The 288,358-nt window shown below is 41.6% G+C and overlaps 3 protein-coding genes and 3 pseudogenes across 10 annotated transcripts; 2 read left to right on the forward strand and 4 right to left on the reverse strand.

Annotated features, from left to right (window-relative positions):
• Positions 1-44,821: 44,821 nt before the first annotated feature.
• LOC132230780 (uncharacterized) lies at positions 44,822-99,392 on the reverse strand. The gene is made up of 3 exons (XM_059688812.1): positions 99,382-99,392; positions 98,291-99,142; positions 44,822-44,883 (listed from the first exon to the last, which is right to left on the reverse strand). Exons 1-3 carry the CDS (start codon positions 99,390-99,392, stop codon positions 44,856-44,858), a joined length of 891 nt encoding a protein of 296 aa, XP_059544795.1. The 3' UTR covers positions 44,822-44,855.
• WAC (WW domain containing adaptor with coiled-coil) lies at positions 98,735-203,902 on the forward strand. 8 transcript variants are annotated; one of them, XM_059711714.1, is made up of 14 exons: positions 98,735-98,874; positions 99,798-99,834; positions 101,375-101,570; positions 159,045-159,151; positions 167,813-167,928; positions 168,515-168,627; positions 174,144-174,452; positions 181,824-182,066; positions 184,619-184,741; positions 185,917-186,065; positions 195,139-195,260; positions 197,111-197,297; positions 200,889-201,016; positions 202,433-203,902. In XM_059711714.1, exons 3-14 carry the CDS (start codon positions 101,432-101,434, stop codon positions 202,500-202,502), a joined length of 1,806 nt encoding a protein of 601 aa, XP_059567697.1. In that variant the 5' UTR covers positions 98,735-98,874; positions 99,798-99,834; positions 101,375-101,431; the 3' UTR covers positions 202,503-203,902. The 8 variants fall into 8 exon arrangements, with proteins under 8 accessions (XP_059567697.1, XP_059567714.1, XP_059567691.1 ...); XM_059711731.1 differs by having other exon boundaries at positions 99,798-99,833; positions 101,356-101,570; XM_059711708.1 differs by lacking the exon at positions 98,735-98,874 and adding an exon at positions 98,971-99,435.
• Positions 118,423-118,923, reverse strand: LOC132242704 (small ribosomal subunit protein eS7-like; annotated as a pseudogene).
• LOC132242747 (small ribosomal subunit protein uS15-like) lies at positions 179,514-180,110 on the reverse strand (annotated as a pseudogene).
• Positions 203,903-207,784: 3,882 nt separating the features above from the next.
• On the reverse strand, positions 207,785-208,130 carry LOC132230833 (small ribosomal subunit protein eS26-like; annotated as a pseudogene).
• A 31,850-nt stretch (positions 208,131-239,980) lies between these two features.
• On the forward strand, positions 239,981-245,084 carry BAMBI (BMP and activin membrane bound inhibitor). Its single transcript, XM_059711786.1, has 3 exons — positions 239,981-240,435; positions 243,638-243,925; positions 244,359-245,084. The coding sequence occupies exons 1-3, from the start codon at positions 240,360-240,362 to the stop codon at positions 244,775-244,777; spliced, it is 783 nt and encodes a 260-aa protein (XP_059567769.1). The 5' UTR covers positions 239,981-240,359; the 3' UTR covers positions 244,778-245,084.
• The last annotated feature ends 43,274 nt before the right edge of the window (positions 245,085-288,358 follow it).

Genomic DNA, 288,358 nt, shown 5'->3' on the forward strand with positions numbered 1-288,358 from the left:
ATGCAAGAACATGACAGAAATACAAATGTCTAATGAATTAATTTGATCATTATATATTTTCATAAATGCTACCATATGTTGTTTATACTATCCATTATCAAAATTAGTGCCTGAATGTTGTCACTTCCAAAGCTTCACTCTGGAAAGTTTTAAAAATTGTATTTAATTTGTCTAAAATACATTGTTATTTATTTCTAAATATATAATTTCTAAAATTAAAGTTAGAGTTCTGAAGTCTCTTCCTTTTAACAGCTTTGGTGGTGCTATTGCAAAGTCTTTTGTTTGTTTGGTAGTCTTAAGTTCTCCAAAGAGTCAAAACCAAGGACTACATCTATTGACCTCAAATTCAAACTACAAATTGTGGAAAAGGAATGCAGAATGCTTCACAGTTTCAAGCTACATGCTTGGGAAGCATTGCCCATGTTCTAGGAAGTTGCCACAGCATGGCTCTATGTTGGAACCCTCTGTCTCCATCCCGCCCCACCCCAGCTCATGTTTACCAGGGATTGTGCTATAGGAAGAGAGCTTAATCAGGATGACACAGAAAAGCCTAAGAAACTCTTTCTAGATTAGTCTATTTCACTGAATTGGTACAAAAATAGAGATCAGAAAGGCTTCCCAAAATCAAAATAATTGTTCTAAATATTATAATATTGGCAGGTATTTTGCTGTTTATTGAGTTCTTAAAAAGTGCTAGTGCTGTTCTAAACTGCTTAGGGCAGCGGTTCTCAACCTGTGGGTCGCGACCCCTTTGAGGGTCGAACGACCCTTTCACAGGGGTCGCCTAAGACCATCAGAAAACACATATATAATTACATATTGTTTTTGTGATTAATCACTATGCTTTAATTATGTTCAATTTGTAACAATGAAATTGGGGGTCACCACAACATGAGGAACTGTATTAAAGGGTCGCGGCATTAGGAAGGTTGAGAACCACTGGCTTAGAGGTATACATGCTATGTTTCTCATTTAACTTGTTCAACATTACAGACCAAAGACATTGTGCAGCTGAGGTGTGAACACAGGCTCCTGATTACAGAAGCTGTGGGCCTAACCAGTACAAAATCCCATCTCCAAATGACCAAATGCACCGGACTAGATTTATTGGTGCAAATGATACAAACATAACTTTCTGTCTTCTTGTTCTAGAGATGCAACTAAGCAGGTTTTCTGGCTTGATATTCTTTTAGTGTTCTATTAAATTCTATCTTAATTAGTATTGCACATGCAAATTTCACAGTGAAAAATTAAAGAAAAAAATAGGACTTAAACCACATAGATCTCCCATTTGCAGTACAAGCAGAATAGATATCAAAAAATCTGCTCTGTTCTTCCCCCACCAAACCACTAAGTCTAGGATGATCTCCAGGGGACCCATGGACTCTAAAAATAGGCAAAACCTTGAACATATGCACACATATACATTTTGCCTGAGAGAGGTCTCGTGGTTTTTATCAGATATCCACACCCCAAATCATGAAGAACCATGGTATTAAAATCTGTTAAAATGTAAAATTGCAACTTCGTACATAACTTTATTCTATAGAAAGAAAGTTAATCCATAAAAGAAAACCTGACCTGCTTGTTCTATTCTTGTGGTAAAGTAATAAATTGGTATTGTGATTTATTCAAAAGCAAAGTTAGATAAAAATTGAAAATATTTGCACTAAAGCTTATAATGCACACATAGTACAACTATGTTAAAAGAAAAGGCAACATTAAATTGACATAAAGTCAATTGTTTCATCAATAATATATGTGCTGGAGTCTCTGAGAAATCTTTCCTTCACTCATTCCCAAGGGGAAAAAAGAAACAACTCCTTTCTGTTTGAAATCCCTCCTTATAAGAGTCTCAGCACCAAGTTAACATGTTAGAAATTATCCTTTTTTAGCATCCATGGTCAAGTTCAAATGCATTGTTACAATAGGATTTAAACACATCAATCGTGCATTTATAATGTGGTACCATCATTTGAGATCTTTGATTTAAAAGCATTTAGTGTGGCCCTAGCTGGTTTGGCTCATTGTATAGAGTGTCAGCCTGTGGACTGAAGGGTCCCAGGTTTGATTCCGGTCAAGGGCATATGCCCGGGGTTGCAGGCTCAATCCCCCATGTGGGGCGTGCAGGAGCAGCCAATCAATGATTCTCATATCATTGATGCTTCTCTCTCTCTCTCCCTCTCCCTTCCTCTCTGAAAGCAATAAAAATATATTTTTTAAATCTTTTTCAAAAAGCACTTAATGTGTATTTTATTGCTGAAAAATAGAGATGCAACTAAAAATGACTTGAGTCTTCAATAGTATGTCTCAGAATGAGAAAAAATGCAAAGTTGATATAGAATGAGATAAATTAAAAAAAAACTAAAGGTTATTCACATAACTATGTTTCCTTTTATTTTATTTTTTTTTGTTTCAATAAAACTTTATTTACAAAAACTGGGGGTCAGGTGGAAAGGGTAGTGGAAGGGTCTGAGTTTGGCCTGTGGGCTGTAGTTTACTAACTCCTGCTACAGAACATTTAGTGAAGATGCCAAACACACTGAGACTGGTAAATAATCTCCAACCTTATTTTAGGTCTTACTTTCTATTCCCCCCCCCGTACCCCCCCCCAAACACAAATATATAAAGCTTGTAAGAACGACAAGTAGCTAAATTGATCCATATTTTATCTTCCAAAGTGAGCCCCTGATGAATTCTGGGAATATAAACGATGAGCAAACTAAACACTCAGCTCTCCTTGCCTATAATGTGGATCACTTTGCATTTGGTCTCTTTCCAGGACCAATAAGATACAGGAAAAGCCCAGAGTAGAAAAGGGCATGCTACTGATGCCCCATGAACTCAATGCAAAGGCTGAAACATTTATTTTAAAGCAGCAATGAAATGAAAAATGAAAATAAGTATGCAATGTGCGTGTGTGTATTTTTGACTATCTGAACAGTTAGGGTTAATAGCAAAACCAATAAACATCTATTTTATATCTCCCAAGTGAGAGTCTTATCAAATATCAAATAGCCTTACTGGCTTATCTCCCAACCCACTATCCTAAGGTCTTCATCAAGTTCACACCAATTAAAAACAATTTGGCTTTTAAGTGGTGCTGTCTTCTAGCAGTCATCTTAATTTCTCTAATGCATACACTGTATGATATAATATATCCTCTCTCGTTGAAGGCAGAAGATTATATTTCAAAAGAAAAATACATAATAGTGCAAATGGCCAAATGAATAATAACTTTTTCATATGAAACTTTCCCCCACACCCCTAGGTCTCTCAACTCTGCATTTACTATCTTGAGTTTTCTGGCCACAAGTGGGAGGATGCAAGGTCAGTGAGAGGGCAGGCCAGTGAGCTAAGAGGTTTAAATGTCATGTGTGGCTGACTCAATTAGAATAGTACTTGTTGAGTTAGAACCTTGAAAGTGGGATCTTTAAAACGGAGTCAACAGGCATTTAAAAAGTCATTTTGATGTACAAATGTACTGGCCTCATAAAATAAGGTTGAGAGTGTTCTCTCCTGTTGAATTTTTTGGAATAGCTTGAGAAGGATAAGTGTTAGTTCTTCTTTGAATATTTGATAAAATTCACCCATAAGGCTATCCTGTCCAGGGTGTTTGTTGGGAGTCTTTTGATTACTGCTTCAATTTCATTAGTAGTAATTGGTCTTTTTCAGATTTTCTGTTTCTTCTTGATTCAGTTTTGAGAGCTTGTGTGTTTCTAGGAATTTAACTTATTTCTCCCAGATTGTCCAATTTGTTGGCACATAGTTATTCATAATATTTTTTAATAGTCCTTTGTATTTCTGTAGTGTCAGTTGTCACTTATCCTCTTTCATTTTTTATTTTATTTATTTTGGTCCTCTCTCTATTTTTATTTTTGATGGGTTTGGTTAAAGTTTTGTCAATCTTGTTTATTTTTTCTGAGAACCAGTTCTTGGTTTCATTTATCTTTTTATTTTTTTAAGACTCTATTTTATTTATTTCTGCTCTGATACTTATTTCCTTTCTTCTCCTCACTTTAGGCTTTGTTTTTATTTTCCTAGTTCCTTTAAATGTAAGGTTATATTGTTATTTGAGATTTTTCTTTTGTTTCTTTTTTTTTTATTGCTTAAAGTATTACAAAGGGTATTACATATGTATCCATTTTATCCCCCCGCCCTAGACAGTCCCCTAGCCTCCCCTATCACCCAGTGTCTTATGTCCATTGGTTATGCTTATATGCATGCATACAAGTCCTTTAGTTGATCTCTTACCCCCCTACCTCCTGCCCCCCAACCCTCCCCGGCCTTCCCGCTGCAGTTTGACAATCTGTTTGAGGCAGCTCTGCCTCTGTATCTATTATTGTTCAAAAGTTTATAATGGTCTCTATTGTCCATGAATGAGTGAGATCATGTGGTATTTTTCCTTTATTGACTGGCTTATTTCACTTAGCATAATGCTCTCCAGTTCCATCCATGACGTTGCAAATGGTAAGAGTTCCTTCCTTTTTACAGCAGCATAGTATTCCATCGTGTAGATGTACCACAGTTTTCTAATCCATTCATCTACTGATGGGCACTTAGGCTGTTTCCAGATCTTAGCTATGGTGAATTGTGCTGCTATGAACATAGGGGTGCATATATCCTTTCTGATTGGTGTTTCTGGTTTCTTGGGATATATTCCTAGAAGTGGGATCACAGGGTCAAATGGGAGTTCCATTTTCAGTTTTTTAAGGAAACTCCATACTGTCTTCCATAGTGGCTGCACCAGTCTGCATTCCCACCAGCAGTGCACAAGTGTTCCTTTTTCTCCACATCCTCTCCAGCACTTGTCGTTTGTTGATTTGTTGATGATAGCCAGTCTGACAGGTGTGAGATGGTACCTCATTGCTGTTTTGATTTGCATCTCTCGGATGATTAGTGACTTTGAGCATGTTTTCATATGTCTCTTGGCTTTCTGAATGTCCTCTTTTGAAAGGTGTCTATTTAGGTCCTTTGCCCATTTTTTGATTGGATTGTTTATCTTCCTTTTGTTAAGTTGTATGAGTTCCCTATAAATTTTGGAGATTAGGCCCTTATCAGATATGTCATTGGCAAATATGTTTTCCCACACAGTGGGTTTTCTCGTTGTTTTGTTGATGGTTTCTTTTGCTGTGCAGAAGCTTTTTATTTTGATGTAGTCCCATTTGTTCATTTTTTCTTTAGATTCAAGTGCCCTAGGAGCTGTATCAGTGAAGAAATTGCTTCGGCATATGTCTGAGATTTTCTTGCCTTTGGATTCTTCTAGAATTTTTATGGTTTCCTGTCGTACATTTAAGTCCTTTATCCATTTTGAGTTTATTTTTGTGTATGGTGTAAGTTGGTGGTCTAGTTTCATTTTCTTGCATATATCTGTCCAATTTTCCCAGCACCATTTATTGAAGAGACTATCTTGGCTCCATTGTATGTTCTTGCCTCCTTTGTCAAATATTAATTGAGCATATTGGTTCGGGCCGATTTCTGGGCTCTCTATTCTATTCCATTGATCTATATGCCTATTCTTGTGCCAGTACCAGGCAGTTTTGAGAACAGTGGCTTTGTAATACAACTTGATATCTGGTATTGAGATCCCACCTACTTTGTTCTTTTTCAGGATTGCTGCAGCTATTCGGGGTCTTTTTTTATTCCAGATGAATTTTTGGAAAGTTCGTTCTAGATCTCTGAAGTATGCTGTTGGTACTTTAATGGGAAGTGCGTTGAATTTATAGATTGCTTTGGGTAGTATGGACATTTTAATGATGTTGATTCTACCAATCCATGAACACGGTATGTTCTTCCATCTGTTTATGTCTTCCTCTATGTCTTTTTTCAACGTCCTGTAGTTTTCTGAGTAGAGGTCTTTTACCTCTTTAGTTAAGTTTATTCCTAGGTAGCTTAGTTTTTTCGGTGCAATGGTAAACGGGATTGTTTTTATAATCTCTCTTTCTGAAAGTTCACTATTGGTGTATAGAAATGCCTCAGATTTCTTGGGGTTAATTTTGTATCCTGCTACATTGTCAAATTCATGTATTAAGTCTAGTAGCTTTTTGATGGAATCTCTAGGGTTTTGTATGTATAATATCATGTCGTCTGCAAATAAGGACAGTTTTACTTCCTCTTTTCCAATTTGGATGCCTTTTATTTCTTCTTCTTGCCGAATTGCAATGGCTAACACTTCCAGTACTATGTTGAACAGGAGTGGTGAGAGGGGGCATCCCTGTCTTGTTCCTGTTCTTAGGGGAAATGGTGTTAGTTTTTGTCCGTTGAGTATGATGTTGGCTGTGGGCCTGTCATATATGGCTTTTATTATGTTGAGGTATGATCCTTCTACTCCCACCTTGCTGAGAGTTTTTATCAAAAATGGGTGTTGAATTTTGTCAAATGCTTTTTCTGCATCAATTGATATGACCATGTGGTTTTTTTCTTTCAATTTGTTTATGTGATGTATCACGTTTATTGATTTGTGGATATTGTACCATCCTTGCATCCCTGGGATAAATCCTACTTGGTCATGGTGTATGATCTTTCTGATGTACTGCTGGATCCGATTTGCTAAGATTTTGTTGAGGATTTTGGCATCTATGTTCATGAGGGATATTGGCCTGTAATTCTCTTTCATTGTGTTGTCTTTACCTGGTTTTGGTATTAGGGTGATGCTGGCTTCATAGAATGAGCTTGGAAGTGTTCCTTCCTCTTGAATTTTTTGTAGTAGTCTGAGGAGGATAGGTTTTAGTTCTTCCTTGAATGTTTGGTAAAACTCCCCTGTGAAGCCGTCTGGTCCTGGGCTTTTGTTTGATGGAAGCTTTTTGATGACTGCTTCAATTTCTTCCATAGTTATTGGCCTGTTGAGATTTTTAGATTCTTCCTGATTGAGTTTTGGAATGCTGTATTTTTCTAGGAATTTGTCCATTTCCTCCAGGTTGTCTAGTTTGTTGGAGTAAAGCTGTCCATAGTATTTTTTAACAATCATTTGTATTTCTGTGGGGTCTGTTGTTATTTCGCCTGTATCGTTTCTGATTTTATTTATTTGGGTCCTCTCTCTCTGCTTCTTGGTGAGTCTGGCTAGAGGTTTATCAACCTTGTTTATCCTTTCAAAGAACCAGCTCTTGGTTTCATTGATTTTCTGTATTGTTTTTTTGGTCTCTATGTCATTTATTTCTGCTCTAATCTTTATTATCTCCTTCCTTCTGCTCACTCTGGGGTTTTCTTGTTGCTCTCTTTCTAATTCTTTGAGTTGTAGAGTTAGATGATTTACTACCATTTTTTCTTGTTTTTTGAGATAGGCCTGTAGAGCTATAAACTTCCCTCTCAGGACTGCTTTCAATGTGTCCCATAGGTTTTGGATTGTTGTGTTTTCATTGTCATTAGTTTCCAAGATGTTTTTAATTTCTTCTTTGATCTCATTGGTAACCCAATCAATATTTAATAGCATGCTATTCAGCTTCCAGGTGTTTGAGTATTTTGGGTTGTTTTTATTGTAGTTTATTTCTAATATTATGCCATCGTGGTCTGCGAAGATGCTTTTTATGATTTCAATCTTCTTGAATTTGGGGATACTTTGCTTGTGACCCAATATGTGGTCTATTTTTGAATATGTCCCATGAGCACCTGGGAAGAACGTATATTCTCTGGCTTTGGGGTGAAGTGTTCTGAAGATGTCTATTAAGTCCATCTGATCTAGTGAGTCATTTAGGATTGCTGTATCTTTGCTGATTGTTTGTCTATAGGACTTATCCAGTGCTGTCAATGGTGTATTAAAGTCCCCTACTATGATTGTATTGTTGTCGATCTCTCCTTTGATATTTTCCAGGAGTTTTTTTATGAATTTGGGTGCTCCTACATTGGGTGCATATATGTTTACCAGGGTTATATCTTCTTGTTGTATTGATCCCTTTAGTATTATGAAGTGGCCTTCCTTATCTCTTGTTAAGGCCTTCACTTTGAGGTCTATTTTGTCCGATATAAGTATTGCTACCCCAGCTTTCTTTTCCTTTCCATTTGCCTGAAAGATATTTTTCCATCCTTTCACTTTCAGTCTGTGTGAGTCCCTTCTAATGAGGTGGGTTTCTTGTAGACAGCAGATGTATGGGTCATGTTTTTTTATCCATTCAGCCACTCGATGTCTTTTGGTTGGAGCATTTAGTCCGTTTACGTTTAAAGTTATTATTGAAAGGTACTTGTTTGTAGCCATTTCTTTTTTTGTGTGGCTGTTTTCTTTCTGAGCTTTTTATTTCTTATTTTTATACCAGTCCCTTTAGCATTCCTTGCATTGCTGGCTTGGTGGTGACAAACTCCCTTAGTCTTTTTTTGTCTGTGAAGCTTCTTATTTCCCCTTCAAGTTTGAATGATAGCCTTGCTGGATAGAGTACTCTTGGATTCAGTCCTTTGCTTTGCATCACTTTGTAAATTTCAGTCCATTCTTTTCTGGCCTGATGTGTTTCTGTTGAGAAGTCATTTGACAATCTAATGGGAGATCCCTTGTATGTAACTTTCCGTCTCTCTCTTGCAGCCTGTAAGATTCTCTCTTTGTCCTGAACATTTGCCATGGTGATTATGATGTGTCTTGGTGTGGGTCTTTTCGGGTTCACCTTGTTTGGGACTCTCTGGGCTTGTGTGACTTTTTTCTTCCCCACCTCAGGAAAGTTTTCTGATATTATTTCTTCGAGTAGGTTTTCTAATCCTTGTTCATCTTTCTGTTGTTCTGGTACTCCTATTATTCGTATGTTGTTTCGTTTCATGTTGTCCCAAAGCTCCCTTAGGCTCTCCTCCTGTCTTTTAATTTTTTTCTCCAATTGCAGTACATTTTGGGTGTGTTTTGCTTCCTTGTCTTCTAATTCACTTATTCGGTCCTCTGCTTCTCCTAGTCTACTGTTGATACTTTCAATGGAGTTTTTCATTGCAGCTATATCACTCTTCATTTCTTCTTGGGTCTTACTTAGGTTGTTGATTTTTTCATCTGTTTCTTCTAGCTTCTTCCATATGTTATCGATTTTTTCATCTGTTTCTTCTAGCTTCTTCCATATGTTATCGATTTTTTCATCTGTTTCTTCTTGCTTCTTGCAGAGGTTGTCGATTTTTTCCTCCATCCGGTTTATGCACTCTAGGATCCTTATTCTGAATTCTTTATCTGTCATGTTGCATGCCTCTGTATTACTTAGCTGCTTTTCTGGAGAGTCCTCCTTCTCTTTCCTTTGGGGGTTTCTTTGTCTACCCATGTTTGATCTCACTGACATATCTAGACGTTGAGTTGTTCAGTGGTTGCTCCCTTGGTGGCAGTGACTCCTTGGTCTGTGGTTGCTCCTCGGGCGGTTGCGGTAGCAGCTGCTCTTCAGTTGTCAGCAGCTCCTCTGGTGGGTGCTGTTCACAGCTGTGGTGGCTCTTCCGGCTGGTGGGGCGAGGTTTCACGTACAGCTGCTGTTCCTCAGCAGAGGATGAGGTGCTCAGGAGGTTGCTGTTGCTTGGATCTGCTGCGTTGATTTAAAGGCACAAAATACAACACAACAAGGCACCACGTACCAGGCACTATACACAAATATATTCACGATATTAATAACCCCAATTAAAGGTGACCACCTGAATTAAGAGAATTAGGGGATAAGGAAGAAGGAAGAGAAAAAGATAAAAGAGAAAAAGGAAAAGAAAAGTAGGGACCAAAAAAAGGGAGTGCAAAAATGAAATTGGGAAAAAGGAAGGGGGAAAATAAAAGCGAGAAAAGAAAAGAAAAAAAAAAAGAGCGAAAAGAGAGAATGAAGTGGAAGAGGGAAGAGACTTTTTATATGAGGAGAATACTCCTATAGAACAGCCATTAATCCCAACAAATTCCAGCAACAGCTCCCTGGATATGAATGCAAACTAGAAACAACCAATAATATAACGATGAAAATAGAATGGTGAACACTAATCCCAAAATAAAATAAAGAAAAAATAAAATGGCACTTTAAAAAAATGGTAAAATGGTAGCAGTAATAATACTGGTTAAAAATAAGAAGGTAGTAATTAAAAGGGTAAAATCAGGTGATGGAAAAAGAAGAAAAGAAAGAAAAAAAAAGAAAAAGAAAAAAAAAAGAATGAAAAAAAAATTGGTTTCTTAGTTAAAAAGTGAAAAAAGAAAAAAAATTGCAGTAGTGAAGGTCCTTCGTTTCTTCTATTCTTCAGTGTGACTTGCCTTAGACCTTCCAGGTATTCAGGAGAGTGTTGAGTTTCCCTGCGATATACTGTTCCTCTGTGTTGTAAACCACAGTCCTTATTTTAAAGCATGCCGCATTTATTTCCCAGACTGCCTTATTTTGTGTTTAGCAAAGAGTCAGTTTGTGGGTCAGCCTCTGGGTGGCAGTGTTCTGGGGTTGGCCTCTGAGGCTATAGGGCCTCTCTGTCCAGTGGAAGTTCACTGCCCAAAGCTGACTGCTATGTTTCCTTTTAGTATAAACACACATTACAGCAAAGAAATATAATACTCTTACATCCTACCAATGATCATTTCTCTTCTCTTTTATGTAGCAAATGAGTACATATCATCCTTAGTGTAATAGAAACATTGCTGTTGAACCATGTAACGTGTGCTCTCACTGATTTTTATGTTAGAGAGAGTCAAGAATATATTTTGTTCTAAGAATTAACGAATATAAGGATTTCACCTTTCAGGATGCTGGAAACAAAACAGATCATCTATAATCCTGTTATATTATCAGTGTACAATTGAAGTGTTTGAATCTAGGCCTGTCATACACGCAAGAAAATTGAATAATGTTCATGTGCTATCCAGTAATTGTTGGACTTCCTTTTGTAAGTGTGCTTTAATCGTAATACTGAATATGAGACAAAAAGAAAGGAACTCTATGGCAATCTATACAAGGAATGTTATTTCCACACTGGACAGTAATACTGTGTTCCAAATGTACATTTAATGTTTGTAGAGGATTGGCATGGAAAGGGACAGAATTACACATCCTATATAATAAAAGCATAGTATGCAAATTTTCCCCTCTACTGAAGTTCTTCCAGGAGTTCAACCAGGGGGCGGGCGGGCTGGGGGAAGGGAGGGAGGCCCTGGCTGGCAGCTGCCAGCTGCTAGGGACCCTACCAGTGCACAAATTTGGTGCACTGGGCCTCTAGTATTTATAACACATCCCTTGAGACATCATTGATGACCATATTTTGGACACTTATTCCAGATGTCCAGAAACATTATTAGGAGATTAAAATGACATTGATGAACAGTCTAAGATTTTTCTTTTTCTTTCTTTTTATAAAATTGTATTTATTGGGGTGACATTGGTTAATAAAATTATACAGGCGTCAAGTATACAATTATGCAATACCTAATCTGTATATTGTATTGTGTGTTTACCACCCCAATTTCCATCACCATTTACTCCCCTCTTTACTTATTCTACCTCTCACCACCCCACCTTCCCTATGGTGATCACCATACTATTGTCTGTGTCCAGGAGTCTTTCTTTCTTTCTTTCTTTCTGTCTCTTTCTTTCTTTCTTTCTTTCTTTCTTTCTTTCTTTCTTTCTTTCTTTCTTAATCCGTTCACCCTTCTCACCCAGCCTCCAACCCCCTCCCCTCTGACAGCTGTCAGTCTGTTCCTGTATCCATGAGTCTACCTGCACTTTTTTGTTAGTTTATTTTTTTCATTAGATTCCACATACAAGTGAAGTAATAGGTACTTCTGTTTCTCTTACTGACTTATTTCACTTAGCATAATACTCTCCACTTGCATCCATGCTGATGCAAAAGGTAAAAATTCCTTCTTTCTTATGGCTAAGTCATATTCCATTGTGTAAATGTACCACAGCTTTTTAAAAAATATGTTTTTATTGTTTTGAGAGAGAGATAGGAAGGGAGAGGGAGAGAGAAATAGAATCACTAATTTGTTTGGCTGTCTCCTACAGGCCCACAACCTGGGTATGAGGCCTGACTGGGAATTGAACTGGGGATCTCTTGGTGCATGGATCAACACTCAACCACTGACACTGGCTTCAAATTGGTGTTTGGGGTTTCTTTGGATCTATTCCCAAAAGTAGAATCACTGGGTCATAAGGCCATTTTATTTTTAATTTTTTGAGGTAACCCCATACTAATTTCCACAGTGGCTACACCAATCTGTATTCCCACCAAAAGAGCACAAGGTTTCCATTTTCTTCACATCCTCACCAACACTTGTTTTTTGATTTATTGATGACTAGGGGCCCAGTGCATGAATTCATGCATCTTGAAAGAAACTGAAGGCCGTGAGGCTGGGGGGTGGAGGGAGGGGCGGGTCTTGGCCCATCTTCCATGCCCTGCCTGGCCCCTCCCACCACAACCATGGGTCCCCTGTCTGCTGGTAGCCCTGCTCCTATCGCCGCGTCTCCCATGCGCTGGTGGCGCAGGCCCTGCTCGCACCCACTAACAGCGCAGTGATTGGGGCCAGCGCCAGCAGCAGATGCAAGAGGTGGCTGCCACCCTGATCACCCTTCAGGAGCAGGGGGAGGTTGAGAAGCCCTCAGGAGCGATCGGGGCCGGCAGCTGCCACTTGCACCCACTGACAGCGCCGAGCAATTGGGGCCAGTGCTGGGTGCCAGCAGCGAGCAGCAGCTCCAGCGCCAGCAGCGGGTGTGAGCACCAGGCAGTACTGCAGCATGTGGGAACAAAGAATTTTCAGTAACCACCAGAGGCTCTCCCCAATGACAGCGACCAGCGCCCCACCTTGGTCTGGAGTCCCCGCTCACCTGCTTCACCATCCCTCCATGGCCAACGCCCGCCATGTTCCCTGCTCTGCCACCTGCTGCTAACACCTGCCATGTTCCGCTTGTGCCTCCTAGTGGTCAGCACACATCATAGTGACCAGTTGTTCAGTTGTTCGGTTGTTCTATTTGCATATTAGGGTTTTACTAGTATATATATAAATAGCCATTCTGATAGGTATGAAGTGATATCTCATTGTGGTTTTAAGTTGCATTTCTCTGATGATAGTAACTATGAGCATCTTTTCACATGTCTGTATGTCCCCTTTGGAGAAGTGTCTATTCAGGTGCTTTGTTCATTTTTTAATTGTATTGTTTTATAAGTTACTAATAAATTTAAGCCCTTATCACATATATGGACAAATATGCTCTTCCATTTAGTGGATTGTCTTTTTATTTTGTTGATGGTTTCCTTTGCTGTGCAAAAATTTTTCAGTTTGAAATAGTTCTATTTGTTTATTTTTTCTTTTGTTTCCCTTGTCCAATGAGATATATCAGAAAAAAATATTGTTATGAGAAATGTACCAGATTTTTAAAGTATATATATTTTATTGATTTCAGAGAGGAAGATGAGGAGAGAGATAGAAACATCAATGATGAGAGAGAATCATTGATTGGCTGCCTCCTACACACCCCCTACTGGGGATCAAGCCTGCAACCAGGCATGTGCCCTGACCAGAAATCAAATCTTGACCTCTTGTTTCATAGGTCAACGCTCAACCACTGAGCATAGTGGTCTGACAGAAATGTGTGAGACTTTACTGCAACTATTTTCTTCTAGGATTTTTATTGTTTCAAGTCTAACATTTAAGGTTTTAACCCATTTGGAGTTTATTCTTGGTATAGTATAAGGTGGTCTAGTTTCATTTTATTGCACATATCTGGCCAATATTTCCAACATCGCTTATTGACTAGATTATCTTTACCTACTTGTATGTTCATGTCTCCCTTATCAAATAGTGATTGACTATAACAGTTAGGGTTTATTTCTGGGCATGGTACTATAAAAGTTAGGGTTTATTTCAGTTCCATTGATCTGTATGTACCTACTGTTATTATTACTATGGCCTTGTGGTATATATAATTTGATATGAGATATAAAGTGATTCCTCTGACTTTGTTCTTCTTTTTCCAGATTGCTGTGATTATTTGGATCATTTTGTGCTTCCATATAAATTTTTGGAATATTTGTTTTAGTTCTGTGAAACACAACATTGGTTTCTTGACAGGCATTTTTTAATCTATAGATTGCTTTGGGTAGTATGGACATTTTAATGATGTTAATCTTCCTATCCACAAACATGGTATATGCTTCCACTTATTTGTACCTTCTCTATTATACTGGTTTTTTGTTCAGTGTCCTTTAATTTTACTAGAGGCCCGGTGCACAAAAATTTGTGCACTGGCGGGGGTGGTGATGTCCCTCAGCCCAACCTGTGCCCACTCAAAGTCTGGGACCCCTTGGGAGATAACCACCTGCTGGCTTAGGCCTGCTCCCCGGGTGGCAGATGGCAGGCCCAGATCCCATGCTGGGTCACAGATGGCAGGCCCGGATGGCAGCGGGGTGGGCGGTGGATTTCACTGTCCCACTCTGCCTGCAGTATGCAAATTTAACGGCCATATTTGTTGGGTTAATTTGCATACTATTCTGATTGACTGATGGGCGTGGCGAAGGTATGGTCAATTAGCATATTTGTCTTTTATTAGTGTAGATAAGTACAGGTCTTTTACATCCTTGATTAAATTTATTTATAATTATTTTACTTTTTTTGAAGTAATTGTAAATGGAATTGTTGTTTTTTTTTCAAGTCATTTCTTATTGGTATATAAAAATAGATCTTATTTCTGGATATTTATTTTGTATACTGCTACTTTACTAAATTCATTTATAAGTTCTAGTATTTTTTGGTGGAATCTTTAGGATTCTCTAAATAGAGTATCATGCTATCTGCTAATAAGGACAGTTTTACTTCTTTCTTTTCAATTTGAATGCCTTTTATTTCTTCTTTTTGTCTGATTGCTTTGGATAGGACTTCCATAACTGTTGAATGAGAGTGGTGAAAGCAAACATCCCTGTCTTATTCCCAATATTAATGAAAGTATTTTTTGTTTTTGCCCATTGAGCATGATATTGGCTATGGGTTTGTCATATATGGTCTTTATTATGTTGAAATATATTTCCTCTACTCCCACTTTGATCATAAATGGGTGCTGGATTTTATCAAATGCTTATTCTGCATTTATTGATATAATCATGTGGTTTTATCTTTCATTTTGTAATTATGGTGTATCATAGTTAATTGATTTGCAGATATTGTACCAAGCTTGCATGTCCAGAATAAATACCACTTTATCATGGTGTATGAACTTTTTAATGTATTGCTGGATCTAGTTTGCTAATATTTTGTTGAGAATTCTAACATCTGTTGGTCAGGGATATCGGCCTATAATTTTTTAGCTATGTAGTGTCGTTAACTGGTTTTGGAAATAGAATTATGATGGCTTCATAAAATGAGCTTGGGAGTCTTCCCTCCTCTTGAATTTTTTGGAATAGTTTGAGAAGGATAGGTGGTAGTTCTTTGAATATTCTGTAAAATTTATCTGTGAAGCTGTCCAGACTAGAAATTTTAGTTTTTGGGAGATTTTTATGACTTCTTCAATTTCACTAGTTGTAATCTGTCTATTCAAATTCTCTGACTATCCTGATTCAGTTTGGGAAGACTGTTTCTAGGAATTTATCCATTTCTTCCAAATTATTCAATTTGTTGGCATATAATTATTCATAATATTTTCTTCCAATGCTTTGTATTTCTGTGGTGTCAGTTGTTACTTCTCCTCTTTTATTTCTGGTTTTATTTATTTGGGTCCTCTTTTTTCTTGATGAGTCTGATTAAAGGTTTTTGAATCTTATCTTTTCAGAGAAGTAGATCTTGGTTTCAGTGATTGTATTGTGTGCTTTTTGACTCTATTTTCTTTATTTCTGCTCTGATCTTTATTATTTCCTCCTTTCTAATTATTTTGGGCTTTGTTTTTATTCTTTTCACAGCTTTTTAAAGTGTAAACTTAGTTTATTTGAGATTTTTCTTGTTTCTTGAGGTAGGCCTGTAATACTATGAATTTCCCTCTTAGGACTGTTTTTGCTGTGTCCCATAGATTTTTGAGTTGTTATGTCCTCATTCTTATTAGTTTCAAGGTATCTTTTGATTTCTTCCCTGATCTCATTGTTAAACCATTCATTCTTCAGTAACATGTTATTTAGCCTGTTTCTTTGTGTGTGTTTTCATTTTGTGTGTGTATGTGATTGATTTCTAGTTTTATACCACTGTGGTCATAGGAAATGCTTGATATGATTTCAATCTTTGTAAATTTATTGAGACTTTTTTTTTTTGTTTTGGGGGGGTTTTTTGCCCTAACATGTGGTCTATCCTAGAAAATATTCCATGGGCACTTGAAAAGAATGAATATTCTGCTGCCTCGGGTAAAATGCTCTGAAGATATCAATTCATTCCATTTGATCTAGTGTGTGATTAAAGGCCACACATGGCTGTTAGACGAGTCCATTCTATGCCTCTGCCTCTGCTACCAGCTTCAATGTACTTTCTTCTTTAATTTTCTAGTGGCAGGGCTGCCATTTAGCTAAATTTCAGGTGGTTCTATATTTTATTTGTAATTTTGATGTGGTTGTGGGAGGAGGCAAGTAAAGTGTTAACCTAGGCAGCCTTCTTGGTTCCTCCCCCATAAGGCTGCTGGGCCATTCTTTGTCTCTTATTATAGCCTTTGTTTTAAAGTCTATTTTGTCTGGTATAAGTATGGTTACCCAAGGTTGTTGTTTTTGTTTTGTTTTTTTTCTGTTTCTATTTTCATGAAATATTTCCTGCCATACCTTTATTTTCAGTCAATGAATGTCTTTCAACCTGGAATGAGTCTCTTGTAGGCAACATATGTAAGGGTCTTGTTTTCTTATCAATTCAGCCATCAGATGTCATTTAAAGTAACCTTGAATAGATATTCAGTTATTGCCATTTTATTATTCATATTTTTTAACCTTTTTCACCCTCCTTCTTCTTAAAGACCCTTTAAAATTTCTTGTAATACTGGCTTGGTGGTAATGAACTCCTTTAGATTATTCTTGTCTGGGAAGCTCTTTCTATGTCCTTTAATTCTAAATAATACCTTTGCTGCTTTGAGCAATATAGGTTGTAAATTCTTGCTTTTAATCACTTGGACTATTTTGTGCCAATCCCTTTGGTCCTGAAATGTTTCTGTTGAGAAATCACCTGATAATATTATGGGAGCTCCCTTGTAGGTAACTACTTTTCTCTTGCTACTTTTAAAGGTCTCTGTTTGTCTCTAACCTTTGCAATTTTAATTATCTGTCTTTGTGTGAGCCTCTTTGAGTTCATCTTGTTTGGGACTCTGTACTTCATCTTCTTCAGTCATTATTTCTTCAAATGAGTTCTCATACCCTTGCTCACTTTCTTTTCCTTCTGGTGTCATTATGGAATGTACGTTGTTATGCTGTATGTTGTCCCAAAGGTTCCATTTCTTTGTTCACCTGAGCTAGATGTTCTAGGAATGTCCTTTGTGTGCATTATTTGGGCTTTCCTGTTGTAACTAGGACTTGATTCTTGATGTCCTATTCGTGGGAGGGATATCCCCTCTGACTTACTGCCAGTGAGGTTCAACCTCAACATTGTGCAAACTGTTATACAGCTACTGACAGAACAGAATAAGACACAACAGGACCAAACTAAAAACACCATGAATATCAAGCTACTCAATGCAACTACAACAGGAAAAACTAAGAAGGAAAAAGAAGAGGAAGCAAAGCAAAAAAATAAAAATAAAAAGTATACTAAATGCCATGGCCGGCTTGGCTCAGTGGATAGAGCATTGGCCTGTGGACTGAAGGGTCCCGGGTTTGATTCCGGCCAAGGGCACATGTCTGGGTTGCAGGCTCCATACTCAGTGTGGGGTGTGCAGGAGGCAACCAATCGATGATTCTCTCTCATCATTGATGTTTCTATCTCTCTCCTTCTCCCTTCCTCTCTGAAATCAATAAAGAAATATATTTTTTAAAAAAAAGTATACTAAATGATATGTGACCAAAGACTTAAAGGTGACATAAAGAAAAATGGAGATAGAAGAACACACACATACACACACACACACACACAAATAGATATATGGAAGCAAGGAAGAAGCTAAAAGAACTAGTAGAGGAGGAAAAAAGTAAAAGGAAACAGAAAATAAATGAAATAATAATGATGAATTTAAAATGTAGTGATAATGGATATAAGATATAGATAGAAAAAGTAAAACGGGAAAAAATGAGAAAAACAAAATATAATAAGAAAAATTATAACAATAAGACTAGACTTAAAGGGAAGAGAAAAATTAGAGATATGCAAGAAAACAGAGATGAGAAAAAATAGATCCAGAGACATAGAAGCATCGAAGACTGTCAAACCTCAGATGGAAGGCAGGGGAGGGTGTGAAGAAAACAACCAATTAACTTATATGCATATATGCATAATCCATGAACACAGACAATGGGATGGTGAAGGCCTTGGGTGGGGTGCAGGGGCGGGCTGGGAGAGGTCAATGGGAGAAAAGGGGACATATGTAATACTTTCAACAATAAAGGTTTTTTAGAAAAAGAGAAAAAACAAACAACAACAAAAAATGCACTGACTGCACACACAGACCAAAAACCAAAACCACACATACTCACACACTAAAAAATCTTTGGGTCCGCTATTTGTGGACCTCGCCAAATTTTTATGTGATTTTGTTCAATATGGCCCCTTGGTGTGTCTATCCTGGGCCCCTGGGAGCTCCTCTTGTGCGGGTCAATGTGAATCACTGTACTTTCTGGTCCTGGGCAACCTGATTGAGGTCCCAAAGGTTGAATCCCCTAGTAGTCCAGTGGGTGGGGACTCTTTAGCCCAGAGGCGGGGTCTGCCTCCAGTCTCACACCTTGATTATCCCTGTTCTGAGCTCTACTCCCTTCCCTCACAGAGCTGGGCTCTGCAGGGGTATCCTGGTCTTGGCTAGAATGGTTTGATCACACTCGTGTTGGGGGTAGTGCCAGTAGCTTGTAGGAGGGGGTTGTGAGCCCTTTATCTCCTTCTAATGCCTCAACTCGGTCTGGTTTGCTGGCACCTCCTCTCTGTCACCCTCAGGAGTACGTATTTCCTGCCCTGGGCAGTTCCCCCTTGTCTCAAGTCACTGCAGGTCAGGTAAGAAGCAGCTGTTTTGCAGAGGGGGAAGAGGGGACTTTCCCCATGATCTCCTACTGTCCAGCCCCCGTTCAGCTCACCAGCACAAGTTCCTCCAAGAAATAGAGGGGCCCCCAGATTCAATGTTAAGTGTGTCCTTCAGACCCCTCCCATGTAGGTTGGCCCTGAGCTCCACTGCATGACCCTTCCCACTGGTCAAAGGAGCTTCCCAGGCTGCATGATGGGACTTCAGCCCTGAGTTTCCACTGCTGCACCCACTCCACAGTCTCCACAGCCAGTCCCCTCTTGGCCTCCTCTCTCAGTCCCAGGCCCTCCTGTCTCACTTACAGATCTGTAGCCCCTTCAATCTCCTCAGGTCCTCAGTTCAGTAGGTCCAGGTCAGAGGAGGTTACATCCACCTCCCAGCCTTTAGTGCAGTTCCTGCCCCCGAACCCCAGCGGTGGAGCCGAGCAGCTGGGCTCTAGGGCAGCAGTGGCAACACAGTAGCAGTGGCAGTGGTTGAGTACTGCCGGGTCAGTGGTGGTTGCATGGTGGTGATACAGTGCCCAGGCTGGGTCCCGTTGGGTGCATGGGTTCAGGCTGGGCACGTGCCAGGCACACAGAGGACCTGCAGTGTCTGTTGCAGGCGTGTGGGTCTGAGTTGTGACCTCTCTGGGCGCACAGGGACCATAGCAGGTGCACATGGGCCATGGTGAGTCCGGGTGGTGGCAAGGCTTGGCGCCTAGCCACTGCTGCTCCCTGCAGCTTCCTCCCAAAGAGGGCCTTGTAAACCTTTTATGATTTCTATGTCTTTTTCATTGTGTTGAAGTTTTTACTAAGTTCCTTGAGCTTCCTTATAACCATTGTTTTGAACTGTATATCTGGTCACCTGATTGCCTCAATTTCATTTTGTTCTTTTTCTAGAGATTTTGCCTGTTCTTTCATTTGGGGCATGTTTCTTTGTCTCCCCATTTTGGCAGCCTCTCTATGTGTGTTTCTGTGTATTGGGTCAATCTGCTATGTCTCCAGTCTTGGTAGAGTGACCTTATGCACTAGGTGTTCTGTGGGACCCAGTGGTGCAGTCTCCCTTGTCACCTGAGCTCCAGATGTGTCCCTTGTTGACACATCAATGAAAGGGATTGACTCTAGGGCTGATTGGTTGTGAGGACTGGCCATGACTACAGTGGATGAGCTGTTATGAAGGATTTGCTTCAGAGAGGCTTTTGTGCCCACCACATTTGCCCTTTGGATACATTCTTTGTAGAAGTGGTTAGGTTGTGTCTAGTGTGGTCTGAAGCTGGCCATCAGGTGTGTTGGTTCTGAAGCTCTTGGGAGGGGCTCTGGTGCAAACCAAGTTCTGTCTTTTCCTGTGCCTTGTTAGGGGCCTGTTTAGCTATGAGCTACAAAGTGATCTGCAGATGCTGGCTTGTGGACACCTGGGAGAGGCTAAGTTGCAAACTGAGGTGGATGAAACTAATGCTGGGCCTGAAATCATTTGGTTAGAGGTACGGGGCATGCTGAGACCAGATACTGCTTGTTTGGTGTTTGTGAACCTTTGAGAAATTTTAGGAAAGTCCATAGCATGATCCAAGAGAGGCCATTTCTGTGGAAAAGCCATTTAAAATGACCTAAAAATTGGGTGGGGCAGGGTCTCAGGGAATCACCAGGGCTAGGCAAACAATGTTAGCCAGGTTGATGGAGACTCAGATATGGCCCTCACCTGCTGGCTCTGTGGGAGGAGGTGAACAAAGGAAATATCCCATCTGCTAGCTCTTTGTGGCCTCTGCTAGAGGGAAGCGAGCTGCCCCTCTAGCCCTTGCTGGACAATTCAGTTCCTCCCTGTATGTTCCTGGAGTCTTCTAAGTTGCTGTCTTAGAGCTAGAGCTCAGAGCCAGTGAGTCAGAGTAAGTTCATTCATGGACCCTTCAAGAGGAATGACTGGGACCCCAACAGCCCTTCATCTCTCTCAGCTATAATTTCTGCTTCCTGGTACTGGAACTCAGGGTTGGGGATCGTGGTATGGGACTGGGACTCTGCCACTCAGGGAGGAACTCCACACCCAGATATCCCTCCCAATTTTTAAAAAATATATTTCTATTGATTTCAGAGAAAGGAAGGGAAGAGAGATAGAAAAATCAGATGAGAGAGAATCCTTGATCAGCTAGCTGTGTCCTGCACGCCCCCTACTGAGGATCAAGCCTGCAACTCAGGCATGTATCCTGACCAGGAATCAAACCCTGACCTCCTTGTTCATGGTTTGACACTAAACCACTGAGCAACACCGGCCTGGCATCCCTCCCAATTTTTAACCACAACACATGGGCGTGGGAAAGCCATTCTCTGCCTTTGCTACCCGTCTTCATATGGTTTCCTCCGTATATCCTTCGTTATAGGACTTCTGTTCATAGACTATAGGCAGTTCTCAGTTATGGTTGTTCTATACTAGTAGCTTAGTTGTAAGATTTTTGGGGGGAGTTTGTTGTTGTTGTTTTTGTTTGTTTGTTGTTGTTGTTTTTGCTTAGTTGTAATTTTTTAAAAATATATTTTATTGATTTTTTTACAGAGAGGAAGGGGAAGGGATAGAGAGTTAGAAACATCGATGAGAGAGAAACATCGATCAGCTGCCTCCTGCACACCCCCTACTGGGGATATGCCCACAGCCAAGGTAAATGCCCTTGACCAGAATCGAACCTGGGACCCTTGAGTCTGCAGGCCGACGCTCTATCCACTGAACCAAACAGGTTAGGGCCTTAGTTGTAATTTTGATGTGGTCATGGGAGGAGGCAAGTACAGTGTTTACCTAGGCCTTCATCTTGACCTGAAGCTCCACTCCAGAATTTCTTCTTCAGGGAAGACCTTTCAAATAATTGAATCATGCACACCCATAATATCTAGGATAGTCTCCCTTCCTCAGAGTCAGCTGGTTATGGACTTTAATCACATTGTCCAAAAATGCCTTCACAACAACTGGATAAGTGTTTGATTGACTAACTGGGAACTATAGTCTAGTCGAGTTGACACATAAAACTGACCATCGAGCCCTAGCCAACTTGGCTCAGTGGATGGAACATCGGCCTGTGGACTGAAGGGTCCCAGGTTTGATTCTGGCCAGGGGCACATGCCTGGGTTGCAGGCTCCATCCCCAGTGTGAGGTGTGCAGGAGGCAGCCAATCAATGATTCTCTCTCATCATTGATGTTTCTATCTCTCTCCTTCTCCCTTCCTCTCTGAAATCAATAAAGAAATATATTTTTTAAAAAAACTGACCATCGCAATCACATGTATATAAATGTATACATGCATTAGTATTATGATCCAGGTGCACTGTTGCGTGTGTGTGTGTGTGTGTGTGTGTGTGTGTGTGTGTGTGTGTGTGTAGACATAGAGGTCAGGAATCACTTTTGTCCTCCTTGGTTCCTTTTAGTGTTTCTTCTCTTCATGTGCTTCTTTGAGGAGATTTATCTAGAAATTCTTGGTCTCCTAAGGGCTCAGGAAATACATGAATATTTAAGTAACTTCATCACCTCAAAATTTACATATAATTATTTGTGAAATAGTTTAAGCTAATTGCCCAAGTTCTCAACTTAAAAGTCTAGTTAGATTTTCTTTAACCACTTTGAATGGCTTTCCTTTTCTTCAGGGGAACATCTCCAATGCACCCTCAGGGAACATTACTCCAGTTTTCTTTGTTAGACGTTTTTTATATTCTCTCTCTGCCCTATTAATTATTAAAATATTTCCCCCTTTTTAATGTCCTATCTCAATAAACTATAGGGTCTGGCTTTTGTTTTTCCTCTTTGTATGTTGAGTGTGGCCTTAAGATTTTATTTCTCCTTCTTTTCTAATATGATTCTCCCCAATTCCAACACCTTTATTAAGGAAATCTCTATTTTTATTTTTCTTAAGCAGTCTCCAGTTTGTCTTCTGCTGTTTCCCAAGCCAGCTTTTTTGGTATCACTGCTCTACAGGAAATGAGAAATTTACTTCATTGTATAAAAAGAAATTTAATGAAGGTCAATGATATAGTAACTAGTAATTCAAAGAGCTTTACTGTCAGCATTGTGAACTTTACCACAATCGGTAGAAACCTGCACTCTCTTGCTTTCAAGTAAGCATACCCAAAATGCATGGAATTTATCAACCCTTTGTTTGTATCACAGTTGCTAATGTGCCAATGTACCAAGTAAGTTACATGGCTAAATACAGAAGGGTACCATGAAAAGTCACAAATACTAATTCATTGGAGGCCATCAATATAAAATTCTACCACCCCACCATACTATTTACATGCATTTTAACAACATGTTTTCCCTCCCCAATACTGTGTTTATGGTTAGTTCTTGCTGACACTTTTAATCCCTCCCTCAGTTTCTTAATTATTCATGTTTCATTTTAGAGCCTGTTCTCAATGCCTGATGCAATTTATTAAATCTTTAGATTTTAACTTAGGAAAGGAAAACTGAATGACTTCATAATGCTCTATGAGTTATTATACTAGTACAAGTCAGGAGGAACAACTGTACTGTTTCAATTCACAACAAGGAAGAAAGGAAAAGGGAAAAAGCTTAAATAGGGCAGATGAGGAGATGCAAAATGATATCTCATATCTCAGAACACTCAGTTTGGCATCTGAACAGACCCTAAAAGATCTACAGAATACATTTTAGCCATTATGTCTGCTATATTTTAATTATATGATTTCTGGAGCTATAGAAAAGCAAGCAGGACCACCTAAGCAGTGAGAATAGTCAGATATATAGTTCAGTTGAAAGTTCCTTATTTTTGCCACCAATGTCTCTATTCTCAACCCCTTTCAACTAAAATTAGCATATTGAGTAACAAATGCAGGGATGAATAAGACACAGTCCTTGTCTCTGAAGAGCTCATAGTCAACTGCAAGAAACAGATGATCATATTACTGAAGTACAGTTAAAACAGAGACATCTTATAAATAATAACGGGCTACTTCACTTTATTTATACCAAACTCAGTTTAGCTAACCTGTGAGACTAGGACTTAGGAAAGGAAGAAGAGAAGAGGAAAAAATGGGGCACAGAGGCAACTTGAGAAAGAGTAGGTAACAGATGGAAAGTGGAATCTACATAGTGACAGGAGATAAAAGGTAGATGACTGAGCACCAAATAATGCTTTGCCTGCTTAATTTTATCTAAACTGAATGTGGGTAAAATGTACACTAGATAAAATTTTAAGTTTTACATTATATTATTAAATTCCCCAATACTCTTCCCCTTCTCATACAGAAGGCATTTTCTAAAGTATGGAGGATCCTATCCTGAGAAAGGGGACATCATTCTCAATTTAAAAACCAGAATGACTGTCTAAACTGAAAGGAAGAACCTTAAGCCCTAGCTGATTTGGCTCAGTGGATAGAGCATCGGTCTGCGGACTGAAGGGTCCCGGGTTCAATACGGGTCAAGGGCACATGCCTGGGTTACAGGCTTGTTCCCCAGTAGGGGACGTGCAGAAGGCAGCCAATCAATGATTCTTATCATTGATGTTTTTACCTCTCCCTCTCCCCATCCCTTCCTCTCAGAAATCAATTTTTTAAAAAAGACATTAAAAAATAAAACTTGTTTAGTCAGAAACCATGTCACTTCTCGACCATGTTACAGCTGCACTTGAACTCTGAAACCGATATGAAATGGTTTCACAACTCAAAAATAGCAGATGAGCTCATAGAATATTTTGCCTGATTTCATTTTTTAGGCATTTTAAAAACAGCAAATTCTTTTTATGGAATGATACAGAAAACAGGCAGAGAATAATTAATGGCAATTTTTAAAAAATATATTTTTATTGATTTCAGAGAGAGGAAGGGAGAGGAAGAGATAGAAACATCAAAATGAGAGAGATCATTGATTAGCTGCTTCCTGCACGCTCCCTACTGGGTTCAAACCTGCAATAATGGTATGTGCCCTGACCAGAATCATACTGTGACTTCGTGGTTCATGGATCAATGTTCAACCACTGAGCCACACGGGCCGGACTGGCAATCTTTTTTGATTGACCCACACAAACATGAGTAATCTAGGTAACTAGATTAATTAATAAAATAATCTAGAATCAATGATTTAAAATAAGGAGAGTAGATAAAGGCTGATCCTGACGTACACATGTTTTTTCCATAGAATTTAGCACTTTGTAGTGACTGATTTGTGAGCAATTGTAGACATTCCGTGGTTGTGTGTTTTTTGGCGGGGATATGCTGATGTTGTGCTCAAAAAAATACCATGAAGATGGGCAGTAAGATGCCCTGTATTTGGATTTGCTTCCTTAGAGAGTACTTGTGAACCCCCTCACTTTGACATTTCATCTTAAATGTCCAAGAGACCAGATGAGCCATTCTCCCATAATTCAATATGTTCAACAAGTGAAATTCCCAAACCAGTTACCCTATCTACAGATTTTAAATGTAATACAAATATCACTAGATTTACAGGAAATACATGAAAAGCTCAAGAGATAGCTATAACTAATACTTTGCAAACTGCAAATGAAGGAGAAAAGGAATTCTTAGCCCTAGTTACTGTGATTTTTAAAATAGAAAACAGATGCCATCTTGTGGTTATTTTAATAAGATAACTCTTTAAACAATGACTTCTGGAAAGTGATAATACAAAAAAAAACTAATTTCTTTCTTCTTTAAAATATTGTTAAAGATATTTTCCCTAAACTCTTAGACTCAGTGCTCTTACAATATGGAGGTTTCATAAAAATGCTATATCTACCCACATAAAAACACAATTATTATTAATGCTATGTGATTGCCAACGGTGAAAAAAGTACCCAGCAATTTTCAAAATTCTAGGAACTGCATACAACCTGCCTTTCAAGAGCTCAGCAATGTGCATGTTAAAAGTTAGGTGAGGGTTTTCATTAAAATGGCAATATCAACACAGGGTCACTCTACCTGGAAACTGGAATAGACCAAGAAATATAAGAAAGAGAGACAAGCTTACAAAATCTCTGGAGACTGGTATCATCCATACCTCCCACTGGAGAATTTCACACAGGAGAATTTCTTTGAGATAGAATGGAGAGGAAAGGAGGGTCCCTCTTCATTGAAAAATGACTCCATGTACTACTCATAATGAATTGCTAAGAAAAATGACTCAGGCAAGTCTTAACTTCCAGTTCAGTGGAATCATTGTGTCTCCAAGTGGAAGCATAGTTAACTTTAGAACAAAGAGCTCCAGATGAGCAAAGCATAACATCATAGACAGGAAGAAAAAATTTTGCTAGTGGATCACTAGAGGTGATTCCTGGACCTGTGAATCCTGGCTATGGGAGAAACGGCATCACATACTGGATACTGATTTATAGCACATATATTATCCAGAAGAACATTGTCCCAGCCCTGCAAGATATTGCCACCTAGCTGTAACCCAATGTTCAAAAAGATATTCCACCATTATATCAGCCAGCGACTTTCTGGATGATGGGGAACATTGTAAAACCAGCAAATATAATAAGGTTTTGACCCATAGGTGACACACATCACTTTCCCTTATGTTATGTAGTTGATTACTTCATGTCTGCTATCCTGGGTAGGGGTGGGGGAAGTAGAAGAACATCATGGACAGTTCAAGCTTCTATAATATCAAGTTTGTGACCCTAGAAGAAGGAGAAAGCTGCTCTCTCCCAGCATCCTATCTAATAATAGACAAACATGGTAATTAACCGTACCTCTGACACACTTCCCATTGGCTTATCAGGGCAATATGCAAATTAACCACCAACCAAGATGGTGGCCAGCAGCCAGGCAGTTGAAGCGAACAGGAGGCTTGCTTGCTCCAGTGATGGAGGAAGCCAAGGTTCCCCGCCTGCCACTGCCAGCCTCTGAGCTGCACTCTAAGAAACAATGTTGCAATTATAGAAGCTAAACAAACCCCAGAAACCTGCTTTCAGCAGCCGAGGTCTCAGAGCTGGAGCCGAGCCTCAGAGCTAAAGCTGGCTCTCAGCTCCAGTGACAGCGATAGAAAGTAAATAAATCCCAGAATTTAAAAAAAGAAAAGAAAAAAAGGAGAGGTTGGGAGCTTCAGTCACCCACCAGCCTGAAAACGGCCCTCAGCCTCTCACCCAGACTGGCCAGGCACCCCAGTGGGCACCCCCACCCTGAAGGGGGTGTGACCAGCTGCAAACAGCCATCAGCCCATCATCCAGGCTGGCCAGGCACCCAAGTGGGACCCCACCCTGATCCGGGACACCCTTCAGGGAAAACCAGCCAGCCCCCACCTGTGCACCAGGCCTCTATCCTATATAGTAAAAGGGTAATATGCAAACTGATGCTAACAGCAGAAAGACTGGGAATGACTGGTCACTATGACACACACTGACCACCAGGGGGCAGACGCTCAATGCAGGAGCTGCCCTCTGGTGGTCAGGGTGCTCTCACTTGGGAGGAGCTCTGCTCAGCCACAAGCCAGGCTGATGGCTGCCAGTACAGCGGTGGTGGTGGGAGCCTCTCCTGCCTCCTCGGCAGCGTTAAGGATGTCCGACTAGAGTTTAGGCCTGCTCCCCGCTGGCAAGTGGACATCCCCCGAGGGCTGCCAAGCTGCCAGGCTTCCAGAGGGATGTCTGATTGCCATCTTTGGCCCAATCCTCCGGGGAGAGGGCCTAAGCCAGCAGGTGGTCATCCCCTGAGGGGTCCCAGACTGCGAGAGGGCACAGGCCGGGCTGAGGGATCCCCTTCCCCCCCTAGTGCACAAATTTTTGTGTACCAGGCCTCTAGTCTATACTAATAAAAGGGTAATATGCTAATTATACCAGATAGACCAGACGTCTTCCAGACGTCCTTCTACGGCGGCGGGGGTCGAGGCAGAGGAGGTTAGGGGTGATCAGGCCGGCAGGGGAGAGCGGTTAGGGGTGATCAGGCCAGCAGGGGAGAGCGGTTAGGGGTGATCAGGCAGGCAGGGGAGAGCAGTTAGGGGCAATCAGGCAGACAGGCAGAGGGGTTAGGGGTGATCAGGCAGGCATGCATAGTGGTTAGGGTTTATCAGGCAGGCAGGAAGTGAGCAGTTAGGAGCTAGCAGTCCTGGATTGCAAGAGGGATGTCTGACTGCCAGTTTAGGCCTGATCCCTGTGGGCCTAACCCAGCAGTCAGACATCCCCCAAGAGTCCTGGATTGGAGAGGGTACAGGCCAGGCTGAGGGACCCCTCCCCACACACATGCACGAATTTCATGCACCAGGCCTCTAATCTATAATAATAAAAGCATAATATGCTAATTAGGCCAGACATCCTTCCAGACGACCTTCCAGACAAAGCCGGGGCTACGAGGGAAGCCCAGGTCCTGAGTGCCAGAAGGAAGCCGGTACCAGCAGCCAGGGGAAGGAAGGCCTACTCTTGCATGAAGTTTGTGCATCAGGCCTCTAGTTAACATATAAAATCCCAGAGAAGAAGTGGCCAAGTTTGGGTCACATGGAAGAGCAATGGCAGTTTCCCAAAGGTATAGTGGAGGTATTACCAGAAGAAGAGCAAAAGGATGCTGACACAGGAAAACAGCATCTGTGAAGAGTGGAGGCTAGTGGCAGGGACTATCACCTCCCTTATTTGTGTTTTGTTGTCCTGTGTACCTCTCCCAAACAAACCAGGCACTTGAGGCAATTGGTTCTTAAATAAATTGTTACTATAATGCTCCCAAGGTTTGAGGACTTCCTGGAGTAGGTATTGCATAGAACTTGTAAGTAAAATGGAGACTCTGAAAACATTCTTTTACATTTTGTTGAATTAATGGGTCTGGCAATAAGTAGAAGGTACCTACTTGTTTGTTGGTTTGTTTGTTTGTTTTTTCAGTCTTTCAGGATGATTTCAGCTCTGGGGTCCCAGATTGGCAGGGTTCCATTCTACTCCTTATGATGATGTAACTACAATTATACATCTGAGAAAATTCATACTTGAAGAACTAAACAGTAAGATGTATGTGACAAGAGGTCAAGAAGGTTTTCCTCTACCTCCATGCCTTATCTCCAATCATAGTAATTCAAATTAATCTAATTAAAACTCACATGACTGCTTCTTTTAACATTTTTATATTTAGGGAGTTCAATTGGAATTTCGATTTTTCAAAACAAAAACAAACAAGTAAAACCTCACAGGATCAGAGAAAATAGTTCTAATCATTCTTGTTCTTCTTCTGAACAGCCAGCAGAGGGCAAATGAAACAAGTGGAACCTGCAAGGTGCTTTCCCTACTCTTGTCCAAGTTCACACAGAACCTAAAAAAATGATCCCTAACTCAATAACTTTGCATGCTTGTAGCAACTAGAACATAACTTCCCCTGCACGCTTACTTTAAAAGAAAGGAAACCAAGAGAAGTAAATTATATTCTTTTATACTCTAGATTTAAAATGAAGGCACATAGAATCATTATGGTAAGAAAAGATGAGAATATCATAAATCTGATGTTAAAGGTGAGAACATTCTATTAAAATTTAAAAATATATAATTTGCTAGGGGCCCAGTGCACAAAATTCGTGCACTGGGGGGGGGGGGTCCCTCAGCCCAGCCTGCCCCCTCTCACAGACTGGGAGCCCTCAGGGGATGTCCGACTAACGGCTTAGGCCAGCTCCCTGCTCCCCTTGGGGAGCAGGCCTAAGCTACAATCTGGCCTCCCTTTGTGGAGGCGACCAGGCTGATCAGGGGAAGGCGCCAGCCCCATCACCCCGTTGCTGCAGCCACTGCCAGTCACCGCAGCCACCAAGGTGTTTTCATCAACATGGACTCCAGTCCCTTCACCATGAAAAAATGACAACTTTCTTTAGGCATTTTTAAGATGTGTCTTTCATAGGATATGACATTTCTTTATTGTTTTTTTTATCCTCACCTGAGGATATGTTTCCATTGACTTTTAGAGAATGTGGCAGAGAAAGGGAAAGAGAGAAGCATCAAAGTGAGAGGGACACTTTGATTGGTTGCCTCCTGCATGAGCCCTGACCTGGGCCCTGGCCATCGAGGAGCCTGCCACCTACGTACATGCCCTTGGTCAGAATTGAACCCAGACCCTGCAGTGGGCAGGCTGAGGCATTATCTACTGAGCCAAACCGGCTAGGGCAGGATATAACATTTCTTAGCCCTCCAGCAGCAGACCTTCATTTTTTTCTCCAGGAGTGAGGTGGAAAAACCTTACATCACCTTCTTGGATTCTTATTACCCAAGTTACTAAGAATATTACCAGTGGCATACAGGGAGCTTAGCCAATGAGCGGTCAGAAAAGGTGTTTCCTCTGCAGTTCACACCAATCCCCAGCTCCGCCCCTGCCCAGGCCTCAGGCCTCTGGCTGGGGCATTAGGCCTGGGCAGGGGACCCCCAGCCCACTCTGATCGCCTACCCAGGCCTCAAGCCTCTGGAGGAGCCTTAGGCCTGGGCAGGTGCCCCCTCAGCTCTGATTGCAGGCTCAGGCCCTTCCTAGGCTGCTCAGGGCCCACACAGGGCCTACCTCGGAGTGACCTGGGTGCCCTGTGATGTTTCCCGGACCCAGGCCACTGGTGCCTAGTATGCAAATTAACCACCATCTTAGTTGGGTTAATTTGCATATTTGCTCCTGATTGGCTGGTGGGTGTAGCAGAGGTATGGTCAATTTGCATGTTTCTCTTTTATTAGATTAGTCTAGAGGCCCAGTGCACAAAAATTTGTGCACTGGGGGGGGGGTCCCCTCAGCCCAGCCTGTGCCCTCTCGCAGTCTGGGACCCCTCGGGGGATGACCACCTGCTGATTTAGGCCCACTCCCTGGGGGATTAGGCCTAAGCTGGCAGTCAGACATCCCTCTGGCATCCCGGGAACCCTCAGGGGATGTCCACTTGCCAGCGGGGAGCAGGCCTAAGTTCCAGTTGGACATCCTTAGCGCTTCTGAGGAGGCGGGAGAGGCTCCCACCACCACTGCTATAGTCGGCAGCCATCAGCCTGGCTTGTGGCTGAGCAGAGCTCCTCCTGTGGGAGTGCACTGACCATGAGGGGGAAGCTCCTGCATTGAGCATCTGCCCCCTGGTGGTCAGTGTGTGTCCTAGTGACCAGTCATTCCCAGTGGTTCTGCTGTTAGGGTCAATTTGCATATTACCCTTTAGAGTATTATATAGGAGTGCCTGTTCAGCCTGGGTGAGGGGCTGATGGCTGTTTGCAGGCTGGCCACAGCCCCTTGAGTGTGGGGATCCCCCCTGGGGTTCCTGGCCAGCCTACGTGAGGGGCTGAAGGCCGTTTTCAGGATGGCCACAACCCCTTCAGGGTGGGAGGGTCCTGCTAGGGTGCCTGGCCAATCTGGGTGAGGGGTTGATGGCTGTTTGCAGGCTGGCCAAGCCCCCAGCAGGGACCCCCAGCCCCTGAGGTTGTGACCAGCCTGAGTGAGTGGCTGATGGCTATTTGCAGGTTGGCCACAGGCCCTTCAGGGTGGGATCCCCTCTGGGGTGCCTGGCCAGCCTGGGTGAGGGGCTGATGGCTGTTTGCAGGCTGGCCATAGCCCTTTCAGGGTAGGGGTCCCCCCTGGGGTGCCTGGCAAGCCTGGGTGAGGGTCTGAGGGCCATTTTCAGGCTGGGTAAACCCCCCAGCAGGGACCCTCACCCCATGAGGGTGTGGCCAGCCTGGGTGAGGGGCTGATGGCTGTTTGCAGGCTGGCCACAGCCCCCAGCCACCCAAGCTCCCAGTGGAGGCTGGCTGGAAGCAGGTATCTGGAATTTATTTGTCTTCTATAATTGAAACTTTGTTGCCATGAGTGGAGGCAACAGCCGGCTCAGGGCAGGTGGGAAGCTTGGCTTCCTCCATCACCCGGGCAGCCAAGCCTCTTGCTTGCTCCAGCTCCGTGGCTGCCAGCCACCATCTTGGTTGGGTTAATTTGCATATAATCGCTCTGATTGGCTGGTGGGTGTGGCTTAGGGCATAGCAAAGGTATGGTCAATTAGCATCTTTATCTTTTATTAGTGTAGATGGTCTCTGCCCTTGTGAGCCTTTGGGGTAAACACTCTTAATACCATAATTCAATGTGTCAAATATTAATTATATTCACCTATTATATGGAAATAAATGTTTTTAAATTTGAAATACACTTGGGGCTAAAGTTTGGGGAGATGAACTGTCATGTACACTGTTGGCTGGAGTGTAAACTGATACAACTTTTGGAGACCAGTTAGGCCAATCATAATTATACATGACTATCTTACATGATCCCTCATTCTCACTTCTTCTGTCCTATAAAAACATTAGCAAAAGTAATTTAAAAATATGTTTATAAGAATATTTATCACAGTTAACTGAAAAAATCAATTTGTTGAGTAATATGTGTATAAAAAGTATAATCATATAAAAACTCTCAATATATATGTTACATGATTGGAGGTGTTTTGTTCTGGGAAGAGAGACTGGTGAAGGAAAAGGAAAGATATGCACATTCACTTTTTACTGTATGGAGGTATGTATTTTTTACATACACAAGCACAAAGTTCTTTATAAAGATTCTTAAGTATCAAATTGAACACTTAGGTTTATAGCAGTTCCATACAGGGACACCTAAGCTAGAGCTCCCCCTAGGGAGTAGAGTCACTTAGAATGCTAGGTCTAGAAGATCAAAGGATGCAAAAGCTAGTTGTCCACAGAACTGCAGTTGATAGGCTAAAAAATTTTGATTTAGTGACTCTTCAGATCTAAATTTGAATGAGAAATAGAGTTAATTATTGACCTAACAATCCCTGGAATCAACCAATTCTATATCCAAACGCTGATTCTCAACCAGATCGTTTGGGTCGTATCAACGTGTAATTGCTAAAAAATGCAAATGATATAATTCCAATCTAATTGAGTAAATTATGCAACCCATGTAGTTTGATTTCTAAATGACAATGGAATTCCTTAATTAATATACATTTTAAAGAAACATTCTACACTCATAACAATCTTTTCCTTTTCCCCCCTTTTCCACATTAATGTGGCCATTGTGATGATGTCAATTGCCATTTTGAAAAATTCTATTTGCTACAGCATGTAAGATCGTGGCTTTAGTAAATTGATCATTTATAGAAAGGGGTAGCTCTGGCAAGATGAAGGTCTGGCCTGCCCTTTGTTGGGCAGCCTTCTCAATAGCAGTTCTTTCTGTTTATGTGGTATACTTGAAGTAAAGCCGTTTCTTTTGCATTTTATATATTTACCTCTTACTTTTCAGCTTTAATCTGATTTTCCACCCAGCATGTTCCTCCAATCTGGTTTTATTTTGTCTTAGCCTCTCTACATATTTAATCTGACAATAACCCATGGAAGTAGGGGAAAGAGAGCCAACAATAATGGGTATGTATCAGTCTGTGTGGGGGGTTGCTTCTCATACATTTGTCACTTAATTCTCCTAACAACACTGCAAGATAGGTCCTATAACTGTCACTTTCCCAGTAAAAGAACAGGTTCAGAAAACCTAAAAGCTAGCCTCAGATCATGCCACTTCTAAGTAACAGAGTCTGTTGGGCTCCAAAGGCTAAACTCTTTCCAATTAGCCACACTTAATCCAAAAATGTATGTATAGTTCTCATTTTTATCACGTGCTGTCTAAATCTTTCTGTAGTAAATACTGTGAAGGAAAGGAAAAAAGACAGAGGATTAGGAGGATGTTGACCTGAACAACTGAGTGACTGGCAGTGCCATTTAGTGCAGAGAGGAATTCTGGGGAGGAGCCAGCTAACAGGTGGCATGCTGATTACATTGGACCTATTCCATCAGGGTAGGTGCCAAAATTTTTCTCTTTGGAACAGGCACTTATTCCGGATTTGGATTTGTTTCCCTGGCTGTCGTCATGCTGCCACCAGAACTCTCTCTATGGACTTGCTGGGTGCCTTACACTCTTATCATGGTCTCCTACATAATACTACTTCTGACCAAGGAATTCCTTTTCTAGGATATAAGTAAGCCAGGAGACGAATGCCCACGAGATTCCCCAATCCTAGTATGTATCCCAACACCAGAAGCAGGTAGCTCAGTAGAAAAGAACGGTCTGTTGGCAGCCAGTTCCGCGCCAGCTGGAGAAGGACCTCACAGTGACGAAGCATGTGCTCTCACCAGCATTGTGCTCCTCCCCTGGCCAGGGCACACTTGGCCAGGAATCCAAGGCATAGAAGCAGTGGTGGAGCCCTAACCGGCTTGGCTCAGTGGATAGAGCGTCGGCCTGTGGACTGAAGGGTCCCAGGTTCAATTCTGGCCAAGGGCACATGCCTGGGTTGCGGGCTCAATCCCCAGTGGGGGTGTGCAGGAGGCAGCCGATCAATGATTCTCTCTCATCATTGATGTTTCTATCTCTCTCTCCTTCTCCCTTCCTCTCTGAAACCAATAAAGAAATATATTTAAAAAACAAAAAAGAAGCAGTGGTGGAGGGGACTTCTCAAAATTATACCAACCGCCTTACCCCAAACCATTTGCCTTTTTGCTCAAGATTCTATTTGTGAGATTCGGGTATCTGAAGGAATGCTGGAGGCACAACCTTCCAAAAATGACTGATCAGGATAGCCTTGTAGCAAACCAATGACCATTAAGCCATATTTTATTTCAGATAGAAAAGTAGGAGAACCAAGATGGCGGCATAGGTTAACGCCGGAGTTTGCTGCTTTGAACAACTACTTCAAAAGTGAAACTAAAAGACGGAAAGGACATCACGCAGAACCACAGGAACGCTGGCTGAGTGGAAGTCCTACAACTAGGAGGAAAGAGAAACGCATACGGTCACTCAGAGGAGGCACAGTGCTGAAGTCAAACTCTGAGGTGCGGAGTGTGCGGAGCGGGCTGGTGGCGGAGGGCGCAGTTGTTGTTCTCAATCGGGAGGGAGTCGCAGACTCTGAGCTCCAGATACAGGCGAGTCTCTAGGGACCCAGACTCAAACGGGAGAATCGGGACTGTCTGGCTTCGGTCAGAGCGAGTGCAGCTTTCTCTCCGAGCTTTGCAGCGGGTGCTGGAACTCAGAGAGGCAGAGCCCCTGGGGACAGGACTGAGAGCCGCCATAACTGCTCTCTCCGGCCCACCCTGTTGATCCTGTGCGATCCGCCCTGCCCAAGCCCTGCACAGAGGCATTTGCCGGATAGCCTCAGGCAAAGGCTAGATTAGCACCTCCCTAGAGGACAGAAGTTCTCTCACTGCTGACACAGCTGATTCTCATAGCCACTTGGCCTGGAGGTCAAACCCTCCCTGGTATTAGCTACAACAATCAAGGTTTTGTTTTTTTTTTTAATTAAATCTTTATTGTTCAGATTATTACATTTGTTCCTCTTTTTTTTTCCCCTCATAACTCCCCTCCTCCCAGTTCCCGCCTCACCCTCCGCCCTCACTCCCCACCCACTGTCCTCATCCATAGGTGCACGATTTTTGTCCAGTCTCTTCCCACATCTCCCACACCCCTTTCCCCCCGAAGAATAGTCAGTCCATTCCCTTTCTATGTCCCTGATTCTATTATAATCAACAGTTCATTCTGTTCATCAGATTATTTATTCACTTGATTCTTAGATTCACTTGTTGATAGATGCATATTTGTTGTTCATAATTTGTATCTTTACCTTTTTCTTCCTCTTCCTCTTCTTAAAGGATACCTTTCAGCATTTCATATAATCCTGGTTTGGTGGTGATGAACTCCTTTAGCTTTTCCTTATCTGTGAAGCTCTTTATCTGACCTTCAATTCTGAATGATAGCTTTGCTGGATAAAGTAATCTTGGTTGTAGGTTCTTGGTATTCATCACTTTGAATATTTCTTGCCACTCCCTTCTGGCCTGCAAAGTTTCTGTTGAGAAATCAGCTGACAGTCGTATGGGTATTCCCTTGTAGGTAACTGAGTTTCTTTCTCTTGCTGTTTTTAAGATTCTCTCTTTATCTTTTGCTCTTGGCATTTTAATTATGATGTGTCTTGGTGTGGTCCTCTTTGGATTCCTTTTGTTTGGGGTTCTCCGCACTTCTTGGACCTGTAAGTCCATTTCTTTCACCAGGTGGGGGAAGTTTTCTGTCATTATTTCTTCAAATAGGTTTTCAATATCTTGCTCTCTCTCATCTTCTGGCACCCCTATAATTCTGATGTTGGTACGCTTGAAGCTGTCCCAGAGGCTCCTTACACTATCCTCGCATTTTTGGATTCTTTTTTCATTTTGCTTTTCCGGTTGGGTGTTTTTTGCTTCCTCACATTTCAAATCATTGACTTGATCCTTGCGCTCCTCTGGTCTGCTGTCGGGAGTCTGTATAATATTTGTTATTTCAGTCCGTGTATGCTTAATTTCTAGTTGGTTCCCCAACATAACATCGAGGGTCTCATTAGTTTTCTTGTAGATCTCATTAAGTTTATCAGCGGCTTCTAAACAGTTCTTGAGAGACCTTAAAAGTGTGGTTCTGAACTCTATATCTTCCATTGACAATTTTGTCCTGTTTCTTTGTCTCCGCATTTTGTTATGCTTCCTTGGTGCACCCCCTAGTGGTCTTTGTTGGCAGTCTTATAGTTAAACCTTGATTGTTGGAGAACCAAGATGGCGGCATAGGTTAACGCCGGAGTTTGCTGCTTTGAACAACTACTTCAAAAGTGAAACCAAAAAACGGAAGGGACATCACCCAGAACCACAGGAACGCTGGCTGAGTGGAAGTCCTACAACTAGGAGGAAAGAGAAATGCATACGGACACTCAGAGGAGGCGCAGTGCTGAAGTCAAATTCTGAGGTGCAGAGTGCGCAGAGCAGGCTGGCGGCAGAGGGCGGAAGGCGCGGTTGGCGTTTTCAATCGGGAGGGAGTCGCAGACTCTGAGCACCAGATACAGGCGAGTCTTTAGGGACCCAGACTCAAACGGGAGAAGCGGGACTGTCTGGCTTCGGTCAGAGCGAGTGCAGCTTCCTCTCTGAGCTTTGCAGCGGGTGCTGGGACTCAGGCACAGCCCCTGGGGACAGGACTGAGAGTCGCCATAACTGCTCTCTCCGGCCCACCCTGTTGATCCTGTGCGACCCGCCCCGCCCAAGCCCTGCACAGAGGCATTTGCCGGATAGCCTCAGGCAAAGGCTAGATTAGCACCTCCCTAGAGGACAGAAGTTCTCTCACTGCTGACACAGCTGATTCTCATAGCCACTTGGCCTGGAGGTCAAACCCTCCCTGGAATTAGCTACAACAATCAAGATTTAACTATAAGACTGCGAACAAAGACCACTAGGGGGTGTACCAAGGAAGCATAACAAAATGCGGAGACAAAGAAACAGGACAAAATTGTCAATGGAAGATATAGAGTTCAGAACCACACTTTTAAGGTCTCTCAAGAACTGTTTAGAAGCCGCTGATAAACTTAATGAGATCTACAAGAAAACTAATGAGACCCTCGATGTTATGTTGGGGAACCAACTAGAAATTAAGCATACACGGACTGAAATAACAAATATTATACAGACGCCCGACAGCAGACCAGAGGAGCGCAAGGATCAAGTCAATGATTTGAAATGTGAGGAAGCAAAAAACACCCAACCGGAAAAGCAAAATGAAAAAAGAATCCAAAAATGCGAGGATAGTGTAAGGAGCCTCTGGGACAGCTTCAAGCGTACCAACATCAGAATTATAGGGGTGCCAGAAGATGAGAGAGAGCAAGATATTGAAAACCTATTTGAAGAAATAATGACAGAAAACTTCCCCCACCTGGTGAAAGAAATGGACTTACAGGTCCAAGAAGTGCGGAGAACCCCAAACAAAAGGAATCCAAAGAGGACCACACCAAGACACATCATAATTAAAATGCCAAGAGCAAAAGATAAAGAGAGAATCTTAAAAACAGCAAGAGAAAGAAACTCAGTTACCTACAAGGGAATACCCATACGACTGTCAGCTGATTTCTCAACAGAAACTTTGCAGGCCAGAAGGGAGTGGCAAGAAATATTCAAAGTGATGAATACCAAGAACCTACAACCAAGATTACTTTATCCAGCAAAGCTATCATTCAGAATTGAAGGTCAGATAAAGAGCTTCACAGATAAGGAAAAGCTAAAGGAGTTCATCACCACCAAACCAGGATTATATGAAATGATGAAAGGTATCCTTTAAGAAGAGGAAGAGGAAGAAAAAGGTAAAGATACAAATTATGAACAACAAATATGCATCTATCAACAAGTGAATCTAAGAATCAAGTGAATAAATAATCTGCTGAACAGAATGAACTGTTGATTATAATAGAATCAGGGACATAGAAAGGGAATGGACTGACTATTCTTCGGGGGGAAAGGGGTGTGGGAGATGTGGGAAGAGACTGGACAAAAATCGTGCACCTATGGATGAGGACAGTGGGTGGGGAGTGAGGGCGGAGGGTGAGGCGGGAACTGGGAGGAGGGGAGATATGGGGGGGGGAAAGAGGAACAAATGTAATAATCTGAACAATAAAGATTTAATTAAAAAAAAAGAAAAGTAAAGAAATTGGATGTTTTTTTTATTATTATTATTATTGATTTCAGAGAGGAATGGAGAGATAGAAACATCAATGATGAGAGAGAATCATTGATCAGCTGCCTCCTGCACACCCACTACTGGGGATTGAGACTGCAACCCAGGCATGTGCCCTTGACCAGAATCGAACCCGGGGCTCTTTAGTCCGCAGGCTGACACTCTATTCACTGAGCCAGACTGGCTAGGGCCAAACTGGATGTTCTTACAGCCAAATATCATGCAGCTCTTCACACCTATTACATGTAATGCAGATTTCCAGGTCTCAGTGTCTTCCATTCTTACCTTTTGTAGCCTCCAGGGCCAAGTCTTCCTGCTGTCATGTTCGCCTTTCCATGCCCCTCGCTCCAGTTGGGTACCTGCTGCCTGAAGGAGACTGTCTGCTGCTCTTGCACAAGATTGTCAGCATCTCTGCCAACAGTCCTTTACCCAAAGGGCTCTCTCAAAGTCTTGTTCAAAAGCAGACACTTTTGTCTTTTCTCTTTGTTTCTTGCCTGCAAACAACAAGCAAAATGCTAGTAAAAATTCTTGACCAAGGAACCAGCATTGCCTTCATTCACAGAGAGCCAAGACTCTCCCACCCCTCACACCCCAAATCAAGAAGAATGCAGTCGCTTGAATGCACAAGGCACTAGCAAACCAGAACACTTCTCATCTGCCTTCCAGCTCGGGGTGACTTCCCAGTTCTGTGGGAAACTGATATAGGGTTAAGCCTCGGACTGACCTGCTGGCAAAGTCAAAAAAAGTCCCAGCTTAGAGGGCACAGTCCTCTTAGCATAATTAAGCTTGACCTTATAAACACTCCCTAGATCTTATCTGGGGAGCTAATGGGCTGAGGAAGTGCAGGAAGTGTAACCATGGTCAAAACAAGTGAAACTCACAAGAACAGTGTAACTATGGTAACCACTACCTTGTTTACCGCTCACTATAAAAAGCTTGGTGAGGCCTGAGCACAGTGGAAGTCCTTCCTCTTGAGTTGGACTTGCCGCCTGGCCCCCAATATTCCCAAATTATCTCCTGTCTTTTCTCTTTCATTTGTGTGCGGCTCCTCTTCCAGACCTGAACCCTGAACCACGCAGGACGTGGAGGGAAACACTTACGACACAGTTCTTTCTAGTATAACAGGTTCTCCTTTCATGGCACAAACAGGCCTATTCTAGAAAACTTCCTCAGATCAACAGAGTGGGTATCAAATTACTCAGGCCTGAAACTCAGGTGTACAAGAAATGTAACTTTACTTCATTTTTTGTAACAGTGATAGATAGATATAGATAGATGATATAGATAGATGATATAGATCAGGGGTCCTCAAACTTTTTAAACAGGGGGCCAGTTCACTGTCCCTCAGATCGTTGGAGGGCCAGACTATAGTTTAAAAAAAAACTATGAACAAATTCCTATGCACACTGCACATATCTTATTTGGAAGCAAAAAAACAAAACAGGAACAAATACAATATTTGTATTTGCATGTGGCCCGTGGGCCATAGTTTGAGGACCCCTGATATAGATAAATATAGATAAATATAGATAAATATAGATAAATATAGATAAATATAGATAAATATAGATAAATATAGATATAGATATAGATATAGATATAGATATAGATATAGATAGATATAGAGTCTCAGACCATCACCACTCATTTCTGCAAGGTGAGAAAATAAAATCTTAGCCAATTAGATTAAGATTTAATAACAGTTGAGGCTTCCCCCTCTTTTTCCTGGTGCTGCATCTAAACTCTGGAAATGGGAGTGTGGAACTTTCAACATCCACAGAAGAAACCTGACTTTGCTGGCCTCTGGGGAGGCCTCCCTTGGCTCTGGTTCAGCACCCTCTTGCCATCCTCTGGCTCTCTATGCTGGGTGCACACTGACTGCTCTCAGCCACACAGGAAAATGCTCAGCTGCTCCGGTGCCTCACTGGATGCAGGGGACACTGAGGATGCCCCAGGCCAATAAGCGCAGGCACCTTTGGGGTCTTCTCTCCCGCATTGCCGTTTCTCCTCTGAGGAGGCCCATTTGAGAGCTGTGCTGCATCACTTACCTGGGGCTATTATTAGTGAATTGGGAGTGTGGAGCTACAAGCGGCTGCCTCTCCACAAAGGGAGCATGTGATGCAAGTAGATTCCTCACCCTGCGGGTCCAGCCATGCCTTCTCCCCCCTGCATTTCCCGCTGCGCCTTGGCCAAGAAAGGGGGGCAAGCTGAGCCCCTTTGGATCAACTACTTAACACCCTTGCAGTTTTCAAAGTCCTTCCAACTTACTAAGTCCCCATATTCACCTTTGATCCTGTGTGACTGCCAAATATTCCATTTCCCACTGACCCAATCAGAAGCAAAGTAGGCACTTATTCTTCCAGAAACATTTAGAGGTTGTTTCAAAAACTACACAAAACAAAAATTTCATCCTTTACGGGATTGAGAGTGCTTTGCCCTCCAGCTTTGGAAACTGGAATCTTCTGCCCATGCACAGCTTGTCTGCAGTGGCTTCAGGAAATCAAAGCAGGTCAAGGGGGTGCCAGTCTGCCTGCAGCCTGGGGTCCTCTACCTGGTGGTCAGAGCTGGAGTCTAGGGTGTGAAGCTCTGAGCTACAAGCTACAAAGCCTGTCTGTTCCCAGGACAATGCTCAGGTCACTTAGGAATTCCCAGAAGAGCTTTTAAATTCTCCTTTTCTTACTCCTAAATTCCTTCCTTTTGCTGGCTGTCCTGATTGATTCTCAAACTATTGCATTTTTTTCTAATGAAGTCTCATCTTGGTCCACTACTGCTTCTAAATCAACAATTTCTAAGAAGTTTGCCTCATCTCTGCACACCAGTTTTCTCATGTCCTGGAGTGACCTACTCTAAATCCATCCTAGGGTTTATCAGTCTATAGAGCAGATGTGTACTTTGACCTAGGACAATTTTTTAATGCCTGTGACTCAATTTTCTTCTGTAAAATTGGGCAACTTATAGTATCTACAGCATAACATATAAGGCCCTTAGAACAAAGCCTGGTGCAGAGTAAGCAGTCAATAAATATTACAATTGTCCTTTGGTATTCATGGGGGCTTGGTTCCAGGACCCACCTCAGATACCAAAATCCGTGAGTGCTCAAGTACCTTATATAAAATGGGGTACTAATTTGCATATGATGTACATACATCCTCCCATATACTTTTTTTAAAAATATATTTTATTGATTTTTTTACAGAGAGGAAGGTAGAGGGATAGAGAGTTAGAAACATCGATGAGAGAGAAACATCGATCAGCTGCCTCCAGCACATCTCCTACTGGGGATGTGCCCGCAACCCAGGTACATGCCCTTGACCGGAATCGAACCCGGGACCCTTCAGTCCGCAGGCCGACGCTCTATCCACTGAGCCAAACCGGTTTCGGCCCTCCCATATACTTTAAATCATCTCTAGATTACTTATAAATAGTTGTTATACTTATTGTTTATGGAATAAGGGCAAGAAAAAAGTTTGTACATGCTCAGTATAGACATAATCATCCTAGGCCTGTCTACATAGTTGACGTCAGCAAAAATGTAACTTTTTTTGCTGCATATTTGAAATCTATGATTGGTTGAGTCTGAGAATATGGAACCCATGGATATGAAGAGCAGACTGTATTATTGTTATTATTATTACTACTACTATTATTAATTCCACATGAACCCTTATATGCAGTAGGGTCAGTGAGGCTTGGGCCATACCTCAAATATGCAAAAAATGTAACTTTACTTTTTCACAAGTCTACTTAGTTTCTATTCTGTGGTCCCATTCCACTGGATTGGAAAAACGTCACTCCAGTTATTTCAGGGTAGTCCCACTCCATTCAGAGTCTCCCTCTCCCCAGGGTTGAGTCTAACTCCTGGGCCTTTGCAGGGTGCTAATGATCAGAACGGGCCCCTGTCCCCTGTGTGGTTAAAGTCACCCTAGATGGCCCTAGCCCAGCAGCCCAGCAGGTTCCCTGCAGTGGAACTGACTCCCCAGAGAACCCGGTTTAGGTCCAGTTTGTATGCCCTGGGGAGTGTGGTAGCAGAGAACACCTCTAATAAGAAGTCAACTTTCTTTGTAGGTTCGGGGGGATTACAAGAGGGAGGGGGGATGTGGTAAGGTAAGGTTTTAGAATCCTATGCAATGCGTCTTCCATTACTGGTAATTTATTTTTACCCTGTGGCCCTTTCCCAAAGTGGAGTGTGAGGCCTCCATTGTACATTCCAGGGAAAGGTCATTACATCTGAGAAGCAGAGGAAATGCTTTTAGGAGGTTCAAACATCTGGACTTTTCAGTATCAAAAGCCAGCCTTGAAAGAGTCACAGCATTAATTTTAGGCCATAAACACTAGATTTGAAAGAATACGATGTGATGGTGAAGGTCAGGTTTCCCAAGCCGAAATTAGATACAGATTCTCTAGGTTGGAGGGGAGGAGAGATGGAATGGGAGCAGGTGTCTTAGATTCTGTGTGGGAGGAGGGCCATATAGTTTAATGTGCTGGACACTGTTAAGTGTGAAAGGGAGTTCTATCACTAATTATGCTGGGAACACAGGCACACACCAGGACCGTCCCAGGCGAACCAGAGGGATGCATGTTCCCCCTACACATGGGTCTCACTTCCCACTTCCCACCCTCACCCAGGACCAGGTGAAGGTGAGGGTTTCTAGAATCCACAGCTATGCCTGGGAACTGAGAGAGAGCTCCTACTCCTCCTTGCTTAGGATAAAGCTCCCAGGGCGCCCCAAGGAGGTGTGGGAGCGCGGCCACAAAGCAGGCTGTGCAGAGCGGTGGACAAGCCTGATGCAGTTGCCCACGCCCAGCTGGCAAGGAGCGCGGCCAAATGTTTCTCTGCCCCCAAGAGGTCAGCGAGAGCTGGGAAACAGCCAGGCCTGGCGAGGCCTTGGGGCAGAGCTGGGCACAGTTCCACAAGGGCCAGATGGGAGGGCGGGCACCCCTGCAGGGGCCCAAGAGAGTAAAGGACAGCGCAGGAGACCCGCACCTCTCCCAGCCCACTCCCACCAGCGCCCCCTGCATTCCCCACAAACCAGCAACCCGCCGCGGGGAGGGGGCCCCATGCTAAGCAAGCATCACAGGGACTAGATGGAGAGCCCTCACTGGACTGCGTTTCAGGTGCCCGGCAGATGGGACTTGACACAGAAATGAAACGGTTATGAATCTGATGACATGTCTGCACATCTGAGTTGGTGGCCTGAGGTTCACACTCACTTTACAATGAAACAGAGAGCCCAAAGTTAGAGCTTCAATTCCCAGAGACAGACTATTTCTTGAAATTTTTAAAATAAAAGCCCCCTCTCTTAAAAATATTGCCTTAGTGTCTAGTCTTCCAGGGCATCCCATCACATATACATGTGAATCTACACAGGAAAAGGTATGGACCTTGGGGGAGGAACTTCGAGAGTACCTGCTAAAATAAAGGACAAAAATGCACTTCGCCTTCAGCCCGGGTTTTATTTCTCAGCCTCTGCCTTCGAGGAGTGATTGCCCATGAACATTAAAAGGGAAGTATGAGCATTTTCAGAGTTACGTTGTTTATGAGAGTGAAAAATGGGAAATACTCTAAATGCCAGTCAATAGGGGAGTGCTTAAATAAAGTTATATCTCCATACTACAACGTACTAAGCAATTTAAGAAAAAGTGTTAGGTTTTATATTGTTCTGAAGTGGGAAATTCCTTAAGACATAAATTTTAAAAAGCAAGTTATGGAACAATATGTACAGTGTGATACCACGGATGTAAACACACATATACACACACCCCACCAATAAATACATGAAAACCTGTATTTAGCTATACACTCATGTGTAAGTGTAAGAAATAAAGATCTGGAAAGATATCCACCAAATTGAAAACAATAGTTATCTCTGAGGCAAGAACCACAATTGGGAAATTGAAGATTAAGGTAGATGTTTTCACTTTATGGGCATTGTTCAAATATTTTACATCAAGAATAATTTTTAACAACCAGGAACAACCAGGAACCAGACAGGAGAAATTAGGATGATCCGAGGGGAGTTTAACTGAGGAAAGCTTATAGAGCTATGGGTAGGGTTCAGGTGAACCACTTAGGACAGTGAGGTACCGCAGTGATGTACCAGGGGAGCTGTTACCACTCCTAGACCCAAAGGGGAAGGGAGAGGGCAGCCACAGGAACCCAGAAGGAGAGCTGTGCAGTGAGGTTTCCTGGAGGAGCCCTGGAACCTGCTGACATGGTCCACAGGGCAGCTCCCGGGCAGAGAGCAGAGGGCAAGGTGGTGGAGGGTGGATTTGGAAGAGCCAAAGGAAGACAACAGGGACATAGCCATCTTCCTTTAAAAACTATGGAAAAAAGGGAAAATATCTAAAATAATATATATCACATGGTTATTCCTAAGAGTTGGGATAATAGAGGTTTCAAATTTCTTCCCTTTGCTTATTTTCTAATTTTTTAAAAAATACTTATTGCAAAAAAAAATACTTATTGCTTTGAGTTTTAAAAGTTATGGCCACTTCAGAAATGGAAAGAAGTCAGGTGATACCTGCAAATATGAGAGACAAGGACTAAGGTGGAGGTTACTGATTAATTGAAGGATGTGGAAAAGGGCACAATTAATAAGTTGAGAGAGGAGATCTTAAATTTGAGGCTCTTATTGGGCCTTAACCACAGATATTTGATAGGGAAAGATTGGTTTTTAAAAGAAATTATGCTGGCATAATTGGCTACCCATTTGGACCCCCCATTGAAATTATATGCACAAATAAGTCTTAGATGTATTAAATATCAAAATATAAGCATTAAAACACTAGGAGAAAATTTAGAAGAATTTCTCTAACATCTGAATGGGAGATGCCAAAAAGAAAAGACCAACATAATTGAATACATAAAAATTAGACACATATAAAGGGAGAAAAACGATTAACAAAGTCTTTTTTTTTTTAAATACATTTTATTGATTTTTTACAGAGAGGAAGGGAGAGAGATAGAGAGTTAGAAACATCGATGAGAGAGAAACATCGATCAGCTGCCTCCTGCACATTTCCTACTGGGGATGTGCCCGCAACCCAGATACATGCCCTTGACCGGAATCGAACCTGGGACCTTTCAGTCCGCAAGCCGACGCTCTATCCACTGAGCCAAACCGGTTTCGGCAACAAAGTCTTAAGACAATATACTCTGCAGTACATTAGATAGAGTGATAGTACTTACACCTAATATACAAAGGGCTAGCCTAACTGATAAAAGAGAGAAACAGCTCATTAAATGCTGAGATGCTTAACAAATGTCACCTCACTCCTTTGTGACCTGAATTCTGAACAAATTGAGATATTTGAAAGACAGTAAGGCAGATGGGAGCCAAAACCACGTTTAGTATTAAATAGAGGCTGGGATGGAAAACACATTCTAGTGTGAGAGAAAATGTCTTCCTAACACTGAGTATGAGAAGTAGACAATGTGTCCCCTGTGAGAGCAGCGCAGCCATAGAGCAGACCCTCCCCACAGGAAAGCGAGAAGATGAGCTGAGCAGGACCCACTAAAGTTTCTCCATTTCACCATCAGACAGGTCACACGGCCTCTGCCAGGGTAGAGCAGGTGAAGGGGAGGAGAGTCCCCATGTGGACTGACCATCAGGAGAGGGAGGGTGTACTTTGGGTAATAACTGACAGGAAAACCAAGCAGAGGATATGAACAAGAAATTGACATCAAATGAGAGGAAGATGACAAGGGAAGGGGAGGAGTTAGAAGGGGAGAAAAGAGGAGAAACCCCTCTCCTGTGAGTGTTTGTGGGTGGAGACCTTGTAGAAGATCCCTTACATGGGACGATGGAAAGCCAGGACAGGGAGGGTGCTCACTTTTTCTTAATAGATTTATGTGCTGTTTCATTTGTTATGTGGAGCATCTGTAATTTCTTAAAAATCCCAATAAGTGAAAAAGCAATAGAGTTTCTTTTCTAGCAAGAAAAGAGGGAGTGTTAATACTACCCAATGCAAATGCCATGCAGAGATTAAGACAGAAGAATTGAACCTTGACTTTTCTATTGGACCATGGAGGTTCTAAGAGACATCAACAGGGCATTGGGGGCATGGCTGTGGCCCCTAATCTGGTTTTGGTGAGATGAGGGAATATAGGTAATGAATGAACATGACACTTTTAGAGAATGGGCTTTGGAGGGGGAAGAAAGATGACATGGTAGCTGGAAAGAAACAAAGGGTTGTGAACAGATTTTGTTTTATAATAGCAGAGATGAGAGCATAGTTATATGCAGCAGAGAAGGCAACATCACCGAGGGCAAGAGAAGATACTCCATGAGCTAAGACAGATGAGACAGGCAGAGGGAAATCTTGACTTCTAAAATAGGTGGGAAGGAAGTAAGGTGAGTGCAGTTGCAGGTAAGAAGGCAAACATGCAGGTAAGAAGGGAAAACAGTTACTGGTCAGACAGATGGCAAGGGCACCTCCAGGTGGGGTGGGGTGGGAAATTTGAGGAGAGAGTTCCATTTTCAGAATAGTAGTCAACAATACAGTTGAAATGGGACACCAGCAATTTGGGAGTACCAGCCATAAGATTAGCACATATTAATCTAAGTTTAGTGGTTTGCATGGCAAGTGTATAAAAAAGTTAAGAGAGCTGTGGGAGTGAGGAATCCTTGGGAAAAAAAACATGGTTCAATTGGAATCTGTTCTGGATGAAAAAAAAAATACGACAATATATAGAGCACCCTATATTACCACAATAACTGCCTATTTATTTTCTGCCACTGGCCCCCATCTATAATAATAAAAGTGTAATATGCTAATTAGACCAAACGTCCTTCCAGACATCCTTCTGGATGAAGCAGGGGCTGCAAGAGCTGGGGCTGTGACGACCTGTGGGCTGCAGCGGTGGGCGGGGCCTCCCTCTGCAAGGGAAGCCAAGTTACGGGTGCCTGGGGGCGGTTGGAGGGGAAGTCCGGGTCCCAGGTGCCAGAGGGAAGCCAGTGCCCACAGCTAGAGGAATGAAGGCCTACTCTTGCACGAATTTCGTGCATCGGGCCTCTAGTTAAGGTATAAAGAATCATCTCCAGCCCTGACTGGTTTGGCTCAGTGGATAGAGTGTCGGCCTGCGGACTGAGGGGTCCCAGGTTCAGTTCCGGTCAAGGGCATGTGCCTTGGTTGCGGGCACATCCCCAGTAGGGGGTGTGCAGGAGGCAGGTGATTGATGTTTCTCTCTCATCGATGTTTCTGACTCTCTATCTCTCTCCCTTTCTCTCTGTAGGAAATCAATAAAATATATATTTAAAAAAAAAAAAAGAATCATCTCCATCCTCTGTCTCTGAGAGTAAGGACTATATAGCATAGGGTAAATATTTGGCAAATAACTGTCCACTGAATAACTAAGGAAAAAAGAAGGATTGAGAGAATATATGACTTAATGAGATCGAGAAGAAAGTATAGTAGGATTCAGAAAATATGGGCATCTCTTCTCTACCCTAGGCGCCAGGCATACCACAGCACACAAGCAGAGGCAGCCCTGACCCGACAGAGCCTGGGGGAGGAAGACCACGAAGGACATGGAGGCTGTGATCAGAATCGAGCCTTGAGACTATGGAATTTAAGATTTGGAGGTGGGGCTGCTTTAAGTGACAACTACATCCAACTATCTTTTGATTAATGGTCAGAATTGCCCAAGCCAGATGGGGAAAGGAAGAAATTTCCAAGCTAAGTTTATGGATGGGGGAAGAGAACAGTGTATCCTTTTGGGGGAATTGTAAATTGGTGCAGCCACTGTGGAAACAATATGGAGGATCCTCAAAAAATTAAAAATGAGCCAGCAATTCCACTTCTGGGTATTTATCCAAAGAAATTCAAAAGACTAGTTCAGAAAGGGATATGTGCCCTATGTTCACTGCAACATTATTTACAACAGCCAAGACATGGAAGCAGCCTAAGGATTAAAAAGTACAAACTAGCCCTGACCGGTTTGTCTCAGTGGATAGAGCACTGGCTCAGTGGATAGAGCATTGGCCTGCGAACTTAAGGGTCCCAGGTTCGATTCCAGTCAAGGGCAGGTACCTTGGTTGTGGGCACATCCCCAGTAGGGAGTGTGCAGAAGGCAGCTAACCGATGTTTCTAACTTTCTATCCCTCTCCTTTCCTCTCTGTAAAAAGTCAATAAAATATATTTTAAAAAAAGAAGTACAAACTGGCAGTTATGTAAACAATCATGGGGCTGTAAATACAGCATAGGAAATATAGTCAATAATATTGGAATAACTATTTTTGGTGTCATATGAATATACTGGGCTTACTGGGTTGATCCCTTCTTAAGGTATATAAATGCCTAATCACTATGTTGTACACCTGAATCTAATGTAATATTGTATGTCAACCATTATTGAAAAATAAATAAATAAAGAGTACAGTGTGCCTGGGGCCAGGGAGGAGTACAGGAGGTGAAGGTGAGGTAAAACAGTTGCAGCACTTAATGGTTAAAAGCATAGCTTTGATTCAAGCCTGGATTCAAAATCTGATCACTCTACCATGAGACTTGAATAAGTTCTTTTTAAAAATATATTTTTATTGATTTCAGAGAGGAAGGAAGAGGTAGAGAGAGAGAGAGAAACATCAATGATGAGAGAGAATCACTGATTGGCTACCTCCTGTATGCCCCCTATTGGGGATTGAGCCCGCAATCCTGGCATGTGTCGTTGACCGGAATCAAACACAGGACCCTTCAATCTGCAGGCCACGCTCTATCCACTGAGCCAAACTGACTAGGGTTGGATAAGTTCTTAACCTCCAAGACAGTTCTCAACTGGAAGAGATTTTGCCTCTCCCTCACCCGCCGCTGGGAATATTGGGCAATGTCTGGAGATATGTTCAGTAGTCTCAACTGAGTGGGGGAAGAGTGGAGTGCTACTGACATCTAGTGGGTTGAGGTCAGGGGATGCTGCTAAACCTGCTACAATGCGCAGGATTGCCCCCTAACAAGGGAGTATCCAGTCCCAAATGTTAGTAGTACCAAGGTTGAGAAACTGCTCCAAGAATTATCTGTAAAATATTTCTAATAATTCCAACCTTTCAGAGGTTTAATGAGGATAAAATGATCTAATGTATACCAAACTCCTGCCATATGATAAGAATGAGAATAAGAACAGTAAGGAGGAATACTAAAATGGAGAGAAAGAAGTTATCGGCAAATTTCCCACTGCAATTTTGAATCAAGCATTTATTTGCAGGCCTGGAAAGCCATTGTTTGTTTTGATTGTTGACCAGGCACTCAATTTGCTGCGGACCTGAAGTAGAATCCTTTAGAAGTAAACTGATATCAGCTAAGATCCTAAAACTATCAGTGTTGGGAGGTTTCGCCCCATGTGAAGAAAAAGGAAACTTGGAAGAGCTGTGGGGAAGCCAAGTGTACCTAACTCCAACAAAATGGTAGAGTTTGTATTTAATGCTTTGGTTGGGAGAAAAGGTGGTGCCTCCAGTTATTTTTTCCTCTGATTTTAATAGTTGCAAAATATTATAAACTCAAATATAAGAGGAAATATATTGAAATCATTTGCTGGTCAAATCAAAGTGTTTCAGTTTTCATTTAAATTTTTACTTATTTTTAAAATTTTCATGTAAGCCAATCTATGTTCATTATCGGGATCAACAAATTGACAAAAAAGCGAAAAATTAAATACAACATGACTATTCAAAAGTAATCTCAAGCTGGCTGATGTTGCTCAGTGGTTAGAATGCCAGTACACTGAAGGGTCTAGGGTTCAATTCCTTGTCAAGGGCATGCACTTGGGTTGTAGGTTTGATCCAGGTCCTGATTGGTATGCATGCAGGAGGCAACCAATCCATGTGTCTCTGTCACTTTGATGTTTCTCTCTCTCCCCTCACTCTCTCTCCTCCTCCCCCATTCCCTTCCACTCTCTCTAAAAAATCAATGAAGCCGAAACCGGCTTGGCTCAGTGGATAGAGCGTCAGCCTGCGGACTGAAAGGTCCCAGGTTCGATTCCGGTCAAAGGCATGTACCTGGGTTGCGGGCACATCCCCAGTGGGAGATGTGCAGGAGGCAGCTGATCGATGTTTCTCTCTCATCGATGTTTCTAACTCTCTATCTCTCTCCCTTCCTCTCTGTAAAAAATCAATAAAATATATTTTAAAAAAAAAATCAATGAAAACAATATCCTTAGGTGAGGATTAACAAAACAAAACAAAGCAAAAAAAAAATAATTGTGATTATTTTAGCACACATTCCTTCAGATTTTTTCCTATGCATATATAGCATTATGTATATATTTTTAAATAAAATTTGAATCATCTCATTCAAAAACTTTGTAACCTTTTTTTTTAATCCTCACCAGAGCACATGCTTAGAGAGAGAGAGAAAAGGAGAGAGAGAGAAACATTGATGTGAGAAAGAAACATTGATCAGTTGCCTTACGAAAGTACCCCAACTGGGCATCAAACCCACGACACAAGTATGTGACCTCACCAAGAATCGAATCGGCAACCTTTTGGTGCACAGGACGATTCTCAACCAACTGAGCCACTCTGGATGGGTAGTTTGTAATCTACTTTTAAATTTAATAATACATCTTAAATAGTTTTCAATATCTTTAAGTATCCTCGGTATTAACTTGTCAAAATAAAAATAACTTTTTTCTTATTACAAGAAGAATAACCACTAACTATAAAAGAAATCCAAGCAATATGGAAGTGTATAAAAAAAGAAAGAAAAAAGCCACCGTGTTTAATTTAGAAAACCATGACTATACTTAGCATAAACAACTAAACAACAGGAAGTTCAGGGGTAGAGTGGGCTCTGCAGTGTCATCAAAGTGCCAGGTTCTTTCTGTCTCTCTCCTCTGCTATTTTTGGTGGCCTCATCTATAAGCTTGTGGTCACAAGATGACTTCCAGTGGCAACCAAGGCAGGACTATATACATCCCCATGCATATTCTTCCTGCCTAATTCCATCAACTTGTGTCACATGCCTTTCATGACTAATAACAGTCGCCAGGCAATCCCACTCACTGATAAACTGGGACTGGTCAGCACACAGAGCCCAGAGGTGAGGTCACCTTGTTCTAAAGTGCTCGGCTATGTGGAGAGATGGGCACCTAAACCCAGTAGGAATTCTGTCAGAAAGAGAGAGGGAGAATGTGCGGTTAGATAAGCAATCGCACTGTTCACTGCAGCACACCTCTCGGGTTATCCAACGTGCCTATCCCCTTTCCATTCTATGGATTTTATACGGTATTCGTAGCTTTATAAAATGCACTTAGTTCCTTCCTAAAGTGAGGCAACGAGGAGTCTTACAATTACTGTGTACATTGCTAAGTCCTGGGTCTCTGGGAGGTCTGTGGTCCTCTCCAATCTATTATTATGATCATGTTTCTTTTTAATTTACTTAAGAGGAAAAGCAATTTCCTGAAATTTTCTTCTGAAGTGAGCTCTTTCTTTTCCCTATGCACTTTGAGCTGCTTTCCTCCTCTTCCTTTTTTTTTTTTTTTTTTTTTTTTTTAGTGTGTTGTAGTGGGGCAGAATTATCGCACAGACCCCAAGCTGGGTTCCTTCTTGCTTAGTCATTTTGAAATAGTGGCAGTTCTACACAGACCTGCTATTCACCGTATATAGTCATGTGGTCTTTTTGAAATCTCCCTGTTTACCTGAGCATAATTTGCATCTTCCCTGTGACATGTGAGTGGGCTGGGGATTTGGATCAGCATTACTTATGTGTTGGTCCCAAAGCTGCCTGAGAAGAGTGGGGAGGGGAGATGTCCTAGGAGCCATCCTAGGGGACTATTTTCATACTCATTTTTATTTTGTTGAAACTCTTGCCTAGAGGCCCAGTCCAATGAATAGAGAGCCAATGCTGTGCCATGGATGGCAAAACTGGAGTTAGAACCCAGCCATGCAATGTGAAGGCCTTGCCTGGGGTGGCCAAGAGCACTGTCCTCCACTCAGCTTGCTCTGTGCACAGCTACCAGCTCCTCAGAGGCCATTGCTGCTGGAAGTTTATTTCTGGACTCTCATGGCCTTCAACTGATCATTGGTTTCACAGTGAGGAAAAGGTGTCCCAGCGCAACACTTCAGGTCTTTTCTTATTCCAGATCCTTTGCCATATTGTAGAACATTTTCACACCTTCTCTTTCCACCAGACGATGTGTTGACCCAGATAAACAGATCCCCACTCCTGAGGGTGTTCATTATCTTCATTTACACTCTTCTTCTGCACCCTCCCATGTTCTCCCAACTTCCAAGTCTCTCACAATGGACTTTCTACTTACTGTCTTTCATTTTCAGCTGTTTTTATTCACATATATCTGAGGTTTGAGGATCGAGTGCTACCAAGGCTTTCATTTGTGAAGATCAATGAGACAGAAGGAACAGCCCTCTGCTTCTTAGCACCCTACTCCTTCCTCCAAATAAGATGCCACACACACACTCTCTCACATATGATGAAACCCTTATTATTATGGTCAGAAGGCAGGAACTAATAATCTTGTGTTTATCAAACCCTGAAGACCACCAGTATGTAAACCCTCAAAAATGCTTGTTAAAATCCAAAGTCCTACACCTTGAGTTTACTAGATTAAAATTTCCAGGGGACAGGCACCAGGAATCTGTATTGCATTGAGCTTTCTAATGATTTGATACTCATTAGGATGTGAAAATTTCTTTGATTTATGAAAATTCGCACATCACAGCTCAATTCTGCATGACACTGCAACTCTCTTCCTATCAGGACATTTTAGTAAAAATCCTTTAATTGTGTTTCTAAATTGATGGTAGCACTGACACAATCTACACAAATCCAAAGAACATAGTGTGGTAGAGGTTACAAGAATCACCATACCTTGTACTCTTCTTCACCACAGGTTTTTACTATTAGTTTAGGGCCATGTGATTGGTTTTGGCCACTGGGTTGTGATTAGGATTTACTTGGGTCTGTCATCCTGTGCCCTTGGAAACATGTACTGAGATGACAGTCTGACAAGATAGGGGAGCAAATGTCAGTTTGAGTTTCTCATGGTCTGTGGAACAAAAACCCCTGCCAACCTTCAATGGATGTGTGACATGAGCTAGAAATAAGTCACTGCCACATAACTTTTATTTCTTGTTCATGCATCAGTAAATCTGTGTCTTATGTTCATTTAAAATTAAGTTATAATAAGATGTCTCCAGTTCTATAGATATGAGCTTTTTAGAATATTGACCTCCTAAAATCAAATACTACCTTTATAACTAATTTTACCATATTTGACTTTGTGCAAATGAAAGAAAAAACTTTCTGTGGTAAAAGAAGGAATTTAGGAAACTTTGTGACTTGGAAAAAGTAAATGAGGTAAAACCTCAAAAATCAGTGATTGACCTAGAGAAAGAACACAGAATTCACTCTGTGACCTGGTTTGATAATCCACCTTTTGCTTATTCATATCCCTTAACCATTAACCCATAACAGGAAACCTTAAATTTCTCTTAAATCCAAAAAGCATATGTGTAATCCTATATAATAAAAGGGTATATGCAAATTGACCCTAATGATGAACAACTGGTAATGACCAGATGCTATGATGGGCACTGACCACCAGAGGGCAGATGCTCAATGCAGGAGCTGCCCCCTGCTGGTCAGTGAGCTTTCACAGGGGGAGCACTGCTCAGCCAGAAGCCAGCTCATGGCTAGCCATCACAGTGGTGGTGGCAGGAGCCTCCCCCACCTCCGCAGCAGTGATAAAGATGTCTGACTAATGACTTAGGCCCACTCCCCAGGCGAAGCAGGCCTAAGCCGTTAGTTGAACATCCCCCGAGGGCTCCTGGGCTGGGGATGTCTGACTGCCAGCTTAGCCCCGATCCCCTGGAGAGCAGGCCTAAGCCAGCAGGTGGACATCCCCCGAGGGCTCCCAGGCAGCCAGAGGGATGTCTGACTGCCAGCTTAGCCCCAATCCCCTGGAGAGCGGGCCTAAGCCAGCAGGTGGACATCCCCTGAGGGTTCCCAGGCAGCCAGAGGGATGTCTGACTTCTAGCTTAGGCTCGATCCCCCAGGGAGCAGGCCTAAGACATCAGACACCCCCCTAGGGCTCCTGGACTACGAGAGGGCACAGACCGGGCTGAGGGACACCCCACAAAGGCACAATTTTCGTGTACTGGGCCTCTAGTTACTATATAACTATATATACTACAATATGTATTATAGCTAATATAATCTATATATAAAAGTCTAAGTGACTGTTCAACTGTTCGACCGTTCGACCAGTAGCTATGACATACACTGACCACCAGGGGCAGGCGCTCAATGCACAGGCATGGAAACATGGAACAGACTGATTGAATCTCAGAGGGATGGAAGGATGGGGGAGGGCAGGAAGAGATTAACCAAAGATCTTATATGCATAATAGAGGCCATCCCCTGATCGCCAACCTGGTTGCCTGCTGCTAAGGGAGGTGGCAGCAGTGGCAGGGTGATGGGGGTGGCACCATCCCCTGATCCGCCCACCCAGTCGCCTCCTGCAGAGGGAGGCCAGACTGCAGCTTAAGCTGTCAGTAGGACATCCCCTGAGGGCTCCCAGGCTGTGAGAGGGCACAGGAAGGGTTGTGGGACCCCCAAGTGCACGAATTTTCATGCACCGGGCCTCTAGTATAATATAATCAACACTAATAAAAGAGAAAAATGGTAATTGGCGTACGAGCTACCCTTTTCATTGGCTAATCAGGGCTATATGCAAATTAACTGCCAACTGAGATGGCAGTTAACTGCCAACAAGATGGCAGTTAATTTGCATATGTAGGCACAATGCAGGGAGGCCAAAGGGAAAGCAGGAAGAAGCCCCCTGCCACTGACAGTGATCGGAAACCCAGGGGGGAGCTAAGAGCTGGGGGGCAGGGCAAAGGCGGCCCTGGGGCCGCCTTTGCCCTGCCCCCCAGCCATGATCGGAGAATCAGGTGCCTTTTCCGCCCTGGCCAGTGATAGCAGGAAGTAGGGGTGGAGCCAGTGATGGGAGCTGGGCACGGTCGAAGCTGGCAGTCCCAGGAGCTAGGGGTCCCTTGCCTGGGCCTAAAGCGAAGCCCACGATCGTGGGGCCGCTGCAGCTGCGGGTCCCTGCTGCCCGGGCCGAACGCCTAGGCCAGAGGCATCAGGCCTGGGCAAGGGGCCGATCCTGCGATTGGAGGGTGATGGGGGTCAAAGCCTGAGGGCTCCCAGTATGTGAGAGGGGGCAGGCTGGGCTGAGGGACACTCCCCCCCACACACACACCCAGTGCACGGGGATCAGCGGAGCCGCGAGGCCTCCCGGCACTGGCATCAGTGTGACAGGGGGCAGTGCCCAAACCCCCTGAACCCCCTGATCGTCCTGCGGCTCTGGGTGCGACAGGGGGCGGGGCCACAACCTCCCTATCCGCCCTGCTCTGTTCGGGACAGGGGAAGGCGCCCCAACCCCCTGATCAGCCCTGCTCTGTGCCTGATAGGGGGGAGCTCCCCAACCCCCTGATCGCTCTGCGGCTCTGTGTGTGACAGGGTGTGGTGCCCCAACCCCCCCCCCCCAACGGGTCCTGCTCTGTGTGTGACGGGGTGGAGCCATAACCTCCCCTTCGGCCCTGCCCTGAGTGTGAGAGTGGCGGCGCCCCAACCCCTCTGATGGGCTCTGCTCTGTGAGTGACAGGGGCCAGCGCCCCAACCCCGATTGGCCCTGCTCTGTGCGTGACAGGGGGTTGCGCCGCAACCTCCCCATCGACCCTGCCTTGAGTGTGACAGGGGGCGGTGCCCCAACCCTCCAATCGGCCCTACCCTGAGCGTGACTGAGGGTGGCATCGCAACCTCCTGATCCTCCCTGCTCTGTGCATGACATGGGGCGGTGCCCCAACTCCCCAAATGGCCCTGCTCTGAGCCCGACCAGGGGCTGCACCTAGGGATTGGACCTGCCCTCTGCCACCCGGCAGCAGGTCTAAGCCAGCAGGTCGTTATCTCCCGAGGGGTCCCAGACTGGGAGAGGGCACAGGCCGGGCTGAGGGACGCCCCCCTCCCTCCCCGAGTGCACAAATTTTTGTGCACTGGGCCTCTAGTCCTATATAATAAAAGCCTAGGTGGCGTCACGCCCTCATGTCACACCCTTGCGCAACATCATCACAAGATGGCCGCCACAAGATGGCTACATACACAGCGGAGGTGGGGCCTGGTGGCTGCTCCAGGTGACGCCTGGGGATCCCATGGCTTGCATGGTGCAGAGGAAGCTGGTCCCAGCATCTCTGCCACCTTGCGTGGAGAAGGCGGGTCGTGGCAAGGGAGGGCAGTTGTGGGTGATCAGGCAGCAGGGAGGGCAGTTGGGGGCAATCAGGCCAGCAGGGGAGCAGTTAGGCGTCAATCAGGCCGGCAGGGGAGTGGTTAGGTGGCGATCAGGCTGGCAGGCAGAAGTGGTTAGGGACAATCAGACAGGCAGGCATACGAGCAGTTAGGAGCCAGTGGTCCCGAATTGTGAGAGGGATGTTGGACAGCCCCTGAGGGGTCCCAGATTAGAGAGGATGCAGGGCAGGTTGAGGGAGAGCCCCCCTGCATGAATTTCGTGCACTGGGCCTCTAGTATAACATAACATAACATAACATAACATAACATAACATAACATAACATAACATAACATAACAAACATAACATAACATAAGATAACATAACATAACACAACATAACTAGAGGCCCAATGCACAAAAATTCATGCAAGAGTAGGCCTTCCGCCCTAACCGGTTTGACTCAGTGGCTAGAGCGTCAGCTTGCGGTCTTAAGGGTCCAGGTTCGATTCCGGCCAAGGGCATGTACCTTGGTTGTGGGCACATACCCAGTAGGGAGTGTGCAGGAGGCAGCTGATCGATGTTTCTCTCTCATCGATGTTTCTAACTCTATCCCTCTCCCTTCCTCTCTGTAAAAAATCAATAAAATATATTAAAAAAAAAAAAAAAGAGTAGGCCTTCCCTCCCTTGGCTGCTGGCACCAGCTTCCCTCTGGCACCCGAGACCCAGGCTTCCCTCCTCCAGCCAATGGCAGGCACCTGAGACGCAGCTGGCTTCCCTCCGGCCCCAGCTTCATCAGGAAGCCCATCCAGAATGATGTCTGGTCTAATTAGCATATTACCCTTATAATAATAATATAGATATAATATAATATAATCCTATATAATAAAAGCCTAATATGCTAAGCATCCAGTCATCCGGTCGTCCGTTTAGCCAAAGCGTAATATGCTAATGATATGCTAAGGCCATGCAACCGCTCGCTATGACATGCACTGACCACCAGAGGGCAGACAGTTGACCAGTCAACCAGTCGCTATGATGTGCACTGACCACCAGGGGGCAGACGCTCTGACTGGTAGGTTAGCTTGTTGCTGGGGTCTGGCAAATTGGGACTGAGTGAGATTGGCTGGACATGCCCTGGAGCCCTCCCACAGTCCCTCCCCAGCTGGCAAACCTCTGGTGTCCCTCCCCAGCCCCAATCATGCACCGGTGGGGTCCTTTGGCCTGGCCTGTGCCCATTCACAATCCAGGACCTCTTGGGGGATGTCAGAGAGCCAGTTTCGGCTCAATCCCGCAGGCCAGGCTGAGGGACCCCACTGGTCCTCAAATTCGTGTACTGGGCCTCTAGTAGAATAGAATAGAATAGAATAGAATGGAATGGAATGGAATGGAATGGAATGGAATGGAATGGAATGGGACGGGACGGGAGGGGAGGGGAGGGGAGGGGAGGGGAGGGGAGGGGAGGGGAGGGAAGGGGATGGGATTGAATAGAATAGAATAGAAAAGAAACATGCAAATTGACCGTACCTCTGCTACACCCACAAGCCACACCCACCAGCCAGCCCACCAGCCACTCAGGAGCAAATATGCAAATTAACCCAACTAAGATGGTGGCAGCCATGGACCTGGAGTGAGCAGGAGCTTGGGTTGCCCCTGGCAATGGAGGAAGCCAAGCTTCCCACCTGCCCTGCCAGCCGTGAGCTCCGCTCAAGGCTACAAAGTTTCAATTATAGAAGATAAATAAATCCCAGATACCTGCTTCCAGCCCGTGGCTGTGGCCAGCCTGAAAATGGCCATCAGCCCCTCACCCAGGCTAGCCAAGCAACCCAGTGGGGACACCCACCCTGAAGGGGCTGTGGCCAGCCTGAAAACAGCCCTCAGCCCCTTACCCAGGCTGGCCAAACCCCATGGGGTGAGGGTCCCCACTGGGGGGCTTGGCCAGCCTGCAAACAGCCATCAGCCACTCACCCAGGTTGGCCACACACCCCAGTGGGGACCTCCACCCTGAAGGGGGTGTGGCCAGCCTGAAAACAGCCCTCAGCCTCTCACCCAGGCTGGCCAGGCACCCCAGCGGGACCCCACCCTGATCCAGGACACCCTTCAGAGAAAACCAGCATGCCCTGACCCGTGCACCAGGCCTCTATCCTATATAATAACAGGGTAATATGCAAATTGACCCTAACAGCAGAACGACAGGGAATGACTGGTCACTATGACACACACTGATCACCAGGGGGCAGATGCTCAATGCAGGAGCTGCCCCCTGGTGGTCAGTGCACTCCCACAGGGGGAGCTCTGCTCAGCCACAAGCCAGGCCGACGGCTGCCAGAACAGCGGTGATGGCGAGAGCCTCTCCCGCCTCCTCAGCAGCGCTAAGGATATCCAACTGCAGCTTAGGCCTGCTCCCCACTGGCAAGTGGACATCCCCTGAGGGCTCCTGGGCTGCCAGAGGGATGTGTGACTGCCAGCTTAGGCCTGATTTCCGGGGGAGTGGGCCTAAGCCAGCAGGTGGACATCCCCCGAGGTGTCCCAGACTGCGAGAGGGCACAGGCCATGCTGAGGGACCCTCCTGAGTGCACAAATTTTTGTGCACCAGTCCTCTAGTATAATATAATATAATATAATATAATATAATATAATATAATATAATATACACTAATAAAAGATGAACATGCAAATTGACCGTACCTTTGCTACGCCTTAAGCCACACCCACCAGCCAATCAGAGCAACTATATGCAAATTAACCCAAACAAGATGGCGGCCAGCAGCCACGGAGCTGGAGCAAGCAGGAGGCTTGGTTGCCCCAATGATGGAGGAAGCCAAGCTTTCCACGGCAGGCTCTGAGCTCCACTCAAAGAAACAAAGTTTCAATTATAGAAGGTAAATAAACCCCAGATACTTGCTTTCAGCCGGCCATGGCCACGGAGCTGGAGTGAGCAGGAGGCTTCCCTCCCGCCCGCCCTGGCCAGCTCTGAGCTCCACTCAAAGCAACAAAGTTTCAATTATAGAAGGTAAATAAACCCCAGAATTAAAAAAGAAAGAAAAAAAGGAGAGGCTGGGAGCTTCCATCACCGGGGGGCTTGGCCAGACTGAAAACGGCCCTCAGCCCCTCATCCAGACTGGCCAGGCACCCCAGTGGGGACCCCCAACCTGAAGGGGGTATGACCAGCCTGCAAACACCCATTAGCCCCTCACCCAGGCTGGCCAGGCACCCCAGCGGGACCCCCACCCTGATCCAGGACACCCTTCAGGGCAAACCAGCTGGCCCCGACCCGTGCACCAGGCCTCTATCCTATATAGTAAAAGGGTAATATGCAAACTGACCCTAACAGCAGAACGACTGGGAATGACTGGTCACTATGACACACACTGACCACCAGGGGTCAGACGCTCAATTCAGGAGCTGCCCCCTGGTGGTCAGTGAGGTCCCACAGGGGGACCTCTGCTGAGCCACAAGCTAGGCTGACAGCTGCCAGTACAGCAGTGGTGATGGGAGCCTTCCCACCTCCTCAACAGCGCTAAGTATGTCTGACTGCAGCTTAGGCCTGCTCCCAGCTGGAAGTGGACCTCCCTCGAGGGCTGCCGGGCTGCCAGAGGGATGTCTGACTGCCAGCTTGGGCCTGATCCCCCAAGGAGAGGGCCTAAGCCAGCAGGTGGACATCCTCTGATTGGTTCCCAGACTGCAAGAGGGCATAGGCCAGGCTGAGGGACCGCCCCCAAGTGCACAAATTTTTGTGCACCGGACCTCTAGTATAATATAATATAATATAATATAATATAATATAATATAATCCTATCTAATAAAAGAGAAACATGGTAATTGGCGTACGACCGATACCCTTTTCATTGGCTAATCAGCGAGTTATGCAAATTAACTGCCAGCCAAGATGGCGGCCGGCAGCCAGGCAGCTTGAAACTAACATGAGGCTTGGTTGCCTCAGTGACGGAGGAAACCAACGTTCCCCGCCTGCCGCTGCCTCTGAGCTGGCAGTTTAAGAAACTCTGTAACAAATACGCCCAACTTCAGCCAGCAGATTCGCAACATTGTAAGCAAAGGCCAGAAACCTACTTTCAGCCGGAGGCCTAAGAGCTGGAGCCAAGCCTCAAGCTAAAGCTGGCCCAGAATTAAAAAAAAAAAGGAAAAAAGGAGCGGTTGGGAGTTCAGTCACCCCCAGCCTGAAAACAGCCCTCAGCCCCTCACCCAGACTGGCCAGGTACCCCAGTGGGGACCCCCACCCTGATCCAGAACACCCTTCAGGGCAAACCAGCCGGCCCCACCCATGCACCAGGCCTCTACCCTATATAGTAAAAGGGTAATATGCCTCCCAGCACTGGGATCAGCGGAGCCGTGAGGCCTCCCGGCACTGGAATCAGCATGACAGGGGGCAGCACCCAAACCCCCTGATCGCCCTGCGGCTCTGTGTGTGACAGGGGGCGGGGCCACAACCTCCCTATCCACCCTGCTCTGTGCCTGATAGGGGGGAGCTCCCCCCCCCCACGGGCCCTGCTCTGTGTGTGACGGGGTAGAGCCATAACCTCCCCATCAGCCCTGCCCTGAGTGTGAGAGTGGCGGCGCCCCAACCCCCTGATCCGCCCTGCTCTGTGGGTGATAGAGGGCAGCACCCCAACCCCCTGATGGGCCCTGCTCTGTGCGTGACAGGGTACAGAGCCCCAACCCCCCTGATGGGCCCTGCTCTGTGTGTGACAGGGGGTTGCTCCACAACCTCCCCATCGACCCTGCCTTGAGTGTGACAGGGGGCGGCGCCCCAACTCCCCAATCGGCCCTGCTCTGAGCCCGACCAGGGGCTGCACCTAGGGATTGGGCCTGCCCTCTGCCACCCGGGAGCAGGCCTAAGCCAGCAGGTCGTTATCTCCCGAGGGGTCCCAGACTGCTAGAGGGCACAGGCCAGGCTGAGGGGCCCCCCCTCCCCCCCCCCGAGTGCACAAATTTTTGTGCACCGGGCCTCTAGTATAATATAATATAATATAACATAACATAACATAACATAACATAACATAACATAATATAATATATAATATATATATAATATAATATAGACTTAGCTTGCTACATCATTTATTGTTGAGTCAGAATTCATTTTTAATTTCTGATTATCTTAACTCTGGCTGTGGCTCAGTTCAACCATATCTGCTGATATATTAACTCAAGGCCACTCTTAAAAATGATGCCAACACTTCTACTTTCCAAGGGTAGAGGTGTCCTTCCTAACCTCCTAGCCCTATCCCCATGTCTCTAGGACAGAGGAAAGAAAGACCTTGTTTTTTTCACCTCTTGCTATTAGTTATTTGAATCTCAACGACAGCATTTGTTCCTCTGCAGCTAACAAAAGTATAGGCAAAGAAAAGTAGGGAGAAAGGTGGCAATAATTCTTTAATCCACTCTGCTCCTTTTCTTCCTTTTTTTCTGTTGCTTTTTTTCCCTATTTGTCTTCCTTCTTTTCTGTTAACATAATCTCTGGTTTCTACTTTTGTCTTCACCTTACATGTCTAATTATTTAGCATGTAAATTATTTAAATGTTTTTTGTGTCATAGGCATCTTTCAGAATCTGATGCAATCTATGACTCTCTCCTGGGAAAATTGCACATATATTATATTTAGAACCTCAAATTAAGTAAATCCTATAAGATCCAGACATTCTGTCCTCAGCTAAAAATCTCTAGTCTCTCCAAAAGTATTTTTCTGAAATCCATTTGTATCATAAGAATATGGCCCTGGCATTTTCTTGAAGTATTTCAATTCCACTTTTTCAGTAACAGGTTCTTGGTTTAGTCAGAAAGCTTTTCCAAGAATCTTAGTGGTGTAGTGGAAAGAGCATAATTTTAGAATAACCTGTGCCTGGATTAAATAGTGGCTTCATGCTTATTAGCTACCAGAGGCCTGGTGCACGAAATTCATGCACTGGGGTGGGGGAGTGTCCCTCACCCCAACCTGCACCCTCTCCAATCTGGGACCCCTCAGGGGATGTCTGACTGTTTCTCTCACAATCTGGGATGGCAAGCTCCCAACTGCTCACCTGCCTGCCTGCCTGATTGCCCCTAACTGCTTCTGCCTGCCAGCCTGATCACCCCCTAACCACTCCCCTGCCAGCCTGATCGATGCCTAACTGCTCCCCTGCCAGCCCGATCATCCCCAACTGCCCTCCCCTGCATATTAGATAGGGTTTTTTCTTTAACATATTGGACAGCCCTAACCAGTTTGGCTCAGTGGATGGAGCATCGGCCTGCGGACTCAAGGGCTCCAGGTTCGATTCGGGTCAAGGGCATGTACCTTGGTTGTGGGCACATACCCAGTGGAGAGTGTGCAGGAGGCAGCTGATCGATGTTTCTCTCTCATTGATGTTTCTAACTCTCTATCCCTCTCCCTTCCTCTCTGTAAAAAATCAATAAAATATATTTTTAAGAAAAACCGAGAGACAGAATTCAGAAGACAGAACTAAGAAGACAGAACTTCAGACAGAATCAAGAACACAGGGCTTGGGAGGAGAACCAAGGTGGCGGCATAGGTTAACGCCAGAGTTTGCTGCTTTGAACAACTACTTCAAAAGTGAAACCAAAAAACAGAAGGGACATCACCCAGAACCACAGGAACGCTGGCTGAGTGGAAGTCCTACAACTAGGAGGAAAGAGAAAAGCACACGGACACTCAGAGGAGGCGCAGTGGTGAAGTCAAATTCTGAGGTGCGGAGTGCGCGGAGCGGGCTGGCGGCGCAGGGCGCGGTTGTTGTTTTCAATCGGGAGGGAGTCGCAGACTCTGAGCACCAGATCCGGGCAAGTCTTTGGGGACCCAGACTCAAACGGGAGAAGCGGGACTGTCTGGCTTCGGTCAGAGCGAGTGCAGCTTTCTCTCCGAGCTTTGCAGCGGGTGCTGGGACTCAGAGAGGCAGAGCCCCTGGGGACAGGACTGAGAGCCGCCATAACTGCTCTCTCCGGCCCACCCTGTTGATCCTGTGCGACCCGCCCCGCCCAAGCCCTGCACAGAGGCTTTTGCTGGATAGCCTCAGGCAAAGGCTAGATTAGCACCTCCCTAGAGGACAGAAGTTCTCTCACTGCTGACACAGCTGCTTCTCATAGCCACTTGGCCTGGAGGTCAAACCCTCCCTGGAATTAGCTACAACAATCAAGATTTAACTATAAGACTGCGAACAAAGACCACTAGGGGGTGCACCAAGGAAGCACAACAAAATGCGAAGACAAAGAAACAGGACAAAATTGTCAATGGAAGATATAGAGTTCAGAACCACACTTTTAAGGTCTCTCAAGAACTGTTTAGAAGCTGCCAATAAACTTAATGAGATCTACACGAAAACTAATAAGACCCTCGATCTTATATTGGGGAACCAACTAGAAATTAAGCATACACAGACTGAAATAACAAATATTATACAGACGCCCGACAGCAGACCAGAGGAGCGCAAGAATCAAGTCAATGATTTGAAATGCGAGGAAGCAAAAAACATCCAACCGGAAAAGCAAAATGAAAAAAGAATCCAAAAATGCAAGGATAGTGTAAGGAGCCTCTGGGACAGCTTCAAGCGTACCAACATCAGAATTATAGGGGTGCCAGAAGATGAGAGAGAGCAAGATATTGAAAACCTATTTGAAGAAATAATGACAGAAAACTTCCCCCACCTGGTGAAAGAAATGGACTTACAGGTCCAAGAAGCGCGGAGAACCCCAAACAAAAGGAATCCAAAGAGGACCACACCAAGACACATCATAATTAAAATGCCAAGAGCAAAAGATAAAGAGAGAATCTTAAAAACAGCAAGAGAAAGAAACTCAGTTACCTACAAGGGAATACCCATACGACTGTCAGCTGATTTCTCAACAGAAACTTTGCAGGCCAGAAGGGAGTGGCAAGAAATATTCAAAGTGATGAATACCAAGAACCTACAACCAAGATTACTTTATCCAGCAAAGCTATCATTCAGAATTGAAGGTCAGATAAAGAGCTTCACAGATAAGGAAAAGCTAAAGGAGTTCATCACCACCAAACCAGGATTATATGAAATGCTGAAAGGTATCCTTTAAGAAGAGGAAGAGGAAGAAAAAGGTAAAGATACAAATTATGAACCACAAATATGCATCTATCAACAAGTGAATCTAAGAATCAAGTGAATAAATAATCTGCTGAACAGAATGAACTGGTGATTATAATAGAATCAGGGACATAGAAAGGGAATGGACTGACTATTCTTGGGGGGGAAAGGGGTGTGGGAGATGTGGGAAGAGACTGGACAAAAATCGTGCACCTATGGATGAGGACAGTGGGTGGGGAGTGAGGGCGGAGGGTGGGGCGGGAACTGGGAGGAGGGGAGTTATGGGGGGGGGGGGAAAGAGGAACAAATGTAATAATCTGAACAATAAAGATTTAATTAAAAAAAAAAAAGAGAGAAAGAAAAACCATATTGGACAGTGTACCTGCCATAGTCTCGACAAACCTGTAAAAATGTAAACCCAAACCAAAAGTGTCATAAACTCCTTAAACAGAAATTTCATGAGACCTTGGAAAGGTGATACCATGCGGTTGTTTCTTTTTTCCTTCTCTTTCTTTTTCTTGATGTTTCATCTTTTGTCCTCTTTCTTTTCTCCTTTTATTCCTTTTCTGTCCTCTCTTTCTCTGAACTTTCCCATTGGTAGAATCGTCAGTACTTGAATCTGTCTCGCTTCCAGAAGACGAAGAAGGGGGAAACACACGGTCATCTGAAGAAAAAGATGATCTATGTAGGGATCGGTGGTGTTTCTGGTTTTGCTCTTTTCCCGGTTTGTTTGTCATTTCTGCCGGCCCGGCATCTTCAGGACTTGTGCATGGGCACTTCTTATTCATGTCTACAAAACCTGCCTGCCTTGGTGAAAACTGTAGGGGAAAGGCCTTCCTGGGTGGGCTCAAGCCCGCTGGAGGTGCTGAGGAACCAAGGTAGGGAGCGCCCACCACCTCTGCTGCAGAGCCCAACCTCTGGACCACGAGGTACTCTCCAGTAACGTAACTGCAATGTAGCAGTTTGCCTTCAGAGATTAGTTGTAATTACTTCTGATGTGAAACCCTACCTGAGACATTTGCTTTGCGGTTTGTAAAGATTTGAAACAAAACCCATTTACCTCCCTAACCCAGTCAGAAGTTTCTACCCAATGGGAGAGGTTTGCTGGGCAGCACCGTCCAGATACCCTGCATCCCCCACCCCCAATACTCAGCTGGGGGCAAGGGAAGTTCCGAGGCGGACTCCCTGAGGTCGCCAGTGGGGCAGGATCACTCGCCCGGGTCTTGGGCACTTCTGAGGCTATAGGTGTGTGTGTGTGTGGGGGGGGGATCACTCCATGGGGGAGTAGGCGCTTCTGAGGCTGCACAATGTTCCAAGGCTGAGACCCCAAGGCTGCGGCTGGGAGGGGATTGATCCGTGGGGGCTCGGGTGCTTCCGAGGCTGAGACCCTGAGGCTGCAGGTGTGTGGGGGGGCTCACTCTGTGGGGAGTGAATTTGCTTTGTTTTTTTATAAAGGGTCAGGAGGGCCTCTGGGCAGCATTCCACCAGGCCGCTCACACTGCCGGCTCTCAGCGGCCGCCTTCCCCAGGACTGGGGAACTCCGGCAAGGCTGAGAGGACTGGGCGCCGCCATCTTGTGGCACAGTGACAGTTAATTTGCATATTACTCTTTTATTAGATAGGAGGATGTGACGATGGAAACATATAGAGTCCCTTGAGGGTCCCTCGTCTCATCTTTCCATTGCTTCTCTTTGTCAGAAAAGGTACAGTATGAAGTAAGGATTTTAAAAGTACTTCTAGCTTGTGGATATACCTAACACTCTCTTTAGTGGGCTCTTAGCACTCATTGTCACGAGCATGAAAATTAGTGTAAACCCCTAGACAACAACACCAACAAATAGGTCCTCTCATAAGCAATACAGAAATTCAAATCACACACATTACAATTTAGAATTAAGAGATTAATCTGATGCCTCCAAAGGATTTGTTCTTTTCCTCTTTTCCTTGACAGACCCCTTTGCATAACTTACTGATTTTCTTTAATTTATTTATTCTTCAGATATCATATAGTACCTGCTCTCCATTATTTTTCTGCCTCAATTAGTTGGGCATTGTCCCATGCACCAAAAGGTTGCTGATTCAATTCCCAGTCAGGGCACATGCCCAGGTTTCAGGCTTGATCCCCAGTGGCATGCAGGAGGCAGCTGATTGATGTTATGCTGTCACATCAATGTTTCTCTCTCACTCCCTAAAAATCAATAAAAAATATTTTTAAAAATTTAAAATAGAAGAAAGTCTTGACTTCTACAGTTTATTTTTTATTTCATCAATGGTCTATCAGCTCCTCTAAATTTACTACTTATCTAAGAAGATATAAGAGAATCCGACTCATGCCACCTCCTCCTTACATACTCACACCTACTATTTTTGAATTGTACATATATTAAGCCCTATTTAATACTAGTTAGACTAAAATGACTGCTCATGATATATTATTGTTCAGTATTCAAATCAAAATTTTCAAATAAAATAGAAAGTAAACATTTCTTCTGTAAATATAAGTCATAGAATCTCTAATATGTTGTAATATGTCTCTTTACTAAGTTAAAATCCAAAAGAAAACTCTGAGGGGAAATATGATTACATTGTGTCTAAGATGAAAGAGTGATTTCTCATGGTAAAGAAAGGATCTGTCTTAGAGAATAGGCAGAGAGCTGGGGGGTGTTGGGGGGACATGGAGGGATTGAGCAAAAAAGAAAAGAGAGAGAATTCATGGACAACAGTGTGGTGATTGGGGGTGAAAGAGGGTATAAATGGTGATGAAAAAATAAATTCAATTTAATTTTTTTGAAAAAGAAAGGATTCTGTCTTATTCTTCTATTTATCTTTGTGAATTTAACCCAAATCATTTCAGAATGTCAGACAGTGGTACCCGTTTTTTATACACCTTCTCCAAAATGGCATTAGACTTTGTGCAGGAGGGAGGGTTCCTGCCACGCATAGAGGGGAAGCTCACCCCCCACTGAAAGGGTGTTGGGCTCAAAGTTAACTAGATGGAAAGGGGAGGGGGGAAATGTAGTGAGGAAATTATAGCTCCAGAAGAATCACCGCTTCCTCACCTTGGGTCATATTTTCAGGTTTTCACAAAAGGACAGTAAGGAGGACTTTAATACAGAAAGGCGATTTTGGGGGTTGAAATTTAAGAGCAGGAATAAGATTGGAGGAGGTGTAAATGCAGGCCTGTCTGAGACCCAGCTGGAAAGCCAATTCTTCTCATGCCCGGAGGGTTTTAAGAAGGGAGGTTTTAAGTAGGGAGGTCATCCATCTAAGTCAGAACAATGGAGGAGACTTGAGAGATGGAGTGTGAGCATGAACTTCCTTTTCTACTCTTCGTTCTCTGATGGTTAAGGTCAGAGCTTGCCTGGTATCCATGGACCAATCCTGAGGCACAGAAGCTTCTGTCTACACCATGGAAATGTATCATAGGTTTATGTGAATCCTCCACTTTTAGACTCACAATATGATGTGTTTTTGCAGAAGGACACCCTGACTGTCCTGAACACTGTAATGTATCACCCAGATCCTCCTTCAGGAATGAAGACCTTAGTACCCAGTTGTAGGAGGGCTGCCAGCAGAGAGCTTTCAGATGTTGACCTCCTTGGGAATTGCTTCAGCTGAAAAGAAGTGCCTTGCCCAAAGTTATTCACCCTTTTCAGAGTGGCCTACATCCAATGACTCACTCAGGTGGGAGAGTTTCTGATGGCAATCCAGGTAGAGAGTTCTCTGTGGGGTAACTGGAGCTTTTATGAAGACTTCATCGCAGCCACCTTTGCATTTGCCCAATTCTGGTTCTTTCTATTCCTATACTTCCTCAGGTCGGATACAGGAGCACTCGATCATAAGTGTCCTACATACTTGTCTCCAACTCAGAGTCAGCTTCCTGAGGGAAACCCAAATCTAAATATTGATACTTCTCTCACTATACTGAAACCTTTTCTAAAAAACTCTGTCTTAGATATGGCAAAATTTCTTGAGAAACTTCTGATTGTTGGTTGTTGTTATTGAGCTAATGTAATAAAATAAGAGATTAAACTGGTAATTATCATTACTTTTATTTTGAAAATAACAACCTTTAAGAAATAAAGGTTTAACAATACAGGAAAGTGAACCAGGAGCATAAGGGGTTAAGTCAGTTGTATAGTACAAGTCTCTCATGTGCTATCAGAGAATAACACTGGTTACTTGAGCCCTAATTCATTGCCAATAATTTTAAAAATTTTCAGTTGTTTCTTAGTCTAACTCCTGTTTTCTCCTCCACTGTCAGGAGAGTGGAAAATACCATTAGCAAACTTCTCTAAAATAAAACACCTACTGATGGAAGCAAAGATCAACAGTAATTAATATACAAATGCAAGAAGTCTGGTCAAAAGGGTGAATGGACTTTGATATTCAGACGGCTGAATATCTGCATGTTATTACCTGCTGCTTAACGAATGGCCGAAGGCAAGCCCCCCCAACCTGATGGCCTTTTACTGTTTACTAAACATTACCGTTGATATGCCTGTTTGCATTCCTAAAGGGCAATTGTGTATTCTAGTCAATGAAAAGGAGATGGGTTTGGAGATTCAGTGGAGCTTGGTCACTAGAACTAAGCTTTCTCTGGCTTCCCCATAATTTTCTAAATTTATATTTTTTGTCTTGTGTATTAATTTGCGCATCAGCTCTTTCTCCAGGCTTCTGAACCCAAGCCATGTGGGTGGTGGCTTCATAACCTCTCAGCTGTCCCCAGCCCCACCGCCCCTCCCCCCACAAAAAGAAAAAATCTCCCAACCTACAGGCACCTGTGCTTGTACAGTAATGGAAGGGAAGATAAATTATGTAATTACTGAGCAGTAGAGGTAACCTTTGGGGTAGAACTGTTGGTGCTCACCAAAAATGAAAATAAAATTATCTCCTTTACCCCATTAGAGAAAACAAGTGGTAGGGGAGGAGAAGGAGATGTGAGAGTGAGGGGAGGAATTTTTTAAAAGCAATGAAAAATAAATAAAAAAGAAATGGTTTGGGGAAAGTATGAAATAGCAGAAAGCCCCTGATACGTAGAAACCTTAGTGGGTAAAAACTGGCTGTAATTTATGTGTAACTCCTTTGATAAATGTTGATGTCTCCTGAAGGAGTGTAATCACAGGCATGTCAAGTAACAAAACAAAAAGTCAGAGAGAAGGTGCTGGTACCTCTCCCGCAACCCCCCACCCCCTCAACACACACACACACACACACTTATTTATGCATTCATTGGTTGATTCTTGTATGTGTCCTGACCGGAAATCAAAACCCCAGCCTTGGCTTATTGGGACAACATTCTAACCAACTGAGCTACCTGGCCAGGGCTGATCCTTTTTTTTTTTTTTTAAGTTTATTCTCTTGCTGATACGTTTCTCCAGAAAGCAACTGTTTAAAATTGAGAAATAGTTACAACTCTTCTGTAATGTACTCTGGGGAAAGAAAAAGAAGAGGAAGGAAAACATATATAATATTGCAAAAAAGCCTGTGTAGTTGTAGATCAAATTAGAAACTGTTTTGTCTCTCATCAGAAGGGTAAATATGTGTAGGAAGACATGGATGAATAAACAGAGAAAAAAGTGAAATTCTCATTATACACAGGGCAAATTAAGCTAGTTGTTCAAAGTGTGCATGTTAAATAAGAAAAAAACAAACAGAGAAAAAAAGAAGAAAAGCACATATTGGAAAGAAGTAGAAAACACTGTCTTTTGAATGTTCTCTATTAGATTATGATCTGGCACAGAATTTTAAGACATTAGTAAAACACCTGGCAGTTGAGTCTGCTGGCTGTGCTTCTCATCAGCCACACCCCTCCTAGGACCTCCAGGCCTATGACCACCCCAATTTTATTCTGTGCCTGAGGGGCCAGGTTGTTAATGTTGGAGATCACAGGGGTACCATTAAGAAGCCTCTTGAATATGTCTTCTATATATTGCTAGCAATTCAACAAAAATGTAGATGACAAATTTTGTATTTTGTGTGGCTACAACTTTAAATTCAGTCCTTGACGTGATGCAAGCATTCTGTAGGTCTGGGGACTCAAAGTTCTACAACCCACTGTGGATTCTTGGCCATATTTTTCCTAATATGGACTTTTACTTATCATGGTAGCATGGGGTGTGTCACTTAGTATGCTAATGTATTGCAAGGGGTGTATAATGAGACTAGGAATTACCACAAGGTGAAAGTAGTCACAAAGTTTGATTGAGCTGGTCTTTTGCCAGTTCTAAGCCATATATTTGTTGGGAGTTTGTCTCATTTCTCCCTGATAACCTTGTAGCCTTTATCGGTTAGAGCCATTTTGCCACATACCCTATCTCATAGGTACTTATATACAGGATGTCCCCCTGAAATATATGCACAGAGTTTGAATAATTATAAAGGCAGTATTTATTAAAATACATTTCATTTTCAAAGTTGAGCTATAAGCTGCTAAAGTGTGTTTGTGTGTGTGTGTAAAATCTATTTTGTTTTCCCCCCAATCTTCACCGGAGGATATGTTTAGAGAGAGGAAGGTAGGGAGAGAGAAAAAAACATTGATTGGTTGCCTCCCATACATGCCCTGACCAGGGATTGAACCCACAAACTAGGTATGTGGCCTGACTGGGAATCGAACCTGCAACCTTTTGGTGTATGGGACGAAAATGCTCTGATCAACTGAGCAACCTGGCCAGGGCATAGATATTTATATATGATTTGAAATAATTAACGGTCAAATTTTCTTTCTAAAAAAATCATAACTCACTGAGTTTGGCTACCATGTTTCATACACATCCCCCGGGTGGTCAGTGCACATCATTGTGACCGGTTGTTCGGTTGTTTGCTTGTTCTGGTTGTTCTGCCATTTGATCTATTTGCATATTAGCCTTTTATTATGTAGGATTACCAAAACTGTACTAACACAGTATAATATCACAAAAGTTGTAGGAAATATTGAAAACCTGCAAATAAAGGATTACTTCTATTATATTCTAAAAAAATTTTTTTTCCTCAGGCTCTATTTTTGTTCATCAGTTTATGTTATTCATTATATTCCAAATGAGTGAGATCATGTGATATTTATATTCTCTGACTGGCTTTTTTTGCTTAGCACAATACTATCCAGGTCCATCCATGATGTTGCAAATGGTAAGAGTTCTTTCTTTTTTACAGCAGTGTAGTATTCCATTGTATAAATGTACCACAGTTTTTTAATCCACTCATCTGCTGATGGGTACTTAGGCTGTTTCCAAATCTTAGCTATTGTAAATCGTGCTACTATGAACATAGAGGGGTGCATGTATTCTTTCTGATTGGTGTTTCTAATTTCTTGGGATATATTCCTAGAAGTGGGATCACTGGGTCAGATGGGAGCTCCATTTTTAATTTTTTGAGGAAACTCCATACTGTTTGCCAAAGTGGCTCCACCAGCAGTGCAAGAGGGTTCCTTTTCTCCATGTCCTCGCCAGCACTTGTCCTTTGTTGATTTGTTGACAATAGCCATTCTGACAGGTGTGAGATGGTACCTTACTGTTGTTTTGATTTGCATCTCTCAGATGATTAGTGACTTTGAGCATGTTTTCATATGTCCCTTGACCTTCTGTATGTCCTCTTTTGAAAAAGTGTCTATTTAGGTCCTTTGCCCATTTTTTGATTGGATTGTTTATCTTCCTTTAGTTAAGTTGTAAGTTCCTTGTAAATTTTGGAGATTAAACCCTTATTAGAGATAACATTGCCAAATATGTTCTCCCATGCAGTGGGCTTTCTTGTTTTTTTGTTGATAGTTTCCTTTGCTGTGCAGAAGCCTTTTATTTTGATGTAGTCCCATTTGTTTATTTTCTTCTTAGTTTCCATTGCCTTAGGAGCTGTCTCAATAAAGATATAGCTATTATAGATGTCTTCTATTTTGCTGTCTATGGATTCTTCTAAGATTTTTATGGTTTCCTATCTTACATTTAAGTCTTTTATCCATTTTGAGTTTATTTTTGTGTATGGTGTAAGTTGGTGGTCTAGTTTCATTTTTTTTTCATCTATCTGTCCAATTTTCCCAACATCATTTATTGAAGAGACTATCTTGACTCAATTGTATGCTCTCACCTCCTTTGTCAAATATTAATTGAGCATTATGGCTGGGGTCAATTTCTGGGCCCTCTGTTTGGTTCCAGTGGTCTATATGTCTGTTCTTGTGCCAGTACCAGGCAGTTTTGAGAACAAAGGCTCTGTAATATAGGTTGATATCTGGTATCGTGATCCCTCCAACTTTGTTTTTCTTTCTCAGGATTGCTACAGCTATCTGGGGTCTTTTTTTATTCCACATGAATTTTTGGATAGTTTGTTCTACGTCTGTGAAATATTCTGTTGGTTTCTTAATGGGAATTGCATTGAATCTATAGATTGCTTTGAGTAGTATGGACATTTTGATGATGTTGACTCTACTCATCCATGAACACGGTATGTTCTTCCATCTGTTTATGTCTTCCTCTATCTCTTTTTTCAATGTCCTGTAGTTTTCTGGGTAGAGGTCTTTTACCTCCTTGGTTAAGTTTATTCCTAGGTATCTTAATTTTTTTGGTGCAATGGTAAATGGGTTTTTTAAATTTCTCTTTCTGTAAGTTCACTGTTGGCATATAAAAATGCCATAGACTTCTTGGCGTTAATTTTGAATCCTGCTCCATTGCCAAATTCATTTATTATGTCTAATAATTTTTTGATGGAGTCTTTGGGGTTTTCTATGTACAATTTCATGTCATCTGTGAATAATGAGAGTTTTACTTCCTCCTTTCCAATTTGGATGCCTTTTACTTCTTCTTGTCTAATCGCTATGGCTAGCACTTCCAGTACTATGTCAAACAGGAGTCGTGAGAGTGGGCATCCCTGTCTTATTCCTGTTCTTAGGGGAAATGGTTTTAGTTTTTGCCCATTGAGTATGATGTTGGCTGTAGGTTAGTTATATATGGCCTTTATCATGTTGAGATATGGTCTCTCTGTACCCACTTTGCTGAGAGTTTTTATAAAAAAAAATGGGTGTTAGATTTTGTTGAATGCTTTTTCTGCATATATTGATATGATCATGTGATTTTTGTCTTTCAATTTGTTTATTTGATATATCCCATTTATTGATTTGCGGATATTATACCAGCCTTGCATCCATGGAATAAATCCCACTTGATCATGGCATATGATCTTTTAAATATATTGCTGGATGCAATTTGCTAATATTTAGTTGAGGATTTTAGCATCTATGTTCATCAGGGATATTGACCTGTTATTGTCTTTCTTTGTATTGTCTTTATCTGGTTTTGGAATTAGGATAATACTCAGCTCATAAAAAGAGTTTGGAGTGTTCCTTCCTCATGGATTTTCTGAAATCTTTTGGGGAGTGTAGGTGTTAGTTCTTCTTTAAATGTTTGGTAAAACTCCCCTGTGAAGCCATTCGGACCTGAGTTGTTGTTTGATGGGAGTTTTTTTGTTTTTTGTTTTTTATTACTGCTTCTATTTCATTGGTTGTTATTGGCCTATTCCAGTTTTTTAATTCTTTCTGATTCAGTTTTGGGAGATTGCATTTTTTCTAGGAATGTTTCTAGTTCATCCACATTGTCCAAATTGTTGGCATATAGTTGTTCATAGTATTTTCTTATAGTCTTTTGTATTTCTGTGGTGTCTGTGGTTACTTCTCAACTTTCATTTCTGATTTTATTTGGGTCCTCTCTCATTGTTTCTTGATTAGTCTGGCTAATGGTTCATCAATTTTGTTTCTCCTTTCAAAGAACCAGATCTTGATTTTTTTTTTTTTAGTCTCTATGTTATTTATTTCTGTGCTAATCTTTATTATTTCCTTCCTTCTACTTCCTCCAGGCTTTTCTTGTTGTTCTCTTTCTAGTTCTTTAAATTGTAGGGTTAAATGTTTGCTGTTGGTTTTCCTTGTTTTTTGAGGTATGCCTTTAGGGTTATGAACTTCTCTTCAGGACTGCTTTTTCAGTGTCCTAGAGATTTTGGGTGGTTGTGTGTTCATTTTCATTTGTTTTTAGGAAGTTTTTTGTTTCTTTTTTGATCTCATTAGTAACCCAGTCTGTAGAGAGCACCTGAGCAAAGGTCGTCCACTGAGTCCAGTGGTGTTGGCAAAGCCATATCCTGGAAACATACCTTGCCAAAGGCAAGAATGTTGTCATTCCTGACCTATAGCTCAGACGCCAGGGGATGGGTGCCATTATATAAGTTCAGGCAGGTGCCCGGGGCAGACGCAATTATCAGGGCTCAGTCAGGCCTGACAATTATGAGAAGCCACAAGAATGAAGAATTGCACCTGATCTTTAAGCATGATTTCACATAATTTCCTTTGACCTAAACTCTAGTAAACTCCCTGGTATATGCTGTATATAATAAACATGCTGCACCAGCTCAGGGTCACTGTCTCTCCATCTGAGAACAGTGTCCCACCTCCTCCCAGCTTTACCTACTGTCTCTGTGTCTGTATTTTTCTTTTTCTCAATCCCCAGTCGCCCCTACTCAGGACTTGTTCACTCTCAAGCCGTGCTGGTTGCGGCCTGAGAACCCCCATTCCAGTCATTGTTTAATAACATGCTGTTTAGCTTCCATGTGTTTAAATGTTTTGGGGTGTTTTTACTGTAGTTGATTTCTAATTTCATTTCACTGTGATCTGAGAAGATGCTTGATATGATTTCAATCTTCTTGAACTTGTAGAGACTTGTTTTGTGTTCAAACATGTGGTCTATCTTTGTGAATGATCCATGTGCACTTGCAAAGAATGTATATTCTGCTGCTTTGGGGTGAAATGTTCTATGTCAATTAAATCTATCTTATCTATTGTGTCCTTTAGAATCACTGTTTCCTTTTAATTTTTTGGCTAGAAGATCTACTCAGTGAAGTCAGCGGGGTGTTAAAGTCCCAGGTTCGATTCTGGTCAAGGGCATGTACCTTGGTTGTGGGCACATCCCCAGTAGGGGTTGTGCAGGAGGCAGCTAATCGGTGTTTCTCTCTCCTTGATGTTTCTGACTCTCTGTCCCTCTCCCTTCCTCTCTGTAAAAAAACAATAAAATATATTTTTAAAAAAACAACACAAAAACAACAAAAAGCATCTGTATGTGCTTTGGTCCAGGCATACCAGAGCTTCTTTTACTATGCTGTATTTTTTAATGAAAATTTATCTTACTATCTTACTGCAATTTAAAAATAATCTGATCTAGCTATCTTTTTCTAGCCTTTTTTACAAAAGATTAGAGGTGGATATATGAATTTGTTAATCCTCACCAGAGAATAATTTTTCCACTGACTTTTTTTTTTTTTTTAGAGAAAGTGGGAGGAATAGAGACAAACATCAATGTGAGAGAGACTCCTCAATTATTTGCCTTCCACACTCACCCCATCCAGGGCTGGGGATCGAGCCTGCAACCAAGGTACAAGCCCTTGACCGGAAATGAACCTGCGAACCTTCAATCTGTGGGGCAATGCTCTAACCACTGAGCAAAAATGGCTAGGGCGAGGTGGTTATATTTTAACTACATCTCAAAGGGTTTTGCTCATGTATATGTTATACTGTATATAAAAAGACTGATAACTTTCTGGAGTTATATTTGGTAAAAATTTATTAAACAAAGTAATATTGGGAAATTACTAACAATATAGATTTTGTATTTTACTTTTGTCAAAAGCAGAATATTTGCTTCAAAATAAGTGAAAGAGTAACCACACAGAAGCTTCATTTCTTTTTTTAAAATATATTTTTATTGATTTCAGAGAGGAAGAGAGAGGGAGAGAAAAATTGAAATATCATTGATCCGTTGCCTCCTGCACGCCCCCATTGGGGATCAAACTTGTCACCTGGGCATGTGCCCTGACAGGGAATTGAACAGTGACCTCCTGTTTCATAGGTTGGTACTCAACCACTAAGCCAAGATATTGAAAACCTATTTGAAGAAATAATGACAGAAGACTACCTGGTGAAAGAAATAGACTTACAAGTCCAGGAAGCACAGAAGAGTCCCAAACAAAAGGAACCCAAAGAGGCCCACACCAAGGCCCACATCATAATTAAAATGCCAAGGGTTAAAGACAAAGAGAATCTTTAAAGCACCAAGAGAAAAGCAGTTTGTTACCTACAAGGGAGCACCCATACAGCTGTCAGCTTATTTCTCAACAGAAACTTTGCAGGCCAGAAGGGCATGGCAAGAAATATTCAAAGTGATGAATAGTAAGGACCTACAACCAGTAAAACTATCATTTAGAATTGAAGGTCAAATAAAGAGCTTCACAGACAAGAAAAAGCTAAAGGAGTTCATCATCACCAAACCAGTATTACATGAAATGTTTGAAGTGTAGTCTTTCTCCTCTTCTTCCTTCTCCTCCTCCTCACCTTCCTCCTTGTTCTTCCCCCTCCTCTTCTCAAAAAAGAAGAGAAGGGGAAAAGATAAAAAAATATGAAATTAAAATGGAAAATACTTATCTATCAACAATTGTATCTATAAATCAAAATAAATGAACAAGAAATCTAACGAACAAAATAAACTACTGAATAAAACAGAATCAGAGGTATGGAAAAATGGAACAGACTGACGAATCTCAGAGGAAAGGGGGCAGGGGCTAGAAGAGTTTAGCCAAAGATCTTACATGCATATAAGCATTACCTATGGACACAGACAATAGGGTGGTGAAGGCCTGGGGCAGGGTAGGAACTGGATGGAGGGTGGTGTTGTAGAAGGGGGTGGGGGTGGGGAGAAGGGGGAAATCTATAATACCCTCAACAATAAAGATTTTAAACAAAAAAACCCCTATTCTACATTTTATTTTAGTATTTTATTCTTTAATTTTTAATATTTAGAGATGTGATTCACTAAGAATTTATTTTTAAGTATGATGTAAAGAGGGGATCTAATTTTGTCTTTACAACTGGTGGCTGGTTATTTCAACATCACTTCTTAAATATTCCATCAATTTACTAACTTAGAATATCTCCTTGAAAACACACTGATTTGTTATAACTGACTTTTGTACTCTTTAATGAAGTCCATATATTATTTGTTCCTTCCAATATCCATAATATACATTTTAGTTTAGCTTTATAGTAAATTTTAATGTATGGGATTAGCTCCCCTTTATTATTATCTGTATTCATAATTTCATGTACTTGTAATTTCTTAGGTCGACACCATGCATTTTCATATTTTCAAGTGTTCTAGTTTTCCAATTTGTAATCTCAACTTTGTGCTATGATCCAATAAGTATACAGTAGTGTCAATATAAGAAACACCCAAAAATGTAAATAATTTTTAGAAGAGTTTATTTGATCCACTCATCTACTGATGGGTACTTGGACTGTTTCTTAAGTATTGTAAATTACATCCTATGAACATAGGGGTGCATATATTCTTTCTGAATTGTGTTTCGCGTTTCTTAGGATATATTCCTAGAAGTGGGATCACTGGGTCAGATGGGAGCTCCATTTTTAATTTTTTGAGGAAACTCCATACTGTTTTCCACAGTGGCTGCACCAGTCTGCAGTCCCACCAGCAATGTACTAGGGTTCCCTTTCTCCACATCCTAGCCAGCACTTGTTTGTTGATCACACCATTCTGAAAGGTGTGAGGAGATACCTCATTGTCATTCTAATTTGCAACTCTTGGATGATTAGTGACTGAGCTTTTCATATGTCTCTTGGCCTTCTCCACTTTGGAGAAGAGTCTTTTTAGTCCTTTCCCCATTTTTTAATTGAACTGTTTGTCTTTCTTTTGTTGTTCTTCTTATATATTTTGGAAATTAATACCTTATCAGATTTATCATTGGCAAATATTTTTTCCTATGCAGTGGGCTCCTTTTCATTTGGTTAATGGTTTTGTGTTGTGTGGTGTTTTGTTTTTTTGCTGCGCAAAAGCTTTTTATTTTGATGTAGTCCCATTTGTTTATTTTCTCCTCAGTTTCCTTTGCCCTATGAGATGTAATGATGAATGGATAAAAAATCTGTGGTATATTTACACCATGGAATACAATGCAGCTATAAAAAAGAAGGGTTTCTTACCATTTGAGACAGCATGTAGGGACCTGGAGAATATTATGCTAAGCAAAATAAGCCAGTCAGAGAAAGAAAAGTATCATAGGATCTCACTCGTATGTGGAATCTAATGAATAAAACAAACTAATGAACAAAACAGATCCAGAGACATAGAAGCATGGAACAGACTGACAAATTCCAGAGGGAAAGTAGGGGTGGGTGGTGGGTGGGGAGAGATTAAATCGGAGGACTTATATGCATATATGCATAGCCCATGAACCCAGACAATAGTGTGGTGAAGGCCTGGGAGGGGCAGGTATAGAGTAGAAGGGATCAATGGGGAATAAAAAGGGACATCTGTAATACTTTCAACAATAAAAATAAACTTAAAAAAACACACAAAGAAAAAGAGCTTATTTGAGACAAACTGACAACAATGCTGGGATGTAAGATTTCAAATGTTCCAAAGAATGACAGTTTTACAGTTTCTTTTATAGGTGTGGAATTAAGGAAGGAAGAAAAAAAATTAAACGAAGGTGGGAGAAAGCAAGGTACAGGATAGTTAAGTTATATGCTCCCTTGGTGGTCCTTTGCCCATTTGAGGGGTCTGGAAAAGAGAATTACTTATGGCATTGCAAGGTGTGTTAGCCTAGATCAGTGGTTGGCAAACTGCGACTCACGAGCCACATGCGGCTCTTTGGCCCCTTGAGTGTGGCTCTTCCACAAAATACCATGTGCGGGTGCGCACATACAGTGCGATTCAAACTTCATGGCCCATGCACAGAAGTTGGTTTTCGGCCTGGGCGAGTCTATTTTGAAGAAGTGGCGTTAGAAGAAGTGGGTTGTGTCCGTTGGTCAGGCGATGGGAGACGCGGTGCAGGTGGGCCGCGGGATACAGCGTGGGGGAGGCGTGTAAATTGTTAAGGAATTTAATTTTTTTATATATATATATTTTATAGGTTTTTTTTTTTTTTTTTTACAGAGAGGAAGAGAGAGGGATAGAGAGTTAGAAACATCGATCAGCTGCCTCCTGCACACTCCCCACTGGGTATGTGCCCGCAACCAAGGTACATGCCCTTGACTGGAATCGAACCTGGGACCCTTGAATCCGCAGGCCGACGCTCTATCCACTGAGTCAAACCAGTTAGGGCAGGAATTTAATTTTATCAATAAATAATATCATTATTAAGTATGATATCAAGTTTTATTCAACGTACCTATAGTTTAACTAAGACTTAAAACTTTAAGTAAAGTTTATTAAGTTAATTTTAGGGAACGCTGTGAAGTGAAAGAAGATGTAGTGTCGAGGATTGAGAAAGGTATGTTGAGATGGTTTGGACACATAGAGAGGATGAACAAAAGGAGATAGATGAAACAAGTATACAAGACGAGTGTCGATGGGAGAGTTGGAAGGGGTTGACCTCAGCTAACATACCTCAATCAGATTGAGGACATTTTTAGCAAAGGCCAGCTTAGGAGTACCCTAATTAAGTTAATAACAATGTACTTACCTATATAGTTTAATTTTAAAAAATTTGGCTCTCAAAAGAAATTTCAATCGTTGTACTGTTGATATTTGGCTCTGTTGACTAATGACTTTGCTGACCACTGGCCTAGATGCACAAAAACAATGGGCACCACTTGCTTAAAAACTTTTTACTAAAGTTACAGGCCTGGGGTGTGACTACCCACCATGGCCTGCCCAGTTAGGAATTATAATCAGACTAGAGGCCTGGAGCATGAGCTTCATGCGGGGGGGGGGGGGGGGGGAGTGATCCCAGCCTGCGCCCTCTTGCAGTCTGGGACCCCTCGCTCCTTACCACACGCCTGCAGTGTTGGCAGGAGAGGCTCCTGTCACCACTGCTATGCTTGTTAGTCAGAAGCCAGGCTCCCTGCGCCTTAGCGCTGCCTTGGAGGTGGGAGAGGCTCCCGCAACTGCCGCTGTGCTTGCCAGCCATGACCCTGGCTTCTGAGTGGCACTCGCCCTGTGGGAGCGCACTGACCACCAGGGGGCAGCTCCTGGGTTGAGCATCTGGACCCTGGTGGTCAGTGTGCATCATAGTGACCAGTCATTCCGCCGTTTGGTCAATTTGCATATTAGTGTTTTATTATATAGAATCACTTTGTCACATTTGGTCACTGGACTATTGTATATCCCCCCCCCCTTTCATCCACAAGTGTTTTAAAAGATAGCAAGTTCATTTTTTGATTCATCTGTTCATTCATTCATCAAATATTTATGAAGCATCAACTATGAGCCACATACTTGAGATATATCAGTGAGCAAAAGAAAGAATCCTGCTGTAACCGGTTTGGCTCAGTGGATAGAGCGTCGGCCTGCGGACTGGGGGGGTCCCAGGTTCGATTCTGGTCAGGGGCATGTACCTTGGTTGCGGGCACATCCCCGGTGGGGGGTGTGCAGGAGGCAGCTGATCGATGTTTCTAACTCTATCCCTCTTCCTTCCTCTCTGTAAAAAAAAATCAATAAAATATTTTTTTTTTAAAAAAAGGAAGAATTCTAACTTTGTGAAACTTACATTAGTAAGTAGCAAGCAATAGACACAATTAGTAAAATATACAGCATGCTAGAAGGTGACAAGTATTAATAGGTGAAATAAAACAGACAATAAGGGGAATCATAGGTAAAGGTGGAAGGGCTTCAATTTTAAATATGGTGATTTTAAAAAAAACCTGACAAAGTGAAATCTGAGCAAGAACTTAAAGGAAATAAGGGAGTTAGGCAAATGGGCACATAGCAGAATGAAGAATAAACAGCTTGTGCAAAAGCCCTCCAGTGGTAGCATGCCAAGATCATTTGAAGGGTAAGGAGGCCATTAGAGAAAGCAAGGACAGAGAATTGAAGATGAGGTCAGAGAGGAAGGAGTGGGAGCAAAGGCTGTAGGTTATAACTGTAGGTTTCACTATGAGTGATAAAAGGAGTCATTGTAAACTTCTAAGCAGACCACACAGGGATATTTATATTTTAAAAGCAACACTGGCTATTATGTTGAGCATAGACTATAGGGAGCAAGGGTAGAACCAGAGAGATCCAATAGTAGGTAACTAAGCAGTAATCTAGGTGAGGGATGATACTAGCTTGGATAAGAGTGGCAGTAATAGAGGAACTGAGAAGTAGTCTAGTTCTACTTCAAAGGTACAGTCAACAGAATTCCTTGATAGAATGTGTGGTGTAAAAGAGAAAAATCAAGCCTCAGCAACATGAAGGACGGAATTAGCATCAGTAAAACTATAGAATGACTCCTGAACAGGATAAGGGTTGAAAATCAGGAATTTGCTTTTGAATGTTAAGTTTCAGATGTCCATTTGACCTCCAAATGGAGATATCAATAGAGAATATAGAATTTCAGGAAAGAAGGCTAGATATAAACTAGAAAGTTGTCAGTAAACAGATGGTTTTAGGTCATGAAACTAGTTAAGATCACTAAGATGTATATATGGAGAAAGAACTGAGGCACTCTAACATGAGATTAGGAAGAAGCATCAGATCAGTAATATAGGGAGAAATTGTGATGTTCTGGAAATGAAGGCAGGGGTGCGGGGGGGGGGGAGAATATTATGGAGGAAGGAGTAAATCCACTGTGTCAAATGTCGCTGTAGGTCAAATAATCATAGAATTAATGATTAACTTTTGGAATTACCTTATGGAGGGTATTAGTGATTTGACAAAAGCTTTTTTGGTGAAGGGGTGAAATTCTGACAGGACTAAGTTCAGGTGAGAATGACAAGGGAGGTATTTGAGACAAACATAGACTATTATTTCAAGAAACTGTTGCAAAAAGGAATAAGGAAATGGGACAGTTTCATTAGTAAAAATTTACCATTTCACTAATAAAAATTTTTTCTCCTAGGCTTCATCTCTCTCTCATGTTATTGCAAATTACATCTTTATACCTTGTGTGCCCAATGACACAGATTTATAACTATTGTTTTTGTAGTTATCTTTCAAATCACAAAAAAGAGTTACTAACAAAAAGTACATTAACCCTGACTTTTTTTTATCTACCTATACAGTTACCATTAACAGTGTTGCTTTCTTCATGGTACTGCCCAGTGTCCCTTCATTTCAGGCTGAAGGACTCCATTTGGTATTTTTTGTATGACAGATCTTATAGTGACAAACAAATCATTTTTGTTTATCTGACAACTAGAGGACCGATGTATGAAAATTCGTGCAAGAATAGGCCTTCCTTCCCCCGGCTGCTGGTACTGGCTTCCCTCCTCTGGCTGCCAGCAGGCACCGAGGACCCAGGCTGGCTTCCCTTGGGCCGCATGCAGGCATCTGGGACCCGGGCTGGCTTCTCTCTGGCCCTGGCTTCGTCAGGAAGGACGTCCAGAATGATGTCCGGTCTAATTAGCATATTACCCTTTTATTATTACAGATCTCTTGTATGTAAGGACTTTTTTCTCTCAAAATTCTTTGTCAGCCCTAGCCCATTTGGCTTGGTGGATAGAGCATCGGCCCATGGACTGAAGAGTCCTGGGTTTGATTCTGGTCAAGGGCACATGCCTGGGTTGCAGGCTCAATCCCCAGTAGGGGGTGTGCAAGAGGCAGTCGATCAATGATTCTCTCTCATCATTGATATTTCTCTCTCTCTCTCTCCCTCTCCTCTCCGATATCAATAAAAAATATTTTTAAAAAATTGTCAATGACTTTTGACAGTTTGTTTATAATGTGTCTTGGTGTAGGTCTCTGAATTTAACATACTTGAAGATGGTTGAGCTTCTTAAACACATGGACTCATGTCTTTTATCAAATTTGGGAAGTTTTTGACAATTATTTCTTCAAATTATCTTTTTCTTCCCCTATCTCTCCCCTCTTCCTTGGACACCCATCATGCAAAAATTAGTATGCTTAATATTTTCCCACAGGTCTCTTAAGCTCTGTTCACTTTTTTTCCTTTCTGCATCTCAGATTGGGTGATCTTAATTGACTTATCTTAAACTCTGCTGATTCTTTCTTCTCACTGCTTTTGTTGAACCCCTCCAGTGAATTTTTAGTTTCAGTTATCGTATTTTTCAACTGCAGAATTTCTATTTGGTTCCTTTTTACAATTTCAATCTCTTTACTGAGATTCCCTTATTTAGTGAGACATGGTTTTTCTGATATCCTTTAGCTCTTTGTCCATGATTTCATTTAACTCTTGCAACATCTTTAAAAGGGTTCATGGTAAATCTTTGTCTAATGCCAATATATGTGTTCTTCATTAGAGTTTCTACTAATTTATTTCCTGTGTATGGGCCATACTTTCTTCTTTTTATGCCTGACTTGTAATTTTTTTGTTGAAACTAGACATTTAAATTATTATACTGTGGCAAGTCTGGAAATAAGATTTTCATGCTCCCTAGTTTGTTGCTGCTCATTATGGTTGCTGTTGTCTATTTGTTTACTAAATTTTCTAAAATAATTTTATAAACTCTCTTATTACTGTTTGTGGCCATTTAAGTCTGTTTTGTTGGCTTAGTGGCCAGCTAGTGATTCATCAGAGATTACCTTAAATGCCTAGGACCAAAAAATAAAAATTCCAGTCTTTGACAGTGGGTTCTATGTATGTATTGGGCAAGCTACAAATCTACCTTACTTCCTATTTGAGCAGAGCCTGAAAGTTAGCCAGAGGTGAGTGTGTAGGGCTTTTTCAGGTCTTTTCTGAACATTTGCCCCACCCTGGGCATGCATGTGGCCTTTCAGATTCCCAGGAATATGTAAGAATTTTTAAAAGGCTTTATTCTCCAAAGTCCCTCATACTTCAGTCTTCCCTCCAAGGCTTTTTGTTGTGTCTTTTGTTTGCTCCAATTGTTTCTCTCCACAGGTGGCAGCAGTTAATAACTTCGCTATAAAAATGTTGTTTTTTTACAAATGCCCCCTGGGTAGTTGCCTCTGTGTCTTAGGGAAGTTCTGAGTGAGGCAAAATAAGAACAAGCTCTTTGCACCAGTCCTTCAGAGAGCCACCAGACATGTCAAAACAAACTACCATAATTCTTTGAGGACAAGATCCGTTCTGCTCTATCTGGCACCAGGAATCTACATTAGAAATGCAGACTCTCTCTCCTTTCCTCTCTGTAAAAAATCAATAAAATATATTTAAAAAAATAAATAAAAAAATAAAATGCATCACCTTTGCCCAGCCAGTGTGGTTCAGTGGTTGAGCGTCAACCTATGAACCAGGAGGTCACAGTTCGATTGCCAGTCAGGGCACATGCCTGGATTGTGGGCTCAATCCCCAACGTGGGGCATCCAGGAGGCAGCTGATCAATGATTCTCTCTCATCATTGATGTTTCTATCTTTCTCTCCCTCTTCCTTCTTCTCTGAATTCAATAAAAATATATTAAAAAAAATAAAAATGTATCACCTTTTAGCAAACTATAAAAAAAAAAAAAAAAAAAAAAAGAAATGCAGACTGTGGTCTTCAAAATTGTCACTGAACGGGGGATCATGAAATGGGGCCACAATAAGTTTAAATCGGGCCACAAAGCTCTTCTATGGAGATTCAACAAACTTTTTCTTCATTGTTTGTCTGGTTACCGTAATGTTTGATGAGTTTCTAGAGTTCACATAATCTTGATTCTAAATAAGTTTTGAAATTTATTTGCTCTTTATGTAGAGGGACATGTCCTTGGAGTTCCCAACTCACCATTTTTGTTAACATCACCTTCAAGGGACTGATTTTTAAGAACCTCAACATATGGTAGTGAAGTAGAGGAGGATGGGTCTATAAAAAGAATTGAGGGGAGTTTTTAGAGAGGTAGGTGTAAACAAGGAATGTAATGTATTACAGAAGCCAAGAGAGGGATAATACAAAGAGAGTAACTACTGCTGTAAAATGTTCTAAGAGCAAGCAGGAGAAAGACTGAAAAATATTGTGGATAATAGGTACATAGAAGTCAAAGAGTGACATTAAGACTATTTTTCAATGGGGTGAAATTGGTATTTTAATCAGAACAATTCTTAAATGTGAGGAATTGTCCTACACATTGCAGTATGTTAGGTATCCTTGACTTTTGACAACACCAGTAGCACACCTCACTCTGTTATAACTAAAAATATGTAACTCAAAACCAAAAATATACTGCCACACATTTCCAAATGCTCTGTGGAGAATCAGCATAGAAGAATTACTACCTTAGGAGCATCTATTTTGACAAAATATGAATAGAGGAGTGAATGAAACTAGAGTTGTCAGAGATGAGTCTTATTGGAAATTTGGCTGAAATGAAGAATGTGACAGCAGTAATGGGGTCAAGGAAGGTCTTTCTTTTTTCTTTTTTTTGTCACAGGATTCAGACATGTTTAGAAACAAATGAAAATGATCCAGATGAAAGGGATAGTTTGAGTATACTAAGGAAAGGATAACTGATAGTAGTAAAGTAATTGAAGGAGTGGGAGAAAAGTGTAAGTGAAGGAAATAGCCTTACAGAGGCTTACCTCCTGTTTTGAAATAGTGACCTTAGGACAATGCAAATGTATTCTAGTTTCTCTGCTTCCTTCCTTGTCATATAGACTACTCTAACCCCAGTAGCCAGTATCACTTCTCTGCTCAGAATTCCATGGTTTCGCATCTCACTCAGAATAAAATCCAACTTTCTTTTAACAGCCTATTTGAGCCTTCATAATCTGCTTCCCTACCTACTCCTTTAAACTATTTTACCTTTTCTATTATTTTCCACTATATTTCACCCATATAGCTTTGTGTTATTCTTTTTTATTTGTAATATGTTTTATTGATTTCAAAGAGAAGGGAGAGGGAGACGGATAGGAACAATGATGAGAGAGAATCATTGATTGGCTGCCTCCTGTATGGCCCCTTCTGGGGATGGAGCCTGGAATCCAGGCATGTGCCCTGACTGGGAATTGAACTGTGTGGCTTCCTGGTTCATGGGTCGAAGCTCAATCACTGAGCCACATCAGCCGGGCTCCTTATTACATATTCTTGAACGTACCAGCACACTCCTACCTCCGGACATTTGCTTTTGCTGGTCCCTTTTGCAAGGAACCCTCCTCTCCAGACACCCATATAGCATGCTCCTTCATCACATTTCAATTCTTTGCTTAAATGTCCCTTGCTTAATGTCCATGATATTACTCTGTAATCCGCTACTTCCTATCACCTTCTATTCTTCTCCACAGCACTTAGTACTTTCTAAGTTACTACCACACCACTTATGCTTATTATGCTTGTCTTTTCCCACTAGTATATAAACTCCAGGAGGGTAGAGATTTTTTTGTTTGTATTGTTCGTTAATGTATCCCCAGCACATCCCAATTTATTTACTCAATAAATTGTTGAGTAAATAGAGAGAAGGATAAGTTGAGTGTAAGTAAATTTCATATTTGGAAGCATGATTAAATTTCCATTTGGTGGCTTTAGTTTAGGAGAAAGGGGGTGAAGTTATCTGCTGACAAAAAAGGGGAAGTAGTCAAATAAGGGGGATAGGTTCAACAAAAGTGGACATTTGAAAAACTTGCTGAGTGGGTGAGAAAGTTGAGCAGTGGGTAACTTGCCTGACTGTTCTGAGGTGAGGGTTAATTTGATTTAGGTGATCATATTTTAGTGGAATCCATCCATTCTATTGTTAAACAGGCTTCAGCGGTGTGTAGCTGCTCAGAGATACTAAAAAAGTGAATAGTTGGGTTAATTCTGGCTGGTTTTGCCAGACAGAGTCAAAGGGTTTAGGACTGCGATTTTTCAACCCTTTTTATCTCATGACACACATAAACTAATTACTAAAATTCTGTGGCACACCAAAAAATGCATTATATTTTTTGCCAACCTGACAAAAAAAAATTATTGTTTTTCTTTATTTTTTTTTCTATCACTATGTATCCTCCCTATACCTTCTTCTCCTACCTCCACCCACTCCCAGGTATAATACTTATTCATTCACACCAGATGGCTATTGTTGTGTTGGCTGTTGTCATTTTTTAATTTGACAATCTAAGAGAAAAGCGGTCAGTGCCCCTGAGTAAATAGTCAGGTATTGCATATTTTAAAATTTTTGTGGCACACCAGTTGAAAATTGATAGTTTAGCGTATAGTACTCTCTCTTGGCTGCACTTTAGTGTCTATCACTTGGAGGAACCTTATATTGATACTAGAGGCCCAGTGCACAAAATTCATGCACAGGTAGGGTCCCTAGGCCTGTCTGGCGATCTGGGCCGATCAGGTTCCCCGCCTCCCCCTTCCCTTGCTGCCTGTGTTCCGCGCTGCCCCTGTCACCGCGCTTCCCCTGCCTCCCTACCTGCCCGTTCCCTTGCCACCTGCGTGCTGCCACCACATGGTTCCCCGCCTCCTCCTTCCCTTGCTCCCTTGGCATCCCAATGCCACAGCTGGTAGCCCGGCATGTTCCACACCACCCCCTGATGGTCAGCGCATGTCATAGCGAGTGATCAAACTCCCGGTCTCCTGGTCAAACTCCCAAGGGAACACTTTGCATATTAGCCTTTTATATATATAGACTAGAGGCCCGGTGCACAAAAATTTGTGCACTCGGGGGAAGGGGGGGTCCCTCAGACCGGCCTGTGCCCTCTTGCAGTCTGGGACCCCTCGGGAGATAACGACCTGCTGGCTTAGGCCTGCTCCCGGGTGGCAGAGGGCAGGCCCAATCCCTAGGTGCAGCCCCTGGTCGGGCTCAGAGCAGGGCTGATTGGGGAGTTGGGGTGCCTTCCCCTGTCATGCACAGAGCAGGGCAGATTGGGAGGTTGCGATGCTACCCTCAGTCATGCTCAGGGTACGGCTGATTGGGGCGTTGGGGCACCGCCCCCTGTCACACTCAAGGCAGGGTCGATGGGGAGGTTGTGGCGCCACCCTGTCACGCACAGAGCAGGGCCCATCAGGGGGGATGGGGCTCCATACTCTGTCACGCACAGAGCAGGCTTCGATCAGGGGGTTGGGGAGCTCCCCCCTGTCACTCACAGATTAGGGCCGATAGGGGAGTTGGGGCACCGCCCCGTCACACTCAGGGCAGGGTGGATCAGGAGGCTGGGGCGCTGCCCTCTATCACCCACAGAGCAGGGCCCGTGGTGGGGGGGGGTGGTTGGGGCGCTGCCCTCTATCACCCATAGAGCAGGGCCGATCAGGTGGTTGGGGTGCCGCCACTCTCATACTCAGGGCAGGACCAATGGGGAGGTTATGGCTCTACCCCATCACACACAGAGCAGGGCCTGTGGGGGGCAGGGGGGTTAGGGCCCCACCCCCTGTCACACACAGAGCTGCAGGGCGATCAGGGGGTTTGGGCGCTGCCCCCTGTCACACTGATCCCGGTGCTGGGAGGCCTCGCGGCTCCGCTGATCCTGGTGCTGGGAGGCATATTACCCTTTTACTATATAGAATAGAGGCCTGGTGCACGGGTGGGGCTGGCTGGTTTGCCCTGAAGGGTGTCCTAGATCAGGGTGGGGGTCCCCACTGGGGTGCCTGGCCAGTCTGGGTGAGGGGATGATGGCTGTTTGCAGCTGGTCACACACCCTTCAGGATGGGGGTCCCCACAGGGGTGCCTGGCCAGTCTGGCTGAGGGGCTGAGTGAGGGCTGTTTTCAGGCTGAGACTGAAGCTCCCAACCGCTCCTTTTTTTCTTTTCTTTTATTCTGGGCCAGCTTTAGCTCTGAGGCCTTGGCTGCTGAAAACAGGTTTCTGGCCTTTGTTTACCATCTGTATTTGATACAATGTTGCGGTCCGGCTGGCTGAAGCTCCGCTGAGTAAAGCAGGTTTCTGGGATATTTTTAGCTTCTTTATTCGCAACATAGCTGCTTAGAATTGCAGCTGAGAGGCCGGCAAGTCAGGCGGGGAACGTTGGAGTTCTCCGTCACTGAAGCAAGCAAGCCTCCCTGTTCGCATCAGCTTCCTGGCTGCCGGCCGCCATCTTGGCTGCCAGTTGATTTGCATATCTCCGCCCTACTCTGTGAGTGACAGGGGGATTAGCCAATGGGAAGGGTAGCGGTCGTACTCCAATTACCATGTTTCTCTTTTATTAGTGTAGATGGTGATTTATTCCCCTATAGGACTTTATTCCCCTTTCTAAATAGTGATTTCTATTGCAGTTTTCCTATTTTTCCCACATAGTGAATGAAAGCTTCACATTATAAATCTGAGAACAACAAGGTCTTCTTTCAGTTATGTATTGTAGTTAAAATATAAACTCCAGAAGAGCAGAGACCAAGTGAATTTGATTAATACTAGGATCCTAAGACATGATACAGAGAAGTTCAATACTTTTTTTGAATGAATGATAACCACCAGTAGTGAAACATACATGTGCCAAGTGCTAAAATATTTATATAATTTATTATTTACAGACAGCCCTATGTCCTATTAAGCCAATTTTAGATACAAGGAAGCACAATTTCTGAGATTTTAGTAATCTGCTTGTCAATGATGTAGCCAAAGCTCTACATTATGTCATTCTGATTCCAAAATTCATGATTTTAATTAGTATGCTATGCCGAGTTTTAGAGGAGGTGAAGGACAAGGAAAAAAGAGACAGAAATAAAAAGAGGTAGGTAAAATTTTCAGGGAATATATCCTTATTCTTTACCCTTTTGAAATTCCAGCAAAACCTTTTTAAGTACTTTTTACAACTAGAGGTTGAAGACTTCACTTTTTGATTCTTCTTCCAACAATAGGATCATGTTAAAATCAGGATCGCCTACAAACTATGGGCTAAAAGTCCCCACCCCACAACCCCCATTGGTTGATATGTGTTAATCTATTGGTAGAAATATGGGTCTTTTGCTCATTTACAAACCTGATTTCACTCTTTAGAAATAAAAATGGTCTCCTTAAGGTGTTATATATATGCAAATTTATGTACTTTTTTCAAATGTTATCTGATACAATATATTTTCATTTTCATCTGTATTAGGAATAACCCAGCTTTCCCCCATTGTATTTGTGATAGCAGGACTGGATTTATAGTTCTATTCCTTTAGAAAGCAAGCAGAAATAGAACCATATACTTTTTTTTCTCATAAGCATTACAATATTTGCTATTTTCTTTGTATATATTTTTGTAGGCAAAGATCCTTTCATTCAACAAATATTTAACTGATATGTCACACAGAGCTTTCATTCTAGGGGCAGATAACCGATAAGCCATATACATAACATGTTATGTAGCAAACTGTATAAGAAAGATAGAGCAGAGTAAAAGAGAGAGGGTAGTCAGGTTCCATTTATAGAGTCCTCAGAGGAAATACCTGATCAGGATTGGTTTGAGGGGAAAAAAATTAAGAGTTTGGTTTTGGATATATTAAGTCTGTGACGCCAGTGTTTAGGACAAAGATGTGGGCTGGAAATTCAAATGGGGATTTCAGTTAGCCAAAGATCTGGATGGATTGCCTAGGAAGAGAGAACAGAGAGAGAGGAGAAGCAGTCCAAATTGTAAGATTTGAATTCTGGGGCATTCCAGCATTTAGAGCAGTGGTTCTCAACCTGTTGGTCGCGACCCCTTTGGAGGTCAAACGAGCCTTTCACAGGGGTCGCCTAAGACCATCCTGCATATCAGATATTTACATTACGATTCATAACAGTAGCAAAATTACAGTTATGAAGTAGCAACGAAAATAATTTTATGGTTGGGTCACAACATGAGGAACTGTATTTAAAGTGCCAGAAGGTTGAGAACCACTGATTTAGAGGCTAGAAAATGAGGAAGAACCAGCAAGGAAACTAAGAAATATGAAGAGAAGCAAGAGGAAAGGCTGCTGTTGATCTTATGCAGTTTCAATGGAGTGTGAGTTCAAGAGAGTAGTAGAAGCAGAGATGAAGTTTTTCTGTAGAGGAGAGCAGATCATAGCAATGGGATAATATCTGAAGGGAGATACAGGTCAAGATTTTTTTTAAACAAAAGGTAATTATTAAAATACTAATAACACCAGGGTGGTGGCCCGGTGCATAGATTCGTGAACATTGAAAATAAATTAATTAGAAGAGATATTTTAATATCGCTATTCGCCCTTTTTCTATAATAGAAGTGTCAACCAAACTCATGATCGACAATGACAGATGGAAATACACGCATGTGATTGGTGCCAGCGAGAGCTTTATATGTATCGTGCATACGCTAGTCAACTTAGCCTTTTATATATAGAACTAGGGGCCCGGTGCACGAAATTCATGCACTGGGTGTGTGTGTGGGGGGGGGGGGGGGGAGTGTCCCTCAGCCCAGCCTGCCCTCTCTCACATACTGGGAGCCCTCAGGCGTTGACCCCCATCACCCTCCAATCGCAGAATCGGCCCCTTGCCCAGGCCTGACGCCTCTGACAGAGGCGTCAGGCCTGGGCAGGGGACCCTCATTTCCCCCCATCACTGGTTCTGCCCCCAGCCCAGGCCTGATGCCTTGGCCAGAGGCATAGACCCCCATCACCCTCCGATCGCCTGATCGGCCCCTTGCCCAGGCCTGACGCCCCCCCGATCACTGGCTCTGGCCCCCGCCCAGGCCTGAGGCCTCTGGCCCAGGAATCATGCCTGGGCAGGGGACCCCCATCTCCCTCTGATCGCTTGCTCCACCCCCAGCCCAAGCCTGACGCCTCTGACCCAGGCTTCAGGCCTGGGCAAGGGGACCATCATATCCCTCCAATCCCTGGCTCCGCCCCCCACCCAGGCCTGATGCCTCGGCCAGAGGAGTTGACCCTCATCACCCTCCGATCACCAATCACCGGATCGGCCCCTTGACCAGGCCTGAGGCCTCCGGCAGAGGTGTCAGGCCTGGGCAGGGGACCCCCAGCTCCCCGCGGTTGCAGGCTCTGCCCCTGCCCAGGCCTAACACCTCTGGCCTAGGCGTCCGGCCCGGGCAGCAGGGACCCGCAGTGGCAGCGGCCCCGCGATCATGGGCTCCGCTTTAGGCCCAGGCAAGGGACCCCTAGCTCCCGGGACTGCCAGCTTAGACCGTGCTCAGCTCCCATCGCTGGCTCCACCCCTACTTCCTGCTATCACTGGCCAGGGCGGCAAAGGCGCCTGATTCTCCGATCATGGCTGGGGGGCCGCCTTTGCCCTGCCCCCCAGCTCTTAGCTCCCCCCTGGGTTTCTGATCACTGTCAGTGGCAGGGGGCTTCTTCCTGCTTTCCCTTTCGCCTCCCTGCATTGTGCCTACATATGCAAATTAACCGCCATCTTGTTGGCAGTTAACTGCCAATCTTAGTTGGCAGTTAATTTGCATATAGCCCTGATTAGCCAATGAAAAGGGTAGCTCGTACGCCAATTACCATTTTTCTCTTTTATTAGATAGGATAAACTTGCTTAATTAGACCTGCATTCTGATTTAGCTAAACTTTTTCCAGCCCAGTGAAGCACCCCAACTTCTCTTTCAGGTAATTGTCAGCAACACAGTGGTAAATATCAACACGAAGCGGATTATTGTTGTAGATCACGCAGGGAAAACAAAGGATAAAATATTTAACTGCAGCAGTGTTTTGACTATATTCTGCGCAGTGAGAAAACCTGAAGTCATTTTCAAGGTCCACCATTTCTTACTTCTTTTTCAGTCGGGTCAAGTTTCTAAACTTTCTAAATCTCCACTTTCCAGCTAATGAAAATAGGATTCTACCGAGCCTCCTATCTACCTATTCCAGGACTTCTGTGAGGATCAAATGAGATGAGGCATGGGAAAATGCTTCACAGGCATTTGGTTAAAGTGTAAAATGTTTGCACCTGGCTATAAAGCAAGTCCTGTTCCTGGGCTGAAGAAACTGCAAGGAGGCTAGTGGCTAGGGAGAGGAAGCTGGGTGTTGCTACGTGATGTCATTACCGGGCTGGGCTGGGCTGTGGGCCACATTTTGCGCCATGGGGTCTCGGCAGCATCAGCTATGATTTGGTGGAGTGTCGCTCAGGGGTGATGGCAGGGCCTGTGTCCCACTTGGGGGAAGCTGAGTGTTGCTTTGTGGGTGCTAGGTTTGTAGTGCCACTTACTGTTAAATGGCCTGTTGCTAGGGAGAGGAAGCCAGGTGTTGCTACATGACATCATTACCACAGCCACTGGTTCCAGGCTGGGCTGGGCTGTAGGCCACATTTTGCACCATGGGGTCTTGGCAGCATTGGCTGCGATTTGGTGGGGTATCACCCAGGGTGGTGGTGGGGGGAAGGAGGAGCCGAGTGTTGCTTTGTTGATGCATGGTCTGTGGTGCCGTTTCTCTGTAAATGGCCAGTATGTGTCACGGAAGCTCCTGTGTTGAGTGGCTGCCCCCTGGTGGTCAGTGTGCATCATAGCGACCAATTGGATGGCTGGACACTTAGCATATTAGCCTTTTATATATATAGACTAGAGGCCCGGTGCACAAAAATTTGTACACTTGTGGGGGGGGGAGGAAGGGTCCCTCAGCCCGGCCTGTGCCCTCTCGCAGTCTGGGACCCCTCAGGAGATAACGACCTGCTGGCTTAGGTCTGCTCCCAGGTGGCAGAGGGCAGGCCCAATCCCTAGGTGCAGCCCCTGGTCAGGCTCAGAGCAGGGACGATTGGGGAGTTGGGGCGCCGCCCCGTCATGCACAGAGCAGGGCGGATCGGGAGGTTGCAATGCCACCCTCAGTCACGCTCAGTGTAGGGCCGGTTGGGGGGTTGGGGCACCGCCCCGTCACACTCAAGGCAGGGTCGATGGGGAAGTTGCGGCGCCACCCTGTCACACACAGAGCAGGGCCCATCGGGGGGTTTGGGCGCTGCCCCCGTCACGCACAGAGCAGAGCCAATCAGGAGGGTTGGGGCTCCGTACCCTGTCACACACAGAGCATGGCCCGTGGGGGGGGGAGGGCGGTTGGGGTGCCACACCCTGTCACACACAGAGCAGGGCCAATCAGGGGGTTGGGGCGCCGCACCCTGTCACACACAGAGCTGCAGGGCGATCAGGGGGTTTGGGCGCTGCCCCCTGTCACACTGATTCTGGTGCTGGGAGGCCTCTCAGCTCCACTGATCCCTGTGCTGGGAGGCCTCGAGGCTCCGTTGATCCCGGTGCTGGGAGGCATATTACCCTTTTACTATATAGGATAGAGGCCTGGTGCACGGGTGGGGGCCAGCTGGTTTGCCCTGAAGGGTGTCCTGGATCAGGGTGGGGGTCCCCACTGGGGTGCCTGGCCAGCCTGGATGAGAGGATGATGGCTGTTTGCAGCTGGTCACACACCCTTCAGGGTGGGGGTCCCCACTGGGGTGCCTGGCCAGTCTGGCTGAGGGGCTGAGGGCTGTTTCCAGGCTGGGACTGAAGCTCCCAACTGCTCCTTTATTTCTTTCTTTTTTTTTTTTATTCTGGGCCAGCTTTAGCTCTGGCTCCAGCTCTGAGGCCTCTGCTGCTGAAAGCAGGTATCTAGTTTGTTTGGGTTCTATAATCGAAACACTGTTTCAACTCCAGCTCTGAGAGCCCGGTGGGCTGAAAGCAGGTTTCTGGGGTTTTGTTTAGCTTCTATATTTGTAACAATGTTTCAAACTGCAAGCTCAGAGGCCGGCAAGGCAGGCGGGGAACGTTGGTTTCCTCCGTCACTGAAGCAAGCAAGCCTCATGTTAGCTTCAAGCTACCTGGCTGCCGGCCGCCATCTTGGCTGGCAGTTAATTTGCATATCACCCTGATTAGCCAATGGGAAGGGTAGTGGATGTATGGCTAATTACCATGTTTCTCTTTTATTAGGATATTTATAAGCCAACAGAGGTGATCCAGTTCAGAGAGAAAAAAATTCATAAGGAAAGCAGACAATTCCAACATTAAAATGGAACTCAGTGCAAAAGTGGCAAGTTTGATCTTAGGAAATTTGACAGTTTACCCAATTACTGTAGAGCATAGTAATGCATTTAATGTTAGAAGGCATGGAGTCAGGGCTGTTATTTCTTCTATTTTCTAGAGAGATAAGCAAGATAATGACTTATGATTGAGGAGAAGGCATGTATAGTCAGGAAAATGTTAAACAGCTGCCTAAGAGGGCAGGGGAAGTGGAGTAGGGAAATTAGGCTGAGGGGGGTGAAATTACAAGGAGCTCACTTCAGAGTTAGCATGACCATGTGTTTTTCCTCCAGCCAAGTTAACTGCTCTGAAGCAAGCATACAATGAATTAACCAGGACTGTGGTTTAGGCAGGTAAAATGGAGGAAAGAGAGAATTGAAGGTATTTGCAAAGGAGGATTTAAAACAGATAATGGAATCTAAGGTAGGCAATGAGATGAGTTTTTAAAAATGGGTGTAACATTTAAATGTCTACTTTAGTAAACAGTCAATTCTCATAATTTGAGGTAATCTATACTAATAATAGAGGAATATGCAAATTGTTTGGGATGCTGTCACAGTAACAGTAAAGACTGAACAGCAGGCTGCATGGGGTGACCAGGCCGGCAGGGGGGTTAGTGAGGGACAACCAAATGATTGGACAGCAGGCTGCATGGGGCGACCAGCTGGCAGAGGGGCAGTGGGGGGCAACCAGGCTGGAAGAGGGGGGCAGTTGGGGGCGACCAGGCCAGTAGGGGTGGCAGTGAGGGGCAACCAGGCTGGGGGGGGGGGCAGTTAGGGGCGACCAGGCCAGCAAAGGGGGACAGTTGGAGGCAATCAGGCTGGTGGGGAGGGTAGTAAGGGGCGACCAGGCCAGTGGGGGGGGACAGTGGGGTGACAAGGCTGGCAGGCAGAGGCAGTTAGGGGTGATCAGGCTGGCAGGGGGGGCAGTTAGGGGCAATCAGGCAGACAGGCAGGTGAGCAGTTAGGAGCCAGCGGTCCCGGTTTGTGAGAGGGATGTCTGATTGCCGGTTGACATCCGCCAAGGTGTCCTGGATTAGAGAGGGTGCAGGCTGGGCTTGGGGACCCCCCCCCCCCACCCCATGCACAAATTTCATGCACTGGGCCTCTAGTATTCTATAAAGCCACAATAGAAACTGAATTGCTCTTAGGGGAAATACAGGATTAGTTACCTGACTCTAGTCACATTTTTATCAGCAATTAGTACATAATCTTGGTTTATGTGTTTCTGCTTAGACAGCTTATTTAATATATATTGTTGATTTGTTAACATTGAATTCATTGTTAAGAGCACTAGTAAGCACTGAAGGGAGCTTATCTAAGATGTGTTTTCTCCACAATGCACAGCACACACAGCCTTCCTATGTTTAGGGATGAATACCAGACATCACTTTAGCACTATGCTGAAGGGGTGGAGGGGCATTTAAAACAACAAAATCACCAATAAAAAGCACAAAAAAATGTGAAAAACATGGCACTATATATACTGTAAAAAGCACATTTGTTTTCAGTATGAGAGGTGAAACAATAAGGCTGTGTAGCCTTGTGCAACCTCATCTGAAAGTGTGTCAGGCAAGTTAAATTTTTTGCTACTCTGCACATATCTATGAATGCTTCATGTACTGATTTTGGGTTTCCAAACAAATGTTAGTGAGTAGTTGAACTCGCAAACAGAGAATCTGTGAATGAGGAACTGTTTCCTCCATAGCTCAGCCCAGTTTTGCTGCTTTTGATCAAATGGTATGTATCAATTTCAACAGACATCTGATTATCAAACAAGAAACACATTTTGCTGCCAGTTTTCTTTTATCTTCTTTTGCTGCCAGTTTTCAAAAAGTTTCTGCATAAGGTTTATATATACATTACTTTTTATGCTCCTATAATCTCCTCTCCTGTCTTCAATGTATTTGTTAAAAATTACACATAAGACTCTTGGTTTTTCTCATTTCAGTCATTGGCAGTTTTTTCTTTACTGACAGCTTAAGTGGGCATTTACTAGTACTCACAAACAGCAATTATCTTAACATTTGGCTGGTGGATGTGACAAAGTTATGTATCTTATTCAATACACTGTGATCTCAGAGGCCTTTGCTCATATCATTCTATCTCTTCATTAGGTCCTGTAATAATGTAACTTGTTGGAACCCAAAAAAATCAGTTACTTTTTTATATTGTTTTTTGAAGGGGTCTTGTTTCCTCTGATTTGTTTACTATCTTGCTTTTTTCTTCTATGAAAATAGTTGTATATTTACTTCATGTGTATTACAATTCTTTTTAAAACAATATTTTTTTTTATTGATTCCAGAGGAAAGGAGACGGGGAGAGTGATAGAAACATGAGAGAATCATGGATTGGCTGCCTCCCGAACGCCCCCTACTGGGGATCAAGGCTGCCACCCAGGCATGATCTCCCGTTCATAGGTCATGCTCAAACACGGAGCCACACTGGGAGGGCTGACAATCCTTTTTAAAATTACAGTTGCAAAAGGAGTTTAAGAGCAGAAAAAAATCACCTGAATACCACCTCCCTCAAATAAAACTTAACTTTTTGGTATACTTGACTTTTCCCCTCCCTATAGCGTTGCCAGTGTTGCTATCGTGCCTGTAACAATCTGTAAATTCAATTTGTAACAATTTCGTTTAACCCAACCTACGCTTTGATTCACACCCTGAACCTCCAAATGACCTAGGAAAAATGGGAATAAAGAAAAGGGTGGATTGGGCACGGCTGGGGCTGAAAAACCTTAACCAAGTATGATTGGGCTCAACACTTTTCTCCCCTAAAGCTCCAGGCTCATCCACGTTTTAATTCACTGCCCCAGCGGCGGCTCCTGCTCCGTCTCAGAACCTGACATCTCGCAGGCACGCGGCCATGTCGTCTGCACAATAGCCCTAAATCCTTCACCCCTGTCGCTCCTCGCTTGGAAAGCTCGCTTCTGAGGACGTGACTTACTGCTCACCAGCGGCGCGGAGCTCCAAGCGGCCCCGGCCCGTCGCAGGCCGGTGGCGCGCGAAGCATCCGGTTTGAGGCGGGTGCCCAGGTCCGGTTCCGGGCACAGGGCCCAAGGGAGCGGTCGCGCGCTGCCCACCACCCCGAGGGTAGCTCCTGTCGCTGCTCGCTGAGGAAGCTCCAGGGTCACGGTCCGCCCGTCGCCCACTGAGGGTTTGGCGACCACCCCGCCCAGCCCGCCCGGCCCGGAGGGGCGGGAGCCGGCGGCCCGAGCGCTCCCCCAGGGCGCCCTCCCCCCTCCTCCGCCCCCGTCTCGGCGCACGCGCAGTAGCCCAGCCTCCCGTACTTAGTCCGAGATGGCTTCTCTCGCGCCCCACCGTCCTCCTTCCGAAGACGGCTCCCTCCCCACGCACCCCGGGGCCTCCAGAACCAGCCTCAAGCGGGTCCCCAGGCAGGACTCTCCTTAAGCTGGAATAGCAGTGGCCGGACGTGAGCGTGAGGAAAAGCAGCGGCAACCGGAAAGAACTGAGAGCTCTCCAGGCGGCGAGCCAGGCCTCAGAGGAAGAGGAAAACCCGAGCGAGCCGAGGTTTGCCGAAGGCGGCCTTCCGGAACTGCGCGGGGAAGGGAGGCGGGCTGAGGGCGGCAGAGGAGGGGCGCGGCGGAAACTGCCGAGGTTTGCCGAAGGCCGCAGCCTCGGAGTTGCCCGGATGTAGTTGGTGGAGCGGCGGCGGCGGCGGCACCGGTGGCGGCGGCAGGCGAAGGAGAAGGGAAAGGCGGCGGCAGGGGGAGAGGAGGGCAAGAGGCAGCGGAGCAAGAGGAGGTGAAGGCGGAGGAGGCAGTCGCTCTCCGCGGGGCTGTGCAGGACGCGTCTTGTTGCCCCCCTCCCCCCGGTTTGCCGCTTCCGCCGTGTAGGTGGCGCCTCTCCCCGGGCTGAGAGTGAGCGTGGTGTTGTCGGAGGGAGATGGCCCGGGAGCGCCGGCGCCAGTAACGGGGAGGTGCAGAGAGTCGCCTAGGGCGCGCCGGACTCTGGTGCCGGTGCTGCCGCCCGCCCGCCTCTCGCGGCTGCTTCCCCCCTCCCCCGACACACACTCACAGGTCGTGCATTGATGGTAATGTATGCGAGGAAACAGCAGAGACTCAGTGATGGGTAAATTGGCTTTTCGTTTCAGTCTGGGCCGCGGCGGAGGCGGGGGTGGCGGCGGGGGGGGCTGTTCCTCCTTATCTGCTGCTGGCTGGGCCGCCATTTTTGTTGTTAACCCTGCTCCGGATCGGGCCGGGGAGGAGGCGCGGCCGCGCGAGCCGGCGAGCCGGAGGGAGTGTGGAGGGAGCGCCGGGCCGGTTCGCGGCGCTTGGCCCTCGTCACCGCTTTTAAAAGGGCGAGTGTGCGTGTGCGGGCTCACCGCCGGTTCCTTCTGTAGGTCTCCTGCGGGGAGGGGTCCGGGGGGGGAGCCCGTTTTCTTCCTTCTCCTCGAGATGCTTCATGTCGCCGACTCTCTTCCTGTTTTTCAGCTGTCACGACCGGAGGGGGGACTCGCAGCCTTACCAGGTACCAGCCGAGGCCGGGGAGGAGGGCCGGGTGCGGGGACGGAGGGGGAAGGGAGGACTTGGTACTCGAGCTCAGGCTTCAGAAGTCGCTACAGGCCCTTCGGTGCAACAAATCCGAAAGTAGCACCGCGGGCCCCCTTAAAATGTTGTGTTTGGGTCCATTGGGCTTTCCAGCCAGGTTTAGTGACTTCTTTTGACAGGTGAGTTACGGAAGTTCAGTTTTTTAGGGAAAATAACATTCTCAGCCAGAAAGGACCTGACTCGATTATTTGCGTGTGAAAGAATCGGTGGGGTGAGGTGATAGGTGTCTTCTCAGCCACATGTACTTATTGTAGTGCATTGGGGAAATAAAAGTTAATGTTAAGGTATTAAAATTAGATGAAAGGGCTGGGAAGAAACAACTAATTGTTTTGCAACTCTTAATTGTGTTGTAAACCACTGTCCCTTCCCAATTTAATTGTTTTTGGTGCAAATAGTTGCCTTACTAGTGAAAGATAGTGCTTTTGTTTCTTTAGGAATTGAGATCTTTGGATACTTGAATAACTTATTCTAATTTGATAGCTCTAGGTATGTAGGTTCCTATTTGTTATTGCAGTTGCATGTAAAGTTTTAAAAAAAATTATGATACAGGTGGTGCCTGTTTTCTGAGGGAAAAAAAAATCTCATAAATTGTTAACCATCAGATGATACTGGAAGGGCCTTTTTAAGTCTAATCACTTCAAGGATAGAAGAGCAGTTTTCTAAGCTGATAGTTGTGCTAACTGGCTGTCACCAGTTAAAGCTCAGGTTAAAAACCCTGAGTCCCCTGATGTGTAAACCATTCCATTACATTTGGATATCAAAGATTAAACCCTACTGCGTCTGCTTCTCTAAAACATAATTACACCTTGTAAAAGACTGGTCTATCATGGTTGTCTTAAATATGCATTAGGATAAAATTAAACCATTATTTTGAAGGCGTTCCATTAATTTTCATTATGTTAGAAATATCAGCCAACTTAATTTTTTTACCTTGAAATTGTTTCCCACACCTGTCATAGAGTAGGTAAGGTAGGATTGAAATGCTTTTTTGAGTCAGAATTGGAGAAAGTGATGCTTTTTTTTTTTGTAGCTTTGCAGAAACATGCTTAAGCTCCTTATACTTTCGTCTTTGCATCAGTTCTCCCGCAGAAATAGATTATAACAGTTTCTACTTTTCTTTAACTTCTTAATTCCCAGAAAAACTTATTGAGGAATTAATTTGTCAAGGTGTATGATTTCGTTTATTTACAAGATACTTTATAGACTAGAGTTTTCTCTTTTTTTTTTTTTAGCACATGGTATGATTTGTATGAGGAGCTTTATAATAACTCTTAAGCATATGTATAGGCCTTGTCAGAATAACTTAACATAATTGAAGATGGAAATTTTAATTTTATTGATATGAATTACTAAAACTTAGTGAAGTTAAAACACCAAGTTTTATAATAAAATGAATTTAGGAAGCTATGTTTAAAATTTCAACTTTTTGTCTCTTTTTTTGGGGGGGTGATGTTTTACAGGCACTTAAGTATTCATCGAAGAGTCACCCCAGTAGCGGTGATCACAGACATGAGAAAATGCGAGACGCCGCAGATCCTTCACCACCAAATAAAATGTTACGGAGATCTGATAGTCCTGAAAACAAATACAGTGACAGCACAGGTCACAATAAGGCCAAAAATGTGCATATTCACAGAGTTAGAGAGAGGGATGGTGGTAAGTAGCTTTTTTGTTGAAACTTTAACATATTTATTTTTAACAGTTGCTCTGTGTAAAATAATATGTGGCAATATTTCTAGCTTACAGACATTGCTGTATGGATGTCATGAAAATTTTTTATTTCTATTTATTTGGTTCCTGAACTGATTACATAGAAATGAGATGCTGACGGGCATCTAAAAATGGGTTCCAGCAGCTGATAATAAGAGAATGCATTTATGAATATAGTCTACCTAATGCATTATTAACTGTGAGGGAAATTCAAAACATTTTCCCAAGAAAGAAACTTTAACCTTTTTAAAAAAATATATCGATTTTTTACAGAGGGGAAGGCAGAGGGATAGAGTTAGAAACATCGATGAGAGAGAAATATCGATCAGCTGCCTCCTGCACACTCCCTAATGGGGATGTGCCCGCAACCAAGGTACCTGCTCTTGACCGGAATCGAACCTGGGACCCTTCAGTCCGCAGGTGGACGCTCTATCCACTGAGCCAAACTGGCCAGGGTGACTTTAACCTTTTTTAAGTAAAGATTCTTGTTGCTGCTTGAATCCCTTTTTTAAAGGCTTCAAATGTGTTCCCTAATGATAAATTATGAATTTAAAACAGGGGTTTGGAGACAGTTCACAGGTTTAAAAAACCACACATTTCTGATTCTCAGAATTACTTTTGTTTTTTTTTGTTGTAAACATTTAAAATATTCCATATTTTCCTGGGTCTTATTAATGTCTTTGCTATACTGTGTTCATTCAACTAGTCAACTTTTTTAAAACCTCGTTTCTTTTGTATAAAGGTAGTACCCTTCAGTTTTTACCTTGTCTCCAGCTCTTTGTGGTAGGAGGTTGAGAAAAAGTAAAACTCAGTAACTATTTTCAGACTTAATTTTCCTAAATTTACCAAAATACAGGTTTCATGTCTAAAGCATGGATTGAGGAATAAACCAATTTCATTAAGATAATTAAGACATCTGTATTTTCCCCACTATAAGATCTTATGTCACTTAATAAATAATGTTTGAGATGAATATACAATATTGATTGTGCTTTTAAAAGCTTCTAAGGAAACTCAGTAAGTAGAGTGCCCTATGCCTTTCTGCCTTTGACTGTCAACTAGCTTCTCATACTTTGCTTACTTTTAAAAAATGCCCTGGCCCTAGCCTGTTTGGCTCAGTGGATAGAGCATCAGCCTGAGGACTGAAGGGTTCCGGGCTCAATTCTGGTCAAGGGCATGTACCTCAGTTGCAGGTTTGATCCCTGGCCCTGGTCGGGTGTGCAGGAGGCAACCAGTCGATGTGTCTCTCTCAGATCAATGTTTCTCTCTGTTTCTCACCCTCCCTTCCACTCTCTAAAACTCAATGGAAAAATACCCTCAGGTGAGCATTAACAAAAATATTCTGCATCTTCTGGTTCTCTCTTATGTCTCCTAGGATAGGAATCAGTTTTACTCGGTGTGATCAAATATTGAGAAACATTGGTCTTCTCTGTACATAATTACTGGGTTGAGGAAATTAATGATATGGAATAGAAAGTATAGATCTCTGTTGAATATAGCTATAGCTTTGTGCTACTTACGCAGATAAGCCATATTTTTGTTTGAAAATAACATAAGGTGAGTTTGGTTATTAAAGTATTGAGAGTTCTTTGATGTCAGAATTACTTTTACACTTTATATTTTCAGTTTTGTGGGTAAAGTTTCTATAGTGTTTTGTATAGTCAGATACTATTATAAATCACTCTTCTATAGCAGTTTTCATTTCAAACTTTGGCTCTTGGAAAGCATGTACTATTTGTACTGTATTGTGCTTCATGTTTAAAATTTGGTGACTGATAAAATAGGATGTAGGTTTTCTTTTAGTGATTCTGATCTGGTTATTCTGTCATCCTCAAATTGAGGAAGAAGCCAGTGTAGGTGCTCTAGGGAACTTGATGCACATTTACAGTGAATCATGCTTGATAGAGTCTTTTACAGGTTAAAAACATTCTGTTGCTTATTTATTCAGCAACCATTGGGCATCCACTGTGAGCCAGTAATGGTGTGGTATTCCTGGAAGTTAAAGATAAGACGTGATCCTGCCCTTGAAGCTATTCTTAAAGGCTTGACTTGAGAGTTAGTGGTGTAGCTGCTTACTTTTTCTTTATTCCTGTTTTTATTTTAATTTTACTTCCTATGTGAACTCCAGATACCTCTTATTGGCTTTTAGTTTCCTTTTTATTTGTATCTGTTTACTGATTTTTCTTAGTTTCATTTGTAAGAAACTTCTTTCTTATTTTTCCGATTTAGTCATTTGCTGCGTTAGGCTTCACCTTCTAACTTGCTTTTTAGTTGCTTGCCTGTCTTCCTGTGGAGCCTGTTAACTAATACTGTAACTCCATCCCTATTTGTGCAATCTCTGATATACTTGGCTGCCATATTCCTTTACATTTTGTAGTAATAATGAATACCATAAAATAGATCTTCATTCAAGAGTTCAGAGTGCATCTTTCATGTTAATTCTGCCTTTTAAAGATGTAAAGTGGTGATTTTTCTCTCATATAATACTTAGTCATTATAGTTTAGATTCCAGATGTTTTCTTTTATTGCTAATACGTGTTTGAAACTACACTTTTAAAAGTGCATATGTCTAATTATATTACAGGCATTTCTATTTTCATAGGTTTTTATCTTTGAATATGAATTGGAATGTTTATATATACTTACATATATATGTATATATATATTCATTTATATAAAGTCAAAGCCATTATCCTAAGGCAAATGCCAGTATGTTGGATTATCTGTGCTCTCAGCCTATATAAGTAACAATGTAAGAATAGGTTACTGTTTTGTTGATGTGATTTCAAATTTGTTACTTTTTTAATTTTAGGAATTAAAAAAACAAATCTAATGACTTTAGTACTGTAATAATTTAAGAGCCTATGTGCTATGATTTGTAACTTGGATTTTACAAAGCGAGTTAAACAAATGCATCTTTTTTTGTTTCATTTTGTTAATCCTCACTCAGATATTTTTTCCATTGCTTTTCCCCCCCTTTATTTTCTTTATTTTTTAATATAGTTTCATTGATTTCAGAGGGGAAGGGGGAGGGAGAGAGAGAGAGAGAGAGAGAGAGAGAGAAATCAGTTATGAAAGAGAATGATTGGCTGCCTCCTGCACGCCCCCTACTGGGGATCCAGCCCACAACTCCGGGCATGTGCTCTTGACCATAATCGAACCTGGGACCCTTTAGTCCCCAGGCCAACTCTTTATCCACTGAGCCAAACCGACTAGGGCTCCATTGCTTTTTTTTTTTTTTTTTAAGAGAGAAAAACACCAGTGTGTCTGATGTGAGAGAGACACATCGATTGGTTGCCTGCACACCCTCCCTGACCTCATCAGTATGGAACCTGCAACCCAGGTACATGCCCTTGACTGGGAATTGAACCTGCAATACTTCAGTGCATGAGCTGAGACTCTAACTTTTAGCCACACCAACTAGGGCTGTATCTGCTGTTTTTCATGGCACCTTGGATTTCTTTGAAAAGTGACAATTTAGAAGTAATGCACAGAAAGGACTTCAAGGTATACAATAAAAAGTTCGAAAGCAGGGATTGAGAAGGATTGTCACTCCTAGGAATCTTTAAAGACTTATTGCAACATAGTATGCACGTATCAAAGATTTAGAGATTTTAATCCCTTAGGATTATTAAAGGGGATGTAGGCCATCTGTTGTAAATTAGGGGGAAATAAATTTTTATATATTCTCTAATCTATCTGCAAAACATACAATCTTCTGTTTAAAATGATCAAAAGCAAGAATCTTATGGTACAATTAGATTCGTTTTTTGTAGCTGAGATGTTTTTAAAGGTGCAGCTAACATCAAAACCTCAGAAGAGGGAATATACAATACAGATTGAATTTATATTTTATTGAGTTTTAAACCCTTTTCAGTTCGTTTAAGTATGTGTTTAGTGGTGTGTGTGTGCTTTGTTTGTTGTTTTTTTAGAGCTAGCTCTATTTTACCAAGTAATTTTAAATTTAATAATGATAATAGTACAAATGGGGTTAGGAATGAAGGGTATGTTTACAGAGATTCTTGGAAGCTGTTCCATAAAACTTCAGCCTCTTGAGGCTCGTTCTATTTTTCTCATCTTTCCTCTTAGAGTTAACTGTAAGAAACATATGAGACATATTTGGACTACTTGTTAGAAACATCTTTTTAGGACAGATAGCTTAGTTCAGTTGGTTAATTGAAAAATATTCTTTATTGGTATTCTGGTTTGTGGGAATTTAGTGAATTTGCATAGCTCTTAGGTTGGCATTCAAGTATCTTTTTAGTACAAAGGAAAATTGCCCTTGGTGGTTTGGTAACCATTGTTTCTAAAGATTTTAAAATTTTTAACTGCATAGTGGGAAGTTTTTATCTTGTTTTGTGATTAGCCATATCTGGTAAAATTTGGAAATGTATTTTCATCTACTTTTCAAACAAAGATTACTATAATTAGTATTTGAAGGAATTGTTTAGTGGGACCATTTGGGGATAATTGGTGTTTTTATATATAATTTCGTAATGTTTGAATCTTTTCATATTGGATAATAGACTGGTATTTGTCTGACATGGCCTTATGGTTATTCTAATAACTAGGTTTTGAATAAAATGAAAGATGCTTGCATTTGTAATGTTAGACAGTACTATGAAAAAAGTCTCTTTTGATCCTCATTTTGATCTTGGAAGGCAGATAGAACAGTTAATATCTGTTTTACAGTTTTACAAATGAGGGTAAATTTACTTATGTAAAATTGAACAAATAGTGACAACTGAGTCTAGAAATTAGTTCCTTCTGATAATTGTATATGCTGTCAGAGATGAAACATTAAGCATATTGAAAGCTTATTTAGTTGGTATTTACTATAGCACAAGTTAGTTTAAAGGTGAATTTGCTTAATGTTTTTACCTAACTTCTTTCAGTGGCTACATTTTACCTAATTATAGTACAGTATCAAAGCCTGGGCATTGATATTGATACATTGTATGTGTATAGACTAAATTGTCACATGTCAGAGTTTCCCTTTTAAAAATAAATTTTAATGTGAAAGCTTGCCAAAATTTTTACTAGGAAGAAGCCATTTTTCTCAAGTTAAGCTCTCACATTCCGAGACTTGTTTTCAAAGCAACTTAGAAATGTTATACAGAATCTAAAATTTGGATTTTAATACCATTAACTATGTTAAGTTTTTTTCTAATACAGATCAGAGATAGATATGACCTATTTTATTGATTGATGCTTTATAGAAAGACTAGAGGCCCGGTGCACAAAAATTTGTGCACTTGAGGGGGGGGTCCCTCAGCCCGGCCTGTGCCCTCTCGCAGTCTGGGACCCCTCGGGAGATAACGACCTACTGGCTTAGGCCTGCTCCCGGGTGGCAGAGGGCAGGCCCAATCCCTAGGTGCAGCCCCTGGTCGGCTCGGAGCAGGGATGATTGGGGAGTTGGGGCACCGCCCCCTGTTATGCACAGAGCAGGGCGGATAGGGAGGTTGCGATGCCACCCTCAGTCACGCTCAGGGTAGGGCCGATTGGGGGGTTGGGGCACCACCCCCTGTCACACTCAAGGCAGGGTCGATGGGGAGGTTGCCGCGCCACCCCCTGTCACGCACAGAGCAGGGCCAATCGGGGTTGGGGCACTGTCCCCTGTCACTCACAGAGCAAGGCCCATCAGGGGGGTTGGGGCTCTGTACCCTGTCACGCACAGAGAAGGGCCAATCAGGGGGTTGGGGCGCTGCCTCCTGTCACGCACAGAGCAGGGCCCATCAGGGGGTTGGGGCGCCGCCCTCTATTGCCCACCGAGCAGGGCTGATCGGGGGTTGGGGCGCTGCCACTCTCACACTCAGGGCAGGGCCGATGGGGAGGGTATGGCTCTACCCCGTCACACACAGAGCAGGGCCCGTGGGGGGGGGGGAGGGGTTGGGGCACCGCACCCTGTCACACACAGGGCCGCAGGGCGATCGGGGTTGGGGAGCTCCCCACTATCAGGCACAGAGCAGGGCTGATCAGGGGGTTAGAGCGCCTTCCCCTGTCACGAACAGAGCAGGGCGGATAGGGAGGTTGTGGCCCCGCACCCTGTCACACACACAGCCGCAGGGCGATCAGGCGGTTTGGGCGCTGCCCCCTGTCACACTGATCCCGGTGCTGGGAGGCCTGGCGGCTCCGCTGATCCCGGTGCTGGGAGGCATATTATCCTTTTACTATATAGTGTAGAGGCCTGGTGCACAGGTGGGTTCCAGCTGGTTTGCCCTGAAGGGTGTCCTGGATCAGGGTGGGGGTCCCCACTGGGGTGTCTGGCCAGCCTGGGTGAGGGGATGATGGCTGTTTGCAGCTGGTCACACATCCTTCAGGGTGGGGGTCCCCACTGGGGTGTCTGGCCAGCCTGGGTAAGGGGATGATGGCTGTTTGGAGCTGGTCACACATCCTTCAGGGTGGGGGTCCCCACTGGGGTGCCTGGCCAGCCTGGATGAGGGGATGATGGCTGTTTGCAGCTGGTCACACACCCTTCAGGGTGGGGGTCCCCACAGGGGTGCCTGGCCAGTCTGGGTGAGGGGCTGAGGGCTGTTTTCAGGCTGGCGGGTGATTGAAGCTCCCAACCGCTCCTTTTTTTCTTCCTTTTTTTTTTTTTTATTCTGGGCCAGCTTTAGCTTTGAGGCTTGGCTCCAGCTCTTAGGCCTCTGCTGCTGAAAGTAGGTTTCTGGCCTTTGCTTACAATGTTGCGATCCTGCTGGCTGAAGCTGGGTGGACTAAAGCAGGTTTCTGGGGTTTTGTTTAGCTTCTATATTTGTTACATAGTTGCTTAGAGTTGTAGCTCAGAGGCCGGCAGCAGCAGGCGGGGAACGTTGGAGTCCTCCGTCACTGAAGCAAGCAAGCCTCATGTTAGTTTCAAGCTGCCTGGCTGCCGGTGGCCATCTTGGCTGGCAGTTAATTTACATGTCGCCCTGATTAGCCAATGAGAAGGGTATGGGTCGTACGCTAATTACCATGTTTCTCTTTTATTAGATAGGATAGTAAACTAGGCAGATAATTTGGATTTCCAGAAATTAGTTTAAACGGATCACAGGAAACAATTATCCCATTAAAAGAAATACAGTAAGATTGCCACATTAGCAGCATTAATATTTTTTGCTTTTCAGCATTTTTTTCCTTAATTTAAAAAATGCTTTAAATATTTGTGCATATATTTCAGTGGTTCTCAACCTGTGGGTCGCGACCCCTTGGGGGTCGAACGACCCTTTCACAGGGGTTGGCCTAAAGACCATCGGTAAACACATATATAATTACATATTGTTTTTGTGATTAATCACTGTGCTTTAATTATGTTCAATTTGTAACAATGAAAATACATCCTGCATATCAGATATTTACATTATGATTCATAACAGCAGCAAATTACAGTTAAGAAGTAGCAATGAAAATAATTTTTAAAAAAATATATTTTATTGATTTTTTTTTTTTTTTTACAGAGAGGAAGGGAGAGGGATAGAGAGTTAGAAACATCGATGAGAGAGAAACATGGATCAGCTGCCTCCTGCACACTCCCCACTGGGGACGTGCCCGCAACCAAGGTATGTGCCCTTGACTGGAATCGAACATAGGACCCTTGAGTCCGCAGACCGACGCTCTATCCACAGCCAAACCGGCTAGGGCGCAACGAAAATAATTTTATGGTTGGGGGTCGCCACAACATGAGGAACTGTATTAAAGGGTCGTGGTATTAGGAAGGTTGAGAACTACTGATATATTTGAACACATACACCATTTGTTTTAGTCATCACGTTTTTAATATTTTTTTGTTATTTTTAAAGATATGGTTGTAATGTATTGTTTATAATGTGGTATGTCTATTTCACAATCAAAATATTTTGGCATGGTATACTTTCCTTTTTTAAGGCAGTGTTAATTGAACCGTTTTTGAGTAGTATAAGTTGTATTTTATAGTTCTTGGTGTAATATACTTAGGATTTTGGTGCATAAGTCACAGAAAATTTATGTATTCTGGATTGTCCCTCTGTTAAACATGCTCATTGTCTTATTTTGTTGTAGAGAATAGTTTTGGTGTATGTAGTGTATCAATTTGTTAGGATGCTGGAAAGAGTGAAGATAGCAATGAGCTGGGGCATCTTATACAGGGATTCTTTTTTAAAATCTCTACCTGAGGATGTGTTTTTCTTGATTTTAGAGAGAGGAAGGGGGAGAGAGAGATAGACAGACACAGACATCGATGTGAGAGAAACATTGATTGGTTGCCTCCCGTACTTGCCCTGACTGGGGGTTGAATCTGCAATCTTTTTGGTGTATGGGACGATGCTCCAACCATCTTAGTCACCCAGCCATGGCTTTACAGGAATTCTGTAACTGGGACCATATCTGTAACTGGATTCTGCTTTTGGGACTTTATGATTTATATAATATTTCCTAATTTTCAGAGCCCTTTACATTGTCATCTGATTCATTTGAAGTAGGTTAATCAGATTATTCCCATTTCACTGATGAAAGTATAATCCAATTAAAGTATTCAGTATTGTTGAAACTGGAAAGCAAGTTTCTTTGCTATACTTAAAACCTTATCTCTACCCTCAAATTATACTCCAAGTATAACCACTAGTTAGTACTTAAAATATAACCATTGTAGTCTTGGCTACCACATTCTCTTACCAGGACTCTGCAAGAGCCTTCTGAATGGTGTCCCTGCATCCTTTTTGTTTCACACAATTATTTCCCTGTGCAGAATGGTCCAGTTAAAATGCTCCTCAGCTCACATCACTCTCATACTTGGAACACTCCAGTTAATGTTGCTTACGAAGGCCTATAAAATACCCTGTATAACCTGGTGTCTGGGTGTTTGTTCAGCCTTTTCAACCACTTTTCCCCTCGTTTGTGCTCTTCTGTCCATACTCGCCCCACAGGAAGAAATCTATTCTTGTTTAGGGGTTCTGCACATTATGCTCCTTTCTTGGATGTTGTTCTTTCTGTATGTCCTCGTGGTATGCACTCTCTCACTTCAGTAATGTAATGTGTCTGCTTAAATATCACCCTCTCACAGAGGCCTTCTCTCCCTTCTTGGTCACTCTGAAACAGGCATCCCCATCATTGTCTGTCCTTTCCACTCCTTTGTTCTTTCCTTTGCTTAACATGACCTGATGTTACTTATTCATAGTCATTCTGTTATAACATGGCATAATGTGTTCCTGAAAGTTACCATACTATGCAAAATTGTAGCAAGGGGTTTATGGGCAAAATAGGTTTAATGGGATCAATATTCAAAAATGTGATGCATTAAAAAAGCATACTAACCTAACAAAAATCATAGCATAACATATTAAATGGTTAAAGAGTGCATGAACAATATAATACATATGACATTTTACCTTGACAAAGATCTGAAATAGGCTTGTGGAAGTGGACATCTGTTGAAAGGGTTGCCGCTTGTAAGTTATTGTGACGTGATGGAAGGAGGGTTATCTGAAATAAACCTCTGAAAGTTGTAACACCAATCGTGGATGAATATGACAAGTCATACAGTGAACTGAAGTAGTTGGCAGATGTTTGAGGTGTGTGTGTGTGAGTGAGAGTGTTGCTTTGTGAATTCCTGTGAAGCTTGGTTCAGCTGGGTGCAACTATTGTTTCCCAAGGTGAAATCACTCTTAAGTAGATGGAAAATTTGTGTTCTCAAATTTCCTGGTACATCAGTAGCACTCAAGCAAATTTGTGTTTTCATAACAAGTATTATAGCAGAACTGCTGTAATTTATTAGTTAACTAGAGGCCCGGTGCACGAAATTTGTGCACTGGGCAAGGTGGGGGGGGGTGTCCCCTCAGCCCAGCCTGCACCCTTTCCAACCTGGGACCCCTTGGGGGATGTCTGACTGCCGGTTTAGGCCCGATCCTGGGGATTGGGTCTAAACTGGCAGTTGGACATCCCTCTCACAGTCCTGGACTGCTGGCTTCTAATTACTCACCTGCCTGCCGGCCTGGTCGCCCCAACTGTGTCTCCCCCCCCCCCCCCCCCCCCCCGCCCCACTAGCCTGGTCGCCTCTTACTGCCCCCCCTGCTGGCCTGGTTGCCCCACGCAGCCTGCTGTTAAGTCGTTTGGTCGTCCCTCACTAACCCCCCTGCCGGCCTGGTTGTAGGCAGCCATCTTATGAGGGTGTGAGGGTTAATTTGCATATATAGGATGTTTGCATGTCTTTTGTGGAATATAAACCACAAGAACAGGTAGTGCATTTGTTTTGTTAATGATTTTATCCCTGTATATCACTGTTGTCTACAACAGTCTTAACAGCTTGTAATATTTTTATATATGGGTGGACAAAAGAATATTGGAATTGTCATAATTTAAGGGAAATGATTGCAGTTTTCTTGAACGGTGATTCTCAGATTTGAAGGTGTATACTATCACCTGGGAATCTTGCTAAAATGCATATTCTAGTTCAGCAGTTCTGGGGTGGGGCCCAAGGGTCTGCCTCGTTATTTTTTTAAGAGAGAATGGGAGGGAAGGAGAAAGAAGCATTGATTTGAAAGAGACACATCAATTGGTTGCCTCCTGCACACACCTCAACTGGGGTCAGAAATCGAATCCCCTACCCTCTGGTGCTTGGGCTAGTGTTCTAACCACTGAGAACACTGGCCAGGGTGGGTGTGCCTCTTTTTAACAAGATCCCAGATGGTGCCCACTTTTTTGGCTGCATGTGAATAACGAGGTTCTAGAATCAGCACTGTCCAATGAAAGTATAATGTAGGCCACAAATGCAAATCACACATGATTTTTAGTAGCCATATTGAAGTAAAAGTGAAGTGAAATTAAATTGAGTATATTTTATATAACCCAATATATCTAAAGTATTATTTCACCATGTGCTTGATATTTTAAAAACGATTCTCTACAATCTTATTGTGCAAGGTCTTTGAAATCCTGTATTTTAGTTTGTTACTAGCAACATCCCATGTGCCTACTTGCTACATGTGTGATCAGTGACTACTGAATTGGACAGCACAGTTCTGGAGAATATAATCACCCTTTTCTGTCCAGCTTTACACATATTCCTGTTTCTCTAAAGAAAAATTTTATGTGCCTTATTTTTGAAACATTTATTCAAGGCAAGGTTGGAATTAATAGATTCTTGAACTACAGGCATACTTCGGACATTCTGCTGGTAGAGGGCCTTGCCTTTGATTTGTGTTTAAAAAAAAAAACATCTGGAAAGTACAATAAAATGAGGTGTGACTGTACATAGTGCTTGTTGTAGTAAAAATTTTTTTGTTAGTACACATTTATTATAGAAAATTTAGAAAATGGCAGAAATGGGGAAAATAAAATTGCCTCAAATGCTATCATTTTGAAGTTAAATCATTAGTTTCATAGGACTCATTCTTAAGCCATAAAATGTCTGAAGGATTTTATAAATAGTCTTTCCAGGATTTTTATTAAAATGCTTTCATATTGTGTTACAGCTTTTTTCATCTGTCATTTAATATTTGCATAGTGGACTTAACAGATACTTGGTGTTAGCAGTAACAATCTAAGAGGACCAACTAGGAATACTTTTTATTTAGTGCTTAGAGAATATTAATACTTGCCTTATCTCTTATGCTTAACTAATGACTAAAATCTTCTTTCAGTTAGTTTTGTTTTAAATCCAGGCTCTGATATTTGTAACTAAGTAACCTTAGACACACTACGTTATCCACTCCCGAAGATTGTTGTGAGGTTAAATGAAATTAAGTACATAAAACACTAATAAAGCATTTAGCTAATTGCCTGGACTGTGACCAGTGCACTATTAGGTTTACTCTTATTTGACTAATGAAGAGTTAGTATCAGATCAGTTTTAGGTCTCAAGCCCCTGCTTCCTTCTTCCTTTAGAGTTAGGAAGGAAAATACTGGTAGATTGGCAAGAGCATTTTTAACTTGGTACCTGCTCTGACCCAGGACGTTGCAGTTCAGGGACTTTTAGGATAGATGAAGTAGTTTAAAAAAAACTGCAGATCTAGGAGAATACACACAGGAGGAGGAAGAACTCTGAACTGGACATTAAGAAATGTGAATTTTATCGTTAGGAATCTAGAAGTTAGAGTGCCGTGTGTGTGTGTGTGTGTGTGTGTGTGTGTGTGTGTGTGTGTGTGTATAATTTTCCAAATCAGATATTTATGTTTTCTTGAGTCTTAAAGAATTTTCTTGATTCACAGATTTGTGTGCATTACAATTTGTACAATTTGTACACATTAAATATTAAAATTAAACATTAAATAGCTAACTTAGTATTCTGTGGTATGGACATCTAATACCACAGATCATAGCTAATGCCAGATAGTGGAGAAATTTCTAAGCATATTTGCAACTGGACAGGTAAGATATATATGGGTAGTATCAGGAACCACCATTATTGCTTTAGATTAGCGGTTCTCAACCTGTGGGCCGCTACCCCTTTGGGGGTCGAACAACCCTTTTACAGGGGTTGCCTAAGACATCGGAAAACACATATATAATTACATACGAATTCGTGCACCGGTGGGGTCCCTAGGCCTGGCCGTCGATCAGGGGCCTTCTCACCCAGTCCCTGTTCGGGGCCTGCCTGTAAGGGGAAGGACCGTGGGAGGTTGGCTGACTGCCAGAGGTTGGCTGATTGCCGGAGGTTGACTGTGGGAATGCACTGACCACCAGGGAGCAGCTCTTGCATTGAGAGTCTGCCCCCTGGTGGTCAGTGCACATCATAGCGACTGGTCAACTGGTCATTCCCGGTTGTTTGGTTGTAATGGTCGCCTAGGATTTGGATATATAGATATTGTTTCTGTGATTAATCACTATGCTTTAATTATGTTCATTTTGTAACAATGAAATTGGGGGTCACCACAACATGAGGAACTGAATTAAAGGGTCGCGGCATTAGGAAGATTGAGAACCACTGCTTTAGATAAAGTCTTTGGCACTCATATTCTCCCACCTCACCACCATCCCCCAGTCCCTGAGTCATCAAACTGTCCTGAGACAGTTAAGTGGTAAACTTCATTTAGCTTTCTATCTGTTTGAGAAATAGTCTTCACCTGAGTCATTATACTCAGAGTGACTTAGGTGTTAGCAAATAGTTTTCTTGAAATGACCCTTAGGAACAATTGCATTTTAAAAGAAATTTATGTTGATATATTTAGGTAGTGCTAGCCTTTTGATTTCATCTTTTTTTTTTAAATATATTTTATTGATTTTTTACAGAGAGGAAGGGAGAGGGTTAGAGAGTTAGAAACATCGATGAGAGAGAAACATCGATCAGCTGCCTCCTGCACACCTCCTACTGGGGATGTGCCCACAACCAAGGTACATGCCCCCGACCAGAATTGAACCTGGGACCTTTCAGTCCTCAGGCTGACGCTCTATCCACTGAGCCAAACCGGTTAGGGCTGATTTCATCTTTAATTACTTCTGAATTGTGTGACAGTATGTTAGAAAAGCATGACATAATGTTGGCATCTTCTGAAAAGTTTTGACCTGTACTATACTCACAGGAGTAATCCTTTCTGATAGCCAAAAAACAATACTAGTAAAATGTGAATTTGGAATATTTTGGCTTGGATGAGGAGAGGATTGCAATACTAGTAAAGTGTTTTGCATTTAACACTTGATTGTGAAGAAAAATTTTGCAGACTCTTCCAACTTCATAAAAATGTGCTGGTTGATCATGAAAACATTCATTGCAATAGGGAAAAGCTAGGGAAGTTGGAATACAGTATGATGGGCTGTTAGAAGTAGTTTTCTTCTAGAAGACTGCCTGCAGGTTTTGCTATGATAATTTGGTCAGGTTTCTGTTTCTGCTACCCTATTGGCTCTTTATCAGGGTTTTAAAACATTCATGTTTAATTTTGTATGTATGGATAATGAGTCTCATCATGGGACCTTTAAATTACAAAGAATATTAAGGGTTAAGTCACAAGGCTGTACTTAATTTCATATTTTTGTGTAATTATGTTCTGTCCTTGTTGCTTTCATTCTTCATACCCTATTCTTTGATTTTCAATCCTATCTATCTATCTGGTTATTAGACATGCTTCATTATAATGGTCCATAGATAGCTTCCTAAAATCTTCCTAGCTTGAATATTCTCTGTCCTTGTTAGTGCTTGGGAAGTCATCCTTGAGGTGTGTGTTATGTGTCTTCAGTCACCTCTGACTTTTGGTGACCTTGTGAGTGATGTCCACCATGTCTTGTCCTCACCAGCCCTACTCAGCTCCTGTGGACTCATGAGGATAACTTCTATGGAGTCAATCTATCACATACTTGGTCTTCCTTTTTCCTACTGCCTTGTTTTTCCCAGCATTACTGTCTTTTCCAAAGAATCCTTTCTTATGATGTGCCTAGGACAACTTAAGTTTTGTCATATTTGCTTCCAGTGATATTTCAGGGTTAATTTGTTCTAGGACCCACTTTCCTAGGACCCACTTGGCTGTCTTTCTAGTGGCACAGAGTATCCGTAGAGCTCTCCTCCAGCAACATATTTGAAATCTATTTTTTCCTATCAGCCGCCTTCATTGTCCAACTTTTCTAATTGGAAATACAGGGGTGTAGATGATCTTAGCCTTGGTCTCTAATAACATGTCTTTGCTCTTAGTGATCTTTCCTAATTCTTACATTGTGCCCTTCTGAGTCTCAGCCTTCTCTTCATTTCTTCTCTTCATTGATGTTCAAATGCAGTCCTGCTTTGGCACTTTTTTTTTTTTTTAATATGTTTTTGTTGATGTCAGAGAGGAAGAAAGAGGGAGAATGAGATAGAAACATCAGTGATGAGAGAGAATCCTGAATGCCCACTACTGGGAATCGAGCCTGCAGTCCGGGCATGTGCCCTGACTGGGAATTGAACCATGACCTCCTGGTTCATAGGTTGACGCTCAACCACTGAGCCATGCCGGCCGGTTGCTTTAGCACTTTCTTGTTTCAGTTTCATCAGAAGTCGTTTCAGATCATTGCTACTTTCCACCAGTAAGATGGTGCTATCGCATACCTTAAATTGCTGCTATTCCCCCAATTTTTACTTCTTCCTGAGTCTAGCCTAGTTTTTCCCATGATATGTTCTATGTGCAGATTAAACAGATAGGGAGGTAAAATGTGCTCTTATCTGACACCTTTGTCTATAGGAAACCATTCTGTGTCTTGATATTCTGTGACAGTGACTTCCTGTTCACAGTAGAGGTTACACATCAGGACAATCAAGTGCTGAAGCACCCACATTTCTTTCAGAGCAACTCATAATTTTTCATGGTCCACTCAAAGGTTTTACTGTAGTCTTATAACGTAGTCTAACTTTGTGAAATTCTTTGAAGCACTGCAGTATCTCTGTAATCTTTTCAGTATCATTTAGATTGTTAATAGAGAAAAGCAGAGAATCTTGTAGAGAGCTGATTAGTGCAGTGTTACTTAAAAGACCCTTATTGGTTGACCTCTGGGTATCTAATATACGGTCAAAGCATCCTGTTAAGGAACTACTACCAAATAAAATTTAAAACCTAAAAAAAAGTCAAACTATAGAGCCAGAACTCTTTTCATATCGACTGTATTCTGATTATAAGAAAGTTTCTGCTAGAGATACATTGTTTACTTGATAACAAGAATTAAGGTAAAAAAATGTAAAGTGGAAAGAGCACCAGTCTTGAGATCTGGATGTTGTAGTTTTTGTTTTGCTGGTTATTAGCTTTTTGACTATGGGCAAGTCATATAACGTCTTGGCTGCTGCTTTTATTATTTTCCCCCCCTTTTTTAGCAAGGTTGAATTGATAATTTCCAAGGTCCTTTCCAAATAAATGGCTTGAGAGGTGTGCAGGAAAACTTTCTGATTCTGCTTTAATTTATGCTTTCAGGTATTAGCTGTGTGTCCTGCCATTTCATGGTAACTAAAACTCTCCCTTCCAAAGATATAATACAGTATGTTTGGCTGCTTATGTTTGTGTGGGAATCTTTGGAATATTTCCCATTAGTGTTCATTTTGCCTTTTTTTTCATGTTTATATAGAGAAGAGTAGAACAGCATGATAGTTTTCTTCACATTTATTAATTTAAATTGAGAAATAAAGTTGAACAATTTCAAGACTATTTTAAGCAGAAGTCCTAAAGTTTTTGCTGTATGTACTATATATGCTGTAAAAATCACTTTGGTTTATATAAAATGTTTAGTTTGTAACCTTAATACAGCTTTCCAATTTATTGTCTTAAGTTGCCCACCAAATGTAGTATTCATTTTGTTTAAGGTTGAGAAATACTGACTTTGACTTTTAAAATACTGAGTATTAAAATTTTTAAACTTAATTTATTGCTGAAATACCAGTTTCTGGTGGGTTTACTTTAAAAATATTAAAGAACCCTGGACAGTATGCGAAGTGGTTAGAGTTCTGGCTTCACGACACACCACAGATTTGATGATTCCCAGTCAAGGGCATGTGCCTGGGTTGTAGGTTCGATCCCTGGCTCTGGTCAGCATATGCAGGAGGCAACCAGTTGATGTGTCTCTCACATTGATAGTCTATCTCTCTTATCCCTCCCCTCCCACCCTCCCACTCTCTCTAAGAATCAATGGAAGAAATATCCTTGGGTGAGGATGAATGAAAAAAAGAGAGAGAGAAAGAGAAAGAAACTAATTTATATTCCAGAAATTCTTTTGTATCTGTACTTTAAATATACAGCCTTTTCTGTTTTTTACTTCACAGAAGAGATACGTAGGGTATTATAAGATAAAGGCATGCAATTATCTAGTGCCATTTAAGATTGTGATTTAAACTGGTTTTAAGTTTAAAGTACCTAAGCATACTGTAAGTTTTTTTTATTGTGAATCTTTATTTAATCATTTTTGTTTACAACTGTAATTCTGTGAATTCAGTATTAACATCCTTGCCCATGAGCTTCTCTTAGACACCAGAAAAAATTTCAGCCTTTTGTTTTACCTTGTTCTGGGCTTTATCCTAATGAACCTTCATGAGCCCACTGCCATGTCATTCTATGGGGATTCTTTTGCCCACAATCAAGAACTCTTGGATCACGTCATACACAGCAGTCAGAGTGCAGCTTCTGGGACACTTTTTGCTTATTTTTTTGTATGGCTTTTTAGAGTTAGCTTGGGTAGAATTCTCCTCTGAGTAATAAAGACAATGTGCTTCCCACTCAGCTTTTTCTCCAACTCGTATAACCAGCTAGACTTGGATTTTCTGGAAAGATTTCAGTTAAAGAATAGGAACAAAGATTTTAATGGTTCTCCAACAGTCACCAACTTCAATTTCCTTGGCTGGTGTGTCAGACTTAAACTCCTCCAGCTTCTTGCCATTGGGCTTCACGATCTTGTTGCTGAAACTGAACATGGCCTCTCCTTGGTGAGCACTGGCCTGGGGAAAAATAGTGTAAATGTTAATTCCTAAGTTGGTGTTTTATTTTTGGTGAAAATGGAATTTTCAAAATGCAGATATCAAGCAATTAATATTTGTAATGTGTAGGTTTTTATAGCTATGGAATGAGCACTGAGGTTTGGGTGAAACACTCTGGTTTTCCACTTACTAGTTGAATGAGCTTAGATTCTCCTTTCATCTTGGTTTTCTTCACTTTGCTTAGTTTTTAACTTTCTTAATGCCATTATCTTCCCTTGTATCCAGTATCCACTTATGAGTCTCATAGATCTTGCCTCTGAAATAGTCCTTGAATCTCTTCATTTTTTTCTCAGACTATTATCCTCTTTTGCCTGAATTAAAGCATTAGCATACTGTTTTTTCCTTCCTCCCAGTTTATTCACTGCGTCAGAATTAACTTTTTTTTTTTTTTTTTAATCACCCGAGGATATTTTTCCATTAGGGAGTGAAAGAGAGAGAGAGAGAAATATCGATGTGAGAGAAACACATTGATTGGTTGCCTCCTGCAAGTAACCCCAACCAGGGCCTGGGCTAGGGAGGAGCCAGCAACCAAGGTACATGCCCTTGCAGGCCAATGCTCTATCCACTGAGCCAAACCGGCTAGGGCCAGAATCATCTATTAAGAAAAGCATAGTTGCTCATTCTTTGTATAAAAATCTTCTTGTCTTCCAACTGCCCTTAAGATAAAGTACAAATGTTTCAATAAACAGTTTGCTACATCTCTTTGTATTTTTCTAGCCTTCCTATATGCTTCAGTTCTTTGAAGATAATAAAAGTTCTGTAACACATAATGACTTCCACACATGCTGTTTTCTTTTAGAATAATATCTGTCTTCCAGCCCCTTTTGCCTAGTTAATTCCTATTTTTCAGGCTTCAATTTAGAAGTAAATTACCTCCTTTAACCTCCCAACCCCCAATCTAGGTTAGTTAGCACATCTGTATTGCATATAATCCTTTATGGTGACTATCTTGTAGTCTCCAAAAATGAGCTTCTTGTTTTTCTCTATCAAACCTGCTCTTCCCATAGTCTTACATTTTGTGTAAATAGAAACTACAGTAGGTCCTCGGTTACATCGGAGATCCGTTCCTAAGGCGCGTTGTAATTCACAAGTCGGAACCTATCTACATAAGCACCTACATCACTCACATGGAGCACCTACACAGCAGTAATGAAGTGAAACAGTAAAAAAAATTTAGAAGAAATATAACAATTTCTGACCTTTACTTGTGGTAAATAAATAATAAAAAACATAAAGCACATATGTACATACTTAGGAATGACGAAACTTTTTCTTTTTTTAAATAAATAAATGGGAGATGGCGATATAACCACGAAACTACGTACATCAAGTCTGACGTAACCCGAGGACTGTCTGTATAGCCTCTCAGTTGCTCAGACCAATAATCTCAAGTCTCTTAAAATGGGCTTTCTGCTTTCCTATTTTCAAACTCTAGTCTCGATGCAGCAATTGTATCAAGTCACTCCTTTGCTCAAAAGTCTATACAAAGGCCTGTAGGCCCTATGTGATTTGTTACTCCCTCTGTTATCTCTGTGACCTTAAGCCTCTTGATTCTACTCTAGCACTTCAGACACACTGACCTCTTTGTAGTTCCTCAAGCATTACGGGCACATTCTTGCCTCACATCCTCTGTCTTTGCTCTTCCTTCTCACTAGATGTCTTAGATATTTTCTGTTATTTGGGTAGTTTGAAAATTATACATAAAATGGGTGATTGAGGCTAATTACCAGGGAGTAACAACATTGAATGACTTGAAATGGTACAAGCAAAGGAGATTTCTGTGACATTATGGTTCTTACTTAGGGCAGTAACAGATTGTTCAGATGCTTAGTTTCTCATAAATCTTTTCTCTTGCCAGAAGACTAAATACCTAATCTTAAAGGCTAAATCCAGTGCAGTTATTTAGGGTCTATAGAGGGCTGTTTGTTTTGTACTGTTTTTTATCAACAAAAAGTTAAAATATACTATGAACTATACTGCCAGCAACCTTTTTATTAATATACTTACTTTTAAAATTAGTTTACATTCAGTATTATTTTATATTAATTTTAAATGTACAGTGCAGTGGTTAGAAAATTATGTACTTTACAGAGTGTCCCCCATTGCTTCAAATACTGACCTGGCCCCATACGTGCTTATGAAAATACTAGAGGCCCAGTGCATGGATTTGTGCACTGGTGGGGAGCATGGCCTGCAAGGATCGGCCTGCTGTGGGAGCGCCCCTCATCCTGGTCAGCTGAGCGGCACTCCTACTGTGGGAGCACACTGACCACCAGGGGGCAGCTCCTGCGCTGAGAGTCTGCCCCCTGGTGGTCAGTGTGCATCATAGCGACTGGTCAACTGGTCGTTCTTGTCGTTCACCATTTGGTCGTTGGGCTTTTATATATATACATTATTCATTATATTCGCTATGCTGTAATCTACATCTATGTCTCTGTTCTGCAACTACCAGTTTGCACTGCTTAATCCCTTCACCTTGTAAACCGAGCCCCCAATCCTTCTGTCAGTCTCTTCTCTGAATCTATGAGTCTGTTTATATTTTGTTCATTGGATTCCACATATAAGTGAAATCATATGGTATTTGTCTTTATCTGACTTATTTCACTTAGCATAAGCATAATATACTCTAAGTCCATCTATGCTGTCACAAAAGATTTCATTCTTTTTGACAGTTGAGTAGTAATTGTATATACGTACCACAGCTTTTTATCCACTCCTCTGTTGATGGGAACTTGGGTTGCTTTAATGTCTTGTATTGCCACTAGTCTTAATTTGTAAATTTTTCAGCATTCTTTAAAACATGTTTCAGCATATTTCAGTGAAATCTATATTTGTTATATTTTAGAGAAACATTCTGACTTTTTTTTTTTTCATGGTCAGAAACATATACCATTGTTTCTCAAACTATTATTCATGGACCACTTGTCCCAGAATCATTGGGGTATTTGAAAATACCACTCAGTCCCACTTAAGAACGATTGAATCAGAACCTCACATTTAACATGATCCAAGTCGTGTTGATGTGCATAAAATTTTGACAAACACTGCTTTGTGCTATATCAATGGTAAAATTATAATGGAGTGGAGGAACTAAGAATCCTCTGGCATGACTAGTGGCAGAAAATCTGAGATAAATTTTAATTTCAATTTTTTAAAACTTGTTTTAATTTAAATATATTTAAAACTTTAAAAAGACTATAACTTGCCCTGGCCAGTATGGCTCAGTTGGTAGGAGTATTGTCCTGTACACCAAAAGGTTGTGGGTTCAATTTCTGGTCAAGGCACACAGGTTTTGGGGTTCAATCCCTGGTTGGGCTGTGTACAGAAGACAACTGACTGATGTTTCTTTCACACGTCAGTGTTTCTCCTCTCCCCCTTCCTCTCTCTAAAATCAATATTTTAAAAAAAGAGATTATAACTTAAAACTTTGATGCTAAGTTAACCTGGACCTTTTAAATCTGCAGAAGTATCCATTATTTTTTTCTGGAAGTAAATAATACATATTTTGAGTTTAAGTAGAATCCAATTGGAGTTTTCAGTATTCAAGCACCTTCTTAGTGACATTTTGTTACTTAAGGAATTACTAGAGAATATTGGGAATATTTTTTGGTTCAAACCATAGAAATACAATATTGTAAAGCTTTTTTACAAACCTGTACTTTCTAAGGAAATGTCTCTCTTATCTTAATGCTTTGGTTGCATCAAAAAAATTTAAGGCCCGGCCAGCGTGGATCAGTGGTTGAGCATCAGTCCGTGAACCAAGAGGTCATGGGTTTGATTCCCAGTCAAGGCATATGCCCAGGTTGCAGGCTTGATCCCCGGTAGGGGTTGTGCAGGAGGCAGCAGATCAATGACTGTTTCATCATTGATTTTTCTATCAATCAGTCCCTCTGACTTCCTCTCTAAAATCAATAAAAATATATTTTAAAAAATTTAAGTATTTTTTACAATAATTGTGAACTGTTTATAAAACTGTTTTACATCAGCACTCAGTTTTTACCTTAAATGTGAATGGGTTATTTTTGGTTGAGGAAGGCTGTTTTTCCTTCCTACTAGTGAGAACTTTGTCACCACTTTAAACCATTTAATGTATAACGGTTTTAAGAGGTTGTCCTAAATGTTTGGGACTAGTAATTGTTGCGTATTTTGGTTATACTTAAGTGGCTATATAAGTCAAGATTATTTAATGTGAAACAGTCTTTTTCTAATAAAAATGGGTGTTACACCCTGAGGTGTTTAGAAATTAACTCATCAGGCATAATTTAGTGCATTTTTATTCTGTAAATTAAATTTATTGGGTAATAAGATTATATTGATTGCAAATATACATTTCTGTGCTAGTTGATCTGTATATTGCATTATGTGCCCACCATCCAAAGTCAAATCATCTTTCATTACCATATATTTGGCCCCTTTTACCCTTTACTGCCTCCCCCCCCCATTCCCTCTGGTAACCACTATACTGTTAATCTGTGTCTATAAGTTTCAGTTTTATATCCCACACATGAATGAATTCATATGGTTCATAGCTTTTTCTGACTGACTTATTTTGCTTAGTATAATGTTCTCAAGGTCCATCCATGTTGTCACAAATGGCTGTATTTCATCTTTTTAATGGCTGAATAGTATTCCAGTGTGTGTGTGTGTGTGTGTGTGTGTGTATCATATCTTCTTTATCCAATCTATCAAAGGACACTTTGGTTGTTTCCATGTCTTTGCAACTGTGAATAATGCTAGAATGAACATAGGAGTGCATATATCTTTGTGAATAAAGGTTTTCAAATATTTAGGGTAGATACCCAGAAGAGGAATTGCTGAGTCATATGGTAACTCTGTTCTTAATTTTTTGAGGAACTTCCATACTGTTTCCATAGCAGCTGTACCAGTTTACATTCCCACCAACAGTGAATGAGGATTCCTTTTTCTCCACAACTTATCCAAGACTTGTTACTACTTGCCTTGTTGATAATAGCCATTCTAATAGATGTGAGGTACTATCTCATTGCAGTTTTGATTTGCATTTCCCTAATTGCTGGTGAAGTTGAGCATGTTTTTATATATCTGTTGGCCATTTGTATCTCTTTTTGGGAGAAGTGTCTGTTCAGAGCCTCTGCTCATTTTTTGATTGGGTTGTTTGTTTGGTGTTGAGTTTTATGAGTTCTTTATATATTTTGGATATTCACCCCTTGTGGGAACTGTTGTGTGCAAAGATCTTCATCCATTTGGTTGGTTGCCTTTTTGTTGTGTTGTTGGGTTCTTTTGCTGTGCAGAAGCTTTTTAGTTTGATACAGTCCCATTCATTTATTTTTGCCTTTACTTCCTTTGCCTTTGGGATCACATTCATAAAATGTTCTCTACGACCAAAGTTCCTAAGTTTAATACCTATGTTTTCCTCTATGAAATTTATTTTGTTTTAGGTCTTATATTTATGTCTTTGGTCCATTCTGAATTACTTTTTGTACATGGGACAAACTGTAATCTAGTTTCATACTTTTCCAAGTAGCTTTCTAATTTTCCCAGTACCATTTTCATTAAAGAAGCTTTCTTTTCTTCATTGTATGTTTTTACCTCCTTTGTCAAAAGTTATTTGCCTGTGTAGAAGCAGTTGGGCTCTCAATTCTTTTCTATTGGTCTGTGTCTGTTCTGCCAGTACCATGCTTTTTTGATTACCGTAGCTCTGTAGTATAATTTGAAGTCAGGTAATGTGATACCTGTGACTTCATTCTTTTTTCTCAGGATTACTTTAGCTATTCAGGGTCTCCATACAAATGTGGTGAGTTATTGTTCTAGTTCTTCAAAAAATGACATTGGGATTTTGATGAGGATTGCATTAAATCTGTATATTGCTTTGGGTAATATGACCATTTTAACTATGTTGATTCTTCCAGTCCGTCAACATGAAATGTCTTTCCATTTCATGTGTCTTTTTCAATCTCTCTTAATAATGCTTTGTACTTATTAGTAGATAGGTCTTTCACATGCTTTCTTAGGTTTATTCCTAGCTATTTTATTCTTTTTGTTGCAGTTGCAAATGGAGTTTTGTTTTTCATTTCTTTTTTTTTGAAATTTCATTGTTAGTATATGCCATATGTGCAATATGGGAATGCAGTGTATTTTTGCACATTGGTTTTGTATTCTGCAACTTTACTGTATTTACTTATTGTTCCTAATAGTTTTTTGGTGAGATCTTTAGGGTTTTCTATATAAAGAGTCATGTCATTTGCAAAAAGTGACACCTTTATTTCTTCATTCCCAGTTTGGATGTCTTTTATTTCTTTCTCTTGCCTATTTGCTCTGACTAGGATTTGCAGTACAGTATTGGCTGAAGGTTTGTCATATGTGGCTTTTATTATGTTGAGGCACTTTCCTTCTGAACATATTTTATTGAGTGTTTTAATCATAAATGGGTGTTGCATCTTTTTGTTATTGTTAATTCTCATCCTAGGATATTTTTCCCATTGATTTTTAGAGAGGGGGGAGGGAGGAGAAGACAGAGAAACATTGATGTAAGAGAGACAAATCGATTTCTTGCCTCCTGCACGTGCCCTGACTGAGGCTGGTGTTGAACATGCAACCCAGGAATCAAATCCATGACCCTATGGTGTGCCGGCCAATGCTCTAACCATTGACCCACACTGGCCAAGGCTTGATGTTGTATCTTATGAAGAGCTTTTTCTGCATCTGTTGATATGATCATATAATTTTTATCCTTTGATTTGTTAATGTGGCGTATTACATTGATCAATTTGCACCATTATTGTTTTGATCCATTCTTGTGCCCTTAAAATAAACCCTACTTGTTTGTGACATTTATTTTTTTAATGTTTCGCTGTATTCACTGTGCTAGTATGTTGTTTAAGATCTTTATATCTGTATTCATCAAAGATATTGGTCTGTAGAGTGTGTGTGTGTGTGTGTGTATGTGTGTGTGTTGTCGTTGCCAATTTTTGGTTATCAGGGTTATGTTGGCCTCATATCTTGTGTTAGGAAGAGTTTGAGAAGGATAGGTACCAAATCTTCTTAGAATGTAGAATTCGGTATAATGAAGTCATCTGGTCCTGGATTTTTATTTTTTGGGAGGTATTTGTTCGTTGTTTCAATTTTCTCATTGTTGATTGTTTTATTTAGATTTTCTAATGACTCAGTCTAGGATGGCTATATATTTCTAAGTTATTGAACTTGGTGTCACATAATGTTTCATATTATTCTCTAGGATGTTTCTTTGTATTTCTGTGATATCTGTGGTAACTTCTCTTTCATTTCTGATTTTGATTAAATGAGTGTTTTTTCTTTTTTCTTTAGTGAGTCTAGCCAGGGATTTGTCACTTTCATTAATCTTTTCATAGAACCAACTCTTTGTGTATTAATTTTTTGGATAGTCTCTTTGTTCTCTATTCAATTCTGCCCTTATTTTTATTACTTTCTTCTTCTGCTTGCTTTGGTCTGTTTTTGTTGTTCTTTTTCTGGTTCCTTTTGATGTAGTGTTAGGTTGTTTACTTGAGATTTTTCTTATTTCTTGAGATAGGCCTGTAATGATATAAACTACTCTCTTATTACTACTTTCACTGCATCCCAGAAGTTTTGTATGTTGTATTTTCATTCTCATTTGTATCTATCTTTTTTGTTGTTGTTATTGTTGATTTCAGAGAGGAAGGGAGAGGGAGAGAGAGATAGAAACATCAGTGATGAGAGAGAATCATTGATTGGCTATCTCCTGCACGCCCCCACTGGGGATGGGGCCCACAACCTGGCATGTGCTCTTGACTGCAGTTGAACCTGGGACCCTTCAGTCTGCAGGCCGACACTCTATCCCCTGAACCAAACCAGCTAGGGCTATATATCTTTTGATCTCACCTTTTATTTTGTCAATTTTTACACAATTTTTAATGGTATATTATTTAACTCAACATATTTGTGAGGTTTCTTTCTTTCACTTTGCAGTTGATTTCTAATTTCAAAGTAATTTCAAAGTCGGAGAATATGCTTGCTATAACTTCAGTTTTAAATTTGTTGAGGTTAGTTTTGTGACCCACTATATGGTCCATTTTTGAGGATGTTCCATGTGCATGGGAAAAGAATGTATAATCTGATGGACTGGGAGGAAAGGCTCTGTAAATGCCAATTATGTGCATTTAGTCTAATGTGTTATTTAGGGCTGATATTTTTTATTGATTTTCTGTTTGGATGATCTATCTGTGGCTGTTAGTGGGGTATTTAGGTCCCCTATTATGATTGTGTTTTGATCTGTTTCTCCCATTAGTTTGTTGCTCCCTGGCTCAGTGTATATATTTTGAGAAGTGTTATGTCTTCTTAATATAGTGTCCCCTTTATCATTATAAAATGTCCATCTCTGTCTTTTGTTACTGCAGTTATCTTGAAATCTATTTTGTCAGATATGAGTATGGCTACACCTGCTTTTCTGTGGATGTTATTTGCTTGGAGAATCATTTTCTATCTTTTCACTTTGAGTCTATCTTTGTCTTCGCAGCTTAGATGTGTCTCCTGAAGGCAGCATGTGGTTGGCTTTTGTTTTTTGATCCAGTCTGATACTCTGTGCCTTTATATTTAGGGTAATTATTGAAGTGTGAGGATTTTCTATAGCCATTTTATCTTTTTGTTTTCTGAGCTCTTTGTTGATTCTTTTCCTTTGTGTTTCTGTCTGTCGTTTTTGTTTGGTGGTATTCCATATGTTTTTCCTCTGTTTCCTCTATTTTTAAGTGTCTCAGTTTTGGGTTTTTGTTGTTTTTTTTTGTATGTGGTTACCATTATGTTTATGAAAAAGAAATTTTCATATATACAGTAATCCTTTTTCTTTTGAATGTATCTGATCTCCATCCTCCATTGAAAATTCAGGCCTTTTCCCTCCTCACCTTTTATGTTTTCCTTTTCACAAATTATCCCTGTTTATGCTGTTTGTTGATGATCTTATTGGTAGTTTTGTAAACTTTTGTTTTTTGTTTCAGGTGGAGTAACCCCCTTGAGTATTTCCTATAATGGAGGTCTTCTGTTGATAAATTTACTCAGTTTCTGTATGTCTGGAAAAGTCTTTATTTCTCTTTCATATCTAAAGGATAACTTTGCTGGATATATTTTTCTTGGCTGGTACTTTCTTTCAGTGGTTTCAATATTTGGTTTCATTCTCTTCTAGCTTGTAGAGTTTCTGCTGAGAAGTCTGATGATAACCTAATGGGCTTTCCTACATAGGTTATTTTCTTCTTTTCCCTGGCTGCCTCTAGAATTTTTTTGTTTTTTTATGTCTGTTGGAGAAGGCCTTTTGAATTGAAGTATTTAGGTGTTTAGGTTTTATTCTTGGATTTGAGGATCTAGCTCTTTCCATAGGTTTGGAAATTCTCATCAAACTATCTGTTTGAATAGGCTCTCCATTCCCTTCTCTCTCTTTTTCTTCTGGGATGCCTATTATTCTTATATTGCTTTTTTCTGATGGAGTCAAATAGTTATCATAGAGCTTTCAGTTTTTTTATTGTTGTTTTTTAATGCTCAAATCTGTGTCTTCTTCCCTCTGCATCATTTCTAGATTTCTGTCTTTGATATCACTAATTCTTTCCTCTATCTGAGGCTCAGCTGTATTTCCTGTGCTCACTAGTTTATTCTTGTTACCTTTTGAGTGTTTGATCACCAGAATTATTTTTAAAGTTCCAAAACCTTCCCCCCTCCCCCAGAACTGCAATCTTAAATTTTCTATTGTTTAAATCATATATTTTCATGTCTTTAAGTTTATTTTCTGTAGATTTTTCATTCTCTTTCTGAGCTGCTTCATTACCTCAGTTATTCATGGTATTGATGGATTCCTTCTATCAAGGCACGTATGTATGAGTGGCAGTTCTCTAGGAGATTGATAAGTAGTCTTTCCTATATGGGAAAGCCCATTTTCAGTAGGTGGCGCTGAATCTAAAGTTTTTTTTAGCTCTCTTGCACTTCTCTGGCTTTTCAGATTTCTGCAATGTGGTGGAGAATGGCCTGTGTTTCCTGGGAAGGTGGATGCCTTCCCTGTGATCTGGTCATTCTGGTCCTAGGGGAACCCCTCAGGAAAAATGCAATGGACAATGGGGCTCCAAATCCATGAAATCCCAGTGCTGTCCTCACAGGCACCACTGGCAGTGGGGATGGAGTGAACTGAGGGACCCCTGCTGCCTCCTTTGTTGCTTGCCTTTCCCCTGCTTCCATCCCCCATACCCACTCTTTTACCTGATGCTGGGATTAGTTGTAGTGTATGCCCTTTTCTCAGGGAGGAAGTGTTTCTGTAGCATCAGTTCTTGGGTTTGCAGATAATGTGCTCTACAATCTAATCGGCAGGGTGAAGGGAGGCGAGCTCTGGGAGGTTAATAAGGGAAGGTGGCCAGGCTCTGGCTTCATTGCTTTGTGTCTCTGTCTGGAATGCTGATTGGCAGACAACCCTGGCTACACCTCTTTTTTTGTCACTGCCCTGGTCACTGGGCTCAGCTGAAGCTCACACTGCTCACTCCTGCAGGAATGCTAACTGCTTTTGCTCCTTCCAGCTGAAGGGAGTGCCATCCACCACCTGATTCCTGATTTCTCCCCTCTTAGCCCCACAGTGAGCTCTGAGCTGCAGAGCTGTGTCTAGCTTCTTTGAGTTCCTTTTCCTTTCACCTCCTTGGTTTGCTCCTTTAGATGTTTTAATGCATGGATCTCTCAGATGTGTTTGTGCATTGAGAAGGGTTGAATTATAGCTGTTCAAATTGTTGAAACTTCAAGGGGATCTCTCACGCTACCATTCCTTTGATATTACTCTATATTTAATGCATTTTCAAACTGTATTAATGTCATACAGTATTATCATTACCTATATAAAGTATCTGAGATTTTGCAAGCTCAGTCCTTAGAAATGATTTTTCTTCAGTTTTATGTAAGCAAACCAACTTGTGTTGAGTTCACAATTTTTCATTTTCTCCTTGGTCCTTGTTGTACTTCATTGTGTCTAAGATTACAATTATTGATATTAATGAAAGCCAGTAAAATAATACTGAGTTTGCTTTGGAATTAATAAAATGTGGTATACTCAACAACTTCAAGGTGGGACTGTCCTGGGAAGTAAAGACACTTTGCAAAGAGTGGAACATAATTTTTATGCACTATAGACTTTTTAGTTGATATAATTGGCAGACACCTGGAAGTCAATGGTTGATTGGAAGTGAAAGGTTAGAAAATGTCAGAAAATTGTAATGAAGAATCTGTAGTAGTGGATTGGTACAAATCAATCAAGATGAATTTGTTGATATATAACAGATGGGCTGTGTAAAGTAAAAAAACATTAGGGGGAGCATGAGAGATTAGTATGGCATACCCAGTGGTTCTCAACCTTCCTAATGCTGCGACCCTAATACAGTTCCTCATGTTGTGGTGACCCCCAATTTCATTGTTACAAATTGAACATAATTAAAGCATAGTGATTAACCACAAAAACAATATGTAATTATATATGTGTTTTCCGATGGTCTTAGGCGACCCCTGTGAAAGGGTCATTCGACCCCCAAAGGGGTCGCGACCCACAGGTTGAGAACCGCTGGCATACACAAATATATTGAGTACCTATTGTATGCCAGGTACTTGGGATTTTGCAGATAAGACAATTAAGACTGTCCTCAAATTGATAGTCTCTTAGGGGGAGATACATAATAAACTAATATATGAGTTAGAGAAAAGTGCTGCCTTATAGAAAAATAGAGCTGGATAAAAGGAAATAAGATAATTTTGGGACATATGGGTTGCTATATAGAAGTAGGTGTTGCTACATAGAAGTGAGGAAAGTAGGCATGAATAGGGGGTATAGAAGGAATATTCCAGGTAGAAAACAGTAAGTGTCAAGGCCTTCTCATAAGACTGTGCTTTGTATGTTTGAATAAGGCAGCAGCAGTGTAGCACCAAGTGTTTTTAGAGTTGGAAAGTGTTTAAAAATAATATCAGAGAGGTAGCAAGGGCCAGATCATGAAGGACCTTGTTGGCTTTGAAACGGATTTAGGCTTTTACTAAGAGTAAGATGAGAAGTCCTTGGAGGATATTGAGTGACTTTATGTGAATAAGAGAAGCAGGAGATAACTTAAGACACTATTGCATTAGTTGAAGTGAGAATTTAGGGTGATACAATAGAAGTAGTGTGATTCTGGAAGTATTTTGAAAGTATCAACTAGTGAACTGGAAGTTCATAATGACTCCAAAAATTTTTATCCTAAGCATTTGTAAGCTGAAGTTGTCATGTATTGAGATGAAGGCTATAGAACAGAAGGTTTGGGGTCTGAGGAGAATCAAGAGTTTTGTGTTTTGGTTGTTTTAGATCTGTAAGAATCCTGTTTATGGCACCAAATGACGTGGAGTAGGCAGATGGCTATGAATCTGGAGTTTTAGGAAGAGATTGGGCTGCAATCATCAGCACTTGGAGTGAATTTAAAACCCTGAGACTAGATTTTATTTAGACTCTGGAAATTGAGTCAAGATCAGACTTTCTGTTGAAAGGAGTGGGTGTGTTCATATTTCACCAGCCGGAAGCTTGTCCACCCTTGCTATAAGACAGCTTTGGATTGATCCTGTAGTACTATGTTTAGAAATCAGGAACTAGCAAAGGAGATTGGGAAGGACCAGCCAGTGGAGTAGAAGAAGCTGTCATGGAAATAAATGAAGAAGTGTTCACATTGACCTTGTAGAAAGCAGTTTCAGTTGACTTGGAGGAGTGAAGACCTGATTGGGATGGATTTCAGAAAGTAGGAGGTGAAAAGGTGAAGACAGTGACTAACAAACTATCCTATATAATAAAAGCCTAATATGCAAATCGACTGAATGGTGGAACTACCAGTTGCTATGATGTGCACTGACCACCAGCGGGCAGATGCTCAACGCAGGAGCTGCCCCCAGCCCGCAGGCCCCAACTGGCAGCAGGGGGGCAAGGCAGGCGAATGGGGGGTGCCAGGCCAGCCAAGGTGGGTGCCATCAGTGGCCCCCCGATCGTCCTGCCGGTCACCCTGCAGAGAGAGGTGACCAGCGGCAGGGGGCAGGCAGTGCCAGGCCGGCCAAGGTGGGTGCCAGTAGGGGCCCCCCAATCACCTTGCCGGTTGCCCCACAGATTGGCCCTAGGGACCCTACCCTTGCATACATTTTGTGTACCGGGCCTCTAGTTTGTAATAAAAGGGAGATAAAGAACAAAACTGTCTGGATAGGATCTGGGTTAAAGGAAAGGGTTCTTTTTTTCTTTCTTTTTAGCAGATGGGAGCCCCTGAAGCATATTGGTATGGCTGATGAAACCAGTTCAGTAGAGTAAAAAACTAGAGGCAATTGCTAGAGCAATGTTGAGATTTAGTGTGAGAATTAAAGGATTGGCCCTAGATTGAAGCTTTGATTGGAGATTGCAGTTCATTGGTTATAAAAAGGCAGCTTATTACTTTTGTAGTATATATACTGATTAGTATTGGCTGTTTAATTATAGCTGTAGAGATCACTGGCACCAGGTATATGTGTGTGTGTGTGTGTGTGTGTGTTGTTTTTTTAGAACCAATTTTAGAGGAAATGGGGGAGGGGGGGAGAAACATCAGTGTGAGAAACATTGATCTGTTGCCTACTGTATGTGCCTCAACTGGGACTTGAAACTGCAACCTGGATTTATACCCTGACCGGGAAGCAAAACCCCACCACCTTTTGGTGTACGGGCCAATGCTCCAACCAACTGAACCACATTGGCCAGAGCTGTAGCACCAGTTTTTAAGTTACACATGGGAAGGTTTATTTGGACTATACAGCAGGTTCTCTAATGATGTTTTTGTTCAGTGCTGCTTCGTTATAAATACCAAGTTGATGAGATGCCATAGGAACTTAACTTTTGTTTATATCAATTATCCTATTGTAAAATTTGTTTCGTTATTTGTTTTACTTAAAGTCTCAGAATTAACTATGATGTTGAGTGAGGACTTCTGTAGTTGTTTAATGGGTCTCCTTAATGATTTCAAAATGCAGTTTTTGGTGCCATGCATGCTCTGTAGAAGTGCCTTGCAGGTCACTGTTAGGAGCAAGAGAAGAGAGACCCAATTTCACTTCTGTTTTAACACTAGAAAGACTGAAATTTAGTATATACCTATATTGCCCAAAAGCAGTCAAAATGACTGCATTGTGAAAGAATAATATTGGAGCACTCTTCACTTATGTTCCTTAGCTTTTCCAATAACTCACTTCTATTCGACATTTCTTTCATGAATTTAGGGCGCAAAAGAAATAAAATAAACAACTTATTAGAACAAGTATCACTGCATAAAGATTCGAATAACAAGTACTAGTTTTGCTTATTGAGCAACTGCAACTTATCAAGTATCGACAATTTATCATGTACTTGTATGTTATCATGTGACGGTAATCTAAAAAAAAATGAAAACTGTTATTTCAATACAGAGCCGAACTGTTATTACTCAATTCAATAATAAGAGTCATTTGATTATTTAAAATTTCCCCAGTCAAAATGACTGCTTTTGGGCAATATAGGTATATATATATATATATATATATATATATATATATATATATATATACCGGAAATGAAGGAGGGGGAGGTAACTACAATTATTAATAAACGCATTTATATGTTGTACAAAAAGTCACAAAATTCTAAGACATTGTGTCCTTATGTACATAATTGTTTTTCTAATTGAAATTAAAAAGCAGTCAAAATGACTTCCTTGGGCAATCTAGTGTTAAATATCTGTTCTGGGTAAGATTCATTTGGAGTTTCTTTTCTAAAGGTTTATTGAATACCACTTTTCAAAATATTTTAATTTGTATTCTGTAAATATGAAACGATACATGTTATATTTAAAAGAATTGTAATGCTAGGTGATGATCTGCTATAGCACTCCAGAATTGTGTATTACCCTTTCTCAGTCACATTATCCCCTAGACAGCCCAACCCCACTCCCTCTTCTTTCCCAGAATTATCCTGATAAATGCACATTTATAGGTTTTCTTCTGATAAATATTTAACCAGAAATGAAAAGTTCACTTTAAATGGTGTCCTTTAGAAAAGGATATCTTTTTTTTAAAAAATATATTTTATTGATTTTTTACAGAGAGGAAGGGAGAGGGATAGAGAGAGCTAGAAACATTGATGAGAGAAACATTGATCAGCTGCCTCCTGCACATTGCCCACTGGGGATGTGCCCGCAACCAACGTACATACCCTTGACCAGAATCGAACCCGGGACCCTGGAGTCGACAGGCTGACGCTCTATCCACTGAGCCAAACCGGCCAGGGCAGAAAAGGATATCTTTAAAAAATTTACATGGGGGTATGTGCTCAGGTCTCTCCTCTTGGCATCATTTCTAGATTCCTATTTTCAATATCACTAATTCTTCCCTCCATCTGGTTGGCTTTTTCCTATGCTCAATAGTTCACTTCTAATTTTCTTAATTGCGTGCTTCATTTCCAGGATTTCTGATTGGTTTTTGTTTTAAAGTTTTAATCTCTTTGGTAAAGTACTCGTTTTGGTCATTAATTTGTTTTCTGAGTGCACTAAATTGCCTATCTATAGATTCTCACATCTCTTTGACTATTTTCAGTAGTGTTGTCAGTAGAAAGCAAAATGATTTCTTTGGAGAAAGTTTTAATGCTGACTGGAGTCCTGGTGTTGGCCTAAAAGAAAAGCCATGGAGATTAGACGAGTTTGTAGTAGTGGTTAAATATACATTTGTGGAAATAGCAAGTTTAGTGGCTATAGTGAGGAGCCATGATGAAAGCACCTTAAGCAAAATGGACTTCATGATTAGGGTCAGTGAGAGAACAAAACCACATCACCTATGCTTGTTAATAGGCAGGAGAATAAAAGGAGTAGTCACACTCGGGTTTAAATCACAACTACTTTTTTAACCTGGTTTACTATTTATTTATTTATATTGATTTTAGAGAGGAAAGATAGATAGAAACATCCATAATGAGAGAATCATTGATCGGCTGCCTCCTGCACACTCCCTAGTGGGGATCAAGCCTGCAACCCAGCAGGTGCCCTTGACCAGAATCAAACCTGGGACCCTTCGGTCCACAGGCTGATGTTCTGTCCACTGAGCCAAACTGGCCAGGGCACCTGGTTTACTTTTTAAAACCCTTTTTATTTTGAGGTAATTGTAGATTTGCTAGCAACTGTAAGAAAAACCTGCAGAGAGATCCAGTATATCCTTTATTCAGTTTGTCAGTGGTAACATCTTGCATAATATTCTCTCTCTCTATAAAAGCCTAATATGCAAAGTGTCCCCTCGGGAGTTTGACCAGGAGACCAGGAGTTCAATTGCTCACTATGACATGAGCTGACCACCAAGGTGGGTAGCGCAGAATGAAGGCAGGCCCCAGCAGGCAGCCGGGGAAGGGAGGTTCCGAGCGGCAGCCAGCAGCCGGGGAAGGGAGGCCCTGGCTGGCAGCCAGAAGGCCTCGATCACCAGCCAGGCCTGGGGACCCTACCCGTGCATGAATTTCACGGGCCTCTAGTAATAGTATATTATACAACCAGGAAATCAATATTGATACAACCCACTTATCCTACTCAGATTTCACCAAATTTACGTGCCCTTATGTGTGTGTGGATTCAGTTCCATGCAGTTTTATCATGAGTAGATAATCATGATTACTGCCGCTGCCAAGTTACAGAATAGTTCTTCATAATGTCTTGTGCTTCTGTTTTATAGCCACAGCCACCTCATTCCATTCCTCTCTAGCAAACACTAATCTGTTTTCAGTCTCTATAATTTTCATTTCAAGAATATTATATAAATAGAATCACAGTATGTAACTTCTTGAGATTGATTTTTTAAACTCAGCATAATTCCCCTGAGAAACCAAGTAAATAGGTATTAATAATGCATTTCTACTTTATTGTTGAGTGGTGCTCTATGGTATGATATATCTCAGTTTGTTGAACCATTCACCGTTGACATTTGGATTGTTTCCAGTTTTTGGTTATTACCAATTCAGTTGTAAATTGATGTACACATTTATGTATGAAATAATTTTTAATTTCTCTGTTACAAATGCCTGAGTATGATTGCTGGATTATATAGTAGGCTAGCTGCTTAACTTTTTAAGCAGGAATCTTCACTTGCTGTTGTCAATCTTCAAACTACATTATAAATTACTAGAGGCCCGGTGCACAAAACTCATGCACATGTAGGGTCCCTGGGCCTGGCCAGTGATCTGGGGCGGCTGGTGGGATGATCGGAGGGGCCCCCACTGGCACCCACCTTGACTGACCTGGGGTTTGCGGACTGGGCACAGCTCCTATGTTGAACGTCTGCCCCCTGGTGGTCAGTGCACATCATAGCAACCAGTCATTCCGCCGGTTACTCTGCCATTCAGTCAGTTTGCATATTAGGCTTTTATTATATAAGACCAGTGGCCCGGTGCATGAAATTAGTGCACATGGGTGGGGGTTTCCCTCAGCTCAGCCTGCACCCTCTCCAGGTGGACATCCCTCTCGCAATCTGGGACCACTGGCTCCTAACTTCCTCTGCCTGCCTGCCTGATTGCCCCTAACTGCCTCTGCCTAATTGCTCCTAACCCCTCCGCCTGCCTGCCAGATCTCCCCTAACCTCTGCCTGCCTGATCGCCCCTAACTGCCCTCCCCTGCAGGCCTGATCTTGCCCCCAACTGCCTTCCCCTGCAGGCCTGATCTTGCCCCCAACTGCCCTCCCCTGCCAGCCTGACCTCATCTCCCAAAGCCCTCTTCTGCTGGCCTGATATCTCCCTCAACTGCCCTCCACGTCAATCTGGCCCGCCATGGTGGCTGTCCTTGCAATCGCGCACCTTCTGGGCCAGGAGGCTACTCCCGAGATCAGCCAGCAGTGAGGGCAAGAGCGAGGGTGGCCAGCTGAGAGAGGATTGCCGGGCCAGTGCTCCCTCTGTCGGTGGGGTCCTCCCAGGCCCTCAGCACACAGGGAGCCAGGCTGCCCGCCTCCTCCGGAGCCAGGCATGCTCGGAGGGTGGGATCTTCACAGAGTCCTCACAGGAAATAGGTCAGGGAGGGCACCTCAGGGCCAGTGGGACTGAGGGAAGTGCGGTGGAGGGGCTACCTCTGTCGGTTTGGTTGAGCCTTCGGTTGTTGTGGATGTTACGGACCCTGGATTTTTATATATACTAGTAGATTACTCTTGCCAGAATTTAATCTTCATGTACAGTCCTCGCTCCAGTCACATACTTCTGTAAGTCATTACACAAATACCCAAATTTTTTTAAGGAAAGGCATTTTACTGGATGCTAATTTAATGTTTAAGTATTTGTATCTAATGTGGCATGATAGTAGATGTACCATACTTGCTTTTCATTATGCTCAGAAAAGAATATAAGCAACTCTTCTGGATAACCTATACTTTTATATTTGGTTAGAGTGCTATCCTTACTAGTGTGGCTCAGTTGCTTGAGTGTGTCCCCATGCACCAAAAGGTTGTGGGTTCAATTCCAGGTCGGGGCACATGCTCAGGCTGTAGGTTGGGTCCCTGGTATGTAGGGAAGGCAACTGATTGTTTCTAACGCACATTGATTTTTTTCTCTCTCCCTCTTCTTCCCTCTTTTTCTAAAATCAATAAAAACATACTTTAAAAAATTATTGAGTGTTCAAAAAGTAGTGACAATCTAGAATCTGAAATTTATAGCAAAGTGGCATAATGTACTATATATACTGCCGTTGTCAAAAAGTTAGAATAGAATAAAATACAATCAATGGTAAATTACTGGATGTTATTTAATCTACCTTTGAAGATTTAAGATACATGCAAAGTTGCAATATGTTGTAGTTATGGTAGACCTCTAGTTCTAAACCTGGCTTTCAGAATTATCTGGGAAATTCAAACATACTTGAAAATCCTCAGATTATTAAAAGTAGTGTGGTATGGGGCTAGGCATCTTAATTGTTTATAAAACATCTCAGTTTGGCACATAGTTAACTTTGGGAAACTAAGTTCCAGGGAAGAATGATTTCTATCTCATGCGGTTAGTGTCTTGCTCTGTCTTTGGCATACAGAAAATGTTTAGTGAATTAAATGTATGCCAAATGAGTGTGTGGGGGGTAGTGGTGGAGTGTTATTGACTGCTTTTATAAAATAAAATTACACAGAAGGAAAAGTTTAGTGTATAGTTTGGGTAAACTAATGTTTCTATATCATGTCAGTCATTTGGCACAAAACAAACAGTTATCAAAATAAACACTTGGTGTAATCATAAGTGGCTATTGATCTCAGATATTAAACAGATGCATTTAGCTGCATTAAGTCTGAAAAGACTGCCATCTGCCAGTCTTTTATTTATGAATTTATTTTTATTTTTCTTGTGATTGTTTTAGTCCTCATGTTAGTCATGAATGACATATTAGTTGGAAAAATAATTCTTTGAAACACATCCATTTTATTCTCTTAGCATAAGACTACATTATCTTTTGGCATTTCGTGTTTCTATGAAGAAATCTGAGAGCAGCCATTTGTTTGTTTGTTTTATAAGTGATATGCTTCTGCTGCCTAGATTTAGGATTCTTATTTATGTTTAAAACTCAGCAACTTCACCAAGATATGAAGATAATGTCCATTTTTATTGATTTTTTTTAAGGACTTTTTTCTGGTGAGTCCCCTTCAGCCTCCAGGTTGAGATCTTTAAATAAAGTTTTCTTTTATTATACTAGTGAAGTGATGGCGAACCTTTTGAGCTCGGCATGTCAGCATTTTGAAAAACCCTAACTTAACTCTGGTGCCGTGTCACACATAGAATTTTTTTGATATTTGCAACCATAGTAAAACAAAGACTTATATTTTTGATATTTATTTTATATATTTAAATGCCATTTAACAAAGAAAAATCAATCAAAAAAATGAGTTCACGTGTCACCTCTGACACGCGTGTCATAGGTTCGCCATCACTGTACTAGTGTGTGTCCTTCCTGTGTTCTGTTCCCTTCTTCAGAACCTTCAATTTTCCATGTGTTGGCTTCATATTTCATATCTGGCATCTTATTTCTAAGTGCTGTCATTTCTGTCCTTTTATCCTGTACTAGAGGCCCGGTGCACGAAATTTGTGCAGGGGCGTTGGCCCCGGCTGCCACTGCTGCAGCTGGGGGGTCTCTGCGGCCTCTGCCTAGGCTCCCACCCACTGCCGCTGCAGCTAGGGGCCTCTGCTGCCTCTGCCTCTGCCTCGGCCCCCGCCCACTGTGGCTTTGCCTGAAAGGACATCTGGTCTGATTAGCATATTATGCCTTTATTATTATAGATGCTTTGTGATATTTCTCAGGTCTGTGTTCCTTATGGTTGACATTATTACTTTAAGCAATATTGATTTTCTTATTACTTCAAATGTAGTTTTTGTCTTTAATGATTTCTTTTTTTAAAAAATAATTTTTATTGATTTTAGAGAGGAAAGGAAAGGGAGAGATAGAAACATCAGTGATGAGAGAGAATCATTGATTGGCTGTCTCCTGTATGTGCCGCACTGGGGATCCAGCCCACAATCTGGGCATGTGGCCTGATCTGGAATTGAACTGTGACCTCCTGGTTCATAGGTTGACCCTCAACGACTGAGCCCCGCCAGTTGGGCAATGATTTATTTCATTAGGTTCCTCCTCCTATTCAAGTTCTCTCTACTCTTTGACATAGAATAAATAGTATTTGTCTAAAAAGTTACTGGTTTTCTGAGATTTCTTTCAAAGTATTTTCCCCACCTGTTTATGTTATAGATTTTCACTTTGGCCTTTGCACAAACTGTGTGTGTGATGGTTTCTGTGTACCTGTCTTGAGTGAAGATATTCTGTTGATATGTACAAGGGTGGGCAAAAATAGGCTTAAAGTTGTGAGTAGAGGAAACAAGAGTTTATTCTTATAGTAGTGGACTGGTGCACGGATTCATGCACATTGAAAGTAAATTAAGTAGAAGAAATATTTTAATATCACTATTTGCCCTTTCTCTATATTAAAAGTGTCAGAGATGAAAGAAAATTAGTAAAATGTACGAGTATATAAAAATAATATATAAATTGATTAACAAATAATAGCATGATATAACAACAAATTTATTGGTTAATAAATAATAACATGATATAACACATAAAAACATGATGTAAAAGCAAAACATAAAAATAACATTGATAATAACATTGATAAAAACATTGATAAATTGATTAAGCTTATTCTAATATCTCCCTGTATACCACATTAAGAGTAAAAACACTCACCCTAGCTGGTTTGGCTCAGTGGATAGAGTGTTGGCCTGTGGACTGGGGGGACCCTGGGTTCGATTCCAGTCAAGGGCACATGCCCAGGTTGCGGGCTCGATCCCCAGTAGGAGGTGTGCAGGAGGCAGCCGATCAATGATTCTCTCTCATCATGGATGTTTCTATCTCTCCCTTTCTCTTTCTCCCCGAAATCAATAAAAAAATATATATATTTTTAAAGATGGTCTTTAAAAAAAAAAAAAGAGTAAGAATACTTTCAGTGTGCTTGACTAATTTCCCTTGTGATGAAGTATTTAAACTTTAATGTCACACGCTCTTCGAACTCGAGAGAAAGCAACATAAAACTGACCATGTCCAAAAACAGGTTCAGGTAGGAATATTCCTACTCTGTCTAGAGTTTGTCCTTGTGATTTATTAACAGTCATCCCAAATGCTGGCATCATGGGACACTGTCTTCGAATTAATTTAAATGGGAGGCCAGTGATAGGGACAAATATTGTGTGTACATGCCAGAGTCAATATTTATTTTTAAATTGCTAGTGCACCTCATGTGTACTGGCCAGTCAGATGGACAGACAGTTGGTCACTTAGCCTTTTATATATATAGCCTAGTGGCCTGATGCACGAAATTTGTGCAAGAGTAGGCCTTCCTTCCCCCCGCTGCTGGCACTGGCTTCCCTCCGGCACTCGGGACCTGGGCTTCCCTCTGGCTGCAGGCACCCAGGACCCGAGCTTCCCTTGCAGAGAGAGGCCCTGCGCACCTGCCATAGCCCACTGGTTGGTGGCCTGGGCCTCTCTCTTTGGGGAGATCGTGGAGCCCCCCAATTGATCGCCCTGGTGGCCTGGGCCTCCCTCTGCAGGACGATCATGAGGCAATAGCCAGGCCCCCTACCAATCACATTGCACCCACTTCGGCTGGCCTGGCACCAGTGGGTGTCAGCGTGGTGCCAGATTGTTGTCCCGCTGTTCAGCCATTCGGTCGATTTGCATATTATGCTTTTATTATATAGGATTATCTTGTATTATTAAATTATTTAATGTACAACTCTACACCTACGTTTACCCACCCCTGTATAGTATTATTGTATTCTCTTTGATTTTGTTTTTTATTCACTTGGACACTTTTAATTATATCCTTAGAAGTTGGAGGTTTGTATCTGGGTCTAGCTCAGGGAAAGAAGTGTGGGAGGTGTCTGTTAGGAGGAGAGTGATAATACAGAAAAGTAGCAGTTCATTCTGTTTTCTCTGTACTTTCTCTGTATGTGATTAATTTTCTCATCTGGGAGTCCAGGCAAAGGTTTAGAATAGCAGGACTCTCCTGATTCAGGTAGTTTTCTTCTTAATTTGGTCCAAAAAAGTAAAATTTTGGGGCCAATCTACCCTTTTCTCCTCTTTTCTGCCTGCCATAGTTTTCAAAATGTATATCCTAACAGACTTGGGATTGGATGTTGTCCTTCAGTCTTATTCTGACTTGAGTGTGGACTTAGTTGTCTCTCAAAACCACTTGCTAGAACAGTGATGGCGAACCTTTTGAACTCGGCATGTCAGCATTTTGAAAAACCCTAACAACTCTGGTGCCGTGTCACATACAGAAATTTTTTGATATTTGCAACCATAGTAAAACAAAGACTTACATTTTTGATATTTATTTTATATATTTAAATGCCATTTAACAAAGAAACATCAACCAAAAAAATGAGTTCGCGTGTCACCTCTGACATGCGTGTCATAGGTTCGCTATCACTGTGCTAGAACCAGTTTGTTTGATTGTGTTGATATTCCCTTTTTGGATTTGATTAATTTTTTGTTTGCTTGTTTTGATGTTTCTTTACCCTCTATAAAACCTATTCTCATGCTTTCATCTTCTGGAAACAGCTGCTTTTAATGTAATTTTCATTATCAAATTTTTTGCTTTTTGATTGATTTTTTTAAGATATATTTATTTCAATCATTGAATGGCTTTGAAAATCAATTCAGAAATAGTTTCTCTCTTTTTTTAAAATGTTTTTATTGATTTTAAAGAGAGAAAGGGAGAGAGAGATATAAACATCAATGATGACAGAGAATCATGGATCAGCTGCCTCCTCCACGCCCCACACAGGTGATCGAGCCGGCAACCCAGGCATGTGCCTTGATCGGGAATCGAACCAGTGACCTCCTGGTTCACAGGTTGACGCTCAACCACTGAACCATGCCGGCCAGGCAGAAATAGTCGCTTAAGGTGACTTTTGCATGGTTCTCTTCAGTGTTAGATATTGCTAATACCATTTTTATGAGGGTTAGGAATTCCAACATCTAGATAAATAATAGGTAACATAAATGTGCTGCTGATTACATATTATAATGTTTGCGTCCAATGTGGAGTATAATGTTGCCATTAAAAATAATAGTGAGGCCCTGGCCAGTATACTCAGTGGTTAGGAGCGTCGTGCCTATGTACCAGGGGGTTGCTGGTTCAAGGGCACAAACTCGGGTTGCAGGTCTGATCCCCACCCCCAGTCAGTATGCATGTGGGAGACAACCAATCTATCACATCAATGTGTCCCCCCATTTTTTACCCCCCCCCGCCACCCCACTCCTCTTTCCCCCTTCTCCCTCTCACTCTCTAGAATCACTGGGGGGAAATAGCATCACTCCTTGGGTGAGGATTTAAAAAAAAAAAAAAAAAAAGATAGTGAGAATCATATTTGTTAATAAGTGAAGATGTTCCTGGATTTTAAGTAGAAAATCCACATATAAAGTAGCATAATTCTGTCTTTGGGTATTATATGTCTGTTTAGAAAAAAGCCAGTGAGGATAGAATTTCTCCTAATGTTTTTCTGTAGCTTCTAATTATAATAGTAACTAGAGGACCGTTGCACAAAAATTTATGTACTCAGGGGGGTCCCTCAGGCTGGCCTGTGACCTCTCACAGTCTGGGACTCCTTGGGGGATGACCACCTGCTGGTTTAGGCCCGCTCCCTAGGGAATTGGGCCTAAGCTGGCACTCAGACGTCAATCTGGCAGCCCGGGAGCCCTCGGGGGGGATGTCCACTTGCCAGCGGGGAGCAGGCCTAAGCTGCAGTCAGACATCCTTAGCGCTGCTGAGGAGGCGGGAGAGGCTCCTACCACCACCACTGTACTGGCAGCCGTCAGCCTGGCTTGTGGCTGAGCAGAGCTCCCCCTGTGGGAGCGCACTGACCACCAGGGGGCAGCTCCTGTATTGAGTGTCTGGCCCCTGGTGGTTGGTGTGTGTCATAGTGACCGGTCATTCTGCTGTTAGGGTCAGTTTGCATATTACCCTTTTATTATATAGGATAGAAGCCTGGTGCATGGGTCAGGGTCAGCTGGTTTGCCCTGAAGGGTGTCCTGGATCAGGGTGGGGGTCCCCACTGGGGTGCCTGGCCGGCCTGTGGGAGGGCCTGATGGCTGTTTTCAGGTGGTCCAGCCCCCCCAGTGGGGACCCTCACCCCATGGAGATTTGGCAGCCTGGGTGAGGTGCTGATGGCTGTTTTCAGGATGGCCACACCCCCTTTAGGGTGGGGGCGCCCCACGGGGGTGCCTGGCCAGTCTGGGTGAGGGGCTAAGGGCCGTTTTCAGGCTGCCGCCCCCCCCCCCCCCCCCCCGGTGACGGAAGCTCCCAGCCTTTCCTTTTTTTTAATTCTGGGATTTATTTACCTTCAATAATTGAAACTTTGTTGCCTTCAGTGGAGCTCAGAGCTAGCCGGGAAGCTTGGCTTCCTCCATCACAGGAGCAAACAAACCTCCTGCTTGCTTCAGCTCCATGGCTGCTGGCCACCATCTTGTTTGGGTTAATTTGCATATAGTCGCTCTGATTGGCTGGTGGGTGTGGCTTAAGGTGTAGTGAAGGTATGGTCAATTTGCATGTTTGTCTTTTATTAGTATAGACTAGAGGCCCGGTGCACAAAAATTTGTGCACTGGGGGGGGGTGGTCCCTCACCCCGGCCTGTGCCCTCTCGCAGTCTGGGACCCCTCGGGAGATAACGACCTGCTGGCTTAGGCCTGTTCCCTGGTGGCAGAGGGCAGGCCCAATCCCTAGGTGCAGCCCCTGGTCGGGCTCAGAGCAGGGACGATTGGGGAGTTGGGGCGCCGCCCCCTGTCATGCACAGAGCAGGGCGATCGGGAGGTTGTGATGCCACCCTCAGTCACACTCAGGGTAGGGCCGATTGGGGGGTTGGGGCACGGTCCCCTGTCACACTCAAGGCAGGGTCGATGGGGAGGTTGCAGCACCACCCCCTGTCACGCACAGAGCAGGGCCAATCGGGGTTGGGGCACTGCCCCCTGTCACTCACAGAGCAGGGCCCATCAGGGGGGTTGGGGCTCTGTACCCTGTCACGCACAGAGAAGGGCCAATCAGGGGGTTGGGGTGCTGCCCCCTGTCACACACAGAGCAGGGCCCATCAGGGGGTTGGGGCGCCGCCCTCTATCACCCACAGAGCCGGGCCGATCGGGGGTTGGGGCGCCGCCACTCTCACACTCAGGGCAGGGCCGATGGGGAGGTTATGGCTCTACCCCATAACAGACAGAGCAGGGCCGATCAGGGGGTTGGGGCGCCGCACCCTGTCACACACAGAACCGCAGGGTGATCAGGGGGTTGGGGAGCTCCCCCTATCAGGCAAAGAGCAGGGCTGATCAGGGGTTTGGGGCGCCTTCCCCTGTCACGAACAGAGCAGGGTGTATAGGGAGGTTGTGGCCCCACCCCTATCACACACAGAGCTGCTGGGCGATCAGGGGTTTGGGCGCTGCCCCCGTCACGCTGATCCTGGTGCTGGGAGGCATATCACCCTTTTACTATATAGGGTAGAGGCCTGGTGCACGGGTGGGTGCTGGCTGGTTTGCACTGAAGGGTGTCCTGGATCAGGGTGGGGGTCCCCACTGGGGTGCCTGGCCAGTCTGGCTGAGGGGCTGAGGGCTGTTTTCAGGCTGGGGGTGACTGAAGCTCCCAACCGCTCCTTTTTTTTCTTTATTTCTTTTTTTATTCTGGGCCAGCTTTAGCTTTGAGGCTTGGCTCCAGCTCTTAGGCCTCCACTGCTGAAAGCAGGTTTCTGGCCTTTGCTTACTATGTTGCGATCCTCCTGGCTGAAGCCCTCGGACTAAAGCAGGTTTCTGGGGTTTTGTTTAGCTTCTATATTTGTTACATAGTTGCTTAGAGTTGCAGCTCAGAGGCCTGCATCTGCAAGCAGGGAACGTTGGAGTCCTCCGTCACTGAAGCAAGCAAGCCTCATGTTCGCTTCAAGCTGCCTGGCTGCCGGCCGCCATCTTGGCTGGCAGTTAATTTGCATATCACCCTGATTAGCCTATGGGAAGGGTAGCGGACGTACGGCTAATTACCATGTTTCTCTTTTATTAGATAGGATACTTGTTCTTTATTTTAGAAAATCGGTTAAGTTATTGCAATTTCAAAAAATGGATGAAGGCTTTTAATTGTGAATCTTGGTAATAAAAGGTATCTTGGTGATAGATGGTCATTATGTAAAGATCATCCCTATTTGAAATTTTTCTTTTTCATAATCAGGAAACATCCATCTTTACTACATTTAGGTTTTAATGCTTTGTTAGTGGTCTGAATTGTATCAGCTGTCTTCTCTGTTGATAGCATTATTTTTTTTAAATTAAATTCAAGATTTATATTCAATATTCAGCCATTGTGCATTACCAGACTAAGGTGTATATAGTTGTGAATTCCCATAATTCTGTTATTGTTCTATGGTTCTTGTCATCTTTGTCAGGATTTTGTAGTTGGTTACTTTTATGATTGAGTCTTTCTGGAACAGATTCTACAGTGCAGGAATTATTTTTTCCTTGAGAGTTTGAAGCAGTTCCTCAATAAATCTATATAATCTAAGTCTGGCTAGCGCTGCGAATTGGACAAGAAGGGTTCTAAGTGAAAGACTGAGACTTAAGGGAGAGCCCTGAAGTGTGTAATACTTGTCCAAAACATGTTGCCATAATTGTTATGTAGGTTTTATCAGCAAATATGATCTGTTGGTGCTTTCCCCCTAATTATTCTGAGCTTCTGTTTTTATTTTTCAAGTACCTTGTTCTAAGTAACATTTGCATCTGCCACTTAATGTGTATAAAATTGGTTTAGTGGTTCTCAACCTTCCTAATGCTGCGACCCTTTAATACAGTTCCTCATGTTGTGATGACCCCCAACCATAAAATTATTTTTGTTGTTACTTCATAACTGTAATTTTGCTACTGTTATGAATCGTAATGTAAATATCTGATATGCAGGATGTATATATCTTATCTGTAAGGGAAACTAATGCTTTGAGGTAACTCTGCTGTAATAGGTTTTTTGTTTCTAATCTCATAATTTTGGGAGAAGCACTCTTTCCATTTATATTATCTTGTACAGCTAATAGCATGCTGAGAGTAGAGCATTTTTTCCTATTAATAAATATTGTTATACATTTACAGTGTGTTGGAGGTAATGGGTGTCTTAAAAAACTTTTTTTGCTGTGTCATATTATTTAAACAGGTGAACTTTATATACCTACATATGACACACAGGATTCCTAATACTAGTGGCCTTTTTGACAACTAATCTCTAGAGACTGTATCATTCTTTATTGTTGTTAATCATCACCCGAGGACTTTTTTTTGCCATTGATTTTTAGAGAGTGGAGGAGAAAGAGAGAGGGGGCGGGGAACAAGGGAGGGGCGGGGAGGGGAGGAAGAAAAAAGAAAATTAGACATGCGAGAGAGATATATTGATTGGTTGCTTCCTGCCAGGGCCGGAGATCGAACCTGCAACCCAGGTATGTGCCCTTGAATGGGTATTGAGCCCATGACCCTTCAGTGCTAAGGTTTATGCTCCAACCATTGAGCACACAGGCTAGGGCTATATCATTTGTGTGTTTGTGTTTTTTTATTTTCATTGTTGAAATGATTACATTGTTGAAATGATGTCCCCTTTATTTGCTTTTTTCCCCCCATTGACCCTCTCAACCCCACACCTGCCCTTCCCAGGCCTTCACCACTCTATTGTCTGTGTTAGTCATTTTTTTAAAAAATTCTTTTGTGTGTGTGTGTCATTCATTTTTAAATGATGCTATATAGAGCCAAGATGTTCCAAGATTGTGACTGGGCTAGTAATCCTTATTCCTATACTGCCCACATTGCAATAAGAGCAGCTCCTGTTTTAAGTATTGGGCCTTCATTCATTTGTTTATTTTATTTTAGCATCTTATGGCAGATTCAAGCACTCTTGTAATTACAGGGATTATAGTCATCATGTGAAGGGCAAGGTCCCTGTGCTCAGAGAATTTCTTCATGGAAGGAGACAGACAATATAAACTAGATAAACAGGATGACTTCATACTATGATTTGTGCTATAAAGAAAATTGTGATGGCAAGGAGGTAGGCAGAGAGTAGGAGGTGGTACATACTTCTAATCTGCTTTTTCATGATGAACCCAGTACTGTTCAGAAGCATCAAAAAATACTCAAAAGCAAAAATTAGACTCTTAGTTATTTACTTTGAGAGTTCCTCATAAGGAAAAGTAAAATCTATTTTTTTCTTAGTTTGGTTTCCGAGGCCATTGTGTAGTCTTTAGTTTAACTTAAATTTACTCTTCTTTTATTTCACGTAGGAATCCTCATATTCTTGTTAAACTGGTTTTACTCACTGCCCTCAGAACTCTTGCCATCCTGTGCTTTCCTACTTTCGTGCCATTGCTCATATTATTTCCCTTGACTGAAGTTTATTCTTTACTTAATTGTACCCAGTTAAATCTCTTCTTGTGTTAGATGACCTTTGTATTATTACTATCTTAATGTAACTGAGAATTTAAGTGTATGAAACATGAAGGCATTGTACATACTTACTTGAAGATTCCTTTGCATTCGTTTTTCACCCGTTCTTAGATTGAGGCGTGCCATAACGCTTCCAAAGTTGAAATCAGCTAATTCTTGCTCCATTAGACTCAGAAGTTTAAATTACTTGGAGAGACCTACAGGCATTTCAGGACCTGCCTCTTTGTTTGCTGTACTGTGTCTCTGAAGTCGTCATCTTGGGAAAGGATAATACTGTTTTTCAATATTGTCCATTACTCACCCTTTCAGAATCTTAAAATTTGATAACTTTTTCTAAAACTGCTTCTGTTATTTTTCATACTAGCCTATTTTTTCTTAAAGGAATGCTTTCATTAGACTAGCCACTTAACTAATTTAAAAACAAGAAAGCATGGAGTAGGTAAGATGTACTGTAATTACACTGCTTTAAAATAGATAATAAGGAGAGGTGTGTGCTATGATAGGGGACTTATTTTAGATTGGGGGTCAGGGAGGGTTTTTACTTTTCTAAAGAGTGGCATTTAAGCTGGAAGGATGGCCAAAAAAAATAGGCAAAGCGTGAAAGTTAGGAGAGGTAAGGTGATAGAAGGATCTACGGTAGGAAAGAACTGGGCATGTACTCAAAGAACTCAGAACAGCTAGCTAGCATGCTCACTGCTACAGGATGAGGCTGGAAAGGTAAGAAGGGACAGAGGAACTTGAATGGCTTCCCTCTGTACTCATTAAAATTGAAAACACATGTCATGATCTGAGTCACCCTTTAAAAGATTACTTTGACTATTCTGTAGAGTGTTTTGAAATGTAGGTGAGAATGAGTGGGCGAGTAGTTAGAATATTAGGGTGAACCCAGTGAATTTACTGGAGTCAGTAAGAATGAGGAGACCTTTACTCTTTCTTCCAAAGCCTCGTAATGCTATTTGTTCTGAATAAAGTGCCTAAGATGACTGGAGAGTCAAGTCATGTGTTGATAATTTGTCTAAGCAAATAGAAGTAGTAAAAGCCACTAATTTTCAGGGTATAGGCAGTTAGGAGGTGCTATACTTTTATTGTTACTTTGTTAATAAAGCCTTCACCAGAGTTCAAATAGAAGGGAGGATAAAAGTCTTAGTCTAAAATATTCTCGAATTCCTTAGTGATAAAACGTCAGGTGGCAGACCTCAGAGTGGTTAGTAAACATTCATAAGTCTAGCATTTCAGATGTAATTGTGATCTTTGCAGTTCTACACACTGTCAGCCGTATCTTATTTGACAAATAAAGGTAACCAAAGAGGTTAGATGGCCCCATTTTTATTTAGTAGGAGGCAAAATACTGTATAGTATGTAGCAGTACTTTTTTTTTTTTTTGCTGAATAATTCCATTGTATAGATATACCATGTTTTATTTACCCATTAGTCAGTTTAATGGACATTTGGTTTGTTTCCAGCATTTGGTTAAGGATAGTGTGCAATGAACATTTGTGGACGTATGTTTTCATTTCCTAGACATATATCTAGAGTATGATTGCTGGGTTACATGGTAAGTTGTGTTTAACCTTTTCAGGAACTGTCAAACTGTTTCTGTTTCAAAGCAACTGAGTATTTTACATTGACAGCAACAAGTTGTATGAGGGTTCCAGTTTTTCTGTGTCTCATTATATAGTCTTTTTTACTATAGCTATGTTAATGGGTATGAAGTGGTATCTCACTGCAGATTTGATTTGTATTTCCCTAATGGTTAATGTGTTGAGCATCTTTTCATGTCTTTTTTGGCCACTTGTATGTCTTCTTTGGAGAAATATTTGTTGAGATCTTTCACTTATTTTAAAATTGGTTTAGTGATCTCTTTTATTGAGTTGTAAGAATTTTTACTAGTGGAACTAGATAAAAGTTCTTTGCATATGACTTGCAAATATGTTCTCCCATTCTGTGTATTATCTTCTTGATGGTGTCTTTTGGAGCACAAAAGTTAAATTTTGACAAAGTTTAATTTATCAAATTTTTCTTTTTTTCTGCTTGTACTTTTGGTGATAATGTATGCCTATATATTTTTAGCTCTTACATTTAGGTCTATGATTCATTTTGACTTAGTTTTGTATATGGTGTGAGGAAAGGGGGTCCAACTCAACTTCATTCTTCTGCATGTGCACTTTCCCTTAAGTATTTTTGTAAAATCTCCATTTCTAGCCTGTAGATCGGTGGTCAGGAACATTTTTTTGTTTTTTTTTTTTTTTGTTTGTTTGTTTTTTTGCCAAGGGCCATTTGGATATTTATAACATCATTTGTGGGCTTTACAAAATTAGCCTTCTTTATTTGGTCAAACATCTAATTAACTCACTCCTAATGCATTGTCAGGGCCAGACCAAATGATTTCTCTGGTCTTATACAGCCTGTGGGCTAGACTGCTGTAGATGACCAGTATATACTACCTACACCTGTAAGAGTAGGGATGATATGTGTGGCTCCAAAGGAAATGATGTAATAATGTACATTTCACAAAGATGTTTTTATCACTATAAATATTTAGCATATTTATTTGGGATAAACATAGGATAGCAGTACTGTTTTTAAAACAAGTTTTATTAATGAAATCCAGTGAAAGCTGCTGCATCTCTCATTTATCTGTTAGTCGGAAAATTTTCGGTCCTAGCTATTAACAAAGGACTTGCCTTGATATTATTTGTAATAGATACAAGTGCAAATGTATTGTTGGTTAATGACATTGTTCCAAGTGGTAAACATCTTGGTGAAAGTTTGAAACAAAAACTAAGAACACTGCAGTACAATTAGCACAACAGTTAAATTCCTAGAAAATTCAGCATATTGTATTAAGCAGAATTAGGTCCTAGGCTTAGCTGAATTATGAGCTGATTTTTCAGACAGGGTACAGTTCTTTGAGAAATGTCCTATGCACAGTAGGAACCCCTAGCCCCCTTTCATTTTCTTTATTTTTTTTAATCCTCACCTGAGGATATTTTTCCATTGATTTTTTTTTTTTTGAGAGAGAGAGAGAATGGAAGGGAGAGAGAGAAACATCGATGTGAGAGACACATCATTTTGTTGCCTTCGCACATACTCCAACCAGGGCTAGAATCAAGCCTGCAACCGAGATACATGCCCTTGACCAGAATCGAACCCAGGTGCCCTCAGTCCCCAGTCTGCTCTCTTTCCATTGAGCCCAACTAGCTCCCTAGCCCCCTTTCACTAATTGTCAGTGTACACTTTCATCTAGAGTAGTGCTGTTCACTGAGCTATGTATGCAATTTTAAATTTTCTAGTAACCAAAATCTGGAATTAATTTTAATATATACTATTTAACCCATTATATAAAAAAATAGTTCATATCTATATCATAAAAGGCCTGAGGTCGTGACACCGTGACAGTGTCACGACCAACTACCGGACTTACCAGGAGGTGCATTGATAGGTCCCATGGAGGGCAGGACTTCTGTGTCCCGCAGCAGCTGTGGTGGGCGGGTCTTCTGGAGCATTGTGGGCGCCCACAGCGTCTGCGGAGAGTGCCGAGGGTGCGAGGCTTCCAGGGGCGGCGGCCATGGCCCTGATAGCAGGTTGGGCCTCGGAGACCCTACATGCGCTCAATTTAATCGTGCACTGGGCCTCTAGTAATCAGTATAAAATATTAATGTGCTGTTTTAGTTCTTTTTGTACTGAGTTTTTTAATCTAGTTTGTACTTTGCACTTATATGAAATCTCAATTTAGAGTAGCCACATTTCAAGTGCTCTATGGCTATATGTGCCTAGTGGCTATCATTGGGATAGCACAGAACTAGATTAATTCAGTTACAAGGGACTGTCAGATACAAGCTTATTGTTAACGCATCATTTTATCCACCCCCTCCCTTCCATTCCCCCTTCCCAAGAGACATAGTCTGGTTACCACATTTTCTTTTTACCCCACCATTTGCTCAAACACAATTGGTAAATTGGAGAATGGTATCAGTATAAACTGAAATTGTGTTGGTTTACATGTGAATTTTTTTTCCTCAGCAGAGGATCAGAATAGCAGGATTAGGGTTAACCCTTCAAATAGAAAGGAAAAAGCTTCAACCAGCTGCTGCATAGGCAAAGTGCCTAAAGAAAAAAAAAATTTTTTTGATCTTCATCCAAGGAGGATTTTTTCCCATTGACTTTTTGAGTGAGAGGAAGGGAGGGGGAAGGAGAGAAGGGAGAGACACATGGTTGGTGTGCTTCCTGCACAACCCCCTGATTGGGGCCAGGGATCTGCAACCCAGGTACCTGCCCTTGACCAGGAATCTAACCCTTGACCCTTCAGTGTGAGGGCTGACTCTCTTAACTGCTGAGCCAAACCCGTCAATGCTGCTGCGCAACTTTTTGTTTAGTGTTCTGGTTATAATAAATTTGCATAATTTTGAGTAATTTGCTCCTACTCTTTTTCCTAAACAGCTTTATTCTTAGTGTGCAATTTTGCAGAATTCAAAGTTTTTCAAGAAAACATGTTATGGCAAAATACCCATTTCAGACATATGACTTTCTTTGTGAAATCCCCTAATTTAAGTGTTTGTGGTCTCTGGTTTTGGAGAGATGAGGGGAGGACCAAAGACAGTGGGAAACAATGCATTACTTAGAATAAAGTGTGGCTAAGATACCACACCAAAATCTTGAGAGTGCTTATTAAAAATTCAGTTTTTGGAATCCCATCCCATTTACTGTGGATTAGAATCTCTAAGATTTAACCTTGAAATCTGTATTTTTTTTTAATATAGTGGAGTGTGAGATCCCTGCTGAACCTTATTCAGCCATACCTGTTAACTGCTTTTTAGTTTGAAAAGTGGTTTGGGGTGGTAGAAGTTCTTGGATTTTTCTTTTTGATTTATTGGAATGACTGGTTACTAAAATTATATGTGTTTCAGGTGTACAGTTCTATACCACATCATCTATATGTTGTACTAGTGACCCGGTGCATGAAATTTGAGCACGGTTTGGGGGGGGGGGGGCGTTGTCCTTCAGCCCGGCTTGCACCCTCTCCAATCTGGACACCTCGGGGGATGTCCGACTGCCCTCTCGCAATCTGGGACCACTGGCTCCTAACCGCTCACCTATCTGCCTGCCTGATAGTCCCTAACCACTCTGCTTGCTGGCCTGTTCTTCCCCAACTTCCCCTCCAGCCGGCCTTCTTGTCCTCAACTGCCCCCCCACCCCCCGCCGGCCTGCTCGCCCCCATTGACAACAGCCTACTTGCCCCTAACTGGCCCTCCCCAAACTGCCCCCCTTGCTGGCCTGACCACCCCCAACTGTCCTCCCCTCCTGGCCTGATGACCCCTAACCGCCTCTGCCCCGGCCCTGCCACCATGGCTTTGTCCGGAAGGATATCCAGTAGGTCTCCTGGAAGGTCTCCTAGTCTAATTAGCATATTGTTCTTTTATTAGTATAGAATTAGCATATTACTCTTTTATTAGTATAGACTAGAGGCCCGGTGCACAAAAATTTGTGCACTTGGCGGGGAGGGGGGGTGCCTCAGCCCGGCCTGTGCCCTCTCGCAGTCTGGGACCCCTCAGGAGATAACGACCTGCTGGCTTAGGCCTGCTCCCTGGTGGCAGAGGGCAGGCCCAATCCCTAGGTGCAGCCCCTGATCGGGCTCAGAGCAGGGCTGATTGGGGAGTTGGGGCGCCGCCCCCTGTCACTCACAAGCTTATTGTTAACGCATCATTTTATCCACCCCCTCCATCCGTGCTGTCTCAAGAGTAAGAGATCCTTCTTTTTTTACAGCTGCATAGCATTTCATTGTGTAAATGAAGGAAGGGCCCATCAGGGGGGTTGGGGCTCCGTACCCTGTCACGCACAGAGCAGGGCCGATCAGGGGGTTGAGGAGCTCCCCCCTGTCACTCACAGAGTAAGGCCGATAGGGGAGTTGGGGCACCGCCCCCTGTCACACTCAGGGCAGGGCCGATGTGGAGGTTATGGCTCTACCCCATCACACACAGAGCAGGGCCCATGGGGGGCGGTTGGGGCGTCGCCCTCTATCACCCATAGAGCAGGGCCAATTGGGGTTGGGGCGCTGCCACTGTCATACTCAGGGCAGTGCTGATGGGGAGGTTATGGCTCTCCCCCGTCACACACACAGCAGGGCCTGTGGTGGGGGTTTGGGGCCCCGCACCCTGTCACACACAGAGCAGGGCCCATCAGGGGGTTAGGGCGCCGCACCCTGTCACACACAGAGCCGCAGGGCGATCAGGGGGTTGGGGCGCCTTTCCCTGTCACGAACAGAGCAGGGCGGATGGAGAGGTTGTGGCCCTGCCCCCTGTCACACACAGAGCCACAGGGCGATCAGGGGGTTTGGGTGCTGCCCTCTGTCACGCTGATCCCGGTGCCGGGAGGCCTCTCGGCTCCACTGATCCTGGTGCTGGGAGGCATATTATCCTTTTACTATATAGGATAGAGGCCTGGTGCACAGGTGGGTGCCGGCTGGTTTGCTCTGAAGGGTGTCCTGGATCAGGGTGGGTGTCCCCACTGGGGTGCCTGGTCAGTCTGGGTGAGGGGATGATGGCTGTTTGCAGCTGGTCACACACCCTTCAGGGTGGGGGTCCCCACTGGGGTGCCTGGCCAGTCTGGGTGAGGAGCTGAGGGCTGTTTTCAGGCTGGAGGGTGACTGAAGCTTCCAACCGCTCCTTTTTTTCTTTTTTCTTTTTTTTTTTTTTATTCTGGGCTAGCTTTAGCTCTGAGGCTTGGCTCCAGCTCTTAGGCCTCCACTGCTGAAAGCAGGTATCTGGTTTGTTTGGGTTCTAAAATCGAAACACTGTTTGAACTCCAGCTCTGAGATCCCGGCTGGCTATAAGCAGGTTTCTGGGGTTTTGTTTAGCTTCTATATTTGTAACAATGTTTCAGACTGCAAGCTCAGAGGCCGGCAGCGGCAGGCGGGGAATGTTGGAGTCCTCCGTCACTGAAGCAAGCAAGCCTCATGTTCGCTTCAAGCTGCCTGGCTGCCGGCCGCCATCTTGGCTGGCAGTTAATTTGCATATCGCCCTGATTAGCCAATGGGAAGGGTAGCGGATGTACGGCTAATTACCATGTTTCTCTTTTATTGGATAGGATGATTAGCCAATGGGAAGGGTAGCGGACGTACAGCTAATTACCATGTTTCTCCTTTATTAGATAGGATTGTGTGTTCACCACCCCATCAAGTCTCCTTCCATCCCTATTTTCCTCCTCCCCATACTGTCTTCTACCTCCACCCATCCACCTTTCCCTCTGGTCATCGCCACTGTTGTCAGTGTCTGTGAGATGTTTATTGTTTTGTTTTCTTAATGCCTTCAACTTTTATCATCTAGTGCAACCCCCCCTCCTCTCTGAGAGTTGACTGTCTATTCTCTGTGCCAATGAGTCTGTTTCTATTTTGTTAGTATATTTTGTTCATTGGATTCCAAATATAAGTGAAATCATATGGTACTTGTATTTCTCTGACTAGCATATTTCACTTAGCATTATGTTCTCTAGCTCCATCCATGCTGTCTCAAGAGTAAGAGATCCTTCTTTTTTTTACAGCTGCATAGCATTCCATTGTGTAAATGTACTACAGTTTCTTTATCCACTCATCTATTCATGGGCACTTGGGCTGCTTCCAAGTCTTAGTGATTGTAAATAATGGTGCTATAAACATAGGAGTGCATATATTCATTCAAATTAGTGTTATGAGTTTTTTTTTTAATGTATTCTGAGAAATGGAATTGCTTTCCACATTGACTATATCAATCTGCATTCCCACCAAGAGTGCTTAAGGGTTCCCTCTTCTCCACATCTTCGACAACACTTACTGTTTGTTGATTATTGGTGAAAGCCATTCTTACAGGTGTAAGGAGATACCTCATATGGTTTTAAATTGCATTTCTCTGATGATTAGTGACATTGAGCATCTTTTCATATCTCTATTGGCCATCTGTCCTCCTGGGAGAACTGTCTATTCAAGTTCTTTGCCCATTTTTATTGGATTGTTTTGGGGCCTGGGGGATCAGGGTGTGGTGACCTACCAGTCTCCCGGGTGTTTTCTGACCTTCCTTGATATACGTCTCCTCCTCAGCTGGCCGTCAGTCTGGCCCTGGGACGAGGTGCAAGACAGGTCTGCCTATTCGTCTGCCATGTTAATGTGGTACTTTTATTTCATAGATTTAAGCTATTTCATAGAATGTTTTACTCAAGAATATATGCAAATAAATGTCAGGGCATCTAACCCAGGCTTCTGAATGGATCACTCTGGTTTTCATTTCACTCAATAAAATTGGCCTTTCCTCCCCCCCATTATTGATGAGATATTTATGGAAATTTTCATGACAACCTCAACTATAATAAGTGTATTTGTACGATATTCTAGTAGTTCATATTACTAGTTCTGTTTCTTTTGTATTCAACTATAAACCTGATCTTTAATAATTTTTATGAGTTACATCTGAAAAGTATAAATTTCTGCATAATTTTTTTTAAAACTGCTAGTATTCATTTTTTCTTTGTAACTGAGTGTGTTGGGTCCTTAGACAATCACTGAACCTGACTGCCCCCAGGTTCAGTGATTGTCTAAGTGGACTCACAGAACCCAGTATATAGTCATTATCATTGCTATGATTTATTATCATGAGAGGATGCAGAGCATAATTAAAGGTAAAGGGCATGTGGGGCAAAATCTGGAGGGAACCAGATACAAGCTTCTAAGAATCTTCTCCCAGTAGAGTTATACAGGACAGGTTTCATTCCTCCAGGCATGAATTGTGACAACACTTGTAAAATGTTGTATACCAGGGAAGCTTATTAGAAATTTAGTACCCAAGGCTTTCATTGGATTTGAGTTATTATGTAGCCACCTCTGCCTAGCGTGTACAAAAGTCTGGATTCTCAGTGGGAAAAGCAGGTATGCAGCATAAATCATTGGCACAGTGAGTAGCTCTTAGAATTATTGTTGTGGGGATGCTCCTGAAATCTAGGTTCCCACATGCCAGTCAAGAGCAAGCTGTGCAAGCAAGCCTTTCTAAAGATAACAGCCTTAAGCTTGCTATGTTAACTTTTCTGCTCACTAACCTTATTTTTGACCGATTTCATCTTGATTTTGTTCATTCACACAATGTTTATTGAAGAATTTATAGTCTACTTTGTGAATAGTTTCGTGTTTTACATAAATACATACTGTTCAGCAAGATAAAATTAAAAACAAGTAGATGAAGAAAACATCAGGCATCTCAAGATGCAGGCTTGTAGGGGAATTTCCTCTTTGAACCACCTACATTGTGCTCAGTACCTAGGTAACCCTCTTATCACTGGCTTTATTGGGTCTTTGAATCTGCTTTAAGCTGGCCCCTATCCGAGGTTAAATTTTGGCTATTTCCTTTTCTCTTGTCATACTCTTACTTCATTCTGAGTGTCCAGTCTTGCTTATTATATGCAAGGCACAGTTATTGAATCCCTTACTTTTCACTTCTAATAGAAGAGACTTCCAGCTCCACTTCAGAATTCCTAGTTCTACATAGATCTGCTCACCATTTCTATTTAATATCTAAAACCTTATAGTCATCTTCTGTCTGTCCCAGTTCAATCTTTTAAATCTTCTTAGTTTTTTTGTTGACTGAAATAGTTAAATGAGTTCTTCCTCGTTTCTACTCGTAACAACTGGTTCCTACTGCTAACTAATTTCTGAACCATTTAAATTGTTCTTCCCTCTTCCAGTTTTTGTTCAAACAGTTGAATTATTTTTAACTTGATGCTGAAAAATAAATATGTGGAATGAATTGAAATACTAATGGTTAAATCTTTTTGTGTCATTAATCAATGTTTTTGCAAGTCTGGATTTTTATACCTTAGCTTTTCTTAAGACAAGAAAAACTGTCATTCCTGATGATCTCTGTGATGTGTAGGGTTATTCATGAAACTTATGAGTTACATTTAAACATTTTTTAGGTAGAATTGATCCTGTTACTAGAAAACTTGACATTTTTTATCATCTTAAAAGCTAGCACCTTCCAAGAGACTTAACTTTTTAAAAACTTGATACTGTTTTAGTTGGGAAATTGGTAAAGGTATTTAAGAAACTGAGAAATAATTACAAAAACATATTGGATAGTTCTGATTTTCAGGTCTGTATTGTTAAATTTTGTACCTCTTTTCCTCTATATATGTTGTGTTTCTGTCATTCCCTAATAAAACTTTTATTTTTAAAAATCCCAGAAGTTGTTAGAAATGATATGGATGAGGTTTTGCTCATCTATACTAATAAAAGGGTAATATGCTAATTAGACCGGATGTCCTTCCAGACATAGCCACAGTGGCGGAGGCCAAGGCAGAGGTAGTTAGGGGCTATCAGGCCGTCAGGGGGCCAGCTAGGGGCAATCAGGCAGGCAGGCAGGTGAGTGGTTAGGAGCCAGCGGTCCCTGATTGTGAGAGAGGTATCCAACTGCCAGTTTAGGCCCGATCCCCAGGGCCTATACCGGCATTCAGACATCCCCTGAGTGGTCCCAGATTGGAGAGGGTGCAGGCCTGACTGACGAACCCCTGCCCCGTGCACCAATTTCGTGCACCAGACTTCTAGTCTAATTATAATAACAGTAGATGCCCGATGCACGAAATTTGTGTTGGGGCGCGGGATCCCTCAGCCTGGCAATCGGACAGCCCTCTTGCAATCCGGGTCCCCTTGCTTCTAACCACCCACCTGCTCGCTCCTTAGCACTGCTGTAGAGCCTGGCTTCTGGCTGAGCGGCGCTCCTGCTGTGGGAGCACACTGACCACCATCGGGCAGCTCCTGCGTTGAGCGTCTGCCCTCTGGTGGTCAGTGCATATCATAGCAACCAGTCATTCTGGTTGTTCCACCATAAGGGCTGCTGGGCTTTTATTGTATAGATTGATTGTTCCGTATTAACCATGTAGTATACTGGTATGTACTGATTAACCCACATTTTTAGTAGGCTCACAAATACTTTATATATTAATAAAGAGCATAAATATGTATGTATTCCTGATCTTATGTAAAATGGTTTAGGGATATACAATGATTATATTAATATATATGACATGATAGAAGCCAGTTTAAATTAAATATGAAGTAAAACTTATACTTTTCTTTTTTTTAAGGGACCAGTTACTCTCCACAAGAAAATTCACACAACCACAGTAGTCTTCATAGTTCAAATTCACATTCTTCTAATCCAAGCAATAATCCAAGCAAAACTTCAGATGCAGTAAGTATATAAACACACTTAATTTTGTTTGTTTTTTATTTCATTGCAAAACCCAAAACCCCTCACACCAAGTCTTAAGTCTAATGTCCTAAAAAAAATTTTTTTCCCATCTAACTTTTTCTTAATGTTTCTTAAGGTTACTGAGATAATCTTATTAGAATTGAGGATTGTCCAAGAACCATCATGATATTATTTGTCAGTATTCCTTTAAAGAGCAAAATTTTACCATGGAGATATAAAGAACCTCAGACTGTGAAACTTCTGTAGTTAAAATGTTTAACTTGAGCTGCTCTTTCCATAATATATAAACTTCGTATTGATTTCAGAGAGGAAGGGAGAGGGCAAGAAAGATAGAAACATCAATGATGAGAGAGAATTATTGATTGGCTGCCTCCTGCACGCCCCACAGAGGGGATCGATTTTGCAACCAGGGCATCTACCCTGACAGGGAATTGAACTGTGACCTTCTGAGCCACACTGTTGGGGCTATTCAGCAAAAATTTAATAAGGTTTTAATTTGCCAAGCATATGGTAGGCTGTAGTTATGTAGAACTAAGAAAATGTGGCTCATCTGAAAGGAACTTTCAGATCTGTGGTGGGGACCGAAAAATAAACAATTAAAACAGTGCATGTTAACGTTGCTTTGGGAGCACTCAAGATGAGCATGGACTGCCAGATTGATGAGGGAGGTATTAAAGTGTATGTAATGCTACCCAATAGATTGAATGTACTTTAGCCAATTAAGAGTTCTGGAATTTGTAATAAGCAAAGGGACAGCACCTACAAGAGAAGTGTGAAATATTGTTGCATTTTGGAGAACTACAGAATTTTGATAATATGGTACTATGGGAACAGTTCAGGTTACAGAGATGAGTGGGTGTCAGTTACAAAGAGTTATGTATCTTGCAAGGAATGTGAATTTTAAAGACACTGGAGACCTAGTGAAGGATAAAATTGGTGAAGTAACATCATATTTGCAGCTTAAAACATATCAGATAGCTATTTGTAAAATACATTATAGAAAAGAAAGAACAACAAGAAAGCTATAGAAATGTAGGTTGAATCCAACAGATTTTTGTCTCTAATTATCTGGGTGATCATCAGACTTTTATTGGCATTAAAAGACCCTATAAACTTGCAGCGGTTCTCAACCTGTGGGTTGCGAACAATAAAAATACATCCTGCATATCAGATATTTACATTACGATTCATAACAGTAGCAAAATTACAGTTATGAAGTAACAACGAAAATAATTTTATGGTTGGGGGTCACCACAACATGAGAAACTGTATTAAAGGGTCACGGCATTAGGAAGGTTGAGAACCACTGCAAGGTCTTTACCTAGTTGAAGCAGTGTGGATAGTACATTTTTATGAAAAATTGAGAGCAATGATCCTATCTAATAAAAGAGAAACATGGTAATTAGCGTACGACCGCTACCCTTCCCATTGGCTAATCAAGGCGATATGCAAATTAACTGCCAGCCGAGATGGCGGCCAGCAGCTGGAAGCGAACATGAGGCTTGCTTGCTTCAGTGAAGGAGGACTCCAACATTCCCCACCTGCCGCTGCTGGCCTCTGAGCTGCAACTCTAAGCAACTATGTTACAAATATAGAAGCTAAACAAAATCCCAGAAACCTGTTTTAGTCGGCCGGGCTTTAGCCAGCAGGATCGCAACATTGTTTCAAATACAGAAGGTAAACAAAGGCCAGAAACCTGCTTTCAACAGCGGAGGCCTAAGAGCTGGAGCCAAGCCTCAAAGCTAAAGCTGGCCCAGAATAAAAAAAAAGAAAGAAAGAAAAAAAGGAGCGGTTGGGAGCTTCAGTCACCTGCCAGCCTGAAAACAGCCCTCAGCCCCTTACCTAGACTGGCCAAGCACCCCAGTGGGGACCCCCACCCTGATCCAGGACACCCTTCAGGGCAAACCAGCCAGCCCCCACCCGTGCACCAGGCCTCTATATAGTAAAAGGGTAATATGCCTCCCAGCACCAGGATCAGCATGACAGGGGGCAGCGCCCAAACCCCCTGATTGCCCTGGGGCTCTGTGTGTGACAGGGGGTGGGGCCACAACCTTCCTATATGCCCTTCTCTGTTCATGACATGGGAAGGCGCACCAACCTCCCCCCCACCCCCCCCCCACGGGCCCTGCTGGGTGTGTGACGGGGGAGAGCCATAACCTCCCCATCGGCCCTGCCCTGAGTGTGACAGGGTGCGGCGCCCCAACCCCCTGATCCGCCCTGCTCTGTGTGTGACAGGGTCGGTGCCCCAACTCCCCTTTCGGCCCTACTCTGTGACTGACGGGGGAGCTCCCCAACCCCCTGATGGGCCCTGCTCTTTGCATGACAGGGGGCAGCACCTCAACCCCCTGATCGACCCTGCTCTGTGTGTGACAGGGTATGGAGCCCCAACCCCCTTGATGGGCCCTGCTCTGTGAGTGATGGGGCAGCGCCCCAACCCCAATTGGCCCTGCTCTGTTCGTGACGGGGTGGCGCCGCAACCTGCCCATTGATCCTGCCTTGAGTGTGACAGGGGGCGGTGCCCCAACCCCCCAATTGGCTGTACCCTGAGCGTGACTGAGGGTGGCATGGCAACCTCCCGATCCGCCCTGCTCTGTGCATGACAGGGGCAGCGCCCCAACTCCCCAATCATCCCTCCTCTGAGCCCGACCAGGGGCTTCACCTAGGCATTGGGCCTGCCCTCTGCCTACCAGGAGCCAGGCCTAAGCCAGCAGGTGGTTATCTCCCAAGGGGTCCCAGACTGGGAGAGGGCACAGGCTGTGCTGAGGCACCCCCCCCTTCCCCCCAGTGCACAAATTTTTGTGCACCGTGCCTCTAGTAACTTCATGAAAATAAATGTAGAATAGTTTTAAATTTGTGCTGATCAGGGTCTAGTTGGGAAAACAGAAGTCATGCTTATTATGTTTAGCACAATTTAATAACAACTTTATATGTAGGATTGATTAAGCAGATATTGCAGGTATTGAGGACTGAATTAAACAAAAAGGGACATTGACTGAACACATAGTGATTACCCCTTTGGGGTAAGGAGCAATTGGAAAAAGTTGGAATTACCAGAACTGAATAGCTTAGAAGGAGGTTCCTTGCAGAGCTGGTGATAGTACCTTTCTTTCAGTGTTGTGATGAAGCTAATTCAGGTTTGGAGCAGATAGTTGGAAACTGGAACTGTGGCTGCTAGGCTTCTCTTTTGTCCTCCCTTTTAGTCTTCCTCTAATGGCAGAATCTAACACGATTTATGGCTAAATAGAATGTAATTTGCATTATTCCAACCCTAGCATCACAGAATAGAATATAGAAGGGTGGTATTAAGGCAGGGATAAGAGCTTGATAAACTGTCACAGGTGTTATCAAATTGTTTGTAATGGGTTATTGTCAATGAGACATACACAGGATTTTAGAGTGAATAGCTGTGTGTGTGTGTGTGTGTGTGTGTGTGTGTGAGAGAGAGAGAGAGAGAGAGAGAGAGAGAGGGGGGGAGGGAGGGAGGGAGGGAGAGAGAGAAATGGCTTTACTAATTTACAAAGTAACACCTCTAAAGTTCTGTTTATTATTGACAATTCAGATTTGGGCATTTGCTGTTAGGAGAGAAGGCAGGCCCTATAACCATTATTCAGGGAAAACAAATTCTGATTATTTTGATTTTCAAGAAATGGATTAACAGTGAAACCAGAAAGGTTAAATAATGGGCATCATATAGTCTTCAAAGACCCAAATCATAAAGGATGTCAGGGAATTTCATTATAGGAGTGGAAACTGAAGACCATTACTAGATGGATTTAATATGTGTTTTCAGGATCAGGGTTTCTCCTTGCTGTAGATTTAAACTGTTGGTATATAATTAGCTTCCAATTAGTGGTCTTTTACATTATAATGTACCCAGCTGTTATGACACATGTATCAGTTAGAGACTGTAAATTTAATGTTACCTGAGAAGAGGGCTTTTGAACATTTCTGAAGGTTTCTTAAAAATTGACTTACTTTCTTAAAATCACTTCAAATGGAAGTTTTTGACTAGTGAATAAAACAAAATCACCTTTCATTTAATATATGAAAGAATAAATGAACAGATGGACATTATTTTAACCTTCTTTTAAAAAAAAGTTTTTTCCCATCTTTGAGGTTTTCAAGTTTTAATTCTATCTTTGAAAATCAGTAAGAATATTATTTAGATTACTACATAGACATCTGGTTGTATAGTGACTTATATTTATTAAATTAACTATTGAAAGTCAAGTCGAAATTACCTTATATTTTTAGTATTAGAGTAAGATTCACATGTAGTTTCCTTCTAAGTACTGTAATAAACATTTATCATATCTAACACAGAGCCTACCTAGCCCATAGTTAATATTTAGGAAAAGCTTTATCAAATGCCTCCTGCATTGTCTAAATCATGATAGAACTTACAGGTATTATGTAGACTATTTAGATAAGCTATGCATATTTGTGGCTTTATAAAAAGAAGCCTCTGGATTTCTTAATTTAGAAAAGTTCTTAATTCCCATTTTAAAGACATTATAATTGAAATCTTCCCTTCTGAGTATCCTTCACTAATTTTGATTTGTTGGGAAACATTTTAAATTCAATCTTAGAGGACTGCAGTATCTTCCAACTTCTTATTAGTTAAATATCCTTTGCATATTTTGGAGCTTTTAAGTTCGAAGTTCTCGAGATCTGTTCTCTGTAACCAATCTTGGTTAAAGATATTCCACTTAATTAAAAAAGAAAAGAAATTTATTAGAGAACTCTAAGGTCTCCATGAAAATCTTTGTTACGATGAGTGTCATCTTTGATGATGTTATTTTATGAACTACTCTTTATTAACAATTCATAAAGTAATTTCCAGGATTGACTTTCATTTCCATAGTTTAACTTGGAGAAGGATGTCTTGAAGTAAGTACAAAGGGAGATTTTTTTTTAAGAAGAGAAAAATCAACAGTCATATAAGAGTACTAAAAGACATTTTGAATTGAAGGAGAGCAGTTAGTGGCTCAGTAACTCTTCAGTGCTAGTCTTGTCTTTTAGAGTAGCCATTTTTAAACTTTTAATCTCAAGATGTCTTGACATTCATGAACATTGAGAGCTTTTCTTTATTTGGACTCTACAGTATTATCAGTATTTACCATGTTAAAAATTAAAACTGATAAATTTGAAACATAATTGATTTAAAATCAATTGTAAACCCATTATATATGTAACATGTAATATATATAATTTAAACATTTTTATTTTTAATCCTCACCTGAGGATTTTTCCCCCCATTGGTTTTAGAGAGTGGAAAGGCAGGGGAGGGGGAGGGAAGGAGGAAGGGAGGGAGGGAGGGAGAGGGAGAGCGAGAGCGAGAGAGCGAGAGAGAGAGAGAGAAAGAGAGAGAGAGAGAGAGAGAGAGAGAGAAAATGAATGAATATTGATTGGTTGCCTCCCAGATGTGCCTTGACCACAGGCAGGGATCGAACCTGAAACTCTTCAGTGTGTGGCTGATTTTCTAACCAGTTAGTCACACTGGCCAGGGCTTTTTATTGATTTTGAGAGAGAGAGGGAGGGAGAGGCGGGGGGAGAGAGAGAGAAACATCAATGAAGAGAGAGAATCATTGATCAGCTACCTCCTGCATGTCCCCTACTGGGGATTGAGCCCATAATCCTGGGCATGTGCCCTGACTGAGAATCAAACCAGCAACCTTTTGATGCATGGGTGACACCCAACCAACTGAGCAACACCAGCCAGGGTGGCTTGTAATATGTTTTATGAAAGATATGACTAAAACAAAAAACAGACATTGAACATCTTTTTAATGCCTGACTTAATAGAAGACACCTAGAATTTCGTATCTGCATTTAGTCTTTTGTGAACAAAAATCTGTACAGGCTGAGAAAACACAGTGCTCTTACGGTAGAATGAGGAAAAAAGCAATCATCTTAGTTTTATTATGAAAATAGTTTTGATCTTGTGAAATGATCTGGGAGTCCCTCAACGGTTCCTGGACAATACTTGCAGAACTGCTGCTTTAGGGCATATGTTGGCAACCACATCAAGCTTAATTTAGAAAACTTGGATGTTTTCAGGCTTTTTGTTTGCTTAGTTCTTAATTTTAGATATTTTTTTAATGATGAACTTAATACCTGTGTATCTAATGTATAACATGGTGACGCTCTTAGTAACAGTGCATTGTATAATTGAAATTGCTTAGAGAGAACTTAAATGTTTTCATATAAAAAGATAAGTATAGTGTTAACTAGATGGGCAGAAGAACCCTTTCACAGAGTATATGTATATCAAATCATCCCTATGCACACTTTAAATAAATTACAATTTTATTTGTCAGTTATACCTCAGTTGAACTGAAAAGAAATAAAGTGGAATAAAAAGAAGTTGAACAGCCCTAACCGGTTTGGCTCAGTGGATAGAGCGTCGGCCTGCGGACTCAAGGGTTCCAGGTTCGACTCCGGTCAAGGGCATGTACCTTGGTTGCAGGCACATCCCCAGCAGGTGGTGTGCAGGAGGCAGCTGCGGATGTTTCTCTCTCATCGATGTTTCTCTCTATCCCTCTCCCTTCCTCTCTGTAAAAAAATCAATAAAATCTATATATTTTAAAAAAGTTGAACACCTGCTGTTTGTTGCACATTAACATTTAAAAAACTCCATTGCTTATAGTTTTCCTCCTCCCACCTTAATCTTTTTTGAGGGTGTAAGAGGGGTGGTGAAAGCTAAAGTTGGTAGTATGTAATAATAATGCTATACCCTGAACACATACTTGTACTAACCTAAGATTTGATAGGCAAAATCAATGCAGTGTCGTAGACCGTCCATGCTCTTCAAGGTTCTGGTCTTTGAACTTTTAACTGTTCTGCAGTTGTGCCAGAATTTAAATTAACCATCATTAAGTAAACTTTAGTTGATTTTTTTGTTTTTTGTTTTTTCCTTAAAGCAAGACTTTGGGCCAGGGAAACATTATTCTGTTGCAAATTCCTTATCTCCTCCAGGACAGGCAACAGTTTTCAAACCATCACTGGTGAAGAACACTGGTTTAAACCACTCTCTCATCTACTCTGGTTCACCTGCCTCAAATCTCATTCTTCTACTTCAGACCAAATCAGTAATCCCATATAATCACTTGCCAAGCAAATCAACCCAAAAATTTCCAGCTATATCCAAAGAAGGGCTCAGTATGCTTAATAATTTAGCTCTAGGAGGTAGTAGGTGGGATAGAAGAACTGAATTTTGCCTTCTGTGATTCCTGTAGCTTGGTGTAACCTGATTCTGCAAAGTAGGGGGATTGAGCATTAACTTTCCACTGATTTTAGAGGTTTGGAGGCACAGGACTGATATCCAAATAGCTTCCTTATTTAGAGACATAAACTTGAGAGTATAAACATACTAACAGGATCTGCAGAATTTCTTCAACCCTAAAAATTAGTATGGCATTTCTAGAATTGGTGTTGATTTAGTAAAAATAATGGAATCTGCAGATCTGAATTTTGATCCTTTTTCTACCACTAATTGTTTCTAGCACCTTTGGACAACTTATAAGTCATCTCCACTTCTTTCCTCCTTGGTAAAATTAAAGCTTGAGTTGATAAAAGTTCCTTTCTTCAAGCTTTAAAATTGTGTCACCCTACACTATGGTGAACCCAGAAGAAGGATAGGCTATCAAAGTATAACTATTTTATTTTACTGGTAAACTTAAAGCTTTTAAAAAAAATAGTTAAGAAATTCATCTGAAATATACTTGGAATTCTACCAGATTTCCTGTGGCCAGTGCTGCAGGCACTTAAACTTGCACTTTTTGAGATCAGTTCCATGAGAACTGGGCCTTTCAGTTTTTTTTAATTCCATTCTAATTTTACAGTGCCTTTAAAATAACTACAAGAGAGTGTCTGAGAATGTTCAAAAGACAGACCAGTTTTAGTTATAGGAAAAATGTGTGACGCTGCTGATTATATTATGTGAGACAAGGTTTAATAAATACTTGACCCATCTCATGTGTTTTGAAGATGAAACAAATTCATTGCCTTTAATTAGCTTTGTGTTTACATTTTTAAGTCTTGTGCTTTTTCCCCCAATAAGTAACAGTAAATATAAGCAGGTTGTTCTCTATTACACTGTATAAGATAACTATTGTGCCTTGTGAGTTTAGAGCTGATGTGCTCTCATGCCACATGATATTGCAGAGTTTTGGTTGTAGGGTTAATGTCATCAGTTGAGAGAATTCTCCAATCCCTTACCCCCACCCCCACCAATGTGACTAGATTTCAGCAGTTAAAATTATGATAATGGGTACTTTTGTAATGCTTTTCAAAAGTCAAGATGTTGTGAAGTTAATATTTTTCTTCCTGCACCTAATAAACTAGTATTTATTAATCTATTTAATTTGATATTTATTAATTTTCTTAACATATTTTATAAAGTTTTCCATTGTTATCTTTGAAGGTTTTCATAGGCTAAGGTCTCCTAAGATGTGTGTGTGTGTGTGTGTGTGTGTGTGTGTGTGTGTGTGTGTAATTACATCCTAGATCAGGGCACCTTTATCTTATTATTATTAGTCTTTTCATATATATTTTTAAAACCATTGACATTCTTGATATTTCATATCAAGTTATTAAATAGTATTAACATTTTCTAATTTTTAAAAATATTTTTTTAAGTCTTATGATTCTGCAGATGACTGGTCTGAGCACATTAGCTCTTCTGGGAAAAAATACTACTACAATTGTCGAACAGAAGTTTCACAGTGGGAAAAACCAAAAGAGTGGCTTGAAAGGTATTTGCTCTTAATCTAATTGAACAGTATTTCTCATTCTTGATTCTATTGGTTAACATTTTAGAACATTAAACATTATAAGTTTAGGTTTCTTACAGTGATATTTACTCTCCTATTTAATTGCAGTGATTGATTAGTCCATTGTCTGTGTTTGCCATAATTTTCTTTTACCTTAAAAAAACTAGGACAGATTAAGCAACTGTCCATCAGGGCCTTGTGAACAGTTGGTGTACTTAATTTAAAATTTTATATTAGTTCACATTTATTCATCTTTATTTAATTTGTAGTAGAAATCTTTATAATTCTTGTGAGACAATATGTTACCTTCATATATGTAGAATTGATATTGCAGAGTTTTGGTTGTAGGGTTAATGTCATATAAATAAGTGGTATAATATTGCCACCAGTGGAAACATTAATGTTTTGTTTGCTGCATCCCATGTGCCACATCAATAACATAATAATATGGCTATATTTAGTTATTTTATTTTTGCATATACACTTTTGTTCAACATTTGGCCAGGAGTGTTATATGTAGACTCATTGTACATGATTTAATTATTATGGGTTTATTTTTTATTTTTAGAGAACAGAGACAGAAAGAAGCAAACAAGATGGCAGTTAATAGCTTCCCAAAAGATAGGGATTACAGAAGAGAGGTGATGCAAGCAACGGCCACTAGTGCGTTTGCCAGTGGAAGTAAGTATTTTTTTCTTGAAATAGTAATGATGTTTACTTCATTCCTGTAGTTCATTTATGCTATAGATCTAAGTGCATAAACATTTACATATGTAAACTAAAATAAACAGGAATATATAGGGTATCTTTATGTTGGATCTGTTTCCCTGATCACCATTTTGTTTCCTGAAAAGGGAAAGTATGCACAGGGGAATAATATACACATGTATTCATTACTATCCTTAATGGCTGTAATGCAGTTGAGTTGGTAAAAAAATAAAATAAAACTTCATTTTGTAGATTGACTTCTTTTTAAAACAGGAGCTTCCCCCTATCCATCCACTCCCACCCCCCATGTCGAATTGTGAACTATTAAACTGGGCACTAAAATCCCTTCCAGAACTCCCTGGGCTTTGATTTAATAATTGAATCAATGCCTCACACAGATAGTGACATCAAAGTACCTATTGTTGTTTTTTCAGTGAAAAACTTGTTTTGGAATTGGTTTCAGCATGACCATAGATATGCATAACATTTCCATGCATAACCTTAATGTTCTTTGGAGGTCAGATTTTGTCTATGTGGGACAATATAAGTAGCATACATTCGTTTTTAACTCAAATTTGAATTTGAGTTTGAAGCTGTTACTAGACATATCATGTTACCAGTGGCTTCTCTTATCTAGAATAAAATTTAAATGCCAGAAAGAGTTTTTAGGCCCTTTATCAAATTTTGAAATATCGAAATTTTGAGAAGAATTTTCAGGTTTGTTCTAGGAATTCTCAGACTTAAGCATTTGAATTTTCCTCCTATAATTCAAAACAAAAAAGAAGATCTATTTAGTCTCAGCAGAGGATATTAATATTTTGATGGGAATAATTATTTAAGATGAAACAGCATAGTTCTGTGGGACTAAATGTTTAAGATATATTTCTTGGAGCATTTAATTTTTTATATTAGTGAAATTGTACTTAATTCTTAGAAAACAAAATGATTTAAAGTATTAAAGCTAGCCCTAACTGGTTTTTCTCAGTGGGTAGAGTGCCAGTGTGCAGATTGAAAGGTCCTAGGTTCAATTCTGGTCAAGGGCACGTGCTTGGGTTGCGGGCTCTATCCCAGTAGAAGGCGTGCAGGAGAGAGCCAATCAATGATTCTCTCTCATCAATTGATGTTTCTATCTCTCTCTCCCTCTCTAAAATCAATTAAAAAATTTTTTTTAATTGTGTCTCTTAAAAACAAAGTACTAAAGTTAGGAATGATATTATGAGATGGAAGACTTAGATTCTAGTCCCATTAAACTTAATATCTTAAATGACTGTGTCTTTTGGCAAACAATTAGAAATGAGATAAAGGCTTTCCTCTCCAGGTTTTTAAAAAACAACAGTACAACAATAGCACCCAGCTTGTGGGCCTCTTGAACAAATTGTGTTGGGGAGGTGTAGGTGGGTATTGCGGAAGAGTGGCAAATGGGTGTAAAAAAGAATAACTTCTTTTTTAAAAAAAAACTTACTGTGCTAGGCTTCTCCAGAGAGGAAAAAGATCAGAGCCTAGTATTTCTACTTTAGTCTTTCCAAAATAACCTGTCATTTAAGTCATTCCTCCTCCATTGAGATAGAGCAGTGGTTCCCAACCTTTTTTTCGGCCATGCCCCACCTAAGCATCTCTAAAATCCTGATTCCCCCCGCCCCATGATATATAATTTTTATTATTTAAAAAGTGAACTCCTCTATTCACATGGAGGAAGCCTAAAAGGCCATTAACCCTTTGCGGTCGTATTAAATTTGGACATGGGTGTCGTACTGGTCGGAATTAATTTCCATTGAAAGAGCAGTGATACATAACATGCAAGATTATGAAGGATAAACAAGATTTATTAATTTCTTTTTTGGAACTACGTCACTACTAGTAGAATCACTACAAACGTTACCACTTTCTACGTCAGAGTCAGTATTCAAGGTGCCAAAATAAAACTCTTCATCGTTACTTTCAGATTCGCAGTACACTTCTTTCGGTAACTTTCTTTTTGCCATTTTGGAGTACTATTTTGAAATATCTTAACAAGCGAGAATGCCTAATTACAGTTAAATGTAATTTGTAAAGCTTTATTTGAAATTCTGCGAAGTATCTCCGAAGCTTGTCGATTTCTTCACTCTCAAAAGGCGACTGACTCGCCACGGTGTTTTGCATGGCGAGTGTGGAACGACCGCGTTTGTTTATATTGAGTTTCGATATCTCCGATTTGTCGGGGCAATATTTTGGTTCGTGACAAGGTCGCTTAGACACTTAAGAGCTTTCAGAGAAATTATGAACTGATACATGAATGAATAGAGTTAAGATTCGTACGGTTCCTTGCTGTGGTGGCTGAGAGCAGACATACAACCGGAACAGTAAAAAAGCTTTGGTGGCTGAGAGTAGACAAATGACCGCAAAGGGTTAACTTGGTCTAATAAACAAGCTTCCAAAGAACATGGCATCCATGAAAGAGAAAAATAAAAGGACAATTGTTAGAAAAATAATATGAAGTGATACGAAAAATAGCAAATAAAGCTTCAAAACATATAATAAAGAACCGAAATGCATAAATATGTCACAATATGAGGCCCCTAGAACCATAAGAAATGCAAAAAATTCACTGCTAATAATTCATTCCCGAATTACGCCCCTTAAAAATTAAATTGCCCCCCTGTGGGGCGTGTGCCCCACGTTGGGTACCACTGGGGTAGAATAACTGAAGGGGGTAATTCGAGATCTGATAGAAATATTGATGGAAGTGAAAATACACTTTTTCTCTTTTTAATAAACCATTTTTTTTAAAATATATTTTATTGATTTTTTACAGAGAGGAAGGGAGAGAGATAGAGAGTTAGAAACATCGATGAGAGAGAAACATCGATCAGCTGCCTCCTGCACATCTCCTACTGGGGATATGCCCGCAACCCAGGTACATGCCCTTGACCGGAATCGAACCTGGGACCTTTCAGTCCGCAGGCCGACGCTCTATCCACTGAGCCAAACCGGTTCCGGCAATAAACCATTTTTAAGAAAATTAAATCCGTTGTGTTAATCCCATGACCTAGAGACATTTGGGAACAGAGACTTTTTTTCTGTCTGCATATAAATAAGTATATATATCTTTTCCACCAAAAATGGAATTATGTGTTACTTTTAAAAATCCTTATTTTCAATAATATTTCAAAGATATGTTCCCATATCAGTTTATATTTTTGGATGTGTTCTTATTTATAAATAATCTTTTATACATGGATATTTAGGTGGTTTTTGCCTCTTCCTATTATTGTAAAAAATGCTAAATATCTTTGCTCACTTATCTGATTACTTCCTTAGCTAATTTTCTAGAAGTGCAAATGATGGTTCAGTGGGTCTGTACTTGTGTTGAAATATAATCTGTATCACATTTTTTGAATTTTAAATAATGTTTGCGAAAGGGCCTCGGCTATATTGTTGCTTCCCGCCCCCCGCCCCCATTGGTCAACTGAGCTGTACTTGATGTGTTGTAGTAATAAAGTCACTAAGCCATTTAAGTGTTACTTTATCTAGAAAATGTTGACAGAGTTTTCACATCTGACCAGTACATTAGTGTTCATGTAGGATAAGGCTTAAAGCTCTGTAATTCCAACTGCCAATAAAAGAAATATGTGTGTGTATGTGTTATATGGAAAAATAGGTTTTAGAGCAGTTTTAGTTTGTTGTTTTTGTTTTTTTGCAATGTAGTAGATAATGTTATCCAAACTTGGCATTGAAAAATTATGTGGATAAAATTTTTAATTTGATATTACTGCTACCAGATTATTTTTGTCATCTTTAATATGTGCATTATAAAGTGATTGCTGGATAGTTAGAGAGACTTTAATATGGGGTTTCTCAACAGTTAACAGCAAGGATATTTAGAGTCAGGTAATTCTTTGTTGTGGGATGCTGTCCTGTGTGTGTTGTAGGATATATATAGAGCACCATACCTGGCCTCTATATACTTGATGCCTCTCTTCTCCCCAATTGTGACAACCAAAAATGTCTCCCGACATTTGCTAAATATCCTTGTTGTGGGGGATGTGAAAATAGAGTCCCTGCTTGAACTGTTCCGTAGAGTTGTAATAGAAAACTGTTGCAGCTATATCTTTATATCCTGTAATCCTGCTGCTGGGGTATTTTTTTTTTGTCAAAGCTTACAAATGTTAGAAGAAATATCTTTAATTTCCAACTGAATGTATTTACTTTGACTATTGTAATCATATAGAACTAAAAGGAATTTTTCTTGGTCTATGAAATGAAAGTTCTAGGTAACCAAGTGACAGGATTGGTGGGAATTGGGCATGGTATTATTTCTGTTATGTCTGTCCCTAAAAGTTTCTATCGTAGTAGTATTCTTTTCAGGAAGACACTCTAGAATAAAACTTTTTAAGTTTTATGTGCATGCAAGTTGCTAGATTGAGGTTTTTTGGCAGTACCTTCTATTTTGGTTCAACATGTAGGAGCTGTGCACTGATGAGGTGAAAACTGATTTGTAGTTTCAGCATATTTCCTTCTTTGTGCTGTCTTGGTCTCTAGACTTGGAGGAACTATGAATTGGAAAAAAGGATACAGTATTCGACAGGGAGGGCATCCTCTGATATTATCATTACATAGAATATGCTTAAATCTTAAAATGTTTCTCTACTTGGAAACATAATAAAATATACTGTTTAATTCTTTAGTTACTGATTAAACTGTTGTAATGTAGGCTATAGATTTTTTGATAAATACAAATTTTGTTACCATGATTGTTGAATTTTTTCCTTTTGCACTCTCTGTGGAGGCAAAAGTACTTCTGAATCTGAAATATTTTTGTGGCTTTAAATTGGAAGAGGATTTGTTTTGAAAGTAACTAATAATGGCAAATGGATTTTTTTTTTTTTTTTTTTTTTTTTACTATGCTGTGGATGTAGGACTTCTGTTTTCAGATAGCATTATCTATAACTTGATTTTATAACCACTTCTGGTATAAAATATGTTCATTGTTAATTCGATCATCCCAAAACAGGTCATTTAAGCCCTCGCACAAACTACTTTAGAGCCCACAAATTAGCTTACTTTAGTGTTCAGGAAGATCAGGCTAATAAAGCTAATATGCCTTTTGTTTAATAATGTGGACAATTCAGTTAATTATTAGAACTAAAGGTCTATATTTTAAAAGATTGGACCATTTACTTTTTTAATTATTAAAATTTTAAAAATTATTTTACCTGAGTATTTTTAATGTTTTGTTTGAACAACTGTGGTTCTAAAGAATACCCAAAGAGTTGTAGCCCACTTGAAATCTTGAGTATAGATTAGTGTTTATAGTTGAGCTAAAATTTTTCCAGCATTTAGACATTTATATGCTAAAACTGCAGACACTAACTGGGCTTGCAGTTTTATTAAAAGTACAAGTATGTTGCTAAATTAGCTGATGTTCAAGACAGGATTCTAACATAATCTTTTTTCTTCCCCCTTCCATCACCGTCATTCCAACATCTCTTTTTTCGAACTGTGAACTAAAGTGGAAGACAAGCATTCCAGTGATGCCAGTAGTTTGCTCCCACAGAATATTTTGTCTCAAACAAGCAGACACAATGACAGAGACTACAGACTGCCAAGAGCAGAGACTCACAGTAGTTCTACGCCAGTACAGCACCCCATCAAACCAGTGGTTCATCCAACTGCTACCCCAAGCACTGTTCCTTCTAGTCAATTTATGCTACAGTCTGATCACCAGCCAAAGAAATCATTTGATGCTAATGGAGCATCTACTTTATCAAAACTGCCTACACCCACATCTTCTGTCCCTGCACAGAAAACAGAAAGAAAAGGTATGCCATTATTACTAGATGTGCTGCACGTTGAACTATATATAGTTTCTGAATTTCTGATTATATTACATTATTTCCATTAGCTTAAATAAGACTTAATTAAAAACTTTAAGTCTTTTAGAATGTTACTGCATAAATATATAGGTCTAGAGTTAGCCATATTCGTTTTTTCTTTTAATTTTTAATTATGAAGCCTCATAACTGTTTTTCCATTTACACTTTACAGTCCAGTACTTAATTTATAATACTTAGTAATGGTTTAAATAACTTAACAAAGCCAAGTGACTGTCCCTTCATATTTGTGTAAATTTTTTTTGGTGATAATTGTCTTGATTTAGTTTAGAAATTGTCCCAATTTTCTATTAAAATTTAAATATGAATAGAGACAGTTTTAAAACTTGCCATTTTTATATAATACCAGCTATAGATTTGAGTTTTTGAATTACAAAACTGAGTCATGCGCCTCAAGATAAGGAGTTTTATTGTCTGAAGAGTAGAAGTTCAACTTTGCAACCCAAACTGTGTTTATCCAACTCAGTGCTAAAGCCATATACCATGTTCAAAAAAGTGACAACTACTTGGGAGGTGACAGAAAAACAAAAGCAGGGTGTATTTGCCTAGACCACTCACAGTGCTAAACTTATGCTCCATAGTAAGTTTTAAGAAACCTAAGAAAATGGCCTTGGTTGGTGGTTCAGTGGTTAGAGCATCGGCCCTCACACTGAAGGGTCACTGGTTCAGTTCTCTCAGGAGCATGTACCTCGGTTGCAAGTTCTATCCCTGGCCCTATCGTGTGAGAGGCAGGTAACCAATTGATGTGTCTCTTTCACATTGATGTTCTCTCTCTTCCACTCCTCCCTTACTCCCTTCCTTTGTCCCTCTCCCCCTCTCTCCCTTCCAATCTCTCTAAAAATCACTGGAAAAAATATCCTTGGGTGGAGACTTCAAAAAAAAAGAAAAGAAACTACGGAAATGAAAAGGCAATAATTAATTGTGGGTAGACCCATTAGGAGGTGAATTAACTGATTAGTATTAATAAATGTCAAGAAACTTTTAAATGTCTTGTGGGTTTAGCAGATGAGGTCCAGCCACACATGGACCTTAGGCTACATCTGAGCTGGTCTCTCCCTGACTCCTACCCCATGCATAATCTTTTCCCCTTCTAGAGCCCAACTTGAGGGCCAAGGGTAGGTGTACAAGTCATACTTAATCTGATGCAGAATTAAATATACAGCGAGAATTCTTGAAAGATGAAAACTGAATGCACTTTCTAATGGATGTTACGGTTTTTCAGTTCTTAAAAAGTCTATCTCATATTACCTTCCATATAGTTTGTTTGTTTATTTTAATCTTCACCCAAGGACATGTCTTTGATTTTAGAGAGGGGAAGGGAAAGGGAGAGAAACACTTCTCCTGGCATGTGAACTGAGGACAATATTGTTTCCTTAAATAAGAAATTGGGTATTTTTAGATTGCTTTTCACTTGGTCTAAATTTGTGAAGCATCCATTAATTTGAAATATTTTTTTCCCTCAGTGGAGACATTGTTATTTAAATTAAGCTTCCTATTGACTCTTCTTATCAATGTAGTGATTTCCTTGTTTGGATTTTCCTTAACAATTTATATGAAGAGGTTGATGGTTCAAATAAAAGTGGTCTCTTGATCTTAAGTGCTAATAGGGTAGCTAAACTGTATTTAATAATACAAGAGCAGGATCTTTCTTAACTACTAACCTATCCATAATGTTTGACAAATGTAGACAGTAAATATTTGTTGTAGAGGGAGAAATAATTGTAAGAATGGTAATGAGTGTGTTGAGAATTCGGGGAAATGCCTGGGCATTGATCATGATTTAAAAAATGTATTTGGAAGAAGAGTGTTATATGTGTTATGCATCTCATTAAATGAAACGGTATATTTAGATTCCTTTTTTAAAAAAATATATACTTTATTGATTTTTTACAGAGAGGAAGGGAGAGGGATAGAGAGTTAGAAACATCGATGAGAGAGAAACATCGATCAGCTGCCTCCTGCACACCTCCTACTGGGGATGTGCCGGCAACCAAGGTACATGCCCTTGACCGGAATCAAACCTGGGACCCTTCAGTCCACAGGCCAACGCTCTATCCACTGAGCCAAACCGGTTAGGGCAGATTTAGATTCCTTTAATGCCAGTGTGTCTCTTGAGAAAAAGATAAATCAAAATCTACCTTTGCTTGAAGGAACAAGTGTGAAAAAGCTGTGAAACTACGATTTTGTAGAGAATAATTCTTGTGTAGGGTAGGGTGAAACAAGAGGGAGGTCAGATACCACCTTTCAGATATTTACTGTTAGGGTAACAATTGAATATCTATTGACAAGATTAATACTGGACAGCCATACAATAAAGTAACAAACTGATGTGCTGAAATATCTAAAACTGATTTTTGTCGGTTTGCACCCCCGTGTCCATTCTATAAACTGGCCCTAACTCCACCCTCCCTTCCAGATTTGTGAAATGACAAAATAGGCAGGAAACAAGGGTCCTTGTTCTTTGCTTTGGTCACATAAGTGCCAGAGTTCGAGAGTTTATTAACCTTCATTAACAAGTTTCTTATGATTTATTAGCATAGATAAGTTTGAAAGGTAAATGGAGTGGCCACAGAAGCAGACCTATGCAGTAGGTCTTAGAAGATGCTGTCTGATATCCACATAGTTAGTTGCTGGTTCCATAGTTTTCATTTAATGTTTATTCGTTCATTAAAACTTTTTAATAGAGATATTCTTGCCTTTAGTCATGTCATTTGCTCAAACCATAACTGGTTTCCATACTATTTATCAATAATCTTTTTTTAAAAAATATATTTTATTGTTTTTTTACAGAGAGGAAGGGAGAGGGATAGAGAATTAGAAACATCGATGAGAGAGAAACATCGATCAGCTGCCTCCTGCACATCTCCTACTGGGGATGTGCCCGCAACCCAGGTACATGCTCTTGACCAGAATGGAACCTGGGACCTTTCAGTCCGCAGGCCGACGCTCTAGCCACTGAGCCAAACCGGTTTCAGCATCAATAATCTTTTCTCATAAAACTGTAAAAGATATTATCCTCAAGGTAAATAAAAGAATTAGAAATTAAGGATGTTTATTTTTTGTTAATTTTTTTATGTGTGATATGTATTAATTTTCTACTATTTTGGATTGAAGAACAACACTGAAGAATTTCCAAGCCTTTGTTAGTTTTTCAAATCTGTGGATAGATTTAGCAGCACCAAAGTAAATTTGAAAACAACTCACACCTTCTCCCACTCCTGTCACTGAAAGCAAAAGAAAATCACAGTAGAAATAATAAGAAGAGTAAAGATCATTTCAGAAGGATGTGGATATTGATTCGTGCAGGAAGTAAAGGAAGTTCATGTAGAGCTTGTTTTGTTCCAAACATTAATCAAGATTCCTCTAAGCTGTGTATTTACTAAATTGAACTTTAAGATGATTTGGAGAAAACTGCTACTATGGTCTACAGTTGCCCCATAAAATGTAATAACTGATAGCTGGTTTTCAAAAAGAAAATCAAGTTTCTTTATGCTTGTCTACAGGCATGGGCAAAAGTAGGTTTATGGTTGTTCATATGGAAAATAATACAATTTATATATATAAAAGCCTAAGTGACCGGCTGGTAGCTATGATGCGCACTGTCCACCTGGGGCAGATGCTCAACACAGGAGCTGCTGAGCAACAGCAACTTTGCAGAGTTACCCTCTCGCACTCCGGAACCCCTCAGGGGATGTCGGACAGCTGGTTTTGGCCCAATCCCCGAAGGCCAGGCCGAGGGACCCCACTCACTCCACAGACACCCTTTGAGCCCCGGCGCCACCCCAGGTGCAGCTGGCCGGGGTGTGACTGTGGGAGGTTGGCTCCAGGGCGTGTCCGGCCCGTCTCACCCAGTCCCGCCCTGCCAGCCACCTTCTAATTAATTTACTTTCAATGTGCACAAGTCCGTGCACCAGGCCTCTAGTAATAAATAATGACACAAGAATAAACTCTCTTTATGTACTCGGAACTGTAAACCTACTTTTGCTGACCCCTGTTTGAAGCCAAAACAGTAAAGCTTAACGTCATAGGCTATCTGCTAGACTTATACACCCTCCTTTAAAATGTTTCTCTTCAAAAATTAAAATGTCTTATACCTTTTAACTTGATCATAATTGATCAATACATCCTGAGGCTTATATTTTAGAGAGCTATTGCGCCTAGTTCTTTTGACCATTACAGTAGCATCATAAAAAGGCTGGTAGAGGAGTCCATCTATACTAATAAAAGCCTATGTGGTTGTCACGCCCTCATGCCGTGATAATCCATCACCAGGAGGCTGTGTGCACAGCTTGTGCGTGCGGGTGGGCAGGGCTGTATGCACAGCGAGGCACACATGGGTGAGCAGGGACTTGATGCTGCGTCCACAGTGTGGAGGCGGGCCTGGCAGCTCCACGCAGCAGAGGCAGGACCCCCGGCTCCAGACTACCTCTTTGGTGCAATCCATCGAGGAGCCCCAGATGGGTGGGCGGGGCCTACCTCTTTGGGGAGATCGCAGGGCTGGGGAACCCCCCACCCTCCAAGTGCACGATTTTGTGCACCGGGCCTCTAGTTTCCAATAAGCTTGTTAGTAAAAAAATATCCCATTTTTTTGGAGCTATGAAAAGAAATAAATGTTCAGTTCCTAGAATTTGAAATGAAGATTTAGTTATTGGTAGCAGTGTAAACATTCAGATATAGTGTGCCTGAAATCTATATATCATAGTAACAGTCTTAAATCAGTAATATATATATATATATATATATATATATATATATATATATATATATGTATATGTATATATATGTATATATGCTTAAATCTTCAAAAAATGTGTATGTATGGGAAATTAAAGATGCTTTAGCAATTTCTATTTCCTAAATAAAGAGTGATTTTATTGCCCGGCTGTCATGCCTCAGTGGTTGAGTGTCAACCTATGAACCAGGAGGTCATGATTTAATTCCCGGTCAGGGCACATGCTTAGGTTGCGGGCTCGATCCCAGTGTGGGATGTCCAAGAGGCAGCCAGTTAATGATTCTCTCTCATCATTGATGTTTCTGTCTCTCCCTTCCTCTCTGAAATCAATAAAAATAAAATTTTTTTTTAAAAAAGAGTGATACTATTGTTTGAGTACGTAGACATTTTATGCAATCAGAGTAGCGGTTGTGGATGACTCATATTTCCAATTGGGGCGAGGGCTCATTTGGCCTTATAATATTGAGCCAAATGGTGACTACTGCTCTCAATCAGAATCAGATGGAATTTAGCATCCTTATCCTTTCTATTCCTCAAGATGTTTTCCAACAGCAACAGCTTTCTTAATTAAATGGTAGAGATCCTCAGGAAGACCAGGAGCAAGTCCTTTGGACTTAAAGAATTTCCAAGATCTCATTGCCTGTCACAAAACGTACCTGTTCAATGTCTTGTGAGTTTCTCAGGATCACACTGATTTCTGAGGGAGTCAGGCCTTTCATGTTCAGTTTGTAGATCTGCTCCTGCATGTTGTCAGGCATTAATTTCGGCCAGGTGGGAATGCTGTGGTGGTAGGGCAGAATAGACTGGGACAGGCCCTTCCTTGAGAGTGTGTGACCAATGATGGCAGTGAAAAAGATTGTAAATTTTCATATTTAGTCTGTAGACCAATATTGTAAGAGACAATGTATGAACATCTTGAATAGTCCAGTCTTAAGTTCTCTGTTTTAATGGTCTTTTTTGTCCATAAAAGTCACAGTATTAGTAAAATTCCATGAAAATACCAGTTTGTGTTCATTTTCCTGTTGGTGCACATTTGTTTGTCTCTAGTTTTATACTAAAAACAAACAGACGTAGCTGGTTTGGCTCAGTGGATAGAGCATCAGTCTGCGACTGAAGGGTCTCAGGTTTGATTCCAGTTAAAGGCACATGTATCTCTCTCTTCCTCTCCCTTCCTCTCTGAAATCAATAGAAATATGTTTTAAAAAATAAAACATAACACTGTGATAAAAATTGTTGAATGTTCCCAGCCGGTATGGCTCAGTGGTTGACCTATGAACCAGGAGGTCATAGTTCGATTCCCAATCAGGATACATGCCTGGGTTGGAGGCTCCCTGGTATACATCATCAATGATGTTTCTATTTCTCTTTCCCTCTCCCATTCTCTCTGAAATAAATAAAAATATATTTTTTAAAAATTGTTGAATGTTTCTCCTGGTTTACACAGTTTATAAACTAAGGTATATACCTATGAGGGATTGAGGGGTGACAAAGTGTGTGTACAGCTCTGGTTTTTCTAATCTAGATAATGCTAATTGTTATTTTCCAATGTGGTTATGTTAGTGTAGTTTCCACCAGAAATTTGAAGTGTTCCTGTTACTCTTTGCTAACATTTGTCGGACTTTTAAATTTTTGTCAATGTGATGAACGTAAAAGGATACCCTGTTGCTTTTAATTTTCATTTTCCTGATTATCAATGAAGTTCAGCATCTTTTGCAGTTTTTTTAAATAAAGCTATTCAAGTTTCTTCTGTGAAATGTCATTTCGTGTCTTTTATTTGATTTTATATTGTGTACTTTATCCTTTTTGATCTATAGTAGTTCCTTAAAATATTTTGGTTACTAATACTTTTGATGTAATTCTTTTTGCTTTTTGTAAATTTCTGCATCCTGTTGTCAAATATATCTTCCTATATTTTCTCTACTAGTTTTAAGTATTTAAATACACATGCAGAAGTTTAAATTAACCTTAATTTGGTTTTGTTTTAAATGTACGTTTTTATATCTGGCAAGACGGGCCACAAGTTTTGTTCTTTATCATAATCTTAGCGCATTCTGGGGGTTGCTCACCATGGTACCTGTCCTGATTTGTATTAAGACCATTGTTATATTTAGGTAGGTTGTTATTTTGGTCATAGATATTTTCACCTTTAATTATTTTATCAGACATATTAAGTCCTGGAGAATTGTATTGTCCTTTTATCCTAATGGAAGCTTCCATGAATGTGTAGTTAATACACAAAAGTGTTTGGGACAGCATTACTAATAAACAGTGTGGTACTTTTAGAATCAGACATGAGTATGCTTGAATCATTGCTTTTTACCAGGTTTTGTGACTTCAAGCAAGTTATATAATCTTTCAGTTTTTTCACCAATGAAACCAGGACATAAAAATGCCTACCTCATTATTCTAGTCAATCATGTTTACTGAGCCTTTTCTATGTGCTAACTTGTAAAGATTAAATGACATTACTTGGGTTGGATGCCTGGCACATGGAAGTTATTTGATATCGGTTCCAGTTTCCTCTATTCAAGTAATTCTTTCAGCCTTATTATCTCCTGTTTATTTAGAATCTACATCAGGAGACAAATCTGTATCACATTCTTGCACAACTCCTTCCACATCATCTTCTGGACTGAATCCCACATCTGCACCTCCAACATCTGCTTCAGCAATCCCTGTTTCTCCTGTTCCACAGTCACCAATACCTCCATTACTTCAGGATCCAAATCTTCTTAGACAGTTGCTTCCTGCTTTGCAAGCTACACTGCAACTTAATAATTCTAATGTGGACATATCGAAAATAAATGAAGGTAAATTTTCATGCTAATGATTTTTAAAAATGCACTTGCATTGTGTAAAATTATATCATTAGTAAAATTCCCATTTTAGGAATGGTCTGTTTCATTTTGAATTCACATTTGCACTTTGTTATTTGAAATTTTTATCTGCCATAGTTTAATGCTTTTGGTATTGTAATTGAGTTAGCAATTGGATTTTTTGTGTGTATTTTTCAAGATCTACCTACCATATACCTAGTAGTTCCCAGACATAAGTTGTTCTGTCTTCTTAATGTATATGGCGATTTTTTTTTAAGTGAAAACAAACTAAAGAGCACATGCTAAAATTATATTAAAACTAGAGACCTGGTGCACGAATTTGTGCACCAGTGGGTCATTCAGCCTGGCCTGCGAGATGGGGCCCAAACCAGCTCTCTGTCATCCCTTTAGGGGTCCTGGATTGTGAGAGGGCACAGGCCAGGCTGAGGGACCCCACTGGTGCACGATGAGGGCCAGGGAGGGATGTGGGAGGTTAGCCAGGTGAGGAGGGACCGTGGGAGGGCTCCAGGGCATGTCTGGCCCATCTTGCTCAGTCCCAATCAGCCGGTCAACTGTCTGCCCTTTGGTGGTCAGTGTATATCATAGCAAGCAGTTGAGCAGCCTTAGCATATCATTAGCAATTACATTTGATTGGTTGAACAGACGACCAGACACTTAGCATATCAGGCTTTTATTATATAGGATATTTAATTACTTAGTTTATTTAAAAAAAAACTCTCCTCTATATTCTATATAATAAAAGGCTAATATGCAAATCGACCAAACAGCAGAACATCCGGTTGCTATGACGCACACTGACCACGAGGGGGCAGACTCTCGACGCAGGAGCTGCCCCCTGGTGATGAGTGCTGTCCCACAGGGGAAGCCGCTCAGCTAGAAGCCGGCCTCACGGCTGGAGAGCACAGCTGCAGTGGCAGGAGCCTCTCCTGCCTCCAAAGCAGCACTAAGGATGTCTGACTGTTGGCTTAGGCCTGCTTCCCGCTGGGAGCGGGCCTAAACCATCATTTGGACATCCCCCGAGGGCTCCTGGACTGCGAGAGGGTGCAGGCCAGGCTGAGAGCCTCTCCTCCCCCGCTCCCTAAGTGCATGAATTTCATGCACTGGGCCTCTAGTGGGTAAATAATTACTTGGAATGTTTAATATGCTAATTACTTAAAAGATAACTCTTACAGTACTCGAACAAATTTTGTAAAGGGAGGTAATGAATAACATTTTGCTCTTTTTCCTAGTTCATTGTATTAATTCCAACTTTGCTTTTCAGTATGCTAAAGTTTTTAGGCAGTGATCTCAAAGAAGCCTGAATAAAAGTATATGTACTTTTAATTTGTAAACCAATTCAGATTCAAACATTAAGTCCTTAAGAGCATTGCAAAATTTTATATTTCTGTACATTTTGACATAAAATATTTAATAGTAATGTTAAATGGTTAAATTTTTCTATATCTTAAAAATGAAGCTATCTCAGGATAGTTGTTGATTTATGTTCTTATTGCCCTCAACTTTTCTGTATTTTCATTTTATTCTCTAAGGTAACCATGCCATTCTCTTGTTTGATAGGTGACATTTTTAGTAGGCAAAGTGGGGCTTTTAAACAGTTTGAAGAAATTATGGCATTGAAAATGTCAATAATGAAAGCTCTTATACTTTGGAAAACATGGCTTTTCTAAGTGCCTAGGTGTTTTGTTTTTAATCCTCACTGGAGGATATTTTTCCATTGATTTTTAGGCCCCCCTGATCGCCCCACTGGTTGCCCCACAGATCAGCCTTGATCGCTGGCCAGGCTTAGGGACCTTACCCGTGCACGAATTTTGTGCACCGGGCCTCTAGTCCTTTTAATATTCACTTTTAAAAGATTGTTGGAGTAGGTATTGATGTAGGGTTTTAGTGGTCAAGTTTGTATGAAATAGCAATTTTAGTAAATAGCTAACATTTATCCAGTTAATTCTAAGTAACATACTCATACTTTACCTCCATGTGGATACTGTTGTAGTGTGATTCCAGTTAATACTCATTTTACTGTTTTTTAAAAAGTGTCATAGAAGAATTTTCTTGAACTGAATATCTGAATTTTAATGTGAAGGAAACTACTCTTTATTATAGACAGATTAAATTTCTTGTCCTCTGCCTCAGATCATTTCATATCTCTAGACCAGGGGTGGGCAAACTTTTTGACTCAAGGGCCACAATGGGTTCTTAAACTGGACCGGAGGGCCGGAACAAAAGCATGGATGGAGTGTTTGTGTGAACTAATATAAATTCAAAGTAAACATCATTACATAAAAGGGTACGGTCTTTTTTTTTTTTTTTAGTTTTATTCATTTCAAACGGGCCGGATCCGGCCCGCGGGCCGTAGTTTGCCCACGGCTGCTCTAGACCCATTATATTACTCTTATATGATAGACTTTTATTTTGAGAGTTCTAATTTGAAACATTCCAGTTTTTTCTGGATTCTTTAATTTTCAACTTGTTACTATTGCTGCATTTGCCTCTGTTTTATTTGAATTTATGACACAATATGTTTTTAGTTCTTACAGCAGCTGTGACACAAGCGTCGTTGCAGTCTATAATTCATAAGTTTCTTACTGCTGGACCATCAGCTTTCAATATAACTTCTCTGATTTCTCAAGCTGCTCAGCTCTCTACACAAGGTATTCATATTCTTAGATATCTTTAGCATTGTATCTTCACTTGGGATTATTAGTGGGGTTTTTTTTTTAGTCTTTGAGCTGATTTGCTACAATAAATGGTTTTACTTTATACTTGATTTTTTTCCCATCACTATACTATAGAGTAGTATTTTTATTTACTCTTCCTTTTAGATGAAGCAAGATATGACATCTTATAATAATTGCTATCAAATCTATGAAATAGTATATATTTCATGCTGAATTTATGTTGCTGATGAGATATTTTTATTCCAAAGCTGAAAGTAAATTATGATATGCCCTCAATTTTTGTGAAATGTTGAGTGTATCTTAAGAGTTGAAGTTTAGTTCAAGTTCCTGTTAGATGGTTTCTGCTATGGATACAGAAATACTCAAGTGCTGCCTTTAAGTAGCTATCCCTCTTCCCCATGAAGTTTTTTGTGTTTTTTTTTAATCCTTACCCAAAGATATTTTTCCATTGATTTTTAGAGAGAGTGGAAGAGAAAGGGAAAGAAAGAAACATCGATGTGAAAAACACATTGATTGGTTGCCTCCTCCACATGCCCTGACCAGGGAGAAGCCTGCAACTGAAGTACGTGCCCTAGACCGGATTTGAACCCGGGACCTTTCAGTCCTCAGGCTGGTGCTCTATCCACTGAGCCAAACCGGCTAGGGCCTTTATGAAGTTTTTTAATGGAAAGAGATAAATACAGGAACAAAAGAGAAATAAAAGAGTCACTTTGACTTCTCACCCATCCCAAATTCAAAAAGCTAGTAAATTGAGCAGGAATAACTGGTCTAAAATTGAAGTATAATAGTGGAAAGACTTTGACGTCCCTCTAGTTGGCCTCGTGAAGCAGGGGACTAAGGGGAGAATAGATCCTAAATGTAGAAGAAGAAATAAGAATGGTGAGGATGCCTTCCATGTGAGAATAGGTCAAGCCTTACCTTCTTGCTCTAGCCTTAGATAGAGAGGGCAACACTGGGTGTGTGCTTAATGTGTAACACACAGCTCATTTAGTCAATATGGCCCAGTGAGTATCTCACATTCTGACTTTTTTAGGTGAGTGTTTTCTGGGGGGTTTGGGGGAGGTAGGAGGGGCTGGTAGAGAGGTGCAAAGTTCTCCTCCAAACATGTTTTTTATTTATTTGAACTTAACTGCTTCATTCTTTTGCAGCCCAGCCATCTAATCAGTCTCCAATGTCCTTAACGTCTGATGCATCATCCCCAAGATCCTATGTGTCTCCAAGAATAAGCACACCTCAAACTAACACAGTCCCTATCAAACCTTTGATTAGTACTCCTCCTGTTTCATCGCAACCAAAGGTATGTCGCCTTTGAGGGAAATTTAGAAAAGAAACTTTTGGAAAAACAAGTTTAATAATGTTTTAGAATCTATATTATAGAAAAAGCACTGGGAAAATGAAGTGGAGTGAATGACAGGTAAGTACAAATAGATGCAGGTTAGAATCTCAGTTAAAGGATGGTGAAGGAAATTGCATCTGTGCTACTTTTATGCACTGATACTTCTCTTTATTGGTTTTAGGATTTGTGACATGGAGAGCAGGATAAAGAAGGGTATACTAAGAACTGACTCTTAATATTTATAGAATTTTCAAACTCTAAAAGATATGAGAAAACATGTTTTCCATGTCTTTTCCCCCATACTTTTATTCCAGACATGAGTCAGTTTCTGTGCTAAGAGCTTTGTACGTATTATACTTAACTTTCACATCATGAGAATCGAATATTTGCCGCGATTAAAAGATAAGAAAATTTAAGCCTTTGGTTAAATCTAGTTTTTGGTGTACAGTCATAATTTGACACCTAGGTCTTCTCTGAATACTGAAGACATTTTACTAAGCTATACTGCCTGTGTTGGTCCAGGCAAAATCGTACATGGGTGGCTCTTTAGAGCAGTTAAAAATTGCTGGTCTGTTCTTACTGGACTATGAACAGGACTCTACAATGCTGCAGTCAAATATTGTACGATATCATCTTGCCCACAAATTCATAAGCAAATCCCAGTCACATTAATGCTTTGCTTTGTAGCATACAACCAGGAAAACACTGAGAGAGCTGGAAGTCTATATATATAAGTTGTGACCTTTTTACTTTTAATATAGGAGAAAATTATTTTTAGTTGTTGTAAAAACAATGGGCTATTTAAAATTTCATGCCAAAGAATTCTTTGTTCAAATAAAATCATAAGCAAAGCCTAAACATAAAAGTGCATTGAAACATATCAATTTCAAGAAATTGATAGCAGGCCAGATTTTAGGTCTTTCCTTAATGCTTAAGACTTATCCCAGGATGGTATCTAAGAGTACAATTAATGATAACTAAAACAGTCAATTGTCAAAATTAGCATTTCAAATTCCTTATATCAGTTTTTTACATTAAAAAACTTTTTCAAGTTGTTTTTAAAAATAAGTGGACATTCAGTGTTTCATAGATCTTATGAAAATATATCCTATACTAGAGGCCCGGTGCACAAAAGTTTGTGCACTGGGGGGGGGGTCTCTCAGCCCGGCCTGTGCCCTCTCGCAGTCTGGGACCCCTCAGGGGATGTCCACTTGCCAGTGGGGACCAGGACTAAGCTGCAGTCGGATACCTTAGTGCTGCTGAGGAGGCGGGAGAGGCTCCCGCCATCACTGCTGTACTGGCAGCCGTCAGCTTGGCTTGTGGCTGAGCAGAGCTCCCCCTGTGGGAGCGCACTGACCACCTTGGGGCAGCTCCTGCATTGAGCGTCTGCCCCCTGGTGGTCAGTGTATGTCATAGTGACCAGTTATTCCCAGTCATTCTGCTGTTAGGGTCAATTTGCATATTACCCTTTTATTATATGCCTGGTGCATGGGTGGGGGCTGGCTAGTTTGCCCTGAAGGGTGTCCCGGATCAGGGTGGGGGTCCCGCTGGGGTGCCTGGCCAGCCTGGGTGAGGGGCTGATGGATGTTTGCAGGCTGGCCATGGCCCCCAGCCACCCAACATCCCAGTGGAGGCTGGCTGGAAGCAGGTATCTGGGATTTATTTATCTTCTATAATTGAAACTTTGTTGCCTTTAGAAGAGGCCACAGCCAGGGCAGGTGGGAAGCTTGGCTTCCTCCATCACCGGGGCAACCAAGCCTCCTGCTTGCTCCAGCTCCGTGGCTGCCGGCCGCCATCTTGGTTGGATTCATTTGCATATAGTCACTCTGGCTGGTGGGCGTGGCTTGGGGGTGTAGTGAAGTTATGTTCAATTTGCATGTTTCTCTTTTATTAGATAACTAGAGGCCCGGTGCACAAAAATTTGTGCACTCGGGGGGGGGGGGAGGGTCCCTCAGCACGGCCTGTGCCCTCTCGCAGTCTGGGACCCCTCGGGAGATAACGACCTGCTGGCTTAGGCCTGCTCCCGGGAGGCAGAGGGCAGGCCCAATCCCTAGGTGCAGCCCCTGGTCAGGCTCAGAGCAGGGACGATTGGGGAGTTGGGGCACCGCCCCCTGTCATGCACAGAGCAGGGCGATCGGGAGGTTGTGATGCCACCCTCAGTCACGCTCAGGGTAGGGCCGATTGGGGGGTTGGGGCGCCGTCCCCTATCACACTCAAGGCAGGGTCGATGGGGAGGTTGTGGCGCCACCCCCTGTCACACACAGAGCAGGGCCCATCAGGGGGTTGGGACGCCGCCACTCTCACACTCAGGGCTGGGCCGATGGGAAGGTTATGGCTCTACCCCGTCACACACAGAGCAGGGCCCGTGGGGGGGGGTGGGCATTGGGGCGCCGCACCCTGTCACACACAGAGCAGCAGGGCCAATCAGGGGGTTGGGGAGCTCCCCCCTATCAGGCACAGAGCAGGCCTGATCAGGAGGTTGGGGCGCCTTCCCCTGTCATGAACAGAGCGGGGTGGATAGAAAGGTTGTGGCCCCGCCCCCTGTCACACACAGAGCCGCAGGGCGATCAGGGGGTTTGGGTGCTGCCCCCTGTCACGCTGATCCTGGTGCTGGGAGGCATATTACCCTTTTACTATATAGGGTAGAGGCCTGGTGCATGGGTGGGGCCGGCTGGTTTGCCCTGAAGGGTGTTCTGGATCAGGGTGGGGGTCCCCACTGGGGTGCCTGGCCAGCCTTGGTGAGGGGATGATGGCTGTTTGCAGCTGGTCACACACCCTTCAGGGTGGGGGTCCCCACTGGGGTGCCTGGCCAGTCTGGGTTAGGGGATGATGGCTGTTTTCAGGCTGGGGGTGACTGAAGCTTCCAACCGCTCCTTTTTTTCTTTATTTCTTTTTTTATTCTGGGCCAGCTTTAGCTTTGAAGCTTGGCTCCAGCTCTTAGGCCTCTGCTGCTGAAAGTTGGTTTCTGGCCTTTGCTTACAATGTTGCAATCCTGCTGGCTGAAGCCCGGCGGACTAAAGCAGGTTTCTGGGGTTTTGTTTAACTTCTATATTTGTTACATAGTTGCTTAGAGTTGCAGCTCAGAGGCCGGCAGCGGCAGGCGGGGAACGTTGGAGTCCTCCGTCACTGAAGCAAGCAAGCCTCATGTTCGCTTCCAGCTGCCGGCCGCCATCTCGGCTGGCAGTTAATTTGCATATCGCCCTGATTAGCCAATGGGAAGGGTAGTGGTCGTACGCCAATTACCATGTTTCTCTTTTATTAGATAGGATAAAGCGATAATATGCAAAATGACCTGCTTTCCGACACACAAGATGGCTGTCCCATGTGGTCAAAGATGGCCGCCCACATCTGGACACAATGTGGCCTTCAGGGGAGGGCAGTTGTGGGTGATCAGGCCTGCAGGAAAGGGCAGTTGTGGGCGGAGGCCCAGACCTGCAGGGGTGGGCAATTAGGGGGGAATCAGGCCTGCAGGAAAGGGCAGTTGGGGGGGCGGGGACCCAGACCTGCAGGGGTGGGCAGTTAGAGGGGAATCAGGCCTGCAAGAAAGGATAGTTAGGGGTGACCAGGCTGGCATGGGAGGGCATTTAGGGGCAATCGGGTCAGCAGGGTAGGGCAGTTAGGCATCGATCAAGTTGGCAGGGAAGTGGTTAGTGGGTGATCAGGCTGTCAGGCAGAAGCAGTTAGGAGCATTCAGGCAGGTAGGCAGGTGAGCGGTTGGGAACCAGCAGTTCTGCCTTGTGAAAGGGATGTCCAAGATTGGAGTGGGTGCAGGCTGAGCTGAGGGACACCCCCCATAACTGTTTGACCAGTCGCTATGATGCATACTGACCACCAGGGGGCAGAAGCTGCAACCAGCAGTTTAGCTTGCTGTTGTGACTAAATCACAAGTGACTCCATTTGCCTTTGTGCCTTAATTTGGGGCTTATTTTTTTTTCTTCCCATTTTTAAATATATTTTTTTATTCTTGATAATGTTATAGATATCTCCCATCTCCCCCCCCCCCCCCCCCCCCAGGTCTTCACTACCCTTTTGCTCATATCCATGGGCTATATATATCTATACTAATCAAAGGGTAATATGCTAATTCGACCAGATGACCTTCCAACAAAGCCACGGTGGCGAGGCCAAGGCAGAAGCAGTTAGGGGCGACCAGACCAGCAAGGGAGAGCAGTTAGGGGCAATCAGGCAGGCAAGCAGAGAGGTTAAGGGCGATCAGGCAGGCAGGCAGAGGTGGTTAGGAGCCAGCGGTCCCAGATTGCGAGGGTGGGGGTGTCCTGGATTGGAGAAGGTGCAGGCTGGGCTGAGGGACACCCCCTCCCCCTGTGCACAAATTTCATACACCGGGCCTCTAGTAAGGGTATAAATTCTTTGGTTTAGCTCTTCTCATCTCCCCAACCACACATTGAGGTATGCCAGTCTGTTCCACGCCTTCCTGCTTCGGGTCTTATTTTGTTGGTCAATTCATTTTGTTCAGTGGTTGGCAAACTGCGGCTCACGAGCCAAAGGCGGCTCTTTGGCCCCTTGAGTGTGGCTCTTCCACAAAATACCGACTTCTGCACATGGGCCATGAAGTTTCAGTCGTACTGTACGTGCGCACCTGCATGTGGTATTTTGTGGAAGATCCACACTCAAGGGGCCAAAGAGCCACATGTGGCTCGGAAGCCACAATTTGCCGACCATGGATTTTGTTCGTTAGATTCCACAAATAAAGGAGATCATGTGATATTTGTCTTTCTCAGTTTGGCTTATTTTACTTAACATAATATTTTCCAGGTCCATTCATGCTTTCCCAAAGGGTAAGAGATTCCCTCTTTTACACAACTGCATAGTATTCCATAGTGTAAATTTCCCACAGCTTTTTTATTCATTCATCTAGTGATGGGCACTGGGGCTGTTTCCAAATCTTAGCTATTGTAAATAATGCTTCTATGAACATAGGGGTGCATATCTTCTTTCTGATTGGTGTTTTGAAGTTTTTAGGATATATTCCCAGGAGTGGGATTGCTGGGTCAAACAAAAGTTCCCTTTATTGCCCTAGCCAGCTTGGCTCAGTGGATGGAGCATCAGGCCTGCAGACTGAAGGGGTTCCCAGGTTTGATTCCGGCCATGGGTACATGCCTGGGTTGCAGGCTCAATCCCCAGTAGGGAGTGTGCAGGAAGCAGCCAGTCAATGATTCTCTCTCTCATCATTGATGTTTCTCTCTCTCTCTCCTTCTCCCTTCCTCTCCGAAATCAATAAAGAAATATATATATTTTTTAAAAGTTCCATTTATCATTTTTTGAGGAAGCTATACTGTTTTCCATAGTGGCTGCACCAATCTGCATTCCCACCAGCAGTAAACTAGTGTTCCTTTTCTCTACAATCTCACCAGCTGGGGCATATATTTAAACTGCCTGTTTTTCCTGTCAGTGGCATCTGAATATGAAGAGTATATGCATCCCCAACTGGCAACTATGTACCTCCTGGTCTATCTATAGGATAACATGTCTTTGACTCAAGTTGAATTTTGTATGGGCCATAGCTCATTCTCTATTAGAACAATATGTACATTGTCTCCATATGTGGTTGAAATTTAAGGAACTGTATTTCTATGGTATAGTAACATTTTTGTTGATGTGGAAGTAATAGTACAGTTATGCACCACTTAAAAGTGGGGATGGGTTCTTGGAGATAGGTCATAAGGTGATTTCGTTGTGCAAACATCAGAGGGTATACCTACACAAACCTAGGTGGTGTGGCCTACTGTACACCTAGACCAGTGATGGGGAACCTATGACACGCGTGCCAGAGGTGACACGTGAACTCATTTTTTTGGTTGATTTTTCTTTGTTAAATGGCATTTAAATATATAAAATAAATATCAAAAATGTAAATCTTTGTTTTACTATGGTTGCAAGCATCAAAAACTTTCTACATGTGACACGGCACCAGAGTTAAGTTGGGTTTTTCAAAATGCTGACATGCCAAGCTCAAAAGGTTTGCCATCACTGACCTAGACTCTATGGTATTGCCTCTTGCTCTGTAGGGGGGTGGGGGGGTGGGAGGGGGGCGCAAATAATTTGTCCAATACTCTTATGGCTTCTTGAGTGAGATGTCCTATAATAAAAAACATATTATTGCCCTAACTGGTTTGGCTCAGTGGATAGAGTGTCAGCCTGTGGACTGAAAGGTCCCAGTTTCGATTCTGGTCAAGGGCATGTACCTTGGTTGCGGGCATATCCCCAAGTGGGAGGTGTGCAGGAGGCAGCTGATCAATGTTTCTCTCTCATCGATGTTTCTGACTTTCCGTCCCTCTCCTTTCCTCTCTGTAAAAAAAATCAATAAAATATATTAAAAAAAACACACACACACAAAAACAGATTAATAAGAGAAAAACAAAAGTTGAATAACATGTATACTTCCTATATACCTGGGAAAGACCCAGGAAAACTGAGTAACTTGCCAAAATGTCAGAAGCCACCACCTTAAATACCATCTTCAGCTGAAGATTAAAAAAAGATGTTGGGCGTAAGGAGAGTGAGTTATGGGGTGTTACCAAAAAAAGCACAGTAAAAGGGTAAGATTATTATACAGATCTAAATTCTTTTACATTGATATGTGTTTCTGTGCATATGGTCATCCCCCTCTTCTTGGTACACTGAGGCAGACATCCTTGCAAATATAAATGCCTTTTACAAAGGGTAACTTCTACTTGGTTTTCAGAGCTTCCCTCATGTCTTCTGCTTGTTAAAATCAATTAGCCTAAAGTAAGCCTCATTCCAGCTAGACTTATTTTAAGGCGACGAATTCTGATCCTCTACAACTCTTAGGCTGCAAAACCTGTACAACATATTACTGTACTTAATACTCTAGGCCAATGGTTCTCAACCTTGCTACTGCCGCGACCCTTTAATACAGTTCCTCATGTTGTGGTGACCCCCAATTTCATTGTTACAAATTGAACATAATTAAAGCATAGTGATTAATCACAAAAACAATATGTAATTATATATGTGTCTTAGGCGACCCCTGTGAAAGGGTTGTTCGACCCCTTCGGGACCCACAGGTTGAGAACCGCTGCTCTAGGCAGTTCTATTCTTCATAAATATTTACATAATGTGTTATGCTATGATGTTAAGATGGCCACTGAGGAGCTAAGATGTCACTTAGGCATTAGGAATTTTTCAGATCTATTATTATCTTATGGGACTTCTGTAGTATATGCACCTTCCTTGACCAAAAGGTTATGCAAGGCATATGACTATAAATCAGAAGAGGTATGCAGTGGTTCTCAACCTCCCTAATGCTGCGACCCTTTAATACAGTTCCTCATGTTGTGGTGACCCTCAACCATAAAATTATTTTCGTTGCTACTTCATAACTTTAATTTTGCTACTGTTATGAATCGTAATGTAAATATCTGATATGCAGGATGTATTTTCAGGGGTCGCGAACCAACAGGTTGAGAACCGCAGTGTCTTGAAAAGAAAACTGGGCTCAAAATCAGGAGAACTCGTTTCTTATGCTGGTATACTACAAAAGTAATTTTATGACAATTTTATTGTATAAAGAAATTAGATTCAGGTCTCAAACCTTGACTCTCTTCTAACTGTATGCCCTTTGGAAACTCATTCTATGTTTTTTTAACCTCTAGATTTTGTGATGTTTAAGATTATTACCTAGATTTGGAGGGTTATGTGAATTTGGGGGCCTAAATGACAGCACTTTACACAACTAAGTAGTTAAGTCTCTCCTCCATTATCCACAGTCAGATGCTGTTCAAAATATTAAATGGAGCCTTGGTAATTCAGTTGGTTAGAGTGTCGTCCTGACATGCCAAGGTTGTAGGTTTGATCCCTGGTCAGGGCACATACAAGAACCAACCAATGAGTGTATAAATAAGTAGAACAACAAATCAGTGTTTCCCTCCCTTCTCCTATCCCTCCTTCCCTTTTTCCCTTTTTTTCTCTCACCACTCCTTTCTTCAAATTCCAGGAATAAACATTTCATAAGTTAAATTGCATCCCATTCTGAGTGCCCTAAGAAGATCTTTCTTTATCCCACTTCATCCCACCCTGAACTTAAATCATCCCTTTGTCCAGTATGTCCATGCTGTATAAATTACCTGGCCATTTAGTCACTTAGTAGCCATCTCCATTATCAGAGAGAGAGTACATTCATATAACTTTTATTACAGTATATTATTATAATTATTCTATTATTAATTATTGTTGTTTATCTCTTAACATGCCTAATTTATAAATTAAACTTTATCATAGATATGCACATATAGGAAAAAGCAGTATAAACAGTACTAACTCCTTGCTTAACACAGTCAATTGGTTCTGTAACTTTAAGCAAAGCAACATTTAATGAAACCACTTTTACCGTAGGCTAATTGATATAAAACAAGAGTTAAATTTCTGTCAACTTTATAATGAAATGACAATAAACACAGTGACATTATGTGAGGACCTGCTGTATATAGGATTTGGTACTATCTGTGGTTTTCAGGCCTCCATTGGGCTGGTCTTGGATCATATCCCCTGAGGATAGGCAGGAGGACTATTATCTATATATATTCTAGAGGCCCAGTGCATGTAATTCGTACACTGGGGTGGGGGGGGTGTCCCTCAGCCCAGCCTGCACCCTCCCCAATCTGGGACCCCTCGGGAGATGTCCAACTGCCAGCGGATGTTTAAACTGGCAGTCGGACATCCCTCTCACAATCTGGGACTGCTGGCTCCCAACCGCTCACCTGCCTGCCAGCCTGATCACCCCCTAACCACTCCCCTGCCGGCCTGATCTTGCCCCCAACTGCCCTCCCCTGCCATCCATCTTGTGACTACATGGGGGTGGCCATCTTGTATGAGGGTGTGACAGTCAATTTGCATATTATCTCTTTATTATATAGGACAACTCTTGTTATCTTAAAAATCACTGAAGAATGAATGTAACTGGGAAGTTTTATTGATAGAACTTTTGCTTTGATTTCATTTCCATGCTATTTGCCATTGTGATAGAAGTCTCTCTCACCAGACTCTGACATTTCAGGTTACTACTCCTGTCGTTAAGCAAGGACCAGTTTCACAATCGGCCACACAGCAGCAGCCTGTAACTGCTGACAAACCACAAGGTCATGAACCTGTTTCCCCTCGAAGTCTTCAGCGCTCAAAGTAAGTTGATGTTATGTGTTGAGACAACATTATGTTTTCCTTAATATGGCATTCTGCATTGTTCAAATATTATAAATATGTATATATGATAGAATTTCATCTTGGAAGAATCCATAGATAGCCTAACTTCTTTTTATGTATTACCAAATTTACAAAGGCTATCTGTAGCAATTAGATTGTTGTGTAGTAAAGCCTGGATTATTTTGAGAAAGGTGACTCTTTTCTCTAGAATTTCACTTAGTAGAATACAATGGGAGTAACAATTAATACATGTACAAAGAGGGCACATGGTTATATAATACTTTATTTGTTGGAAATGAGACATCATTTTTAACCTCCTCATAGCAGTTTTAGATTTGAGTGTATTGATGAAGCCAAAAATCTCACATCTAAAACCTGGGCCAGTGTTGCCAATGGTGTGTGTTAGTCAAGCTTTCCTCTTAGCTTCAACTGCTCTTATAAGGATTACTTGTCATATAGAGCTGTAGCATGTTGTCCCTTTCCTTTGTTAAATGAACAAAAACAAATTTAAATGATTTTCATTTGATTTTCCTGTTTTCATTTCTTGCTATGAGGTGGCAAAATAATTCAACTGATGTTTTTATTGTTGTTTTCTAAACAAGCATTTAAGAACTTAACACATCCCAATGAGAGTTATCCCCTTCAAAATAATCACCTTGGGAAGCTGTCTACTTACTCCAGCAATGTTGCTATTGCTCAGAACATTTTGGGGAAATTCTTCTTTTAAATTGTCTTTAGAGGCTGCAGTATTATTTTAAGTATCCACAGTGATGAAAACTCTTCATCCTTTGGGAGATTTAGTTTTTGGAAATAACTGAAATTCATTCAGAGCCAAGTCTGGTGAAGCAGGTAGGAAATAACCAACTTGGGTGACTAAATTTTTTATTCTCACCACCATAACCCTAAAACGTAGCCTAAACCACACAGTTTTAAAAGAAGATAACCAATCTAAAAGTGTTACTTTTTTTGGTCTTATTTTGTCACTAAACTCAATTCATTGCTAGCCAATAAAATGCCTGTATTTTGCTTCTCATTATTTCACCCTCTGATTCAATACTCTTCTGATGTTAATCAAGAGCAATATATGTTTTCCTCTCCTTATCTACATGTATTTAAGATATAATATTCAGATGTGCATTGTATCTACAATTGTTAAAATGTGACCATGTAGCCATGGCCGTGTTGCTCAGTGGTTAGAGTGTTGGCCCTCCTTTCCATTCTCTAAAAATCAACGGAAAAAATATCCTTGGGTGAGGATTAATAAAACAAGCAAACAAACAAAAAAGTGTGACCATTTCTTAGTGACATTCTTATTAGTGTTTATAGTATACAAAGTCATCAGGTTCTGCTGTCAAATTTAGAGAATACTGTCATTTTAAATTTGACTGTGACATTAGTTTTAAAGGGGCTTTTTTCTGCAAAAGTATATTGAGGAATATATGATATAAATGTACTTTGAATTTTTAAATTGTGTTCATCTTCTATATATATAAAAGGCTAATATGCAAAGTGTCCCCTCAGGAGTTTGATTGCTTGCTGTGACATGCTCTAACCACCAAGGGGCGGCGTGGAAAGAAGGGAGGCCCCGGCCAGCAGCTGGGGAAGGGAGATCCCAGCCGGCAGCCAGAAGGCCTTGATCAGCCCTGATCGCCAGCCAGGCCCAGGGACCCTACCCATGCACAAATTTTGTGCACTGGGCCTCTAGTGTTAAAATAAATTTTTCTTAGGTATTTGGATATCTTGAATAGAAGGTATCAACAGACAATATCTAGGATACCTCGTAACTGCTTGTAGATACACTACACATTCAATTGTGTTTTCTCTTCCAGTAGCCAGAGAAGTCCATCACCTGGTCCAAATCATACTTCTGGCAGTAATGCATCAAATGCAGCAGTTGTACCACAGAATTCATCTACCCGAACTACATGTTCATTAACACCTACGCTAGCAGCACATTTCAATGAAAATCTCATAAAACATGTTCAAGGATGGCCTGCAGATCATGCAGAGAAGCAGGTATGTTACATGATTCACAGTAGATATTTTGCCTTTGGATAACTAAAGTATAATTTAAATTCTTTTAAAAAACCTAATCTGGACTGCTATAGTCAAGCTATATTTAAAGCAACTAATTTCTAAATAGGTTGTCTATTTTATAAAATATTTGATATATACTTACCTGTAGGGTGGTTTAACATAAAATATTTTAATATAATTATCATTGTAGCTACCATTATCAAGTACTAAGCATTTAGTTCTATACCAAATGCTTTGTTTTTTCCACTTAAAATTGCTAACCAGCCATAGCCGGTTTGGCTCAGTGGATAGAGTGTCAGCCTGTGGACCAAAGGCTCCTGGGTTCAATTCCAGTCAAAGGCATGTACCTTGGTTGCAGGTTCCTCCCCAGCCTGGGCCCTAGTCTGGGCAACCAATCAATGTGTTTTTCTCACATTGATATTTCTCTCTCTCTTTCCCTCTCTCTTCCACTCTCTAAAAATCAATGGAAAAGTATCCTCAGATAAGGTTTAAAAAAACAAAAACAAAACCACTAACCAATGCATATAATGAGTTTTCCCATTTTAAGACCAGATAAATTATACCAAAATCACCCCATTGATGCAGCTCAAAGACAATGTGCTTTTTCCATTCAACCAGTCATTCTGATAGTTTTAGAACCTGTTAGTAGTTTTAATCTTATGATTCTCCCACTAGACTAAGCTGTTAGAATTTAAGAAACATTTTTATTTTAGGATGAGGGCACTTAAGGCATTGAAATTATTGCCATTGGCTTCTCCCTTTTCTCAGGTAACTGCCCATCTGAAATGTTCTGTAAGTTCACAGAGGTATGTTGTGTATAATGATACAGGAATACAGTGAGGCCTTTTTATCAGCATTATACCTGAACTTTGGCTGACCCAGCATCTTTTATTGGTGACAAATCATGAGTCATCCTATCCTAGTGCTATACTATTCTAAGTATCTTCCACCATATGAGAGTTGTTTTGTTATATTTTTGTGTGTGTGTGTTGTTTTTTTTTAATATATTTTATTGATTTTTCACAGAGAGGAAGGGAGAGAAATAGAGAGAGTTAGAAACATCGATGAGAGAGAAACATCGATCAGCTGCCTCTTGCACATCCCCCACCAGGGATGTGCCCGCAACCCAGGTACATGCTCTTGACCGGAATCGAACCTGGGACCTCTCAGTCCGCAGGCTGACGCTCTATCCACTGAGCCAAACCGGTTTCGGCTTGTGTGTGTGTTTTAAAGAAAATAATTTTCCCCTTAGATTCACCAGCATTTTTGTGGATTTACTTATTTCAGTTTTTTTTATTCCAACCAAACTATTTTAAATATAATAATGTTACATGCAGTAAACATTAATATTTTAAAAATAAAAGGATTTTAAGTATAATAATATTACCAAAACTGTACTAATATAATAGGATACCACAAAAGTTGTAGGAAATATTAAAAATCTGCAAATAACAGAATTTTTTCTATTATATTCGAGTATATATTCCCCCCCACCCCCCGGATCTATTTTTGTTCATCAGTTAATGTTCTTCATTATATTCCACAAATGAGTGAGATCATGATATTTATCTTTCTCTGACTTGCTTATTTCACTTAGCATGATGCTTTTAAAGTCTGTTTTGTCGGATACGAGTATTGCTACTCCAGCTTTTTTTTTCTTTTCCATTTGCATGGAAAAATTTTTTCCATCCCTTCACTTTCATCTTGTGTGTGTCTTTTGTTTTGAGGTGGGACTCTTGTAGACAGCATATAGTTGGGTCATGTTTTTGTATCCGTTCAGCTACCCTACACATTTTAATTGGAGCATTTAATCCATTTACATTTAGGGTTATTATTGAGAGGTACTTATTTATAGCCATTTTAATTCTGTATGGCTAGGTTTCTCTTTCTGTTTCTTCTTGTCAGGAATCCCTTCAGCAATCCCTTCAGCATTTCTTATAATGCTGGCTTAGTGGTGATGAACCCCTTTAGCCGTTTTTTGTCTGGGAAGCTCTTTATTTGACCACCTATTTTGAATGATAGCCTTGCTGGATATAGTAATCTTGGTCTGAGATCCTTGCTTTCCATTACCTTGAGTACTTCATGCCATTCCCTTCTGGCCTATAGAGTTTCTGATGAGAAATCAGGTGTCGGCCTTATGGGAACTCCTTTGTAGGTAACAGTTTTCCTTTCTCTTGCTGCTTTTAAGATTCTTTCTTTGTCTTTAATTTTTGGCATTTTAATTATGATGTGTCTGGGCATGAGTCTTTTTGGGTTCTTCTTGTTTGGGGTTCTCAGTGCCTCCTGAACTTGTGTGACTTTTTCCTTTACCAGGTTAGGGAAGTTTTCTGCCATTATTTCTTCAAACACCTTCTCTATTCCTTATCTCTATTTTTTTTCATGGTTACTGTATCTTTTTTCATACTGTTGAGCATTTTTAACATCATTACTCTGAACTCTCAGATAAATTTATCTCTGCTTCATTTATCTCTTTTTCTGGAGAATTCACTAATTCTTTGATTTCGGACTTGTTTCTTTGTTTCCTCATTTTAGTTGTCTGTTTGGGTTTGTGACTATGTTTTAGGTTAGATCCTCTATGCCTCTCAATCTCTAGTGCAGGACAGTGTTAAAGGCTGTTTCTGACTAATTGGATCAGGCAAAGACTCAAAACCTCTGCCTGCAGACTAATAGGATTTCAACTTGAATTGCTCTCAGGCAGTGGTCCTCAGTTGTAGCAAGAGTTTTTCAACTGGGTGGGACAGTTGCTTCTGTCTGGAGGCTAATTGTTACTTTTAATCTCTTAAGTGGCCCCAGGGCAAGGTGTTCTCCAATAGGGTTTGTCAACTGTCTTCCCCCCAGGCAAGGCAGATGTCAATGTGGGAAAGATGTCCTCCCTCCCCTGTGTGAGGGAATGACTCAGCCCAGGAAACTTGGGGTGTCTGCCTTCTGAGCTCTATCCCCCGAGTCCCCAGTCCTGGGTTCTGCTCTCACATCTCCAGTCCACTTCATCCTCCCTCTGCAGGAGCACAAGGTGGGTGGCTCCACAGGGAATTTTTGTGAGGGTGCCCCAACTTTAAGCTGTCACTCCCTGGCAGATAGCAACCCACTGCTTTTCACAGCTAGATGTTATGTGGGTACCCTCCTCAGATTTGGTGCTCTCTGCTGGGGAGCACAGCTTCGGGATTAGATCCCAGAGTTCTCAGTGGCACCGCCTCACAGCTGAGATATCTCTCTGGGACTTTAGGTGCTGTCTCTGGGTGCCTAGCCAGCCCTTTCTTGTCTCTGCCCCTTCTACCAGTGTCTATGTGGTCTCTACCTTCAGTCCTTGGGTATCAATCAGGGTTCTGTCCTATCAGTTTTACATTGATTATTCAGGAAGCCTTTCCATATTTCAGTTGTAATTCCAGCTTGTTCCCGGGAGCATGTCCATGCAGCATCCTTCTACTCTGCTGCTGTTTTTAATCTCTCGAATTTCTGTGGGTTTAAAGGAAAATAATTATTCTGCAATCTTGGTGTAAAGCTCTACTCAAAAATTTAATGTTTTATTTTTTATATGTCATTTATATTTTATGTGGTTTTCTGTAATTATAGGCATCAAGATTGCGAGAAGAAGCCCATAATATGGGGAGTGTTCATATGTCAGAAATTTGTACTGAATTAAAAAATTTAAGATCTTTAGTCCGAGTATGTGAAATTCAAGCAACTTTGAGAGAGCAAAGGTAAGTTTTTTGCTGAAATTTTGTTGTTGTTGTTTCTTAGAATTATATATCTTAAGTCAGACTGGAGAACATAACTTTAAATTTCAGAAGTGAACTTTAATGTTTCTTTATATTGTGTCATGTTCCATTATATTACTATAACTTATGTTTTTATAATTTAATACTATTTCTAGTGAGTGCTAATGGCATCTAAATTTTATTTTTCTTAACACATGCTTCATTAGACATTTTTTCTTGTATTATAACTCTAAATTATGGTAATACATTATTTAAAAAGTGAAATAGGACAGCAACTAATTATGAAGGGTCACTCTTTGAATTGAGGGGACTTATCTATTGCCCAGGGTATTTATTTCCGTTGAAATTTCAAACTACTATTTACATTATGCTTGTATCATCAATAGATTCTTGGAAATTACAGTAGGAATATAATTTTCAGCTGCTTCAGTGACATATATCTGTTTTCACCTAAACTCTTACTGTCTCATTTTTAAACACCTGTTACAAACTTGAGGACAAACTTTAAATGGCTTCACATCCTGTCTGTATAAGGTAGAGTTAAACTTGTCATGAAACCAGACATATTTAGTAAAATACCAAGTTGGGCTTTATAGTAAACTTGGAAAAATTGAGTTTTTATCTAATGTCTCAATCTCTAAAATATGTGGAGGCATATTTTGAATATTTGAACTGATATTTTGAATATCAGTTGGGATTCTTTTACTCTAATATTGCTCTGAACGGAGCTCTAACATACATAAAGCTTAATTTCCTTTTGGCTTGCTAGACAGACTTAGCTTTTAGGAAATTATACTATTCCTTATGCGATGTATTAAAACAGTATACACAGTCAAATATCAAGCCAGTATACAAAAGATTTTATGAAGTTTATGGAAATCTGATTAGCTGTGGAGTTTTGGTTTTATTTTTTGTTTTAAATATACAAGTCTGTGGGACTTGACTTGGCTCCATTTTTATGAATTTACAGTTATATTGAGAACTGTTCTTCAAACAATTAGTTTGTTGCACTTAGTTAATTCCATCATTACTATACTTACTATATTGTAGTCCAGAAAACATTCAATATAGGTTTATCTCGTTCAATATCTACTGCCTTTGTGTATGTGTGATGATACAGTAAACACTATGTTTTAAATTAATCTTTATATTAAAATTAATTATTGAGAAATTGTTTGACAACTAGAAAATATTCTTTTGTCATTCTTATGCAATATATATTCTTATGTAAAATATATTTATTGGTTTTCTTAACCATAGACTTACCAGTTTTTAATTATTTTGTCTTAACTAGTAGTTACTCATTTTTTAAAAAATAATTTTGTTGTTAGAAGTTTGATTTTTCTGTAACATTTATATGACGACCACACAGTTCTAATGCCTTCTTATTTTTTTCAGGATACTATTTTTGAGACAACAAATTAAGGAACTTGAAAAGCTAAAAAATCAGAATTCCTTCATGGTCTGAAGATGTGAATAATTGCACATGGTTTTGAGTACAGGAACTGTAAATCTCTTGCCCAATCTTAACATTTTTGATCTGCATTTAAGTAGACTTTGGACCGTTAAGCTGGGCAAAGGAAATGACAAGGGGACTGGGGTCTGTGAGAGTTGATTCAGGGGAAAGAGACAAGATTGATGTAAAACCCTTGAAATGTAGATTTAATGTAGATGTATTCTTCACGTTGTAAATATGTTTTGTAGAGTGAAGCCATGGGAAGCCATGTGTAACAGAGCTTAGACATCCAAAACTAATTAATGCTGAGGTGGCTAAATACCTAGCCTTTTACATGTAAACCTGTCTGCAAAATTAGCTTTTTTAAGAAAAAAAATGGAGGGGGGGGTTTAATTTATCATTCAGAAATCTTGCATTTTCAGAAATTCAGTGCAAGCGCCAGGCGATCTGTGTCTAAGGAGATACAATTTTGAACCATATGGGCAGTGTACAAAATATCATGAAACAACTATTTCCACACTTGCACCTGATCAAGAGCAGTGCTTCTCCGTTTGTTTTGCAGAGAAATGTTTTTTTCATTTCCGATGTGTTCCATTTCCCTCTGAAATACTTGATTTGATTTTATCCATTTTTTAAGGCTCCTCTTTTTTCTCCTTTCTTAAGGCACTGTTGCTATGGCACTTTTCTATAATCTTTTCATTCCTGTGTACAGTAGCTTAAAATTGCAGTGATTGAGCATAACCCACTTGTTTGTATAAATTATTGAAATCCATTTGCACCCTGTAAGAATGGAATGGACCTAAAAGTACTGCTGGACGTGAGTGTGTGCTGAAAGTACATTGATTGCTCAAATGTAAGGAAATGGCCCAATGAACATGGTTGTGGGAGGGGAAAGAGGAAACAAAGCTAGTCGGATGTGAATTGTATCTGTTGTAATAAACATGTTAAAACAAATAAAATGTTATTTTTCTTTTCCTTTTGTCAAATGCATATTAGAATTTGAACTACCTGGGGATTCTTTATCAGAACTATTCTTGTTGAATATTTATACTTAATTGAAATAAGTCCTTAAAGGAGGTTTCGTTTAAAGCAGATTAACAGGAAATGTGTATAAGATATTTAATGAACTATGAAATTCAACAAGAATGATTAAGTCGCTTCCCAAGTGGTTGTCATTTGTTAAATCCTGGTTTACCTGTCTTGCTATTATGACATTTCATTTTGAAGGATGTTTGTGTTGTAGCTAACTGTTCAAGTCTGGTGCTGACTGCTGTTCTTAGCCATCACAAAACGCTAAATTTGTGTAATTGGAGCTTCCTACTGTTAGCTGGAAATGGTGGAGAAGCTCAGCTTTGTATATTGTTTTCCTAAAGTATATTAAAATAAAAAAAGAAACTATTGCTACTATAAAATTACCTTGGCTTTTTTTTTTCTCTGCTAAAATATTGGTCAGCTGGCCTTAGCATGACACTGCCAGTATTATATCAAGTCACAAGGGTTTCTTTATGCAGAAAAAATCTTAATTTCAAAATCTTATCCAATTTTAGAGCCTTTTTTTCCTGTCGAGGCAGATGTATTCATGTGCTTTCAGAGAACTGCCAGCACCAAGGGCTTATTTTGTGATGTGAGACATTAATGTTATTACATTCTGGGATACTAAAATTTTGAAATTCCTCTTGTTGCTTTAAGCATAATTTAAGGTATAGAAGATAATGCTCAGCCTTTTCAATAATATTTAAAAAATAAACTGTAAGAGATAGTATGGATGATATTTTCTAAAATACAAAAATGTTCCAGTATTATTAAGAGGAATTAGAATCTTATACTGGAGACTGATTTTTTTTTTTTATTGTAACTTGAGCATAAAATGTAAGAAGAACCAAATGTCATAAGTTTTATCATCATGAAATGTTTATACCTATGAGATTGTTAACATTTGCTGGACTTGATTAGTGCATGTAAATGAAACTCGGAAGAGAACTATGTTAAGCTAGAACCCTTACTAATGTAGTCCTGTGTATTTCCAGGAAAGAAGTAAGCAATTTGCTATGTGGTAGGCAAAGGTTTCCTGATCAGATGGTAACTCATATAAAGGATGCCTGGTTTGAAATTTCCTGGTGAATTTTTAAACACAGAAAATTAAAATTTTTGTAGTCTATTTTTACAATATTTGAATCACTTATTCTATAAAAAATTATTTTAAATATTGCACTTTAATACAGACATGGTGTCCAGCTACTAACCTTCTTGAGGTAACCAGGGACTGTTTCTAAAAATAGACATAATATCAGAGAATACACATTTTGGTGGGCTCCTTTATTCAAATAATTTGAGAATGGAAATATGAATAGCCCCTAGGAAACCTCAGGGTTTTAATTTTTGTTTTAAAAGGGACATATTCAAACTATGTTGTAATAAAATGTATTTTGTGAAGGTGGGTCTGTTAGAAAGTCTTTACCCTGAAGTACCAGCTTCCCTACTATTTTTTTTTTCTATGTAGTTCAACTTTTCATTTTAAAACTTGGACTGTATTTCCAGATTTTTAACACCCTGAAAATTTCCATGCTTCAGCCCTTTTTTAAAGACATCATGCTTTTAATAGCCCAAATGAATGATTTTATCTTCTAATTTTATATATCTATTTCACACTTGTAATATATTGGAAAGGAGGTGCTTAAAACTTTGCAAAGAATGAATTGTTACCCCATTTCAAAAATAATCTATTCTGTTTAAACAGCCTTAGCTTTAAGGGATTATTTCCCGGGGGAAAGGGGCAGGGCATGAAGTAAGTCACTCTGCAAATCAGAAATATTATAGTTCTGATTTGGACTTAAATCAGGACTTAACACTACTGTATTTAGATACGGGGTTTGAATATACGGATTTCAATACCTGTAAATACGGCTCTATCTTGTATTTGTACTGAAGTGTACAAAATTACACTAAAAAGTAATAAATATGTTTTGACTATATTGTGCGGTTATTTCAGAATAGTCTGTTTTGAAAGTCTTAGAATGCATAATTTGCATTTTAAAAAATATCAGATCACTGCTAGACTTTTAATAGTAATTGTCATGTATCAGTTGCAATATAATTTCTTAATTGCAGTATTTTAATAAAAATTTTGGCTTAAAAGTTGGGATTCTTTAGATCCTGTTCTAATTTGCTCTACACATTTGTCCTCTTGATTTCTGAACTTCCTGAGTGCCCTAAAATGCAGTCTGCCTAGGCAATCTCATCCAGGCTCTTGACTTTAAGAACCCTACTTTAAGGTCAACTTCATTCAAGTTATCTAGTCTTGATCTCAGAGCTCTCAACAGCAGTCAGTTTAGATACTTGATCTAACATTGCGAATTCTCCAAAAAAAAGAGCTCTTGATTTGTGCTTCAGACTTTATTCTCTAGGATTCCCATTTTCATTAATTGGCTCAAGACACAAATGAAGGAGTTACCCTTTATTATTTCTTTTCCCTCTAACATCCTCATCCTATATTTAAACCATCAAGATCCATAAGCTCTGCCTTAAAAATGTATTTGGATCTGTATCTTCTCACTACTTTCATGTTTACCACTCCAATCCAACCTACAATCATCTTTATGCCAGACCACTACCACAATCTCCTTACCTTTCTTTTCGCTTCTACCCTTAACTCAGCACCACAACCACACACACATTATCTATTCTCCATACAGCCACCAGAGTGAAATATTAATCACATTCTTTTCACAAGCCAGTAATTTAATGCTCAAAACAAAATGCAAAGCTCCTACTGTGGATTACATGTTTAATCCCCTAAATTATATCACCACAGTCTCATCTAGTTTCTCACTTGCATTGTACCCCCACCTGAGGGTTTTTGTGTTTTCTCCCTGCCTGGCTGGGAAGTTCTTTTCTTCGAGACTTGCACAGCTTGCTACCCATTCAGTCTCTTCACAAATGTCACCTCAAAGAAGCATTTTCCTGATCTCCCATCTAAAAGGACACCATCACTATTCCTTCACTGTAGTTTTCATCAAAGAACTGTGTGATGCATAGCATTCCATAAATACTTGAATGAATTATGAATACTAAATAACTACATACAGCATTTAGAAAATTTACAAAGATTACTGAAAATTTTTCAAGTTTTGATTTCGTCCTCTTAGATAGGAACAGCAACCAGCTTTTATTTCCTCTTAAGAAGTTGTTGCATTTTACTATTGGTTACCAAAACCTAACTGCAAATCTGTTTTGTTAGCATTATGTGGTCTCTTTAAGCAAGATTAATGAACTGAACCAGTAATAATTAGAGCTTCCTGTGAACACATTTTAGGAGTAAGTAATCCAACAAGAAGTAAGATGCTACTTCTGATTAATAAGCTTGGGGAGACGGACCAGCAGGACCTGGCCCTGCTTCTGAAGGACAGTATTAGATGAGTTGTGTGGGTTGGGGACTATGCCCTGGTTTCACAAAGTAGGACGCTTTGATAATCCCGTATCTTTGGTTCACATGATGCCTTGATATCCAACCAGGCCTTTCTGACTAATTTTTAGGACAGAGTATAGGAAGGAAACACTCTTGAATCATGTTCTAAGATGTGTCACTAATAGAGTATTTGTACTGCATGTACCCATCATATGGAAAATGGCTGAGATGGCGAATTTTCTGCCTTTGTGAAGATGAAAGATTGACAGGCAAAAACTCATTATAAAAAGTTTTAAGGTGCCTGCCCTAACCGGTTTGACTCAGTGGATAGAGCGTCGGCCTGCAGACTGAAAGGTCCCAGGTTCGATTCTGGTCAAGGACATGTACCTTGGTTGCGGGCACATCTCCAGTAGGAGGTGTGCAGGAGGCAGCTGATCGATGTTTCTCATCGATGTTTCTAACTATCCCTCTCCCTTCCTCTCTGTAAAAAATCAATAAAATATATTTTTAAAAAACTTTTAAGGTGCCTGTTAATTGCCCAATTAGATCAATCTATGGGGTATGTTAGGATCACAATCTTTTTCTTTTTGAAATACAATTTTCATTTATTTTTTCCCCCAGAGAACTCTTCTTCACTCCTTAAAGACTTAGCTCCTGCCCTAACCGGCTTGGCTCAGTGGATAGAGCATTGGCCTGCGGACTGAAGGGTCCCAGGTTCGATTCCGGCCAAGGGCACATGCCTGGGTTGCAGGCTCCATCCCCAGTAGGGGGTGTGCAGGAGGCAGCCAATCAATGATCCTCTCTCATCATTGACGTTTCTATCTCTCCCTTCCTCTCTGAAATCAATAAAGAAATATATTAAAAAAAAAAAAAAAAAAGACTTAGCTCCTTACATCATGGGCTTTGGTGGAGGTTGTGGGGCAGCACCCGCAGGTGTAAGTCAGGATGGAGGTGTTCGGTCCTTCGGAGCTTCACGAGAATGATTCCTGACTGCTGTGAATGGCACAGCTCACACAGTAATGTAGTTTCACATTCAGCTTGGGGAGCACATAGGCGTTGAAGACACTTGCTTTGGAGATGTCTCTAATGGCTGTGGCCTCTACTATGTTTTGAATGACAAACTTAATGCCCTTGTCCTTGGGCATGCACTGGGCGCAGTTGGTGCAGCAAATAGGCTGCATGTGGCCTTGGCCTTTTTTGGCACGACCGTTATTCCTTCTTTTCTTGGTCATCTTGGAAACCCATAATAATTTTCTTATTCTGTTGATGTAGTTTCAGGGTTATTACCTTAGATGAGAAAGGCAGGAAGCAAGGACAATAATTTTTGTCTCGTGTGTATTATATATCCCCATCAACTAGAGAAATTAGCACAAAGTATGTACCCAAAATACCTAAATATTTGCTCTGTAAGATGACTCAATTTTGTATTTAAGATTAACATTTTCCAAAATACATAAATATATATATATATATATATATATATATATATATATGAATTTTTATTTCAAGGAGGAAGGGAGACAGAGAAACATCAATGATGAGAGAATCATTGATTGGCTGACTCCTGCACACCCTACGCTGGGGATCAAGTCTGCAACCTAGGCATATTTCCTGACCAGGAATTGAACCATGACCTCCAGGTTCATAGGTTGATGCTCAACCACTGAGCCATGCCAGTTGGGCAAAATAATTTTTAAAATCATGACTTAAGAGCTCCAATTCTTAAAATGCCAATGCAATCTCAGGCTATATCTTTCTATACTTGTTTCACAAGCGCAAGAGTTCCAAAAATGCTATGCAAAATACTGATAATGGGTGCAGGCTCAGATAGCTGATATTCTCCATGCTTAACAAGTATTTAAAAAGCCAAAATATTCCTTCACAAATATCAAAAATATGAAAGAAACACAAAGCTGTTCTATATTATTTGAAAGGTGGTGGCTGGAGAAGAAAAGGAAGATAGAAAATTTTGTTGTAGTTTAGCACATCTATTCACCCCTGAGTTTGTCAGGGTCCAGTCAGAAAATGGAACTCTCCTGGCTATTGCAAAAGGAGGGAATTTGAAACTGGTGGAAGCCAAAACTAAGGCAGCCCTGACTGGAAGAAGGCAAAGGAGAGATCTGGGAGCATGGACAAGTGGATCCAAGTAAAAGACAAAGCCACTCACTGACTTACGATGCTTTTTGAAGCAAAGAGAAACCCAGGCCTCCTTAGGCCTGGTTCTGCCCATATTGGCAGAACAAACTCAGAAGCCAAAGAGTAAGGAAGCTTGTGACATTCTCTGAAATGCTGAGAAAGGGGGAAAAGTGAACTTGAGAGCAAACAAACAAATAACCAGCACACCCTGCCCTCACAAGCAGAGCAAGGCAAGAGAAAAAGCATTCCAGTGTGAGCACTATTTCCTAACAAAAGATAAGGGAGCAGTGTCTAAGTTCTAAGAAAATATACTATGACTCATATATACTTACTAACTTGTTCAAACATAAGAGACAGCAGAGACTCCAAAACATGAAAGGGTCAGAGACTTACTGCACTCACTAGATCTCAAAGAAAATGATAAAAATCTAAACAAAAGTTAAAGAATGGTAGTAAAAACACTGCTGGTGTTTGGGAAGCAATTTACACATGCAAGTGCAGAATGATGGAAAATGTAGTACAATAGCATAGTAAAATGTGGAAATGTTTAAGTAATAAAATGGGAGGTGGTGAAAAGATGGGAGGAAGCATAAGTGCATTCTTTTCTTTTTTTTGAAGGTCCAATGTTTACTGGTCAGAAAGGTCCTATGCACTGGCCAGATCAGGTTCTTGCTTTTGTGATGCTGACATTTAAATGAAGGCAAAAACAATTTCAAAAAGTAAATGCACAAAAAATTCAGACTTCATATACACACTACACATTAAATTTAGAAATAATTGCTATAAGAAAATAAAAGCATACATACTAATTAGAGATCTACAAATCTATAAGGGTGAGGGATTTTAGATCATGTAGTTAGAAAAAGCTTCCCTGAGGATACGACCTTAACTGAGGCCTGAGAAATGAGAACAAAACAGTCATGTGAAGCTCAACATTATATCATCCTTAATGACTAAACACTGGAAGCAGTACCATAAGATTCAGACCATCACCTTTGTTGTTTTCAATCCTGTCTGGGAAGTACTAGCCAATGCAGTTAGACAAGAAAAAGAAATGAGCTATAAAAACGAGATAGGAAGAGGGCAAATTGTAGTGATTGTCAGTGATACGTATCTGGAAAGTAAAGATTAAAATTATTAATATTCAGTAAAAGGGCTAATTATAACTACTATGCAAACATCAATAACTTTGTTGCATAGAAAATAAAAGTAAAGATTTAATTTACTATGGCAATTAAATCAACACATAGATTAGTCTCTTCAATAAATGGTATTGGGAAATCTGGATATTAATATGCAAAATAATGATATTGGATGTCTATTTTACACTACTCACAAAAATTAACTTGAGATGGATTAAAAACTCAAATCTAAGACCTGAAACTTGCAAAACTAGAAAAAAACACAAGGTAAAAGCTCCTTGACATTGGTCTTGGCAACAAAAGCTAAAATCAATAAGTGGAACCACACCAAATTAAAAAGCTTCTGCACAACAAAATAAATAAAATGGCAACCTATGGAGTGGGAGAAAATATTTGTAAATCATGTATTTGACAAGAATTTAATATGGAAAATACATGAGGGCCCTAGTCAGTTTGATTCAGTGGATAGAGCATCAGCCCTCAGATTGAAGGGTCCCAGGTTTGATTCCGGTCAAGGGTATGTACCTTGGTTGCAGAAATGATCCCCAGCCTGGTCAGGACATGTATGGAAGGCAACAAATCAATGTGTCTCCCTCACATTGATGTTTCTCTTCTCTCTCCCTCCCACTCTCTCTAAAAATCAATGTTGAATATCTTCCGGTGAGGATTAACACACAAAAACAACAAGAATGTGATAAACTCGTATCTCTCAGCAAAAAAAAAAATCTGGTTTAAAAATGGGCAGAGGCCCTGAATAGACATTCTTCCAAAGAAAACATAGGAATGACCAACAAACACATGAAAAGGTACTCAACATCACTAATCATCAAGGAAATGCAAATTGAAACCACGATGAGATTTCACCTCACACTTATAAGAAAGAGTATTATCAAAAAAGAGGTAAGAATTGGTGAGGCTATGGAAAACGGGAACCTTTGTGCACTGTTGGTGGGAATGTAAATTGGTACAGCCACTATGAAAAGTATGGAAGTTCCTCAGAAAATTAAAAAAGAAATTACGCCCGGCCGGTTTGGCTCAGTGGTTGAGCATCAATCTATGAACCAGGAGGTCATGGTTCTATTCCTGGTCAGGGCACATGCCTGGGTTGTGGACTCAATCCCCAGTAGAGGCCATGCAGGAGGCAGCTGATCAGTGATTCTCATCATTAATGTTTCTATCTCTCCCTCTCTCTGAAATCAATAAAAATATATTAAACAAACAAAAAATGAAATTAGCCGAAACTGGTTTGGCTCAGTGGATAGAGTGTCGGCCTGCGGACTGAAAGGTCCCGGGTTCGATTCCGGTCAAGGGCATGTACCTGGGTTGCGGGCATATCCCCAGTAGGAGATGTGCAGGAGGCAGCTGATCGATGTTTCTAACTCTCTCTCTCTCTCCCTTCCTCTCTATAAAAAATCAATAAAATATTTTAAAAAAATGAAATTACTATATGATTCAGTGACCTCACTTTGGGTGTCTGAAGGGAATGGAATCACTATCTGTACCCTCATGTGTGTTGCAGCATTATTAGCATAGCCAAAATATGGGAAGAACCTAAGTGTCTGTCAATAGATCAAGAGGTAAAGAAAATGTGGTATATATACAATGGAATATTATTCAGCCATTAAAAGGAAGGAAATCCTGCCATTTGTGACAACATGGGTGAAACTTGAAGGCATTATGCTAGTGAAATAAGTTAAAGACAAATACTGTATGATTTCACTTATATATGCAATCTAAAAAAGCTGAACTCATAGAAACAGTAGAATGGTGGTTGCCAGAGGCTAGCGGTTGGTGTCAAAGGCTACAAACTTCCAGTTATAAAATGAATGAGTTCTGAGGATCTAATATACAGTATGGTGACTATCCTATCTAATAAAAGAGAAACATGGTAATTAGCGTACGACCACTACCCTTCCCATTGGCTAATCAGGGCGATATGCAAATTAACTGCCAGCCAAGATGGGGTTAACCGCCAACAAAGATGGCGGTTAATTTGCATACGTAGCCGCAATGCTGGGAGGCGAAAGGGGAAGGACAGAAGAATGGTGATCCGAAACCCAGGCGGCAGGCAAGAGCTGGGAGGTGGTCAAAGGCCGCCTTCAGCCAGTGATTGCCATCGGAAAGCCGGTTGGGGTTGCCGGCTGGCCTGGCCCAGAGATCGCCATGGCCATCGGAGGGCAGGAGGGCCTGCGCCCTGCATCGGAGGGCAGGAGGGTCCGGGAGCAGGCCAGGCAGCAACCCCGGTACCCCCAGGGGCCAGGGTTGCCGGCTGGCCTGTGCCCAGCGATCACCATGGTGATCGGAAGGCGGGAGGGCCCGGGAGCAGGCCAGGCGTCAGAGGACCTCACCCCAGAAAGCCCAATAGCTCTTTGTGTGAGAGAGAGAAGGTGGCAGGGAGGGAGGGAGAGAGCAAATTGGACTCAAGAGGCCTCAAGGCCCAGATGAGGAGAATATACCAGGGATCAGCGTGGACTTGAGCTCTGAGGTGAGGGTCAAGGGCAGCTGGGTGGGGGCCAGCCCAGACAGAAGACTGAGGTCCAGATGTTCTTGACCCTGCTCGGTTCTTTGGCACCTCTGCCTGCGATATAAACTGTCTGACATGGAAGTACAACTCCAGAGAAGGGGGTGGGGAACCTAAAGTAAATAATGTTTTGTCTTTGTTTTTTCACTTGGCAGAATGGGGGCTGAAGTTGAAGTTAGGTTTGGTTACTAAACAATAAAGAAAGCAACATTTCTTGCACACCTGACTGTGTGGTCTGAGTTTGCTGCTGCCTATAAACCGAGAAAAACTTGTAAAATGAAGTACTAATCTCTAGGGTTTAGGTCAGACCGAGGAGTAGTGCCACTCAGCCAGAAGCTGGCTCATGGCTGACCAGTGCAGTGGTGGTGGCAGGAGCTTCTCCCACCTCCCTGGCAGCACTAAGAATGTCCAACTAACAGTTTAGGCCCGACCCTTGGGGGCCTAAGCCTTTAGTCGGACATCCCCCGAGGGCTCCCTGGCTGCCAGAAGGATGTCTGATGGCAAGCTTAAGTCTGATCCCCCGGGGAGTGTGCCTAAGTCAACAGGTGGCTATCCCCCAAGGGGTCCTGGACTGCAAATGGGCGCAGGCTGGGCTGAGGGACGCACCTTTCCCCCCCGCCCCCCGAGTGCACAAATTTTGTGCACCGGGCCTCTAGTACTATATAATAAAAGGCTAATACGCAAATCAACCAAATGGCGGAACAACTGGTTGCTCTGACACACACTGACCGCCAGGGGTCAGACTCTCAATGCAGGAGCTGCCCCCTGGTGGTCAGTGCTCTCCCACAGGGGGCACTGCTCAGCCAGAAGCCAGGCTCATAGCTGGCGAGCACAGCAGCAGTGGCGGGAGCCTTTCCTGCCTCCAAAGCAGCACTAAGGATGTCCGACTGCTGGCTTAGGTCTGCTCCTTGGGCCTCTTGTAGTTAATAATATTGTAGTGTATACTTGAAAGTTACTAAGAGTAAATGTTACAACTAAAAAAATATATCATGCAAAGTAATGGATATATTAACTGTCATATTATGGTAATCATTTTGTAATATGTATACATCAAATCATTGTGTTGTAACACCTTAAACTTACACATTGTTATGTGGTAATTTTTTCTCAGTAAAGCTGGAAAAAAGACAAGGTCTATGTAAAAATATACTTTAAAGTTTTCCTGTGGGATATAGTATATAGATTAAGTAGAAAACATGTATATTATTTTTTAAAAAATATATTTTATTGATTTTTTTACAGAGAGTAAGGGAGAGGGATAGAGAGTTAGAAACATCAATGAGAGAGAAACATTGATCAGCTGCCTTCTGCACACCTCCTACTGAGGATGTGCCCACAACCAAGGTACATGCCCTTGGCCGGAATCGAACTGGGACCCTTCAGTCCGCAGGCCGACGCTCTATCCACTGAGCCAAAACCGGTCAGGGCAACATGTATATTCTTGATAGGAAAACTCAATATTTTAAAAAGTGTCCAAATCCTCAATATATCAATATATTCAATGTAATTCTAATAAAATACCAACAAATATTTTGGGGTGTAATTTAATAGAATGATAGCTATGTTCATCTGGAAAAGTAAATGTATAAATTATTAGGAAAATTCTTTTTTTAAAGGCTCATGGGAGGTATTTAAACATGTTAAAACATATTACAGTGTTTTATGTACTATATACATTAATACTACATAGAATGTGCAAATTGTATAACTAGTAAACAAGATAATAACATAATAGTCTAGAAAAGACTGAAAATATAAACATGAACTTAGGATGTTCATGAACTCAGGAAATTGATGCAGAAATAATAAATATTAAAAACTGGCCAGCAATTTTAAAAGTTATAAACCTGGATCACAATCTTTCTTGTTATAATAGGTGAATCAAACATTGAAAAGTTAAAATTTTAAATATAAAAGTAATAGAAAAAATTAATAAATTTATTTATAATTTTGGATGGATAAGGCATTTCTAAGCAAGATACAAAACCTACTTGCCATAAGTTATTTTTACTATATAGTAATTAAACCCCCCCTTCTCCCCACCCCCCCCAAAAAACACAACCCCAAATTTAAAATCCTAAACAAGCTCAACATAACAAAAACAAACTAGGGGGGAAAATGGCAAGCATAAAAAATGGGAGAGGTCTTCAAAAAGAGTAGTCAAAAGTCTGAAAGAGGAATAGGAACAAATCAAGAAAAATGCAGTGGGTGTAAACAAGCCATTTCCAGAAGTAAAAAGAGCTAATGGAACCTATGAGAACATGGTTCACTGCACTCCTTATTGGACTTTTCACAAAGCATCAGAGTGCCTGACACATAGTAGGCACTTGATAAATATCTGTGGAATGAGTGAAAAAATGAAGATTAAAGCTATGAGACATCCATTTCCATCTATTAGATTTATAAAAATTTAAAAAAGTTGAGAAAACCCAATATTAGTAAATACATGGGACAACAGCTCTCATTTGATAATATCTTTAAAATTTTAAATGCACATAAGGTAACCTCTGCTTTTTGAAAGTTCAAATTACACCACTTTGCTTTTACAAAAGACCTACTCTAGTACTTTTTTTGCTAATCAAAAAAATCTGAAGAGGATCTTTGCGTTTGTGAAAAAGGAAAAATGTGAAAATAACCTTAATCATCTGTTTTGCAGCAAGCTGTTATGAAGGCAGTATGCACTACTTTTATTATGTGTTAGTGTTATTTTAGGTTTTATTGGTTATTTGCTATGATTTGGTAGGTTATTTTTTTATTCTGGGAACACTAAATGCCGGGGTCCAACCCCAGCAGGTCCAGGGGTCCCCAAAGGTGTGGACGGAGTCGGCGAAGAAGGAAGGACACAGAGACAGTGTTCAGTTGATCAGCAGCCTAGCCAGGATCTCCAGCCAGGATCTCCAGCCAAGTTCTGGTCTGGATCTCCAGAGAGGTTCTGCTGTTTATTGTCTTGTTACATCCGTATTTATCCCAGTTGATTTTAATCCTGTCAATTTCTATTACAAAGGTTAGGGCGTTTCTTATCTCCATTCCAGGGAGTAAAGATTCTGTAGCTTAAGCATGATTGTTTGTAGTGATTAACTACCCGCCTGGCACTTAGTTAAGGAGTTTCATCCCCTCCCTGACTTCAGGGAAAAATTCCTACCTGGGGAAACAACCTTTCTAGGAGAGGCATCCCCTCCCTGACTTCAGGGAAAAATTCCTACCTGGGGAAACAACCTTTCTCGGAGAGGTGACCTTGGTTAAAACACACAGCCTAAGGGGAGCAAACATATTAAGAACAGTATGCTATATACGCCAGGTCCCTTGAAACATATGCTGTGCAGATGTTTCTTTCCTGCAGCGACTGTGTCAAGCAGCAAGGATGGACCGGCTTCCGGCAACTAAAAAAAAAAAAATTCCATATAAATGAGTGGTACTTGGTCCTTTGCTTTATTCCATTTCAGCTTATGAAAGCTTTCATGGGAACGCTACTTTTGGATAGCAGGGGAACCCTGTACCCCAAGATCCAGCAAGTTCACTGCTACATGGATATAGTCACAAAAATAGATCAAGATATGTATAAGAGTTATTATTGTAACATTATTTATATTAACAAAAAATGAGAAATAATCTAAATGTCTATCGTCAGGAGCCTAGTAATTAATTTGGGTACATTCACACAATGGAAGGTTATGCAGACAGCAGATGGAATGCTGGAGATCTGTCTGTACTAATAAAGAAAGATCTCCAAGATTTTTAAAAATTGTTTAAAGTATTACATCTGTCTCTTCTCTCGCGGATTGATCCCCCCTGGCCACTCCCACCCCCGAGGGTAATCCACCACTGCCCCAGTGTCTGTATCCATTAGTTATGCTAATATACATGCATACAAGTCCTTTGGTTGATCTGTAACCAACCCTCCCCTGCCCCCGCCTTCTCTCTGAGGTTGGATGGTCTGTTCAGTGCTACCTTATCTCTGGATCTATCTTTGCTCTTCAGTTTATGTTGATCATTATATCCCATATATGAGTGAGATCATGTGATATTTGTCTTATCTGACTGGCTTATTTCGCTTAGCATAATGCTCTCCTGGTCCATCCATGCTGTTGCAAATGGTAAGAGTTCCTGCTTTTTTATAGCAGGGTAGTATCCCATTGTGTAGTTGTACCACTGTTTTTGAATCCACTCATTTGCTGATGGGCACTTAGATGTTTCCAAATCTTAGCTATTATAAACTGTGCTGCTATGAACATAGGGGTGCATATATCCTTTCTGATTGGTGTTTCTGGTTTCTTGGGATATATTCCTAGAAGTGGGATCACTGGGTCAAATGGGAGTTCCATTTTTAGGTTTTTGAGGAAAATCCACACTGTTCTCCACAGTGGCTGCACCAGTCTGCATTCCCACCAGCAGTGCACGAGGGTACCTTTTTCTCCACATCCTTGCCAGCACTTGTCATTTGTTGATTTGTTGATGATAGCCAGTCTGACAGTTGTGAGATGGTACCGCATTGTTGTTCTGATTTTCATCTCTCTGATGATTAGTGACTTTGAGCATGTTTCCATATGTCTCTCAGCCTTCTGTATGCCCTCTTTCAAAAAGTGTCTATTTAGGCCCTTTGCCCATTTTTTGATTGGATTTATCTTCCTTTTGTTTTTTTTGTTTTTTTTTTAATTAAATCTTTATTGTTCAGATTATTACATTTGTTCCTCTTTTTTTTCCCCCCCATAACTCCCCTCCTCCCAGTTCCCGCCCCACCCTCCGCCCTCACTCCCCACCCACTGTCCTCATCCATAGGTGAACGATTTTTGTCCAGTCTCTTCCCACATCTCCCACACTGCCGGGGTCCAACCCCAGCAGGTCCAGGGGTCCCCAAAGGCGTGGACGGAGTCGGCGAAGAAGGAATGACATGGGGACAGCGTTCAGTTGATCAGCAACCTAGCCAGGATCTCTAGCCCGGATCTCCAGAGAGGTTCTGCTTCGGATCTCCAGCGAGGTTCTGTAGCCATGTTCCCTCGCTAGGTTCTCCAGCCAGGTTCTGTCCAGGCTCTCCAGTCAGGTTCAGTGTCCAGGTTCCAGTCAGGTTCTCCTGCCAATCTCTGTAGTCAGGTTCAGTCCAGGATCCCTTGCCATGTTCTCCCGCTAGGCTCTGTCTCTAGGCTCCGAGGCCAGTCCCTCTCCAGGATCCTCCGGCATGCTCTCTCCAGCGAAGTTCTTCTGTCTCTAGGCTCCGTGTAGGTTCTGTCTTCTTGATTCTGTTCTAAGTTCTGAGTGTTTCTGTCTTGTTACAACTGTATTTATACCAGTTGATTCAATCCTATCAATCTCTATTACAAAGGTTAGGGCGTTTCTTATCTCCATTCCAGGGAGAAAAGATTATGTAGTTTAAGCATGATTGTTTGTAGTTAAAGGGATTAATTACCCGCCTGGCACTTAGTTGAGGGGTTTTATTCCCTCCCTAACTTCAGGGGAAAATCCCTACCTGGGGATTCAACCTTTCTCGGAGAGGTGACTTTGGTTAAAACACAGCGCCAAGAAGGTGAGCAAACATATTAAGAACCGTATGCCATATATGCCAGGTCCCTTGAAACAGCAAGGATGGACCGACTCCCGGCACCACACCCCTTTCCCCCCCAAGAATAGTCAGTCCATTCCCTTTCTATGTCCCTGATTCTATTATAATCACCAGTTCATTCTGTTCATCAGATTATTTATTCACTTGATTCTTAGATTCACTTGTTGATAGATGCATATTTGTTGTTCATAATTTGTATCTTTACCTTTTTCTTCCTCTTCCTCTTCTTAAAGGATACCTTTCAGCATTTCATATAATGCTGGTTTGGTGGTGATGAACTCCTTTAGCTTTTCCTTATCTGTGAAGCTCTTTATCTGACCTTCAATTCTGAATGATAGCTTTGCTGGATAAAGTAATCTTGGTTGTAGGTTCTTGGTTTTCATCACTTTGAATATTTCTTGCCACTCCCTTCTGGCCTGCAAAGTTTCTGTTGAGAAATCAGCTGACAGTCGTATGGGTATTCCCTTGTAGGTAACTGAGTTTCTTTCTCTTGCTGTTTTTAAGATTCTCTCTTTATCTTTTGCTCTTGGCATTTTAATTATGATGTGTCTTGGTGTGGTCCTCTTTGGATTCCTTTTGTTTGGGGTTCTCCGCGCTTCTTGGACCTGTAAGTCCATTTCTTTCACCAGGTGGGGGAAGTTTTCTGTCATTATTTTTTTGAATAGGTTTTCAATATCTTGCTCTCTCTCATCTTCTGGCACCCCTATAATTCTGATGTTGGTACGCTTGAAGCTGTCCCAGAGGCTCCTTACACTATCCTCGCATTTTTGGATTCTTTTTTCATTTTGCTTTTCCGGTTGGATGTTTTTTGCTTCTTCACATTTCAAATCATTGACTTGATCCTTGCGCTCCTCTGGTCTGCTGTCGGGCGTCTGTATAATATTCGTTATTTCAGTCCGTGTATGCTTAATTTCTAGTTGGTTCCCCAATATAAGATCGAGGGTCTTATTAGTTTTCGTGTAGATCTCATTAAGTTTATCGGCAGCTTCTAAACAGTTCTTGAGAGACCTTAAAAGTGTGGTTCTGAACTCTATATCTTCCATTGACAATTTTGTCCTGTTTCTTTGTCTTCGCATTTTGTTGTGCTTCCTTGGTGCACCCCCTAGTGGTCTTTGTTCGCAGTCTTATAGTTAAATCTTGATTGTTGTAGCTAATTCCAGGGAGGGTTTGACCTCCAGGCCAAGTGGCTATGAGAAGCAGCTGTGTCAGCAGTGAGAGAACTTCTGTCCTCTAGGGAGGTGCTAATCTAGCCTTTGCCTGAGGCTATCCGGCAAATGCCTCTGTGCAGGGCTTGGGCGGGGCGGGTCGCACAGGATCAACAGGGTGGGCCGGAGAGAGCAGTTATGGCGGCTCTCAGTCCTGTCCCCAGGGGCTCTGCCTCTCTGAGTCCCAGCACCCGCTGCAAAGCTCGGAGAGAAAGCTGCACTCGCCCTGACCGAAGCCAGACAGTCCCGCTTCTCCCGTTTGAGTCTGGGTCCCTAAAGACTCGCCCGGATCTGGTGCTCAGAGTCTGCGACTCCCTCCCGATTGAAAACAACAACCGCGCCCTCCGCCGCCAGCCCGCTCCGCGCACTCCGCACCTCAGAATTTGACTTCAGCACTGCGCCTCCTCTGAGTGTCCGTGTGCGTTTCTCTTTCCTCCTAGTTGTAGGACTTCCACTCAGCCAGCGTTCCTGTGGTTCTGGGTGATGTCCCTTCCGTTTTTTGGTTTCACTTTTGAAGTAGTTGTTCAAAGCAGCAAACTCCGGCGTTAACCTATGCCGCCATCTTGGTTCTCCCTATCTTCCTTTTGTTAAGTTGTATAAGTTCCCTGTAAATGTTGGAGATTAAACCCTTATCGGAGATAACATTGGCAAATATGTTCTCCCATGCAGTGGGTTTTCTTGTTGTTTTCTTTTGCTGTGCAGAAGCTTTTTATTTTGATGTAATCCCTTATGTTTATTTTCTCTTTGGTTTCCATTGCCCTGGAATCAGTAAGGAGGAACTGTATCAGTAAAGATTTTGCTACAACATATGTCTGGTATTTTGCTGCCTATGGATTCTTCTAAGATTTTTATGGTTTCCCGTCTTACATTTAAGTCATGTATCCATTTTGAGTTTATTTTTGTGTATGGTGTAAGTTGGTGATCTAGTTTCATTTTTTTTTCATGTATCTGTCCAGTTTTCCTAACACTGGAAATGTTAGGAAATACTGTGGAGAACAGTATGGAGTTTCCTCAAAAACCTAAAAATGGAACTCCCATTTGACCCAGTGATCTCACTTCTAGGAATATATCACAAGAAACTAGAAACACCAGTCAGAAAGAATATATGCACTCCTATGTTCATAGCAGCACAATTTACAATAGCTAAGATTTGGAAACAGCCTAAGTGCCCATTAGCAGATGAGTGGATTAGAAAACTGATACATCTACAGAATGGAATACTATGCTGCTGTGAAAAAGAAGGAACTTTTACCATTTGCAACAGCATGGATGGACCTGGAGAACATCATAAGCCAGCCAGAGAAAGACAAATATCACATGATCTCCCTCATTTGTGGAATCTAATGAACAGCATAAACTTACGAATAAAAATAGAGCCGTGGGGGGCCTGATTTTTAGAATATAATAGAAGTAAGCCTGTTGTTTGAAGATTTTTAATATTTCCTACAACTTTTGTTATATCATACTATGTTAGTATAGTTTTGGTAATATTATTATACTTAAAATCCTTTTTTTCTTGAAATATTAATGTTTATTGCATCTAATATTACGTTTAAGATCGTGTTTCTTGAATAATTACTGTTTTTTCCATGTAACATTATTATATTTAAAATAGTTTTTCTTAGATATTAATGTTTATTGCATGTATTATTATTTTTAAGATCATTTTCTTAAAATATTAATGTTTATTGCATGTAATGTTATTGTGTTTAAAATCGTTTTCTTGAAATAAAAAAATTAAAATGAATACTAAATATAATTTGTATACAAAAAAAATCAAAACTGAGAACTAAGAAGTGAAATTTACCTTCTGAGAAACTTATCCCGGGAGTCCTAGAGTATATCAGCTAGTGAAGAAAAATTGCTTGATACTACTAATGATGATGACTGAAATTCACTATTTACCAGATGTACCGGTTAATAATTCAGATTTTTATCAGTAGATAGAGTCACACATATGTTGATATATATGAGATTTGATATGTATGCTATTTTGTTGTATTGACAGCAAGCTTCAAAACTTCATATGCCAAATTTTCTGAAGGTGATAACATCATAGATATTTTTACGTTTAAAAATGTCGAATTTAGTGCCAAAAAAAGAGCATTTATGGGAAGTTTTAATTCATTACTTTATTTTGAAGAAAAGTGCTGCTGAAAGTTATTGTATAGTTTGGGAAGCTTATATGGTGAAAATGCTCCATCTCAAGATACTTGTGAACGCTGGTTTATAAGCTTTAAAAGTGATGTTTTCAATGTGAAAGACAAAGAACGTCCAGGTCAACCAAAAAAGTTTGAAGACCAACAATTACAAGCATAATTGGATGAAGATGTGTGTCAAACTCAAAAACAACTTGCAGAAAGATTAAACGTTGCTCAGCAAACAATTTCTGATCATTTACAAGCAATGGGAAAGATTTCAAAGGAAGGAAAATGGGTGCCACATCAACTGAACAAAAGACAAATGGAAAACCGAAAAGTCATCAGTAAAATGTTGCTTCAACGGCATGAAAGAAAGTCGTTTTTGCATAGAATTGTGACTGGCGATGAAAAGTGGGTTTATTTTGAGAATCCCAAATGCACAAAATCATGGGTTGATCCAGGTCAACCATCAACATCGACTGCAAGGCCAAATCGCTTGGGAAAGAAGACAATGCTCTGCATTTGGTGGGATCAGGAAGATGTGGTGTATAATGAGCTTCCAAAACCAGGTGAAACCGTTAATACTGATCGCTACCGACAACAAATACTCAATTTGAACCACGCTTTGATAGTAAAATGATCAGAATGTGCCAGAAGACACGGCAAAGAAATTTTGCTTCATGATAACGCACCATCACACACTTCAAAACCAATTAAAAACACGTTAAAAAATCTTGCCTGGGAAGTATTAATCCACCTGCATATTCGCCAGACCTTGCTCCTTCAGATTACCACTTGTTCTGATCGATGGCACACACACTTTCTGAGCAGCACTTCAAAACGTACGAATAAGTGGAAAATTGGGTCTCTGAATAATTTGCTCCAAAACAAGAAAAGTTCTATTGCGACGGTATCCACAAATTACCTGAAAGAGGGGGGAAATATGTAGCTAGTGATGGACATTACTTTGAATAAAGCACTTTCGATGTTTCTGTTGAAATTATCGTGTTTTCTTTGATTACAAAATCCGCATTATTAACTGGTACACCTGGTAACTAGGCTTTTGGAAAGCCACATTCAAATGCAAGAGTAAGTCTTCCAGCTCAGGTTTCTATTGGGTTATGAAAATAGAACCAGAGAAAATGGCTTTTTGAATAAATATGGCTTTGCATGTGTTAAAATGATACCTAATTAGCACTTCAAATAAATAATTATTTGGTTAGGAACAGTGCCCCAATTACCCGGAAGAGCACTAAGGGGCAGCTTAATAAAGTCAGATGAACACAGAAGAACTGAGACCTTCAGCTGAGTTTCCTACTCTAGTGCTCTTTAGCTGTGTGATACTGATCAAAGATGGGGCCACTTGGAACAAGTTTCCTTTTTTTAAAAAAAATGAAGATAATATCTTCACTCTCCATATCAGAGGATTGTCAGTATGATCAAATAAAATAAAGCAAAACTCTTTGAAAATTGTAATGTACTATACAAACATTAGTTATCATTATATACTTCTCCATGAGACTAACCCTAGGAAATAGGTTATAGATTATTTTGGATCCTGTCAGCAGGTATAGGTCTAGTTGCCTGTCTGGATCAGCATCTCCTTACTGGTACAGCATGTTTAAAAACTCTTGGCATGTCTTTAGGAGTCTGGGGGGTACCTGGTGCCTCCTAAAGAGCTCTAGGCCAAAGAGTCTCAAAGTATGCCCAATTGGCAGCATCAGCACCACCTGGGAACTTATCAGAAATGCATGTTCTCAGGCCCCACCTCAGACCTAGTGAATCAGAAACTCTGGGGTGGAGCGCATTAATCTGCTTTAACAATTCTGATGTATGATCAAGATTGAGAACCACTGAACTAGGTCTTGGAGCTTCTGCAGAAACTAAGAACAAGGGCCCTGCTTTCTTATCCTGTTACACATCCTCCACAATATGAGCAATATTAGAAAAAGGTTTAGAGTACTAGAACCTGGAGAGACTTGTAAAGCCATTTTTCAGCTTGGCTCATTTTATAGTTGAGGATTCTGTAAGTCCAACAGACTAACTGAGGTCTGATCCAAAGCCAGGCCAGGAGCTGGTATCAAGATGACATTCAGTCCAGTTTTCGTCTCCTGCATCCCACTACTTCTCTTGTATCCACATCACAAAGCACCATGCAATTACTACTCAGAGAAGGAGGTACAGTGTGGAGGAGCAAGGTTAGGTGGAGAAGCTGGGTTTCATTAGTTCCATTCACCTTTAGCCTAGAGGGCAGGGCCCCAGAGGAAATCATGGCTACTCTCCTTATCCTTGGTTGGAAAGATGAAGTTATCTGCAGGTTCTTAGTGATCGGTGGGTCTCCATGGCCCTCAAAATAGAACCAGGTATGACCTCAGGAGCCCTCAGGTGTCCCTTCCACAGAAACCAATTCCATGGCTGGTGTGAGGATCCTGGTTGGTGTGAAGGCTGGGATTCCTAGTTGCTTCTGTTTGTCAGCACTGAGGGTCAGTGTCATGGAATTTCCATAGAGCATTTTGCACAGGAGAAGGCCAAGGTCTGAGCAGGAGCCCACAAATAAAATCAAGTACCAGGGCCCTGATGGTTTTGCTCAGTGGTTGTAAAGCGTTGGCTCTTGGCCGGAAAGGTTACGGGTTTGATTCCCATTCAAGGGCATGTACCTCAGTTGCATCTGTTCACAGGTGGGGCAAGAGCAGGAGGCAACCAATTGATGTGTCTCTCTCACCTCTCTCTCTCTCTCCCTCTCTCTCTCTTCCTCTTTCTCTCCCTTTCTCTCTAAAAAAGCAATGGAAAAAATATCCCTGGTGAAGATTAAAAAAAAAAAAAAAGAAATATCAGGGAAAAGAATCACTGATAGCTACCTAGGCAGGTTGGTTCTGGCAATGAAAGCTGAAATCCAAGAATTACCCCAAAACTCAATCCCAGAAAATCTCACTTTGTGGTCATAAGAACTGAGAAAGGTTCAGGAGTGGTAGTAGATCAATCAATTCATAAACAACCCTTATTCTCAGCGTAAAAGTTCTCTCTTTCTCCTGTCCTTTTCTCCCTCAAATTACTCCATTTGTCAAGAGGCATTTTTACCTTATAATATTGCCAAAATGGTTCTGTGGAATCTTAGCTCAAAAACACTAACACTTTCTTTCAATATTCTTGTTCAAAGAGAAACCGACCACTATTTACCAGTGAAAACAATGGCCACTCATAACTTCCCACCTTTGAAGGGTCAGCAGGCAGTGCCTTGAGCCCAGAGTCTCAGTGCAGCTGGTGTGACTCTGGGAGCCTTCAATCTCCAGAATATAAACTCCTCCCTGGGAAGAGCTGTGGCCTGTTGATGGGCGATGCAAACACTCGCAGTCCGAAGACCTGAGGAGATTCTGAGAACAGTACTCACAGTCCTGATACTGAGGCCACTGCATGACATTGAGACACGGTCATTAAAATACGGAGTCAAAATTTTCCCTAGAATGACCTTGCTTTCTATAACAGCAAATGGTAGCTGGGTGCTGCTTCCCTCTCACCACCAGAGGGCAACAGAGACATGCCACAGGTCTGTTCCCTTCTGGGTGGCAGTAGGTACAACCTGAAAGTGGAGAAAGTTCTGGGCGTCGAAAACGAATGCACTTTATCCTCTGGAAAATTCAAGTGATAATAGATGTGAAAGCTCCAATGTTGGCTTAGGGAAAAAGGGTTACCCTGGTGGGGATTTTTTAAGCCTAGAGAACGAACACATGATTTTAAAATACGTTTAAGAAAATGATTTTTAGAGAGAGAGGCAAAATGTCAATAAGAGAGAAACATGGACCGCCTCCTACATGCTCCCTAGTGGGGATGGAGCCCGCCACCCGGGCCTGTGCCCTGATCAGAAGAGAACCTGCAACGCTCAACCAACCGAGCCACAGCGGCCAGGGCCATTTTAAATAACTTCAATGATGCAGGTGTGAGAATTCAAAGGTGTGCTAGAGAGTCGGGTCTGATGATTTGGAGCAGAGACCTGTTCCCAGTGCCGCTCTCTGGCTGTAGGGAGAGGTGAGCCGGGACATTTGAGAAGGGTACTGGGGACCACAGTGCTTCCAAGAGAAGGAAAGTCCCCAGGCTGGGTCACAGTGATTCTGTTCCTGGCTCTAGGGGTCCACTTCCAGGGTTACCTCAGGGCTACTTATCAAATAATGTGTTCGCAAAAGCTGGGAAAATAACTGACAACTACACCAGGAGGAAGTACAGGGGACCCGTTTGGGTTCCCCTTCTCTCCCCCTCCTTCCGCTGCCTCCTTACTTTTTCTTTGGTCTGGAATTATAATGTGATATGAAGTGATTTATGAGGAAGTCTCTGAGAGCCTGGCAAACAGAAGTGGTCTTTATTCCCACAGAAAGTTAAATCTGCCCAGTTGTCCCCTGAAAGAAGACGGCCAGGAGGTATTATTTAGACACTTATCAAGACAGAGATACAGGAAATGCCTTTTGGAAACATGCAATACAGGTTTGAGAGAATTGATACCCATTTAAAATGGTTTTAAGATTTTTCTCCTTGGTCTTGTATGGATCTCAAACTTGAGTTAAGATTCCAGTTACTGTCTTCCTTTTGCAGCCCTAGCTCTACTCCCCCAGCGATGAACTAGTCCGCGGTAACGCAGGTTCTGGGTCATAGGACTGTGACTGGTCCATATTAGCTTTCTGTGTGGGTTAGAAAAAGGCACTCCCTCTCAACAGTCAAGGCCAGCTTCGGGGTGCACCGTGTGTCTTGACAGTGGGAGCCGAACATCAGCCTTCACTCTTCCCTCAGGTGGACATCCTTGGTCTGGAACAGATGAGGACAGTCTGAACTGATTCTTAGGCCCTCGCTCCTCAGATGTGTCCCGAGCCCAACGTTTTTCCTACTTCTGCAAAATGACACAGCATTGCATTGCCATCTATAGTAAGTGGTAACTAGAAGCGGTAGCTGTAATAACTTCTCAGCATTGAAAATGACTTTACAGGGCCACCTGCTCCAACAATGAGTCTGTGTGTCCGTCACGGGACTTCCTCTGGTGCTTGGGAACCGAGGCCGCTCCAGGCAGCATTAATGCTACAGAATTCTTCCTTAGTGTAAGCCTGCTTGACAACTTTTAGCTGGCACCCACTGGACCTTGTTATGCCCTCTGCAATTACACAAGAAAGTCTCCTTTTATTATTGTTGAAAACCCTTTCTCTGGTTATAAAGTAAACAAGTTGTAGGGATGTAAGGTACCACAATGCATACAGTAAATAATATGGTACTAACTTTGCACGGTGGCAGAGGGTCACTAGGTTTGCGATCACTTCGTCAGGCACATAGGTGTCGAGTCACTGTGTTGTACACCTGAACGAATATGATGTTGTATGTGAACTATACTTGAATCAAAACAAAACAGATCCACAGAGGCCTTTCCTGCCCTGTACTCCACGGTCACTCACTCCTCTGCTCCCATGTGGGTCATTTTTAAGACCCCACTTCAGTTCCGAGTTAAGAGGAAACAGGAAAGGGGTTATTGGGAGTAAGGCTGAGAGCCACAGCAGGGACGGGCAGCGTCGCCTTCAGCACCTGCAGACGCCAGCCTGCTCCGACCAGAAGGGCGTGCACGCTCCTCTGTTTCACTTTGGGCCACGACAGTGCCGCTTCGCTAGTCACCGAGAGGGAGGCAGCGGGCGAGGCAGAGACCAGCTGGGACCTGCGGGCATGCGGGCCAGGCTGGCGGAGCGCAGGGGAGCTTCTCGGCGGGCCCGGGCCGGTTGCCCTGCCAGCTTGGAGGGCGCGGGGAGCCCCGAGGGCGCGGGCGGGGCGTGGAGGAGCCCAGCGCGGTGCGGGTGCCTCTGGGTCGGGCTCCTGAAATATAACAGAGCGGAGCTCCCTGGCGCCTCAGCACCATTACCTTCAATTAAAATAATTGGTACCTCTCTCCAGCGTTTTGTTTCCCGGGAGGGATCCCGATCCGTCTCATTCTTTCCCTCTTCGCTCCCTCTTCGCTCCCTCACTTTCAGGCCCACCCGTCCGCTTTTCAGCCTCTCCAACCTCGCTCTCCCCTCCATCGACCTGTTCTTTTCCCACTTTCTCCCTCCAGGAGTCCTCGCTTTCTAGTCCGGACACGAATATACCATTGATGGGTTTGAAATGGCTCTGGTTCTGCCAGTTTTTCGATTTTGCAGTGGAAACTTAGACGCACCAGCGTTACCATTTATTTTATGCTTAAACGGGTATCTCCAAACACTGCTTTGCTTCCATTCCAGTAAGCAGAGAACCAGTAAAAATGCGTGGCGCCTGCAGTAAACGCTCCTGAAATGTCCTGGCTCTGTGAATATGGGCAGTTCACCCTTGTCCACCAGTCACCCCGCATCTTCCCCTCTCTACCTCCTGTCTCTTGCTGGAGTTATGCTGCATGATGGAAACAAAAAGATTTTAGACCTGAACGGCTTCGGCTGTACCTGGACGGAGTATGTCTGACTAAGTCAATCAGTCAATCAATCAAAACATAGGCTCTTTTCTCTGAGTGTATGAGGGGTCCACACTCACCTATTTCCAGAAAAACTGTGCTGGTCTTCAGGGGGATGGCTTCAAAGATTAGGAAAAAAGCTTCAACAAATTGTGCTGGGAAAACCGGACAGACACATGCAAAAAGATGAAACTAGACCACTAACTTACACCATACACAAGAATAAACTCAAGGTGGGTAAAAGACTTAAATGTAAGGCATGAAACCATAAAAACCTTAGAGGAGAACATAGGCAGTAAAATCTCGGACAACTCACGTAGCAATATGTTTATGAATATATCTCCTAGGGCAAAGGAAACTAAGGAACTAAACAAATGGGACAACATCAAAATAAAAAGCTTCTGCACAGCAAAGGAAACCACCATCAAAATGAAAGGGGAACCCACTGTCTGGGAGGTACATCTGGTAAGGGATTAATATCCAAAATATATAAATACTCACACAACACAACAAAAGGAAGATAATCCAATTAAAAAATGGGCAGAGGACCTGAATAGACACTTCTCCAAAGAGGACATACAGATGGCCATGAAACATGAAAAAACGTTCTTCAGGGAAATGCAAATTAAAACCACAATGAGATATCACCTCACACCTGCCAGAATGGCTATCATCAAAATATAAACAAACCACAAGTGCTGGAGAGGATGTGGAGAAAAGGGAACACTAGTTCACTGCTGGTGGAAATGCAGATTAGTGCAGCCACTAGGAAAACAGTATGGAGTTTCCTCAAAATATTAAGAATGGAAATTCCATTTGACCCAGCAATCCCACTTCTGGGAATATATTCTAAAACCCCCAAAACACCAATCAGAAATAATATATGCACCCCTATGTTCATAGCATTATTTACAATAGCTAAGATTTGGAAACAGCCCCAGTGCCCATCACTACATGAATGGATAAAAAAGCTGTGGGACATTTACACTATGGAATACTATGCAGTTGTATAAAAGAGGGACCTCTTACCCTTTGGGACAGCATGGATGGACCTGGAAAATATGTTAAGTGAAATAAGCCAAACTGAGAAAAACAAATATCACAGGATCTCACTTATTTGTGGAATCTAATGAATAAAATGAATTGACCAACAAAAGAAGACCGGAAGCATGGAGGCATGGAGCAGACTGACATACCTCAGTGTGGGGCTCAGGGGATGAGAAGAGATAAACCAAGAACTTGTATACTTATATGCATAGCACACGGATGTGGGCAATAGGGTGGTGAAGACCTGGGGGTGGGTGGGTAGGGACTGGGACGAGGGGGGGGGGAAACTGGGATGTGTCTGTAATACTATCAACAATAAAAAATATCTTTAAAAAAGATTAGTAATAAAGGAACGTCAGCACCCTTTCCTCACCCCATCCTCTACTTCCACAACTGTTGTCAAACTAGGCTGTCACCTAGAAGAGGGGTGGCAGGATTGTAAGCATTTTGAGGGTAGGAGCCTCTGTGGTGATATTTTTTCCTAGTAATCTTATTGATTACCAATAAAAAGGAGATGGCTCATGAATACAGTTAGTACCTCCATAATCAATCAGGATTTTATTGGGAAATGCTTCCCTCTGACAGTGAATTAGCAACATCAGACTTTTTTGAAAAATGCTATTGAATTGGAGATGGGTAACTTATAGGAGTCCTGTTACAGGGTGCAAGATGCCTTTTGTGTTTCCTGGAAGACTGGAGGCATGAATTATGGCTTCTTGCGAGCAGCTAAATTTCTTGCATAATGACAAGTTAGCCAATCAATTTGTCGGCTGATTCTTGGACTATCATCAGTTGTGGGAGCTAACCTTCATTGGCAAGATTCATGCTGTGTTTCCACCTGCCTAGGCTAGATTGGCAGTGACAGCATGTGTGCTTCAAATCTTCTGTTCCAGGGAGAAGAAAATCCTGAACCCATTGGGGGAGTCCTGACACTTACCATAAATATATTAAGATGATTAAAAAATACATTTGAATAAAGTTTTTGTTTCTTTGGAAAGTCATTTAACATTTCTATAGGGTTTCACAGTTAACAAAACTATGCAAGGTAGAGGACCTTATGTTCCTCTTGTAGCAATCCTGCGCGGCCAGGCCACCTACCACTATTGCCTTCATTTATGGGCGAGGAAACTGTGGTAGAGAGGGGGCAACTGATCTGCCCATGATACTACCCTGAATAATGGAGCGTGGAAATAAATCCAGGTCTTCAGTCTCCTCATTTAGTGTTGTTTCCTCATCTACAAAGTTATATTGTTTCCATTCGAAATTCACTCATTGACATTAATTCACCAAAAATGAAAATGTATCCAGGACTACACTGTGAAAGGTATTAATGGGAATAGAAAGAATGATAGAGATGTTTTCTGGTCTTTAAGGGTTTATAATCTCCGTGAGTAACCTGAAAGAAAAGGAAAGTTAAATAACTAGATGGGGGTGCAAAAAATAATCTCTCCTTTCTAAATTCACTGGCTGGGCTAAAAATCAAATCAACATGAGACAGATTAACAGGAAAAATTGTCCAAAATGTAGTATAAATGTACATGTAAGGGTACCATAAGAATCTGAGACCCGATGACGAGTTAGTCAGCTGAGATTTATATGCCATTCTGGGCAAAGGAGAGGGAGGCAGGGGTCCGGGATTTCAAAGGGAAAGGAGCTAATTTACAGGTAGATTAAAAAAGCAAACGTGGTAAACAAATTATTGCTGAGCCACCCAGAAACAATGGACACAGAGAGAAGTTCAACAAACAGGCTTTGCTAGATTTCTCTGTTTGCCACATTTTATTTATAGTATGATGCTAAGGTGATGCTCCCTTCTTTAAGCAGGGTTTTCTATCTGAATTCTTTGAGGTAGGTAAAGAGGAATGGTCAAAGGTTTTTTTCTGAATTTGTTGTTTTTTAAACCCCCACTCAAAATTAATATTTCAAAAGGTATATTTTGGTCCGCCTTACCACGTAAACAGTGTTGCTTCTTTAGAAAACTCTTTTATACTTCCATAATCTTATGAAGGACAACTAACAGGTATGGGGTGGGCAGAGAGGGTGGAACTCTAAGGAAGCAAGTAACTACTTTGGCTTTTTGGTTGTAAAATTGATGAATTTTGCTCCTGTATGACATATGGACTGACGAACAATGTCATTCATTCATAGACATGTGAGTATCTTATCCTCCCATATCCAAACTGCATGATGGATTATTCACCCCAAATTTCCATCTTTCTCAGGCAACTGATATAAAGCTCTTTTAGTTGTTATTGTCAACTAAAAAGACAGAATATTCAAGATTGCTGTATAGTAAATATAATCCAGGAGTTCAAAGTGGTTCTGTGGTCTTGGACTCTGGAAAAGTTCTGAGCCATTAGTTTGTAATAAGATGGGCCATCTTCATTTGGTTACATTGAGTTTACTCTTTTTTAAAAAAAAAATATGTATTTTTATTGATTTCAGAGAGGAAGGGAGAGGGAGAGAAATTTATTGATTGGCTGCCTCCTGCACACCCCCTACTGGGGATCGAGCCCGAAACCTGGGCATGTGCCCTTGACCGGAATCGAACCTGGGACCCTTCAGTCTGCAGGCCAACGCTCTATCCACTGAGCCAAACTGGCTAGGGCTACATTGAGTTTACTCTTGATGATAGCAAACGCCCACACTAACTTAATAATTTAAAGGAATGATCTTAATTCCACTCATTAATACTTTTTTTCAGAGGTGAGTTAAATAATTTGAATGTATCATATATATTTCATATCAGGGTGGGACAAAAGTAGATTTATAGTTATTCATATGGAAAATAATACAACAATCCTATATAATAAAGAGGTAATATGCAAATTGACCATCACACCCTCACACAAGATGGCCGCCCCCCTGTGGTTAAAAGATGGCCATCACAAGATCACCATCAGGGGAGGGCAGTTGTGGGTGATCAGGCCAGCAGGGGAGGGAGGGCAGTTGGGGCTACCAGGCCAGCAGGGGAGGGCAGTTGGGGGCAATTGGGCTGGCAGGGGAGCAGTTAGGTGTCAATCAGGCTGGCAGGAGTGTGGTTAGGGTCCTGGATTGGAGAGGGTGCAGGCTGGTTAGGGGGTGATCAGGCCAGCAGGGGAGAGCAGGTAGGGGAAATCAGATTGGCAGGGGAGCAGTTAGGGGGCGATCAGGCTGGCAGACAGAAGTGATTAGGGGCAATCAGGCAGGCAGGCAGGCGAGTGATTGGGAACCAGCAGTCCCGGATTGTGAGAGGAATCCCCCAAGGGGTCCTGGATTGGAGAGGGTGCAGGCTGGGCTGAGGGATACCCACCCCCTGCCCCCCAGTACATGAATTTTGTGCACTGGGCCTCTAGTTAATAAATAATAATACAAGAATAAATTCTATGTTTCACATACAACTGTACTTCCTTCCAACTGAGCTTCCTGGCCCACAGCCTGATGGCAGGCAGCAGCATGCTGTAGATCAGCCAGGGCTTGCCCTAGCTGAACGGACCATGGACTAAGCATTTGGGCTGTCCATACACTGAACAAAGCCCATGTAACCTGCAGGTCAGATTCACCTGAGGAACTGGGAATTGGGAAACTGAAGGGGGAAAGTAGTTTGCAATAATGGCAGAAGGCACAACAATCTCTTGCATTGCCTCTGTGTATAATTGGATAAAATCAAGCAGAAGTTATGAGAGAACAAAAACTAGAAATGAGAAAAAAATGCCAGCTCCTTGATGAAGAGGTGAGAAGCAAAGATAACCCCAAGAAAAGAGACCTAAATCTAGTTTCCGGTTCCAGGAAGGCTGGCTTCCTGAGAAGATAAATAAAGCTTATAAATTACCAATTAGTTGAATCTTTACAATAAGCCTATTGTATCTGCACAAGAAACCCCTCCTAAGTTAATTAATCTTAAGTGGGTCTCTCTTCCTTTTAATTAAACAAGTCTGACTGAAGAATGTACTATAAATGTGCACATTTTAAATGATGTCTTTGAAATGATAGGCTAAAAATATAGATGACACAAAACTGTTATTGGAGGAAGTGAATTTCCTGAGCTCCCATCCCCCCCCCCCCCCCCCCCCCCCCCCCCCCCCGCTCCCGGAGGATGGGGTTTCATGGAAAGCTTTATTGTTGTGTAAAATTAAGGGAGTTCCCTCCAAAGGTCTCCATCCATCTTGCCATGGAAGAAGCCCAATCTTGTCTTCAGCAGGGCTAGAATTAAGGCCATTGCCCACAGTTTCTGTTCCATATTAAAGCCCAGTACAGTCCAGCATCTGGCTGGCTTAGCTTGTGTTCCCAGCTGCAGTCCATTTGGTGTGGGGTCTGCATGGCCATGGGTCTGCTTAAGGCTGCATGGCCAAGGAGAGAGAACAAGCCAGTGCACAAGTGAGTGCCCGTCACAGAGTAAGAGAGAGAGCGAAGAGAGTGGGGACTCTGGGGATTTTACACTTCCAAGATTTCCAGTGTTTGCAGTGGCTCCACCCATCTAGCCAATGATCTTTTTCCCAGGCTAGACTGACAGACAAGCACCTTCCCTGTGCCACTCCCTCCGACTTCACTGTGCATGCGCCCATCTCCCTCTTTGTTTGATCCCTTCCCCCAGGGATCTGCAGGGAATGGACAGGTGGTTCCTTGAGGAGCATGAAGCTGTAGCTTCCTGGTGAAGCTGCCCAAATGTCCATGCTTATAATGTCTAGCCTCCCCTTTGCTCTCTTCCTATTAGTAGCATTAATAACTAGCTAATTATGATGATAACAAAACTATGAATGGTACGGTGCGGGGTTCTTTGTGTTTAAACAGATTCACAGCGGACTAGGAGCTTGTTAGGAACAAAGGAAGATTATTAAATATGGGGAAAATGCATTATAAGTTCTTCCCTTAATGTCAAGAATAAGAACAAGAATTCTGTTCATTGATGATCTCACTCAGTGCAACCCTGCAGCTCTCTCCATAACCTCTGCTTATAAGATAAAGTTCATTGAAGTGCATTAAATATTAGAAGATATGCTCACTTCGTTAGCATTTCATTTTGTGGGGTGAACACGTACATCAAGTTTAATGTGTAGCTGGATACTTTATAGGTGGTAAAACAAATACTGTGTAGCCAATTATTTCATTGCAAATTATTATGAAATACAAACAATGGCAGTGACAAAAACATGATGATAAATACAAATCATTTTGAAGTTCCACTGCAAAAGACCTTCTATTCTGTCAATGAGATTTCAGTTTGGAAGATTCAGTATTAGAAGGGAATAGCAGGGGCGCTGTGAGGTGTTTGGGTGTCACCTTGGCTTGGGATGTAGAGCAGGCGCTGCCCACAGTGTCTGTCAGAGCTGGGTCGGGTGGAGGGTGGGAGGCAGTAGTCTGGGTGGTAGGAGAAGGAGGAGGCAGCAGTGAATCCTTAAAAATGGCCCCAAAGCAGGACCCGAAGCCTAAATTCCAGGAGGGTGAGTGAGTGCTGTGCTTTCACGGGCCTCTTCTTTATGAAGCAAAGTGTGTGAAAGTTGCCATAAAGGACAAACAATTGAAATACTTTATACCTTACAGCGGTTGAAATAAAAATTGGGTTATTTTCTGTTTAGTTTTATTTTTAAAGAACATTATTGAAGAGGGACTGGGATGAAGCTGGTCTGCCCCAGGATGGTCTGGAGTGTATAAACCACTTGCTCTTAAGGGTTCTTGATAAGGGAAGACAAAACCTTGTGATTCATTAGCTGGCTGTAAATTGCTCATCAAATTGTTTGGCCTTGTTTAATTATTTTGTCTCAATTTCCCTTATTCCACTTGTCAAAGAATTTCCCTAGCTTCTTACTATCTTGCCTAAGTTTTTCAGATCTTCAATAAATATTTTCTTTAAATTTCAGAAAAGAAGAGAATGGCTTAATGAGAAGTCATTATGGGGTCATCAAAGGAGGAAGAGAGTGGACAGAGGCAGAACAATGGAAAACACAGGCGGATATTGCGTGGCGGGAAAGGATGCAAGGTTTTGGCCAATTTTAAGCAAGAGACTAAATGTTTGGTTGTCTAATGAAAATATTAAAGCTTCTGAATTTTTATGGTTTGTTTGTACACGAACATTAAAAAGAAAATCCTAAAAAACACAAAGTATTGTCATCTAAGAAAATAGAACTCAAAAATACTACTTACTGCATTACTCACCAGTATTCTGAGTCAAGGATGTTTCTGTAGGTGGGAATTTAAGGTAATTTCTCTGCTTTACAGGCTTAATTTTGCCGTGTTAGTTAAAAGAACAAAAGGAGCCTGGAGGTCAGGGTTCGATTCCTGGGCAGGACATATGCCTGGGTTGCTGGCTCCATCCCCAGTAGGGGGCGTGCAGGAGGCGTGCAGGAGGCAGCTTAACAATGATTCATCATTAATGTTTCTGTTTCTCTCTCCCTCTCCCCTTCTCTCTCTGAAAACAATAAAAACATATTTATAAAACAAACAAAAAGGACAAAAGGAATTCAAGTGGTTATTTGACACCAGGTAGGCAAAACTAGCAGGCTGTTGAATAATTTCTAAAAGGTCTACTATCTTAATTGGAGGTTACATTAACATAACTGAATAGAACAAAGGTTAAGACTTATAGTCAAGGATCATACATAATATATTTGATACTATTTGATTATAAATACTGTCCATTGTTAAGTTCATAAGTTAATGTTCTTTAACCAGGGATGCTTCTTACTATATTCTAAACTTAGATGCTTTAAAACTTCTTAAGACCCCTGGCTGGGTGCCTCAGTTGATTGGAGCGTCTTCCAGTACACCAAAAGGTTTCCAGTTCGATCCTTTATTGGGCCCATATGGGAGGCAATCAATTGATGTTTCTCTCTCACATCAATGTCTCTCTCTCTCCCTTTCTCTCTCTTTAAAAATAAAAATTAAAAACAACAACAAACTTCTTAAGAAAACTTCAACCCAACAGATAATCTACGTTTTATTTGTAAGATCCCATAACATTTAAAAAAATATTTTTATTTTTTATTTCAGAGAGGAAGAGAGAGGGAGAGAGAGAGAGAGAGAGACATCAATGATGAGAAAGAATCATTGATCAGCTGCCTCCTGCACGCCCCACACTGGGGATTAAGCCCGTAACCCAGGCATGTGCCCTGACGGGGAATCAAACTGTGACCTCCTGGTTCATAGGTCGATGCTCAACCACTGAGCCATGCCTGTTGGATGACCCCATAGCATTTTTGCTAGTATGTGGAAGGGTGGGCATTTGGGAATGTGAGCTTCAGTCTTTTCCTTTCTTTCTAGGTCCTAACACATTACCTCCAGACTCTGTAGTCAGGCCCTTATCTCCTTTTCCATTTTTCAGGCCCTTATCTCCTTTTCCATTTTGGCTTCACTAGACAGCCATTCCTTTGGCTGTGCTAATCTCTCACCTTTGACCTCATTCCAATTAAAGTAAAGTTTAGATCTAAACTTCTAACTTCTACTGAGAACAAATGACTTTGTAAAAAAGCTGCTATTGGGATTTCAAAGTGTTACCTAAACCTTAAGGATTGTTAGTTGGTAGAAGAGTTGTATAACAGGCAGAAGTGTTAGATTCTATTGCTAGACTGCAACAGTTGTTTGTATGCCAGCCTGGAACTTGAACACAACTGCTTCTCTCTGAACAAAATACACTGAGTTATTTTTCATCTGCATTGTGAAGAGAGAGGTATTGCTAAACATGGGGATTACATATAACTTTGGGAAACAATGCTTTATTTGGGTAAGCAGAGATTAATATCTACAGCTTTGTTAACAAAATGGGTTGGGACATAAAAACCCTTGTGGGTTTTTTTTTCTTTTATAAGAAAAATGACACTTGAGAAGTTATTTTGTTGTGTAGGACAACCATGAAAATGTATCATAGTGGCATGTTGTGATTATGTAGATGATATGTCCATGGATAAATCATATTTAAAACACTTTAGAGTTAATAAAACTATTATAATGTTTAATTATTTCCATTTGTTAGATCTAGAATCAGCTTTCTGTTCTCAGGTATAGACAGCTGTTTCCCAGCTTATATTTTCAGAATTCCCTTTAAATTTTGGTCCTGATTTCTTGATTTAAATTCCCAAAAGACACTAACTAGATTTTACTATTTCCCCCTCTATGGATAGGAAAGTAATAACTGGATTATGTACAAAACACAAGTAAAATTCTGCAGAGAAGCAATTTTACTCACTCTTAAATTGAATTAAAATTGTTGCCTATTCTCTCAACTATTCTTATGTCCTTTTAATTGACATATTATCCCTAAACCAATTTTGATTTTCCACATTGATTCAAGTAGTCTCCTTCATTTAGTTGAAAAGTCAATGTCTGCTCCAAAACATTAGAAAAAAGTGCAGACTTATTTTTCTTAAAACTAATTTCTAGCCATTTAAAAAGTCTGCCCATTAAACTAATAATAAAAATAAAAGAGTTGAAATCATTGTCTGAAGAATGAATCACATGTTCTTATTCTGAATTATGTTTCGAACAAAAAAAGTATAAAAGTCAATAATAATTAAATAAAATACAAGGCTCATAGTCCGAACCCTGAGGGTGGAAAGTTAAAAAACCTTAAGTGAAAAGTCAAATTTTAAGGTGCCTGCATTAACATGGAACCTAAGGACAGGACGTGAAGACATGTGGCTGGACATCCATTTGGACTTACATCTTTCCCATTCTGCACATCTTTGTCATCTTTTTCTTTCTTCGAAGACAGGTGAACTCTGAATTTCTATAAGTCCCCTGAAGTGACCTCTAGAGATTGTCCACCTCTCTGTCCAAAAAATGAGGAAGAGAGAACCTAATTGGCTCAACTGTGGCCATGTGACTAGGTATGGCCAGGGGACAGTTCCCTAATTCTGCTCTAGAGAAAGGGGTTGGGAAGGTACTCAGAAATGTTTACTAAATACAACTTTCAGCAACACATGTCCCTACCCTTTCCATTAAATAAGCATTTTTTTGCATCACAGGTAATTATAGTTATTTTCTGGGGCATCTTTGCCCACTCCTTGCTTCACATGTTATTCTCCAGTAACAAAGAATTGCTTATAGTGCCATCTATTCATTCTCAGTACCCATATCTCCTAACGAAATCAATGAATTGCATGCCTAAATTCTGGTGGTCCTCTATCTTGTAACGGTCCCCTTCCAAATCTCTTTATTCTTTAGGAGGCACGGCCAATGTGACTGCTTCCAGCAGACCTTCCCAATATCTTTATCTTCCTGAGCTAGTTATTTTCTTTCTTTATGCTCATAACATTGTGCAGGTAAATCTCTACCATCGTCAAGCTCCATTGCTTGTGATTTCCTGTTTAGGTTTTGGCATCTTTATAATGCCAGACACAGTGAGCCTGGCCTATAGTGGGCGCTCCAAAATAGCTGAATGAATATACAGATACTCTCAGTTTCCTTTTAGTTAATGATTTGACTATCTGAAGTTAAAAGTGTGTCATTGTGTGAAAAGTATTGTCTGTATGAACCCCTTAGAAATGTTAACAAAGAATTAGGTGTCAGGAAGTTCTTATCTAACTCTTGATATACCTGCAGTTTACCTGGTGCCTAACCGGTTTAATTTCCTCTTCAAACTTTTACTGGACTTACTTTCCCATCCTTTTGGAGCAATGTTGATCTAGTGAAGGAATGGTCAGAGCATCTGTTTATGAAATTATTTTATTTTCTCTGCATATAAACATTACTTTTCAAAGGCAATTTCATTAACTATAAACTGCAATTCTGTGGACTTTCAACAAGTTTAATTTACAAGGTTCGCCTTGAGACATACATATTTTTCTTAGTCTTAAAGCCCATTTTTGCACTCTAGTCCTGAAGAGTTGACTACATCTCCCAACTTAGCATTAAATGCTCTCTTCGGCCCATCTCCTCACCCCTTGACATTTTATCAGATAGGGCAACCTTGGTTAATCCTAAAAGGAAATTTTGCAAATGGTTGACTTTTATTAATCTCAGGTTTTGAGAATAGGGGGTAAAAGAGTTTCCTCAGATAACAGTTTTAAGCTGAGTTTTCCCTCCAAAAAAAAAAAAATTAAAAACAACAGCAAAACCTTTAGGACCGCTTTTGGGTACATTGGGTCAGGCAGCCCCGAAAGTCCTAATAAATGAATTAGCAATTCAGAAAGGAGCACTGAGGGGCTGATATTGATCAAGGTCAGCCACTGTTTGCCTGCGTTTGTTAGGGGGGTGGTTAATTGCGTGTCAGCCTAGGCCTGTGTCGTCTCGCTGGCGCCGGGTGCTTTTTGGATTTGCTAATTTTCGTTAAGTGTCTCTACTCGTCCCCTGTCTACCCAGGAGAACTTAGCGGCTCCTACTGATCAACAGTCTGTCTGTCTGGGCTTTATTGATCACAGGGCAGGCGGCTCTTAGAGGATGCACTGGGGGGAAAGTGTGTGGGGGGGAGGGGAGCTGAAAGCAAACCCGAGCCTGGCCACCCTCCTTCCAGGCTCCTTGCTGGACCCCCTTCCGTCGCCACACGCCAGCCAGCGGCTGTCGGCACAAGCGCACGCCGGAGACCGTCACTTGTCCCTGGGGCTTCCAGAGCGCGCGGAGTGGCGGGGGAGGGCTTTGAAAGGCGGCCACGCGGGCCCTGAGTGTGTTTCAGGGGGAACAAAAAAGAAGGCACGGGCTGGGGGCGCTGGCCCAGGGCTGAGTTGTGAGGGTCTCTAGAGATAGACCCAGCGGCCCCGCGCGCCTCCGAAGGTCAGGGACTCGCCTGCCTCCGCTAGAGGGAGCGCGGGACACAGCAATGGGGGGCGGGGAGGGCTGCCCCGGCCAGACGCCGGCGCTGCTAGGAGCCGCTGGCAGGTCCCGCCCCGTCCGCGTCTGGGCCCGCCCCCTGGGTGAGGGATGATTGACTTGGGCCTGACAGCCAATCGGACCGCGTCGGTGCGGGCCCGGGGAGGGGCGGCGCCGGGCCGGCTCCCGGAGCCGAGCGGTATTTACGGCGCGCAGCGGGGCTGGAGGCGGCGGGCGCAGCGGGAGCCAGCGGCTGGCGGGGTCTGTGCGCGCTCGTCTTAGCAAAGCGGCCGCCGTGCGGGAGTGAATTCGAGAGCTCAACCCAGAGTGCGGCCCGAGCGGAGCAAAAGAACCGGTGCCCACAGCGTCGGCCGGCCCCCTCGTCTCGTCGGCTCTCCCTCCAGCCGCCTTCCATGCTCGGGACGCTGCCTGTCCCCTCGCCCCGTCGCTGACGGCGCCCGCCTCCCTCGGCTGCCCTCATGCCCTGCGCGCTCCGGGAGTCGTAGGCTGCAGCTGCCCGCGGCTCCGGGACCGGCGGTGGCTCCGCGGCCGTGGGGGCGTCAATGGATCGCCATTCCAGCTACATCTTCATCTGGCTGCAGCTCGAACTCTGCGCCATGGCCGTGCTGCTCACCAAAGGTGGGTGTCCGCCGGCGGGCAGGGGCGCGCGGGGTCCCGGGCGGCCGCCCTGCGAGCCTTTGAAGCCGGCTGCCGGGGCTTTGTTAGCGGCGGGCGAGGCTGCCTCCCGCGCCAGAGCCCGCAGGTCACGGCGAGCGGCTTGTTCTTAGAAGTCGCGGTGGTGACTTCGCGGCCGACTCCGGTCGGCGTCTCGGGCCCGGCTCGTGGACAGGCAGTCAGACCTCAGGGCAAGCGGTTGTCAAAATGTTTGTGTCCGTCTGTCTGTAGTGAACTGAAGAAGGTTTGCGGCCGGGGAGCGGGCGGTGGTGTGGGCTCGCCGCCGCCCTGCCTGCCCCGGGGCGGGGAAGCCCTGGCGGAACCGCAGACCCCGATCCTCAACCGCGTCCTGCCTGGGCGTGTGTCTCTGCTAGTGAGCGTGTCACTCTGTTTGAATCTGTTTCTGTATTAGAGTATATCTTTGTGTTTGAATGTCCTCGTATTTGAATATGTTTGGAAGTGTCTGTATTTGCATATGCGAGCGGTTTGAGTCTGCCTCTGTATTTGAATGTGCCTCTGCTCACGAGTGTTTCTTTGGTCTCTCAGCGAGTGTCTTTGTGAACCGGCGAGTGTGTGCCTCCCTGAGCGCAGGTGTCCGGGGTGTGTCAGTGTGCAGGAGTATATGCTGTGTTCTTCTGAGCGGCTGGGAGGAGGAGGCTGTCAGTGGTCCCCATTCCCACTCACTTCGTATTTCACAGATACTACCAAAAAACAAAAACAAAACAGCGCTTAGTTTCTTTTCCTCCCTTGCAGACTTTTACCTTTTAGTTTGAAATAACCCAAACTCCATCTAGATCTCAAGGTTTCCCCACCTACCCTGCCATGAACTACACATACATTTTTTTTTAATAGGAAGTGTTGTTTAGCCTTGCACCCCTCACTTTTCTCTAATTGCCATGTAGCAGGCATGAGGTTAAAGGATAAGCCAGCCCAGCAAGGATGATGTGCTACAGTATTTATTTATTTTGGAAGGAAGGGTGTAATTAACCCTAAATAACAGCCCTCTCAGCCGAAGAGGGGAGCCTCCTGGTCCTATCAAAGGCGGGCAGAGCAGGGAGGGACTGAGGCTGACATGAAGTCACAGATACCGAAACTATGTGCCTGATAATGATATAATTAGGGGATCAGAGATTTCTGACTGCTGCTGACTTCAAAAGCTTTAAAAGAAGCCAGCAGCCTCTCCTGTAGCCATCTTGACTAAAGCAGACATTTTTGTTTAATCACTACATACAGTAACAAGAGAGGGGGGGAAACAGAAGAGCATTGTTCACCGTTTCAAAAGACCAGTCCCCTTTCTGGCCTTTTGTATGCCACACGAAGAAACTTTATGAAACAACAGAAATATAGTTTTAATACAGTAACACAAAAGTTAATTCAACTTGCTCAAATGTGGCTCCAATTTTATAAAAAAAGTCGTTAGAACTTTTCTAGTTACCTGTCAAAATTTTATTAGACTGTTTCAGGTCACTGAAAATACAGTATGTTAAATAGGCTCTCATAAACATTTAAGCAGCATTTCACTTGCATTCAGTTTTTTTTTCCCCTGCATGACGTCTGCGGTGAATAGGATCAAAAGTGACTTAATCTGTTTTATTTCAACCTTAAATCTCTATATGGAATTTGTCAGACTAGGGACATATAGTTATCAATCACATCATACCAGTGAGCTTTCTGCAAAAAATCAAGCTGGAAAGAGAAGCAAACCTCTGTAAAGCAAGCTCCTATCTTGAAGGTCTTCCTGGAGAAGGGTCTTGGGCCCAGACAAAGGACAGGGAGTGCAGATACAGAAATTTAGAATAGCAGCAAGACCTCCAGCTTTGGACCGTTAAACCCAGCTTGCCGAAGATCTGCATATAGTTGGCTAGTCTTTTCAGAACTGAAGCATTAGCAGCCTCTGGTGAAAACTGAGCATGCCATACGGTGGCCTGGAATTTGGACAGATAATTAAATGAGACACCTGACTCAGGCATTCACAGAGAGGAGTAAAGGTGAGGGTAGGAAGAGGGGTTTGGTTTCAGAGTGGCGGTTTCAGTAACTAGACAGAGCTTCAGATTGGGAAGCTGGAGAGAGGCGTGTGCATTCGTTTAATTTACAGCAGCCTTAGCTGTGGCATGTGACAATGACTGGAGTCCACTGGGTTGGAAATCGTATTAGTGATAACTCTGAGACCCAGCTTATTTGAACTAGAAATTGATGTTAAAAGCCTCAGATCTTACATTGCAGCAAAATGTTAGCAGTGACTCACAAAAGTAAGTTTTATAAAGGAAACTTTAATCACTTCCTGTAGAAAAATTTGAGGTTTCCTTAAGGATTTGTCATTGAACCAGCAGAGAGGATTTTCAGATTCAGTGTTTCCCCTTTTAGATCCCATGTTGAATTACATGTAAAACTGGGGGGTTAGGGGGAGGAGAAGTTAGCCTTGCAGTTTTACATTCTCCCCTCCACCCCCAGATTTATGACTTTCCATTTGGGCTGAAAGAAATTGACTTTGGCAAGCAAACCACTAATTGTAAACTGCCTAGTTCCTGTTTTACAATATACTAAAAGCTCCTCTGCATGAAAAGATCTTTATAGGCAAAGTTTGCCTTTTCTAGAGAGGTTGCAAATAGCTGCCCAGTTTCATAGTTTTAAAACCTCCTGACTGGAGCAGTTTCTAGATTGTTGTGTTTCTAGTTAATAACTTTATAAAGTGTTAGCTAAAGCTCTTAAATCTTGGCACAGCCCCTCGAGGTAGTAAACAATTCAGTAGTTCCGATCAAATATTTATACTGACAAAATAAAAAAGCTTAGCATTTTCATTTTGTATGGTCATGTAGGATTAAATGAGTAAATGATGTAATTTTACCTTATTGTAGGAGAAATTATTGTGATTATTATTTTCCTTCACAAACAAAAGTATTACTTTTAATTACTCACTTAACGGAAACCTAAATTAAACTTTGATTCTCTGCTACTGGGGTTAATACATTTCTAAAATTGTATTTAACTGGGTTGAAATTAAAGCACAGGCATACACAAAGGGCTTTCCCAGTCTGCATGGTCTACTGTTGTAAGCACTCAGCTGAATATTCTAAAAGTGCCTTTGAGCTTGGGATTTAGCATTCACTTAAGCAGACGCATGATCTGGTGTCTGAAGCAGTTTGATGCAATTTCTCATTGTTTTCAGGTGAAATCAGATGCTACTGTGATGCTGCCCACTGTGTGGCAACTGGCTATATGTGTAAATCTGAGTTGAGTGCCTGCTTCTCTAGGCTTCTTGATCCTCAGAACACAAATTCCCCACTCACCCATGGCTGCCTGGACTCTCTCGCAAGCACAGCAGACATCTGCCAAGCCAAACAGGCACAAAACCACTCGGGCACCGCCATACCCACATTGGAATGCTGTCATGAAGATATGTGCAATTACCGAGGGCTGCATGACGTTCTCTCTTCTCCCAAAGGAGAGGCCTCAGGTAGGTAGTAGCGCTTTCTAACCAAATGCTTGCCTGATCTATATAGTTTTGTGACAGCCAAGACTTTGTATGTCTGCTATTGATTTTGTTGTTAATCTAATTAGAGACAGCAGAGGGAGAAGAATGGCTGAATGCAAAAATGCATCTCTCTTGAGTAGCTTTTATGTCTGCTTGAGCATTAGATGTCTGTCTACATAATAGGTTTTGCCTGTTTTTTCAAGTTGGAAGACATTAAAAGACCACTAATACTCTGTAATGAGATTCTGTAAACAGATGTTTTTGTAATCTTTTGCATTGTTTTTGCAACCTTTATTTTCTAAATATTGTTGACTTAATTGTCGGCTATATTTTGGGGTGCCTGGTTTAAAATGGACAGATGAGCTTGAATATGTACAGGAGAGAGGTTAACATAGTTCTGCTTGTGCTCCTTTAGGACAAGGAAACCGGTATCAGCATGATGGTAGCAGAAACCTCATCACCAAAGTGCAGGAGCTGACTTCTTCCAAAGAGCTGTGGTTCCGGGCAGCAGTGATTGCTGTTCCAATTGCTGGAGGGCTGATTTTAGTGTTGCTTATTATGTTGGCCTTGAGGATGCTGCGAAGTGAAAACAAGAGACTGCGGGATCAGCGGCAACAGATGCTCTCCCGTTTGCACTACAGCTTTCACGGACACCATTCCAAAAAGGGGCAGGTTGCAAAGTTGGACTTGGAATGCATGGTGCCGGTGAGTGGGCACGAGAACTGCTGTCTGACCTGTGACAAAATGAGACAAGCAGACCTCAGCAACGACAAGATCCTCTCTCTCGTTCACTGGGGCATGTATAGTGGGCACGGGAAGCTGGAATTCGTATGACCGTGTCTTATCTGAACTGAGCTTCTTGGACGCTTGAAGGCCTTTGAGTTCCGCTGGACAGGAGCACTTTATCTGAAGAAAAACAAACTCATGTAATCAACTTTGAGAGACAAGATGACCTCTGCAAACAGAATCTTGGATGTTTCTTCTGAAGGATTATTTGCACAGACTTACATACAGTCAAATGTATTTTTTGCTTTGAAATTTTAAAAAGCAAAGAGAAGACTATGTACACACTGTCACCAAGGTGATTTGCATCTGAGGGAGCTGGAATGAGCACCTAAATAAACCAAAATGTGTTGTATGTCAGCTCTTACATCTTGATTTATTGTAAAGATTTAAAAATATATATCTATATTTTTGTCTGAAATTGAGCAGTGTCTTGTCATAAATTAAAAACTAAATGGGAAGTGTAAGACACTACATGTTAATTATATAAATGAAAATCTGTTGCTCAGACAAGGGTCTAACTATAGGATTTGGCTTGATCTTCCTTCCTTTGTGTTTTTTTAAAAAAACGAGACCAAAATCTTTCTTATTCTTACATGCATATGTGTAATTTTCCTGCAGCATGTAGAATATCTAAATGGACTGCCCATCATTTAGTGTCTTACTCACATTTTTTGTTTGGATCATTCTGGTTTTTAACTTTTATCTAAGAGAAACCTTAAGCATATTTATACCAGGTCAGATATGATTGATCTGTTACTGAAGTTGCCTTAGCAAGTCTACTATTACTTATCAACTTGATCCACTTGCTCTTTAATACTTTTAAATATGTCTACCTCCAACCAGGAAAAAAAACACCTAAAGTAAACTTTTTTTGGTAAAGTTAGTCACTGCCTACTTAGACTGTTTAATCTGTCTCTAACCAAATTAAATATTTTGGACTCCAAGTTAGCCAAACTTTATTGTACCATGCTCCCAGTTTTCAAAACGTCTTTAATTATACTAACATTTTATCTTATTTTTGACTTCTGAAATTTTAGAAAGGTTTTCCATAGTGAACACTATATATCAATTGAGATTTAAATAACACACAGTGCTTCTAGTTTTTCTTTCCCAAATGATCCTTTTATTAACATAACCAAACAAAACATTGACTTTAACCACTAACTTAATACACCGGTGTTTCCGCTCCTGTAGGACTTTCTGTCTGGCAACACTGTCCAGCCTGAGTTTAAACCCATGTCACATTTGTGTACCTTTCTCCCCAAATGGATCTTTTTAATCTTAAATAAGAATAATTTGCCATGTAGGGTTTTCCCTCAATTCTTTTGTATATTGGAAACTTTTGCTTAATTAACCTATTGCCTACATATTTGAGTATGGGGTTTTCTTTTATGAATATTATAGAGTTTTTTAAAAAAATCGTCTGGAATATTTTATGATGAGTATAATTTGGGTCCCTGAAGACAGATGCAGTAGCCAAGCTCATTGAAGAATCTGAATGGAAAGGACTAATCTAAAAATGAATAGTTAGATTATTTAATAGTTAATAGACCACAGCCCAAATAAATTAGGCTATGGAATAAATATGAATCTTAATAAATGACAGATTTGTTTTGTGCTTTTTGAGATTGACAGTTGGTGCATTCATGCCTTAACAATTTATAAGATGTGTTAAGTTTTATGTGTGTCAATTTTTGAGGGAGCCAAAGAATTGTTTAACCTAACTATTGATCAAGATTGCCATTGATAAAATTTCTCCCCTCACCTTCGCTTTCTAACTCTATGTCAAAGTATAGTATTTCCACTTAGATTAAAAGACTTTCTCCTGTGCCTTCTCATTTCCATACAAGTTCAATGATTCTTTAATTGGCCAGCCTTTATTTCACTTCTGTAGAGTTATTTCCTTCTACTTGCCCTGCTATTCTCTATTCATTCCATTTCTCCCAAGTACCAGGTAACAAAGAACTTATCAATCCATTAGGAAATAGAGCAATGAAGGATTTAAATTCATGCGCTTAGAAACACTTGGAATTCAATAAATTCCATATTCCAGGAAAGGCCTGTGGCCAGGCTAAAGCTAAAATCACACAACTTTAACGCAAGGTGAGTGCAGTGTCTTCACTTGGTTCTATGTTTCTTCATTTGGATCTTGTTCTTTATACTGTAAATTCATGAGACTGTTTGCATCTCCCTTTTCGGTGGCACTGTGCCATGCTCTGTCAGACTGGGTATTCTGGTGCTCATGTTCCAGCCACTTAATAGACTGGCCCTGTCTCTTTTGCTAATAACAGTCCTCTTCTTTTAAATCCTATCATTCATTTAGTATTTGCCACATGTCTTAAAGTCAGATCTAGGCATAACTTAGCTTTTCAATGAAAATATTGCAGGTTTCCCAACATTGATTTTTACTAAGAACTAAATATAGTTTCTATTTTTGCTTTCCTATGAGAGTGTAGAAGATGCCAAGAATGGAGATAAAAGATCCTTCATGAAATAACTACCTACCTGATTCAGTGATGTAAGAATGGTAATGACTGGTTTATTTGTTTTTCCCTCATAGAGATGTTTACTGTTACTTGAGGTGTCAGTACAAGGCTGGGCTAACCAGGAACAGCCCTTGTTTAATATTGACACAAAATTCCCCCATTTCTAAGTGTAAATTTGCCCAAACCAGAGACAAATGGGACCAAATTTGCCGTGTTTCTGTATCTACACCCCTTACATTCTATCCCTTTTTTAAAAAAAATTGATCTGAACATGGTTATGTCTTTTATGTTACTCCCCCGCCCCTTATTTTGAATGGCTCAGAGGCTTTCTAGAAATTGACTAATGTGTCTCTAATTTCTGCTGAACTGATTTTATTAAAAACACCACACCATAGGGGGTTTGACCTTCTAAAATACCAAATGTGTCTGCTTTAGAAAATCACAAAACTCGCCTCTGAAGAGCTCATAAATCTGGTTTCAATGTGAGTTGATTATAGGCTACAAGCTTGAAAGCAGTGGCATCTAGTATCATGAATCTGAAACTGGCCTTTTGGGGGCCAAGACAGCTTTTTTCCCTTACAACCTCTGTCTCAGTTCAAATAACTGAACTTCTAAAAGTTGCCTGGTGTGATGAGGCCGAGCTCACAGGATAGTAGTCAAGCTCACTTTGGAGTCTCACAGACTGGGTTCAAAGGCTGTCTTTGTCCCTAATAGCTGTGTGAACTTGGGCAAATGACTAGAGCTCTTAGAATACTAAGTTTTGTTACCTATAAAATGGGACCAATGGTAATACTTTATTATGAGATTATTATGAGGAAATAGTGGCCCAACTTCCCTCAAAATTTGAGAACTTGTGCCTTTTATTTACTTGACTTTTTCATATTTCAGATCTTTGCATATTTGAGATTTGAAAGCCCTTTAGTCACCTGCAGGCTGGATTTAGTATTTTTAATATTTGCTTTAAATTTATTGTTTTTAGTCTCATATCTACTAATTATGTTGGTTTGTAATTATTTACTTTTGGAATAATCTAGGTGGCTACTAATAACATTTTAATTTGATAGAGGTATTTTGTTTTTTGATGTTTGGCAGAACGAAGTTCTTTTAGAGTTTCAGCTGTTCTGGATGGTTAACCCATTGAGAAAACCAAGAGTAAAGTTAAGTGACAGATAATGTTTCAGAATTGCTTGAACAGTTTGTGTCTGATTGATGTATTCTGGACAAGTGGTACCATCAATTACAATTTGCCCCACAGATGTTCCCAACAAAATACAAATAGTTCCAAAACTAGTTTTAGGGACTTTATAAATTTGGGGGCGGGGCAGGGGGCTACTTAGTGAAAAATCCATTTAATTTCCCTGGATGAAGTTAATTTAGTTTCTTTGTTTGTCACAGTTGTAATGGAAAAAAAAAAAACTGCTCCAGAGACCAACTCATTCCCTTCCCCTGTACCCAATTCATTCTGTTAAAGTCTTCCTCACTCTGTTGACTTAAAAGGCAGATTGGTGATCTGAGAATTTGAGACTCAAAGAAATAATGAAATTAAATGTTCTTTCAAATTTCTACAACTCTTTATTTGGGGTACGGGTTTAGACTTTATACATGTCCTTTTTAATTTGCTAACATAGCACCATTCTGCAGCTTAGTGATGTAATTCACTTGTCTGCCATTCCAGAAATTTGGAGATGGAAGTGGGAAGGTGATAAGCTAAGGTTAACCAGGGGTTTAATTCTTGCAGCAAGACAGCAATTTTCCAATGGATCTGCTTTGGGGAGTTTTGAAGTATTTATTACTAGAGGAGGCCTAATAGCCATATTTCTGCAAACTTTCCCCATTCTATGACTATGAAAAGCATAACCAGAAAGGCATTGACCTCCATCTTGGGAGATACTTTGGGTGAGCAGTTAGATAATATCTCAAGGTATTTGTCATTCCTCCAGATGTAAGGGATTCATTCTACCAGGAGGCCAGTGGCCAGATGGCCTCTCAGGGGCTATTTCACATTGTGTTTGGCTACCGTTTCACATAGATTAGATTGATGTTGGACTAAATCTGAGTAGAACCCTAGAAAGATGAGTTGGTAATTATTTATTGCATCCCATGTGTACACAGTTATGCCATGCTAGTCCAATAGTCTTTGTAATTCTGGAATAATTTTGCACTTAACAATTTTCTGTGTTAATATAAGTAGATGATGGAATTTATGAGCAGTCAGCAATTTGTTTTTAGATGTGAAGACTACATTAGTTGTGATGAATTAATAAAGTCAGAGGCTGTTGTGTAAATTTACCCTGAAAGATCTCAAATTACAAACCTAATGGAACAAAAATTGTTTTAGCAGTTAAAACCAAGAGAAATACAGAAAGCTCTTTATCCTTCAACTCTTCCTTTTGGAATTTCCCCCAGGGAACTGATGAGAACAGTGGAAAAACACCACACTTGTAAAAGCAGTTGCTTACTTTTCAAGTGTTGGAATTCCAATTTGAAGAATTTTTTACTAAATTTAATGCATGTGATTTTGATACCATAGACTTCACAGTTGAGTTGGTAAATGGGGTATTTCTCATCTGGATTTAGGGATAACTCCCAGTCAGGCGTGGGGTAGGGATGGTGGGGGGAAGGGGTAGTGGGGGGTCCAGGATCAGTAACCTGAATGTTTCCACAATCCAAGCAAAGGAGAGCATGAGACGAAGGACAGATTAAGGCCTCTTGTCATCAAACCTCTGAATTCAGATTGTCAATAAATACACAAATGCTTCTTTCTCATTTGTTTCTCTATCCTAAACTATTGTTTTATAGATTTATATATATATTTTTCTTTGCGAGGCCTAAAGGAAAACAAATTGCTAGTGAAAGGAGTTGAGGAGAAATAATTCAAATGGATCTGAAAATTAATGAAGCATTGCTAAGGTCAACCTGCTCAGCCTACCTTTTAAATTAGCAGCCTCCAAGCTAATTTAAGCCAAGAAGTATGTCATCATTTCCTATTAAACTAAGAGTTGCATTTTCATTTAAGTATTGTAAAATACCCAAGTTTTTTTTTTTTTTTTTTTTTTTTTTTATCAAATATTGTTTTTCTGAGGCAAGAACAAGCCACTGAGAGTTTTGTTGGTCCAAAAGGTGAATAACCTGGACTCAGCAGGCTGACTTAGCATTTCAACTTCAGCAGCTTGTCACAGCTACACTGGGGCAACTTTGGCAAATTCTCTTTTCTTCTCCTGAATGAACCTCTGACTATAACTAAAGCAACAGTTTGCTGCATCTTTCATTCAAGGACACACCAAAAGTTATAAATTACCTTTCCCCCCCTCAAACACTTAGCATCTTCATTCGAAGATTACTTTTTATCTCAAAACTCAAAGGGCTGTTATACATCCATACATTTACAGTTTTGTAATTTAGACTTTTATGTATGTTTCTTTTATATTATTATATAATGTTCTCTTAAGAAAATTACTTATTCATAGATAACTTAATCAAAGATAAATTTAAAAATATGTGTGTGTGGTGGGGATGATCATGTCTTTCCAAACTTTATGTTGTTTCTAGTTTCTCACATTCCATGTATTTATTTAAAAATATTATATAATTTCTTATGACCCTGGCTCAAACCAATGTCAACCTGCTTCCAGTAGTGTTTGTTAAAAATATGAATAAAGTGCGGAAAAGAGAAACCCCATTTCTTTAAAAGCAGCACTGGTTGTCAGCATTTCCAAAGGCAAGCTTCTTTGCTGGAAAGAGGAAAACTTATTCTCTCTGCAAAACCTGGTTGAGCAGTGATCACGCTTGATTCGAAGCTCAGAGTCCTCTGGGATTCTTCTCTTCTGGCCACCAATTTCTCAGGCTGACAGAGCTCAGAGTTGGTGCTGCTCTAGAAGGCTGTCTGAAGGGGGATTTGCATGTCCATCAGGGATGCTAAATGTCAAGGGTCATTTCCCTGGCCTGACACTTGATTGTGAAGCAGGTTTAGAAGTAAATCTTTCCAGGGGCTGGATTGTGACAAACACTATAGTCAGACAATAAAACCCGACCTCCTCAACCATGTTGTTTAACAATGGGAGGTTGGTTGTTGGTATTAGTATGCAAATTGCAGTGAGTAGCTAACAGGTTGCTTTGAAATGCTCAATTTGTTTATCCTGATCTTTTCTTTGTGGGCAGATTTATGGAGCTCTTTTTCATGGTTCTCAGCAATGAATTAGGTCCATCAGAGTCCACAGCCTTTTCATTAACTCCAGTTGGGCTGCAGGAGCGGAAATGCTCTGCTGCTGCTTGGAGGGACCTGCTGGGAAGCCGCTGGCTCAAGAAGTTCTGGAGATAAATGCTCTCAGATTGGGGCTGAGCCACCAAAAAAACAAACTAAAAGGAATGAAAACAACAACTTCTCTCTTTCAATATCATAATGAATACCTCGTCTGGAAAAAAATAAATCAGCCATTTCTTTGGTTTCATCTTCCTACCTCCTCTGGGAAAACGCCCTTCCCTCCTTGGCCCAAAGGAAGACCTGTCACTGAATCTCTCACTAAGGCTGAGTCTCTGTATGAACCTGTTTTGGGCAAAGGCATTTGTTCAAAGTACTCAGCCTAACATTTTTAACATCTTTATGAGATTCGGGTGTGAGCTTTTGGGTTCGTTGTCTTGAGAAGTCCAGGAATGAATTCATGGGCAAGGGAGGGGTAAGCAAAAGGGAAGGGAAATTTATTACAGCGAAAGTAACAAAGCTCTCAGCACGCAAGAAAGGTCCCGAAGAGGGCTGCTGCAGAAGCTCACGAGTCTAGGAGTTTATATTTCTTGCCCTCTATTGGCTCTTTCAAAAATGCACCAGCCAACCTCCTTTTTCCCTCATCTCCCGGCTTTTAGTTTCCACTCTTGGGTTCAGGGGGAAGGGCAGCTCTATGATTGGCTGGTACATTCTGCCTATCTTGCTCACATCCTGACCATCTGGGTCATCTCCACTTTATCTACCATCTTCCCTCCCTGAGGCCCTTACCCTAAACTGCCTGATCCCATCTAACTCCTCTGTCCCCTTCTGATTGGGACAGCCTGGCTGCTTCCTGCTGAGTAGGAGCGCTGTCAGGAGCCTGGCAGTCAGGGTTCTGTCAGGAGAGGACGATCAAGGGCCTTGGAAAATCAGGTTATCCATGCGGGGTTCCATTTCCATAACCATCTGTAATTTGAAGGATTCTAGGCGAGAAAGCACAAATTTAATTAAGAGGTTACAAATGCGGGATCCACAGCCCGAGAGGAGCTAGGGCCAAAGAGGGTCTGGAGCTCAGGGCCAAAAGCCGAGGAGGAGCTGCCCACCACCGGCAGCCCCAGCACCCAAGAGAACCAGATGGTGGGAGCCGGCCCCCAGGGGCCCCTTTCTCCGCTCTGACTCCTTGGCTGCACGCGCCCTGCCCACAGCAGCCGTCTCAGCCATAGCCGTGACAGTGGCTGAGCCTGGTGGCACAGACCCCGACAGAGACACCCTCCCTCCCCCCTTGGCCTCAAGGATCCTTTTACTAACCATCAGGCCTGCTTCTTGGGAGGTGGACAGTAGTGGGGATGGCCACCCCCCATCTCAGCCCACCCCTGAGTCCCTTGACTTTTATATTCTGACTACAAGGTATTGTTCAGACCTCAGCTCCTGGGGGCCAGCCCCTGGAGTCCCCCTCCCTGGTAGCCTCTAACCAGCATTCCCAGACACCTGAGGCAGATGGACAGATGGATGGGCAGAGGGACGGGGTGACAAGGCCAGTGCATCGCAAACTCGGAGACTCTCCTCTCCCTCGCCCCAGTTCCAGCCCAGGCCAGGTCAGGCCACACTAGCCTCCCCTCCCTCTCACTATCCCCTTGCCCTTCCTCACTGTCCTCTCGCCTTCCTCTCCCTTCTCCTCCCTTCTCCTGGCTGATCCACCCAGGAGACCACATAGCTGTGCTCACAGTGTCTTTTAAATGGTTCAGTTGGGGAGCTATCAGCGCTCCCTGCAATCTGAAGAAAGCTTTTGGTGCTTGTCATCACAGTCACTGGACCTTCTCTCCCTGTCCCGCCCTGTCTCCTTTCCTCCTACTGGGTTCATGTTGTCATAAAACAAGATTGTTGGTAGGTAATTAATTTGTTCAAAAGAAAACAAAAAGCAAAACAAGAAACTTGGTTCCAGCTGAAGCCTATTTTAATTTAATTTTATTATTTTCCTATTGTTAGAAATAAAACCCTTAGCAACGTTAAAAAAAAATGCAGGGTCCAAAAATTAGGAGGAATACTACAGAGACCAGGGCCAGGGCAGGTGGTGGGGGCTAGAAAGAGTAGGAGCCAAGTTATGCTAGGCCAGCGGTTCTCTACCTGTGGGTTGTGACCCCTTTGGGGGTAGAACGACCCTTTCACAGGGGTCGCCTAAGACCATCGGAAAACACATATATAATTACATATTGTTTTTGTGATGAATCACTATGCTTTAATTATGTTCAGTTTGTAATAATGAAAATACATCCTGCATATCAGATATTTACATTACGATTCATAACAGTAGCAAAATTACAGTTATGAAGTAGCAACGAAAATAATTTTATGGTTGGGGGTCACCACAACATGAGGAACTGATTTAAAGGGTCGCTGCATTAGGAAGTTGAGAACCACTGTGCTAGGCAGCCAGGAAGAGGGAAACTGCCCGATGTCCCTGGCCTGTTGGGTTTGTACTTACGCAGCCATTCTGCTTGGTCATAGATTTTCCTTATCTTTGTCTCCAGGAGGTGGGAGTTACGATATAAGTACAGCAGGTTTTGTTTATAACCACTCAGACTCCTCCTTGTTCTGCAAGAGTTGATCAAGGGCTAAATGATTATCTAAGACTACATTAGCTAAGGAATCCAAGGATTTAGAGATTCCTGCTCTGGCGGCCAGGTCAGCTAGCCTATTTCCTTCCATGACCTCATCGGCTCCTCTTTGGTGACCTTTGCAATGTATAACAACTACCTCTGAGGGGAGGTATACTGAGGACAGAAGCTAATCAACCTCTTTATGATGTTTAACAGGGGATCCGTTAGCTGTCAAGAAATGTCTTTCCTTCCAGATGGCAGCATGGGCATGGAGGACTAAGAAAGCATATTTAGAGTCAGTATACTAGGATATGTTTACTCCCTTGCCCTCGCCGAGCTCTAATGCTCCTGTAAGGGCAATCGGCTCGGCTAACTGAGCACTAGTGCCAGGAGAAAGGGGAGCACTCTCCAGAGTGTGGTGAGGGTGACCACAGCGTACCCAGCCTTACGCGCCCCATGTTGCATGAAGGAGCTTCCATCATGAACAGGGTTAGATCAGGACTTGCTAAGGGAGTCTCCCTTAAGTCTTCTCTGCTGCATAGGTTTGGAGTACTACCGTTCACAGTCATGCTTTGTGTTTCTTTTTCTTCCAAGAGGAAGGTGGCTGGGTTTAAAGAGGGCCACATTTTTATTTTATTTGGACTATAGGTCCCTCTAATAGTAGGGCCTGATATTTGAGAAGACAGCTATCTGAAAGCCATGAGCTTCCTTTGGAGGATAGTAAAGCTGTGATATTATAGCGAGTAAGAACCGTCAGGTCCTTTCCTAAGGTTAACTTGGCCTCTGGAACCAGCAGCGCCACAGTAGCCACCGCCCACAAACAGGCAGGCCAGCCCGTGGCCATGATGTCCGGTTCTTTACTCAGATATCTCACCGGCTGTTGAGCAGGGCCTCAGGCTTGGGTCAGTACTCCTAAGGCCATCCCTCCCCTTTCAGTGACATATAGGTTGAATTCTTGCCCTGTGGGGAGCCTCAAGGCTCGGGCTTGGAGGAGAGCCTCCTTGAGCTGGTTAAATGCTAGCTTGAATTCAGGCTCCCATTCAGTAAATTGGCCTTCATTCTTTTGTGTCTCTTTCATTAAAGGCCTGGTTATTTCTCCATATCCTGGGATCCTCTTAATTGCTTGGGTATCCGAGGGAGTGGGAAGGAAAGATGGTTCTGATCCTGTCTTCCCCTGATGCCCTGGTGCCTGTGGTCAGGTTTAGCCCTAAATACTTTATGGAGGTCATGCAGAGCTGGGCATTGGTCCTTGAGACCTTATACTCTTTTTCAGCCAAGAAATTAAGCAAAGCTGTGTGTCTTCCTGTGAAATTTCCTCCAAGAGGAAAATATCACTTGCATACCTTACTGTGTGGGTAAGTAAACTTATTTAAATCTTGTGCTAGTGCTTGGCCAAACAAATGGGGGCTATCCCTAACCCCACGGGCAGAACGGTCCAAGTTAGCTGGGTGGATTGGTCAGAGGGATCCTCAAATCAAAGACATATTGGGAGCCGGGTCAAGGGGAATACAGAAAAAAGCATCCTTGAGGTCCAATGCCGTAAAACATTCGAAGTCACCAGGGATTTGAGACATCGAAGTGTATGGATTAGGAACTACGCGGGGTAAGGGTACCACCACCTCATTTATTAGGTGGCGATTCTGTGCCAGTCTCCATTCCCTGTTGGGTTTTTGTATTACCAAGATGGGGGAGTTGCATGGGCTATTATAGGGCTTAAGAAGACCCTGTGTTTTCAGGTTTTCCATAATTACTTGTATACCTTTCTAGCCTCAGGCTTCAGGGGGTACTGCTTCTGGTGGGGAAAGGACGTTGGGTCCTTGAGATGTATGTCCCGTCCCACCTTTCCTTGTGTAGCCATAGTTCTGCGTTGATCTCAGTTTCGATTAGGGGCAGGCATAACATCTGCTCTGGGGCTATATAAATTGTAGCACCCAATTGAGCTAATATATCTGGCCCCAAAAGAGGGGTAGGACTTTCTGGCATGACCAGGAAGTCATGTGAGAAGAAGAAATCACCCCAGTTACAGCAGAGAGGCTGGGAGAATTGCCTAGTTACAAGCTTCCCGGAGCCACCTCTAACAGTCACACTGTGAGAGTGGGGGAGACCCGCATTGGAGAGGAGAACGGAATAGGTAGTTCCAGTGTCTAGGAGGAAGTTGACTGTCTTTCTTAAGTGGTTAGGATCACCCAAGGCCCAGCACCCGAGGCTCCTGGGTGAAGATGACCTTCAGGGCTGGAGCCAACGAGGGATGCTCCGGGGCCCTTTAGTCTTGTTGCTGAACCATTTGCTTAATGCCTCCCTGAGCCTGTCCATAAAGGCCCAGGGATTTTCCTCGTTCCCTTGGCCTATGGATGATAGTTTGGGATAATTCAGAAGCTTGGAGCTACTCGTCCTCAGACCTTGTAACACACATGACTGAAAATGCTTAGTCCACCATTCTCACAGAGGACAACCTAGATCCCATTTAGGGTCCTCTAGGGGGACTGCCTGCTACCCAGTGGGAGAACGTTCTTTCTCTTGCTGGCTGTGGTGTGACTGGTTTTGTCTTGTGAGGGACCTGGGTTCAGGTAGGCTTGGCTTATTACTAGTAGTATGACTCCAGGCTAATGAACCCCTCCATTGCCTTACTGACATATGGGGATAAATATTATCAGCACTTTGTGTTATTGGGAGGATTAAATAAGATAATGCAAATAAATCTTTAGCTCAATTCCTTGCAAAGTTGTAAAAGTTATCCATTACCAGTAAGTATTGTTCCTTTATACGCCCTCCCAATGCTTAGAAAAAGAAGCATCCAGGAGTCACCTGTGTACTTTACAGCCCAGAAAAGAGCCAGACTGGATAGATTCAAAGATCCAGCAATGTTTATTCCTTTCATTTGTAAATATTTTTAATTAGCCCAATTTAACCTGCCATGTTTGCATTTTGCTCAAGACAGTAAGAAAGTACTTAATTTTAATGTAAAAATATTGAAACTACCCATATGCCTTGCAGAAAAATGTTACTTATTAGAACCGTGACAATGTTTGACATCAGTGCAGAGCAGTTTGTGTTAACATTCTCCAAAATCAGGAAGGGCATGTTATCTGCTCCCTGTTACAACAAATACCTGTTTTGGCACATCCTGTTAATGAATACACACCTGTCAAGTGTGTTAGTTTGCTCTGCTGACTTAGTTGACAGAGGGCCAAGCCACAGTTCACTGCACTTGGTGCTGTCTACTGTCTTGCTGCTTGGGGGTCCAGGTGAAGGGCTGGTGAACCTCCACAGGAAGGCAAGAGATGGATTAAAGTTTTGTTCCAGGCCACACGTAAGCCATAAGCCGAGTGAGGACTGTTCTCATGAGAATCTGTGCGTCTAAGAAATCTGTTGGATTAGCATCACAATAAAGCTTTGATAATAAGAGTACCATCACAAATCTACCAATTTGTCACTTATTTATCTTTAAAGTATATATTTTTATTGATTTCGGAGAGGAAGGGAGAGGGAGAGAGAGATAGAAACATCAATGATGAGAATCATTGATCGGCTGCCCCCTGCATGTCCCCTACTGGGGACTGAGCCTGCAACCTGGGCATGTGCCCTTGACCAGAATCAAACCCGGGACCCTTCAGTCCGCAGGCCAACATTCTATCCACTGAGCCAAACCAGCTAGGACCCATTTCGTCACTTATTATTTCTTACTAGGAATTTTGTGACATACTTATGTCTTTTTATTCCTGTAAGTCAGCCTGATGTTCATGTTACATAAGAAACTGACAAATCAATGAGACTCCCCCAAGCCCAGGAATTTTTCTGTGTCCCACACCTTCACAGAATCTTTAAGCAGTCACTAGCTACTTCCTGGAGGCATGTGGTGAGTGAGATAGGTAGCTCCAAGCACATTTTCCATTAGCTGACCAGTTCTTGACCCCTCCTACCCATCCTGGGTTTCGCTCCTTACCCTGTCAGTTTTGATGCCCTCAGACATGGGTTTATTGCTGAGGATGGCATTATTCCCATCCTTTCCCCTAGACTTGGGATTTCTTGCCTATCTATGATTCTCCACTGCTCACTCCATCTCTCTGGGCTCTGCCTCAGGCAGGTTCTGCCTCTTTTTTGCTCTTATGTAATGTCCTTTCTCTCTTTCAATCATGTACTTGGGTTTTGCTTCTCTGCCCAACCTATTTGTCTTCCAGTGACTTTACTGAATACAGGACTTTGATTTGGGAACTTTAGTTGGGAAGCTCTCTTGTATCAGCCTGGACCCATGATGTGAGGCTTACAGAGCAGTCCTGGACCAGGCCTGAGTAATCCTGGGCCTGGAGCACTGGATTCTTGCTTGTAAGATACAAACTTGGCTATACACTCAAGAGTCACATTTTACCTCACCTCACCGAGCTCCCAAGACACATATAACCCTAATTTCCTGGTGGGTGTTTCTTACCCAGTAATAATGTAGGATTGGAACCTATGAATTTAGAGGTATGAGGCAAGCTTGAGTGCTCCTGGACAAGATGGTGATTGAGGGAAGAGGCCATGATCCTTAGGACTGAGAACACACTGGCAATATCTCTAGTGTCCTGTGCCCCTGTGCTCCGACTCACTGCAACTCTTGAAGGTAATGCCCATTTCTCCAACACCCTTGTCTGACAGTTTTCACTGAAATCTGATACAATTGCCCTATTCTTGCTGTAGGCAGAACAATTTATGACTGTCTACTCTGTGGTTTTCTAATGAAAATTAGTAGGTGCCATTTCTAGCCTACTCCAGTCTATTAGCATGACCAGGAAATGAAGGAGTAGCCACCAGGGATCCTTCTCTAGGGGCTCTTGTAGAGCTGGGAGGAAGTGGACATCTGAGCCTTACCATGTGCTGCCTGCGACAAGAGCACATGCTCCAACTTGGCAAAATGCTCTTCTGAATTGACAGGCCCAGGAAGGGCCAGCTAGGTCATGGTTTGATGAGATGTTGCAGGTATTCTGGCCAAACTGGTGGCCCATGGCAGGCAGCTGGCCAGGCTAGCACTTACATGCTAACCTGGCTAGGGGCTCAGCACCCCTCCCGGCCGCTCCTAGTAGGGATATACACTCCCAGAAGGCCCACTGGGCTTCTATTGCAGCAGCCTTCTTCCCCTGTTCCAGATGGGACCCAAGCACTTTGGTCTCATGTTGGCTGTGGACAGCACTGCAGCTTTGGCGGTGACGGAAAGCTGTGTGTTCTGGTCAGTTCCTGTGGGGTCTGTAGCATAATGCCTGGTACAGTGAAGGTGATCAACATAAGCTACCGCAGCTATAGCTATTCCTCTAACATGTTGTGGGCAGATCATGAGCATTCTCGGGTTTTCGTATTACACAGTGTTTTACATAAATGTTAAAGGCATGCCTTAAAATTTAAATACCCATTGCATTTTGAAGTTATTTATTACATGTTCTTACAAGCTAATATCTTTTTAAAGTATGATACTTTGTGAAACGTTCTTTGTTCTCATTCAATAGAAACTTATCTGGCCACTGGGTAAAGCTAGCAATAAAACTACTGGTGCGCATTAACTTGGGTCCTGGTCACTGCAGCACAACTATGACAAAGTCAGTTTTCAGTTTTTTAAAAACAAGCAATTTGTTCAAAGATTTTATAATGACTAGTGAGATTTAGTAAACTATGACATCTCCCAGCTTCATCTTTTTTTATTTGTAAAATGAGAGTTACAATGAGACTGTCTCCTTCCTACCTCAAATGGGTGCTATAGGAATTCTGCAATGCTGGTAGGACCCTGGGATCTCCTTGGGAAGGCACTGTAAAAATAGGAATTATTCTTAAAATACTATTTTGAAATAAATATGAGCTTTTCCTTATGTGTTTTTACATTTTTATTTATTTATTTTTATTTTTTTAAGACTTGGCATGTCCAAGGGCCTTTATTTTTATTTTTTTAGAATAATTTTTATTGCTTGAAGTATTACAAAGAGTATTACATATGTCTCCTTTTTCCCCACCCTTGACATTCCTCCGGCCCCTACCCCCTAGTGTCTTGTGCCCATTGGTTATTCTTATATGCATGCATATAAGTCCTTCGGTTGATCTCTTAATCCCCTCCCCCCGAAACCCTCCCCAGGCTTCCCACTGTAGTTTGACAGTCTGTTCAATGCTGCTCTGCCTCTGCATCTACCCCTGTTCATCAGTCTATACTGGTCCCCATTACCTGTCCCAACCTCACTGGAGCCGTCCCAGCCTCACTGGGGCCATTTCGTCCTCACCAGGGCCATCTTGACCTCACCGGGGCTATCCCTACCCCACCGGGGCCGTCTCAACCTCACTGGGGCCGTCTTGACCCTGCCGGTGCCGTACATCGCCAGGGTCATTTCTGCCTCACCGGGGCCGTCCCAACCTCACCTGGGCCGTTTCAACCTCATTTTTATTTCTTCTGTACTTTTATTTCTGTTACTCTTTCAATATAGGTTTTGATTCCTTTCTCCTTCTCTAATAGTTATAATTAAACCATAAAGTTTGCTTTACAAAGACAGAAAAATGGCACATACAACATGTACTTCCTTAAGGCCGTCTTTCCTTTTTTCCCCACCAACAAAAGCACTACCCATTTGGAATGTTGTTTGTAATTGCATTTACATTTAAAATAAACCTCAGGCTTAGATTTCTGGCTAGAGAGAGAAGAGAGAAAAGTCCAAACAGTATAAATAATGAAAGTGGTAGCAGCATTGTTGTGTACAGGTTGAAACAAACATGCTGACTTTTCTTAGAGCCCTAAATAAAAATGAAACAAAACAGAAGTTCAACTAAAAAGAAGAAGTAGAAGAAGAAGAAGAAGAAGAAGAAGAAGAAGAAGAAGAAGAAGAAGAAGAAGAAGAAGAAAAAGACAACAACAACCTCTAACCCTTAGAGACAATTTTGCTTAAAAATAACTTTAACCTTTGTACTTTCCCATATTAAGACAAATATTATATAACAATAAAACTGACTTTTGTTTTTGAAAAATTTCTACAATTAACTGAACTGTTAAGATTTAGTAGACTAAGAAGGAATATTTTAAAAAATATTTTTATCAATTTCAGAGAGGAAGGGAGAAGGAGAGAGAGAGAAACATCAATGATGAGAATCATCAATCAGCTGCCTCCTGCATGCCTCCCACTTGGGATTGAGTCTGCAACCCTGGCATGTACCCCTGATCAGAATCGAACCTGGGACCCTGAAATCCACAACCCAAACCAGCTAGGGTCCAAGAAGGAATTTTTAAAAAATTGATTTGAGAGAGAGAGAGTGAGAGGGGTTGCCTCTCGTATGTGCCTGACTGAGGATCAAACCTGCAACCTAGGTATGTACCCTGATGGGGAATCGAATCTCACAACCTTTTGGTATAAAGGATGACACTCCAACCAACTGCTCCACCTGGCCAGGGAAACAAGAAGGATTATTTTTGTTTCTTGTTGACCTACACTTAAATGTTTAATACTTAAATGGTGTTTAAATAAGGCAAATTTGTGTATTTTTTTGCCTATGCCATAGTTGGAAAAAAGTGGCTAAGTGACTTCTCCATGGCAATGCTGTGAGCAGGGATTTTTGCCCAGGGCACTATTACACTATTACTGGGACACATTTTCCCCAATAGATATTGAAAACTTATGAGAAAAATAAAATGCAGTTCACAAAGTTTTATTTTATTTTTTAAAAAATGAGTTTATTTGAGCCAAACTGATGACATTTGTCAGGGGAACAGATCTCAAATTCTCCCACAAAGTTTTATTTCTGAATCTTTGCAATGGCCTTAGTCTGAAATAGTGTCTCTACCTTTCAGGAGGGCAAAACCACGCCAAACCTAAAATCCATGATTTCTGCCAAATCTCACCCATCCCTTCCAGTGAGACCAGGAAATAATTCTTTGCCTAGGTATGAATTTTGTTTTTGGGGTTTTGGCTGAGAAGAAATGTCTTCTCTTCTTTCTAGGTTTAATTCCTCAAGGAAAAATCCTATGTTTTATACATTGTTCTGGCAGCTCTAGGGAAAGATTTTTATTCTCCTCGCCAATGACTTCCTTAGTCTGGGAATAAGGAGAGGGCATGTTAACTTTCCTCTTTTTGGCTCTAGGGAGAAAGGGAGTTATATTGCAATTTCTTTCTCTCTGTTATTTTTAGTTGCCTCTTACCTTTGTACAAACCACCCTCTTAACCAAAAGAAGCATATGTCTATTGATTCTGATCATCCTTTGTGGTTTATATTAGTGAATCTTTCTGAAAGATTTTTGTTTTGAGTGAGTAAATTTTCTCTTGTAAACATAGAAGTACCTGTAGAAAAAAAAGATTTGTTGAATTCACGCTTTTAACAGTCTTGATTTTTTAAAATTCTTATCTAAGAATATAGTGATCTTGGTGCAACTTCAGTGAATAGTTTTAGGTGTAATTTCAATTTAAGTTTCATAAAATGTCATACTTCATGTAAATTGTATTTCTAAAGCCTCAACAACACTCAGAAATGATAATTATATTCCAGACAGTGTCTCTTTCAGCAAAAGGGACTCAATTTCCTTTATGTTCATGCTTTGACAACTTCATTTACTTTATTCATAACACTATCCTAAAAGAATTTCCTTTTAGAAAACAGTCAAGAACACAACATAGTGGGAATTTTCTACATGATTAAAATCATGGAAGAGGAGCATTATATTTCCAGAATAACAAAACATCCAGAGACATTCAACTTCTCATTGATGACAAATATTTGATATTTCAGAACTAAAGTGAGCAGTATGATGGGAATTGTCAGGCACTGATAAAATGCTAGAATGAGAAAATTAAGACAGCCTGGACGGTGTGGCTCAGTGGTTGAGTGTTGACCTATGAACCAGGAGGTCATGGTTCGATTCCCAGTCAGGGCATGCTCAGGTTGCAGGCTCACTCCCCAGTGTGGAGTGTGCAGAAGGCAGCCAATCAATGATTCTCTCTCATCATTGATGTTTCTATCTCTCTCTTCCTCTCTGAAATCAATAAAAATATATTTTTAAAAAAATTAAGACATCAGGCCAAAACCGGTTTGGCTCAGTGGATGGAGTGTCAGCCTGCGGACTGAAAGGTCCCAGGTTCGGTTCCGGTCAAGGGCATGTACCTGGGTTGTGGCACATCCCCGGTGGGAGATGTGCAGGAGGCAGCTGATTGATGTTTCTCTCTCATCGATGTTTCTAACTCTCTGTCTCCTTTCCTCTCTGTAAAAAATCAATAAAATATATTAAAAAAAATTAAGACATCAGATTACATGGAATGATCAATCTGAGTCTAACACACAAAGGGTCATCAGAATAACTAGCATATAAAAAATCAGTGTTTAACTTTTCCAAGTTTTGCTTAAATGAAATGTATAAGATAGGGAGAAAGAAAGAAAAATTCTTGGTTTGTTGTATCAGTGCATTAAAATGTGCTCTGGATAGAAAATGAGAAGCACATTTTAACCATTTTCAAGGAGTCTTCATGTGCTACGGAGACTTGGTTTGTCTTGATTTTATGTATTTTAGTTTGCATGAAAGAGAGAGAGAGAGAGAGAGAGAGAGAGAGAGAGAGAGAGAGAGAGAGAGAGAGGAGGTCTATGAAATGAAAACAAAAAGAATGAGGGGAAGAAAGAAAACATAAAGGAATATTAGAAGACTAGGAGAAAATAAAAGGTTTTCTTGGCATGGAAAAGGCAAACAAACAAAACATTAACATTTAATAAAACAAGCCCAGCAAGGGCTTTCTTCCAGGGGTTTGTACTGATTTGTAGCAAACTTTGGCCCTGGCCCCTCTTAGACTATGGGTTCCTCATCATTTCTTATATTTCCCTTCATTTTCCCTGGCCCTACTGGCAAAACTCTAGGACAAGGTGATTTAAAGTGTGATCCATGGTGGGGCTGGTCCACATACTGTTCTGTACTGGTTCATGATGAGATAAGCACAGAAGTTGAGAATAAGTATTCAGAAATATTTATAGCAATTTGATGGAATAATTTTATTTCTGGTGAATCTAATTAAAATGGAACTTCATTTGTATATCTTTGGTTTTAATTTCACTTTGGCTAGTAATTACTTTTTATTGTATTTTGCAAGATATCAGTCTGTGATAGATTGGGAAAAAATTGTTCTTGTATCACAGACAGTTTGAGAAGCACTGATCTGGAGAGCCAGGAGATAATGTTTGGGTGAAGGTATCACCCTCTTCCAAATGTGAATGGAGCTTATGAAGTGGAGGAGGGTCAAACTTTTCTTACCCAGAAGAATATGGTCAGAAACAATGACCTCTAGTTAGTGCCATTCTTTAGAGCAACAAGTCTAAAAACTATTTGTCTTAGGACTCCCTATACACTTAAAAAGTTCAATTTCCAACTGTTTATTGTAAATACAAAGATAAATATTGGTTTATAAACTATTTTCTTTGTAGTCTGTGACCTTTTTTATTTCACATATTTGGCCTAGTAGTGGTTTCTTTGTGTAGATTTTTTGCTATTTTCTACATAGATAGTTATGTCAACTGAGAATAGAAGCAGTTTTATTTCTATTTTATTTATCTCATTTATCTTATTTATTTATTTATAATCCACTAGAGGCCCAGTGCATGAATTTGTGCACATTGAAAGGAAATTAATTAGAAGAAATATTTTAATATCGCTATTCACCCTTTCTCTATAATAGAAGTGTCAATCAAATTCACGATCGACAATGACAGATAGAAACATGCGTGCAATTGGCACCAGCGAGAGCTCTCTCTCTCTCTCTCTCTCTCTCTCTCTCTATATATATATATATATATATAAACTTGCTTAATTAGACCTGCTTTCTGATTTAGCTAAACTTTTTCCAGCCTAGTGAAGCACCCCAACTTCTCTTTCAGATAATTGTGTCAGCAACACAGCAGTAAATATCAACACGAAGCAGATTATTCTGTAGCTCACACAGGGATCTACAAAAATATTTAACTGTAGCAGTGTTTGACTATATTCTGCGCAATAAACACCTTCTGAGAAAACCTGAAGTCATTTTCAAGTTCCACCATTTTGTACTTTCTTTCAGTCGGGTCAAATTTCTTAAACTTTCTAAATCCCCGTTTTCCGGCTAATGAAAGAAAAATAGGATTCTACCTAGTCTCCTATCTACCCTACTCCAGGACATTGTAAGGATCAAATGAGATGAGGCATGGGAAAATGCTTCACAGACATTTGGTTAAAGTGTAAAATGTTTCCACCTGGCTATAAAGCAAATCATGTTCCTGGGCTGAAGAAACTCCAAGGAGGCTAGTCGCTAGGGAGAGGAAGCTGGGCGTTGCTACATGATGTCATTACCTGGTGCCACAGCCACCGTTTCAGGGCTGGGGTGGGCTGTGGGCCACATTTTGTACCATGGGGTCTTGGCAGTGTCGGCTGCAATTTGGTGGGGTATTGCTCTGGGGTGGTGGTGGGGCCTGTGTCCCATTTGGGGGAAGCCGAGTGTTGCTTTGTGGGCATCAGGTCCATGGTGCCATTTCTCTGTAAATGGCCAATGTATGTCATGGCAACTCCTGTGTTGAGCGTCTGCCCCCTGGTGGTCAGTGCACATCATAGTGACTGGTCATATGGTCGAACACTTAGCATGTTAGCCATATATATATTACCTTTTTTTCTTTCTCTTGCCTAATTTCCCTGACTAGGGCCTCCATTAAAACATTGGATTGAGGTGGAGGAAGCAGACACTCTTACCTTATTCCCAATCTTAGGGGGAAAGGATTAAGTTTTTCATCATTAAGTATGGATAGCAATTGCAGTTTTTGAAGAAAGTGCTTTATCAGACTGAGGAACAGCTCTTCATTTCCTAATGTGTAGACATTTTTAATCCTGAATGGATGCTGAATTATGCCAAAGGCTTTCTCTAAATCTATAGAGAGGATAATGTATTTTTTTCCCCTTTAGTCTGTTGATATGGTAAATTACATTGATTTTTGAATCAATCTTGCATGCCCAGGATAAATTGCACTTATTTCAATGTATTTTCATTTTAATATGATACTGAAATGAATTTGCTAGTGTTTGGTTGAGGTTTCATTATGTATGTTGATATGTGATGATCTTTCCTTTTAATATTTTTGTCTGGTTTTGGGATCTGGATAATGCTAGGAAGTTAGGAATGAGTTGGGAAGTATTGCTTCCTTTTTTTAGATTATGGAAGAGTTTGTATAGATTTTTTATTATATCTTGCTTGAAAATGTACTGTAAAGTTGTTCAATGAAGCAATTTGGGCTTGGGGTTTTCTTTTTTTTTTTCTTTTTTTTTTTTTTTAAGGTCCTTTTCTTTTTATTGATTTCAAAGAGAAAGGGAAAGGGAGAGAGAGATAGAAACATCAATGATGAGAAATGCCGGGGTCCAACCCCAGCGGGTCCAGGGGTCCCCAAAGGTGTGGACGGAGTCGGCGAAGAAGGAATGACACGGAGACAGCGTTCAGTTGATCAGCAGCCTAGCCAGGATCCCTAGCTAGGATCTCCAGCCAAGTTCTGGTCTGGATCTCCAGCGAAGTTCTGGTCTGGATCTCCAGCCAAGTTCTGGTTAGGATCTCCAGCCAGGTTCTGTGTCCATGTTCTCTTGCTAGGTTCTCCAGGTTCTCCAGCCAGGTTCTGTAGCCATGTTCCCTCACTAGGTTCTCCAGCCAGGTTCTGTCCAGGTTCTCCAGCCAGGTTCAGTCACCAGGTTCTAGTCAGGTTCTCTTGCCAATTTCTGTAGTCAGGTTCAGTCCAGGATCTTTTGCCATGCTCTCTCGCTAGGTTCTGTCTCTAGGTTCTGAGGCCAGTTTCTGTCCAGGATCTTTTGCCATGTTCTCTCCAGCGAAGTTCTTCTGTCTCTAGAGAATGTTCTGTGTAGGTTCTGTGCCTAGGTTCTGTCTCTCTTGGTTCTGTCTTCTAAGTTCTGTCTGTTGGGGTTTTCTTTATTGGAAAGCTCATGACTACAAATTCAAGTGCTTGAATAGATATAGGACTATTCATGTTATCCATTTCTTCTTGATTGAAGTTTGACAGTTTATGTTTTTCGAGGAATTTTTCCATTTCATCCAAATTGTTGAATTTATGGGCATATGATTATTTATAATATTGCCTTATTATCCCTTTAATTTCTATAGGATTTGTAGTAAAGTCCCCTCTTTCATTCTTCACATTATTAATTTGTGTCTTCTCTTTCTTTTTAAATTTATTTTTTAATTTATTGATTTTAGAGAGAGGGAGAGGATGAGAGAGAGAGAGGGAGAGAGAAAGAGAGAACTATTGATTTGTTGTCCCACTTATTTATACATTCATTGGTCGCTTCTTGTATTTGCCCTGACAGGGGATCAAACTTGCAACTTTGACAATCTTGGCTATTGGGATGACGATCCAACCAATTGAGCTACCCGGTCAGGGCTTCCCTCTTTTTTTTATTTCATTCAGTCTGATTAGAGGTTTATAATTTTATTGATATAAAACTGCCTTTGGCTTTTTAAAAATTTTCTCTATTATTTTTCTATTTTTGATTTTATTAATTCTCTATATTTATTATTTCCGTTCTTATGTTTGCATTGGATTTAATTTGCTCTTTTTCTACCTTCCTAAGGTGTTAGCTTATATAGTTGATCTAAGTGAGACCATTCTTCTTTTCTAATGTAAGCATTTAATGCTTTAATTTCCCTCTAAGCACTGCTTTTGCTGCATCCATAAATTTGTGTATATTGTGTTTTCATTTCCATTTAATTAAATATTTACTGATTTTCTTTGTGATTTCTTCACTGATTCATGGGTTATATAGAAATGTGTTATTTAATTTCAAAATATTTAAGGATTTTTATCAATATTTTCCTTTCATTGATTTCTTATTTAAATCCATTGTGGTCTAAGAACATACTTTATATAACTTCAATTTTAAAATTTGGTTAAAATTTGTTTCATGGCCAAAAATATGTTCTATTTTGGTGACTGTTGGGTGATAGACTTGAAAAATGTGTATTAGACCAAAGGTGAGAGTTCTGATCAAAGATGGTGATATAGGAGATTCCTGAACTCATCACCTTCCATGAACACAGTGATTCTATACATACACATGGAGTAACTTCCTCTGAAATAAATCTAGAAACCAGCCAAGCAACTCCTATACATCAGGTGAATGAGAAAATACCCACATTGAAATGGTTTTTGGCACACCCTTAACTACTGGGAATTAGTAAGAACAAAGCAAGCAGATTCCCAAAGATTTGAGGAGCAACCAAGAGCCCAGGCTGGGATAAATGATAAGTTTCATTTCCTACATGAAACCACTCTATCAAGACAGGGAGAGGTGGCTATTCTATCTAATGCACAGAAACCAACACAAAGAGTTAAGGAAAATGAAAACAAAACAAAACAACAACAAAGGAGTATGTCCCAAACAACAGGACAAGATAAAACTCTAGAAACAGACCAAATAAAATGGAGATGTGGTTTACCTGATAAAGAGTTCAAAATAATGGTGATAAAGATGCTCACTGAGGATAGGAGAACAATGCAGGAGCAAAGTGAGAATTTCAACAAAAACAGAAAATATAAGAACGTACCAGACAAATCACAGAGCTGAAGAATACTAAAACTTAACTAAAAAAATTCAATATAGGAGTTCAATAGTAGACTAGATCAAGCAGAAACAAGGATCAGTGAACTTAAAGGTAGAGTAGTGGACTTCATTCAATTGGAGGAGAAAAAAAAGAGATAAAGGGATGCAAAGATGGTTCAACATTGGCAAATCAATCAGTGTGATATACTACATTAGCAAAGTGAAGAATAAAATAATATGATCACCTCAACAGAGGCAGAAAAGCATTTGACAAAATTCAATATCCATTCCTGATTAAAACAAAACAAAACAAAACAAAACACCTCTCAATATACTGTGTATAGAAGGACCATACCTCAAAATAATTAAGGCCATATATGACAAGCCTACAGCTAAGATCATACCCAATGGTGAAAATCTGAAAGCTTTTCCTCTAAGATTAGGAGCAAGCAAGGATTCCTACGCCTGCCACTTTTATTCAACATAGTGCTGGAAGTCCTAGCCAGAACAATTAGGCAAAAATAAATACATTCATAAATAAAAGGCATTCACATTGAAAAGGAAGAAATAAAACTCTCTACTTGCAGATGGCATAATATTATATGTAGAAAACCCTAAAGACTTCACCAAAAAACTGTTAGAACTAATACATGAATTCAGTAAAGTGGCAGGACACTAAATCAATATACAAAAACCAGTTGCATTTCTATACACTAGAAACAAACCAGCAGAAAAACAAAATAATCCCATTTATAATGTCATCAAGAAGAATAAAGTACCTAATATAAATCCAATCACAGAAGTTAAAGATCTGTACTTTGAAAACTATAAGGCATTTATGAAAGAAATTGAAGAATACACACCAGCTTCAAAAAATACACACTGCTTTGAAGGACAAGCAGGAGCCGCTGAAACCCTGTTCCCTGGGACCTTTGTCCTCAGGGTTTGGTGAGCCTTGTTCCTAATGTTGTGGGTGGTGAAAAACAAGATCAAGGGATAATAATAGGCTCAATGGTCTGCCAGGAGTCATGTGTGGCACCAAGGCAGAAACAGGAAACCACATGGAAGCAGCATGCCCTGGAGATGAAGGAGATTGCAGGTGCCTATACCTGGCAGTGTGCAAAAAGTCACCAGGCATGAACCTTGTCTCAGACACTAGGAGAACTTGAAATATCACTTCAAGGAGTTTTATTCTGTGATAGACTTCTGTTATAAGAGTAACCAGAATTCTAAGCTTCATATGTAACAGCACTAATTTTATTGTGCCTCAGTCAGGGTCCTTCAAAATAAGGGTATTAGCAGGTGAGTTTGCTTTGCTCCTTCCTGGTCCTGGAGTAGAGCACTGGGTACTGGATTCATGGGGAGACTAGACGATTCCTTGGCTACTTCTGTGTGGTTCCAATCTTTCTCTTAGCTGAAAACAAAATATAGTTTATTTTTACCCAGTTTTCAAGGGTGATTATCAGAGCTCTATAGCTTATGAGTATGAGGAGTTTATTAGTTATCCTTTGCTGCGTAACAAATTATATCCAAACTGAGCAGTTTAAAAGAATAAACATTTATGATCTCCCAGTTTCTACAGGTCAGGAATAATGAGTGCAGCTTAGCTGGGTGCCTATGGTTCAGTCCCTCCCAAGTCTGCAGCCCAAATGTTAGCCAGGGCTGCCATCAACTCAAAGCTTAGTTTGGGAAGGATCTGCCTCCAAGCTCACTTGCGTGACTGCTGACTGGAGACATCACATCCTTGCCACATGGGCCTCTTCATCAGGTAGCTCACAGCAGGCAGCTGGCTTCCCTCAGAGAGAGCCAGTGAGAGAACAAGAGAGCATGCTCATAACAGCTGACTGTGAGCTTGAAAAAAGGTAACTATCTCCCTTCTTTGTATAAGCATAGACTGGAAAAAGCAGTCATCATGGGTATAAACTATGCATCACAAGCTGACAGGGTGAAGGTAGTTTGGGCAGAGGAGAGAGCACAAAGCCAGATGCCTCAACACAAATAATAAAATGTGTTCCCTTGCTATCATCAAATGGTGAGTGAAAAAGGAGCCAGGGAGAAGACAAGCCCCCGAAGGGCTAGGGAAATTAGCGTTGATGTTTCCCATTAAAATAGTAGTAATAACAATAACAACTGAACATTTATGGAATGTATTTCATGCCTGAGATTCCACGGGGCTTTAAAACAGGAGGATCTGATTCACACCTCCTACCAACAGAATGAATTCCTTTTCAGCTTCAGGTTTGGTGTGAGGGACTACTCACAGGAGCTTAGATCTAATAGATTGCAGAGCTAGGTATGGCCAGAGGTAAACTAGTTCAATGCCCTTTCCTGATAGGCCCAGAGAAGTTGAGTGATTGGCCCAAGGTCACACAGCTACTTAGTGGAAATGCTAGAACTAGAACTCAATTATGTTTTCTTTGAATCTCAGCTTTCACTTTCTAACTATGTGTCTTTGGGAAAGTCACCTAACCGCTCTGAACCTCAATTCATTATCTATAAAATGTGGAAAATAATAGCAGCTGTATCAAAGTGCTGTTGTGATGGTTAAGTTAATACATGCTTAGAACAATGCCTGGCATAGTAAACATTAAGCACTATTATGAGCTATTATTTTTTTAAGGTAAAATTCATCTTTTTTTTCTCTTTTAAATTAAATCTTTATTTAATTTAAAAGATTATTACAGTTGTTCCTCTTTTTATCCCCCATAGCTCCCCTCCACCCGGTTCCCACCCCACCCACTGCGCTTAACCCCCCCCCCCTGCACTGACCTCATCCATAGGTGTACCATTTTTGTCCAGTCTCTTCCCGCACCCCCACACCCCTTTCCCCCCCAAGAATAGTCAGTCCACTCCCTTTCTATGCCCCTGATTCTATTATATTCACCAGTTTATTCTGTTCATCAGATTATTTATTCACTTGATTTTTAAATTCACTTGTTGATAGATATGTACTTGTTGTTCATAATTTTTATCTTTACCTTTTTCTTCTTCTTCCTCTTCTTAAAGAATACCTTTCAGCATTTCATATAATACTTACTGGTTTGGTGGTGATGAACTCCCTTAGCTTTTTCTTTATCTGTGAAGCTCTTTATCTGACCTTCAATTCTGAATGATAGCTTTGCTGGGTAAAGTAATCTTGGTTGTAGGTTCTTGGTATTCAGCACTTTGAATATTTCTTGCCACTCCCTTCTGGCCTGCATAGTTTCTTTTGAGAAATCAGCTGACAGTCATATGGGTACTCCCTTGTAGGTAACTGACTGTTTTTCTCTTGCTGCTTTTAAGATTCTCTCTTTGTCTTTTGCTCTTGGCATTTTACTTATGATGTGTCTTGGTGTGGTCCTCTTTGGATTCCTTTTGTTTGGGGTTCTCTGCACTTCCTGGACTTGTAAGTCTATTTCTTTCACCAAGGAGGGGAAGTTTTCTGTCATTATTTCTTCAAATAGGTTTTCAATATCTTGCTCTCTCTCTTCTTCTGGCATCCCTATAATTCAGATGTTGGTACGCTTGAAGTTGTCCAGAGGCTCCTTACACTATCTTCATATTTTTGGATTCTTTTTTTCTTTTTGCTTTTCCAGTTGGGTGTTTTTTGCTTCTTCATATTTCAAATCTTTGACTTGATTCTTGCGATCCTCTAGTCTGCTGTTGGAACTCTGTATAATATTCTTTATTTCAGTCAGTGTATGCTTAATTTCTAGTTGGTCCTATTTCATATCCTCAAGGGTCTCACTAGATTTATTGAGGGTCTCACTAAATTTATCGGCAGTTTCTAGAAAATTCTTGAAAAACCTTATAAGTGTGGTTTTGAACTCTATATCCAGTAGTTTGCTTTCCTCCATTTCTGTCATTTGTGACCTGTTTCTTTGTCTCCGCATTTTGGCTGCTTCCCTGTGATGATAGGATGGCTTTCTGGGCTAGGTGTCCTATAGGGCCCAGTGGCTCAGCCTCCCCAATTACCTGAGGTGGACACTCTTGGTGCACCCCTTTGTGGGCTGTGTGCACAGTCTTGTTGTATTTAAGCCTTGATTGTTGTAGCTATCACTGGGAGGAATTGACCTCCAGGCCAATTGGCTGTGAGAATCAGCTGTGTCTGCAGTGGGAGAACTTCTGTGCTGGAGATACCCTTCAGGGGCAAGATTTGCTTCAATGGGGCTTTGGTGCTCACTGAGACTGCCCCCTGAGTGTGTCCCTTTGGATCTGAGGAGTTGTAATCTGGATGGTCCCACTCTGACCACTGGGTACACTGGCTTTTGGATCTCTAAGGAGGTGCTAATTTAGCCTCTGCCTGAGACTATCCAGCAGGAACTATGGAGAGATCTGCAGAGACCTCTTCTTTGTTTGGGGTTTGGAGGTGCCCAGATGAGGCCCAGCTATGAAGCAATGCAAGCTGCTGTGGGGCCTTGCACCTTCTTTTGGAAGTTCTGGGTCTCTCTGACCCAGGTGTAGTTTGTTAGGTAATTTTCAGATTGCAAAGGGCCAGCCCTTTCACATGCAAAAGCCTCTGCACACAGCTTGGGTGGGGTGTGGTCTCAGGGGATCAACAGGGTGGAGCAAATAGCTATGGCTGCTCCTCAGTCCTACCCTAAGAGGCCCCGCATCTCAGTGTCCTGGTAATCGCTGCAAGCACCTCTGAAAGAAAGCCGCCCTGGAGTTCTGACCGATGCCAGACAGTCCAGTTTCTCCCTGTATGAGTCTGGGTCCCCAGAGACTCGCCCAGAACTGGAGTTCAGAGCAGGAGCGTGCGTCTCTCTCCCAATTGAAAAGACAACCGCGTCCTCAGTTTCAGCTCTTTCGGCCTGCGCCTCTGTACCTCTGCACTTTACTTCTGCACCTCCTCTGAGTTTCAGTGTGCTTTTCTCTTTCCTTCTAGTTGTAGAATTTCCACTCAGCCAGCCTTCCTGTTGTTCTGGATGATGTCTGTTTTGTCTTTTAGTTGTAGTTTTGACGTGGTTGTATGAGGCAGCAATTTCCAGTGTTTACCTATGCTGCCATCTTGGTTTCTCCAAAATTCATCTTGTAAAAGGCTGATGTGACCTACTCATTTGCCACAGTTGTAAAACAATCAATTTGGGATGAAAACGGCAGGTAACACTGGTGGCCTGAATTCCTTTTGCCCCAATTCCTGGTTAACTGGGGAGTTAGATTTCTGCAGCCTGAAGCAGTCCTGGCTCTGTGGGCCTCCTCAGTTCCAGGACAGTTAGAGACTTGGACAAAGCCTCTGGACTGGCTCCCAACTGGATCTTCAGTGGAGGTTCTGTGTGGGAGTTTGAGTCTGGAGGGAGGTGAAGTATAGTCCCTCTGCTTTGGTTCAGGACTGTGTGTCCTAAGTAGAGGTAAATCACTGGAAAGTACTAGAAAGCACTAGAAAGTACTAGAAAGCACAGTTAGGGGCTATCTGTTTTGTAACTTCAGAAGCTCTGCCACTCTCCTCCATCTTTCCTACTTTATTAATTTTTAAAAAATCTTCTTTTAAAAAAATATATTTTATTGGTTTTTTACAGAGAGGAAGGGAGAAGGATAGAGAGTTAGAAACATCGATGAAAGGGAAACATCGACCAGCTGCCTCCTGCACACCTCCTACTGGGGATGTGCCCACAACCAAGGTACATGCCCTTGACTGGAATCAAACCTGGGAACTTTCAGTCCCCCGGTCGACACTCTATCCACTGAGGCAAACCGGTTAGGCTACTACTTTATTAATTAATGTCTGATCTTTAAAAACCATTTCTTTTGATAAGACATTGAATCCCTATTATGGTAATAAAAATTCTAGGACAATCACTAACATTTTGGTCTATTACAAGTTATTATACATCAGTGCAAAGAGATTCTATTGTTTCTGAAAGGAAGATTTGATGGGAGTGAAGGATAGAGGAAGGAGTTAGGGATGGGGAGAAAAAAACTTAAAATTCAAGGGCAGGTGTGTGGAAGATGGTGGCTCCTTCACAATTTAGCCTAATATAGGAGCTGCATGAAACCAAAATACCATTATGCCCTGGCAGGATGTCTCAGTTGGTTGGAGCATCACCAAAAGGTTGCGGTTCAACTCTAAATCAGGGCATACACCTAAGCTGTTGGTTCAATCCCCAATTGGGGCCCATAGTGGGAGGCAACCAATTGATGTTTCTCTCTCACATCGGTGTTTCTTTCTCCCTCCCTCTCTCTAAAATAAAACAAAAACAAAGATATCCTTGGGTGAGGATTGAAATAAAAATCTATTTTAAAAAATTACTATTAAATTAGGTGACAGTAAACCCTTACTGTTTTGCATTTCCTAACAACTGTGTGTGGGCCATAAGCCTGGTGGGCTTGGGTACTATCTATAAATGCTGCTCTCCCAAACCAAATCTCCACTTGAATAATTGGTCTCCCTCTTCCCACCTTCTATTCCAGGTAATTTATCAAATGAAATAATTCATGGGAAAGAGTTCTTTGACATGTAAAACACTATAAAAGTGTTTCGGTGATAGTTGATATTTTTCATGTTGGAGGGATCACTTGCTGGGATACTGAGGTATCTCAGTAAGGGATGAGGAATAAAATAACCATGTATTTCAGGTTTTGGGGTGTGGAGGTTGAATTGGGTGGGAGAGAAAAGTTGCTTTGGGTATGTTGCTTTTGGAAGAAGCTTTGAAAAATTCCAGCTTCTTCACTGAAGAAGCAGTGGATGGATGAAAGGATGTCTTCTTTACATAGTTGTACAAGGGCAGGGAAAATAAGCTGACCAAGGGAGGTGGAGACAGCACAGCCCAACAGCCCAACACAGAGGGAGCAGGGTTACCTCATGGGTCAGGAAAGCCTAGGCTTACTCGTTGGACAAGCTGCCTAACCTCTTCAAGATTCATATCTGCTGTCTCTGAAGGTTAAATGAGAAAACATATGCAAGGTAATTTGCACAATTCCTTGCCCAGAGTAGCTGCCCAACAAGTAGTTCCTACCATCACTACTGTGGCAGAGTTTATGTGTCTTTTTAAAATAACTCAGATTTCAAGCTATCACAGATAGATACTGTCAGCCGACACGCTGTTTTAGCCTCTTGTGAAGAAATCTCAACTTCTGATTTATCCTACTTTTAGTTTTTCACAAGTTTGATGCCATGATTAGTAGAAATTTTGGTGAGTGAATAATTTTGGGTCCATTTGGCACAAGGAAAGTTCTGACAATGGCTTTGAATCTTGTTCTGGGCAAATCCACAGTAGTAGCGATGTACTCCCATGATAAAAGCCAAGAAGCGTGCTGCATTCCATTAAACGAAACAGGCATGAACTTTCTTCCCCAGCCCGGTTACTCGGGACATTAATCAGCCCATAAAAATGGGATTAAGTCAACTCTCAATTTAGTTTGTAGTTCACCTTTAAAATGTAACTGCTCTTTGTGCTTTAACATCGGGTGATCACATTTTAGATGTAATGAAAGAGCAGGGATATTTTCCCACAGTTTTCATGGGGATTCATGACTATAGATGGACCCCTCCCTGAAGATATAATGAACAATTACTCAATCTTGGGATGTCTTTGGAGGAGCCATTCCAGCTGAGTGTATATAAAGTGAATTTCATAAAAGCTATATAATGAGAGACTGGAGTGGCCCAAACATATAGTCATCTATTTTATCCTTTATTGCCTAGCAAGTATGCTACAATATCATTAGCCCATCAGCTTGAAACTTTGCTCTTGCTCTGAGTCCCCCAAGGCAAACAGATGGATATTTAAGTCCTTCCTCTTAAAGTCTTAGTGGATTGCAAAGCTTTTGCTGAAATGTGGAGCCTGAAATTTTCCCAAGTTCTAAGCATCCTCCTCAGCTTTGAAGGAGCTGTGCTGATGCTTTTTTTCCTTTTCATTTTTCGTATTCTAAGATACCATGCTCAAAGGGACCTCAGGTGTCATACAGGCCAGAGCGTCTACCTCTCCCAACTAAAGAGAAAAATTAAGGCTGTAGTGAGTTTTCTCAAGAAATATTTATTCAATTTAAAGGACTAGTCCTTATTCTCTGATTTTGTTCTTTCTCACTTTTGGTGCAAAATATCTTCTTTTATTAGATAATTTTTTTAAAAAATATGTTTTTGAGATAAAAGAAAATGTTTCCCAAAAGGTACTTTAAAAATTTTTGCTATAGAATCCAAGAGTCTGGGAACTGGGGTTTAATGTAGTCCTTCCATTTTGCAATGAAGCGTCCAAGGGCAAGGCCATGGCATTTCTTTAAGGTTGCTGAGTGAGTCAGTGGCAGAGCTGGTGGCTTTTTCTTCATCGAGCTGTCGTTTGGAAGTTGACAGAGAAGACATTGCTAAGTGGACAAGGAAAACTGGCTATAGCTCTTGGCAATGAGAAAGGTCACTGGTGTTCTCCAAAGGGCCTGTCTCTGTGATATGAATTCAAAAGTGGTCATATCAAAGCAGAGAGAGCCTCACCTGTAGACAGGCCACAGCTATGGTTTAAATTCGAGGGCTCTGCAATGTGCAGGCATGCAAATGTTTCCTCTGCCAGCCGTGATGCCCACAGCACAACCTCAGCCACTTCTTTCTTTGGATTAGGCCTTGCCCTCTCCAGTTTCCTGTTTGTTTGTTTTTTTCTCCTCTAAGAGCATGTATCCATAAATACACGTATCTCTAAATCCATATTGGTCATTAGCAATTTCAGAATGAATACGTTTATTTATTTATTTATTTTTCACCTAGCAGCTGAAATTCTGATGAGGAGGGGGTGGGGAGAGATAATTTTAGACTCAGGTGAGTTCAGGATGGGAATTAAAAAGCAGAGTCCTAGATTGGATCAGAGTGGGGAGAGGAGGGTGGAGTGGACAGAGATGGTGTAAAGGCTCTGGTACTGGTGAGAGAAGGTATCCAGAAGGGAGGAGGTTCACCAGATCGTTGGGTACTGGGCAAAATGGACAAACTTGGTCATCTTGTCTGGAGTTGTTTATCTGGTAGGAAGGAGTACACTAAGAATGAGGAGTCTCTGAGAGCTGTGCTTGAACCAGAGACTTTCAGAATGCTTGATTTTACCCCCACAGGTACCCCCAGGTCCAACTGCTCCAGGGGTGGGCAAACTTTTTGACTCGAGGGCCACAATGGGTTCTTAAACTGGACCGGAGGGCCGGAACAAAAGCATGGATGGAGTGTTTGTGTGAACTAATATAAATTCAAAGTAAACATCATTACCTAAAAGGGTACGGTCTTTTTTTTTTTTTTAGTTTTATTCATTTCAAACGGGCTGGATCCGGCCCGCGGGCCGTAGTTTGCCCACGGCTGGCTTAGACCCAGGGCTCGGGGCACATCTTTGCTAATATTGTCAAATGTTCTTTTTCTTGAAAGACATCCTGAAGGGAATCCCAAAGCATCCTATGAGTAAAACCTTGTGGAAGAAGCGAGGCTCAGACCTGGATCCTGATTCCAGTTTTTGCCTGTTTTTGTCATTTGGGAATGGGAAGGGAAGGGCAACACCAGCTGGCGGTAAGGCTTCGTTAATGCTTGATGATTGCACACAGATGCTCGCTAGAAAAGCTTCTCTATGAGACATGAGAGAGCTTCCTCCACCAATTAAACAGTTTTCCAGAAGTAGATTTTTGGGGCGTTTAACTAGATTTTTAAGACTACCTCTCTGGTGCTGTGTTCCAGTTCCCTGTATGATAGGATAGGACATTAGTTGGTGTGAAAAGTGAAGGTTTTGCAAGCTCTACAATCTCAAGGTGCCTATAAACAACTCTAAATTGAGGAGTTTCACTAGGTAGAAATTTCATACTATAGATATTTCTCAATAGATAAAACCTTTTCTTATTATAAGAGTATTATGTGAGCATTTGAGGAATATTGGAAATTATAGATAAATAAAAAGAAAATGGACAAAACACTGCAATCTCAATATTCAGAAATCTTACTATTCAGAAAAGATCACTGTTAACACCTTTATATTTGTCCTTCTATATCTTTATGCATAGATACACACATGCACACATATGTACTTGAGAAAAAAACAACATGGGTACACACTATATAAGTTGTTTGGAAAGCTGTCTTTAGTGATCAATGTATTATATACACCTTTTTCTATGATATATAAGAGACCTAGAAGAAGAAATAGATACAAATTTGAATTTATAGAATTGGTAATTATATTGATTGAATATTTGTGTCCCCCCAAATTTCATATGTTGACATCCTAACCCTCAAAGTGATTGCACTAGGAAGTGAAACCTTCAGAGGTGAATAGGTCATGAGGGCAGAGCCCATATAAAAGAGGCCCAAGAGAGCTCCCTTGCCCCTTCCCACCATGCGAAGTTACAGCAAAAAGACAGCTGTCTGAGAAGTGGGCTCTCATCAGACACCAAACCTTTTGAAGTTCCCAGCCTCTACAAAGGTAAGAAATAAATATTTGTTGTTTATAAACAACAGTCTGTGGCATTTTGGTATAGCAGCCAGAATAGACAAGACAGTAATGTATTTTACAAAAGCTAAATGTCCAATCTTAAGGTATTTTAAGGTTAGCTGACAGCACGGACCCAAGCAAAATGCAATGTTGCTGGTCACCTATACAGCCACTGCCACAAGGGCCTGCATTTGAAGGGCAAGGACTTGGGTGGTCGAAAATCTAAGCTGGAGTCCCAGTTCCACCAGTTTCCAGCTTTGTGACCTTGGCATTGGTCCCCATCATCATACCTGCCATTTATTACCATTTATTAGCCACTCTGTGCCAGGCAGGTGGGTAGGATTTTTTGTTGTTGTTGGTTTTTTTTTGTTGTTGTTGGTTTTTTTTTTTTTTTTACATTATTTCCACTTCTTATGACAGCTACACATTTAGAAAGAAGGAAATTGAGGAGAAACCAAGATGGCGGCATAGGTAAACACCAGAAATTGCTGCCTCAAATAACCACTTCAAAAATACAACTAAAAGACACAACGGACATCATCCAGAACCACAGGAAGGCTGGCTGAGTGGAAATTCTACAACTAGAAGGAAAGAGAAAAGCACACTGAGACTCAGAGGAGGTACGGAAGGAAAGTGCAGAGGTACGGAGGCACACGTGGAAAGGGCTGGCAACTGAGGATGCGGTTGTCTTTTGCAATCGGGAGGGAGACACACGCTCCTTCTCTGAACTCCAGTTCCGGGCGAGTCTCTGGGGACCCAGACTCATACAGGGAGAAACTGGACTGTCTGGCATCGGTTGGAACTCCAGGGCGGCTTTCTCTCAGAAGTGTTTGCAGTGATTATCATGGGACACTGAGACCCGGGGCCTCTTAGAGCAGGGCTGAGGATCAGCCACAGCTGTTTGCTCCACCCTGTTGATTCCCTGAGACCCCGCCCCACTCAAGCTGTGTGCAGAGGCTTTTGCATGTGAAAGGGCTGGCCCTTTGCAATCTAAAATTACCTAACAAACTGAAGCTGGGTCAGAGAGACCCAGAACATCCAAAAGAAGGCCCAAGGTCCCACAGCAGCTTGCATTGCTTCACAGCTGGGCTTCATCTGGGCACCTCCAAAGCCCAAGCAAAGAAGGGGACTCTGCAGATCTCTCCATAGCTCCTGCTGGGTAGCCTTAGGCAGAGGCTAAATTAGCACCTCCTTAGAGATCCAAGAGCCAGTGTACCCAGTGGTCAGAGTGGGACCATCCAGATTACAACTTCTCAGATCCATAAGGGACACACTCAGGGGGCAGACTCAGTGAGCACCAAAGCCCCACTGAAGCAAGTCTTATCCCAGAAGGGTATCTCCAGCACAGAAGTTCTCCCACTGCAGACACAGCTGATTCTCATAGCCAATTGGCCTGGAGGTCAATTCCTCCCAGTGATAGCTACAACAATCAAGGCTTAACTACAACAAGACTGTGCACACAGCCCACAAAGGGGTGCACCAAGAGTGTCCACCTCAGGTAATTGGGGAGGCTGAGCCACTGGGCCCTATAGGACACCTAGCCCAGAAAGCCACCCTATCAACACAGGGAAGCAGCCAAAATGTGGAGACAAAGAAACAGGTCACAAATGACAGAAGTGGAGGAAAGCAAACTACTGGATATAGAGTTCAAAACCACACTTATAAGGTTTTTCAAGAATTTTCTAGAAACTGCCAATAAATTTAGTGAGACCCTCAATAAATCTAGTGAGACCCTTGAGGATATGAAATAGGACCAACTAGAAATTAAGCATACACTGACTGAAATAAAGAATATTATACAGAGATCCAACAGCAGACTAGAGGATCGCAAGAATCAAGTCAAAGATTTGAAATATGAAGAAGCAAAAAACACCCAACTGGAAAAACAAAAAGAAAAAAGAATCCAAAAATATGAAGATAGTGTAAGGATCCTCTGGGACAAGACAACTTCAAGCGTACCAACATCCGAATTATGGGGGTGCCAGGAGAAGAGATAGAGCAAGATATTGAAAACCTATTTGAAGAAATAATGACAGAAAACTTCCCCTCCTTGGTGAAAGAAATAGACTTACAAGTCCAGGAAGTGCAGAGAACCCCAAACAAAAGGAATCCAAAGAGGACCACACCAAGACACATCATAAGTAAAATGCCAAGAGCAAAAGACAAAGAGAGAATCTTAAAAGCAGCAAGAGAAAACCAGTCAGTTACCTACAAGGGAGTACCCATACAACCGTCAGCTGATTTCTCAACAGAAACGATGCAGCCAGAAGGGAGTGGCAAGAAATATTCAAAGTGCTGAATACCAAGAACCTACAACCAAGATTACTTTACCCAGCAAAGCTATCATTCAGAATTGAAGGTCAGATAAAGAGCTTCACAGATAAGAAAATGCTAAAGGAGTTCATCACCACCAAACCAGTATTATATGAAATGCTGAAAGGTATTCTTTAAGAAGAGGAAGAAGAAGAAAAAGGTAAAGATAAAAATTATGAACAAGAAGTACATATCTACCAACAAGCAATCTAAAAATGAAGTGAATGAAAAATCTGATGAACAGAATAAACTGGTGAATATAATAGAATCAGGGGCATAGAAAGAGAGTGGACTGACAATTCTCAGGGGGAAAGGGGTGTGGAGGGTGCTGGAAGAGACTGGACAAAAATCGTACACCTATGGATGAGGACAGTGGGGGGGTGGTGGTAAGGACAGAGGGTTGGGTGGGAACCAGGTGGAGGGGAGCTATGGGGAAAAAAAGAGGAACAACTGTTATAATATGAACAATAAAGATTTAATTTTTAAAAAAAAGGAAGAAGGAAATCGCGCACACAGACCAGGATTACCCAGTTAGTAAGTGGCAAGTCTCTCCAGCCCTGTCAGGTGCTGGTGGGTGTGGGACTGCCACTATGTTGTGCTGCCTTTGGAGTGCTACCATTTTCTTATTTGAAAAATGACACAAAAAGGGAAACAGCTGACTTGTAGAGTAGTATTTAGGTTCATATAAAATAATGCATATGAAGGCATCTTATCAATCATCCAGACTATTATTAAGATAGAAGGAAGGTGGAAAGGTATTGAAAGCTGTGATTCTCCCAGAAAATGCATTCAGGTTGGAATGCAAAAGTGAAAAGCTGGCAGGCTTGGGCCCAACCAAGGCAGCTTATAGATACATTTTGTTTGGCTTGCACTGAAGTTAATATTTTTTCAGGCAACATTTAAAACCAGGAGATTTCATGTACAAAATCAAATTTCCAGCATTTCTTTAAAACATGTAAAAAGAACATGCAGTCACTGGGTCTATCATCTGCTGGGCTCTGCTCCCTGGAACTGAGCACCTTCCCCTTCTAAGGGGGGCATGTGATGTCGGGTCTCCCCACATCCATCACAGCTGGCTTCACCCACACAGCTGAGTGTATGACCTGGCTCTGAGAGAATGGCAGAAGGAGGGAGGGAAGGTGCTTCTGAGGTGTTTCGAGGGGCTCTGGCATTTCTCATAAACTATTGTGAGGTTCGAGTTTGAACAGAACTGAAATTCTGCTGAGTGATCCACAGCCCAAGACAAAATGATCCCATCTCTAGATCAAACAGGAAAGTCTCTTGAGTCTGAGCAGAATTTCTAAGAGGGCTGTGGGCTCCTGAAAGATCTTTTGGTTTCCACTTAAATCTCCCAAGGTGTAAGGAAAGGGCCCCAGATGATGGGAATTGATATTGCTTCGCAGGCATGAATTAAAAGCCTGATGGGACGTCTCAGGACGTGCTGAGTGCCAAGAAGAGGCACCTATCCTCCTTGTTTCTTCTCTCCACCCCCTTGCACTGGGCTGCACAGCCCATCTTTATTCTGAGTTGATTGGCAGCAGGGTCGATGCACATATGCAGCTGGACAGGACCCAGAGGAGCACGCTGCCCCACATGAGAGAGGAACTGCAGGGTCCCCACAGCACAGGGAGATGTGGAGGGCCAGTAGCTGGCCCAAGGGGTGCAGTGCTGCCCTTCCTGTTGGCTGAGGGGACCATGAGGTGAAAGGGAAAGACTTCTGACCAAAGTTCAGACAAACCCAGCGCAGCTTTTGGTCAACAGCTTGTTAGAACAGCATACTAGTAAATGAACAAGCTCTAATCTCATTTGATGTCTGTCATTTTTAATGTAAAATTCTTAGGCAACTGGGGACAGCTCTCTAATATCTGGTACCTGTCCTGGCATGGTGGTGACAAAAGATGCAGTGCTTACCGTTCTTCAGCTTGCGTGGTATATTTTCCTAAGATACCTCTGCTCCTATCATCCAGACTGCTAGGCCAGTTATCTTCTAGCTAGAATAAACTTTGTAGTTTATTCTAGATAGAAGGCTATTGTTTGTTTTAAAGGAATGCTATTAGAAAAATCATCAAAAGGTCATCAAAACTCTTGTTTATTTATTGATTTTGAAGATCAATTTTGTGTTAACTGATGTGTGACTCTGAAAAAGAGAAGGACTCCTAATTTAGCCTTCACCAAAAGGATCGAAGTTCACAAAGGGGGTTGCAGAGAAAGGGTGGTTTCTCCTTTAACTGAGGAAGCATGTGGGAGCAAATTTAATCCCTTACAGTTCCCAAAGTTTTTAAATTTTTATAGAGCTGAAACCCTTCAGAAATGATCCAAATAATGTTCTTATCTGTAGTTTTCTTTGGAAACTGTCCAGCTGTAGATATAGATGTCCAAACATGTATCTAGCCCTGTCCTAGTGAGCTATATATGGGAGACTGTTGCCAGACGGTAACGTGCACTTCTCCTCTGGCTCCTCTTCCACTCTCCAAGTTAAAAACATTTTTTTTTTCCCAAGCACTGAACTTCAAAATGCCAAGTTCAAGGATGCCGATTCAAATTTTATTTATTTTGAACAAAGTACAACCAATTCTCTTTGATCATTCTTTATCTTTCCATTGAATTTGGGGACTTCTGCATGGAGTACCCAAAACGGGAAGTCCTCAGGCTGCTCCAGCCCAATAGTTCGGTCTCAGCAGCCAAGATGGTGTGTTTTACGAAGCCCACTTATCTGAGCAGGGTGCATCTAATTGAAGCATTTTGCCTTTGGTAAGGGCTTGTACTTAACAGCATCCAAATGGTTGTTCTTTCTAGTTTTATTAAAGGAGCCGGATCCTTCTCATAAGTTTTCCATTAATGGGATTATAAATTGATATAATTTTAAGTCCAAGAATGCAGAACTGGTATGTGGTAAACATAAACATGTGTTTGGTGTTAGATGCAAACTAGTGTAGCCAAAGTGGGCAAGTGTTGTAAACTTCAAACATAAAACAGATGTCAGGTAATTAGAGGCATGAAAGTGATGACAACAGCAGTGAACTGTAGCAATGAAATGAATTGTTAGTTTAGGCAGGAATCGCTGTGGCCCTAGTGGATTTATCACATTTCTAGCTGCTGTATGAACTTGATGTTACCCTCCTCTAGGAGAACACAAGAATTGCGTTTTTTATTCCAAGGCAGGAAGCACAGTTTGGAAGCATGCAAACCACAGGACTCATTTTCTGAGTCTGAAAAAATGAAGTGACATTGCCTGTTGCAAAATGGGTTAACTAGTTGGTGAGGAATTTTAAAATTTTATTTTAATGAATTTTCTCATTTTAGGAGAAAGCTCTTAGTCCACTTTGGGAGAAATTTGGTTGGATCATAGGTGAAGTCCATAGGGTGGGTCTCCTCCCAGAAATGTTAGAGGGTTTACTTGCTCTGTGTGGAGGTGACAATGGCATATTTCATATTTTTGGCTTTGGAGCAAGTTTCACAGTTGAGTAAAAATAAAGTGAAAGAAACCCTTGTTATAATGTTCTAATGTACAGAAATTAAAATTTTAAGCAAAACGTCTTGGATTTGGAGGTAAAGAGCTATGGGATGTTCCTCCTGAGGTACCAACTGAGAGGAACAATACCTTCGATCTAGCTTTGTGTAATGAGAAATCACTATGGTACTGTTTGGTCATCGAAGGATCATTCTAACAAGTTACAATTGATTTAGAGCAGGGGCGGGGAATGTCCGGCCTGCGGGCCGTATAAGGCCTGTGAAATCATTTGGTCTGGCCCTGCCACGGCATTAGGGGTGAGTTAATTAAATGTTTGGCCAAATGTAGCAGGCTAATTTTTAATTTGATAATTTTGGATGGCCTGAGAATGATGTTACAAGTATCCAAATGGCCCTTGGCAGAAAAAAGTTTCTCAGCCCTGATTTAGAGGAATCCAAACTAATCTGATGTCATGAGTGTGGACCAAATTCAAGTTTTACAACTCATGCATCATCACAGCTAACCAAGAGCTAAATTTATCTTTGCACTGATTGATGTAAAAAATGTGCCCATTGTCTATGTGTCCGGCTCTTGATAGCAGTGAGAGAAGGTGGCTGTTTAGTGATGAAGGTGAAGAAGAGCCTGCAGTGCTAAGGAGGAAGTGGATCATGGATGACACGAACTTGTTGGCTGGACTGAGGCCAAAACCAAGAAAACTATGGAGTTAAAACCACCTTTTATATCAAAGTGCAGCCCTATGGGGATGATGAAAGCACCATTGATGAAATGGATCCTCTTTTCTTTCTTTTTTTAAAAGTCTAGTTTTATTTTTTAATATGTCTTTATTGATTGCAGAGAGAGGAAGGGAGAGATATAGAGATAGAGACATCATTGAAAGAGAAACATGGATCTCTGCTTCTTGCACGCCCCCTATCGGACGTCGAGCCAGCAACCCGGTCATGTGCCCTGCCAGGGAATGTAACTGGTGACATCTTGCTTCATGGGTGGATGCTCAACCACTGAGCCACACCAGCCAGGCCTCTTTTCTTTTATGACATCTGGATTTAGACGTTAGGCAGCTGTCACATCCAACCAGGATCCCTCTGCCTTCAGGCATAACATTATTAATCCCCATTAAATTATAAATGTTCACTGTCCCTTCCACCATCGCCAGTTTCCAACTTTGAAATAGCTGAGGTAGTCCTCTCAGGAACATTTCCTATGGTTTTTCGGAACTCATGTCTATCTAGGTCTGGAGTGGGAAACATCCAGTCTGTGGGCCATAGGCCCACAAAATCATTTGGTCTGGCCCTGCCAAGTTATTAGGGGCAAGTCAATTAAATGTTTGACCAAATATAGCAGGCTAATTTTTAAGTTGATAATTTTATATGACCTGCGAATGATGTTATAAATACCCAAATGGCCCTTAGTAGAAAAAAAGGTTCCCCATCCCTGATCTAGGTAAAGGAGCACCTAGACATGGAGTTAAAATGGCCTGCTACTACCAATTTAAGGAAAGTGATATGCCCTGGCCTTCAGCTTCCACCTTTGTATAATGAAGATGATATTTGTCCAACCGCCTAAGTCCCTCGGTGGAATGATAAATATGAGAGTGTTCTGCCAGTATTATTCTTACTGTGTGTTTATGCTGTTTGCCTTGGTTTGGAATGCTCTTCTCTCCTGCTCTAACAGGCCATCTCCTATATAGCCTTCAAGACCCTGTTAAAATGTCCCCTCCTCTGCCAAACTCTTGACTTCTCAGTGCAGAGGGGCATCCTCTCCTGGCTTTCCAAGACATTCTGCTTCTATCTTTGTCAAGCCACCATATTGTAGTTCATTGTCTGTTTATGTTCACTTCTCCCATTAGACTCAGCTCCTTGAACAGAGGGACAGTGTCTTACTCACTTTGTGTCCCCGTCTTCCAACATCACAACTGGTCATAGTGGGTGCTCAAGGAAAGTTTATTTAATTGATGTGTGGAGGACATTGGATGGATTACCTCTAATCTACGTATTTGCATAGAGGATTCTAGACCACAGAGCTCTAGTAGTAACACAGCTTTCTGTGTTGCCTACTGTGCCAGAAGATGGCCGAGGAACAAAGCCTCCCCTGGTCACAGTCAGATCCAGGCTATTTGGGGTAAATTTCTTTCAAGGCTTCCTTGGAACTGAAGCCTCGTTGGTTGGAGTGTCGTCCTGATATGCCAAGGTTGTGGGTTTGGTTCCCTATCAGGGCACAAACAGGAATGAACAATGGGTGCAAGAATGAGTAGGACAGAGCTCTAGAATCATGACCTTAATTTTCGTACCTCCGTCAGTGCAGAAGACAAAGTGAATGATCAGTATTTATGTACTGATTGAATAGGTTCTTACTTTTACCATTGTAATTTTCCTTTCTTTCTAGCCACCCTAAGAGAAGAGGGCAACACTAAATACATATTGCTATTCCCTCACCCCTCTCTGCACTTTTCTCCATGAAAGTCAATGGATTATTAGAATTTCACTTATAGAGTATAGCTGGGAGTGCAAGCCTGAGTGAATATTTCTTTTTTTTTAAATATATATATATATATTTTTAATATATTTTATTGATTTTTTTACAGAGAGGAAGGGAGAGAGAGAGAGAGAGAGAGTTAGAAACATCGATGAGAGAGAAACATCGACCAGCTGCCTCCTGCACATCTCCCACTGGGGATGTGCCCGCAACCCAGGTACATGCCCTTGACCGGAATCGAACCTGGGACCTTTCAGTCCGCAGGCCGACGCTCTATCCACTGAGCCAAACCGGTTTCGGCCTGAGTGAATATTTCTAGTTGAAGTCACTGGAACCCTTCTGTGCCAGATCTCCTTTTTCCATATCAGTCTAAAAATTACCATAATTTAAATTTTAAAAAAGATATATATTTTGAGAAACTCTGCCATTGGTTCCAAGTACAAAAAAATGTTAGGAAGTTATCTTTATATATATATTTTTATTTCTGGGCCATGTTACATTTCCTTGGGTGGAAAGAAAATGGTGAATAGTGCCTCTATTGTTACTTGATATTTACTGGCTGATTTGTTTTGAATTCAATTAATGCACACTATCTATTTCACTTCTGCATGTAAAGTTCAAGCTGTGGGGGGCGTGCAAAGAATAGGTATGGTATTGTTATAAAGAAGCTTAAATTACAATTTTGAAGATAAGACAATAAAATAACTTGTGACAAAAATCTATATATGGTTTATAGATCTACCTATAATGTGAGATAAATGCTCTGGAATTTCAGGTAAGGAAATCTTCGAGGGAAAGTATTAATCCTTAGGTTCTAACAACAACCGGGTTATTTGTATGAAGCTTCTTATTTAAAGATGTACAACATGACACATATGTTAATATGTAGAAGATAAGAAAGAGGCAGGCAGAGGGAGGGAGAGAAAGAGAATGATGTTTTGATTTAATAATAGGCTGCTGAGTCAAATTTCCTGAGTGTAAATCCCACTTCTAAGTGATCCTTAGCACATTTTTTTTAAATCTCTTTAAATAACTGTGTGGTTTTTTTTCCTATGAAATAGAAATAAGAATAGAGTTTTCTTCATAATATTGTTACAGATATTAAAAAAGATAACACATGTAAAGCACTGGACACATAAATTATACTCACCGAATTTTAAACGTGACTAGCTAATATTTACTGTGGCGCTTTTGTGTTTTCCC

Source organism: Myotis daubentonii, chromosome 1 (assembly GCF_963259705.1).
Source record: "Myotis daubentonii chromosome 1, mMyoDau2.1, whole genome shotgun sequence".
Classification (NCBI taxonomy): Eukaryota; Metazoa; Chordata; class Mammalia; order Chiroptera; family Vespertilionidae; genus Myotis; species Myotis daubentonii.

What these genes read in the sequence shown, in the direction of transcription:
- BAMBI (XM_059711786.1), top strand. Translation starts at nt 240,360, where the DNA reads ATGGATCGCCATTCCAGCTACATCTTCATCTGGCTGCAGCTCGAACTC. An exon ending in GGCCGTGCTGCTCACCAAAG is followed by an intron (nt 240,436 to 243,637) that starts GTGGGTGTCCGC and finishes CATTGTTTTCAG; the next exon opens with GTGAAATCAGATGCTACTGT. An exon ending in TCCCAAAGGAGAGGCCTCAG is followed by an intron (nt 243,926 to 244,358) that starts GTAGGTAGTAGC and finishes GTGCTCCTTTAG; the next exon opens with GACAAGGAAACCGGTATCAG.
- WAC (XM_059711698.1), top strand. Translation starts at nt 99,395, where the DNA reads ATGGTAATGTATGCGAGGAAACAGCAGAGACTCAGTGATGG. An exon ending in CAAGCAAAACTTCAGATGCA is followed by an intron (nt 159,152 to 167,812) that starts GTAAGTATATAA and finishes TATTTTTTTAAG; the next exon opens with TCTTATGATTCTGCAGATGA. An exon ending in TGCTCAGCTCTCTACACAAG is followed by an intron (nt 184,742 to 185,916) that starts GTATTCATATTC and finishes ATTCTTTTGCAG; the next exon opens with CCCAGCCATCTAATCAGTCT.
- LOC132230780 (XM_059688812.1), bottom strand. An exon ending in CTCCGCGCCGCTGGTGAGCA is followed by an intron (nt 44,884 to 98,290) that starts GTAAGTCACGTC and finishes TCATATTTGCAG; the next exon opens with GTATCACCTGACTTCTTTCC.